This window comes from Epinephelus fuscoguttatus, linkage group LG20 (genome assembly GCF_011397635.1).
Source record: "Epinephelus fuscoguttatus linkage group LG20, E.fuscoguttatus.final_Chr_v1".
Taxonomy (NCBI): Eukaryota; Metazoa; Chordata; class Actinopteri; order Perciformes; family Serranidae; genus Epinephelus; species Epinephelus fuscoguttatus.
In genome coordinates, this window is record NC_064771.1 from 21411057 (window position 1) to 21627817 (window position 216761).

The following is a 216761-nucleotide window of genomic DNA, read 5'->3' on the forward strand; positions in this document are numbered from 1 at the left end:
AACTATGTTTTAACACTTTATAATTATGTTAAAATAACAACTGTTGCCTTTTCGTTAACCTTACCTTTAAATTAAACGGTCTGAAGGAATGAATTATCTCTACCTACGGTTCTTGCCAGAAAAGTCCCCCATTTTGGTTCTACAGTGGCCCAAATAGGACAAACCAAACACTTAGGGTGCGTTCCAATCCTGATACGACCTTACTACATAGTATGTCAGAAAAAAGATTTAGTATGTCCTAATACAAAGTAGGTCAAATGCATGCTAAGTAATTTTACTACATCCGGTCCGATATTGCAGTATGCAAGCCTGTATGCTTTCTGGCTGTTCTGGCCCACAGTCTTCTGCACAGAGGACAATACCTCACATCAATTGAGCCACTTGACAGCTGATTGACAGATGTCAGGAGTCGCAATGACACATGATCACAGCTCATTCAGTTTACTCATGACCAGTCAAATGGCAATAATAGGAATATTGATTAAGTGAACAAAATAATTGTAAATATTATAAATGTAATATGGTGGTGTGGTGGTTAGCGCTGTCGCCTCACAGCAAGAGGGTTCCCGGTTCAATCCTGGGTGTGGGAGCCCTTCTGTGCAGAGCTTGCATGTTCTCCCTGTGTCAGTGTGGGTTCTCTCCAGGCACTCCGGCTTCCTCCCACAGTCCAAAAACAGGGGATTAGGTTAATTGGTAACTCTAAATTGCCCGTAGGTGTGAATGTGAGCGTGAATGGTTGTCTGTCTCTACGTGTCAGCCCTGTGATAGTCTGGCGACCCATCCAGGGTGTACCCTGCCTCTCACCCAATGTCAGCTAGGATAGGCTCCAGCCCCCCCCCCCCCCCGCGACCCTCAAGAGGATGAAGCGGTTAGAAGATGAATGAATGAATGAATGAATTACAAACAACAATAGGACCTAACTATAAAAATAACTGACAGAGAAATGCAGATGTAATTTCACTGTCACAAATATGTTAGATACTTCAATCTGTGCAGTTCTAACTTTAAAGTTAAACCACATCGATCGCAAAGTAACAGCCAAGCTCTCATGGTTGATGTCTGCCTGTGGTGAACTTGGTAAGTGGCGTTTGTTTGATCTCCAAGGTAATGGAGTGTAATGTTATGAGAAAGCAGTATGTCCCAGTTGTGCGCATATTGCATAAAACAGTACAGCTGCAGTACCAACTAAAAGTAAAAAGTATGCAATTCTCCAACAGGAGGATGGAGGCTGCACCATCAAACTGGCCTCACCGTTCAGCTTTACTTGAACCTTTTTATATTTTGGTTCCAAAAGGATAGATTTGAAAAGTAAAGCTGTCGGATAAATTTTGGGAGAAAAAAATAAGTACAATATTTCCCTCTGAAAAGTAGTGGCGCATCAGTAGAAAGTGACATGAGAAGGTACCTCAAATTTGTATTTAAGTACAATACTTAAGCACACGTACTTAGTTTAATTCCACCACTGCATAACTGACATTCAATGTCTGCATCTCAGAAAGGTCTATCTTTATCTGAACTGGAAGAATGTATCATGACGTGACGATTTTTTTTTTCCATTGGCGTTGCACAAAGCAAAACATCACAAGATAAAATCACTTCACTGTCACAGAACCTTTATGTAAAAACTGAAACACACGTCAAACATAAATCAATCAGGCCGGACATCCCAACTGAACAGGTGATTAGTGCTGAACCAAGGAACAGATGGCTGCACAGCATGCCACAGCACACTTACAGGAGACAAACACACTGGAGTTGAACATCTTGCAAGTTTTTTTTGCCAACTTTAACAAACCCATTAAGTGCATAAAGCTTTTTTTAATAAAAACCTCCAGAATTTGTAAAAAGGTAAGTGGAGTTTAACCACAGGTTAAAAACATAAATGCCCTAAGTGGACAATCAGTGATAAGGACAAATTAAAACTAAAAGGCAAAATTAAAAGCTTCTGGAATAAAGTGACAAAATGAAAATCACAAACTGGCTGGCTGCTTCTGGAGGCCACGTTCTGTTAACTTGTTTCAAAGAAACATGGTTGGAAAGAACACAACAGGCTTGATTTTAACAAGTTGGCGAACAAGACTACATATAATTTGTAAATCTTATTTTGTCTGTCCCAGTAATTGCTTGATGAGAGAAAGCTGCAGCTGCACCAACTGCTCCAGGTGGTCGATCTGTGAAAGGCAACAACAAACATGTTACTCATTCACACTTCAAAATGCTGCTTAAACCATTTCTTAACAAGTATGGCATGATATATGTACAAGATGGCCATTAACTCCTAGCTCTACAAACTAAAATCAACCTCCTATAAAATAAATAACACAGGTTCATAGATGTGTTCCTAACAGTGAGACCAGCTCTGACCTTGGTTGTCAGGTTCAGACAGCAGCAGCCTGAGGTCTGAGGATCTGGGATTCAAAAAGAAAGCCAAGTCAGTGCTTTACCATCTTGATTAGTCACACACTAATTGTGTAACGACAAGTGATAAAATACTTAAGTTAGAAAGTCAAAGGTCATTGTTGTTTTAAAGCATACATACCATTGGTTTTTGTGATGTTGCCTGGAGGCTCCATTTGCTCAATAATCTTCTTAACGGGATCTTCTGAAAAGCAAGATATCATTACAACCTCTGGTTTCAGCACTTTCTACACCTCGTCAGACATCCTGGATCATTTATTTTCAGATTCATTGATGAGTTAAGTATCAAATTAGTAGACTAAATCAGTGGTGTGCATATTCACACTTCACAAGAGCTAGCTCGAAGTTCAGCTCACACATTTTAAAATGAACTAGTTTATACAATTATAATTCACAGGTAAAATCTTGTGACCATTATTCACTCATGATATTTTCAGACTTTTTTTTTTTTTTTTATAAACCAAGCAGGCACAATTTGCATGTGAATGTGACATTAGATATTTATACTGATTAAACCCTTTGAGTATCCATATGAACTGGCTTCAGCAGTACTGCATGTGTCTTAAGACACTGATACACCAAGCCGACTGTCAGCAATGGGTCAATGTTGGGCTGTTGGTGAGCGTCCTTGGCCCCCATTCGCTTTTTCCTACTGATTGAGCATGTTAAATTGGCGTCAGTGACTGCAGAGCCCATCAGAGAATAAAATCCCTCTGACTGGCAGTTCAGCTCCGTGCTGGAAAGGAAAAACTCAAGTGAGGAAAGTAAACAAAGAGCTAAAGTTGAGGGCTTGAGATCAACACAAAGGTGTTACATGAGATAAGATTATTTTTCTCATCCACTGAGCTCTTTAGCAGAAACAAGTTGTGATGGTTTGTATTATTCACTGGCGCACAGTAAATATGCTTTGTTCTTTCAACTCCAGCTTCAAGACAGTCTGCCGGTCTCTGTTTTTGAATGACGATTACAGACGACTGCTGTCTGCTGGTGTGGAGACTTATTTCCTCTCACGCAGGTGCAAATTTTGGCCAATACACAGACGACGTGGGTCAACGCAGCAGGGGGCCTTCATAGCTGCTAGTTCACTTGCAACACTAGTGTTGTGTCGGCATGCCACCAAGTGCCGTAAATCCTCGGGTGCCACATAAACAAGTGATGTTAACTGTCGCAAGAGTGAACGATGCTCACATTTAAGTTCCTAAGGTTCAAACTAATGCGTTTAGTTCACCAAAAATGTGTGCATGTTCAATAACCATGCTCTTTTAGTGCATTCATGCACAACACTGAAATCAATTAAGTAAACAGTAATTACTTGCTGCTCTTCTTTCCAATAATTTAAACCCAAAAGCAACATGATGCCTACCATAAACTGTAACAATATAAAAAACTACATTTATTTATGACACAATAGTTAAGACTAACAACTGAATTAAATAAAAAACCCACACCTAAATTGTGATGTGACCAACCATTGAGTGACGCAGCAAGAGTGTGTATCCTCTGCTGGGGAGTCTGGGGTAACGGCTGTGGGGTTGTGGTTAGACCAGGGGTAGCCTGTGTATTTTCCAGACTCTTTGGAGGTGTAGGTATCGCCTTGGGCTCAGGGCACTCTGGTACAACTGGGTAGCTGGCAGCAGGTGGGCTGCTGTCTGTTTGCTCAGCCTTCTTTGTGGTGGATGGACAGGGACTATTCTTGGCTTGAACCTGTAGTGCATCCAAGATCATGGCGGTGAGGTCCCCTCCGCCCTTCTCAGTGGGCAGAGAGACTGAGAGCACGTTATCAGAGCCATCGAAGGACTTGACAGTAGCGAGGACGCCATTCAACAGCAGGCTTTGGAACATCTGCTGTATTTCCTCAGGCAACTTTGCAGTGAAATGTTCCTTACCTAGAAATAAAGAGAGGAACTATGACTTTGTTTTATTAGTTTTATGTTATTATTATAAATGTTAAATTAAAATGTTATCAATGTTTTGTCCTTAGTGTTGGTCTGGAAACTGCTTTCAGTTTGTTGTAATTGTCCTGTCTTAGTTTCTGTCTTGCTTACTACTTGAACCTTTGCTTTATCACTATTGTATTACTGTGTTGTCTATCAATGCTATGTGGGAAATATAAATAACCAGATTGTGTGGAAAACATCAAAAAACCCAGCTTGAACAACAATAACAAGAATGACGGTCTTTGCCTCACCAGTGATGGTGCAGCGAGTGATCAGAAAGGGGAGCTGCAGCAGGTTCGTGGTGATGGGCAGGATCCGGGAGAACGGCACCTTCTCGCTATTGCCGTAATCTGCATAGATGACACTCATCTCATTGTCACCGACCTCCAGGGCCACCGCACGGTACCAGTTATTGTCAGCTGGGAAAAAAAAGCATACAAATTGCACAGATGTTGTCAATCTTTCACATTTTGCTCATCATCAGGATTCAAATCTACAAAAAAAAAAAAAAAGTCCTGAATCGAGTCTTTAAGAGATGACAGATGACTCTACCTACACAGCTGCCCTTAAAAATGGATGAGCCTTCACCAGCTATGAACCTACAGACAGCAGTGAGGACTCCATTAAAACAGACCCTGTTGTTAGCTGAGCTGCGGAATGTATGCCAGGCTATAGTCTCCTACTTACATACTGTGTTTAAGGAAGAGCCGCTCCTACGCTCTGCTGCACACGCGCTGTGTAATTACATCTACTAGCAGACACTAAATTACCAGCTTAGGTCTGCAGGGGCAACAACTGCAGGTGGGGTCTCAAGAAGAGTCAGTGAGTGAACATTGAAACTGTATGGCAGAAGGGAAATCGTAGTGGCAGGTTGTGTGTGTGTTTCCTGAGTGTAATAGCTCAATGATGGATCAGCTGGTCTGTCTTCATGCGGTCTCTTGTCTGTAATCATTAAACCATGTGTGGGAATGATACCGCCTGAGTGTTTGGGTTTTCCCCTGCTGACAGTATCTATTAAACTTCAGATGTAACTTCCTCATAAACCATTATGTGATGTTGAAAAGTAATCCACCTTGCAAAACTCTACTGTAGTCTTCTGTCACATGAATTTACATATGATTACACTGTTTTGGGCTAAAAGCAAAAACTAAGTCTGGATATATCATTATAATGTTTCAACATTAATATTATTAGCAATAATGTATGGCAAAATTTGAAATTGCAATTATTAAGATTTTTCTGATCAATTTGTCTGCTGTGAAAACTTAATTTAAATCATATGATGTGAAACCCCATGAATTCAAAAGCTGGCTCACATAGTCATTCACTTAATTCACCTGCCTGACACCTAGTGGCTTCAAGGGGTCATAGCAATGCTTCCAAACACAAGCAGTGCAGTGGATGGAGGTTTTGTTGCCTTCTGAAGAGCTGTATGCCACTCAGGGAATACATATAACTACATCTTTCATTTTAGATTATGTATGGTATTGTTAATTTTCTCTCTTACCCTTTGTGGATTTTTTTTTACTGTAATTTGTTTAAAATTTTTTAATCAATTTTGATTATTTTGTATCTTTGTATTTGATTTTTTACATTTATTTTAATTGTATTTTATTAATTTTTGTATGTTTTATCAATATTATTTATGTATAATGTATCTTTATTAAGAATTTTTAATTAAATCTTTTTACAAGGGATGTCATGATAACCGCAATATTGCAAATCCATGCTAATGACATGCCAACTGCAGGGGCATGACAAGTGACCGCCTTTTTTTTTCATGGAAGCGCCACATATTTACACTCTGCTACAAGCACCAGCAGTGTGACCAGTCACTAAGCATCCATTCATGCACTGAGCACTTCACACATGTTTTTGTTTTTTTGTTGTTTTTTTTCTGGTGGCCAAGAGTTGAAAAATATTCAACTCTGGGTAAAATGCTGCAGCTGCTGGTCATTTATTACCAAACCATCCAATTTCAGTGGAGGAGGGGTGGGACAAATACAACAAAGACCAAATCACTGCTCAACAACAATGGGAGGAGATATTACTACTGGACCCACAAAGACCAGTGGGTCTGTCCTCTCTCCCTACATGCTTAAGCCTTTCCTTCATCCTGAGCAAGTACACTTCCTTCAGGTGACATTTTTACTTTTGCGGATATTCTGTATCATAGCAACTAAAGCACCTCAGCTGCAAAAAAAAAATATAAATAAATAAAAACGCTGCACCCCTTATTGTGCCCCATTGCCCTTCTGTGTTCTGCATTTGCCAATGGACAAGTATTTATGTTGTTTTAAAATTGTGTCATGTTTGCCATTAAAACTAACAATATATCTAATAAAAGCCTGAACAATGAGCTTATTTTTAGAGCACTAAAATCAGGATAAAATAAGTAATTTGCAAAAACAACAAAAAATGTCAGTAATACTGCATATCGCGCTGTTGAGCCACCCTTAATTACCGCAGGGGAAATTCCTTCACTGCAACAGCCATATTTTTCACAAAGTGTTTATCATGTATAGAAGTAATAACCTATGTATATTTATTTGTCTGCAACACCTATGTCTATCTGTCAATATGATTGAAAGGCCACAGATTAGAAGTTTATCTCTGGACTTTATGGAATAATGTGTGTTCCTCACCAGAGAACTGGGCGCAGCAGGCAGCCCCAGGAGTTGGTCTGCTCAGGACAGTGGAGGATAAAGAAGCCTGAATGTTGCTGCAGTATGAAGTCAGCTCAATCATCACCTCCTGCAGCTTCTGCTGGTCCACTGCACGACAACACACAAATGTTAAAACAGGAAAGAGCATTACATTTTCACCATTTGTGCATCTTTATGTCAGACAAGGACAAAGTGAGTGTTCTGACCCTGAGTGAGACCAAGCACATAGAAGAGAGAAGGACTGACGACAGCTGCGATGCAAGGCTGAAAGGTTTCGTTTAGAGGCAGCTCTGTTGTCTTCCAGTCCACTGGGAAAGATGGCACTGAAACAAGATAACAACACATAATTTCAAAACAGGCTTTTCAAAACACTGACCACTGCATTTCATCTGCAGGACACCTGTACTTTAGCTGACCTTCTGATGGCACTGCAGTGCCCCCTTCAGTTTGCATTTCTTTGGAGCCGCCTCCAGTTTGGCTGGAGGCTTGTGCATGTACATGGCTGTGCTCATTTTCTGGTATTGTCCCTTGGTGTTGGTGTCCAGAGCCTGTGTTGGCATGCATCTCTTTGGGACTCGCTCCAGGACCTTTGGCCAGTTGCTCAGAAATGAGGGCAGCCGCCACATTCTGCCCTCTGCTCTCCAGCTCCACACCGTAGCCTTGTTCAGTGACAGAGAGGACACGTGCAGAGAGCTGCTCGCCATCCACCAGATTCTGGAACCACAGCAGGGCTTCACTGCTCCACTCTGATCCCAGGGGCTCCACACCTGAGTCCAAACATACACTTATTAGGAAACTTCTAACTTCTGAAGTATTTAATATTAGAACATACTTGAAGGTGACAACAAATCACCAAAGGAAAAAAAAAAGCAGATACTCTTTTGAAGCATTATTAGACTAGAGGAACCCCCCTTTTTGTTGTGTCCGCATGGTAAGAAATAAGAACAATCTTAGTATTTAGCATGCCATTTTAAGGGGATTTTTTATTAGCTTTAGATTACATTTTCATGGACAAAATTTCCAAACTTTTCCATGACTTTTCAGGGACCTATAACAATTGTTTTCCCCTTGCCCCACTAGCCCAGAGTTTTTCACACATCAAATTCAAACTCTATTCAAACATAATTTCAGATAGTTTGTATATGTAATGGGAGACAAACCCGGGCAGAAAAGGAGGAAATGTGATGGTTAACAACGTCACACATCCGACACTTATCAAAGCTACATTAAGTCGACAGCTACTTAAAAAAAAATCAATTTGCTGGTATGTTTCATTATGTGGAAGGTTACTGAAACAATTTCATTATACAAAACAAAATTTCATGTCTTTTCCAAAACTTTCTATGATTTGACTAATTCCATAACTTTCCCAGGCTCCGGAAATCTGATTTTGAAATTCCATGACCATTCCAGGTTTTCCATGACGGTGGGAACCCTAAGAGTACTCTTGCAGCACAAGAGGAATCATGAGTAACCAAGTGTATGGTGATTGGACAAGACTTAAGTGTACTTTGACTGGTCGAACACAGCCAATGCACCACTGACAACCCACATATTAAATAAAAACCCATTAGCCGTGAAAACAAGAGACAGCACCAAACACAACAGCAGCTTGTAACAAAACAATGGAAGAAAACAGAGGACAAATGGACCCGACCAAGTCCAGGATTTTCTGAGCAAATACGCAACAGTGGAAACAGAATGCGATTTTTGAATCGTCAAAGCAAAAGTGACGTTGCTATACCAACCACTGGCTTCAGCATTGCTATTAGTGGTGTAAATGTAAACAGAAAAAACATCATGTAATTCTTGGGGCAGCTCCACAGTAAGTAGTATCTCTCCAGGAGCCCCCACAATTGTTTGGTCTGAAAACGCTTTTTGCATCTGAACAAGAAGGATTTTATTCCAAGAAATTGCTTAAATGTCATGTTTACTTGGAGAAAATACCTTCACATTTCTCTCTGTTATTCAGACTAACTTAACCACACTACCTGTGAGCCAGCAGCGAATTGCCTGGAAGGGTAGAGTCAGGAGTCGGGGTGTAATGGGTCGAAGGAGGTTCTTTTCCACTTTAATGATATAACCATAGTCCACAAAGGTTACAGACACGTTCTCAGACAGCTCTTTTACCATGGCCCGATACCATGCTCCATCACCTGGGGAGCAAAACGACAAAGAATGGCAACAAGCAAAGAAAAAAGATCATTCTGAATGTCATCTGATCAAGGCTGTTAGCAAACAGTTCCATGCGTTAACAGATATGTCCAACTTACAAATGAGATTCACAATTGCAGCATTTCATAAAATTAACTCAATCCAGACAGCATCAATAATCACAATCAATAAATAACTTGTTTTCACCCACATGCCAACGTACCAAGTCTTTCATGTTTTAACAGTGAATTTTCTTACCGAGCAACATGGCACAACAAGGCTCTCCTACTTTGGGCACAAAAGGTGAGGCCACTGCCTCACAATGCTTTTTCAGCTCAGCACCCAGCTCAATCAGCTGCCGATGGTCTGAGAAATACACAAATACAATACATGAAATAAACTGTTAAAGTGCCAAATGTCACATGAAAGCATCAAAATATAAGTCTCACGTGGATAACTTTAAATATTGTACCCTAGGTGTAATATGATGCACAGTGCAGTGTTTCCCAGAGTGTTTCAAGTTACTTACAAGTGCAAAGAATCAAGTTCTTCATATGATCTACAACCCTCTAGGCAAAAGAAACAACAGTACCTGCAGGGTTGTTGATGCGGCAGTAAAACTCTCCAGGGTTTTGTATGACACTGGCTAGCAGTGCCACTTTCTGGCCATCACAGGGAAGCTCAGTCTCGGACCACACCAGAGGCTCAGAGGCTGGGGCAGGCACTGAATAGCACATTTAAACAGACACAACAAAATGCTTAACATACAGGCCTCACTGTCTTCCCACTTGCACTATGTATTTTACAACCAAAAATAATAAAGCTCTTAATAAAATTCTCAGGCAAATTATGTCCAAAATATGCTTACATCAACATTTGGTATACTGTAAAATTTTGAAAAGGTCAGAGAGTCTTAAAAAAAACAGGACAATCATTGCTTTACTCTAATAATTATTTTCTTTGTTTTAGAGAGAGCTTTCATATCTACGTAACTGAGATTAATTTCCCACCATGTGGTTCCACAGCAGGAGTTGGTGTCTGGTCAGCCTGCTGGTCACTACTGGTGGGAGGAGGAGGAGGAGGAGGAGGAGCAGCAGATGCAGCGTAACCCGCAGAGCTCAACAGCTCGCCTACATTGGCCTGAGGATCACTGGCCTCATCAATCATGGCGACCAAAACCTTGCCCTCATGTGCTCCCTGGATCTCAACGCGCAGTATTCGGTTCGATACCCTTCGCTGCAGGGCCAGCAGGCACTCATCTGACCAGCTCTCCCCAACAGGCTGCACCCCTGGAAAAGAGCCCAGCAACACATGCTTGAAAGGGCATGAAAGACAACTTCATAAAGACATAAATGTGTGTTTTCGAATTTGAGTAAAATTCACCTAACAAAACTCTTTGCAGTCTGCAAAACCAATAACTGTAGCATATACTCACGTATAGTGTTTGCTGAAAAATGGGCATTATGTGCATTTTTTTGCACTCATAAAAAGGGACGTATAGGTCTGGACATTTGTAACTGAAGCTCTTTCTACAGAGACCCCACCATAGGGCCATAATGAAGACCCTTCATTACACTGCCTCTGCTTTTTATACAGAGCCAAACAACAACGGAATAATGACACCCCAGTCACCCCAGATAGCAGGAGTCCCAGAAGCAAAAGAGGCATGACGGGTGTGGCATGCAACAAAACAATGTTGGCCTCTACTGTGACGTATAACACGTCAGGCAGCGTTTTCTAAACAATAACAATGCCATAACACAGCAGTAATAATCATTTACTGTCCGTGTTATTCGGCAGATGATCTCGTCCCCTGCTCGGAGGGTAAGGAGCTCCCGTACCTCATTGTTGCTTATTGCTAACTGCTAGCACCTACATTTCAAATCTCTCAAGGAGGGTCACACACTTCACACATTGTCAAAATGTCCCACCTGTGCCACCCATGATCCCATCCTGTTGGCTGTCCCATTTATACAGGCCTTGTTTCAGCACTGTTACTCGCTTTGATGCTACCTTAACATTCAGCGATTGTGCGTTTTATACACAATGGCAAGGTGGCATTATGGTGTGCAATTCCTGCCTTAAAGAGGCAGTGTGAAAGGGGCTACAGTCTCCCAGTTTGCACATTTTCAGTTGCTGTTCTTCCTCTTGGAGTTAGCTGCTAACTGCCTGTAGCTGCTTTTAAGATCCCCCGCCAGTGTGTTGCACACATATCATGTCCTCATCCATCCTGTCCTGCCAGCTGTCCCTTTGACACAGATTTGGATTTGGCGCTGTTACTGTCTCTACTGCCTGCTTCAAGACGAGATGACTCTGTTCCTACCTCTGCAGTCACACCTTTCATACAAATCGGCGGAATAACAGTGCAACATTTCTGCCGTGAACAGGTGGTGTACAAGGGGCGCAAGATTACAGCGACAGTTTCTAGGTGCTTAAATAAAAAAAGTTGCTTAATGTATATAGAGTGGAGGCAAGGCCACATCCATTATACCCAGAGTTTTTGGGTGGATTCTTCTGAAAACTGACTCAAAGCAAATCCATCAAACACAGTTTCCATCCATCATACACTTTGGCAAAGTTCTAACCATTTAAAATTCATGGTAGATACACTACCTGCTAGACTACAAGGCATGGCCTGCATGGGCAGGGCCAGTAGTGAAGTGCTGATAGGCCGCAGGTGGCCTAAATCCACCTCCTCAGAGTTGCCAAAATCAAGGTAGCCGACACAGACACGATCCTCTGATGAATAAGCCAGAACTTTAGCCCTGTACCACAGCTTGTCCTCTGAAAGAAACACACAGAGGTCACAGTTTAGGTTCATAAAGCAGGTCTACAATGGGAAACAACTAATTTGACATGAGAGCTGAATGTACAAGTGTTTTAGAATCTGAGGACACACACATACATACACACACACACACACACACACACACACACACACACACACACAGAGTTGGGGCACATTTCTGGCTTAGGCGATTTCAAATCATGAAAACACATTTATAAAGAAACACAGTATTCTTTGGCTGAAATGTCAACAGTTCAAAATGTATTTAGCTACAATACTGACACAGGTACACTATAGTAGATGACATAATCAAACTGTCACATACTGCAATGTGCTAAAGGGTGATTAAATTCCCAAAATGAACGTGTGTTGTACCTGAGAACTGGGCACAGCAAACAGTGCCGGGGGCTGGCCTGAAGTTTTGCGGGGCTGGGCCCTGACAACAGTGTTCCCTCAGCTTCTGCTGCAGCTCCTGAATCAATCCTGTAAACCAAAAGCTCTCAGGGTAAAGATAAATATCAAAGTCCAGAGATTTCAGTTGCATATACTAGATCAAGTGCTACTTACCAGCATTCTCCACCTTCTGTATGATAATGTCATTGGGTGACTGGATGTGGGTGACAACAACAGAGAAGCAATCACCCACTGCCTGCGTCAGTGGCTCTGGTGGCTGAGCCCAGCTGTTGTCGTCCTTGCCATCAGAGAGTCGCCTGAAGTTTTCCAAGGATGCACTCACCATAGCATCTGAGGAACATCAAACTTTTATTATACACTACAGCTCTTCCACAGAGAGCCACTCTGCAATAAAAGCACTCTAAACCAGGGGTGTCAAACATATAGTCCATGGGCCAAAGCTGGCCCGCCAAAGGGTCCATTGTGGCCCACTAGATACCTAGACTAAAGGCACCAGGTTTCAGGAGCAAGTTAAAAAACATACGTTGCCTACTTCATGTAAAATTCTGCTTCAGAGGCTTTTCCACCATGGCCAGGATGGAGTTCTCTGATATAACAAAGAATCCTTACTGTGACCATCAGCCGCTTTAGTTCAAATGAATCTTTATCAGGAAATGTGTGAATAAATGCACATATAATGACAGTGACAATTCTTCGTGGCATAGATTCAACAAGGTGCTGGAAACATCCCTCAGAGATTTTGGTCCATACAGACATGACAGCATCACACACATTGCTGCAGAATCGTCAGCTGCACGTCCATGATGCGAATCTCCCGTTCAACCAGATCCTAAAGGTGCTCTATTGGATTGAGATATGGTGATTGAGATGATTTGCGCTTTGTGACATGGTGCGTTATCCTGCTGGAAGTAGCCATCAGAAGATGGGTACACTGTGGTCATAAAGGGATGGACACGGTCAGCAACAATACTCAGGTAGGCTGTGGTGTTTAAACCATGCTCAGGTGGTACTAAGGAGCCCAAAGTGTGCCAAGAAAATATCCGCCACACCATTACACCACCACCACCAGCCTGAACCGTTGATACAAGGCAGGATGGATCCATGCTTTCATGTTGTTTAAGCCAAATTCTGACCCTACCACCTGAATGTCGCAGCAGAAATACAGACTCATCAGACCAGGCAACGTTTTCCAGTATTCTATTGTCCAGTTTTGGTGAGCCTCTGGGCTGTAACAATAACCGCATCACCGCAATACCCCGGTCACATGATGCCTACCACAGTGAAGAGGTCATCACCGCACAAAAAAAACAAAAACAAGAAAAAAAAAACAAACAAAAACCCTGATTCATCTGGAATCTGGTTCCCAAGCCAAATGTTAAAAGAATACTCTGACGATTTGGGATTTATGCCCTTTCGCTGTGACGTATCACCGCCGTACCGTGGTGATACGTCACTCTGTCACTGCTGTGAGAAAAAATACATACCGTCACAGCCCTAGTGAGCCTGTGTGAACTGTAGCCTCAGTTTCCTGTTGTTAGCTGACAGGAGTGGCACCTGGTGTGGTCTTCTGCTGCTGTAGCCCATCTGCTTCAAGGTTGGACGTGTTGTTGGTTCAGAGATGGTCTTCTGCAGACCTTGGTTGTAACCAGTGGTTATTTGAGTTACTGTTGCCTTTCTATCATCTTGAACCAGTCTGGCCATTCTCCTCTGACCGCTGGCATCAACAAGGCATTTTCATCCTGCTGCTCACTGGATATTTTCTCTTTTAGGGACCATCCTCTGCAAACCCTAGAGATGTTGTGTGTGAAAATCCCAGTAGAGCAGCAGTTTCTGAAACACTCAGACCAGCCCGTCTGGCTCCAACAACCATGCCATGTTCAAAGTCACTTAATTTTCGTCCCCATTCTGATGCTCGGTTTGAACTTCAGCAGGTTGTCTTGACCAGTTGCTGCCACATGACTGACTGATTAGATATTTGTGTTAACGAGGAGTTGAACAGGCGTACCTAATAAAGTGACTGGTGAGTGTATAACCACTGTGGTGATACTCCGCTGTTGCCATGGTTTACAGTAAAGACCCACTGATCAGCAGGCTTGTTTCTATGCATCAACATTCATGAGGTGCTTTGGGATTATTTAAAGGAAAATGCATACTGGCGGGACATTTTCTGCTTTTGTCTGCTCGTACACTTTAGTATGAATCCTACGCACTGTTTTATAAACGAGACTCCTGGTCTGCTGTCTGATTTCAGATGGGATGACTGAAGTACATAGGAGGCTGACTTACTTATTTCTTGTGGAGTTGGAAGTTTGTTGACCATTTCCTCTACTGCATAACCACGCTCAATGAGGAGAGTGCTCAACTTCTTTCCTGAAAGTCACAGGAAGAGAGTTGTCTTTATGCGATTAAACTTCTGCTAATTATTTACCAATGTATACCTATCACAAATCGCACTTTACCCATCATATACACATCATATTGTCAGCCTTCCCAATTCTACATTAACCTACCCAGGGAGAGCAGGATGTCCACAACATGAATGCGACCGCTCTCTAGTGTTTCCAACAGCCTAACAGTCACAGTCTTGCCGAGCAACATCTGTTTCACGAAAATACAGCACTCGCCTGACCATCTGTCAGTTACTGGCACCACCCCGGTGACACGGCACTCCATTGCCTGGAAGTAATAGACGCAATTGTTAGTGTCATCATGCCAGCTGTAAGACACTACAAACTGTCAGTGTGAATGTTACATAGTGTAAAACCTTTAGTTATCTTACCATACTTTAAAAAAAAAAAAAAAAAGTAATTTAAGATGTATAAACATGTGCTTACACATGGAGAAAATGGCTGGATATTAGCAGCCAGGAGCCTGATTCTGTACACAGGGACTTCCTCTTCATTGCCAAAGTCGATATAAAGGATACTAGCTGTCTTCTGGTCAGCAGCCAAACTCTTGACCAGGCCTCGGTACCAGTTCTACACACAAAAACACGAGACAGAATGAGTCAACGTGCTCAGTAAAAACTTGTCTCTTACCAAACAGCTTGAAAAGGCCTCTGCTCACCAGATCACAAGAGAACTGAACAGCGCAGACCTCTCCAACATAGGGTACGTGTGCTGTCGCTGGTGAGCTGCTGTAAGTTTTCTGAAGCTCTGTGCTGATGCTTTGCAGAGCTTCCAGCACTTCAGGACTCTGGGCAAGAAGGAAAAACCTGCCAGGGCTGTAGAACTCTACAACAGATGCCTAAAAGCCACACACAATAACAACAAAGAGACATTTAGTATCGAATAACATTGGCTAGATCACTCTTTGTTTCTGAAATTGACTGGGGATGTTGTACCTGGATGTCTGTTCCCTTGATGACTTTAGTCACTTGCAAGTCCTTCATAAAGACCCTCTGTAGGCTGGATGCAGATGCATCACCCTGCTTTGATAAACAGAGGTTAAACATTGATAACAAAATACAGATTTTGAATCCTTTACATAGGGTTTTTAAAATCGTTAAAATGTTAAGCTCGACTTTAACTTGCATTAGAAGACCTCCAAATTACTGCAAATACCTTCGACTCGGGCAGGCCAGGTCCGTCTCCTGCCATCAGCAAAGCCGCAGTTTCCTTCGGCTTCTCTCTAAGATTTAAAGAAGTGAGTGCACATTATTTTTTGGATATTAATGAATCAACTCTCTTCAAAAAAAATTACATCACAGCTGACAGTCAGTGGTACTCAGGGTGGATGACCCAGCTTACTTTGCAGGTTCTGGATCAACGCATACGCATATGTGCCTGTGTGCCTTCCAGTCTTCAGTCTGACACACCACAGAGCAGTAAGGTGTCTTCTTGCAGCGCTTGCACCGAAAATTTCCTGTCAAGTGAATACTTGTTAATTAGAAACTGTTAATTGCACCGATTAAAAATACAAAAATGTTCTGACAGGAACACTGATGTAAACAGAACAAGTATGAGGAAATTGGTTGCACAGCATGCACCACAGTGTCAGAATTCAATAAACTAAACTAACAGGCAGCCTCCACTTTTGAAGAGCTGTCAGGCTACTGTGCTCGGACCCTGCAGAGTCAGCCTGTAAAAAACTTCCCTATAAGTTGTGAGTGCACACGGGTAAAACAAAAATCATCTGTTAATCAATAATTATCATCTGTTGTTTTGAAGTACTTTGGATTTAGGGGTGAACAAAGAGAGCATGAGACTTGTGTCTGCCCCGCAAAGCCACACAACTAACTTGTCAGACCACATGAAAAAAACTACAATCAGCAGTATGATGAATGTACAAAGGCCAAGTTAAATAATGTTACTAATGCTGCCTTACTGAAGCAGTGAGCAGTGGATGCATATCCACCCAGCTCTGAAAGACAGACTGGAACAACCAAAGCAGTTGCACTTGATATTTCTTTAATAACAGGAACACAAACTTGAAAGTAAAACAGTCCTCTGGTGATTACACTGGGGAAAAGTGTTAATACAATTTTATTTTGCTTCTAGGAGATGCACTGTGAGTAAGGCCGAGGCTTACTTTGATGCAAAGATCTGTTAATTTGCAGGAATATAGAAGCAATGCTCTGTTGATGTAAATGTTAAAGTGCAGTACAAATATTCTGTTTCTAAAATCAAGGAATAATCATGTTGGGCACAAGATGACAGACTATTGAAATAACGAAGAGAAGAAGAAGTGGTGCGAGAAAACACGTCGGCCCTTGGCTTGTAAAAAAAATGTTTTAATATTAACAATATATCTTTTTTTTCCAGTAGAAATTTGGGTTTTTAAATCTGGCTGGAGCCCATAACTGGGGCCGTGGTTCAGGTTGGGCTTGGACAGATTTTGTGCAGGTTCGTGTAGGGTTCAGCCTGATTTTTTGGGGCTCTACTGTACATAGCCCTTTAGATCAAGTTGTGAAGTCAATGGTGAAAATATTACCTGGATTACCACAGTAGTTGCAGAAGTATACAGTCCGTGCTGGTGGGATGGATCCTGACATCTATGAAAACAAACAAACAAACAAACAAAAACACCTTTAGCTAAAAATGGAAATTTTCAACAGAACACACTGATTAAGCCAATGACTTTGTTACATACTGGAGACTGATCCCTGCTGACTGGTGAATTTAAAGGGCCTGCAAAAAAGAAAGAACATAATGAACCTGGTGAAATATAAGCTCTGGGGTAATGCTATACAGTAGCTAATAATATTACCATGACCTAAGATTAACACTGTATCGCTATTTAGTTAATTTTTGTATTGTACAGCTGTCCAAATTGAAAAAACAAAGGGTATGTCAGGCAGGTGTGCCAGGTACAGTAGTAGACACCAGTTGGATGATGTTTTTTTGGTTTTTGTAATCTTTATTCAGAACTTTTAACATACAGTGTGTGCAGAAACAGAACTTGAACAGAATAATGCACATACAAATGAGGCATTGAGAAAACAAAACTAAAAAAGATGGCAAAAACAAAACAAATCAAACATAAATTTAAGTAGATATAAGGATGCCATTCACTTGTGACAAAAGGTTAGGCTAAATTTCAGATTTTGGAAGATAGTGTATACATTTAGCATTTTGATAGCTGCTTTGTTTTGTGAGGAAGAAATTGTTTATGAGTATTGTTCCATTTTCTTCCTAAAATACAAAGAATTAAGTTTTTTGTAAGTGGTAAAATTAGATTAATAAATAAAAAATGAATTAATATCTGTCACAGTAATCATAGCACCCAAATATAATATCTTTTCAGTAATTGTAAAATCTGACAGAATGTTGTCAACTATAAATTTAGTAATATCTTTCCACAGCACATGTGTAAAATTTAAAGACCAAATAAATCAGGGCATGTTTCAACATGTAATTCACAAAAAGCGCAATTTAAACTTATGTCACTCTCTAACTTTTTAGGGAAATGTTTCACTGGATAAAATCTTTAGATCAATTCAAATGAAACTTCTTTTGCCTTATTTTAACTGTACAACACCTCACCTCTGTTTTAAACTCAGGATGAATAAAGTATATCTATGTATCTAATCAGTAATCTATCTTTTGTTTGAAGAAATTTTTGTGGTTAGGACCAAACGTTCTTCCAGTCAGTATTACTAACAATAAAACACCAATTACTCCAGTCGTGGCTCAAAACTAAGATGACCAAGCTTTTGCAGACAAAGCCTGAGCATCTGCTGCTTCAGTGACATCTTTTAAATCGCTTCTTAATACTTATTTGTTCAAAAAAGCTTTTCATTTCAGCATAGTGTATGTTTTCTATATGTCTCATTTGATACTATTCTATAGTTATTATCTTGTATTATTTTATTTTTGTACTATTCTAATTATTTATGTCGGTTGCCAACTTTGCTTATCTGCTTCAGTGATGGTATATTATCTTTAGTTTTATTTATATTGGTCTTTGTATTTCTTGTAATTGCCTCATTTTATTTGCTTGAATCCCACGTTGTTTTAAATATGGGATCAACCATGTAAAGCAATTTTTAACTTTGAAAAAGCATTTTATAAATACAGTTTATTACTACCATTCTAATTATTATAATAAAATGTTGCTGCTGGAATAGAAACCAAGCTCTCCTGAAATAAAGCCCTGATTTTGGAGTTCATGATTCTATCAAAAGGAAAAAAAACCTTCACCTAACGGAGACTGAAATGGATTAAGGGTGACACTTTAAAAGGCAGAGTGTGGTTGATATTCCCCAGTAACACATACAAACCATAGAAAATTCTTTCTATAATGACGCCATCAATTTACCTTCTCCTATGGGACCTAAAGCGAGGCGCACCGGTGCTGCATTATGCGCGGTGCCAGCTGTGGCAGGAGGCGACAGGGTTGCATGAACGACGGGGCTCGATGAAGGCTTCCTCAAGGGCAGGTTAGGTCGAACCAGGTTTGGAGAAAATGAGTGGAACATGGCGACAACTGTCAACGTAATAAACATTGTGTAAAGTCAGAAAGTCTATCAAAGTATAATATGAGCATAAAAAGTGTACAAAACGTTGTCAAACACGACACAAGAAACTCATTAGCTAACTTAACGTTAGCTTAACGACGATTAAGCTAGCTAACGTTACATAATGTTACACGGTAATTAGCAAGCGAGTACAAATGGCGACGGTTTAACCAAACTTACACCAACAAACCTAAACAGTTTACACTGCGAGACATAACTGAACATATCAACACATACAAATAAATATATATATTCAGTGATTCATGGTTTTATGTCGCGCTGTCAACATCTTACCCGTGTGCACGTGCAAGATGAAAGAGCGAATACAGCTGCGCATGCGCAGTAGCCTCAATTGCCAATAGGTCAAAAGCAAGCGGCAACCTTCAGGGCAAGTGAAGCCAATGCGGAAGTGCGAAAAACTGCAATACATTGAGTGGCCATTGGAGGCTGGTTGCAAAACAGAGCAAATCTCCATAGACTCCCATGTTAAAATGCCCAACTTTACCTCTCAACTTTACAGCTGAATTAAACATGTTCACAGCCAGGTGAATTATTTTTTTATAATGATCCTGTTTAAATGTTATTAAGGCTTAAAGTTCTGCATTTAAATGAAGGTGTGGCTGACAGGCTGTCAGGTAGGCCCTTTACAGTCTGTGGTTAAAGGTATGGATGGATTATGGATTTCTACTCTAAATTCGCTCATACAAATACAGCAAAACCTTTTTTTCATTAGGAAGTGTTTGTTATTTATAGGGTTCAAAAAGGTGGAAGCATGTCAAGTAATTTTCAAGCACTGAGGAGGAACTTGTGTTTTTATTTTGGCTTAGGGGAGGGGCATACAACTTTAAATGGCTGTTTTGTATCTATTTTACCACCATTGTTTTGGAAAAAAAGCCAACATTACACCATTTATTATCTCCAGAAACTTCCTTTAAAAGAAAACACACATAACCAAATCTTAAAATAGTGATATTTAATCAAAATCACTTGATTCTACTTGTCTCATTTAAATTAAGACAAAAATAAACTAATCAGCATGCACATGAAGAGTGGAAACAATCAACTGACTTGGTCAACTTTTAATTTTCAAACATCAAAGCATACATTTTTAAAATCTGACATGCATATCCCCAAGTCATTCAGGGAGGTTCAAGAAAAAATGTTTGTAGCTTCAGGGAGGCTAAAAAAAGTAGGAAAAATGAAGTCACACCATCCCTAAGGATACTTAATTACGTATTTGTTTTTCTGACGATTCCAATGGACAAAGAATCTCAATGCAGAAACCACCTGATACTAAAAATGACAAGAATAGTCTTAATAGGAATTTTTTCAACAAAATACATGAGATAATGTATCTTTCATGAATGGCTAACTCATGTAATTAAAAAAAGAGATGCTTTAAAAGACATTGCATATGTATTATTTATTGTACTTGTCATCATGACTCAAAATTTCCTCAATTTCTGAAGTATCTCCAGAAAACAATATATTGAAAACCTCTTGAAATGAATATCAATATGATTACAGGCTGATTGTATCATTAGAAAATCAAATAAGAATAGCATCTCTCTATTTAAATAGTTTTTCCCCTATTTCAGCTGAGATTTAGATCCACAATCCATACCACTGAATTGATATTTTTAGGAAAAATGCAGAGTAAAAGCTATAAATCTTATAAATATCCTATAAATCTTTAAACACAACTTATGTACTTTAACAATATGATTAATGGCAGTGGTGTAGTGAAGGGTACACGGAGGTATATGGGGTACAGACTACCCACCTCTTTTTCTGGCCATTCACAGCACACCCACCTATCAGCCAAAAAGCTATTGGAATGTTTAGGAGAATATACTCGACCCACCCATCCACCCACCCAGTAGCACACCCACCTCATCAACAACTGCTACACCACTTATTAATAGACTGAAACGTGCCTTGTGCTTCCTCCTTGCCTTACAGTTATTATAATATTTCATTTTCTGGTGTTAAAATAGATAAGGTGGAGCTGTACCTGCCGTGTGTCTACGTCATACTGATGTCATTTCTCCCAGGGCTATCATTGGCTTATTCCGCGTCATCGTTTCGGTTTCTCCCGCAGTAGCCATATTTGTTGATGTGTCATATCAAAGTGACTTGTTGGGGCTATCAGCTGTTAACGCAGAAAGCTCAAAGTTAAGTCTCATCCCGGTTATCTCCGCGTTGAACTCCATCATGGCTTTCTCGCAATCGGTGGGTGACAACATCGCCATCTTTACTAAGCTTTATCTGTCATGTATGTAGGGTGCTAGCGTTAGCTTAGCTAGGTGCAGTGTAAGCGAACTGTACTTGTAGCAGCCTGGCTGCAGCTAGCTAACGCCTCTCTTATCAAGGTTAGCTTAGCTAGCTAACGTAAGCAGTTTCACCAATATGTCAGCTCGCAGCTATGCGTTTAATCTGTTTGAACCACGTATTTTGTTTGCTGTGTTTTACGCTAGATAACGTGTTTTCTTAATAACTAGTCGGGGCTAACGTTAACTAAGCTGCTAACGTTAGCATGCTCCAGTCAGCATTGGCAGGGCTAACGTTAAATGGACTCAAGTGTTGATAAAACGGCAGTAAATACAAATGGCACATCGGCCTGCTGTTTGCTAGCTACACAGCGTCCAACCCGATGCATTGAATGGTATCTTTTATTAAAGCTCGTTACTGGTATTATGGCAACTAGTTTTGACAGTGTCGTGGCATGACACCTGTCGCAAGAGCATCAACGCCATTGTGTGTGTTTAATCTGATGTGCTTTCACTGCTTAACATGAGAAGCTTGATTGTGTTGCTGTGTGGCTATGATCCATTTATTATGATAGGGTGATGGTAAACACAGTGCTTTTATTGTAAGTACAATTTCGCCTGTGTACTAGGGCAGACAGCTGTCATGAATACGGATAGGATGGTATTTAAAGAGGTATGACAAATGGTGCTGGGGGGATTTTGGGTCAGGAAACAAGGTGTCACATATCATATTATAATGGAAACAACACAGGGAGCTGTTTTTAAAAGTTTAGATCACTTCCAACTATTCTCAGCCATCTCTCATGATGTGATTAAAGCACAGTAGATGCTGCCAAAGCCATTTCCCATCCAAGGGAATAATGTGCAACTGCTGAATATTTAATTTAAGAGGTTTAAGCCATGATTGAATGGTTCAGACTGAGACAGGGCCACTCTGTGTATTAACCTTTTAAATGGCTTTGGTGAGCACGGCATAGTGGCTGGTGAATTTTCTTGTGAACAAGAAAAGGTTGTATTTCTTTTGTTGTTGTATTTTATATTGCTTCATATCAGACACAGTTGAAAAAGCGGACAAAGGTCGGGCACTGCACAGTCCTTTGCATGAATGTCAGGTCCTCCCATTCTTGTTTTCCCATGACGTCTGATTGGACTGATGATACACTGTAAAGATAAAGGCTGTGAGGCTGTGTAGTAATATCAAATACCTATGTGAGTTGTATGATGCACACCCTCAAGTGTAACACTCTCCCAGGCATTGAAAGGACCACACCTCTTAGTATGTGTCTGCTGGGCATGTCTTTGAATTATGTCATTCATGTGGTAACTGATAATCTTGCACATCACCGGAGAACTAGCATGAGGAAATATGAAGCTTATACCTGGTGGTGGAGTTTTTCCTTGCTCAACACAAGGAAAGACGCTATCTAATTCCCAGAAAGGCACACCATTCAAAAAAGCCCAGAGCTGCTGTGCTGGTAACATTCAGGAATTTTCGACTTCACAGAAAAAGTGTTGTCCCACGATGTATGAAATGTAACAGTTTGTTTTTATCTGTGCTCCCACTCAGTCTCCCTCTCTGCTCTGTGTCTGCTTCTCAATATGTCTCTGCCAGATTTGAGCCAGAGAGGGACCACAGAACAGCCTGGTCCTGCCTCACTTACACACATGATGGAAGGATCGGAGGTTGAAGCTGTGTTGGAGGGATCGCACCCGGTGAATCAGCCTCACAACAGCAAATCTAATGAAGAAGAGGAGGAACGAATCTCTCTCAATAGTGGAGACGAGGCGGAAAAGTGCAGTCAGGCAAACAATGAAGCTGAGCTTGACGGTGAATTAATTACAACTGCAACAGATGTTCAGACAGACACAAACACAAAGTCGGAAGCTGAAACATGCAGTCAGGAGCTTGTAGAGGGGAGTGAGCTGTGTGTTGATGCTGGCTGGGATAGCAGTACATTGTCCTTGGAAGGCAGGACACCTTCACTTTCAAATGAGGCTGGCGGAGCTTTTGTTGCCCCAGTCACCACTTTGGATGATGTGGGAGAAAGCTCTCCTTCTGTTCTTGAAGGGACAATAGAAACGTTACTGACTCTTGATGAAGTGAAGGACTCTCATGCCACCCCTCCAAACAGCAATGAGAAGCCATCTGTTTTGGTAACAAATTGTCCCACAGAGCCGTCGCCCGCTGATGACAGTGGTCAAGCTGAGAGTCCATCATCCTCTTCCGTTCAAAGTGCTTCCAGAAGCCCCACCGACTCAACAACCACCTCTGGGATCTGTAATGGCCCCTCTACCCCCAGTTCTGACACTGTCAGCTCCTCCCTCGCCTCCAGCCCACAAACCAGTGCCAACAACTCGGCCCCCTCGCACCCCTTGTCAAGTCCGTACGACACTGATTGCAGCCGAAAGCTCATCTCCCAGATCCAGCGCTCGTTGTCACAAGAGTCGCTGCTGGATGAGCTGGAGTCAGAGCTGCTGGCGTGTCAGCTGCCTGAGGGTGGAAGTGAAAGTGAGAGGAAAGGGAGCCCACCTGTCAATGGACTCCCGACAGACCAAGAGGACTGCATGATGGTTTTTGAGAAGTGTGTGCAATACAAGTATGCACAGCAGGAGAAATCTATTCAGAGGTAAACTGCTGTTTCATCAGTTAAAATAGATGCACCGCAGTGTCATTTATAAATTGGATCAGTGTGTCCTCTTTATCTGTAGCTGATGATGCACTAGGGCACATTCATCGCATCATTTAAAGCTGCTACTTGTACAGTACTCAGTGTTCATTGTAATCGACCTGCCTAGCAAGAGATTAAACTACATTCTAGCTGCTGTTGCTTTTCTTTTCTTTCACCTTAGTTGCATTAAATCTGTCTTGATCAAGCTGACACACAAGAATGATTTTATTTAATGCCCAAACTGGACTTATTTGCGCACATATTTTCATATCCTGCTCTAGATGCAGGCCAGCGCTCTAAATTCTTTAGCACATTGTGTGGACTTGACCTGAATTGTATGCTTACGTGTGATGCGTCTATGTATGCAGGCTGCTGGAGGAGAACAAGAGGCACCAGGAGCTGATCCTTGGTATCTGCTCAGAGAAGGACAGCATGAGGGAAGAGCTGAAAAAGAGGGCAGAGACAGAAAGGCAGCACATGGCCACCATTAAAAAGGTTCGTTTTCTCTATGGTTTAGTCAAATTCTTCTGGCACTGGCTGTTTTGGTGGAGCACAAACACAAGTGATGTCTGTATCTGTCCCTTGGTCTAAAATGTGTACGTGTATTCTAAAATACTGGGCTTTGTTCGTCCTGCATGTCTCTCCGAGCTATTTATAACACATTTTTGAAAACAATACAAGTCTATTCACCACATGTTTTCACTGACAAGGATGTGCACCTCTGCAATGTTTTGTCTGACTTCCTGCCCGTGGCATACATTGCCATTGGCTAGTTGTGATCACAAAGCACATGCATTTTTATAATGTTTCATTTTTGCTGCATCATGTTTTGTGTTGGGGACTTTCACAGCTTAAAGGAGGAAAACATCTAGCTTCTCAGCAGTCTGATGGCTTATCAGAGCGTTCCTCTATCGGTGTGTTTTTAAATGTCTTGTGTCTTTTGTCTGTGTATTTTGTCCTTTGATTTCCAAGCTTACCATATACCTTGCACTCCAAAACACAAGTGCCTCTCTATTCTTTGGATTTAGTCTAGCATTTATGTTGCCATAGAAGGAACAATAATTGATTCATGCTTTCTTGGTAACAGCGTTTGTTTAAGCATTGTGTAAGCAGAAAGGTGTAGAGAGGATTATTTATTACATGCACCATCATATGTAATTATTCTAGGCTCATGTTGACAGAGCCGTTTCAATTGTCCGTTACAGTAAAAGCCTGTGATTTCAAGGACTGGAAAAATGCCAAAAGCCATCCCTCTTACTGTGCTACAGAAATTTATTTTGCCTCCAGCGTTCTGTGTCAGGTGTCACCCCGTGAAGCCGGTCAGCCCAGTTGTGGCTCAGGCTTACACGTTGCCCAACAAGTTGCTTAGCTTGTGTCCTCCCTGTTTTTGCAGTTGGAGGGCAGGGTGGAGGAGCTGCTGAAAGAAGTGAAGGAGTCGCGGGATAAACTGATTCACCAGGACCAGGCAGCTAAAGCCGCCCTCCAGCAGATCCAGAAGGAGATGTCCTACAGGCTGGAACAGGTATAACTGACACCCAGAATACTGTGAGAGTCTTTGACAAGCAGGTCACACAACTGGTCTGACCCTTATTTGCATGTCTGGCCTTGTTTCAGTTTAGACTGTCACAGTACTTTTTATTTCGCTAAGGCGACATTTGTCACTACTCACAGTGTTTTAAGACAGTTTTTTTTTAGCTATGTAGGATCCCTCACATGAAGAGCTGGGTGATGTGGCTTGAATTTAATATCACAATATTTTTTGACTATACTGTGATACTCAATATATATCTCAGTATTTTGAAACCTCCTTCAAAGTGTTGTAGACTCTTAAAATACATACTTATTAAATGAAATACATTTACAGTAAAGTAAAATGAAGTAGGTAGTGTACATATAATAAAGTTAAATAAAGCATTGCTATGATTAAATAAATCAAAGGGGAGTCATGGGTGCTTTTATTTTGAAGCACCCAGCTCGTCTTGGTCCGGAAGTGTTGATGTATGTGCTGTGAACTTGAAGCCTCAAGTCAACAGTTAGATATTAGCAGTTAGCAGAAAGTTAAACTGCTACTGTGCCGCCTTCAGAGGTGAGCGTTTATTCACTGTGAGCTGGAAACAAACTAACAACTCTCCAGTTCACACAATACTATTTGCAAGTTGCACAGGTGCTCCATGGTTGCAAAATGCAACTACAAATTAGGTCTCTGGAGCTCCACAGGTATAAAAACATACGCATCACCTGCTTACACACTATTGCTCTACTTACTTAGAGAGTCATCTGATTAAAAAACAGACATTATAGCTATGCACTTGCATTAATCCTGTCCCAACTCACAGAAGTTGAAGTAAAGGTGACAAAGATCCTTTGAGATTAACAAGTTACAACAACAGAAATTACGACCAAGCAGTTTAGGGATGCTTGGGCACGTACATTTGATATAAATTGGTATGGGATACTCACTGTGAGTGTTACTGATGTATTGACACAAGCTCAGACTACAGCTCCTGTGGTCAGAGATGTCTCACTGAGGTATTAGCAAACTCAGACAGTTAATGAAGACATTTCAAACCACAACGCAGCACTCGGCACTCGTAATCATCCACAAAGCAGACAGCGTCAATAAGTGTATGTGTTTATACTGTATGTAAACAAGAAAATGGATTTTAAATATTTAATCAAGAGAGTTTTGAGATGAGAATCAGTCACATTTTTGTGCCATGTGTCGTGTCACTACAGCTGCGTTTCCACCAAACACTTTCGGTATGGTACCCTTAGAACTGGTACGTAACATGTACCTAAACCCTATGTCTGTTTAACATTTCCATTGCAGACAGTACTTTTAAGTGCTGTTGGGGTTGATGGTAGAAAGTAATAGGTGTATCACAGCTCCCTCCAGAAAACGTTTGCAACTTGCTGATTGTCCACGGAATGGGGAAGCATGTCGATATTTTTAGAACAAAAGAGTGGAGTGTTTGGTGCTGCTTGATGGAAACAAAGACAGACTGCAGGCTGAGGATCTCCTTCTACAGTGTCTGTAGTGCGTCGAAAAAACTGAGTTCATGCCTATGCATCAGTATCACTGTCACTGAGTAACTTGAATCACCTTACATAAAGGCATGTTGTATTCATCTTCAGCTGAAATAGCAGTTTAAACACAGCTGGCCAAAAGTACACTGCTTTTGCCACACATGTATCTTTTGAAGATGTTTGCACAAAGCCAGCAGCTGAACGGTCAGGGTCTTTGTGCACCAAACTCTATTGTTGCAGAATTCATCATTTGTTAAGCGAATAGTGCAGGAGAGCATTTTTTTTTTAACCAGTAGTTTCCACACCTGGCTGAAACCATGTAGGGCACTTTTCCTCTGACAGTTTTGTCACACTTGGCAATTTTTAATTTCACTGTTCAGTGAACAATAAGAGGTAGATTTTGCACCCAGTGGTCTCTTTTAAGCCCTTCCCTTCTATCAGTCCTCCTTTGTATTAAGATGGCGAGTCAGGCCTAATCAACTGTTTCCCCTGAGGTTTAAAACATTTTTCATGTTTTTTTTGTTTTTTTTGTAGAAACTTTGTGCCACCTAACTGAGCATTTTTCTTGTTTTTTTTAATTTGCAGTGCATATTGTGGTGCCTGATGCATAAAATGTGCTGTATGTGTTTTCATTAAGTTATATTGTTTAACACACAAATGCACACACACGACCATTCTTAAGCCCGGTTCAGACCAGAGATTTGCAACAAGATGTTTTAGAGAGTTGCAGGAAAAAGTTGCAGCAGTGTGAACTGGCCCGTCTCAGCTCGATTCACGCCAGCTGATGGTGTTGCCAGTGACTCAGCTTGTCAAGTAGCCAGTGGCTGGTTTTTAGAAAGGCAGGTCACCTGTTTAAACAGCCAATCAGCTTGTAGAGATGTCAGCTGTACAAAATGAGTTTGGGTGTGCATGTGTGTGTCAGTATCCACGGGCTGTAGCTCACCTGTTGCCCAGAAGCGCGGCGTTATCGTGAGCGGTTTCCCTTGTGAAATGCTGTCTCGATATGTAGTGTTTTCTCTTCTGATTAAAAGTGAAGACCAAACTGTTGGGAGAAAATGACAAAAGGGTGGAGATCTTTTGTCTCAAGTAAATGAATTTAGCTTCATAGTCTCCAGCCTTTTGTGTTTTTATTGCCCGACTAACTTCTGTTTGACATCAGGAAAGTGTTTTTATGTTTATGATGTTATATCACTACTAGAAATGCAACCGTAAGAAGTAACCCCTCATTCATAATTTAAGATGCTAAAAATAATAACCAGCTACACCAAAAGCCTGAAAAGCCAGAAGTTTGAACAGGGCGGCTGTGGCTCAGAAGGTAGAGAGAGTCATCCACCAATCAGGAGATCGGTGGCTTGATCCCTGGCTCCAACAGTCTGCATGTCGGAGTATCCTTGAGCAAGATACTGAAACCCAAATTGCTCCCAACGGCTGTTCCATCGGTGTGTGAGTGTGTTAAAAAAAGTACCAGGTCCATTTACCATTTACTAAGTATAGTCGTTGCTATGGAAACAGTACAGCATCTTGTTAAGTTCATGGGTGTAAACTGGCAGGCTTGAAGAACGTTGCAGACCAGTTTGAACTCATCTCGTCTCGAATCTTTGGTCGGAACTGGGTTTTAAAAGTTTCTCCTCCCTTCTGTTGCTCTCCTGAAAGTCTATGTGTGCAGTGATAAAACTTTTAACTGACAAACTAAGAAATGGCACACAAGCATCTCATTGGCATGAGGAATGAGCACACAGGTGTGAGACGTGTAGTGTGTGCCACGGTGTTTTTCCGGTGCCAGGATAATGAAAGGAAGGATTGAAAATGAAAATAACTGTTAGTTTCAGTCTTAGTAAGCAAAATATTGGATTAAGAAAGTCTGGGTGCAATACTTAAATTGTACTAAATAATGAAGTCATAATACACAATGTTATACGGAGAAATAAGGCAGCAGAAAATTGGATTTGTAACACTGCCGCCAAGCAGAAGCATGTCAGCTTTATTTGTAAAAGGCTGACGAGCTGATGCAGTAAGTCAGCAGTTTTGTCCTCCGTTCACACGGCAATGCAAGATCATCCATCCATCCATCTATGTAACTGTGCAGCACCAACTCCAGCCATCTCCTATTAGGTCTTTCTAAAAAAAAACAAAAAAAAAAACATTACACACTAAAGTATATGTTGGATTCACATAAACCTACTTCATGATATAAATAACCATCTCAGGTGAGCAAGAAATCTGATGAGGCACGCCAAGAGAAGGAGGCCATGGTGATGAAATATGTGCGAGGGGAGAAAGAGGCCCTGGACCTGAGGCGAGAGAAGGAGAGTTTGGAGAAGAGGCTGAGGGAAGCCACCAAGGAGGTCGACCGCCAGGCCCTCAGAGGAAACCAGCTGGCTCAGGACAAAGGTCGGCTGCAGCAGCTGTTTGATGCTAAGGTAAGTGCTGTGTCAGTTTTAAGTGCCTTGTTTACGTGTTTATATCAGGATGGCAGTAACAGATGTGCTATTTTGCATTTGACTACAAAGTTAACCTCTGACAATAGTCAAACATTTTCCACATGCTACAGTTGTTTGAATGGATGCATTTGGACTTACTGCAGTGTGCCTTATGTGGATAAGTACTTCAGGTCAAAGATCTGTTCGCTGTCCTGTTCTTCGTCATTGTTCCTGCCTCACCCATCTCTCTGTGTTCTCAGGAAGGCGAGGTCGGCAGGCTGACTCGGGAGGTAGAAAAGCTGAAGGAGGAGATCAACTCACATCTCATCAAGGTCAAGTGGGCCCAGAACAAACTGAAGAGTGAGGCGGATGCACACAAGGTAAAGTAACTGTGCTATTTTAATATTCATCAAGCAATCCTGTTGAGAATAAATATACTTTTTCAACAGAATTGTAGTCAACAACATGTACCGATTCACAACCAAAATGTGCTTCATAACAGAGGAAACATAAGAAGTTGTAAAGAAGTACAGAGAAGAGTTCACTACATTTTAACTGCTTGTTCATAATATCCTTGTGCTTTGGATTTTGTGGGTATGAACCTGAACATGCTGCAGTAAAACTTTCATCAAACAATACACCAAATACAAAAAGCTAAATTCACACATTTACATGGCTAATAAGGTTGACCACGTAAGTTGTTGCAGCTCCATTAAGGCCCAGATACACCAAACCGACATCAAAGAACTAGCACGACTAAGGCTGATTGTTGTGTCCCCTCACATCGCCTGTGTCTCGTTGCACATGAACACACCACAAAGCCTCCAACCGATAGCCAACCAGCATGTACGCTCTGCATGAGAGGAAATAACTCTCCACACCAGCAGACAGTGGTTGTCTGTAATCGTCGTTCAAAAGGGAAAACCAGAAGACCGTCATGAAGCTAGTTAGCCAGTTAGCACATTAACAACATAATCCAATGTTGCGCCAGTGAACAATAAGCAAACCATGATGTTTTTGCTAAAGAGCTCAGTAGCTTAAGAAAAATAATCTTACTAACTTGCCTAAAGCTGTAGGGACCCTGATACAGTTAATACATTACCCATATCAGTGTGAAAGAACATACTTAAACTCATGGATGATGTTGATTTTCTTCATATAGACAAGAAACCATGCCTGTTGTTGGTTAAAAACATGTGCCTGCTTAGTATTTCCAGGATACAAATGACATCCCCTTCAGTCATTTTGCATCCGCAGCTGCTCCATAAAAAGCATGATTAGATGTGTCTTTTGATTTAGGGGGCGAAATGAAATGGGGGTTGAAAATGGTACAGTAATGATCCCGCAAGGAAATCATCATTAACATTGTTGCTATTTTTGAAAATGTCTATTACAGAATAAATCGTTTTATTTTTATCTGCCTCCGAGCAAATACACAACAATAAAGAGAAAAGAAAAACAAAAAGTCAGTTGTGGCTCCAGGCCACAGGAGCTGAGCCACGAATGTTTCCCTTCGTGCTGGTGTGTGTGTGTAAATTTCTTTGTCTGTACAAATTCTGTTTGCATCTGCCCCAAAAAGAAGCCATGAACTGGAACCTTTTGCAAATCGTTGCATGGGTTTACACAGTACAGGCTTTGAAGTGAAATGGCTTTCCTTTTTTTAAAATGTCGTAGTTACAAATGCATGTTTATGTTGTTTATCTGTGTGCAGGAAACTAAAGACAAACTGAGAGAGACCACTTCCAAACTGGCCCAGGCCAAAGAAGAGACTGAACAGATCCGCAAGAACTGCCAGGACATAATCCGAACATACCAGGTCTGTGACGTTTATCACATGCAAGTATTAGTTTGCTCATGACCAATAAGATGAACAAATGTAACATATCTGCATCTGAGAAACCTAGCATAGATTTGTCAGATGTCGTTAGCTATGTTCTGACATTATGTTGACAAGACATTTAATCGAGAAAATAATGGGCATATTAATGTCTTTTTGTCTTTTTCTGTTCAATACAAAAAGATGCAATTCAATGAGCAAAAGTGAACTTGTTGACTCTGCTTCACGAGAACGGCAGTTTTCATTTATACCTTGTGATGGTGGTAAAGAGCTGCCTGAGATTTCTCTCCTGCTGGAGAAAGATGAGTTTGAGTTACTGCAGTCTTTCATCACAAGTGTGTTATCAGAGCACACACTGTGTACAGTAACAGCATATAAAACAACATGAACGTACATATTTTATGTTATTAGCACATTTAATAAGGGAAGGTTAAGGAAACTTACACCATATCATATGTAAGACAAGAAAGTTGAATTGAACTAAAACCAAAATTAACCCCAGATGTCTTTGTTTTGTGTCATTTTTTTTAATATCAGTTCCCTTTTCTCACGTCTTATATGTCTTGATGATGATTGATGTTGATGTCTTATATCTAATAAATCTCTTTTCCAGGCTCACCATCTCTTTATGTCAACCTGTCTTTTACTGTTGTTTCATTTTCCTCTCCGTCACACTGATTACTGTCTTGTTTTTTGAATCTCTTACTCCCGCTCTCCTCCAGGAATCGGAGGAACTCAAGTCCAATGAGCTGGATGCTAAACTGAGGGAGACCAAAGGGGAGCTGGAGAAACACAAGCAGGAGCAAACGGACCAATTAGAGGTGCCAGCCACTGTGCACACACATGCAACACTATCTCACACACAAATGTATACACAAGAACTTAAGTGGCTTAAGGTGACCAGTGAGTGGGCACTTAAAGGGGACCTATTCTGCTTATTTTCAGGTTTATAGATGTATGTTGGGTTGCCATTTTCCCCATACTTTCTGCTCCACTTTAGGGCCTGTCTTCAAGCCCCCCTCCCGACAAAGCCCAGTTTGCTCTGATTGGTCAATGTTTCTGGGTCTATCCCATTTGCACTCTCTGCGTCTCTGCACCATCATTGCAGCTGGAGATCGACTTTAACGGAGAGTAGCAGCACTTTCTACCTTGAAAAATCTTTAATAAAAACTGCAAAACCCAAGTCTTCACAAACAGACTTGTTCCAGCGAGAATATGATATGAAATCTGGAGAAATGAACAACATCGGCAACCAAGATTACATGTTTCCCAGATGTTAGCATGTTGCTACATGTAGCAGTGTAGGCTACGTATTGTAAACACTTGCAGTTGCGTGCCCGGAGGAGTTGACCATTTGGAAACAGAGTATTTGCACTGGTCTAAAGCCTTAGGTTTATGGCAGTAAATAAAATCCTGAAGCTAAGCAGCTTTACTGTAAGCATTAGCAGTTTGTATATTTGCTGCATACATACTTGTCTGCGAATTATGTTTCTGTTTGTCGCTATGTGACAATCCACCAGAAATCCAAAATAAGCACTAATACAGGTTCGCTATTAATTCAAAATTACAAATACATCCTGTCCTGCCAGGCCATTATACCGCCTTTTTACTGATGGTGTCGATGCCAGCCTTTTCTAGTAAAAATGTTTATTTTCAGCTGTATTCATCAGTTTGAGAGGTGTAATTGCCTTAAGTAGGAATGAGTAACAAACTGGCACATGGGCTCTACAGGCAGACACGCATACACACTGGCACAGACATGGACTCCATCCAAACACAATGGCCTGTTTTTCTCTCTGGCTCATTCTGAGGGGAATCGCACTTTAAAAATAAATGGCCTAGAAATAATCAATATGAAGCTGAGGGTTTCAACAACAGCCCAGAAGAGATCACCCATTTCTTGCCATCTTTCTGCAGCCTGGTTCATTTATCCACAGTGTTTGCAAGTCCTTGAAATTGAATTGGAAAAAATCAGGCCTCACACAACAATAAATGGCCTCAGATTTGAATTTTGTTGCATTAATTGTAGGTGAAAAGTCTTACAGACATTTGGCCATGAAAAGATGTGTGCAGATTATTTTTAGGACAGGTTTTACAATGTTGGACCTGAGTTTTGGCAGATATCGCTGCCCTGCTGATGAATACATTACCCCACATTTGTATTTATTTTAGTATATTTATTATGCTCAAGCCATGATGCAGCTCAGTCATAAATAATGCAAGCAAAACAGTTGGGCGTCCATTACTGCGCGGGTGTTAACGTTAAAACATAATGGGAAGGAATGAATGGCGGAAATAGACGGTAAATTTTCTGGCATGGCCATTACTCGTTTGTTGTCTTGAATACCACAGGCTACTAATGGCTTCTTGGAAAAGTTGACCAGCCGTCGTACTGTTAATGGCTTTGTTAAAAAGATGAGGCGAAACATTATTAAGCTTTGCTTTCGCATGTGTAATGACTGCATAAGCAAAGTCGTGTTAATGAATGCCACACTTGGATTGTCAGGAAATGCATCTGCAGTGAAATGATGCGACTATAGAATTTTTCCTTTTCTTCCAGTAAGAAATGTGTTCCATTAAGTGTGATTGAGGGTTAAGTTGATGGGTAAAACCACTGAACTGAATTATATGTATTAAGTATTAGTCATCACAATCAGAATTGGCAGAGAGAGAGGTGTTTTTATAATTACGTATCCTTTTACAGTAAGGATTCAAAGGTTTAGACTCCAGTTAAATACCGTAACAGTGGATACACATCTAATGTAAAACTTAATGCGTTGGGCAGGTGCATCGAGTGAAGACCAAAGAGCTGGATGACCTGAAAAGGAGCTACAAAGAGGGCATGGATGAGCTCATCACTCTCCGAACCAAGGTATGCCATACAGATAATTGCTTGAACATCTGTGTGTGTGTGTGTGTGCGCGTGTGTGTGTGTGTGTGCGCGTGTGTGTACCTGATATCAGCAGGTATTGAGGTTAATTAAGGGCGTGTTGTCCTGCAGTTAAAGTGTCTGGAGGACGAGCGTCCACGCTGGGAGGACGAGCTGAGCAAGTACAGGGAGATCATCAACCGTCAGAAAGCCGAGATCGGACGCCAGAGAGAAAAGCTGGATGAGATTACCGCGCTCCAGGAGCAGCATCAACGGTACGAACACACACTGTCACACTGATCATGCAGGGGAAATACTTTAAGGTTCAGTGTGTAGGTTAACTTGCAGGCCAGTTGTGCACCTCTATCACCGTTCTAACATAATTGGTTTGGATAGAACAGAGCTGGTTGTCACGCAGTTCTTGTCCCTTTTCTAAATTTATATTCATACCTTTTCACAGGATTTAAAGATAGGCCAGGGACAGATATAGCACACAGTGCAGGAAGGGGACTCAGCTCCCTCTGTGGGTGTGTGGCTCTCCCGGCCATGTGCACATGACTTGATAGAGAAACTTTTCCACTTATTGAGATTCTGCTTTCTGCGTGTGCCAGAGTGCCATAAGTAGGTGGCGCCAACCCAATTAGTTTCTCCTCCTTTCTTTTTCTGGCTGTCATTTTGAGCAGCGGGACTTTTTTTTTTTTTTTTTCGCCACTCGCAGCAACATTTTTAGTTGCTGGCAAAAGAATAATAATTTGATGCCGCCAGTTCTTTGGTCCAGTGGAGATTGCGACCTTCATCCTGAAACATCACATATGGCTCATTTTAGCTGGTTATTTTGTGAAGTTAACTGCTGTATGAATGCAAGTGAATAGTTAAATCTAGCATCTTTTCATGTATAAAGCATTTCTGTCCTTCAAATCCGTCCTTGTATCTTAATTATTTTAGATTTGTATATTCTTGCATTGGATCTTTGTGTCAACAACATGTCTGACACCTCTTTCTAACTGAAAGCGATGCAAATTAGGGAACATCAGATTGTTTTAATCGTCCTAACGTGCTACGTACATCAGTGAGCAGGCTAAGAAACGCTGCTCGACCTCCAACCTATTTTCGCTGGTCAAAATCGACACTGACGTCCTGATTTCCTTGATGTTTCCGTTTCCCTTCCTGTCAGCCATCAACCTGCATAAAGAGAGACTCATTTGCAATGTTAAGAAGTGTTAATCAGAACCACTCTGTATTGCAGCCTATATAACTGTCAGCCTGTATACAATATCGCTGTGTACAGATAGAAAACAATTAATCATTCGAGCTGAGGAAACAATTAAAACTTGGTAAAATTATGTTAATTATGAATTTTTAATTCAGACACTCATTTGCAGAGGTAAAAATTACAACTGCACCACAACATTCTCATCTTATTCTGGTGCTGCAACTTGGCTTGTAGTATATCTGAACAAATTTGAACAAAAGATGTTTGTAGTGAATGCACATTTAATGTAAGCTGCTGTTTTTAGTAACACCTTGCCAATCACCCTTTTGTCCTGCAGTGATGAACAGGAGATCACAGCTCTACGTGAGGAAGCGGACGGCCTGACCAACCAGATGGCCGACCTCCAGCGTGATGTGCAAGGCAGTAGGGAGCGCGAGGCTGAGCTACTGGGCTTCACCGAGAAGCTGAGCAGCAAGAATGCCCAGCTCCAGTCAGAGAGCAACTCGCTGCAGGCTCAGTTGGATCAGCTCAACAGCAGCTTCGCAGAGCTCCAAGCAAAGATGGAGGAGACCAACAGGCTACTGGATGACAAGGTGCGGGAACTTTGATCGCACAGAGTGATTCAGTGAGACGTAGAAGTGGCACAAAACAGCCGAGTTGTCTGACCTGGAACATAGTGTGATATTTTCTGGCTTGACATTTTGCTAGATATATTTTTTTTCTATTCATTCACAGGTTGCTAGACTGTGAATTGTGTTTTTTGGAACAAGCAGCCATGTTACAACATCTTCTCACTCTATCATGGCTGTTATTGCATCATTACTCTAATTTTTTTCCTCCCGTCTCCATTGATTTTGCAGTCACGGCTGCTGAAACAAGAAGAAGTGCTGAGGCAGCAGGAGGTGCAGGGCCTGCAGGAGGAGCGGGCTGCACTGCAGACAGAGGTGGCGCAACTAAAAACTAAAGTTGAAGAGCTGAGGGATGAGTTGGTGACTCAGAAACGGAAACAGGCTGCTAACATCAAGGACCTGACGAAACAACTAACACAAGGTTAGGACACCAGCTTGCAGTATGTTTCTATAGCTCCATCATGGTTAAGTACCCAATTTAATGTGACTATTTTATTAGCAGATAAGAAGGTTTACATCTTATGAGAGTCATGTAGCTTAGACTGCATTTCTCCTATGTGGTTCAGCTCGACTTAGCTCCCATTTGGTACCATGTTTGCACCTTGTCATTTGTACAGTGTAGTTTTGTAGGCTGCCATGTTTTAAAATCTGGGTCAAGTGAATAAGAAAATTGCAGTTGCCACCTTCTAGTATCAGCTCAGCTCGCTTGGAATCTGGATTGAGGTGGTACCAAAAACAGTGACAAATGCCAGGTACGAGCCACAACTTTTGCTAATGGAAACCCAAAAAAGAGTGAGGCAAGTTGAGTGGAGCTGTGCCGTACTGTACCATGTAGTGGAAATGCTGCATTAGGGGCTATACACATGCTACGTCTTTAACCGCCCGGAAGATGTGGGGTCAGACACTGGGTGCTACTCTTGTGCCTTTTCTGTGTCAGCTGTCAAGAGCACAATAACAGGTTGCATCTGAAGTTGCTAAGCAACCTTAACAAGCGCCATATCATAGCCTATATACCTGAAATCCTGAGTGCAGAGCCGATCATCTTCCGGGCACAGTTTGGGTTTGGGCCTACTGTCCGTGGGACAGATGTAAAGCTCTGGCAGCTCTGCACTAAAATGATTATTTTCTTCTCCATATTTATCACAGATTAATATTTTAGTATGAAGGGAAAGATGTCTACCAGCTGTGTTTGGTTGTTCTTGGTAACATGACATTTGGCGCATGCTGCTGCAGCTTTGCCATAGTGTTCATGTCATTCATGTATTTAAGACCATATCGGGATATGTCGTAATTGAAAATTCCTGAATCCCATTATCCAATATTACCTTACTGTGATTTTTATCTTCAATATAGAATGACTCGCGCTGAGAGACAGCACTTAGGATTTAATGTGAGGTCACACGTGCAGATATGGATATGGAGTGCAGGATGATTAGACACAAGAGAGATGGGAGTGTGTACAGTGCGTGCCACGTACAGAGAGCTAATGTTCTTCTCATGCTTTGATTACACTTAATAGAGTGAGCCAGCTTCCCCTACTTGGTTTTCTGTGCACACACAGTAACCTTAAGGCGTGAAGTTCAGTGCTATTACCGCGCCTTGTAAACACAAGCTTTTACCTTTTAGCATTCGATACAGAAGGACATTTTTATTAAGAGAGCCTTTGATCATTCATCAGTACAGTTTCTGACTGCAGCACAGTGATTTTACGCCTTTGTTTATGCATAGAAGGTTTGCTGAGCGTGCAGTCTTCTCCTGAAGCAGCCTGCATCACCTTTATTCAGGTGGACATCTTCTCAGAGCAAAACTCAGAGCAAGTTCAGTTAAGCAATGTTGCTTAGCTTAGGATTTCATCTCACCTTTTGTGCACCTCTGCCTCCAATAATTTGTAAGATTTCCTTGTTGTGTGCCGTTTTTTCAAGTCCTAATTCCAGCCAGCATTGTCTGTGTCTTTGTTCACACAGGCTAGTATTAAAGTGATTAGAAGAGGACTCAATAAGCTGATCAGCAGGAAACACTGTACTGGTACTGCCTGTGAAGAGTTGCAGGACTGGTTCAATAAAAGGTTTGAATAGATTCAGTCTGGCTACGCAGCGTGTATGTCTAGGGCTTTTATTGTGAAAGGTTACAACTAAAGGAGTGGGTCTTGGATGCACTGCCTTTCTCAAAGCTGAAAGGAGTAATAAGGTTTGCCGTCATGGTCTGGTCTACGGAGCCTCCATGTTGTTTTTCGGTGATGCTAATCGACACATTCTTGAGTTAATTGTCTTTATAATTTTTGAGTCCTTTGTCATATAACACTGGGTGCTGAGAAACACAAATGATGAACAGATCCGTTACTGTTGTGACATTGTGACACGATGATGCCTTTATTTGCTGTTTGAAAGCTTGGAAAAATTGTCTTTGTTCCAGAAAAAACAAAGGCATTTTTTTGAGAAAAAACAAGATAAAAAAGTAAATGACATGCAAATTACTTGCACGAAAAAAGCGCTCTCTCCGTGTGACAGTTCTTGACTTTCTCTTCTTCTACAGCCCGTAAGAGATTGGACCAGACTGAGAATGGAGGCTGCGACCGGGATGCCAGCAGTATGGGCAGTCGCTCAAGTTCCTCAGGTACTGCCGCTGGATTTGGTTAGTATTTAACACCACCAGAAGTAATATAATTAAAGACTTCGTTTTTCCAATATTTGTCCTGTAAAGTGCTTTTATTTTAATCTGGTGGCATACGTGTCCTTCCAAAAAAGGTAGTGTTTAAAAAAGGCAATATAAAGAGTGTTTGTGACCAAAGTCATGACAATAAACAGTTTTCTAACTTTGTTTTAATCTTCCTCCCCTTCATTCCCCAGGCTCCTTGAATGCGCGCCATGGCGGGAGCAGTGGTGTCGAAGAGCGTTCGCCCGAGAGCCAGTCAGGTCCGTCGGTGGTGGTCGTGGACAGCTTCCCAGAGGTCGACAAGACCGTGCTCGTGGAGCGTATTGTCCGTCTGCAAAAGGCCCTGGCTCGCAAGCAGGAAAAAATCGAGTTCATGGAGGATCACATCAAGCAGCTGGTGGAGGAGATCCGCAAAAAAACCAAGTGAGTGGCATGGACCAGAGTTCGGGGAGCAGAGAAAGAGAGAAGGCGAGAACATTTTTTTTTAGTTTTTTACGGCTATATAAAATGGTGAATTAATTTTTTGACCCTACTGTTCAGACTTTACTGGTGCAGTGGACGGTGGTATTATTGTGCTCAAACAGTACTGATGAATGGATATGGTCAGTTATAGATGCGGTGTTTCAGACCCTACAGCAGTTTAGATGCAACAGTGCAGTAATAATACAGTTTTGCTAAAGGTTGACAAGCTCTCAGCACCGTGACTTGTTTAATATATACAGAACAGAACAAGCTACAACCAGCAGCCATTAAACTACTAAGAGGAGTCAGCAAAATATAAAAACCTGTGCACTGAAGAGAAGAGAACACAGGATGCTCCACCACCACTCACTGGCTACTTTTACAAAGATCAACTAACAGATACAGTGCGTACTGGTTCCAGGGGTTATAGTGGGCTGGAAAAATTCGGAACAGTGTTCTGGCACTTTGGATCAATAAGAAAATACATCTTATGTGATTTCATTTTTCACACGCTGCAGCCTGGTGTTCCTTCCAGCCTATTCAATCAAGTTAGACCCTCACAACATAACTTTTCATGCGTGCAGTTGTCGCTTTCGTGGTGCTGCGTCAGTCAGTTGATCGGTCAGCATCTAGCTAGGAACAGAAGGAGCAAGTGTAAATGGAATTGTTTTTTTTTTTCTGAGGTGGTAGATAATTTCAAAAGCAACGTCCCAAGGCCAAGGGGGTTCCTGATGGACATTGCAAGCAGGGCTGGCCAGGGAGATAACCTGGGCACTGTAATTATAGACCTGACTGGCCGAGGTGGCGATGACTGTCAGCTATCTCCCAGAAGAGCCCTCCTACCCTGGTCTATCTGTGCTCGCAGTCCGTATCATGTCATGAGGAGCGTTAAGTGCCGTCAAATTGGGATGGGCATTCCCTTAAGAATTTTTCAATGAGGTAGTGGCTAGGTACATTAATTCATATTGTTAAATCTTTCTCCTCCTCCTCCTAAGCTGGGTAGTTTTAAGTTTCCATCAATGGGCTAATTTGGCCTCGTGCAGGGCGGGTTGCGGTATCAATGGTCACTGTAAGATTAGGTCAAGGGTAGCCGTTGTCACTTTGAATTAAAGCCGATGATACTCCTTAGTATGGCTTGCCAAATTCCACTTTTATACTATAGCGAGGGATTGGAAAGCTGCCATGATAGTATGATAGCCCATATAACACCTGCTAATACATTGTAGAATGGAGCACCCTTGAAAGAAGGTCAGCTTATCACATAGCCTGTCCATTCAGAAAAAAGCCCACTGGAACCTGTAGTATGAGTCATTTTTCCCCGCTGCACCACTTCACCGGATCTGAGGGTGCCCCGACCTGCCAAATCCCACCTTAACCCCTGACTGGTACCCTGAAAACAACCTGTGGAAACTTGTACGGCGATAATTTGTGTGATCTGTGGTGCAACACCTTGTGATAAGAGTGACAGCAGTTTTGTGCAGCTTTTTGGAAGTGTTAAAAGGTGACAAAAAGTATAAGGACTCAGTGCAGTGTATATTCTCTCAGGTACACGTTAAACACAGCTCTTAGCATCTACTCTTAGTATTGCAGACTGATATATTGAACCAAAAATTTTCTTGATAATATTTAGGCGCACCGTACCTCACTCCCCGGTGTGCTGCTTCCTTCAGCTCACCTCGGCAAAATGCCATATGCTTACACACACAGTTTACGCCCCCCCCCCCCCTGCCTCCCTCTGCGTGTCTCTCTCATCTTTAGATTCTAACTCTGATTCATGACAAACTTCACTCTGAGCTATTTATAGGCGAGACGATCAAGGGTGGAAGAATGCATCAGTATGGATCCTTAATGAGGTTCCATCCATATTCATAGCCATCACCTAAACTAAAGAGACAGTGTGAAGGACATCAGGGCTATCTTAATCACAGCACTACATTATGTGTAGGTGAAGCCTTGAAGTGGATTGTGGAGTCTCATAGGTTGAACCAAATAGACGTAAGATGTGGAAACAGTTTTCTGTGCTGAGTAAAATGAGCAAAATGGCATTCATTGATCAGTGTAGATCACTCCAAACAATCACTGAAGTTCTGCATCACGTTGCCAGATGATAATCACAGTGCTCAGACATATCCAATCATCCCTACTTGATACTACTTGGATTATCCCACTTCTCCTGTGTTTCTCAGCTGTACACTTGTATTGAATCCATTAGCCTCAACCTACATTCAAGAGTTAAAATCGAGGACGAATCCCACGGTTGCAGGGCTAAATTTAGCTCTGCAAAATCTCAGCAAAGCTTGGGAGGGGGGGTTGCACTACCCACAATGTGGATGTGAATTTGTCCTTTTTGCCTTTCTGTCCCTATCCCTCCAGGACAGCCTGGTGAACACTGATGAGCTCACTGTAAGCCTGAAGCAGGTGATGAATACAGACACGGAGAGGGAACACAAGATTAGTGGGTCTCCGACAGGACAGTTAGTGAAGAAGGGCTAATGTTTGATTTACATTTCCACATCTGTGCTCCTCTAGTGTATGATCTTAGCTGTGGTTTTGCATCTTTAAGCTCATTTACTATTAATGATTGTAAACACTTACAACTTGTGTGCACCCACGTATTTCCAAAGAATACAGAGTTGCAAAGTGGGAGGAGGTAAAAAATAGTAAAAATTCCACTACAAATTACCTCAAATATTTCTCCAAACATAGAGGTTGTGTGATAATATTAGTACCGTGCAAATTGGCATCTAGGTATTGTGTTTTCTCCACTCCTCGTTTCTGCGTCTTTGCCAGGTGAGAATCACGGAGGCTGCGTTGGCAGTTATAAATTAAAGCTTTGGCAGCATTTTCAGAGCAGGAGACTCATTTGATACAGAGTGTGGAGACCCATTCACAGAAAAAGCAAGCTCAAATTAATCAGAGGAGCAAAATCTTGATAGATGGTAAGATGGTTAACATGTGACATTGTGTAAAATTAGGTTTAACGCTGTGCATCGCTGCTAGTAGTTCTTCGTAGTGTTTCTGTGTTGTGCTAAGTGGAGTTACAGTTGACTGAGTGCCTCACGCCCACGCGATGATGTCAGTAAATTTGAGTTAAAGACAGACTTTGCTTATCCTGTGTGGATGTGCCGCAAGAAACACAAAGGTAAGGGGTAATTTCTCAATCACATTAAGTCCCCAGGTAATACTAGTCCCCTGCGAATTGCGCTTATGTTGGCACTTTTAAATAAAAAGTTCTGACAGCATATTTTGGTGCAAGCTCAGGAGTCTCAATTCGCTACGCAGCATGGATGCAGATGTTATGCAGAGCCTTGACATCATATCAGGGGATAGTGTCAGTGAATTTGAGTAAAATACAGACTTCACTCATCCCATGCAAATTTCTAAATCACATGAAGTCCCCAGGTAGTACTAGTCCCATGTGAATGGGGCTTAAAGGGATGCTTTGCCAATTTTCATCCAGGTCCGTGTCATTGTGGTGCAGGAAGTGCGTTCCAAAAGCAGATGAATGGTGTTAAGTTGTCCCCTGTGCCGCCAAACCAGCCAGCCAGACAGGCAACTTGTCACTGATGATGCAAAATGACATGTTGCCTGTCATCCGACTGACTTTTGCTCACAGCATGGGTGGGGAATTCCTGATGCTGCTGGCACACAGTAGGCTGGCTGCAACACAGCTCATCTGCATTCAGCACTCACTCACACTGGCAAGTTGAACTAATTAAAGCCGGTGGCCAGAAAAAAAAAACGTATAGATCGGAACATCAGTTACTGTAGAAGGGTCTCGTGGGAGTGCGGCAAAACTCAAACTTTGTAACTCTGTTGCTACATCATTATTTTTAGATGTCTTTTTTTAACCTATAATGCAGCCATTCATTTTGTTTCCGAGTATTCAGATGCTGCCTGGAAGTCAAACACAGGTCAGTGGCTACGATGTTCATACAGTATGTGTGATTCGTAGTAAATGAGCTAAAACATGCATAAACAGCAGCAGCATCCTTCAAGGGCAATGACGTCTGTCCTTCAGTCCCCACACCTGGTTATTGTAACCATTAAGTCTAAATGGGCCATTCATGTGTCTTGAATTAAAATGATGCTGATACAAAGCAGACGAGAGCAAAGCGGGAGGAGGCCTTCTGTTCAGGAAGTGTAGATGGCTGTTTATCTGGAGAGGCCCACCTCTACGCTCTGTTTTGTTGTGATCAATGCTAAGCAATATAAGCTCTGTTGCGGGCCATTACAGATCCACACCTGCTGTATGTGCTCGGATTTATTGTAATGGATCCTTTCAAGGTTATCTGGGATTTCTGTCCCACTGCCAGTCTGGCTTTCTCGATGCTTTTGATTTTAGCCGATATGTAAGCCAGTGCCTGTGGTGTTTTGTAAAGAATACAGAGGATTTATTTAGATTTTGATCATAAGTATCTACATCCTTCGCCTGTACAGCTCTGACTACGATTAAGATAAACAACAACAGGCATATCTTTCTTTCTCTGCATCTTCTCTTGCCACTTCTTGGGCGCAAGTTTTAGTCACTTTAAGAGCCAGCCTTTGTACTGTAGTGTGGTGCGACACAGATTACAGGAGAGCTGCATTGTCATCAAGAATGGCCACCTTCACTTCATGCATGCTTGACATGCCGCTCTCATCGCTCACACGTTCTGAGCTGGGACACATTACTCACAAATTCAAAAAGAATTTTCATTGTCGTCGTCACATCCCTGCCCCTCCAGCGCCCTGTGCATGCCATCCAGCACATCATGTGGCCGCATCTTTAATTTGTGTCACTTTTTTGTTTCTACTAAACACTGTCGTGATGGAGCCGGGGTCCAAATATGGACCCTTGCAAGTCTAGTCAGAGGTAAGTCTCATTTTTTGTCTGTGCAAGCCCAGGTGTTGTGTGTGTGTGTGTATGGGAACAATTAATGATGGTGGCTTTTTTTGTAGTGCTTACGCAGTATTATTTGAATTTTTTTTTTTTGCACCATAGACATATTTGTTTTGCTTTGTAATGCATACACTGCACCATACAGTTTTAGGTTTATGTAGTGCATAGATTTTGGGTTGACTTCTGTGAAAGACTCACAATACCAAGACAAAAATACATTAGTCTTTGCATAATAAAAACTGGGAGTAATTTTATTCCCACATAGAATTAAAGTAAGAGTAAATACTGAGTACCAGTAGTTTCAAATGTTCCAGGCAGCTGCATGCATCACCTTTTATCTTGGTATTGGACATTAATGCATGGTACGTCTTAAACAGAAGTCACTGGCATGTCTTCAGCCCTTCCAAAATGTCTTTCACATCATGTTTATTTGAATAAAAATTCCCTCCGTAACAGGAATAGTTCAAAAGCAGGCTCTTTTTTAGTCACGTAGTCCCCAGTGAGTGACGATCCCATGTAAAATCTTGGTGCTTAGAATTTAAAGAGACCACTTGAAGTCAGTGGAAGCGTTCAGATTGGATCTGTTTGTTATAGAGCTTCATAAAGTGTGTCTGTGCAGAGCAGCTCTATACAGCACACATAAAGATTCACAGCATAGAAAGGGGATGTCCTTAAGGATGTAGTACACAAACTGTTCTCCATTCGCTTCATTTGTGGCATTTATGTGAAGCAGTCACGCTTGAGCGGTACCTGTTTTGTCATAATCATCCTGATATATCACTAGGTTATACTGTATACGACAGCATTAGTGTTAAAAACAAAAACTTGTTGGGTTTAAACACTTAGGGCCCATATAATAATAAACTGATAGGGCTGTACCCGACTCAGAATGATGTCAGTCAAATCAGATTTGACAGTTCAATATGATTCGTTTTTTGTTTGTTTTCTCCCCCATTTAAAGTTTGAATGGGGTCCAGCATGATGTTCAGACAGTGCCATCCACTTAATATAATCAATATGTGGGGTGCCCAGTAGCTCACGTACACGTAGTATAGTAAACAAGCTAACTGTGCTAACGACCTATCAGAAATGTGCAGCAACATTTTCTGCCGACACTAGATGTCAAACAAAAGCCAGAGGCTGTGTTGTATCAGTACCTGTGAGCTGTGAATAAACCACTTCTAAGCAGGAGAGAGAAGATAATGTTATCTCAGAGCCATAGCTTGCAGAGTCTCTCTTCCTTCAGGCTCTGCATCGTGTCCACTGCAGCCTGTGCCAAAGAGCAGAGTGCGAGTCACGAGTGCTCACTCCATGCAAAATGTGGTGAGCAAAACATCTCCAGAACCACACTGCACATGGATTACAAAAAAAGTTATAATAAAGACTGCTCAACTTGAAGCAATCTCAGTCGACTTAAAGTTTCTTTATGGTTCTGCGTACACTTGACTCTTGTTGGTCTATGTCGCTATGCAATTCCGCGCCAAAGTGCTTGAGGGCGCTGTGTTCTTTTATATACCTACCGAGACTCTGTGACGTCTATGGTCATTGCTCATTCGTTGTGTGTTTATCTTCCGGCTGTGCTCTAGTCACAGCGAAGATGGTGACCGAGAGAGAACGTATGTTGCTGGAGATTGAAATGATCGACATTGAACAACAAATGCTCTTATTACATTATTACGTCCATCTTTTAATCAAAACTCAAGACACAAACAATCACAATGGAGACTTTTGAAAATGGCGGTGTTGTGGTACTGCAGCTGTATTTGAAACCTTGCGAAATGCCGGAAATTATGTAGTTTAAGGGACCAATTATAGCTCTTGTGGTCTGTGTTGGGTCTGCGTTGCCTGGAAGCGTGGTTAAAAATTTTTGGAGGTGCACACTGCATCTCTGCGTCGCAGAGGTACGCAACGCCTCAGCAAAGCACCCTGCGTCATAGGTAAGCAGAAGCATAAACCTTGGTTTAGGGGTTTCAGGGGGCAGCCCTAGACCCAATACATCAGTGGGCTGAACACAGATGATGTGTTGGATAAAATAATTTGGCCAGTCAACTTCTTTTGTAGTTAGAAGAAGTCATCTCAAGATAAAAATATATGTATCAATACTCCAGGGGAGGCTTCTTCTTTTTTTTTTTTTTTTTTTACTCGTCCTGTAACGTTATCCCCACCACTCACCACTGTTTCTCAGTTAATCTGTGTGTTCCACCAGTAGAGACTGACCTCTGGTGGCGCATGTTGCGCACTACAATTCATTGCTAAATACAGCATCTCTGTATCAGTTAAATAGAAAGAGGAGCATCCTTATTTTTGATGGTATTGAAAATCATACCTTGGGATTTCCACATGCCTAAGTATACCTTAATACCTTGATACCACCGATGCTGAGCAAATGCTACATTTAGGTGTTCATCTCCAGTGAATCTACACTCATTTTTAGACTCCTCTTATAAGAATCTTTTGCTCCACATGTCTCCGTAGAGAAGTGCTGTTTTCTACAGAGAGGAAATTTCACTGCACACTCTCCTTTTTTTGGTCATGAGCGTCCCTTTGCTCATCCTACAGTCACCCACCTTCAAAAATTCCCTCACTGACACACTCTAAACTAAACAATGCCAGAGCGGTGCTGAATATTGTTGTTTCAGGTTAGTGCTTAAGATGTACAACTGGGTTGAGAGCAGGTTTAAGATATTGATTACTGGCCCATCTCAGGAGATTTACAGGAGGTTGTTGACCTTTCCTGTAGGACATTACCTAACCCTCTTCACCTGCCCACATTCCCAGTCTGAAAATAAATTAAGATTGTAATTGCAATAGCTTTGTAGTTCCAATCCTGTACGTGCTGGATGGAGTTAGACCGAGCATCCTCATTGTCGCTGTTGTAAACACGCACAGACGAAATGTTATGAATGAGCTTCACACACTAATTTCCTCAACCATCTCCTTTATCTTGAATTGTGCTTCGTATTATCTTCCCGTCTGTTTGGTTGCATATTAAGAAAAAGATAATAATGGAGGACGGGGTAATGAATTTCCGTCACAATGGCGCCTCTCTCTGGGTTTGTTTCCCTCATAATAGAAACACACTCGCTCGTCGGTGCTCTCAAGGCCGCGCTGGGAAAATTGGACTACAGGAAGTTTAGAGCTGTTAAGCTAATGAATTCTCTCCTCTCCCTCTCCATGACACAAACATAGCGTAACCCCGACACTGTATTGTTATTCAGATGAAAACGTATTATGAATATGAAGATTTATCTCACTTTCACACACACACACACACACACACACACACACACACACACACACGGAGTTGATTAATTGAATCCTGGCAGCCGCCCTTTTCATTACCTTTCCTCCTCTCCCTGGCACAATAATAATTTCACTAACTACAACTGAATGTATCCCGTGCACGTGAGTTCAACAAGCCATCCCACTGGAATTACTATTCCTGAAACGTCCACTGCTTTCGCCGCTGAAAATGGTTTTATTGCTCTGTAGGAGCTCTCCATGCTCCCACCTATAAATCCCGCTTTCTCAATTTTCTTTGCTCGACAGTCTGCCACACAGTCACTCCTTTTCCCTCTTCCTTTTGAAGCACTCTGTTTGACTCCTCTCCTCCCCTTCCTTCCTCCCCTGCAGAATTATCCAGAGCTATGTGCTAAGAGAGGAGTCCGGGGCCCTCTCGTCGGAGGCGTCGGATATTAACAAGGCCCACCTGAGCAGGCGGGGAGGCATCATGGCTTCACTTTACACCTCCCACCCGGCAGACAGCGGGCTGACCCTGGACCTGTCTCTGGAGATTAACAGGAAACTGCAGGCTGTGTTGGAGGACACGCTGCTGAAGAACATTACTCTGAAGGTAAGTTGTCCCCCCGCAGGCGTCGCACTTGGTATGTACGGTGCTATAAATGCAGAAAAGCTGATTGACATGCGCTGGTGATGTTGATGATGTGTGCAGTTTCCTTGAAAGCCACTTAATTTGCAGTGAGTGATTTATCATATAGATGACCTGAGTGGATAATTAATTGGCTGTGTCAGTGCCATGCCCCACCTTGACTACTAAAGTGTGCAGGTGCTGCTGTCACCATAAAAAGTTCATGTCAGGTTGTGGACTCACAGTGTGCGTTATGTGACTATACACAAATCAGAAACACTACAAACAACAGTTTATCTGTTCATTCATGTGGCTCTTATTACAGCAGTCCTTTGTGTCAGCAGTTGAGTTTATTTGCTCTTACTGTATAGATAGTGATCATGTGTATAAGCCAAAACAACCGGACCGAGACCTTCTGAAGAGGTGGTCTCGGCCTGGTTGCAAATGAACTCTAGTGTGGTTTGTTTGTGGTGAGAACGTTTTCCGACCTCGATCCGAACCAACTGCAGTCACATTACGCATTGTTTGGGTTAAACATGAGCATGTTACAGTCCTGGAGGATTATTAATGTGCACCTCCTCCTGTACTGCCTTAATATGCACATTCAGCACATCCAATACATCAAAACATTGTTTTCTAGTTGGAGCCGCGCCTCGTTTTCAAACTGTATGGTTTGACTAAAATGAACAATGACAGCAATATAGTCCACAATGAGCAGCGCTAAAATCAACCTGCGTAGTTGTCCCTCCATTGTGACATTAGAAAGTGTCACATTTATCTTGCAAGTGTACTCTTCTTCAACGTTTTGTTTACTTCCTGGATTTTTCCCACATGGAAATTTGACCAATCAAGAGCAGCTTTCTCGCACAAGGCATTTTATCTGGTCCACTTGTAAATGCTGCCGTGAGAACACGAACCAACTCTAGGCAATTACGCAACTTTGTTACAAAATCAGTCCCTGATTCAGACCAAAGCAAGACAACTCTAGGTCTGAAAGCATCCTGAGTCGCTTGGTTTCACATAATCACCGTGGTTATAAAGTAGAGCACAGATTTATTTGTGGAGGTATTTTGGCTGTGGTAACATGATTGTCATAAGGCAAAGAAAAACACACCCAAGTTGTGGCTGCTCGGAGTCAGAAACACTGGTGGTACACAAATGGGCATATTAGTTGCGTGCTCCGACATGTGGCTATAAGGTACAGAATGGAGTTTGCCTACTGTTTCGCTATTGTTTGTATTAGTATGCAAACATACACACTTTGAGTTGCAACGGCAGACTGGCTCTGTTCCCTTAGGCCATCTGCTCATGTTCTTGACTCCAGGGGAGTGAAGAAGAGTTCAGTTGTGACATCAGTATCTCCAGCAACATCCAGCAGCAATACTGAGCTCCAGACAGTGAATCATGGGCGACATGCTCAACTCCACAGAGCCCTTAAGCTCCACCCTCGCTGCTGCAGAGACTCAGAGCTCTGTTTGCCTATTTATTCAAAGTTTATTAATATCGGAACGTGTCGGGTGTATAAACTGCACCAAATTTGACAATGCACATCCTTGGGTCCTCAGCAGGGTTTCTGCTATATGTGAAATAAACTGGATGAACTGTTCTGCAGATATGCGAAGGACACACATACAGACAGAGATTCCTCTCTTTATAGTCAGATGACCTACTGTATTAGTGTCCCAAGCTTATGCTTACATAATAATAATGACTTTTTTTAGCATTAGATTTTTTTCATACAGAAATTTAGCCCACTTTAAGTCTTCCCACCTACGCCAGCCCAGAAGACTGGAGGATCCCTGGGTGCCTCCACTGTAACAGTTTTGTACAGTGCAAGAGCTGCTCATGCAGACTACTGATGCAGAGCCTCATTTAGTTCCTAGGCCCTGCAAAGTGATCATGCTCACTGGTGACACAGCCAAACTCCCTGTGCAAAAGCAGTTGCTATTTTTGGGTTCCTTTTAACATAACATTTTTTTAATGACTTGCCTCTGTTAGTCTAAAACAAATCATTTCACAGCTTTATGCATTAACTGCAACAAACCTGATGCAAATAACCACTGTGTTTTGTTGTTTTTGCTCTATATTTGCTTGAATTCTTGACAGAGAAACTAATTTGAATGAATTTCTAATACCAAATCTTGATTAATAATGTATATTTTTGTTGAATTAAGTCACAAAAGGCTTAAAAATATAAAATTAAACCATCAGATTTACGAAATGGGACATGTTTTGTTTATATAAAATTACTTAAATCGAATTTAATCATTACTAATGTTGTCAAGTAAGTGTCTTAAGAGCTTTACTTAAACAGAACAAGGACAGTAATAGAATACTAACAATATATAAGGGGGTTTAATCAGAGCAAAGGGAATGTCAAGCCACTTGCTAGTTTTTCCTCACTGAGATTGTCAGATGTTTAGGTCGTATCTCCTAAACCTTTAACGTCAGCCACAGCATGTATCACATTGTCTGTATGTGACTTTTCATTTCATCTGACAAGCTGTCAGTCCTCACAGCGCAGTGTGCTCGTCAAGGCGTCTCTCAACCATTTCAGTTTATAGAGAGATGACATGAAATCACGATCCAATTCACAACCTGTATTATTGATGCTATTGCTAAGTAAGGAAACTGTGCCCCACTGTAACTGAGACGTCTTTCTCCTCCTCACCAGTTCACGATCTGAAATAGTTTATTTACGCCTATATTCACAGTGTTCATCCTCATTCAGCTCCTGTGTGTGTGAGCTTTGTCCTGCCTCTTCACCTGAGGGTCTTTGGATAATTAGATTGAATAAGGATCCGTTCCACCTCTCAGCTCCTGGTTTATAACAGCAGCCTGTCTGAAGAGGTGATGTAGCCAGATGAGACACTGTATCCACAAGGAAATGTAGTGCCAGGGTGGCAGCAGCCTGTGGTGACTAGGCAAGGCAAGTCTATTTATATAGTAATATTTAGACACCAGGCATTTCAAAGTGCTTTACAGGGGCATAGGAATACATTCAATGTGCAGTGTGTAGGATTTAGGGGCATCTATTGGCAAAAATGGTATACAGTATTCGTAACTATGTTTTCATTAGTTTATCATAACCTGAAAACAAGATTCCTTGTGCTTGTGGCACAACCAATAAAGCTTAATTTCCGCGGTATGATATTACCCACAAAATGCACTGCACTGCTTCCGCACCACTGGGTCCATACAGCAGGCGCACGAGAGACTTCTGCCCGCCAAACCAGCAACTTCCTGTTTCGCAGTTCTGTTAACTTGAATGGGGATAAAATGATTTAATCTTGCTGCTCTTCTAGACTCTCCAAATGTTACTGGGCAAAACAGATCAAATCCTGATTGTAGCAAGAGTCATTTTGTGGGGGTTGTGACGCCTAAAAATGTATCCACTGAATTACTGACATCTTTTTCCCAGTGTAAGTCCACTGGAAAAAATATCTCTGGGCCCAATGTCATCATGTGTCAGACTCTTGAGTAGTAATTAAACTGTTCGGCCCCAACGAAAATTGGCTTCAAAGCCTGGCATGCCACATGGAGTCCTGGGGTCTCATTTATAAACATCGCGTACACAGAAATAGGGTTGCAACGATTAGTCGACTAATGGATGACTAATCGACTATTAAAATAATCGGTGACTATTTTAGTAGTCGACTAATCGCTTTGAGTCATTTTTCATAGAAAAGTACTGTAAAAGTACCCCAAAATACTCTTATTGCAGCTTCTTATGTTCAAATAATGGCAGCTTTACACACTCTCTCATGAAGGTGAACTAAAACCCTTTCGCGTGAGTACGAAACAAGACATTAGATGACATAACTTTGGGATTTGGGAGAGACAGACCGACATTTTTTCAACATTTTAACACATTTTTCGATAAAATGATTCGTCGACTAATCAAAGAAATAATCGACAGATTAGTCGACAATGAAAGTAATCGTTAGTTGCAGCCCTACGCAGAAAACGAGGCCTGAAAGAGGTGTAATCCACTTCCCACGTAAAAGTTGTGATCTATAAAAGCAGACATGGGAGAAACTTTAACCCATGTCAATGAACATTTTGGAGATGGGAAATTGGCGACGCAGACAGTGAGGTGGAAGCCTGGTTATTGTCCATATGTACATTTCTAGTATGGATCCTGCACACGGTTTCATAAATGAGACCCCTTGTCCTCTCCCATGGAGTCTGCCCTGTTGTTTCTACAGTAGCCCAGAGTGGATAAACCAAACCTTGACTCTAGATAAGGCCAGTTCTGTTTTCGCACCAGCCACTTAAGTTCCGCTATACTCAAGACACATGGGAGATTCAGTTCTGCAAACTCACCACTAGATGCCACTAAATCATACACACTGGACCTTTAAACATAAGACTTTATGAAAACACTAAAATTGCATTTGAAAGACAACAACAACAGAAAATGACAGAGCGCAAACAAATAAATGTATGAAGAAACTGCATTTAAAAGATTAAAGTTTATTCACACTAGACTAGTTTCCATTACCTGAAACATACACAGTCCTAAATTTACCTTGGTAGAAGTTTACATTAACCACCCAGCTGGAGTATGTACACATCTGATGAGTTATGAAAGTAGATGGGTCTAGATTTTGAATGAGTTCCAACCCATTCACCATTGTATCTGTTTCCTCAATCAGTGTGCAGTACATGCTGCAACACAACTGACCTATTTCTCACTATTTTTACCTTCTGGAAAGTGTCAAACATATCTTGGATCCAAGCCAAATACAGTGGGCGAAAAAACTGCTTCCAAACAGGCCAACATAAAAATAAAAGAGGTAAAAAATTAAAATATTCTGATGCGCCCACATAAACAAGGCAAATGCTCAAAACGTGTCATCATCCCGTCTTTGTGTGTTGTTACTGCTTCTTTGTCTTTTTGCTCCATTTGCACTTTTGTTCATGTCAGCACATTAGATGCTTTAATAATATACTCATATTTTGCAAACAAGCACCTTCGCATTGTCTTTATGTTGTTATGAAACCTACGTAAAAACATAAATGCAGCAATGAATTGTTACGTGGGAGGACTTTGTGGCAGCAGCTTTTCTTTCTGTGGATGAAAGATGATTGGCAGTGAGCAGGAAGTAATGATATAAAAACACTCAACCTGAGGACAATAAAATGACAATAAAACAAAACGCTCTCAGAAAGCCAAAAAAAGGCTTCACACTCACTGTGCTGGATAATTTAGCTTTGGCCATTTTCAAGCTTGTGATGATTGTTTTCAGTTTTTTAAAGAAATATTAATAGAATCACTTTATTTCTGTGCACTGTTTTGGCTCTTATTACTAAAACAGGTAAAGTCACTTGTTCTTTTAATTGCCCTTTTTTGTTCTCTTTTAAGATGTTTTCTACTCAAAATACTTCTGCTTAGAAATAGCTGGAAAAAAGGCAAAGATGCTCAGGGTTATTCCTGTCTCAAAATGAGGCTGAGGTTGATCTTGTGCATGTGCACTGTGGCTTTAACTGGCTCAAACAAACTTTTTTTTTTTTTTTTTTTTTAATATTTATTATAAACAACTTATTTAAGGAGTTCTAACAGTTATGTGTGTGAAGTGATTTGGTGCCACTACGCTGTTTAAGAGTGTAATTATTTGTCATTTTTTCCAATAGAAATTCTTCAAAATTATACAGAAGCGCTGTAGTATAACCAAAAGGAGCCCACTAGTGCGTGAAGTGATTTTTGGGACATTACACTGTATAGGATTGAGGTTATTGAATATTTTTATCTGTTCCTCCAGGATGTTGCAGTCACGACAATTAAAGCAAATTCAGCCAATCCCTGTGAAGTTTGCGCAACCTTGCAAATTTGTCCAATCATTGCACCTTTACCGCAAAGTTTACTCCGAATAACACATGTATCATCTCGAAACAAATTCTGTTTGTTGCTTTGAAACGGGTAAAATTTCACTTCATTGTAGAGCTGCGTGCAGTGCATTGATTCCCTCAGCCCCCCTCTGTCTCTCTGTGTTTATAATGAGACTGCCGTGGAATCGGAGCTCTGTGACTGCGACAGAATCACACACACACACAGTGACAGGGCTGACTGTTAGCATCACACAGTTAACGTCAGCCAACTGTTATCAACAGGTTTTCCCAATAGATTAATGCTGTTTTGGTATTGGTGTGTGATTAACGGTTTATGTTAACCACTGCTTTGACCAAAGTGGCAAAATATGGCGAGTAGTAATGCGATCATGAGGTGCTGTGTTAGCTTGTGCTAGCTCAGCAGAGAGGGCAGGAGGAGAGCGGTTCACAGACACAGTCCCTCAGCTCTGCATCGAATGGCAGCAAAAGCTGATCGTCAGCGATTAGCCCCCCGCCATCACAAATAGATTCTAATTCTGTGTGAAACACTAAATGCTCGTAGTAATAAGCCCAGTTTCCATGTCAGCATCTCAACTATTTTTGCAATTTTCACTCGTCTCTTTAAATTCATTGCAAGAAAGTACCTATAAACATTGCAACATGCATCGCAGTATTCTAGAAAAGCTGCAGTGAAATCAGGCATTTCAGGCCAGTGAAATCCTGGAGAAACTGTTATGTCATAAGATATCTCTTTTCAGTGTTGCACTTTGTACAGGGTCCCTGTGTACACTTCTTGTAGCTGGTTGCACATAGAGAGCAACGTTATTTGCCGAGCTCAGGGGACGGCTTGTTGTGATGGAAATTTGTAGCTTCTTGTATACTTTACTATAGTTGAATATTTTGCTTATGCGTTGTTGATCCAGAAACTACTAAAGCTAACTGCATAGAGCTGCGTTCTCAAACACCAACTGTCATTTGCAACGGTGTTTGTAAGTGCCCGTTTGCAAGATAAAACTATATTAAACATCCAACGGCAGGCAGAAGGAGGCTAATAATGACCTTGTTGGCTTTCTTTCACGTTTATAGTGATGGTAACTGCTTTGCTGGGGTCCAGCCAAAAACAGACGTCTGTTTTATTCCTCTTTGGCAGTTTTGGCAGCGCCTCTTCTGGTGCACTGTGCTGATTACAATCAGTACCACCACACTAGCGTAATCCCGCCATAGCACTTACAAATGGCAGAAATCCTCCAAGTGCAGCACTTGTTAGAAAAATGTGAAGGCACCTGTCAGAGTTTTGTCGAAGGCTGGAGATGGTACAAACTTTGATAGAGGAGGCTGCCTCATAATCCTTTGTGCAAGAAAACCCCTGATGCTTGAGCTTCTTCTTTATTGCTGCTGATCCACAGCCAGAGCACACCATTCCCTCTCATGTATCCTCACATAAATGGTGATTTAAAGTCTAAAAGTCTTAAATCTCTTTTACAGGAGAATCTGCAGACTCTTGGGGCTGAGATCGAGAGGCTCATAAAACAGCAGAGAGATCCTGAGGACGCAGTAAGGAGGAAGTGACCCAACCATGTCGCTGGAGAGAGGAAATTAAAGAACAACTTAAAGAACCTCCAACCCACCATTTCTGAAGGGACAGCAAATTTTGAGACGTACCCACAGTGATTCTCCCAACGTATGAAGGAGCAAACTGAATGTTGTCAGAGCCGGTAGCACCTCAGGCTGCTTTCCGGAGGACGTCTTGAACTCTTTCCACATGGAGAACGTGTCTGAACTTACTTGAACTGTTGTTATTCCGTCCACATTGTACCGCCTCCTCTGACACATCTCATCTTCCTCTGGCTAACTTCCGTCTCCCCTGAGCCTTGCCAAGATAAAACTCCTCGGGCCAGTTGCTCCAAGCTTAAAGAGTCTGACTGCCTTGTAAAAACTAATTGACTGAAGATGCCATAATTATGAATGTATAGCAAAATTCTACCTGGGAAATTGCCCAAAACGACAAACACTGATTTGCCAATTAATTAATCCTATAAAAAGAAGAGACAGTTTTCTGGTACATTTGTGTGTCCTCGCAGCTCTGTCAACCAGAACAGTAAGTAAACATGAGATGATCATCGCCCAGCATGCTCTCTCTGCTTGTCTCCTGATGTCTGTCTGCCAATAAGCCAAATGTATTTTTGAAAAGCTGCTGCTTCAGCTTGAGTAAACAGCACTCCAAGAAGCAAAATTGAAAGAAAGAAAAAAAAAATAACAGATCAGCTCTGGCTTGCTGGGGGACCTTGTACACCACCTGTGCATTTGTCATCAGCTTTTGCTCTGCACAGCACTTACGAAGACGCTGGTGTAGCAAGGTGCCTCGCATCAGCAGACCCCCCCATCTGTGTGACACCGGTGCTAGACTGAAGGAAGCAGACTGCGTCTTTGTAATGTTTCATGCAGCCAACAGCACTATGCTATCAGCGTGGAAGTATCCCAATGTAAAGCTGTGTCAAAGTGAAGAAAATCAGCAAGTTTAATGTCATGTTAAAGACGCTGAATGCGACATTCAGAGTATTAATATAGAAGCAAACAATTTGCTGTGTAAAGATACAGTGGAGTAATGGCGTCCTGAGCAGAGAATGAAGTCACGCTCCCTCTGAGTGTGCTGTAGTCTGAGCTTCTGTGTTTGATGTTGTGATAGACAGTCCGGTCGTGTGTGCATGTGATTCCCTGCAAGTGTATCCCACCGGCTAGCTAATCAACTTCACCCTGCAGTGCGTTCACATGCTGGTTGCTGCTAATAACGGAACGGCATTGTGGTGGAAGCGTAGCAACCACCCTCTGGTCAGCACCCTTAGCTCTGTCGGCACTTTTGCGGTCGTTAGCACCGTTTATCGAGTTAGCAGCTAGCACGGTTAGCTGCTAGTCCTTGGCTCAGCCGTGTGCAGACAATCCCACCCCAGATTCTGAACCATCGATATGCTCCGAATGTTGCATTCAGCTCCTTTAATGTTGAAACGTAGAGCTGATCGTAAGTTTAGCCATTTTGAATGTGATATTTAATTTATTTTCATTTTTGTTTGCTCAAAATGAAGTTTGATTTGTCTGGTTGTCCAGTTTTATTTTTAGTATCATGCAGTTTCACTCAAGAAAGCTTTCTTTTAGAATTTCGGTCCTTGCTTTTAAAGGAGTACTTCACCAACAAAATAATCATTTGTATATCTAATACTCACTCTGTTTCACGTTGAATTTGCGAGAAAAACTTTCTCTGGCACACCTCCACGGTGAACAAAGAATCCAAAAACAAGGGAACCATGTGTAACAACAGCAAATCTATGTCAAAACACCTGCTTACAAACTCTCACACAACTCCTTCAGTGTAATCCACTTCTCATTTATTCAGTTATACGCACAGTACTTCCCAAAACATATGTGTTTTCTCTAAAACCACAGATATTGACACACTAAAACTCTACATAAACAATCAAATGAGTTCAAATGCACACACTTGGCTACTTACGTTACTCTGATGCCGAAGGTAATATTAGGAAATATTAAGGTGTTTGGGAAGCACTGAGCATACGACTGGGTAAATAGGACTTGCATTATGCTGCACAAGTTGTGAAAGAGTTTATAAACAGATGTTTTATATAGTTTTGCGGTTGTTAAACATCAATTTATCAGTTATCCTTGTTTGGATTCTTCATTCACCGGAGACACAGGGTGAGTAACTGATACACACATGGCCATTTTGTGGGTAACATATTCCTTTAAAATGATGAATACCTTGACTATTTTTACCTCTCCTTCACTGATCTGTCTGTTCAGTACCAACTGGCAACAGCGTCTCTTAATCAGACACAAACATCTAAAGCTGTTTATGTCTCAGCTTCCCCGAAAGTGGTTTGTTAGCATCATAAGCATTCCTTGCTCCACACAGTTGGCACGGAGATGCTACCAGCTTGTAGAAACTTTCTTTGCACCGTGTGCACAGTGATCAAGTGGTGGTGGTGGAGGATAAAACTAAGAATGTTAAGGTATTTGTTTCGTGCTTTTCTTTTTGTTTTTCTTTGTTTTGTCACCGAGTCCAGTGAAGTAAATCAGAAGAATCAGAAGGACAGGAGATCTGTAGCTGTAGCTCAGGAAAGCCAATGGAACCTACAGAAATATATCCAGGGACAAAGTGCAATGCTGTTCCTTTTATTGATTTTCTGTTTTCTCATTTTGTCTTTTTTTTTCGTTGTTGTTCCGAATGTGACTGTGCTAAACTGTTTTATATGTCCAATTTTATGCTTGTGTACGTGCAACATGTGACTGTGCGGGTGTTTGAGTGTTTCAACTTGTGTGTGTCTGCGTGCATGGCCGCATGTGTGCCTTTTTTCTTTTAAAACCTCTCAAGCTCTTGTGTTTACACCTCGTGAACGTGCTTAAACTGTCAGGGTTTATGGGCTTTTACCGGATTGACCGTGAAGTTTGTTTCATCCAGAGGTGTAAACTTAATTTGCATTTAGACCAGAGCCACTCAGACACACACTCACAGATGTTTCGTCTGTCGCACACACTCTCAACAGTATGAAGGTTACGCAGCTTGACTCCACACCACCTAAGTTTCCTCGGTCTCTGCGGAAGCTGCCACAAAACATAAGCCTCCATCTCTTTATTTCCCCAATCAGAACTAGGCTTTTATGGGTCATGTATGGTTACAGCTTGATCCCCCTCCCATACACCCTGAGGCGATGTTGAAATGGCCCACTACATGAATAGAGATGAAAGTTTCCAGGATTGAGGTCACGGAGTTCTTAAAGCCTCCCTGTTGCTGCAGTGCGTGCTCTCTGTGTTTGATGTACCTCTGCTTTTATTTCGTCCAAGCTGATTTTGTTGCAATGTGGGATCGGCATGTAAACGCACGGACAGCAAATACGGAGATCACAACTTGATCTCCTCTATTGAAACTCGGTGGCCTTTAAGCTCTGAAAGGTTCTGTAAGGTTGCAGTTTTATTACTTAACATTTAGGTTTCCTTTTCTATCGAGCCAGTTGATTATTTCAAAATGAATTGGTGTTTTCACGCATCTCAAACAGTGCGAAAAAAAAAACAAGCTGCTTGCTGCTGATGACGTGCAAATCGTAACAGTTGTTTTGCAGTCTGTTTCTGGGACAGCACAATACAACCTATGCAAAACACTCGCATTTGGATTTCCTGATTAGGTCCTCATAATTCTCTGAGGCATGCTAATTCGCTTCTTCTGTTTCTGTCGCAGCGTGACACCTGTAAGAATCACGCTGAGCTGAGATTTCACACATTTCCACAGCCTTGAAACGAAGCCATGCTGCAGCATTGTGCGAATGAATGAATCGTGTCAGTATATGGGTATGAAGAAATGGTGTGCAGTATGTGTGAGTGTCAAAATGTGACGTTAAAGGTTAACTTAGGTCATTTTCAACGTGGACCCTATTTGTCCATCTTTCTGTGTCAAAGTGACTAATGGAGACAACAGTTTGTGAAAATGGTCTTGTATTGCGTAAGAGTGCTGTAGTCGGCAGCCGTGAAATGGGTTGCAGTATAACAACAGGGGCAATTGCGCACAGTCAATTTAGGTCTGCTAAACATGCTTCTTTTTGCCACTGACAGGCTCATATTATAATTATTGGAAGAGTCTTGGAGCATTATGGAACGGTTCCTGACAGAGATAGACCTTTTTCTTGAACTAGAAACAGCCTCTTGATCACTTTCACCAAAGCCACCAGACTCCATTTAAAAAACACAGCAATTTTATCATCATAAAACACACTTTGTTCGAAGTCAACAGAAGCAAAATAAAACTCACAAATGCCGTCTTGGTTCACCTTTCACTGTTTTAACAATCACCAACTCTGGTTTTGGTTGAAATAAACCCTCAGTTCACCCAGTTGGCTTGGAAAATACTCTGGTTCTATACACGCTAAAAGGACTCTTTATTTAAATGGAGTCTGGTGGAATTGGCGATGGCAACTTTGGGGCTGTTTCTGGCTGAACAAAAAAGGTCCATCTCCGTTCCATAATGCTCTCAGACTCGTCTAATACTAATAACTAATAATGAGCCTGTCAGTGGCAAAAACAAGCACTTTTAGTGGACGTAAATTGACAGTGTGCAATTGTCCATTTATGTTACATTGCAACCTGTTTCACGGCTGCAGCATTCTTACTTAATACTGGACCAATGTGTTGTTTCCATTCGTTATCTAGACACAAAACGTGGGAAAAGAGGGATCAGGTTGAAAAACACCAAGTTTCCTTTTAAATGAGAAGTTTGTCATTTTTCTGTTTTCCTCCTGCTGTGCAATGATTCCCTCCTCCTCGCTCTTTTTTTGTGGAATATTCAAACTGTGATTATAATATACATTTGTAAATATGTCATTCTGTAAAATTACAATAAGATGTTTTTAAAAATGCTGATTCTGGTTTACGTTTGTATATATGGTGTTTCCAGGGAATAAAAGGAGATGAGTCTTAAATTTCTCTTGAATTTCCCGCAGTGTTTCATGTCTTGTGTTTTTGTTTTGTTTACTTACAGTAACATTTGCTAAGGTTTCTGTTTTTCAGTTACAGGGCAATGACGTATAAGCAGAGATAACCTCTCACACAGTGAGTCTTTGTGGCATGCAGCTTTACGTCCCACTTTAAAAGCAGCGGTGTCAGCAGTGCTGGAGGTCATGCACATCACTGCGCCGCTGTCAGTCAAACCAGGCAGCCTCTCAGATGATTTAAAACCCAAGGCTATGGGGAATACTCCCAAAAATCCAAATGAAAATAAGTCAAGGGTGAGATTTCCTCCACAGCCTGTCATTTTAAGTGTCAATGAACGCATTAATCTTGTGTAAGTGTCCTAGTTTGTTCGGGGATCTGGAGTTACATGACCTAAAACTTTCAAAGGTGAAAAAGTGGTTCACATCAGGGCAGCAGCTGTATCTTTGAATCGGTTACATGTTTGTTTGCTACAAAATGTTAAAAAAAAAAAACAAATGCTAAAAATGCCGAGGAGAGGTGTTAAGATGCTTGTGTCAATCGACCAACAAACCAAAACGCAAAGAAATTCAAGTTTTATGTGACATAAGACAAAGGTAAGAAGCGAATCCCCAAATTTGGGAAGCTGGAGTTTGCTAAAGTGGTGATTTTATACATCAGAGTCTGTTTGCAAGTCACAGGGAGTACTCATAGACTGGATGAAAAGAAAATGGATGTTTTGAAGGGTTACACAATGCTACACCTCTATGGTGATTGACAGGTTGCTGTGGTAGTGAATTGTCAATCACGAGGTAGCCGCACCTTAAAGCATACGACGCTTTATTGTGTATTTTTTTCTAAATGGAGACATCACTTACAAAATGAACATTATATTGTAGCATTGTACCATAAACCCATCAAGAAAATGTTAACTGAGGTAATAAATCAAGTAGGAAGTGGGTCACTTTCTCATTGACATCTACTATACGCATAGGGTCTCATTTATGAAATGTTTGTAAATCTGTGAGTTGATTGGCACATAAAAACCTACTCTGCATTCAGGAACGCCACAGAAAACTCGGATTTGATCGTAGGCATGTGTGAATGTTCATGAATGCCAATCAACTGTAAACTGACAGCGCGCTCCCACTCGTCAGCAATTAGCATAAATCCCCGCCCAATGAACAGCCAGTGACCACCCACTATACATGGAGGTGATAATTACTATGGGCAGGTGCACCCTGTCGACCTGCAAACACGAAGGAAACAAATAAAGAGAAAGAGAGAAAAAAAACTTTATTGAGATTGAAGTTTTTGAGGTGAAAAACATTTTTATTTTCTTCTGTTATTAGTAATGTGACAGGGACAGGTGAATCAAAGGCCTGTAAAGAGGCAACAGGTGCTGTTAACTCCATGTCCTCTGTTGTAAGAACCATCCAGATAGTTAAACAAAAATGGTTCGACATGAAATTTGATGCAAAAAACGCACAATTACACACAAAAACAGCAGCTACAGGAAGCTGGGTGTGAGCAGAGACAAACGTCAAATTGCTTTTCCATGTCCACAGGTCTTACTAAACCAAAACACATTTTGAAAAAATGTTTACATCTCCCATGTCGCATCTCTGATAATCAAATTAAACAAAAATGACATGCAGATGAGGGCTGTGGTGCGTAAAAGAGTGCAGAGGAGGAGCGAGTTGGTTTGGTAATTTATTTATTCAGTGAACAGCGTTTTCCAGTTTCGATTTAAAGAACTCATTGACGTATTCAAGAACCCTAATCTGACGCTTAAATCTGCTAAACTAATTTAACTAAATATGTTACATGTCTAATCTCTTATCATCTTTAGCGTACGTGTTTCAAAGGCATCTGTGTATTGTGAATATAATGGAGCACGACAGGAAATAAAACTGTAATGTCTAATGATGATGAGAAATATTTCGTCAGAAGTAGATGTACCTAATGTCGAAATGCATGTAAATTTCCCTCTGCGAACAGTTAACACACAAATTCGTTCTGCTCATGTTTCATGAATGAGACCTGTAGACTTTTTCCAGCCAGTGGAGTCACCCCCTGCTGGCCTTTAGACAGAATGCAGGTTTAAGGTACGTCAATATTGGCTTCATGTTTCAGACCCAGAAACTACATTCACTTCTTAAAGTCTAAGGGAGTACATCTGTGTAGGGGGAAAAAAGTTGTGTAAAGCCTTTTGTGGCTTCAGAGCTGCATGAAAGCTGATAAATTGCCTCAAGTGATGTCACTTGAGTCAGCATTGGCTGGGGACTGTGAGATAGAATAGAGTGAGCTCACCAGACCTCTGTACTCTTCGTCTTCGCTTCAGGCTAGCAGCTCGAGGCTACGTTAGCTGCTACTAGCATAACACACCAGGTTCCTCAACCAAGGTTATTCAAGGATGACTGGGTCACAATCTCTGACCCCATGGGAGCTATTAGGTGTGATACACGTACAGTGTGACAGGAGCTGCAGTGTTAAAAGGAACGGCATCCACTCAGGTGCACTTTGCACTCAGCCTGAGAACATTTTCTTGGGATGCTCTGCTTATGAGAACGAAAACAGACGAGATTTGTTGCATGTTAACGTTTAATTCGAGTTCCCAAGTCTTCTTTCTCACACCCAGAAAGTGTAGTAATGACTTGCAGATTAATTTAACACAGTCTGCATTTCACATGTTTTTATTTTTCGTGTAAAATATATTCAAGGTCAACTGAGGACGCCTCAGTGAGCAAATCAATCATCCTCTGTTCTATGATGGTGCACCAGCTGTTGAGCCTTTCAGCAAGTGCAGAACAGATTTTACTTCTCACGCTTGTACCCCAATAATATGATGTAATATAGCACCTGGATGTCTCCTCTTTTTAACCTCCTGTCAACAGTTGAGTTGCATTGTGGGTAATGTAGGTGCTAGGTTTTGACAGGAGAGTGCATGGAAGGAAAAAGATCTTTGCTGCACTGCTTCCTGTGGAGAATTTAGTGCTTCTCTTTTGAATCAAAATTTTGTTGAACAATACCCAGTCTGCCTGTCCATCTGCACACATCATGCATGAGCTCTCTCTCTTTCCCACGCACACACATGTGAAGACACTGAGAAACACCTACGGACCAACTGATAGCACCTGTCATAAAACAATACATGATTTAGCAGCAAAACAAGACACTTGATTCCTCAGACATTCTCGTCACGTATGAGTGAAATTTCCCATTTTCTCCGCAGGCACGGCGGCACACAGGTTCAGATATCCAATTCAGGCCAATGGTTACTGACAGGCTATTTTTAGCTCGCTGATAAAGAATTCTCCTATCAGCCTAGATGACCACCCTTGAATTCATAAAGCATTGCCTGTGTCCTTTAGACGCAGCGGAAACCATGACAGTGGCTCACAAGGTGCAGAGATAACAAGCCTGCTCTGTTCTTGTCAGTCTGTGTCTGTTTACTCCGTCCTGAGACAGGCACAGCTACAGCTGCAACATTAAGATAAAAACATCTGAATATGGATGGGGCTCTGTAATGAGAATTATTACAGTCCACTTATTGTCTTTTAACTTAAGTGTTTTGTAATGCTGCAGACAAAAATAGATCTTATTTAATTAGGAATATTCATGCATCCATCTGCTCTATCATTAGATACCACTAGAAACATCAGCCCTCCCACGTGTGGAGCATCTCAGTAATGCTCTGATTGTATGCCACTCTCCTGCTCTGCCTTCGCCTCAACCTCTAAATTGAAAAGGGTCATTTTCTCCACCGGTGTTGTGATACATTAACAAATTGAAATCATGTCATGCTCATTCAGATTTGTAATGAATGGAAATATGTGCAGGGCTGCAGGTTTAAGCAGAGCGCGTTCATTTTGTGAATGGATTTATGAATGAGATGTATTTTGTTTCATGCTCAAACCAGAGCTCAGAAGCTGTCGCCTGTGTCTTTATGCTGGAGGCAAACAGTCGCAGCCTTGGATCGGTGCTGAGTGCAAAGAGTCAGCAACAAAGGCAGCACCTGAGCCTTGAGAGTGATGAAGGTCTTTAAACAGGCTGTGTTCAGCTTCATTGCTCTGCAGTGGTTCAAGGTAACTAAGTACATGTATCCAAGCCCAAACTACGTTTTATTTCTCTTTAATGCTGCTATCCCTCTACATTTCAGAGGGAAATATTGTTCCTTTTACTACACTATATTTACCGAATGCAGCTCTTTGATGAAGATATTAACCATTTGCCTTGTTATCTAATTATAAGCACCAAAATTTAAGTATTATTTATTAATTTGGCTGACTTTAAAACAGTCTAAATGAAACACAGAGCAAAAAATAAACTGTTAATTAAGGGTATCATCATGATTTAAGTGGAATTTGTTAAAAAAAACTGTGAGGACTAATGCAAAATATTATTGTATTACAGTCAAAAGGGTTCATTTAAGAAACTAGTGTCATGTGGAAATGAAACCATGTGAAACATTTAACACATTTAAACATTTTTTCTTAAATTCTGATTGATCTGTTCTTGTTTTTGTTTTTTTTTTGGGGGGGTGGGGGGGGGGGTGATCAACACAGGCAGTTAAGTTTGAATATTCATGTTTAATATTAAGTTCACTGATAAAATATAAATAAGAGGTAGGATTTGATAAGTATTCACTTCTTTCTACATCCAATTTTGGACATGAAATACTGTTAACTAATGTTGTTTACTGTGTAGGTTTAAAGGGGTAACATGTTTTTTTTCATATATTTATTTATAATTTTATTGTATTTATAGTTTTATTATATTTATTTTTTAGCATGTTTGAAATTAAAAAAATAATCTAAACCCCTCACAAAAAAAATAAATTATTTAATTAAAATTCTATTTCCCATTACAAAAGAAATCAAGGATTAAATAAATGTACCAAAAATGAATAAAATATGTTTAATAAAACTTCCTCTCCCATTAATTGTCACAACCCCTCAGATTTACCATGTGACCCCTTGGATACAGTCTGACCTCGAGAATGAAATCTACTTAACTGTATATAAAGTGGCTATAATGTAAAATAGTTTTGTATGCATTGATGCATCGGTATAAATCTAATAACGTCATATGTATATAATACATCAGTCACAGGGCCATTTTTCTGCAGAATGAGAATTTTTATTTTTCATCAAACTGTTGTTTATTCAGGGAAAATTGACTGAGCATTGAGTGCTTTTACAGCAGTGCCCTAAATTCACATTCAATGGGCTAGAAGGATAAAAATATAAAATAGCAATCGCAATAAAATGATGAAAAAAGTGCATAAAAACAAATAACTAGTAGCAACGTCAAGAATAAAGTCTGCCATAAATGACTGATACATAACAACGCCCCTGTGCATTTACACTTAGATGTCGCTAAGCACTTCTGTATACCTCTGCTTTATCTTTTTGACAAGCTGGTCTAAAGGTGCGGGAGATCTAATGCACCACTGTGTTGTTTTCCCGCTGGGGCACTGTGGCATTTACCATGAGGGGTAAAAACCCCAGTATCAGTTGGCGGGCTTGCAAAAGGGCACTTTCCCCCTTTTAGTCTCAGCCTGGCCTTACAGTGAGCTTTGAACACTCTGTGAGGCCACTCATCACGTGTGTGCACGTCCACCTCTTGCACCCCGATGTGTGAAAGACTGTTAATCCAGCAGCCAGGACTGTTGACAATATTCTTTGAAAGAAAGAGGATTTCAAAAGGCTTAGAGGTTGCAGTAAGACTAAAGTGCAAACATCTGTACCTCAAAGTGCTTGCACGTGTGATAATGGTGGTCAGATCTCTGCAAGCTGAAGATAACTTAGAAACCCTGAGGTTAGAAGTGGACCTCATAATAATGCGTGCTTTCATCAGTGTGCTCAGCCTGGGGACTTGAAAGAAAACTTGCTAAGAGTTAGATGAGAAGACTCTCAAATCTGTTATGTAACATGTGGCTGGAGCCAGCAGCCAATTAGCTTAGCTTAGCTTAGCTTAGCTTAGCATAAAGGCTGGGAACAGAGGGGAACAGCTAGCCTGGTTCTATCCAAAGATAAGCTGTATATAAACACATGAGGTCACTGCACCTGACCAGAAAATGGTTTGGCACACAACCCTCGTCAGGTTCTTGTTTTGCTGACAGAGGGCTGACCTTGGTCAGCTCTCCACTGTGTAGCACCGAGGTCAGATAGGAGCAGTGCTCATTCTGCAATTGCTGCTGGTAGTGCTGTCACAGTGGCATAAGGTAGTTACGATGGGCCCCATTGCATGCTAGTTAAGTTATAAGGCATGCGCACGCACACACACACCAATGGGAGCTTTGCTACTTTTCTTATCTGTCAGTATTTACACCCTGTGCTGTCCCGGTGGTGGGATGGTGTTGCTGTGGAAACATGATGGTCACCCAATTGTAGCCCTGGTAAGAAAGGGGCTTCATTTTGATCCACAAATCCCCCTTAGAATTGTTAATCATGTTAGCACTGCAAGTCATGGTGGCACAGCTAGTGGTGCTAACAGAGCTAACATACTTAACAATGTTCTCGGAAGGTTACCAATTAACATTTAACTGACATCCTTACTTTGCACACAGCCAGGCTAGCTGTTTCCCCCTGTTTTCAGTGTTAATGCTAAGCTATGCTAGCCATATCTTGGCTATAGCTTCATGTTCAACAGACAGGTATCTTTTAATCTGACTCTCAGACAGAAATGTTAAACTACTCCTTTAATGACTATCACTTTTGGCACACGTTCACATCCTGTACACAGAATCTGACGCTGAATCATCAGCTTATTGAAAGGTCAAGACTCATGAGGTTGGCACCCCGTAGTTACAATTTGGAAAGACAGTCGGAGTAGGTTTTTGGAGCCGCAGTGCTTCAGTGTTCAGACTCTGCCAAATGTATCGAGTTTAGAATGAGAAACCAGTGAGCCACAGAGAAAACGCCATCACCCCCTTTGCTGCGTTCTGAATAATAATGTTTCTAAAGGAAGTTATGTAACCTAGTCACGCTGAGTTCCATACTTAATATTTCTTTAAGTGCACCAACATCAAATGACATTATAAAAGATGCTGAACGTGACTGACCATATTCGCCCCGACAGTCAAAGCGAGCCAAAGCACGGCAGATGGAGCCCACTGAGCGCCAAGTTCACATGGGAATCCAAACAGATGGACACATGAAGTGTAGCACCTGCTTTTGGCACCACACTTCGACGCTCTCAGTGTGATTTAGAGTGGAGAGAATCACAGGGGAATTTAATCTTACAGGGTTACAAGGCAATTATTAGCCAACCGAAGTTGAGTTTTATCAGTGTTTGGCATCAGGGGCGTGTGCCAGCTCCAGGGTCTCCGCAAGTTCATGGTTGTCATTTAGCTATGCTGTACATTCATAAATAAAATGTGAACTTCTTTTCCCCTATTAGCTTCTAAAATGACCCCAAATCCACCGTGTTTCACACACAAAGATATATTTTATTGATGTTAACTACACTTAAATTAATCAAACAAAATAGTTTAAATCATTTAAAAGTGGCTAAGGTGTGCAAAGGTGGACTTTTATGCTCCTGTTGCATGGATTTAGCACATTTATTTGGATCTGATAATATTGTAATCATTAGCAATCAGCAGTAATTACCTCCAGGTGCTGACATTTCTGGTTTACAAAAATTCGTTTTTGTACTTTCTCTTCGGTACAACCTCCCCTCAAACCACTTCTGAAAGAAACGACAGCATTGCAGTGCCTTTTAAAGTATCAAGTTTGTAATCATATTTCTTTGTACACGGCAAATCAGCATTTACAGGCTTAAAAATGATCATGAAGCAAATGTGGCTTAGAATCAATATCACAGTAGCGTTTAGGAAGCAGATTATTAATTCACAAAGACGTCTCACAGTCTGAATGTCTTTGATTCCCCTTTGATGATTTTGATGTTTGTGTCGGTCTTTAATCAAGTACAGATGGCAGTAGGCGGCGGTTGGCAGAGACAACATCCATGATCTGGACGTCCATGTAATAGCTGAATGAAACCTCACACCTGTTGCCTGAGAGGATCTGAAAGAGCTCCAGACACGCCTTTAAAGTCTCTGTGCAGCACGGACCTGGTGATTTGGAAGGTCATGGAAAAATGTCTGAGTTCATTCTGTTCTGTGAAACCACGTTTGAATTAGTTCGTTGGTGCATTAACGTCTGGGAATATGGAGATTTCATGGGGAATGATTGCACCTGGACTTGCACCTGGTCTCGTGGAATGTCTCCAAAGTCCATGTAAAATGACCAAATTTGAACAGGAGCAAATACAATAGAATTAAAGGAACAGTTCCACATTTTGGGGAATATACTTATTTACACGTCCTTGCAGAGAGTTCGATGAGAAGATTGATACTGTGCTAATTACAAGTCTGCAGCCAGCAGCCAGTTAGCGTAGCGGGGGTAAACCACTAGCCTGGCTCTGTTCAAAGGGAACAAAATCTGCCTATGGCCTGGCCATAGCAGTAACTTCCTGGAGTCTCCGCTTGTTGCCTGGCAACGACTCCCAGCCAAGAAACAGTCAGGCACACAAGTCAGTGAGTAGGATTTCGGGGGATATACTGGCAGAAATGGAATATAATATAATTAGTAGCTTATGTTTTCCTTAGTGTTACTTGTGAAAAAGAATAACTGTAGTTGTGTTTTCGTAACCCGAGAATGAGCTGTTTAGCTTCATAGACGGCAGGTCCTCCACCATGTTGCACCAGCATTTTTCTACAGTAGCCCAGAATGGACAAACCAAACACTGACTCTAAATAGGGCCATCGTGTTTTACCGTTAGCCACCATAGTTAGCAGCCCCTCTGCAGCGAGAGCATTGCAAAAACAGATTAGATTTTCCCAAACCAATCACTAGAATCTGCCTGAGGGAGCTTTCACATCAGGGACCCAGGCCTGGATCTGAGATAAGTTGACCCCAAAGTCCAGTTTGTTTGATTAACACTGTGTACCGTACCTGGGAACAGTACCAGACCGTACTGGAATCCACTTGAAAAGGTGGTCTTGAATATGATTCATGTGTACTCCAGTATGGTATGCATCAGGTGTGATCACCAACTGTTCCAATACACCAGTGTGCGCTGCTATTTAAGGCACCTGCAAGGATTTTTTAACTAAAGCCTCTGTACCAGATGGCAGTGCAACCTGCTGTGGACAAAGCCAGATCTTTGCTATCTTTGCTGCTGCCTTCAACCTGCAGTTGGAGCTCTGGCAGGATGTGGAGGGCTCTGGGCCCAACAGCAGGAGTCCCTCCTGCGTCCAGTTGCAAAGCTTTGCCAGGCTGCTCCCTGCTAATGACGGTTCCCAGGGCAGCAGTGTCCATCTGTGGTGTCCTTTTCTACACTGTAGTGCAGCAAAAATGTCACATAGATGATGACATAATTGTTCTGGGGAACGGCAAGGAAGTGAAGAGTGGGGGCAATCGTATGCAGGCATGATACGAATCAGTCATACCCAACATGAAAACTTCCTGACTCTAACTTCATTTTCAGTCCACACTGATGTGTAGCCATGCAAACATAATGGTTTGCCAGGGTTTTAAAAGTGGAGCAAAGGGGATATTGAGAATGGTAAATGGACTTGCACTTGCAATGTACCTTTCTAGTCTTCCAACCACTCAAAGCGCTTTTTACACTACGAGTCACATTCACACAGTAGTGGCCTTGTTACTGTGCAAGGTGCCACCTGCTACACAGCGTTAACACACTCACACATACCAATGGAACAGCCATTGGGAGCATTATGGGGTTCAGTATCTTGCCCAAGGACACTTTCACATGTAGACTGGAGGTGCCAGGGATTGAACCACTGATCGTCCAATTAGTGGATGACCTGCTCTACCCTCTGACTCACAGCCACCACATGTCAACTAAGCTCGGCCTCAGAAGCAGCATCTACCTTGTCTTTAGCGGTTGCCAATGTTTCTACGTCTCATTGGTTCTGCTAAACTGCTTGACAAAGCTTGACAATGGGGTTATTCCCACCCATGGTGCTGATTGGCTAATCAGTAGTCCCCCTGCAGCACTCATTGGTCTTTTTTATTTCAGCTCAGAAAGAGCTGTTTCATGTCACAGTGCCAGATGAATCAGTCAGGTTGGTGGAGTGGGTAGACTCCAAAGTCTGGACCCAGGAAACTACGTCTCCGCAACTCACACCAAAACAATCTCGACTGATAAATAGCACTAGAGGAAAGAAGGAAATTATTTGTTTTTGATTTTGGGATGAACTGTCCCTTTAAAGGAATGACTGCCAAATGCTCCAGTGATACACATCAGATGAATCACTGAGTCATAATTCTGAATGTAAACTCTGTGTTTATCAGCAGTGACCTCCTTTATCACAGAGGTCGCAGTGATATCAGTTAATCTGACTCGGACCGGCCAAACGTCCACTGATACACACGCAATTTGGAACAATTACTCTTGAAGCTGCTGATTAGCTCCTCCATCTGCGAGCCCACTGCTAATCTGCCCAAACACAAACTTCCTGCCAAACAAACAATGCTTAATAATGAAGTGGGCCTTTGCCAGGAGGCCATCAATGATTCTGGCTGCAGTGCTGTTGTTATTTGTCAATTTTTTGATTCCAAAAGCTGAATCTCATTCACACACATTACTCTAGCCAATCATATCTAAACAATGTTCATTAGGCAAAACAGCTGAGCTCACTTCCATTCAGTTTTTCTGGTCTAATTGAAATGTGCGACTCGGCCCTTCTGGGAGAGCACCATTAGCAGAACACATCATGCTAATGTGTTTTAAAGACGTCCAGCTTAGGGGCTAATTAATATTCCCCTGAAAGAAGTGGAAACCTCTCCTCTCAGAGTCACTTCATAACACCAGCTGCCATGATGTTGACTAAAACATCTTCTTGAGGCTTTCAGAGAGAGGCCTGCGGAAAATGTAAACAAACAGCATACTCAAGAGGCTCCTGCATGAGACTGTACGCAGCTGAGAGCTGGAAATAAAACAAAACAAACAACATTTGGCCTAATTATAAACAAGAAGATACATTCATTTGATTGTTATGTGAAATCTAAGTGAAATCTACTGTACTTTTTTTGTGGTTATGGAGGGAAATTTGTCTGACAACCCCCCCTATGACATCACTATGACATCATCCAGTCTTAAAGCCCCCCACCAGTATATTTTGGCATTTTTTATTTTATATTTTTGCTTTTCTGAGTCATGTTGTAACAGTGGGCAGCACGGTGGTGCAGTGGTTAGCATTGTTGCCTCACAGCAAGACGGTTCCTGGTTTGAACCTGGAGTGGGGTGCCAAGGGCTGAAGATATTGACTGCTGTCTGGAATAGTCCATGGGTGGTGTATGAGCCTCATTGCATTGAATTTGCATGTTCTCCCCATGTTAGCGTGGGTTTTCTCCGGGTACTCCAGCTTCCTCCCACAGTCAAAGGACATGCAGGTTAATTGGTGACTCTAAATTGTCCATAGGTGTCAATGTGAGTGTGAATGGTTGTCTGTCTCTATGTGTCAGCCCTGTGATACCCTGCCTCTCGCCAGTGTCAGCTTGAATAGGCTCCATCAACCCTGCGACCCCGATTAGGATAACCGGTTACGCAAAATGAATGAATGACTGTTATTTGGCCAAATATTTTTTGACAAATAACTTAATTTTGTGCTCAAAGTTAAAGATAGAAGGTTGTTGCTAAAACGGGAAGGTGAGGTATGATAGTAGTACAAGCTGCAAGTCATACGTCACCCTCCAAACTTGGGCAGGTGTACCCATCTACCACCCCTTCCCCTTTGCCCTATTTGGACTTCCACCACTTGACTTTTGTTGATGTCCCAGCACATTTCCCCATGACGCTGCTGAGTGCTGTAAACAATGCCAATGACTGTTCATGTATCTAGCTTTTGTCGTCAGTGTCTGACACCAGAAGTCACTGATCACACTCCAGTTTTCGATGACCTTGGAGTGAGACCAGGTTGGTAAAACTGTTGACTGGACACCTCGAACTGCAAACAAGGTCAGTTATAACTCTTTTAGTGAATTTTTAAGCCATGGAAGTTTCACATTTGTAAAACTTTCCTTCAGCCAAGAAAAGTGATTTAAAAATCTGCAACTCAACACAAGGTAAAGGACCAAGTGAGCCAAAAGGCGCCATCCTGGAGTCCCGAATCCAGATCTAAAAATACATCCATAAGTGGCAGGAAGTGGAGACTTCTTGTGCATCTTTGTCTTTAGTTATTGCATCCTTATTGGCTATTAGAAGTCAGGGTATTTTGGCCTATGTTGCACAATCTGTCTCATATGGATCCCCCAAGTTTATGGATGTGCAATGCTGGATCTCTGGAAATAGTGGATTGGTTGGTGATGTTAGAAATCACACAATTCTTTGTATTTTATAACGTCCAACATATTAAACTGGGGTAAAATGCACCTACAAGTACTTACATTCAACAAATTCACTCCTCTAGTTAAATTTGAATGTGAAAAAGCCACTATTATTTAAAAATGTAATCAATAGAAATACTATTTTTTCTGAAATTGATTTATCATTATCTCAATCCGAACATAATACAGTTGTTTCAGCATTTGAATTGTACACTAACACACATGTGCACATGTGCTGTATGAATGAACCTTGATCAGGGCACAACTGAGAATAAAGTTAGTTGAACTTTTAAACGAGTGATGGGAAACCATATTAATCCACTCTGCTCGAATGTGCATAAAACCCATTGTTTAAAGATCTGATTTTCATGGCTTATCTCTCCAAAGAGGCCAATCAGGTTCAGCTGCTCTCAGCAGCCTCAACCAGCACAAAGGCTTTAACACCAGGTTGTAATTATAATATATACTGGGGCTTAAAATGATAAAAAATTTAAAAAACAAAACAAACAAAAAAAAAAAACGTGCAAAATAATCACTAGCAAATGTAGTCATAATCATAAATAAAGTTAACAAATTGCCATTATTATTACCACTAGCTCTAGTATTACGATTTACTGCAATTTTGCGTGTGGTTTGTCCAAGTGGTGTTGCCGTACCCCAGCAGAAGTCGTTGCTTAGCTGCTGTAGATAGTTACAATAAATGTCAAACACTTTACTGTCGCTCTATTTTATTACTTTAAAAAGTGGGAAACTGGAATGTAATATGGCTGTTAGGTATACCACTGACATGATAGTTTTTGGCAAGTGTTAGAGTACCGTAAAAACCTCATAAAAGTCTGAAAAATGTCGTTAAAAAATTCATAGTCATGTATGTCATAAGAAAAGTAATAAAAAATGTCCTTGTATAATATGTCATAAAATAAAAGTTACATGCTGGCTTCCTAAAATGGCACTCAGTGATCAAAAAAATCTTAAATGGTAAGTTTAGCTGTTAAGTTTCTAAAAATGTCTCTCCAGGGGAAGGTGTACAAAACGAACTCCCCAACCCGGTGTTAAACTACTTTCCAACTACTAATATTTTTAACATCACAATTCATAATTAAAAGATTAAAATTTTAGGGTAGGGGAGTGCAGGGCACAACCTAACGTGGGGTAAATTGTAACATGGACTTTTTATGTGGTTACACAGGATCCTTTTCATGCGTCTCGCCAAACAGTGACGCGCGAAATTCAACAGGACGTGTTCAGCACCAAAGTGTTTTCAGCCGACATAAGTTCCTTTGTCATACTTGTGTTTTGATCACTGAGCTGTCTATGTAAGTCACCAAATCTAACTATATATCATCTTAACAACTGTCTTGTTGCCTAAAACTTAGCGCCATTTTGAAATATGTAACCAACTCCCAGCAAGTGTTAGTGAGGCTTGATAAAATTTCGACCCAACAGGGCGCATTTTCTTTGTTTTTGCACTTTAAACTGATGCTCAGTTTGAACTCATGTCCTTAGTTAAATGAAATAGTTTATATTTTTAATTTGTCAGGTATCTTATTGACACGGTTTCACAGTCTTGTCAATATTCATAAATTCAAAAACTCTCAGTCCGACCATTGCCTATCCTTCCCCCGATGTAGATGGAGACTTGTAGTATACAGACAGAATTGTATTGAATTAATTGTGTAAAACAGACTTTTCCAGCAAGTGTTGCAGCTATACCCTCTACCTGTTACAATTAACCCCAAATTCAGCCCAATATAATGTGCCAAAGTGCATTACAGATCCCCCCGGGCCCCCTTAAATTCAAGCTGAGCCCCCAGCATCCTCAAATCCTAGACACGCCCCTGCCTCTAGATGTCCTGTTGTTGACATTTACACACATTTATTTTCATCCCTGTAAATTATTTGTGAATGAAAGAAAGTAAACAGGATGAAAGAAATGATTACTGCAGGTTGATGTGGGTTTCTGTGTGAGCTCAAACTTCAAAAACATCATGAAATTCCAAATAAAGCCCAAACAGTAATTAACAATGAAACTTCCTTTTATTTCACAGGAGTCAACACACCACCTCACAACAGCATGTAAAGCTTAAATGAGAAAAAGACAAAGAGAGAGGCTCAAATTCCTCACTTCAGTACTAAACACCGCATTATACAACAGTATACTGTACAGAGGGCGTGGGAATCCGCCCCACATTCACTTGCTTCAGTTGTAAAAGACAGCGCGGAATAAATACATTATCTTACATCAATGTTTAATATAAACAAATACCTGTCGTACAAATTGCACTTACCGATAGCTGTGAGGTAAAAACACATTGTGGGCACGACATGGATACAGTACATCGCTCATGTCCAATGCTTTTTTAAATAACAACTAGTTCATTACAGTGCGCCTGAGCGGTCATTTTAAGAATGGATTGTGACCCATAGCGAACTTGGGGTTAAGGTAAAGGATATCCACTCCCCCTGATTAGATTATCATCCTCAGCATAGCGCAGAACTTCTGATCCAATAAAATAAAAATAAACAAAAACATGAGGAATAGCCACAGGAGCGCGCGCCCTGTAAAAGGAGCGTCAATTCATTGAATATAAGCGCAGCACCCATTATGATTGATCAGATCCACTTGAATAAATTTGTCAGGGTCGATTTTTTTCAGCAAATTGGATCATCTCTTATACACTGAACTGTCCTGGAGAGGTTTGCTTATCTCCTAAGGAGCATTGGTCCTGATGCGTTTGTAAAAATATGGCTTTCAGATACATTTCTGGTGATGTTTGACTTCTGATGTAGATATCTATCCAAGGTGCGGCTGTTGCGCATACCCCCCCCCCCCCAAAAAAAAGCTCAACTCCCGCTTTTATCACCATCCTTTTTCTCCAAGCTGTTGTAATCCACCATGATAAAAGTTTTAGTGTCTCCTTCACAGCTGTGATTCAGAGTGAGACAGCTTTTTGGTCCCCACCAGGCTGCTGTCACTGTTGTCCAACCCGGCGCAATCTGACCACAGCCCCAGCGTGCCGGGCTCCAGAGCGGACACGAATCCTCCGGAGCACCGGGACAGATCGCAGGAACTGATGTGCAGCCTGCGGTCGGCTTGCCTCGGGCAACACAGCAGCCTTTTGAAAGCTTTCCTAAAGTCCGGGCTCCGGCAGTAGATGATGGGGTTAAAGGCTGAGTTCACGTAGCCCAGCCAGTTTAGGAAAACGAACAGGTCCTTGTCCACCACCTCTGCGCAAAACACCCGCATCACGTTGACTATAAAGAAGGGCAGCCAGCACAGGGTGAACGTCCCCATGATGATGCCCAGCGTCTTGAGCGCCTTTTGCTCCCTGAGCGCCAGGATTTTAGATGGCCTCTTCTTGCACTTGGAGGTGAGTCCGGTTAAGGTGTTGTGAAACCTGCCCTCGCACTTGTCGATCTTCCTCAGCTGCATTTTCGCCTCTCTGTACACGCGGGCGTAAACAAATATCATGACCAAGAGAGGAATGTAAAAAGATATGATGGATGAAGAGATGGCATATGCCCTGTTGGTGACAAAGTCGCAACACTCAGGGTCCTCGTAGCAGGCTGTGTCCACGCTGTCCCGGGACCAGTGCATCAGGATGGGGAGGAAGGAGACCAGCCCGGAGATAGCCCACACTACGCACACCGCCGTTTTGGCCCGAGCTTTGGTTAACAAGCTTTGGTAGCGGAAAGGCGAGGTGATGGCCACGTACCTGTCTATGGCGATAACGCACAGGGTCTCGATGCTGGCTGTGACGCACAGGACATCCACGGAGATCCAAAACTCGCAGAAAAAGGAGCCATACAGCCAGGAGCCGCGCACCTCGAGCGCAGCGCCAAACGGCACCACCAGCAGCCCCATGATGAGGTCCGCGCTCGCCAGGGACACGATGAATACATTGGTGATGGTCTGCAGCCTCTGCGTTTTGGCGATGGCCACGATGACCAAGATATTCCCGAACACAATAGCCAGGACGATCAAACCCATCACCAGGCTCATCCCCGCCATCCACTGCTCGGACGCGACTGCAGTAGCGGAGTCTGGTGCGTCCGACGCCTCGCTCCCCGTGCCATTCTGGAAGTTCACCGGCGAGGACGCGCCACCGTCCCCCATGACGGGCTGCTGCGCTGTGTGCGGGACCAGGTCGAGTTCATCAAGGCAGTGCAAGGCAGCCTTTCCAGTGTGTGGCGGTCGCACGAGCCACAGCTCTTCTCCCGTCGCGCGCCAACTCCATCTGGATTTTCTCTCTCGCTCTCAGCTTTGTGCGAGCTGCTGCACCGGCCGGTACAACAAAGCAGGCGATGACATCACCGCTGCTCAGGACCAATCAGCGCAGCCCAGCGGACAAATTGTCCCATCAATGAAGCAGGGAAGCAAAACAACACCTGAACCTCACAAATTATACATTCAGTCTCATTTTGGTGTCATGTCTTCAGGGGCTAATGCATGAATAAACGACACTTTCACTCAGGAAGAGGAGGACATGTATGGCAAGCAGCTCTCTCACCACACCAACCTGTCTGTGACTGCTATCTGGCAAAATCTGCCAGTCCTTGGGAATACAAGAAGCCAAACATGGAAATCCACCATGCCATTTGGAACCACAGGGATTTCAATATTTTCATCACTTGCCATCACAAACAAGATTTGTTTTCCCATTTTTATATTTTTATCACAAAGAATACATTCCACTGCTGTGAGGTCAGGTCCAACCAGAGATCTGCTCCTTGCACCACAGCAGCTGCATTACATGAAATTTCCTAATCGTAAGATAACCAGAAAACAGGGTTTGACCAACAGCCAAGCAATGCAAGTATCCAGGCCAGGTCCAGGTCGTTAAAATCTATGTAAAACATTAACCAAGATGATTTATTATCGACAAGATAAGACAGGAGCTGGGAGTTATAGGTTTCCTTGTTTTTATCAGGATGTCAGCAAACTGAAGAAAGCAGCCACTGAGGCTGAGGAACATCAAACTGACAGACATGGCCTCATATACACCGGCTTGTTCAAATAAAAACAATGTAACTCCATAAAATAAGAGCTGAAAGCAAGGCTGAATTATTGAACAGACCTACCGAACACAGGTCCAACAGCCTGAAGTGTTAGGGAGCCCCCTGGTCTTCACCTGCACACAAAATGACCACAAAGAGATACAAACAACAGACAAGGGACAAAACAGCAACAAAGAGACATAAATCAACCAATCAAGAGACACAAAATTCCCCTAAAGAGACAACAAAATACCATAAAAATATGCAAAGGGGCTGCAAAGAGACACAAAACAACTACAATGAGGGACAAAGCAACCACAAAGAGACACAAAATCATCTCAGAGATGCACAAAAAGATCACAAGGAGATGCAAAGGAACTGCAAAGAGACAGAATTACAGCCAAAGAGACACAAAATAACTACAAAGAGGTGTAAACCAACCACAAAGAGACACAAAATAACTACAAAAGGTGTAAACCAACCACAAAGAGACACAAAATAACTACAAAGAGGTGTAAACCAATCACAAAGAGACACAAAATTACCTCAGAGAAACAGAAGACCACAAAGAGATGCAAAGAGACACAAAATAACTACAAAAAGGAAGAAAACAACAACAAAGAGACACAAAATGACTGCAGAGACACAGACCAACTGCAAATAGATACAAACATTCCCCAAAGAGACACCAAAAGACCACAAAAAGATGCACAGAGACTGCAAAGAGACACAAAATAACTACAAAGAGACACAGACAAACCACAAAGAGCCTCGAACCAACCACAAAGACACACAAAATGACCAAAATGAGACACAAAAAGACCACAGAGAAATGCAAAGAGACACAAAATAACCACAAAGAGGGACAAATCAACCACAAAGAGACACAAACCAACCACAAAGAAACACAAAATAACCACAAAGAGACACAAACCAACCACAAAGACACACAAAATGACCCCAATGAGACACAAAAAGACTGCAGAGAGATGCAGAGAGACACAAAATAACTGCAAAGAGAGACAAAACAACCACAAAGAGACACAAAACAACCACAAAAAGAGACAGAAACCAAAGAGACACAAAATTACCTCAAAGAGACACAAAAAGACCACAGAGAGGGACAAGACAACCACAAAGAGACACTACATTACCTCAGAGAAACACAAAATATATGCACAGGAACTGTAGAGACACACAAAATGACCTCAAAGAGTCACAGAATACCTAAAAAGATATGCAAAACAACAACAAGAAAAGAGGCAAACCCACTTCAAAGTCTTGCTCCTACTGTATGTAGGAAAGGTGGTGGGTCTTTTGCAAATCTGTGCCCTAGTGCCCATTGTCTCATAATCATGCCTGAAAGACACATAAACAATGCTAGAGACAGAAATGTTGTTACACTGAAGTAAAACTGTAAATAAGAAACCTTCATAAGATGACACCATGTTGTCAAATTGAGCTCCTCAGAAAACAACACAAACATCAAAATGATTGCATTTAACATCATTCATTCAAACACTGATGTTCATGCAGTAAGTTCATTTTGAAATGACAGCAGCCCACATGTGCACATTCCCTGTTTGCCTTTGTGAGTCAGCTGACAGAAAAGATTTCAAACATGAAAACAGAGAGAGACATGTTGATGACCATCTGTAAAGTGAAAGCATTTGCGCCGCCCCGTGAACCACACAGAGTGCACACAAAGATGGATGACACCGCACTGTGTGTTTTTTCTTGTACGCTCATTATTAGCATGCTTGTTCTTGAACCTGATGACCCAGTGCCAGAGGCTGTCACACAAGCTGACCCCAACATAACAAAGCCCCACTTAGAGTGTCATCACCATAGCAGCATGGATCCATACCTAAGGCACTCACAGCCACCTACATGTTGGGAGCAGGCTGAAATAATAAGTACTCTTGAACAAGTAAAAAGCACTTTGTAGCCTTGTTAAAATGTGTTGTAGTGCTGTATAAATAAAGTTTATGACTATTATTATGAGCTCCTGAGAAATGCAGATCTTCAAATACTTGTCCAGAAAGGTTGGCTCAGAATTGTCTCAGCAACAGGTTGCTTTTTCACACAGTACGGAATTGGGAGCAACCTAACAGTTGGACAATATCCAGCTACATTAAGTGGGTTAAGTGTCTTGCTCAGTGGCACCTGAGTGGTGGTTGTTTTTCTACCTGGATTCAAATATAACAACAGTTTTCTTCACTTTAGTTTATCATTTACAGTATAGCCAATCTTATCTTGTACTAGTCCATTCAGAAACACTTTTTTTGTCCCTTTTGTTGATGTAGGTTGGTTTAGGGTGAGGTCTCGGTAATTTCGTTTTTGCTTTGAAAATCCAATTTTGCAAAATCATTCAATTCATAGATGTTGATTACACTGATGTTGACATACATTAGCTACAATGAGCTCTGATGGTGTGGCGTCCAATCCAACTGCGCACATTTCCAGTGTGGAATCTTGATTATACGTAATATACTTAACAAAGAGCATTTCTGGCATATTTATGTAAAAAGGCACATTACACTTCTGCTTTTTGACGTTAATGTTATAAAACACATGATCAAAGTGTACATGTGCATGCATGCTTTAAAAAAAATTGTGTTCACAATGAATGGGGAGTAAAAGCACTGCCTTTCGTTTTCATAATGCAAAACTGCTACATTTCTCTTTGTAACATATTAACTATTTAATTAATTCACAAATGAAACATAGAAATCACGAGAATAAATAGTAATATTACAAATAAAAATGTATTTCATGAAATATAATTGGTGTATAAAAATTTGAGAAGTATAGCTGTCCTACAAATCCACCAACAACTGTTTGAATCCTGCTATGATGCTACACTGTAGTGATTAATTTAAGCATTAGCATATGGAACAAGATGCAGCCTTCCCATGACCCTAATCCTAACCTTAACCACCTCTATTTTAATGTCATACTTCAAGTTAACTGTAGCTAACTGCTAACTTAGCATTAGCATATGGAACAAGATGCAGCCCCCCATTGCCCTTTTCCTAACCCTTACCACTTGTCTTTTAATATAATACTTCAAGCTAACATTAGCTAATCGCTAACTTAGCATTAGCATAAGTAACGAGATGTGACCCTTCCCATCACCCTTATCCTAAGTTTAGCCACTTGTCTTTTCATGTCATACTTAAAGCTAACATTAGTTAATTGCTAACTTAGCATTAGCATAATAAACAAAATGTGACCCTTGACATTACCCTTATTCTAACCTTATTCACCTGTCTTTTAATGTCATACTTAAGCAAACATTAGCTAATTTAATCGCTAACTTAGCATTAGCATAAGTAACAAAATGCAGCTTTCCCACTACTCTTACCCTAACCTTAGCCACCTCTCTTTTAATGTCATACTTCATAGCTAGCTAGCTAGCTAGCAAGAGCCTCAGATTTATTCTTAATAATAGCATACAACTGATCTATAAAGCAAACAAACACTTTTTTGTTTTCCTAATTTATGTCCAGAGCCATAGCTAATATGGACAACACTGTGATGACTGTTAAATATATATGTAAAATATGTGATAACCCCAAGTATTTATATTTAAATTTGACTACTTTTGGCTAACAACAAACATAATTTTCCTACACACCTGTTTACCATGTGTGCATTATTGTAAACACTGAAGCTTTAGACCAACAGAAAATAGAAGAGATTTAGTATGTCCCCACCGTGGTTTATTCCTGGTGTGGGAAATTAAATTTATTTTATTTTGGGTTTTGGGTTGCCTTGGGAGATTGTGGTTTCCCAACCTCAATATTTCCACTACCCTCAGTGGTCTCCAACTGTGCTTTCACAGAGATTTCTTGGGTAGAAAGCAGTCCCAGTGAAAGCTGTTCATGGTGAGGTCTGTGGAATTGTCCAGAATGATGGGTACATGTGTTGCTGCTGAATTTTTAATATGTCATTTTAATTGCTGCGAGTGTCTCAAATCGAATTCTGTTCACCTTCGTTGTGCTCAGAGGGGCCAGAAATCCTGACAAATAAAACCAAAACTATCTGCATGCACAGATGCCCATAGAGGTAAGTGATGTAATTTGGGTGAATTGAACCTTTGGGGTGGTGATTTGAAGCAGAGCTAAAGTTTTTATAAAAAAGCTGTTAACTCAGAAACATCGCCTTCAAATCCTTGAAGCAGTTTCTCAACTTTGCACAAGTGTTGATGTCTCTCAGAGGCTACATTTATGGTATTTGTTTCTCTGTACTTTTACATTTTTGTGCAGCTGCTCCCTCACTTTCACAAAAATAAGTTGAGCAAAGTGCTCTCGACACACTGAGCGGCAGTTCACTCCCACATATTTTCAAACAAGTTTTGCATGCTCGAATAAAGGAAAGTAGAGCAGGTTCAACTCAACTTAAGCAGCTTGACCTCTCCTGTCAACACCAGCATTAAGTCAAAAGTCAAAGTTGATTTTTATCACTTGAAATGATGCCTTTTATTAATAGATTGTGTTTCTAAGCATGGGTGAGACTGGTGGCGAGCAGTACAGGCAGACTAACTGGTATGATGTGTTTGGGTGAACATTTTCCGCAGCTCTATTCATCCCAAAACCTCTTCTTCCTGCTTTTTGCATTCCTCCTGCACTGTCACAGAAGCTTGAAATATGGTAATAATATTTTATCTCTTCCACAGATACGATCTTAATGGGGCCCACTCAGCCAGAATGAAAAGCGAGTACATTTTCCTGTATTTAAAACTGTGTAAAAAACATGATTTTACCCTTCACTAAACCTCCATATGGTTTCAGCCCCTAAACAAACACCCTGCCAACATCATTGCATAATTCAGGCTATAATAAACTCAGTCATCTAATTTTTAAATCATTTTTAATGAACAGTTAATCACAAACAGGTCAGTAACAATTAACCAGTGTCAGCCTCATGCATCATATGAGCATCATAAGAGGCACAGGAGGTACAAGCCCTTAAGAAAGCTTTTTTGTTCTGTTAATAGGAGCTGTGTGCCGAAGGAGGTTCCTATCTGATCACTCAGATACAGAATCCCCATGGCTTACTTAAGGGAGTTGCTTCCTTGTAAATGTATCTGTTATATCACCATATAGGCCGCCGCGGCAGCACACAGAGGAGGTGCCTGGCTCCTGGTGACACTGGTCACTGAATCTCCACCATGTGTTAGCATGCTCCATGGTGATGCTGCTAGTGTGGCACATGTTAATGAGACTGTGTTTATCTGTGCAAGTGGTCTCTGGTAGTGAAGACAGAGGCCAGAAACACACAGAGTTAATGACGCTGTCAGAAGGCCGATGAGGGAAGCAGCCAAGGGGGGACGATGGAATAAGACAGAGGGCAAAGATACACAAGGAGGGAGAAGTGATAATGGCTCCTCTTCTGCTTCTCTCTCTGTATTGGGATTTTAAGTAATTATCTCATCCTTTGCCACAGTCATCCTCTCATAGGTAATGTTTTTCATGTTTATAGACAGATGAGTCATTTATATACATGACTGATCAAATTTGGAGCTAACCAGAACTACTCTGGATTCATACAGTGAAATCTCTGCAACCTTAAAGGGACAGTTCACCCCAAAATCAACAATAGGTTTTTCTTCTTGTGTTGTGTGACATGCGCACAAACAGGGAGCAACAGCAACAACCTGATCTCACTCTGAAGTAATTGAAATACAGCACTTGGCCGGTAACTTGCAGCGTCAGACACTGATGGCGCTCAGCAATGTCAGGTGGGAATTGCAGTGGGACAAGAACGTAAGTTAAGGCGGCGAAAGTCCAACAAACACTGACCTTAACCCTGGATAGTGGTGTTCGCGTCCCATAAGATTCTAAAGCCAAACCCTGTTCTGTTCTCCTAAACCTTACCACGCACTTTTGTAACCTAAACCCAACCATGTGTGGTTGTTGTTGGAGGAAAAAAAACGGAAATTCGCATTGTTGTATGACATAGTACGTTTATTTTGAAAGAGACAGTACATAAACAGGCAGATCTTGGCACGGCGTACCAGAACGTCAAAAACCAACATCGTATCAGGACGTGGAAGGTCCATGACCAAACGTCAATAAAACAAGGTCGAAGTGAGAATGTGTTGACAGCAAAGACCCACTGTCCGACACCAACACACCGTGAAGACATCAGAAGACATCATCAAGACAGGACTTCCCTAGAAGCCAATTGGCTGTTGAAACAGGTGATGTGCTTTATATTCTAAAACCAGCTGCTGGCGACTTTACAAGCTGAGTCGCAGGTGACACCATCAGCCGGCTTGAGTCGAGCTGAGGAACGCCAGTAAACACTGCTGCAACTTTTCCCTGCTACGTTCTAAAATGGTTTCGTCCCATCGTGAATCTGTGGACTGAACTGGGTTTAACAGCTCAGCCGAGGAGGATGCCATTCATTTTTACATCTCACATGAGTAGATGCACGCTTCCTTCTGCGTGGTGATACAGTTGGCAGGTGTAGTTTGATAGAAAGAAAATAGTTCCTACATAAAACTGCTCACAACAAGGTCTGTGGATTATCCTGAGTAACCAGAGGCCTGTACTTTGAAGCAGGATTTGGAGTTAGACAGATAACTTAATGGTTTTATTGTTTTCCTTTTGGCACTCTAAGCACCACAAACCAAATGCCATCTAGTTCCATTATATTGGAGAGAAGGCAGGCATCTCTACGGCTGATATCTCCAACACTCTACACCTCGCATCAAAACAATCTAGACTAATAAATAGCACTACAGGTAAGAGGAAAAATATGTATTTTTCATTGTGGAGTGAACTGTCCCTTTAATGTTGTAAAGGTTCAACTGTGGTCAACTGCATCTGGAAATATTGGCAAATCTGAAGATATTACATAAATGACTAATCAGTCTTTAAACATTCGGGTGTGAAAAACATTAACTATGAGCAGATGACTGTAGCAGCAGATGAGATAATGACTTTGGAAAAATGTATTTTTAGTTTGGAATGAACTGTGCCTTTATTCATTAGTTTTATTTAATTGTGTCACAGTTTATGCCCCTACTGATCGGAACTGTCCATCTTTGATGTTCTACAGTGACGTGATTGATGATGACTGATCCTGTTATTTGACCGTGATGTGTTTTTCAGGTCATTCTGCCATGTGACATGGTATTATGTAACCTGACTTGTTGCGGTGGCTGGTACTGCTTTAGCCCTTGTGAATCTGTGTGTGTGTTGTCATGGGGAGATGTGGTCCTGGTGACAACAACTGTGGTGAGAACGACCACAGTGGTTCCAAGCATGGGGGCCAGAAGAAGGGGGGTTGGAAGTAGGGAAGGTGCCTTTGGACAAGAAGAAAAATATTGAACAGCGTTAGCCTTATTTTTCAAGTGTATTGTCCTCCATCACCTCAGGGATGCTGATTGATAATTGATGACTCCTCCTAACAGACCTCACAGCCTTGTCATCAGAGAAGGAAAAGCACGGATGAAACTGATAAGATTAACGATGGCTCACCTTCAGTGAACTCGTGGAATGTCACGACTGTTTTTAGTTACACCTGTGCATTCCCCATATGACATGACAAAATGTCTGCTGTGAAAAAGGTCTATTGTTCTGTATCTATTTCACCGAGACCTGAGACAATAAGGTGCTATGAATGGTGACATTTAGACAGTTCCTTGGTGCCAGTACCTTTTTGACTTGTGCTGGTGTTTGTTTTATTAATGGCTGTTTCCTACAGTATTTTTTATCAGTGTTTCAGCTCTCAGGTGCAAAAAAACAAAATCAAAAGTTCCTACAAGCTAATATTTCTGATTAAAGTAAAAAGGACTCAAACAATCACCTTCATTTTTAGCCCAGAAAAAAAAATCTGGGTGACATGGTGGTGCAATGGTTAGCATTGTCACCTCACAGCAAGAGGAATCCCCGTGTCAGCGAAGGTTTTCTCCGGGTACTCCGGCTTCCTCCCACAGTCCAAAGACATGCAGGTTAATTGGTGACTGTAAATTGTCCGTAGGTGTGAATGTGAGTGTGAATGGTTTTCTGTCTCTATGTGTCAGCCCTGTGATAGTCTGGAGACCTGTCCAGGGTGTACCCTGCTGTCACCCACTATCAGCTGGGGTGTTGTACCACAAGGTATATTCTCTGCAGTTGGCTATTTCTGATTATTTGGTACATTAACTTTGCAGCTTCGGCAGTGAAAGCAATTGAATCTCTCCACGGACCATTTAAGTCTCTATTTTCTTTTGAGACCGAGACCTTTTTTGGAATTGGAATACATTGTTAGCCAAGCTCGGCAGACTTTGGACTAGCTGCTGCTATTGAGGTGACTCTGATGACATGAATTTAAATGTTAAAAAACAATCTTTCATACCCATGCATTTTGTCTCTGTCCTGATCCGTAACCTCTTATCCTGTTAGGGGTCACAGGGGGGCTGGTAACCACTAAACCACCTTGCCACCCTTTTGTGATACCGACTCAAAATCTTGTTGGCAGCCTGTAAAAAAATTGTGAATGAAATATATGATAAGGGACTGTTAACCCACAGGATAAGGACTCAAGAGGAGTTATGTTGAGAGAAAAGGACAATGTTAACATGTCAATGACAAGATGAGAGACTGAGTCACTGACTATGTTCCAGGGATGAATAGCTTTTGAGAGACAGGCCAATCCTGACCTTTTCATATATTTCCATACACGTATTTTTTTCCCTCTACCTTTTTGTGATATTTTGTAAAAGCAATATAAATCAAGTGTTGAGAAAACAATCTTCATTCAATTCCATGCATATTTTTTGTCAGAGGCTATAAAAGAGCTGTGTGCTGCTCTGGAGTCACAAGTTGCTCACCCCTGCTCTTCACAGACTGAGATCAACTTGACTCTTGACCTGATGTGTTTATGACCATAACTTAGCTGAACTGCTCATTATTTCAATTCTGATCTGCAAAAATGAGGGTGATGTGGTAAAAGGAATGAGACAAATGTCTGAGGTAGGCTAACATATAACCTGGCGCTGGGACAACCTCATGAGAGCTGGCTCATTAGGGAAGCTTCTGATAACATCTCACATAGCAGAGCTTCAGTCGTTAGATGTATGAACATATTAAGTGTAGTTATACAAAGTGACCTGGTTGTCAGAGCCTGAAAAATGTCATATAAAAAGAATTTGTATGGAATTACGGCAATGATCTTTGAAGGAAACCTACACACACACAAACCAGACTTAGATAAAAATGCTTTATTAGTTTGCTCTGTTGCATTTTAAAGTGCAGCACTGAAAGAGAAGATGGAGAAATCAAGTGAGAAAACAATATCGGGGAACTTAATGCCCACCAGCGAGCTCATTATTGCTCATTAAAAAACGCCAGAGGGATATCAAAGCTGAGAAAACACGCTGGCAAAGCTTTGCAGTTCATTAGAAATAAATAACTTGTGGGAATAAAACATTTCTCCCGTTACAGAAATATATTGTTATTGCTTTTGATGCCGTTTATGTGTCATCACATCCACGCCATCCGTACAGTAACACCCCTTGTTGCAAGGCACTTGGGCCGAGTGCTCCAAACCAAATAAAAACTGACATTCACAAATATGTTGCGAGACGTGATAACAGTCGAAACACTCTCAGACCCATTTCTGACAACAGCGCAACACTTTGGAAACCAATAAAAGAAAACGACATTAACACATTAGCATATTTCATATTATTTCATTGCATGTTTCATAACATAATACACAGCGTATTATGGTAACATTATTAGAGCAACTCTTATTATTTATTATGTTCTCTTTGTGGAGCAGAGATGGAGCATGTAAATGCTTGTTGGAGAGATTTTAATAAGATGCACACAAGCTGCAGTCGCTTGGTGTCATCAGGTCACAAGTGGCTGCCCCCCCTTATCGAAAACAGGCACTTTATTCATGACTTAGATAACGGTGGTACTTTGCCGCGTGAATCAAAAGGGCTCCTTGTGTCGTGAATAATCTTAATCAAAAGTATAATCAGTCATACAGCGAGTGGAGACAGAACACAGCTCTGAGCTGCAAGCATGAACTCTGTAAAGAACTTGAGACTGGTGAAACACAGTATGTAGACAAATATTTATGAAAGCTCGATTGGTGCGCCTGAAAGCATCATCCAAGCACACCGACTGTAAACAAGCAAACATATACATGGTAATATATTATTTTGAAGAGCACAAAGTGAAGCTGTGATTTAGTACACTGGAGTCTGTAACATATTAGTGATATAAAAATGTGAGTCTCTGCATAGATAACGTCTCATCAGCCTCTCAAGACATATATTTAATTTCTGTCCTTTTATTATTTCTTTTGCTGGGACGAGATTAAAGATATACTATGCAGGATTTTCTGTAAAAAAAACAATCATACAATCCCTGGCAATCCCTCTCAATCATCACTTTTGACCCAGAAGACGTGTGTGGCATTATATTTATCTGCATGTATCTTCTCATTTTTCTCTCATGTTGCTCTGTTCAGGATAAGGCTGCAACTAATCATTATTTTTACTGCCCATTATTTTCACGAATAAGTTTTTTCCTTAATTCTTAATTAGTCAAACTAAGTTCTTGATTAGCAAATTAGTTAGTGATTGATGTAACATTTTTTTTTTTTTTTAGCTTTTTTGCCTTTATTAGAGAGGACAGATAGACTGACATGATATGGGAAACAGAGAGCAAAGGGCTGTGGGATGGATTCAAACCCGTGTGGCACACCCCGGCAATCAACTCTATATTTGACAAGTAATAAATGAATTGGATTATTTTTGCAGCTGCAGTTCAGGAAGCTTCATGGCTACGACCTTTGGGCATTGGTGTGTAACCCTCAGCCAATAACAGTACGCAGGTAAGGTCTGGACTTTACAAGGTACCGATCAGGTGCTATATTGCAAGAAAATCACAGACACACGCAGACCAAACACAGAAATATTGAGGTGAACGCCAAGTGGACAAAACCTGCTTGAAAACGAGGGTGAATCTGGGGTTGGGTTTCACTTTCACTGACGAGCACTGAAGGACAAAATGTAGATTGACATGTCAGCGCCAGCGGTTAGCTCAGTTAGCTTGCTAAAGAATCGCCTTTTTAATTACAACAATGTTAACGTTGGTTCAATAGTACAGCAGCTTGCAGTGTACGTACCAAGCCTCCAGGAACAGTGTCACGCTTTGAAGCCTATTTGACATAGTGGCCAAATGTGGAATTACAACATCTGGGTTCATCACGTGATGCAGTGGATATGTTTTTTTGAGCATCACAACCCCCGCTAAATGACTTGTTTTATTACTGGGATTTGATCCATTTTGTCCAATAACATTTCTAAACTGTAAAAAAGCAAGTTATTGGAGGACTTAACCAGAAGTTCTATGAACCACTAAGCAACTTTCCTATGAATGAATGGGGCCCCGCCTCCAACGCTGTATCTAGTTCTCTCATACATTTATAGTATGTACAGGCAGTGCAAGACAGAGGGGCACAGTTTGAATGATGTGCTTACAAACAGTACTGACAATTCCTGCATAGTATACCTTTAAAGAAAAGGTTTTAGATTATATCTTCCTATCTAAATAATTCCTGTGAAAGCCTCTTGGGATTCCAAGATCATAATATTGAGAAATTGACTGTAACTCGATATTAGCATTCAGAAGCAATGCTTGAGTGAGGAAACGCAGAATAAAACCGCTTTCTGTGAGTCAAAATCAAATATCAGCTCCATTAAACATCCCTTTTTTTCAAATTCCTACAATTTAATTACTCATGGGACTGACAGAAACAAAGTTAGTGTTTCTGAGAAATGGTTTCAAACACACACAAAAGTCTTTCACTAATTTTTCAAAAGCAGAAATTGTTCAATAATTACTTGGAGGTTGAGGAGGTTAAAAAAAAAAAAGACTTTGCTCACAACATCTGAATGTAAACAGCCTCGTCTTTGAGATTCACATCTGTCTGGCAGTGAAGGTGAAAATATAAAGCTCATCAGAGTTTCTGCTTTTATTTTGTTTTCAGTGTTTTAAAGTAGTTTGGATCCTCCGCAACATCATTAAATGACAGAGACTCTGTTTATTCATCTACCCACCACTGACACCAGCACCACCACCTGCCAATTAGATAATCAAAATAAGTTTCTCATTAAAATCCTCAGAATATCTTTTATTTTGCAGCACTGATTTAGTCCTGTGGCACTGTTTTAAAATAAGGTAACACTGAGTGGAAATAGTACCCCCTAAATTACACAGCACAGCCTGTCCTTGTAGGAATTTGTTGCATAAATATACTATCACATGGATACAGATTTTTCAGGCTGTTCATCCTTTAAAACATGCCTGGGGATGTAACGGTTACATTGCCATGAATAACTGTCACGTGCAGGACATTACGACGCTGATGTTTCATGGAGGGGGCTTCTGAGTAGTTTGAAATGAAATTCCCCTGAAAATCAGATTTGTATGAAATGCATTTTTCTCAAAGAGACAGTCACAGGAAAAATTAGCTTCTTCCAGAACAAAACAGGAGCAGAGCTGAGAAGTAAAAGAGGGTGTTGATTCTGCGCCTGCTGTGACTCAGACAGGTTAAGAGGTTTCAGAAGGCATGAGCCAACGCCACAGTGATTTCTTCCTCTCCATGACTGGCACTTATTTGAAGAGGCTGGGTGAAGGAGGCTGCTTTCATCGTACAGGCTTTACCTGCTTCCATACAGTAGTACACCCATACACCCAGAGTGAGGCTTGGGTTGCCGTTTAAGTCCTTCATAGTAGCTGGAAGTTTGGTTGAGATGGAGAGGGGCTTCGACAGATCCATGATGTCGCCAGTGACCACCGGACTTTCTAGCAGCCATTCGTTACCTGTGAAAAACAGGAAACGGAATTATGTCTAACAAAAACAAAAACAATCCTCAGCTTGGACCCAGATCACACACAATGTGTCATGTGCTGAAAGGGCGTTGTTGGTATTAAACTGTCTTTCAGGCATCTAAATTTATGGTTGAGTGTGGCAAGGTGCACCCTGTGTACTAGATTGGCTTGAGTCAGAGCACTGCTAAATGTAGTCTTCTACAATATTACTCACAAATAACCCCACCGAATCAGACGAGGAGAGGGTAAGGACATGAATTTACTGGGGGTTATTTTTAGAAACAAATACACATTTAGAGTGATGTAACCACTGAAGGATGAATGAAAGTCAAAAAGCAAAGCCAAGAAACCTCGACTGTGAGAAAACATTATGCCAGTGAGACCATCAAATCCATGCCAGCGGTGATTAATGACACTGATTTCTAACTTGAGGTCCCTGGGTAGCCATTTCTAAAAAGCCACTAAAAAACAATTTAAATCTGCAGTGCACTTCTAACTTGATCCATTAAAATTCCTGCCTCTGCTCTGATCTGATCAGCGTAAGTCTAGACTGGGTATAATCGGACAGTGGAGGATCACGTAACATAGCCTGGTAGCTAATTATGTGAACCAAGGCATGTCGTCTTATCGAAATGTTCTATAAATAGCCTGCTGATATCGATGGCTGCATGCAGCATCGCTCAGAATGATGGAGAGGCTTTTGTTCCAAACCTAATGAACGGACCATTGCCTGCCACCAACATGGTATCTCAAATCACTTCGCACTCGGTCGTAGGGTCGCACTATTGTTGATTACTATTTGAGAGCATTGAAGAAGGCCCTTTGAGTAGTATTTAACAGTAGAAACCATGTATTAAATTGCCTCCATGGTGCTTTAGAGGAGTACCTGACTGATCTAAATATTTCTCCAGTATAAATCCCAGGCGTGGGCCGGCACAGTGAGAATCTGCTTGTTGTAAAGTGAAAACAACGTGAAGGTTAAGCATCATTCAGTTCCATTATTTTTTAAGAGAATCGTGGATCATGGACTAAAATAAAGACAAGAAGGAGAGGTTGAGAGGTTCACATTCAGAACAAGGTTATCATAAATGAAGAGAGTAAGTTTGGGTTGCAACTCTGACTCAACCCTGTCAGGTGAAACTTCAGCAAAGTCTTTGTCAGATACTGCTGTCTTTGCAGAACTGACTATTCCATAAACCCCTGCCCTGAACACCTTTTGTCCATTCATAGCTTAGCAACCGTAACCAGGCACAGCAGGTCTGCCAAGGCTTGAGTTTCTCCACATGTTGAAGCAGTGTGCAGGAGGCTGTAGCAAAAGTCATATTTGATATACAAAGAGTTTGTGCTCATGTTTTTGCTTTATTTTGTTACAAAACCAACTAGAGTTACTGTCTTATGGTTGTATGACTCTGCCAAACATTTAAGTTTGCAGTTTTGCTAAGTCCAATTTGATGTTTGATCCAAATTTGAACAAATTTCCTCAAGGTGTTTGTGGGTTATTGCCTTAACACCCAGGCAGAAACAGAGTTATGTAGTGTACGCAGCCAAATGCAACCGCTAAACAACTAGTCCACAAGCGCATGTTGCAGCACAGGAGAGCCAGCCCTTGGGTCAAGACTCAGCTGTCCATTTACATCTAAGGGAGAAGGGACACTCTTCAAGGACAGCAATGCTCATATCTTGGCTAGGGAAGAAAGATAGTTTGAAAGAAGCAAGAAAGAAGCCATCTACGTCAAACTGAGACGACCTTCGTCAAACAGAGGAGGTGGCCTACGACACTACTTATCACCCACCTTCAATGCAGTCTTGGGATCCCTCCTCAGACAAGTTAACACCCATTCACACCTGGTCCCACCTGACCCTAACGACACACAACATGGCCGGGCACGATATAGCACTTAGGATATTGCCTTAATGAGAATGGAACATGCGGACATAAAGATGGACAACCCAAATACATAATGCCGTGGCGCAGAGGCATTTAAACTCAAGAGTGAAAGTGTTGGTGACTGATTCACTGCTGTTTGTCTGTTCTAATTTAAGCTGTAACCTTAAGTGTGTTCAGCTAATTAGCTCACCACCTACAGAAGTAACACGAGTATAAATTAAATCACACTGTCCTGGTTATGATAAAAAAACGGAGCTTTGCATGGTAAAACAAAGACAATGGTGCTCCTTTTTTTCCCATACTCCTACATGTATGCACGTGGCTATGCTCTCTGTTCACATAACAGTTTTTATTGTCTGTACCCAGATTATGTACAGAGTTTGGCAAGTGAGCATTTATGTATGCAGCTCCTTTTATGTGGAATCTTCTGCAGAAGGACCTAAATTCGCACTCACTGGTTCCTCTCGGTTGTTACAAAGCACTGTTGCAGGAGTTTATATTAACATACTTTTTGGCTTTTCTTTGTAGTAATCTTACTTTGTGTTTTATATTGCTTGTTTTAGAGATTTAAATTCTTCTATGTTGTCTGTCTGTAACTGATGTTGCTGCCTGTCTTGGCCAGGACACTCTTAAAAAAGAGATTTTTAATCTCAAGAGGTTTTTCTGGTTAAGTAAAGGTTAAATAAGTAAATAAAATGCAACCAGTGAATGCAGAATGGAAATCCTTTCTTGTTTAAAAATGGTTCAAGAGTTTTCAACCAAGTCATGGAGCTAATGCTTTTTTGTAGTTCGCTAATTTGGTTAGCTATGACAAAATACCAGCGATTCTTATCGTTAAAGCCGTCAAAAACTGACAGTTGCCGGCCAGAATGGAGACTCCTGTTTTCTCTCAAACTTTGTGCGAAATCAATGCCCCGCTGTTTCAAAAATGACCAAACAATTTGAGAGTTAAATCTGCCTCCTTTATCACTGTAAACTGCATCATGTGCAATGCCACAAAGATTATTTTTTGGCATTTCTGCTTTATTTTTGATAGTAAGAGACAGACGGCAAAGACAGGAGATGACATGCAGGATAGAGCAGTACGCCATCAGGGCACCCCAACAACAGGCAACTTGACAGGTGCAGCAACAGTAACGGGCCAGGCTTACACCTCTTCCTAACTGGACGTGAACTAGAACTCGATGAGGGCCCGACAGGCTCCCTGAATGTTGTTGTTACTCATAGTATAATTGGACAAGTTTTCACACTCCATTTGCTCGCTCGCTGTATGTTAGGAAGAGGTGTTAGCCAATGGCAAGGTGCCTCTTGTGGTTATAAAATCAATTTTACTTGAAGGATTAACACTGACACGTATTTGTAACAATGACTTTGTCTCACCCTCGGCTGAGAGAGCCCAGCAGCTGGGGGCCTCTTCTGTAAGTTTGGTTCCTTCTGGAAGCGACAGTGTGAGCGACATGACGAGAGTCTGGCCTGCTGACACTGCCACTGGTGGCATTTCTTTCCTGGCGGCTGATTTAGGCACCGTGGGGGCTTTGACGGGCAACAAAGGCTTTGAAGGTACCGCGTCTACGCACTCCGTGGAGATGGGGAACTGGATGGGAGAGAGATTTGGATGTCTGGGTTAGAGGGGGGCAAGGAGAAAGCTACTGACACATGCAATGTCCTTTCTCTTCTAGCTTTCAGGGTAGATATATTTCAAACAAGTGGACAAAATGTGAAGTGCATTCTCAAGGTTAGAACACACACACACAGGTCTCACCAGTGAAACAGTCTTGGAGGACAGGTCCAGCACTTTGATTTGGTGGTTGTTGGTATCGGCCACGTAGAGAAGCTTGCCATTGTCGCCGACGCAGAGTCCTCCGGGTTCATTGAAGCGGGATTTGTTAAACTCAGGGCCGAGAATGTCTCCAGCCTCTCCAGTCCCTGCTAATGTGCTACACTGCTTTCCCTTTGGATCCACCACCTTGATCTGTACATAATTACACAGGCACATAGATACAATCACACAAAAAGCGCAAGTCCTGTATGTTCCCTGTATGGGTGTTAGATCAAAAGGAAATACATGCTTTGTGCATCCACTCAACTACCTAAAGGAACTCATTATACCAAGAAAAGCATCAAATGTGAGCACTCTGCAGCTTTGTACTGCAGCCTTGTGATGTGCAGCAGTTACCTTGTGGTTGTAGGAGTCGGCCACATAGAGCAGGCTTTGTTCGGGAGCCCAGGCAACACCGAGAGGATGCTGCAGCTTGGCGTCCACCCCTTTCCCATCTATATCGCCAAAACCAAAAAGGTTCTGGTTCAAAAGAAGAGATCAAATTAAGATAATAATGCCCAAGCAGCAACTTGTGAACCGCCTCTAACTGAATTAAAACATTTTCAGTTTAGTTAAGAGAAGAAAAGGAGGCTTTTTAACCATCGAGATAAAGCACTCTCTTCTGAAGCCTTTCCCATAAAGTGAAAATGATCACTTTTCATTTGAAGAACACTTAAAATAAAAACATTAAAGCAACACGGGCTTCATTATTTTAAAGGTTTCTGAATAATTCATATCAGTAACCACTTTTGTAAGAAACACCAGAGAGATAACAATATCTTTAAATCGCATTAGTCACCGTGCTAAAAATAGTTAGATGAGTCATTTTTGGGAAGTTTTGCAGCAAAGCACAACATTAATGATAAATGCCATTAAAATACAACAAATGGGAACATTCATCCGGTTCTTACTGACAGTGACCAGAAGCAGACAGCTCAGATTGTTTCAGGTCAACATGACCCAAACAGATAAATAACTATTATGGCCAATTAACAACCAATTTGCGAAGAATCGGGAAGAACTGAAATAAACAGCTTCAGTCCGCTGATAAATAAAAACAAAATAAGAGACAACGATTTCATAAAAGGTCTCATGATTCTCTACGGCTCGCTGACTCTCCAAAGCTCTGAAAGAGAGAAAATCTTTGAGAAAATCTGTTATTGCACAAGCAGAAGCACATTAAAACGCCAGCGGGTTCACTTGTGCTCACATGTTCACCTTCACCGCAGGAGTGTGACCTCTATTTCAGATTGTGATGCAGCTGTTCGCAGAAATGTGAAAACATTGTGTGAAGGATGTGCTTGAACTAGGACAGAAGAAGAATGGGATATAAGGAGAGCTAAATAAGTACCCTGTGTTTTTTTACTAACCTGTTATTTTTTATTATTGTCTATTTGTTTCACCTGTCATGTCATTATCTGGGTCATGTGATGGCCTCCTATTGGTTCCCGCTACTATAGGTTGGGACAATACCTGTGTTGTATTGAAAAAGCCCTGATGAAGACCTGCAGTGGTCGAAACATGTTGGCCCTTTAAATGATTTAACCACAACAATAAAGGCTTTTTATTTTTCTTTCCTCATTTTCTATATTTTCTGGAATGCCTGGATTGCCTTCCTGTCAATTCTGTTGTTTCCCGTTCTCCACGAGCAATCAACACAAGGTTTTGATGTACGTTTTCTATATACAGAGCAACCTTTCGTTTCTCTCTTTTTGAAAGAGCTATAGATGTACTGAAACACAGCAAAATGCCCATACAAAGATCCCTGCTGTTTCTCACATGCTAACTTTGAGAAAAAATACAGGCATTTTGAAAAATTAGCTTTTAAACTTAAAATTGTGATTACAAAAAGAAAATTAAAATTAAATTAAATTAAAAACAGGAAAAAGACAATGAATAAAAAATTAATGGGGTTAAAGGAATAGTTGGACATTTTGTGTGGAGTACACTTGTTAACTTTCTTGCCGACAGTAAGATGAGAAGATTGTCTATATGCTAAATATGAAGCCATAGCCAGCAGATGATTAACTTAGTTTGACAAAAAGACTGAAAACTGCGGGAATAGCTAGCAGCTAGCCTGGCATCCCCAAACAGCACCTCTAGAGCTCACGAATTAACCAAACGGCAACCTCTCGGGCTGATAAAATGAAGCCAATGTCAAAAATTGCAGTTCCTCAAATGGCCACTTGAGGCTGGGTCCAAAGCAAGAAAATCCCCATAGACATCTGTGTTAAAGGGTTAGTGCACCCAAAAACGAAAATTCAGCCATTATCTACTCACCCATATGCCGAAGGAGGCTCAGGTGAAGTTTTAGAGTCCTCACAACACTCACATAAAACGTTGTTTGGAAAAACGACATTTGAACTCTGTTTTTAGCCTCATGTGCGCACTTGCTCTCAAGACCAGTACGTGAACACACATGAACGCAGTGCCCATGTCTCACGGCCTCACGCACGCGTGCACACGTGAGCACGGTGTACAGAGAAGCAGTCAGAGCTGCAGGCTACAATGAGGCTAAAAACAGAGTTCAAATGACGTTTTTCAAAACTTTTTATGTCGGGGCTTCAGGACACTTGATCACTACGGACGAGCAGTATGGAGATATTTTGTGGTTTCAATTATGTGTTTCTGGACGTTTGAATCTGGGGCGCTGTAAGCCTCCATTAGGTGGAGTCGTGTTGCTACCCCCTCTCCCCTGGGATCTCCGCAAGTCTTGTGAGGACTCTACAACTTCACCTGAGCTTCTATCGGCATATGGGTGAGTAGATAATGGCTGAATTTTCATTTTTGGGTGCACTATCCCTTTAAAATGCGCAGCCTTACAGCAGAAATAAACATGTTTATAGTCTGGTACAAAAACAGTTTTGGTCTCTATAGCTGATTTCCTACTTCATGACAACTGTGCATGGGTACATTTTTATATAACTCACCTGTGTAAATATTATCAAGGTTTAAAGTTATGTATAATATGTATGTATGGTATAGATGTAGCTGTTGCTACTGCAGTGTGTTTTCAGTTCATGAAAGTTAACTTTGTACTGAAAGACCGTTTCAGGAGTCAGATATTTGGCTTTTCTGGACAGTACATATTGTTATATTGGTTTTAAGGCTGATTTTTAGAAGCCTAAATTAGCATTAGCATTATCACAGTTAACAATAGACATGCACCATGCTAACCAAGCTTGCAGCTAGCGTTAGGGTTAGCTCCACCCTCTCATCCAGGTGTCTGAAATCATTCATTCAGTCATAACTCTCTACTGACTATATAGGGAGTTCTATGTAAAGGACTATATAGTGAGCTCATCTGTTACATAAAATACTTTTGGACACTACTCGGTCATCTTCTCTGCGCTGTTTATGATGTCATTTCTGTCCAACAATTGTACGTCGGCTTCCCAAAATTAATTCATAATAAATAAATAATGTTACAAAGTACTTTGTAACAGTTTGTGTTTTATTATGTTGTGCTGCTGTGTGCACATTAAACATAGGCCTATTGATAAAGTTACCCTGGCAGACATACAAGAGGAAAGAGAGCAGCATGATTGCAAACTGTCCCATTAATGTAAGTAATTTTCCATTTTCCATTCGATATGCTGACATTTGTTTCACCAGCTAGTCATGTAATACCTTGGGGATATAATGTGTAACCTTATGCATGAAGCCTTTATGGTACAAGTCACAGCTAGTAGCAACCCAGTTTGCTAATGTTAGTCCATCTCTGTGCAGTAATCTTTAACTCAATCATGAGTTAAACATATACAAGAGGCTGTAACTGAGCTGTTCTCTCTCCTCTCATCCGTATCTGCTGCCATCTCATACAGTCCGTCTGTTCCTTTGGCGCGGTGCATGATGGGATATATTGCTTGGTTAGTGACCATCGGTTGTACACTACTACAAAATTCTACAACAATATTCTCCTATATACCAAAGCCTTTTTGGCTAATAGGTGGGCTGTGTCCCCCTGTCTCCAGTCTTTCTGCTAAGCTAAGCTAAATGGCTGCTCTCTGTAGCTATATATTAGAGTGTTATTGATCCTCTCACTAACAGTAACTCTTGGTGAGAATGTGAAACGTTGAAGTGCTCCTTTAAATACTTAAAACACTGTATTGTAAAGTGAGGAGAGCTCAACTCACAATATATTTTAATGGTTTTTGCTGACTCATGGCCAAGCTGAATAAACGGTATACGACTCTCCAGTTAATTACTCCCCGCTCTCATGAATGACTACTTCAGAGCTCTTAGGACTTTCCAAAAATACTCCAGTGTGGCAGAATGAAAAAAAAAAAAAAAAAAGAAACCTACAGGAGCACGACTGTGAGGACATGAAAGTAATTTCCCAAAAAATGTCTTCAGGGTTTGTTTCAGCCACAAACAACAGTGGCTGTGTTTATTTATGGCTTTTTGTCTTTTAAATCAATATTTTCTATCTATGAAGAAATGGCCCTGAAACCTTGTGACTGCCCAGGAGTGATCCAAAAATTTTTTCTTCATAATTGTCCGAGTGTTTTCTATGGCTGGAAATGTAGCAGATGAATGTGCAGGTTGTACGGCGTGTGTGTTTGCTGCTGATGGATGGGGGCACAGCCAGGTTCAGGACACACTGTCGTTTAAGGTATCTCTTGAGAGTTTCTTGTTTTGGGAATGGACTTTTAATTCCCACTACCTGCTGTTCAAGCTGCTGTTCACTGCATCGTCTGGAAGATTATTAGATTATACAGTCTCCTTTTACAGAGACACTACAATTGACAAAAAATGCTAACCAGGTAGAAGAGAATTAATTCAACCAAAGAGGAAAACTCTATTAAAGCTGGGGTAGGCAATGTGTCTTGGTGTCATTGGGCAAAAATGCCATATTAATCTTTGAGCATAGTGTAATTCAAGTTGTCTAAGGGGCCACTATACATCTTCTCTTAGCTCTGTTTTTAGCCTGTGACAGGGAGAAGGCGCTCCTATTGGCTGTGCAGATGCAAATGTGCATCCTTTCAGATGGTGAAAGCCTGATTCAATGGCGGAAATGCTGCAGAAAAAGTTGCTATTCCAGCATAGGCTACAGCTAATTGCATTACAAAGCAACCAAAATACAGTAAATAAAGATGGACTTGTCAGAAGAGAATTCAAAAGAGAGTCTGACTATAAACTAAATAAAAGCATTTCTGGGAAGGAGCAAAAATGCTGCTAACAGTTTTGTTTTGCGCTAACTGGAGCCAAATTTTTTTTGCAGGTGCATCACGTTTTTGTAGCTAGAGCCTCAATTCACAGTATGTCACCTCAAAGGGCTTTACAGGATGGTACTTCTCATGGAATTGCCACTTATAAGAGCATCGGGATGACGATGACAATCGGAATGATTAAAATTAAATACAAGTATTCACACAGGTTATTGTAAGAAGTGTGTGCTTATGTGATTGTCTGGTGGGAGGGGCTAAGGTCAGGAAGGGGAGGGCCGCAGGTCGCTGTGTAATCAATCTACTGTTTATTTGATCATTTTAGTTATTTGACTGTAGTTAGTAGCTAGTTCCTAAAATAGAAAGGCAGAGGGTACTTGCTGTAGCTCTGGTTGAGGGTGAGAGGCTGTCAGTAAACAGTTTGTTGGGCGCAGGGAAACGGAGATCTGTGTGGGTACATGAGCCCCTAAAAAAGAGAGTGGGTAATGGGGAGTACCACCAGTTGGTCCAGGAGCTTCACCTCCATGATGGCTGTTTCCAGGCATATCTGAGGATGACTCTGGGCAGTTTGACAACCTGCTGTCTATGGTCGGGCCGTATAGCTCTGGGTATCCAGCGACTGCTATCACCAGCTTCTCCTCCATTGTTTACCAACTGTAAACGTGTCGTGACCATGACGACACAAGAGATGACCTGGGGCGTTTATTCGCTCTGAGTCGGAGTTTCTTCAACGCGACAAGTTCAGAGAGCTACAGCAAAAGCACCAGGCGCGTCGCAAAGCAAAAAACTGCGAACAAAAAGCTTCATTCTTATTAAAATCAATTACAAAATGGTGCCTCCAGCTGCTAAAACGCTTTCTGTGTGATCAGGGCCTGAGGCTGTCTGAATTATTAACTTTCAGCACGTCCAGAAGTTGCCTTTACAAAGTACGTACTGTTGTATGACATAGTCATACAACTTGGACAGACTACTTTGTCTTGGCATTGTGCCTTGAACTTTGACCCTCTTGCTCATAAATCTGTCGCATTTGAAGTATAAAAAAAGTAAGCAATTTGGAACACAGTATGTATTTTCAAATTCAGCTTCAAAGACACTTCCAATTCACTTTGTGCTTGTTCTCTGTGGCTGGTTGGACATGAACCGCCTGACCATAATAATGTAATGAAATCAACTAAAAGGTATCCATTACAAGTACGAAATGATGTGAAGAAATCCATTCATTCAGTTATACATTCATCCAACATGCTGTCATCCATCCATCAACTGCTGCACACCCACCAGGGGGTCTCTCTCTCCCCCGACCAGCAACTTGACGGCTCCATCCTTCAGTGCCAGCGTGCGGATGGTGCTGCTTTCGCTGTCGGCCACGTACAGGCAGCCCCAGGGCTCCTCCGGGGCTGGAGCCAGGCCTGAAGGCTGAGCAAAGCCAGCCTTGTGGGGGTAGGCGTTGTTTCGATTCTCCTCGTTGCCGCTGCCTGCCCATCGCACGCACGTCCCTGCCTTGGACTCACTGTTTACATTTTGAAATAGACATTACAAAACACTTGCATACATTGCTGGATATCAGGAGTACATTTTCCCTTTTTATCATTTCTATTTGCTTATTTAGTTATTAGTGACTCAGAGAGGCTGCAGCCAAGAGGCCATGGTGGTCATGTGTCAGTCTCTCACCTTCCTTTGGGCAGTTTCCCATCTGCCAGGAACAAAGCCCAGATCTGGTGGGTCCCTGCCATGGCTATCCACAGCACGTTATCTTCATCACCGCCTACACATACAAACACACACAAAAACAAACTCTCTTTGAACCAGGAAACTTTTAAAGACAACCTTTTTGTCCTCAAAGGTGAAATGTCCTTTCAGATGTTTAGACTAGTATTACAACGAAATATGTCTGCTGACTGAGACAATAAGTTGTGATTGTTTGGTGACGGCGGGGTGCCAAAAATTGAGTCAGAAACGCAGCTGTGCAGGTTTAAGTGACGGCAGCCTCACTGACAAAGGCCGTATGCCGCCTCAGATGCATTCAGCAGAGACAATACTGTCATCATGATAAACACACAACCCTTACGGACATGCAGTATCTCAGTTGTATTTTTAATGCAGTGCAGAGCTCGGACCTTCTTGATCACATCTGGCGGACTGTCAGGAACATCTGACAGCATCAATTTCACTGTGGTTCTTTACAGTTCAAAAGGTGTTGGGTCCTCTTAATTATTCATACACATGGGGAATAAATCATGAATATGCAATGAGTGTTTGGATGTACTCTCAGAGGACAATGTTGGTGGCGTTAAAGGTCTGATATCACATCCCCAAACCATGTGGTGATGTGCAAACCAGCAGGTTGTGTCATCCATCAAGCCGTTCATTACATGATCCCATGACTGATTATCTTGTGCTTGCAGGCTGTTTGCAGTGAGAAATAATCGGACTAATGGCCCTAAATTTTTTGGAGTTAATGCTTTAAATTCACTGTGATTAATAATTCAAACTAACATGTGACAACTGACTGTTGATGAGTGTCGTACACACCACAGGCAGAATAAACAGCTCTGTCCAGGCGTACACTTTCATCCTTTGTTTAATTAGGTGCACAACATTAATGGGGCAGTCACAACACATGCTTACATTTTACTTTAACTACAACTGTCGGCTCTTACAACACCTCAGAGCCCTGTTTTAATGATCTATAATGCATGGTGTGAGGTGCATTTAGGACTTGTTGACAACTTTTGCTGGTTAAACGAAGCGTAATCTAGGCGCAAAGTGGGCGCAAGAGGCAAAAGGGTTGTATTTAGTCCCTTAATTAATTCATCATAGGTGTGTTTTGGGGCATAATATAAATTCAACCAGTCAGTGTGTTATCTCCCATTCCCTTTAAGAGCCAGGCGTGCCTGCAATTGTAGAGTAATGCAGTAAGTATTGTCACTGCAGCAAATCGTGGGACATTTAAGCTGCAAAACTAAGAACTTTGGTTATGAACTTGACAGAGGAAACAGAACTAAACTAACTTAACTTCTGGAATAATCAATGAAGTAACACTGCTCCTCGTACATAAATGCACACAGTGTCTCTCTTTATGGGGAGTCAGACAGCAGCCTTGCAGCTCTAATCTGCTATGTTCATACTTTATAGAATGCAATTGATATTTTCCTCATTAATAAATGGTTATTTGACCGACTGAACCCATCCACGCGCTGTGGACCAGCCTACGCTGACGCATCTTGCTATCTGAATATTGTGCCCTTTAAATATCAAGGAAGTACTTGGACTTTGAACCACGCTTTTGTTCGTCAATGGCGCAATGGCTTTCTGCTGCCTCCAAATAGCAATATGTCAACAACGCGCCAGACCACACCTCATTTTAAGACCTATACACCCAGGGGTGCACTGATGGGCACAAGTCCTACTTGAGCATGATTTCTGCAGAGCCTACGCTGTAGCCTACACAAGTGGCCTAGGCCATTGTGAGCGTTTATACTTGTGCAGTGGTGTGTCTGTGTCACTCTGCAGTTACAACTCCAAAACAGGATTCTGTGAAGTGCTGTTAAGTTTAGTTGATTCAAAACACACATTAAACACACACTAAACATGGCTTAATAGAGAGAATCGGAAGTACACATATCAGCTTTTCTATAACTTGCAGCATTCACAGACAAACACTTGTCTATCTGGACACATTTTTCCCAACAAATACAACATGCTAACGTTATTAGCACAAGCCTATGGCGTTTTACATTGTATATATTAGCCTAGCAGCTAGCGATCTTTTCCTTTTCTCATATGAAGCCAGGAGCAACAGCAACATTTGACAAAGGTAACTGTACATTTGGCTCCCTTACAACTCACAAGGTTCACCAGCACAACAACTTAAAATGCTATTTTGTGGAGGCTTTATTGTCTTTACAATTTACTGTTTCTTTTCTGTGAAATTTAAGTGTCTGTGTTGCGACATTTTTGAAGAGGTGCACTCCGGCTAGTGCGTAGGGTACGGCATAGGCTCTACATCGATGTAAAGCCTGCATGAAAAATAAATAAATAAATAAATAAATAAATAAATAACTGGCTATTACGGGCTTGTAGTTTTCTCCGAAAGTGAAGAAAGCAAAGAAATTTATAGACATTTTTAAATAATATTTCACTTAATGACCAAAACATAAATAAGGCTCAAGCTGTACATGATAACCTCATCTTCAACATGTCTAAATGATAACAGCCTGGAGAGCAGAACAATAACGCCAAATTTAGCAGCAACATACAGTACTGTCTGCAAGGTGTATATATTGTTTTAAGGAATCTGCTGGTATGGCCTCTGTGTGTGTGTGTATGACAACAACTCTATGCTGACTGATGTAGAATCTGCAATGCCCGCAGGTAACAAGGCCTGATGGCAACACAACACATACACTCAACACTTAGGGACAAAATGTCTGCGAGATTCAAACGCCGAGTTAAAAAAGCTTTCTGCTTTGATGAAAAAAGGTAATGTGTGACAACTTTGTACAAAAGATTGATAATAAAGAAACTCTGAATGCCAAAGGCAAAATAATAAGGCAAAGCATTCAGAGAGGCAAAGCTGGAACTGGAAGTCTGAGATTACTTTGTAGGAAAATGAAAAGACCTTGTCAGGTACTTCACAGTCGTTTGTGACTTGTGCAGTTTTGATCCCATATTGATTTTTAGCCTCAGAGTGATTCAGTAGAACTAAAATGAGGGTTTCTGGCAAAGACGTTTACTGAGCATCCCCCATGGGTGACATCCTAAACTGTAGATTAAATAACTTTAAGCGGAAACAGACATGAAACACAGAGAAACACAGCTACGGTACGACCATTTCTAAATGAAAAGGCTGCCGAGACACTGATTCATGTCTTTATTTCAAACTGACACTCTTTTTACTGGCCTTTCAAAAAACACCTCTGAGAGACATCAGCTCATTCAAAACTCTGCAGCTCGGCTACAAACCAGAACCAAGAGGAGAGAGCACGTCAGGCCAGTCTGAGCTGCTCTGCACTGACTTCCTGTTACATTTAGAACTGATTTTAAGCTCCTCCTCCTTGTATACAAAGCCCTACATGGGCTGGGGCCGAGCTACATTGCTAACTCCTGTTAACTATTTGCCTCCAAGAACACTGCGAATGCAAGTTGCAAACAGTTCCTCTAAAGGTATGATCACCCTGGTCTTTTCTTATCGGGTGAGATGTAGTCACTTCCTGTTGTTTACAGACCTCCGCTCCTTTATCTACACTTCAGTCTGACTCAACTGTGACCTGTGAAATGATGAGACCCAAAAATACCCAGGCAATCTGAGACAAGAGGGCTGCACTGTCCTCTGTTTCTCTCTCAAGAATTATTGATTGCGTGGCAGCGTTCAGAAATAAAACAGGTGACGAGAGCAAGAGCAGGCACAGAGGGGAGACACAATAAAACATCGCCCTTCTGGTTCCCGTCCGACCACGCCACAAGACTCACCGGCGGTGCCAAGAGTCACATCCCAAGGAGAGCTGATGGGCTGCTGAGGTCCCATGGCGCCGCCCTCTTTGTCCGTGCCTTGAGCTCCAACTCCGGCGAGAGTGCTGACTCTTCTCTCCGACAGGTCAATCTGAAACCCGGACAGACAGGCAGAGATATACGGATAAAAATCAAGTGACATCGAATTTAATTAAAGCAGTGACTTTAAGAGATAGTTTAGGGTGCTACCTTTCGGATCAGGTGGTTTTCGGTGTCAGCCACGTATACAATGTCGCCTTTGATGGCCACACCCTGAGGGGAGTTAAAGGAAGCTTCGGACAAGTCGCCATCTTGTCTCCCACTTTTAGGCCCTGGGACGGAAATGATAATCACATGAAACTTAAAAGTCTGTGTGTGTGTTACACCATGTGGATGCATCTCTGATGACAGATCAGTTATTTATGTCTTCCTCTTCACCACCACTGTCATATTAAAGCTCTGCAGGGGAATTTGTGCACCTTCAGACTCGGCGTGTTCAGGTATTTGACATTTATCTGTGGTCCGATGTGACTCATAAAAGTTTTTGACATTGACAGGTTACTAAGCAACAGCACTTTAATTGTTCCTCACATATTCACTTATCTTTCAGTTAACACAAGAGGTGGATTGAGGCATTTTTTTTTAATCTTCCCTGCCTGAAAAGATATGACTGATGATTTTATGATTACTAATACGAGGGATTTGTACAGGCGTTCTCGCCCATTAACAGCTGGAGCACAGGTGGCCTTCACTTTCTGTAAGTGCGATAATTACTTGAGAGTGTGACTGATTTTTAATCTACTGTCCTTATAGTGCATTAACAAATGTGCTCAGGATGATTTGATACAGAAACAATTTGCTTGACGCTTCAGACTTCTTACACAAATAAATGTTCTTTTTTTTTTTTTTTAAACCTCAATTTGTCCACAGTAAGAACAGTGCCAGTCCCCAGTGTGTGGTCGTCCCTGTTGTTGCCAAACTCTGTTGGTCTGGGGACAACACAGTCTGCCACGTAGCTCCAGAAATACCAGTGATGTTTAAAGAAGTATTACACTGCTGGAAAGATGGTGCTTTCATTAAACATGGGCTGTCTATGCAGTAGAAAGCTACGAATACTTTTGAATTTGGTGCAACATGACCAGAGAAAACAAAGTAAAAGGACTGTGACATTTGCTACAACCACCAGAATGCACGTAAAACTCATCATCTGGCAAATTTGAGCTGGGAAAGGAGCAGGGACATCTGGGTGCTGGCAAGATGGAGGGAAGTTTACCACAGTTCGATCACACATACTACCCACATTCTTATGACACAGAGCTGGTTTAAAATCTGTGACGTTTCCCTTTAAACACCGTTGTTCAATTTGCATGGATTCTAATCATAACAAGGGAACAACAAGACTTGTGGGGTCCTCCAGGAGGAGCTGGAAAGCATTGCTGGGGAGAGGGACGTCTGGAACACTTTGCTCAGCCTGCTGCCCCACGCAACGCAACCCGGCTTCGGATAAGTGGTTGCACACATAATTCATGCATTAAATATCTACTCCACCAACTCAGAGATGATTTCTTTGTGCTAAATGACAAATCAAAGAGCACAAAAATCATACTAGTAGGGACACCTTAAGGTTCCACCAAACCCACACAGATATCTACGCAACTTTAACCTAAATATGACGCATATTTCCATCAAGGGATGGAAATCAAGAACTGGTTCCAAATTGTCAAATCCATTACAATCGTGTGCCTCAGAGCTTATCAATTCCTTTTATTGATGTGGCCATGTTTTTATGACAGTTGCCAAAGGTGTAACAATGACATCAAACTCATGTGTTTACACTGTTAGGAACTTGCAACAAGAAGGAGTCACCGTGGAGTCGAGGACACGGTCAAAAGGGTGACTTAATTTCACGAGGAGAGATGAAATGTCTATAAAAATGACAATTTCAAGGGTGGAAACATCAGCAATATGATGAAATGTCTTATGCAACGTAAGCTCGAATTTGAGGATTGTCTTGTGTGTGACCCTACACACGAGTGTCACTGCCTCCAGACCAAGCAGTATGGCCATTACCAAGGGTGGATGTCCTGTTATAATAGCATTAGCGCCACGCAGGCAGGCTTAGCAGATTTTTTTGCTTAGAAAATAATGAAACAGTTGCGCTGACACTGAAAACCTACACAGAAAATTAATCAGAATCTTACCAGTTGCCATCCCTACAGACATTTATGCAACGTTAAGCCCATTACACTGCAAATCATCATCTAGTTTCCTCCTTCTTACCTCCTATGACATATAACAGCTGTCCAGTTGTGGACACCACCAGAATCTGGTGATGCCCAGTGTCCGCTATGGCCAGTCTTTTCTTGCTGTCGTCTACGGCCACCTTCCCGGGAAAAGACAGGACGCTGGGTGGCAGCGAGTCTCGGTACAGCTTGATCCCCACTTCGTGTGTTTTCAGGAGACCCTGCTCCCTGTAGTGACGGAGGGCGCTGTCAGTGAAAAGCATCAGCCTGTCGCGGTGGCCTTCACCCACCAGGGAGAAGAGCAGGTTGCCACGTGGGCCCAGAAGGACCAGCGTGGGCCAGCAGGACACCTCCAGTTCATGCCACAGGTGTGCTTCACTGTCGTTCACGACTGGGTGGCAGATGTCATAGCGGAGCACGGCGCTGCGGACATTGTCCAGGACCTTTGAAAGGTTGGAGACAAGCATAGACGAATGATCACGTACAACAGAAAAGCATCAGTGCTATGTTTATACAGAATAAATGAGAGGAGAGTATCAGGGGGATTTTCTAAAGATCTGAGCATGTTTTATGGTCTTACACTGATAACAAAAATAATTTCAGATATGATCATTCTGATAGTTATCAACTGAGCTGCCAAAATCAGACTCTAATTCTGGCACGCTGGTGTAACATTCCAGATTAATGCTTTGGTGCTTTGATTTCCTGCCTGAGGAAAGAGTGGGTCGTGTTGTCTTCCATCATGCTGAAAATTATACATATTTGTCGATACTTTGCAGTGATGAAAATGCAGAAAGAATGCACAAGCAGAGCGGCCTACAGAGAGGTAAAAATGATGAAGAACAATGAAAACACTTACCTTCTCATTGGGGAATTTAGCTGAGTGCACACCAACAATAACCAATCCATCTGAGAGGGAGATTAAACAAATAGAGACACAAAGACAAAAATAAAACAGAGCCAAACATAACAGAACAGTAAGTGATTTGACTTATCTGTGCTCACAATAAAAACTTGTCGTGACTTGACATGTGTCCGTCTAGTAAAGCTCTAAATCACTGTGTCAACAAGTTGCATAAGCTTGATCATAAACAAGACGCCAACATCACACACACACACACATGTGCACGTAAAGAGGATTGGGGAGAAGGAGGGAAACGGATGATTTTCGACTGGAACCCTCGACTGTCTCGCTTTGTTATCAGTGACCCTGCAGCAAAACGACAGCCTCACAGAGGTTCTTGGAAATGTTTAAGCGCCTCCAGGCTGTAAATGTTTTTCACAGCAGTCTTCAAAGACGATGAACACTACCCGTATTGTATCAACGATGAGGGCGATTAGTTAGAATTTGTGACTTTTGACAAGGACAAACGAATGTCTAAATAGACAGGAACGCCTAAAACTGTGGAAAGAGGCAAGTTTGTGATGCTCTGTGAACACTTTGTTTTGGAGCTAAAATTTGAAGTGGCCTTACATAAGAGATATCTCGAGTTTCCCTCCTGTTCTCCGATCCCTGTGGGATTCTTTTTGGAAACACAGTCGCTTCTTTACTCGTGTCATTCTGAGGCACTGAGTCTGAAACTGTTGTGTATCAATGACAAACATGGGTAATAGGTTTTGTCTGTAGAGGTTTATCTACAGGGTACATGTGACAATTCACTACATACTCTCAGAATATTTGAGTTAAACTTGAGCTTAAGTTCAACAAAATTATTCTGAGAACAGGTATGTTTATGACTTGTTACATGTACTCCATAGATCGCTGGTTCCTGACCTGGGGGTCTCAACCCCTACTAGGGGTCACAAAAGCTTCACAGGTGGGTCACAGGGCCTTTTTGGATATAAGATATATATAATATATATATATATACACATATATATGTATATATATGTATATGTGTGTGTATATATATATATATATATATATATATATATATATACACATATATATATGTGTATATATACATATATATATATACATATATACATATATATATATACACGTACATACATACATACATATATACAGTAGGCCTCTATGTTTGCATTCATTCATTTCTGTGAAGAAAATGGAATTAAATAGTTATTTTTAAAGTTTAAATTATTATTTAAGATATAAAAGAATACATAATATAGACAGAGAATTGTTTTAAGTTCATAAAAATGTTAGGACAATATTCACAGAAAATAATTTGCTCAAAATTCATCCAAACCACTCGTTGTACACAAAACCTCCTGCAGTCATTACGTTTTCAATTTGGTTTAATAGTGCATTTTATCAGTTGATCTGTACTATGACTGTTATGCATTGAATATAACATTAAATACCCATTAAATATGTCACTTATTAGTCATATGATAGAAACGGGGTTCCTTGAGGAAAAAGACGGGGAACCACTGCTATTGATGATCTGTTTAACGTCCACAGAATAAAGTGAAACAGTTTGAACTGTTGAATCTCAACTAATCGATTTAATTCAGGTGAGAAAACAATTTGAAGTAACTTTAATTTCATAATTAATGCGCACATGTTCACGCTATGGCTGTAACTAACAATTTTTTTCATTGTAAATGAATTCGTTGATTATTTACTTGATTAATCGATTAGTTGTTTGGTCAATAAAATGGTGAAAAATGTTCACGTGTTTCCCAAAGCCAAAGATGGTGTCCTGAAACATCTTGTTTTGTACACAACCCGGCGACATTCAGTTTACTCTCAGAGATGAGCAAGTGAAAAACAAAACAAAACCATGCTGCAAATGTTTACATGCAACCCCAACGAATAAAACCAGTGATGAGAGGACAGCATTGTGAGTGAGTGAGAGGAGGTGGGGCTATGGGGATGCTGCAGTGTGTGTCACAACTCACTGTCCAAGAGAAGAGAGAGCAGAAACTGAGAGCTGAAACCATTTCAGATATTCAGAATCGATATGTATCGACTGCACTTGTCGGTGATTCATTTAATAGTAGACAACTAATCGATTAATCGCCGCATCTCTAATTTGCACATAATTAGTTTGTTATTTGTTGCACAAAACAGGCCAAGTTTTTATTTTAATTTACATTTCATCCTGCCTTTTTTATAGCACATAACCGCAGGCCACTTCCACTGACAATGACATAAACAAAAACCCTTCCTCACTCCTGACATTTCCTTTCCCTCACATCACTGAGCCGCCCTCAGACATAAAAACACAAGAGATCCAAACATTAAAACTCAAACCATCTGCAGCGGATTTCGTCACCCATGCAGTATAGTAGCAGCACAGATTGCAGTGACGATGGGTGGGTGGGTGTTGGACTGTGGGAGTGACTGGACAGGGTGGCTCCCACACCTCACTGACCAGAGCAGCAAACAGAATGTACCCATAGCAGTGCCAAAGATAAGGCGAGTGAGATAATGTGTGTGTGTGCTCTGCGTCCTGCCTGGCTCGCAACTGAATTTCAAGCTGCACGGCTTCCTCAGATGATCCCGTGAAGGGCCAGCGGGATGAAAGAGTCAGTCGGATGTGATAATGCTCTGCATGGAGTGGCTATATAAAGAGCCATACAGTGGACTACAGCAGGGGGGACAATTATGGGCCCTGTACGCACTTGCTTGGAAATATTTTTAGAAACTGTCTCTTCACAGCTGAGATAAGGGTCCTTATGCTCTTGGGCAAAAAGAGAAGTCAAGTTGATGTACTGCAGCTCCTTTGCCCCAGTGAACTTAGACATGATCCTGTGACGCAGCATGACACATAATATAGATACCAATGGAGTTGTGCTCCCTCCCTGCTGAGCCAGTGCTGCTTTTTATAAGTATAGTATTTCTAATAATTTGGCTGTTGCTTGACTGAAACTTGCATTAATGAGCATTTTGCCTTTTCTGTTTTACGTACATTTATCTTCCACTCATTCAACATGCACAGCAAATGGACAGTAATTCTCCACAGCTTGATACTTGTTCTAATTAGCCCACAGCTAACAATAGCTATGGTTTAATGAGCACTGAACAGGGACCAATCATTCCTTTGTTTACAGATACTGAGCACAGTTAAACTGAGGCCACGAGCTGGGCCACTTGCCTCAAGCAGAGATGAGAGGCAGGCTACAGGAGTCTGGTAGTCACTACTTTCCAACTCAACACGATGTTCTTTCATTTTCAGACTTGTAGTTTTCACCCTCGACTGACACTAATCCAAGCAACGTTTGTTTGTCATCAGATTCGTGGCCTTTGGAGCTACAAAAGGATTTATTCCTTTAAAACACACAAATGAGACTCACTGTTGCACTGATTGACGTGCTCCATGAACATGAATACTGATGTCTATTTTGAGCCAGTTCCACGCACTCTGTCGTGGTGTCAAACATATTAACTAGAGCACCAAATCTCTATTAATGCAGGGCTGAAAACAGCCCTCAATAAAGACGCTGTGCACTCCTGTTTGCGTAATGTTTACAGCCCAGATGTTTAATTTTCAAACATTTACATCTCAGTAGGAACAAATGAGCTCAAGGCTGTGTGACACAAACAGGGTCGAGGGGTCAAAGTATTGAGAGACAGATACAATTTGACTTTTATAGCTATCTGGTAAAATTGCTTTTTAAAAAATCTGCACAACTGAGCATGTTAGAAACCCAAATAAACAGAAGACAAACACAAAGTTCGCTTGTTCTCCCTTCTGCCAAATAGCTTAGATCAGTGACACTCAACTTGGGACAAATCTGGCCTGGGATCAGGTCCCGGGGGCCTGCTGACCATGAAAATAAATTGATTCCCACTGGGAATTTTTAGATCAAACACAAAGTGCCAGGGGAGGATCCTCTAAGCCCTGAATGTCCTTTAAATCCTGGAAACACCCCTGCGTAAACATGACCTGTGCAGGGCTGCTGCAGCTGGACTGGGCACTTGGCAAAGACGAGCACAGCAAACGTCAAATGGTTGAAACAGACACTTCATTCATCATTTATACTGATAAATATGACTAATGCCCGTTCATTAACTGGCCACTAGCCTCCTGTCGTTGTGCAAAAGTTGCCCCTGGGCAAAGCAAGCTGAGTATCTGTGGCTTAGAGCAACCTGACCAGCTACGCTATTCAAGGTGCCTTGTAACAACAGAATCACATGACTATCATGTCTCATTATCATAATCTAACTCACGTATTCATTGACACGTCAGTCATTAAGGGCTTTGCCTCTGCTTAATTTTATTAATGGGAGGATCATGAGAAGTCTCCTGGGGAGGACACTGGAGGGAGTTGTCCTATATTTCCACATCATAAAGGTTTGTCATGATGTTGAATTGCATGTTATTCCATTGTAAATCATTCATTCAAACCTCTCAACCCCTCTAGAAACAAGACACCTACGTCAGCTGTTGCTTTAAAGCCAATGTACATCCATACCTTTGACAGAGTGCGTCTTCTCTAGCCGGTGCAGGTCGGGCAGGATGTGCATGCAGTTGATGCAGCAGTAAGTAAAGAAGTCCAGCAGCACCACTTTGCCAGCCAGCTCCTTGTTTAAAGACAGAGGCCCCTCCGTGTTGAGCCATTCCAAGCCTGGAGTAAATCACAGAGTGGAAAATTGGCCTGTCATTTTATTAATTATGTTCAGTCACAGCGAAGGAAAACGTTTCACAGTGCCCATCTGTCTGGTCTGATACTGCATTTATGTCATATGGAAGGAAAAAAAAATAGCTGATGGATCAAAGCAGACTTGGAAGTTCTCACAGTTTCAGAGGTGTTGCTAAGCTATTAATGCCATGAATTAATTTCTGAAGATCTAGATTGTGTTTGATAATTCTTTTTTTTTTTTTTTTAACACTAACCTCACATGCACTCCAGATTGTGTCTGATAACGTCTGTCACACTTTACTGACATGCACTCGATTAATACTTTTAAATTTCACAGCGTACTGAGCACCAAAATCCAGCATGAGGTACCTGGAAATAAAACACTTTGAGCCTGTTTGAACGTCTTTCTTTTACTTGTGCTGCTGTCTTGCTTTGCAATGTCTCCTTAGAAAGAACAATTCTTAATCTCAGTAGCACATGACCTGATTAAATAAAGGCTGAATAATTAAAAAAAGAGTTATCCCTCCTTTTATACAGCTTTGAAAATGATGCAAGCACAGAGCAAGTAGGAGAAAGAAGAAATAGATCTCGTGTTTTTAAAGATTCAGCATTTAAATTGTTGAAGAGGAAGACTATAGGTATTATATGGTACCTAAGATGGTTTAATTTTAGGTTTTTAATTTGTTATTTGTGGGGTTTAAACTTGGCTGTTGTTACATACTGTATATCTTAAATGTTTCTTTGACTATGAAAGAAAGGCATCTACTACACATATAATATATAAAAACACAAAATACTATAATGAATGGGTCAAGTACACAGGTATACTGCCAAGAAGAAAATCATATGAACATCCGTAACTGTTTTTAACTACCGGTTTAATTTATTTTATGTGCAGTCATGATGGGTTTGTGGGCCTAGTTTCAATCCCATACAGCCATGTTTATTACTCTGCTGTTTGATGTTCTAACTGTAGATCCCCATCTACTGGTGCAATGAGATATTGCCAACATGTTGCATACCTCAGCAGAGGACCAAACTGAGGTGATACTGACACCAGCAGCATTTGATTTCCCCCCCTGGAGCTTTATTTTGAAACTACACTGGCGACAACCTTTTTCATTCTTCAAGTATGGGCCAACACTGTTTATACTATTTGGTGTGACAGCAGCTACAAAAGACAGCTGTTATGTAGTTATTCTGAATGTTAGGCTGTTGGTAAAGGACAGAAAATAAACACACTAATTCAAAGATGAGTAAGAAACCACTGAGGAGTCAGGGGTATGCCAAGAATTCATTCTTATGATGGTGCCATCAGAGAAAAGGCTAACATACTATCATTGTATGTGAATTGTGGGTTAAATTTCAAACTACTTAAGCATTTATCGCCTTATATTTGCAGTAGCATGAAAGTTATACAGCTTAGAGTATGAATAAAGCCCTGAAGAGGACAAATACAAAGACAAAGAAAAGGAAAAGGTACATAAAATAATGCATGCTCTTGCTTTATATAGATTTGTGGCTTCCAAATTATGCCATACTTGTTGTTATGAAAGAAAAACTTAAAGTGAATAAAGTATAACTTGGACAGGAGGAAGTTGACAGCTGCAAGCTATTGTGTGTACAGCTGATAGACACAGGCAACAAAACACAACACAGGAAGCACTGCACTGCAAAAAAGTTGAACCTACACAAAACAGCTGCTCCTTATTTGGCCTGAAATTAGTCTTTGCTGCTGTTTCTTTAAATGACTGTTTTGTGAGTACATAAGATAGTTAGCTAACTCACAAAATCACCTGTAGTTTAAAGGGCATGTTAAAAAGTATTTAAACACCAATAGAGAAAAGGAGAGGACCCCTTAACTGTTCAGTTCCCATACTGTATGAACATGTCGAGTGCTGTAATGGCATGTTAGCAAACTCGAGTCAAACTGTGAGGCAAATGCTATGGGCAGAGACACATTGCTAGGCGAGCTAGAGCTGTAACATGGGCTAACCTGTCTGAAAATCGGGTATCTTCAGGTCCTCTCTCTCGTCTAGCTTTTTTAAATACTCGTAGACAAGATTTTCCTTCTCTTGCTGTGTCACGGCGTCGTCCAGGGCGTAGTCCAGCTGAGTTTGGATAGGAAATAAGGTGGAGAGGCTGCAGTAGGACGCCATGTTTCTAACAACAAGCAGCCTGCTAGGTAAACTCACAACGGCGATTCACACCGCGGCTTTCGACACAAAAGTAAAACGAAAAGATAAAATTAAATTCGTCACCGAGGGCTTTATTTAGAACTGTAGACTGTTTTGTCACTGAATAAATTACCAGTAAACTATTGTGTATTTTTTTTTTAAAATTGTCTTTAGCTTGAATGATTACGAATTCAGTGTTGGGATGTGCGTGGAATGTGCTGCTCGGTTTCTCTACTTGTCTTTACCACATTCATCACTGTATTGTGGCGGTAACCCCTAACATGTCCGAGCGAACCTCACAGAATTTATTAGCTTTATATCCTAAATATTAATTATGACAAACTATTTTCGTAGCGGAAACTATCCTCGCGACATCATGGAAGCTAGAGTAGCCGTTAATGTACTGTAAAGTTTATTGTTTTCTGCCACCGCGGGATGTTAGCAAACAATCCTTGTGTAACAGCGACGGTTTGGCGAAGTTGTTGGATAACGTTGGGGACGTGAGGCTTTCTCTTGGTCCAAATGTCACAGAAGGACGATTCTGAAAATGACATTTGGGAGTATAAACCTCTTCAGAAGAAAAAGAAGAGACAGGAAGCACCGTCTGCACCTGCAACTGTGACTAAAAGAAGATGCACTATCAGAAAAACCTTCAAGAGAGACACTTCTGCCTCAGTCAGGACACCTGACAGGAAAGTCAAGACAGCTGAAACTGGACATTGTAGTAGTGCTGTCAACGGACAAAGCAGCTCTCAGGAACATAATCAGCCCTTAAAGTCATCTCCGACTGGTGACACGGACCTAATAGACAATGCTGCTGAGGGATCATCCTCTGGAGAGTATTGCCCTGTGTGTCAGATGCCCTTTTCTATTTTGATGGTACAGAGTCAAAGATGGCATGTTGCTGAATGTCTTGACATCCCCAGGGACACATGCAAAGGTACAGACACCTTTACTTATTCATACACTATATCTAAAAATGGACTGATACTTATTTTTAATATTATAATTATTATGCATTGTAGATACCAAAAATAAAACCTATTAAAATGTTATATATTGCAAAATTATTCCATGATACTTAAAGGAGCACTACAGCAATTCAGCACTGTCCTTCCACAAAGGTTGGGGACTCACAAAAGATGAAAACGGGGATCAAAATCACTGAGGCAGAGCTGGTCTTTGAGTCCCCCAGGATGGCCAGAGCTCCAAAAACACCAGAGTCTACAAAGACAAAGGAACAGAAGCGCTGCTGGGTCTTAGTAGTAGTCACATACAGGTGCACTTTGGATACTCAAGGTGTACAGTGTTTATTCCATCGTGCGAAGGGCTTATTGCATGAGTAAAGTATACTTTCAATCAAATAAGCAGACAGTGACCCTGATGAAGACTTGTGAGTTGCAGTGCATTCATATTTTTAATCTATATTGCCATGTAAAGTAATTAATTTAATTTTTAATTTTTCACAAACCCTACAGTATCCCTTGGATTGTTTTTGAAGGAGACTTGCATTTTATACTTGTGATTCAGAGTATATCGTAAGTGCTAATATCGTAGGCAACTGGACTTGCTTGCGTTTCTTGAAGACGTTTTGCCTCTCATCCGAGAAGCTTCTTCAGTTCTAAATGACTCTGAAACTAAGAGCTCACATGACCCCTACGACTCTGCAAGGGTTCCCACCCACACAGGGTTTATAGCCTGCAACTTCGTACCAGTCATTTAGAACTGATGAAGCTTCTTGGATGAGAGGCGAAACGTCTTCAAGAAACGCAAGCAAGTCCAGTTGCCTACGATATTAGCACTTACGATTACCATGACCTGGATGACTGAGAATCTTCACCGACAAATTGAGAGTATACTTAACTCATGTAATGAAAACTTCACAAGTTGGAATAAACCCTAGAGTCTACATTTCCCATAATGCAACTTGATAGCATCCTTCACCATGCTGCACTCTTATGTGATGGACTGAAGACATGGGAAAGGTTCCTGGCATACATTCCCAAGCATTCACGTCATCTGACAGCTCAAGGAGGTTGTGTAATTGCAGACTAGGCTGTAATAGGGGAAAAAATATTGCACATTGACAATATAGCACTTTATATACATTAAATGTTGGTTTAATAACCATAAAAGGTGGACTGGCTGGTGTGAGGCATCTGTATTTGTTTGCCTTTTGGGCAATTCTGTATTATCAACCTCTAACTCAGATACACTGGCAGGAAAACCTGAGTCATGGATACAACTTAAGATATGGGGAACATTATTTATAAGTCAGAAACTGAAGATTACAGTAATGCCAACATGACATGATCACGGCATCAGACCCTGACTGGTAAATGTCCATATCTTGTACACTTTTTTATTTTAACACACTGTTTTTGTTCAAAGTTTGAAGACTCAAGCCCGGTTTAAGAAAACCTAGGCTGCATAATCAGTGTTATTTTATTTAGAAAGCTCCGTCGTGCCACAGCAGACTCGTTGTATGTAGATGCTTTTGAATTATCGTTTTGTTTCGTGCTTTGATAAACCTAATTTCTACATGTTTTATCTGTTTGCACAGAATGCCCAGACGGCCTCCAGTGCATCTCCACCATTCCTAACCATTACAAGAAATTCAACCACACCCTCCTTGCTCATGGTCGAGCAAACGGTGACATGGACCTCCTCAGTCTGTCCCAGCAGGCAGACACCAGCGGGAAGACCAACCTCCCAGGACTGATAAAAAATAATGGCTCTATTTTAGAGTCTTCACAGGATAGTGCTCTCAGTCTCTCTGCCTTATCCAATCGTAGTGTCTCCCCTCACAGTAATCACACTGGAACACCACCATCTAAACTTACAAATGGACTTCTGTTACTGCGCTCACCCGGCCCAGATGATTTTAAGAAAAAGAAAGGCTGGTCAACCTCTACTAAAAGCCAAAAATCTATCAGTGCTTCCCAGGAGAGTAGAACAGAGCTGTCATCCACTCCTGTCAAGGCAGAGAGTGCAAGACAAGCCTCTGAAGTTTTACCCAAAAGTGAACCTTCCCCTGACATCTATGATGCAATATCATTTTCTCCTCTTTCTGAGTTCCCCACAGAGACTGAAGTCAATAATACTGAATGCAGAAAATCCCTTTTTAATAACGATGCATTTGAAAATGAGGATGAAAACTCGATGGAGCTGTTCAGTGACGGTTTGTCAAGTGAAGATGAGGTCCTCTCTCAATTTATAGATAATTTGGATACCAATAATGTGCAGGTAAAGGAGCCTGCTTACTTAAACACTCAGCTGGACTCACTCACCTCGTCGCCTCCTGCTAATCAGCCCGCCCCCTCTGCAGTTGCAGAAAACAGAACTGATTCCACAGGTGAAAAAGAAGCTCATTGTAAACCAACCAGTGCTGAAAGTCCATGTAAAAGCAGCTTTCAGTCTCCACAAAGTATTGTTTTAGAGCGCCTGAGAGAAACTATTCTGAGCTCAGATAGCCCACATTTGAAAAACTCGAACGACAGCAGTATTCAAGTGCCTTCATCACAAACCTCTGTTGTCCAAAGACCTCAAAGCATGCCGCCACAGAAGGGCAAGGCAGGTCAGGCCTCCTCTCTGAAGCAGACGGACATTGGGGTGTTTTTTGGCCTCAAACCCCTCAAGGAGAAAGAACCTGAGAGTGGACCAAGTGAAGTCAGCACCACCTCTTTGCTAACACGCAGTGAAAACTCAGGACGGGGACGACAAAGGAGAGATGGGCAGAGGCGACAAAGAGGAGACAGGCAGGGAAGAAGTAAGGCTGGTACATCCGCAGATACCTCACAGGAGGGCACAGTGACTGTAGATAATGCGGTGGATGCTCAGGGAGAAGGAGGGAGAGGCAGGAGTAGGGGATGGAGACAAGGAAGATGGAACAGAGGGAACGCTGATGGAGAGTTGCCACGTTGTCCCTTCTACAAAAAGATTCCAGGTCAGTGATATATTGATATTGTTGCATACATTTTGTGTTTTGTAACTGAAGATAATTGTAATTTTTTTTTTTTTTTTTTTTTTTTTTTTCCCACTCAGGCACAAAGTTTGCCGTAGATGCCTTTCGGTACGGAGAGGTCCAGGGCGTCACTGCCTACTTCCTAACACATTTCCACTCGGACCACTATGGAGGGTTAACCAAGAATTCCACATTTCCAATCTACTGCAATAAAGTAAGTCAAGCTGTGGCGATTTTTAAAACGTGAACGACACCCCAGTATGTGTGCTCCAGCACCTGGTCACTACCTTTTTGTAAAGTCCTGCCCTCACCTGCACGCTGTGGCCAGGAATGGGGATGAAACGGGTACCATTTTAACAAAAAAAAACCATGATAAAATTCCCAACAATTAGTCTTCCAGATGCAGGTTTGTTTTGCTATTCCCTCACTTACAGAGTGGGCGCAGCAGGCAAACCCAAAGAAAGGCTATCTTTTACTGTTATTGCACATTTGATATTCATTTTATAGGTTTACATAAGGTGTTAGCTATGTTATTATTATAATGTTTATGCAGATAAGAAGTTGATAGTGCTGCTAGTTTTATTTGTGGTTTTCAATATAAAACTTAGTGAAATGATTTCAGTGTGTATATCCGTACCTTTTTGACCTTTTCACCATGTCTCTACCCATGAACGCCCCAAACATAGCAAAATAAGAAGAAAACACAGGCAGAGGGCTGAGTCTCTGCAGATACATACATTGCCACACACTTCTAGTGGGTCATTAGAGATAGGGTTAGGAGAAACCTGCATAGTTTACCTTATACATTCCTTAGTTTATGCTTATACTATGTATTTTAAATAGTGGCTAAGTGCCTGATATGGTGTTTTTACTGGCTGGGTCATGCATTAGTTACACCACTGTATTTTGAACTAGGAGTCAGTTATGAATTGTTTTTTACCCCAGATTTAATTTGAGTCCGCTGAAACTACAACCCACACAAACCCACATTTTTATAACTCATACAGAGAAAGAAAGAGTGTGCGGTATTGTGTCATAAATAAATGGCAGGTCCTCCCTCCCAAGACCTGTTTGTCCCTGAATGCTAAGGAAGAAATTAATGCTTTGAAGGTGCTACAAATTCATTTTTTTCTTCTTCAGAAATCCTGTTTATTTGCATTTCATTAAAAGCTTCCTGCCTGCTTTTCTCCACAGAACTCATAGCCTGATCCGTTTGTTATCTCACTGCACTGCATTGACTCAGTAATGAAAAATTAGTTTGCAGTTGGCGGTGATGAATACCAATTTTCCCAACAATGGATCAGACCATTTTGGAGTTGATTGAAATTTGAAGACCTCTGTGGTTTTGGTCTGGGTCTCACTTTGTCTTTCTGTTTGTAACATAAGCGCTTTGTTGTCACTGTGCAAATGTTGCATCCAGTGATGGTGAGTGAATCAAGGAATAATCTGAATGAATTCAGGTATATAGCAAAATAAATATACATTTTAATTGAGTGTTTGAAGCTCTTTCAGGTTCAGATAGGATGTATAATTTCTATACAGTATGCTACTTGAGGTATTTTACATTTTTTATCTATCTTACTGAGATATTCAAGAACATACATCTGAAACGAATCCTATTATCTCAATAGATGGTATCTAAAGTCAAATGTTTTGGTGAAAGAAGCTGGAGAAGTTCTCCTGTCAAATGGGTCATGCTTTATCACAGTGTGAGTGCCATCTGGGGATAACAACTAAAAACAGACTGTCAAGGACTCATTGGGACTCCACTGGGGTTTTGTTTATTTGGTAGGTCACAGAAATTCAACTTGGACGCTAGGTGGGTCACAGCCCAGAAAAGTTTGCTGGGACGTGTAGGGTGTCTTAGTTATGCATACCATACATGAGAAGACTGTGTAAAGACTTATAAAAGACTGAAGTCTGACACCCTCTCACTTAGTGGTACATTGGTGGCTGTTTTAAGTAAACCCTGAAGATGTTTGTTCGACTGACGGCTGCCTCTCCTGGTCAGATTACAGGCAACCTGGTGAAGAGCAAACTGAGGGTGGCAGAGCAGTACGTCCACATCCTCCCCATGAACACCCAGGTCACCGTGGAGGGAGTCAAGGTCATCCTGCTGGATGCCAACCAGTGAGTCACCAACCTGACGTCACTATCAGCCAAACATCAAACGTCTGTTACTCATTTCAGTCAGACAGACAGCACTAAGCCAGCTGCAAAGATTGTGTCACTGAGGAATACTAATAGGCATTTTTGTGGGGAAATGCTTCTTCTGAATTCCAAGGCATTTCCTTCGGTCAGATGTTTGTGAAAGTCTGCACCATTACTGAATTCAATCTGATTACGTCAACGTTATTGACAGACTTTCCTCAACAGTCATACCTTCTAAAAAGATGCTTATCCTAGTTTTTCACACAGTGAATGCTTCCTTAAATTGTCATACATCCAGCTCCTGTCTGTTCTCTCAGTTGTCCAGGAGCTGCCATGCTGCTGTTCTTCCTGCCCGATGGACAGACAGTCCTCCACACCGGAGACTTCAGAGCTGATCCCTTGATGGAGACCTACCCTGAGCTACTCAGCTGCAGGGTGCAGACGCTCTACTTGGACACCACGTTAGTACCTCTCTGTCTCCTCTCATATACATGAATGTACCAGCCAGGACTGTAGTTTCATGGCGCCGCTCTCAGCTGTGTGTGACCTTTTTGGGTGGAGACTCTTCAGTCAATGTGGATCAGTATTAGCTGAAAACATGTGCACTTTGCTTCCACTCCATGTCCTCAATTCTCTCAAGCAAGGGACAGATTTTCATGTGAGCTCTTGTGTCTCTGTAGCTACTGCAGCCCTGAGTACACCTTCCCCAGGCAGCAAGAGGTCATCAGTTTTGCAGCCAGCACAGCCTTTGAACTGGTGACGCTCAACCCACGTACACTTGTGGTGTGTGGATCCTACTCTGTGGGAAAAGAGAAGGTCTTTATGGGTGAGTGTTCAGTGAAAATTCTGGCAGATAGACATGGCAGATCTGTCATGATAAAAACAACAAACTATTGATTAATTGATTAAACATAATATTGTTACTTGTATATCATCACCTGCAAAATGTCACTGCCGACATACAAAAGAGAAACACAAGGAGGAGCATGTAATCTTTTAAGTGAAATAAAATCACAATTAAAAAAAACTGCAACTTAGGCCATGTTTTTGTTTACTAAAAACCAAAATAGATAATAAATAAATAATTGTTATGCAACCCATTCCTGTTGGCACCCATTTGGCTAATATGACAGTTACTGATAATACATAAATAAATTGGTTTGGGGTTGATACAGTAGCTTGCACATATTCAGCATCAGTCTGTTCTTTAGACAATTTGATAATAAGTGAAATGTTTTGTGATGGCTAATTATATCACAGAAAATGAAAGTAATTTATTTATTTAATTCTGGGAATAGTAGTAATATAAAGGACGGTATTACCACCAACAAAAACGGCCGCACACAGAGTCCATGTGTTTCTGAACCTAACAGTAAGATGATTGGATTTTTCTGTAGCCTTTTATCACTGCCTGACCTTTCCTCCCTCGAAAGGTCGTGTGAGATTACGTGTTGTATCGAAAGGGAGCAGTGTGGAGAATTGTGGATTAGTCTGTTTTGAGAAAAGAGCCACTCTGGTGTCCTTTGCTGACATGTGAATAATGCTCCATTCCACTTTGGTGTGGCGAAATAATCACAAACCCATGTTGTCCTCTCAGAAAGTGAACAACACGCATTCACTCTGTAATAACCTTTTGCGTCAACAAGCTCCGCGTCAAATTAGAGCGGAAACAAACAGCCACAGCTGATTCAGACGACTGTACAACTGTAATTTTCTCCTGTTAGTCCACACAAGTAGTTGTGCTCTTAAAGGGATATTGCGGATTTTTTTTTTTTTTTTTTTTTTTTAAAAATTGATTGTAAAAAAACAATGTCCTACCAGCAACTAAGTGCCTCTATGTCAATAATGTTACTCGGTGTTACACGGTCTGCATACTTTCAGCAGCTTCTGTGTTTTTTGCCAAGTAAAATGAGTCTGGTTGATATCAAGAGAGCACAGATGGGGCATAGGGCTATCTGTTGACAAGGTAAAGAGGTGAAAACGTTCTACATATAGCGTACACTCAAACTGACTGGCTCTTTCAGCTGGCTGTAATAAGCTGTGGCTGCCGGCTCCATCCACAGCAGTACATTTTGTAGCTGGTACTCCTGCCTGCTTTTCCAGGCAGGAGAAGCATACTGTAGGTATTACACTGACCGTGGATAAGTACCTCATGTAACCCCACTTCAAAAAATCCAAATTACCCCTTTGAACACTTCACAAGGTCGACAACGTGAGAGATTTTATCCAGATTTTTTTCTCTGGAATCCTGAAATAAAATGTACATATTTTTACTGGGGGGGCGGGGGGACATGGGTTTTTTTAAAACGAAAAGACGTCATTACCCACATTCCTGTCCTCACACAGACTTTGTTCTGCTTCATTCGTAGCACTGGCAGAGGTCCTGGGCTCTAAAGTGTGCCTCTCTAGAGACAAATACAACACCATGTGCTGCCTGGAGTCGGAGCAAGTCAGGCAACATATAACCACCGACTGTAAGGCAGCCCAGGTCCATGTGCTACCCATGATGCAGCTCTCCTTCAAAGTAAGTGCGGCAGTGTCACTTTCCATAAACCTGAAAAAAGTCATTAGATTGAGACTCTCTAGAAAATGTCCTATTTTAGGGGCATGTTTAGAATAAAACAAATAGCAAAATAAATAATTAAATGATCCACTACTTAATGAGATGAAGGGGAACAAGCTAATATAGTTATGCTGTATTTCTTTAAAGTTCTGCAGACCTCTACATTGTAACAGTTTCTCTTTCTCAAGGACTGTGTCCAGTGATTTATGGACAGTTTATTACGATGTGCAAACTTTTTTATTCTGCTTACGGTCCGTTCATACACAAGTATCTGGGACAGCAGTTGAAATAATTAGGAAATGCTAATTATGATGACCAAGCACGCCATCTCTCCACAAGGACCAAAGCGTTTACATTTGCCATCTGTATAACTACAGATAAGTCCCAGAGTTGGTATAATTCAAGCTTCACGAGGCACAGAGAGGCTGACTTTTGGGGAAATATATGCAGTTTATGTTTGTACTGAGACCTTTTGAGTAGTGACTGTTTGAGCAGTTTTTATCAAGAAGAGCCACTGCAACTTGGACAGAGTCACCTTGAAATAAATTGCTATATAAAACTGTAGAAGTTTAAATTAAATGTTTTCACCTGAGAGAAAAAAAGAAGTATTTTTCATGTTTTTAAGGTTAGCTATTCAAAACACAAAGGAGGATGATGAAGCTGCACAAACGTGGGTTATTTTGAAAGAGAACTTCATGTACATGCATAGAAACAGAATGAACTGAAAGGACACTGATGCGTTTGTCATGGTCATTCAACTAGATTGTTGTAAGTTGTTATGGTGACAACTCGCGTCACTGGGGTCGTAGACGGTGCAACAGTGTTCTATTATGACACATTAGAATTTATCCAAGCTCATGCTCAACATACTGCATCTCCACTCTTGCCTTTATGCACGCTTTTTCTTGTGTATGAATATAGAATTCTCACTCCAGTTTCCCCTCCTCGCCCTCATCTTGTCTCCAGAAACTGCAGGATTACCTGGCACGCTTCTCGGGACGGTATGATCAGCTGGTGGCCTTCAAGCCCACAGGCTGGACCTTTAGCCAGCAGGTGGAATCGGTGGAAGATATTCAGCCTCAGATCAGCGGCAACATCTCCATCTATGGTACACACTTTTCTTTTCTGACATATTTTTACTGCACGTCACACACTGAGCGAGCCGCCTGTTAATGACGCTGTCGGCAAAGCAGTAATGATTGCGCTAAGTGGCTAATGGGCATGTAGCTACTTCCATGTTTCAGATGATACGTCATGTTTGTAGTCGACCAATGAAGATGAGTTTACATATCACCTTGGGTTTGTCCTTCACCTTCTCAAAATGATCCCACACTTTGGATTTCCTGCCCGACATGTTATTAACTAGCCTGTGGAATAACCGCCGGTACCAGCCGTGTACATTGCTAATGTTAATGAATCACAGATGGTTTTCATTAGAAAATCCTCTGCAGCATAAATTAGGGCTGAAACTGTTACTACTGTTTCACAGCATTTGAAGCACTTCTGCAGAGTTGGACATATTGGAGCTCCCTCTCTCTAACTGACCAAAAGCAGAAGCCTCTTCTAGTCATAAATTAATTGTCATCTTGCTGCTTGCTGCGAAAACCTAATCACGGGAGCAGCATTTCCCTCCTGCCAAAAACGTGAATGTTCATCACATTGTTGTATTCAGCCCACAGCTCCCTCTTTTGGCAAAGAGAGGAGGAGGAGGTAGGGAGGGAGGGAGAATAAACAATCGATGGCTCCGTGTCAGGTTACTCCAGTTAGGTGACAAGAGGGAATACACTCATTTAAATGCTAGATCTTGTATCTTCATTCACGGTCAGCACTCGCCTAGCCTCAAACCCCGGCTCTGAAATGGGTCATGATTTGATTTTGGCTCTGCAGCTTTAGCCTGTGTTCTGAGCAGATCTATCAACAGCATCAGCCATCTGGCCTGTAACCTACAATCACCAGCGAGAGGCTTTTGCGGCGCACACTTGCACATAATTTCTTCCTCCTCAGCAGTTTGTGTGTCAGTCAGGCGGAAACTAATTTGCGCCCTCTATCTCTCTCTCTCTCTCTCTCTGTGCTGTGTGTTGAGCTCCTCCTTGCTCTTCCCAGCCATATGCTACGACTGCTCCTAATATTGTTCTCTGCATGTGGGAGGATTGACTCGAGAAAGGCTCAGTTTCAGCGAGATTTGTTTAAAGCAGCGGAGCACATCGAACCTGTGGAGGGCTGAGGGGAAGATAAATGAGAGGCAGCCGTCCTGAGATGTCTTCTTATCTGAAACCTGCCTTGTCTCTTCAGAAGGGAAAGTCTGAGCCTTTGGATCACTTAGTTTAGCATCTGGCCCCTCATGTAAGACGTCACCCTGCTGCCTGTCTGATTGACCCCCCCCCCAATGCTTTGAGACATCTGGCTCCATGATGAGTTTTCACCCCGTGTCAAATGTCTTCTGTGTTCACTGAGCTGGATATTTCCCAGTGGAGAAATTAGAAAGAAAAATATCAAAGCGAGAGAGCCGATTGAAAGTGTGAAGTCCCTGTGATTCAATTCCGAACCACTGCTTGACTCTATATTTGCGTTTTGAGCACCAGTATTTTGGCACATGATGATTGCAATGCCACTGTTCCCTCAACAGGAGTCCCGTACAGCGAACACAGCAGCTTCCTGGAGTTGAAGCGTTTTGTCCAGTGGCTTCAGCCCCTCAAGATCATCCCTACCGTCAACGTGGGCAGCTGGGCGAGCAGGAAGGCCATGGAGAAGTGCTTCAGCGAGTGGCTCACGGAAACTAAAGCTAACCCGTAGCTTATTTACAGGTGAACTGCTGGACATGAAATTGCCTCTGTAGCTCGTCGGTAATAAGAGCAAAACCAATTAATTCTCAATCCTGTATGGCCATGGGGAACAAATATTTAAACACTACTCATTGTGTTGCTTTTATTGAAGCTGCTGGCCTCAGACGGCTGAACTCATAACACTAGCAATTCAACGCAGAGCGATGTGATGAAGCAGGTGAACTGTTTCTTTTCTGAATAGAAAGGTCATGTATACACGCTTGAACCAATTTAATAGAAAGGCTCTGCTTTTATTCACAATGTGCTCAATTAAAATAGAAAACAAGTCTGAAAGCTGCTCAGTGTAAACAGGATCTGAGGTCGTACACGCATCATGTCTACAGTCGGAACTGTCATCTACAAGTGTTAAACAATGGAACTGAAATAATAGAACTGAAACAATGCAATTTCATAATTATCTGTATTTTTTTTCTATTTAATATAAATTTTTATGCTTGGAAAAATAAATGTTTTAATGCTGTTTTAACACCTTTTCCCTTGTTTTTATTTTTTGCAACATAAACTGTTCACATGACATCTGGAGATAGGTCAGAGATTTGGTCCAAAGTATGCTGGAGCACATGGGCTTGTGGCGACTGCATTTTAAGACTAAAGCCAAGTTTCTACCAAACACTTTCAGTATGGTACCTCTGGCACCAAAAGTAACCCTTCAGACATACAAATACGCTTTCATGTGGGCGGGGTTGTTGTCACTCACTGCTCCGTCCAGCACTCACTGTGTTCCCTCCTTTATCAGTCTGCACCTCGTTTATCGTCCACAGAACGAGGCTGCACCGACATTTTCAGAACAAAATAAAACAGGCTGCAGTGAGAGTCTCTCTCCATGGGATATTTAAAAATGGCAGTTTTGTGTGTTTAATCCTTCTCAGGCAAGCTCGGGGGTTTAGTGTTGCCGTAGCCCACGGGAACTACGCTCTACGACGAGGATTGGGATATGTAGTTCACATAATCCGGTTGCTTGAAGATCCACTCATTACTGAAAGTGTCATCCAAGAGAGACGATTAAAAACTACTGGAAATGTCAGTTGTCATCATACATTGAGTAACATTACAAGTGAACGTTCCACCTTAAAAGTCGCTGGCAGTCGACCCAGTGAATTAAGTTTTTTTTTCCTCCAACTGCAGCTGCTGCAAGAGGCAGCAAAACATCCTTTCATTTTATAGTTACAGTTTACTAATAAAACTCTCCACAGTATGAACAGTGGTTACATGAGCCTCAAAACCAGCCACAACTCAGCCCTGAGCAGAGTGACCGTCCTCTGTTGACCAATCAACAGACTGCAGTGTTCACAGCTCCACCTTTTAGCACCAGATCTGTGTGCTAGGTACCCCAACAGAGGGGTGGAGTCTGTACGAAGACGCAACAGGCATTGAAACGTTAGTCTCTCCTTATAAAAGATTGCCCCACTCTGAGAGCATCAGCCAGGCCTGCAATTTCTTGTGAGGTGGTTGTAGTGCGTTAAACTTCTTCCTCCGACTGCTCATATGACACGTCAAAAAAAAAATCATTGTGCATGAGATTGAAGACAGTCAATAGGCTATGTGTAGCTGTCTGCATTTATCTCCACAGTATGTCATGTGCTACCTGCCTCGAGAAAGTGTGACAGTCAGGTGCGCACATGAGTGATTAACATCAAGTGATGAGGGTTAAACAATAGCAAGCGAGAAAACTAAAGTCAAGCAAACCTTTAGCTATGCCTGGAACATGTAAGTACGAGGACTTGTGGCTCACCGAGACATTTACTTATAAAATAAACTGGGAGTTACTTAGCTCTTTAATTTGTAAAAAAGGTCTATCACTTGCATAATATAAATATATATAGTTTTGGCAAGAGACCAGATAGTCTGCCATCACTGTTCACACATTCAAGCCTCTCTTTCGTTTTAATTGAGTGTCTGTAAAGCCTGCTAGTTCTCATTATAAAAATTCTCAGTGTTGTAGCAGTAATTAACCTCAAGTCATGTCTCAAACTGTGGGTGTTGGGGCCGAAAATATGAAAGAATTGGGCCTGAAAAGTCCTTAAATTTGATATTTAAGAGGCAGTGGGAACCCAGATTATTTTTTTTAAATCCACAAACTTGGCATAATCAGTGGTTTTTAAGGTTGTACGTCTACTACTGTACGTCAAAATGACATCTCATTCATGTGTGCAATCTCATCAGTGCATCTTCAGGCAAATACAGTGTTAAGGAGGACTGTCATTTGTGTCGTGGCTTTCAAAACGCCAGCTTGTCTTGAACAGCGTGCCGTCAGACCTTTCAGTAGTTTATCTCTGAGACAGCAGTGAGATGTGGTGCAGAGATACTTAACGTCAGTCTCTGTAAAACAGGCTCTCCACAGAGTCACTCTGAGGTTTCTCCTTTCATGTAGAACAGCGTCATCTTATCCTGTCTGTCTGAGCTGTGTGTTCAATCGCAGGGGCCAGAGTGAGTGAAGTGTTTGTCACAAAATCTGAACACTGAAGAGGTCTGTGCTGTAGATTCACACACTCTATCTCAGGGTGTAGAGTCAGTGATTCTTAACATTTTCCTTTGTGGTGTAGCAGTGAATGGCCATTTTAAACCCAACTCTGGGCATGTCACTACACCTTTTATCTCTCTTATTATAAGTCATGCATGTGGCATCATGCTCATCATCCATTTTACTACGTGGCTGATGTAATCCAATGTATTACTCTCTCTGCCCACAGCAAGCCATTCCCAGTGAGCCATGGCTAATAATAATGGTGTATCATATTCCTCCCGTAGGCGTGCATACTATTTGTTAAGTTCTGGGAAACTGAAATTGGATCGAGCAGGGCGGTTTAATGTCTTAGTTCAGTCCGTAGGTGCAGAATGTCTTAATCGGGGTTAGCACGGGTGCTGGAAATCCTTAAACACATGAAGTTTTTATTTTATTTTTTAATGTGGTGCACAAAATCATCTAATATAAAGATATTTAGGAATTAAAGGTCCAGTGTGCAGTATTTAGTGTGATATGTTTGCAGAAATGAAATACAGGTATGTTTTTCTTGGTGTATAATCACCTGAAAATAAATATTGTTGTGTTCCCATTACCTTAGAATAGGCCGTGTCATATTTACAAAGGGAGCGGGTCCTCCTCCATGCAGTCCGCCATGTTGCACCGCCATGTTTCTACAGCAGCCCAGAGCACACAAACCAGACACTGGCCCTACCATACGCATTTTTGGCAGGTTGCAATAAGCAATCCTCGCCACTAGATGCCGCCAAATCTCACACACCTTTAATGTGATGAAATAAAATAATTAGTACAATGTATATACAGTATGTGTTGTATATAAGTATGTGAGAGTATTGTGTCCACAAATAATGAGTCTATCCCTTATAGAAACTAAAACGATTTTCAGAGTAGCATAAAATCTTCCAGTGTCTTATAGATGCTGATATTGATCACTCCATATGTTCTGGCCTGCAGGTGATGAGATAAGGAAGGAGACTGGAAGTTCAGGTTCCTTCCCTGCTAGCATACACCCCACTGCGCAGGATACTGAACCCCTGCCAGCTTTACATAATTAGATACCCCTCAGCTGTCTCCTTATGCTTCAGAAAATGCAACAGTGAGCTCATGATCCTTTAAAATGTTACAAGAGGTTTTATCAAACTAGTCAGTCCGAGAGAAAAGCTGCTAAAGAAACACAAATGGTCAGTGAGTTAATAATCTGATAAAATTTATTCATGATCATTTTACAAATATAACACAGATTCAATGTCCCAGTACAACTTGCATGTGCTGCACCCTGGCAGAGAATACATTTATTTGTAACAGAGCGTATTTATAATACAGCACAGCTTTTGGCATCACAGTTGAATAATGGAGTAAATGTTCTGAATAATTTCATCGTACCAGCTCATATCTGTTTAATAGCTCCATTAAAACTTGAAACATTAATCTCAGTGAGGCTGATAAGAAGTCGTGGGAAAGCTCGTCTGAATATTGGAGTCAGAAAGTGTTTTTTTTAATGTGGAGAGTTTAGCTTTGTCCTTCCCCTCTGTGGACGTAATTTAGCGTTTTTTAATATAAAACTCAGAATGGTTTGTAGCACTTCAAGTGAACGGGCCTCGGAGATAATTTCCATTTGATGTTGTCTTTGTCCGGGAGTGGCTTTGGTCACCAGACGTAATTTAAAAAGGGATTAAAAACCATCTTCCCAATATTAAAACTACATTCCGGGACATTGTCCTCGGCCGGCTGAGTCACGTTTCTGCTTCAGATTGGAAAGAAATGGGTGAAACACAGCCCGAGGTGCAACACCATTCTGTCTGCATATTAATTCACAAGACTCTCCCTGAGGTGTGGATGACATGAAATACCGGTCTCTTCTGAAATCTTTTTGTTATTCATACATTTCTAATCGCTGTCAAAACATTCCCAAGATAAATAAGGAAAGGAAAATTTGGCATATACCTTTTTTGTATCTAACAAAAGCACCTTAACATACAATGTGCCCTTCTATTTGTGCTCTCAAGTAGGCGTCATAGGATGGGCATGGCTTACAAAGACATTTCATCACAGGTGCCACGTACTGAGCAAACTGGAAATGAATCAGCATTGCTGAGTGATGACATTCACGCTGGTGATGCATCTCAGTTCCTGCTCAAGTTACAGTCATCACAACACAATTTGGGTTTAGATACCTGTGGCAACATCTTCCCAAAATATGATTTAAAGGGTAAGTTTCCTTGTGTCTGACATGGACCTTTTTGTTAAAGGGTAAGATTCTTTTGTGTAACCAGAAACAGCCCTGAAATCACCATCGCCAAACTCACCAGACTCCATTTAAATAAACAGTAATTTTAACGTGTATAGAGACAGTATATTTTTTAAATCTAACTGGATGAATTAAGAGTTTATTTCAACCAGACTAGAGTTGGTGATTGTTGGAAAAGTGGAAAAAGAAACCAAGACTGCTTCGTGTCTTGTAGACTTTTAATGATGTGTGTTTTACGCTGATAAAAATACTGTTTTTTTTCAATGGAGTCCGGTGGGTTTGGTGAATGCGATTTTGGGGCTGTTTCAGGCTAAACAAAGAGGATCTTACTCTTTAAGAAAAAGGTTAATCTCCAGGATTAGATTAAGTATGTCAGATGAATGTATCTGCTTTCACGTCTGGAACCTCCCGTCCACAACGGGCTTGAGATGCACCCTCGTTGAGGACTTGGCTCAGATTTTGGAGTTACTTCTTATCCTGAAGCCTCCTTAAGGAATCTGATCCCGTTTGATTCGGCAGTGGGAACCTCTTGCGACTGTATGCCTTTGCTGACGTCAACCACGGCAGGATTCAAATCCTGGACTTTCCGCATGAAGACGAGTGCTCTAACCACGACACTAAATGCAGTATGCAGTGCTTTCTTGGATATTCTGACCCACAATCCTCTGCATAACAGAACAAACGTCACATTGACAAAGCTGCAAACAGAGATTGACAGCTTGTTGACAGCTGCAAGGACGGATGACAGCGCATTCGATAGACTGGTGACCAGTCAAACAGTAATAAGAGGACTATTGATTGTTTAAGTGAACATTATAATCATAAAGATTACCAACAACAAAAGGACTATGAAAATAAGACTGACAGAAAAATCTATAGTCAGTGAATATGCTAGAATCTACAATTTAGTTAGTACTTGAAAATTAAAACTTCGTGCACTGCAAACCAACAACAGGAGAGGTCTCGGTACTCAGTGAACGGCATTTTGTTTTATCTCCAAGGTAACGGATATATGAGAAAGGGACAAAATTAAGGGCGTTATGTTGTGAGAAAGAAGTGTGTCCTGATTGTGTGGATACTGCATGCAACAGTACTTTTTAAAGGCAATTTCAGGACATAATGAGAGTACAAAGTATGTGATTCAGAACGCAGCCTTACAGTGATAATCTGAGCCTGTCAGTGGCAAAAACAAGCGCTTTTAGTGGACCTACACTGATGGTGCAATTCAAAAACTGTCGATCACATTAGTCACAGGAAAATAGAGTCATCATCATCATCATTCTTCAGATCACCTAGATAAATGCTGTCGCTTCCTGTCATTTTGAAGTTTTAAAAATAGCATTCCTACATAAGTCTATTTACAATAACCGTGTGCATATTGCACCGTCTCATGCAGGTGGTTAGAGTCCTTTCTTTTTAGCATCATACAGGCGGTATGAGGAAATACGTTTCAGTAGAACCTCTGCCTTTTGTTTCCTTTTAGAGACAGCTTCAGAGAACAAACGTCTTATCTACAGTAGATACAATACACAGTGTCGTAATCACGTCATATATCACGCTCTGTTAAAACTGCAAATCATTGTTTATACAAAGATTGCTTGGAAACAAAAATGCATTTGGTGTTTTTACATGTTTTTACATACAATAATCACATACATTGTGACCTAAGTCATTGAATAATTGTTTCCTCTACCTTCACTTTAAGCTCCTCTAGTCATTTAAATGGAGTAAACTTGCAGAGTGACTGATCAGTAGGAACTGCCCACAGCCCTGGGGAAATACTGTCAGTTGTCTAAAGTGGTCTATACATGGTAAAAACCAGCATATGGTGGACGTCTCATCTCTGACGGTCAGTGTGCGGTCAGTCAGTGCACACACAGTTTGGTGAGTGCAGCGGAGGGCATCCAGGCAGCCGCAGGATGGTCACTTTCACCTGGAAACAGAAATCATTCACCCCTCAGATGACTTGACACACATCATAGACACTCCTGTGCTTGGCGTTGGCTCCTGAACGTACCTCGTTCTTGAGACACTTGCTGAGATACATGTTGAACTCCTCCAAGCTACTGGTGTGCAGGTCGTTAATAGCCAGGATTTGGTCTCCTTTGTGAAACAGGCACACTGACTGGGGCTGGCCCGTCCACCCAGACACACTGCGACACACAAACACATATTCTGTTTTTTTTTTTTTGTATTTTACATACACATCCATACAGTGGTGTAAGGAAGTTAGTTCCACTATTACAATGGGTCCTAGTGCACGCTATCGTGCATGTATTGTCTTGACACAAATAGAGACGTGACATTGGACAACATCAACACACGGGTATATTTCCAAGGTGGCAATCTGAATCACTTGCAAGGGCCTGTATCTCTACGGGCCCCTTCACCCCAGGGCCCCAGTGCAATCACACTGTCTGCCCTGTCCATATTTACACCACATCACGGCCAAATATACACATAATAATTCCATACTGTTCTCCTATTGGTGCTAACAGGCCTCTCCAGCTGTGGGCTCCTCTTAATCGTCACCACCTTGCATTTAATGTTGCATTTAATGACTGAAGCCTAAATGCTAATTAAAAATGTGAACCCACCCAAAAATATAATCAGCACTTTTGTTTTTTTCTCCCATTTCTCACAAGCATTAATTAAGATCGAAGACTTGTTAGTGAGCGCTTCTCCTTTTCCCAAGACAATCTGTCTACCTGACAGGTGTGGCATATCAACATGCTGATTTAACAGCATCGTTACTACACAGGTGTGTCCTGGGCGGGTCACAACACACATCTTGTGCAGACTGACGGAGGACTGAAGATGCTGCTCTGCTGTCATGCTGCCTTCACTTCACTTCACATTTTGTCAGGCTCCAAAAATATATTTTATTTTCTATTCTCTAGCTCTTTAATTGAGCTTTAAAATATATTTAAATGTCCTTTTACAATGTGTGTCTTTTGCATTTTGTCTTGATGCTTTTAATGTATCATGTCGAGCACTTTGGATTTGGATAAATAAACTTGCCTTGCCTGTTAGAATCAGCTCAGAGATACACAGATACCTATGCTTCAACGAAGTCTAAAAAAAAAGGCACAACAGTGACAGGCCTCACATGAAAATCCAGCCACTTTTTAATGTAACAGCAGCTGAGAAGTACACCAGTGTTCTTTTCTACATGTTAGAGGGGACTGAGAATTTGTATTTTGTGCTACTAAACCAATTAATGCAAAGAACAGTTGCTAAATCTCAGTGTGAATGAATGCCCAAATTTCCACACAATGCAGCTGGTGCTTTGAGTCATCCTGCACAAATGAACAGAGCTCCTGCAGCGAAGCATTACGCCTGTTTTTTCCAGCCACAGAAAGAGCAAATAAGGACGTACGCCGTCGCAGCCAGCGTTTCCTAATGTGAACTGTGTTTTTAAACAATGGCAATTTGTTGGACGAGGACAAACGTGCAGTTAACCAGACAGACGGACGTGTGGCAAACACGTCTGTGTCTTAAGTGTTTTCATTATTATTAATGCATACAGAACAATAGTACATTTGTTAGGGCATTATATCTCAATCTAAGCCGTCTACTATCTGAGACTGTTTTTACATTTCATTTTCTGCAGTGAGGTAAGTCGTCCCTCTTTCATCGACAAACTCACCTTGGTTTCCCATCCACTTCTGTCAGTGTCAGGTGTTTTTTCAAATCCGCCTGCTTGACCTCAAAATCTCTCTCCTCCGGGCTGATGATGTCAAGGCTTAAAGGAAAAGACGACAAAAGCTTTATGTAATGGTGCTGAATGTGTTTTGACACTTTGAAATAGAGACATGCATTTAAATCTTGACACTTGACACCAGAGGCAAATGAAATACTTGTAGGATACATTTTATGGATTCCTTAGTTAGCCTATTGTGTGTGTCGCATGTTTATTTTAGGTCATCTTTGGTATCATAAGTTAATAAGTCCATGATTTAAAGGTACACAATACCAAATAAAACAAGACTGAAACCTTTGATTCCTCAAATGACACCCTGTCAGCCTCGGGTGAGGTGAACAAGCACACAGAAGCAGCAAATCCTGCTTATTATTTCCTCCTTCCTTCATTATAGTGGCACGGGTGTCTGCATAGATAAGGACGTCTAATTTTCTTTGAACAACTTATTTAAATTCTGGTCGCAAAATCACCTTAGTTACTAATGTTTAATGTCGAGCGCTACCTTTTTTTTATTCACCCATCATTATTACGCCATCTGCTTGCAGAAACCTTCAGAAACCACTCCAACCAGTCCGGCAACATGTCAGCGTCAGTCCCAGCATTCCTCTCTGCTTATGCATTTTACTGAGTCACGATTAAATTTGTTCTCTGTAACCATTACAAAGCTGCTTCTGACTCTTTCTTTGGTAACAGCACAGATGCATGGGCATATTATGAGACAGTGGGCCTCAGGGCACAGACATGCAGAAGACACCACCACAACCACCTCTCATACACAGGAGCAAGACACACAGAGTTTGTGGTGGTTTTGCATCTTTTTGTTGTTGATTTGTGTGTCACTTTGGGCATGTTGTGTCTGTTTTGTGACTCTTTGTAGTCATTTTGTGTCTCTTTGAGGCCATTTTGTGTCTTGTGGTTGTTTTGTGTCATTTTGTCTGCCTTTTGTGTCTCTGTAGTTGTTTAGTGTCTCTTTGAGGCCATTTTGTGTCTCTTTGTAGTCCCTTTGTGTGTCTTTGTAGTCCTTTTGTATCTCTTTGAAGTCATTTTGTGTCTCTTTGTGGTTGTTTTGTGTCACTGTGTCTTCCTTTTGTGTCCCTGTAGTTGTTTAGTGTCTCTCTGAGGCCATTTTGTGTCTCTTTGTAGTCCCTCTGTGTCTCTTTCTAGTTGTTTAGTGTCTCTTTAAAGCCATTTTGTGTCTCTTTGCAGCCCCTTTGTGTCTCTTCGTAGTCCTTTTGTGTCTCTTTGAAGTCACTTTGTGTCTCTTTGTGGTTGTTTTGTATCATTTTGTCTTCCCTTTGTGTCTTTGTAGTTGTTTTGTGTCTCTCATTATGGTCATTTTTTGTTTCTCTGTGGTTGTTTTGTGTCTCTTTGAGTTCATTTTGTGTCTTCTTGTGATTGTTCTGTGTCTCCCTGAAGTCATTTAGTGTCTTTTTATGGTTGTTTTGTGTCTTTTTGAGGTCATTTTTGTCTCTCTGTGGTTGTTTACTGTCTCTTCGAAGTCATTTTGTGCCTCTTTGAGCTCATGTAGTCTTTTTTTGTCATTTTGTGTCTTCTTGCGGTTGTTTTGTGTCTCTTTGAGGTCATTTTTGTCTGTTTGTAGTTGTTTTGTGTTTCTCTGTATTAACTAAGTGTCTCTTTGAGGTCATTTTGTGTCTTTTTTGGTCGTTTTGTGTCCTTTGAAGTCATTCCAATTCTTGCTGATTGGTATGTGTTAATTTGAGTGACGTTTTGCAAGTGGTGGCCACGGGGGCCCTTGACACTTTGGGCCCCTGGGCCTGTGCCCAGCAGGCCCATACAGTAATCCATCCATGCACAGATGGGGCCACAGTGGGGGTTTCGAATGTGACCTTGTACTATTTAAAAGTAGAGCAACTGCCCAATGAGTGCTCTGCTGCAGCTGATTATTACATAAACTTAGACATAAAATGTCCCTATATGTAGTGTATGCTTATGATAAGAGAGAGGCCCTAAAGGGGGTGGTACTTTATTGGGTTAAAATACTTTGGAATCTCACCTTTCAGTTGAGCTTAGTTTCTCCAGTGTGGGCACATTTTGTGACTCCAGCATCTCCACAGGAGAGGTGGCATCATTGTCACTGGAGCTGCTGCTGAAGTCTGACGTCAGACGCGTTTCTTCTCTGCAAAAGCAAATAACAGCATGAGGGATTATAGCATCAGAACTTGGTGCATGTCTCATTCAGCTTCCTGTCGCTGGTGTTTTCTTGGTTTACATCTAATAAAAGTCCATGAGACAGCTTGGAGAGACAGTGGGAATAAACCACAACAAGGCCCTAATGAAGCAGGAGCCAAGGCCAGCGCTTTATGTTGAGTATGAAACGACACAGGAGGAACATCGCTGAATCTGCGTGATCTGTGGAGGGGGAGTGACTCACAGCTGGATAGCGTAACGACAGATTTTGGCGCTGCATTAGAAGCCTTAGATGATCGGAAGTCCACATTTGCCCTTGTGGCAGAAAATAACAACAATAAAGAGAAGAAATGGCTGACAGAGGGTAAAAGAGCATTGTACTCTCCACAAGCCAAAAGATATTTCTCTCACTTACACATAAAGGGGACCAGATGCCTTGAGATTTATTAAAAGTAGTTCATAAAAGCAGCATGGGAGAAGCAAATCATTCCCAAATCTCTGTGCAGGCGCAGTAGGAATTCTAATTAAGAGGCACTTCAGAGAGGAGGTCTTTTGACCCATATGCCAAATGTAAGATGTTCTTCAGTGTGGCAGCTCAGCGGGTGTCCAGAAATCAGATGTCAGTGGTAGATGCAGAATTATCACACAGTTTTGCATAATAGCAAATTTAGGAAAACAAACAGCAGGAAAGAGTAGTTTCATACAGGAGATTATGGCATGAAACAGCTGGAAGAGGCACGATATAGATTTTAAAAAATCATTTGCCTGCTGTATTGGTGATTAACACAATGGTCTCAGGGCTTTCCTAATTTCTCTCTTTTGTGCCTCCTCGTGTCCTCTCTCCTCCCTCATCCTGCCTGTGACCCAGAAATTAATCTCTGGTGCCATCTCAAAGGATGTCTCAATATCTAGAATGCATCTCAAGGAGTGAGAAGAGAGGAGGCTTGCTGAAAGAGTTGAGTGACGATGCACAGGTGTATCCTTTGCAGAAGTCTTTTTGGCACCCGTGATATATGAAAGAGGTGTGACCCACAAATGGTTATGCAACTGTTCCGTACATTATACTTAACTGGCGTCGTTTTAAAATTACAGCTCTGGAGCACGGATGTCTCCTTTTGCTAAATGCCTGTTTCCTCATCTCCTCCCTGCTTGTGTCTCTTTAACCCACTTACCAGAATAAATGTTGGCAACAGGTCCCTAAAAAAAACAGCTCGTTGTAGGCCTTAAACAGTGGTCTGCAGCTTGGCAGCCATCTTGCCTAGGTGTCACGTTCTCCACATTCCCCCACACCTCCCACTTTCTTTGATATGATACATATGAAACACACAAATCTAACATATCTGCAGAAATGTACAATGCCAACATTTTCTCCTGGCGAATGGGCTGGTCTTGCCTCCTCCACTCGCATCTCAGGTAGGAGGGACTAAGACACCCACCCTCCTTTGAGACTTTGTCGGAAACAGCAGGTCTGAAACACTTCACATTGTATAAAAGATCAACTCCAACATAAGGAAAAATGTTTTCTGATGGTAACATCGCCCAAGCTTACGTGTAATACAACGAATTAATCATCAGTGTTTAGCCCGTGATAAGGGAGCAGGGAATACTTTTTGTTTCCAAGGGGATTTCTGTAATTTGACATCACAAGCAGTGGCTCAAACGTGCAGTGTTGTTTTACCAGCCTTACAGTAAGACAAGGAGGAAATGGGATATTATTTCTCTTCAAGATTAAAAGGTTATTTATAAGAAATAAAACACACCTTTCCTCAAGTCACTACACGCAGGGGTTTTCCAGCCACAGCTTTCCATGGTCCGGTACGACCTGTAGCTTACGGTTAAATGTTGGCTAATGTTTGCCGAGAAAGATGAAAGTTATTTTATGATGGGCCTCACTGAGCTGGTTTGGTTTATAATTCTGCCTTTGTTGGGTTACTGTTTCACAATATTAAAGCATCACTGCTGGGGGGCAGTTACCTACGTGTAGTTCAATGACTAGTTTCACTCAGTGTCAGGTGAGTTCAGGTGTACCTCCGTGAAACAATATGAGATTCCGTGATGCAGTTTGGTTGTTGTTTAATTTATAAGCTAGTATTGCAAGCTACATTTGAGAGAGGTAAAGATGTAGTTAAACTGCTTTTCATTGTGAAGTAGCTGGTAGTTTAGTGAAGATTCCCTAATGCTGTTAGCATTTACCATCATCCCATAACTGTCATTTTTTAGCTGTTTTAGCAAAAGCTACTGTCTACTGACAGTTTTCTTTTTCTCTTCTCTTTTGGTGGTAGGTCGTCTTTGCTGGAGCCTTGCTGTAATTTGCTCTATACAAAATAAAGCGATCCATTGTCCCACTCATGGCCTTCTCCTTTTAAATGTTGTCATGCCTCACACTGGCTGCCAATCAGGGCTTTTGATGTGTCACACACTTATAGTTCCCTCATGCAAATGACAGCAAATAGGTTCCCCATGAAGGTTTTTTAATTAAATTGAATTAAATGACAGTTTTTGCTGGAGTTTGGCTCTTTATTAGGAAATGGGTGTGCACAACATACTGATAAAATTGATTAAAAACTCATTCATAACTTTTTGTATAGGCCCAGTTGAATATTTCCATAATAATGTGTGGTTATCACAAAATCCCACAGCACAGATCCACTGCTATAAGCTATTTCAAAACATTGTCCATGATTTTTGTAGCTTCCTCTTGGATGCATACTGCTTTCGGTTTGGCACCTGATCCCTACTTTTTTATAAAGTCCTGACCTCACTTGTGCACTGTGCCCACAAACAATCCAAATACAGCAAAATAAGAAGAAAATCAAAAAATACAGGCACTGCATAGAGTCTCTGCAGGTAAATACACCACCACACACTTCTAATGGGTCCTAAGTGACGACTGAGAGGAATTACTTCTCTACGAGTCTTACTTATCTACGAGTACTTTGCATGATGTGAAATATGACTTACTGACATCATATGAGTTACAGTACACTCAAATGTGGCTGCAGCATGCACTACTATCTTATTAGGGAACAGCTAAGATGTAGGAGATCGGTTACACCTGACCTGTAAACTTATGCAAGGTTTATCACCACACCCATTTTCACTGCTCAGTTGTGTATAAATCTTCAAAGATGATCAGTGCCATCTTGTTCAGATGTAACCTCTCACACAAGCTGCAGAGATATGTTTAATCTAGTCGAGCACATAAGTTGCTGAGCAGGCTCTGAGGTGCCTCTCTTAGATTCTTGACTGGTCTTGGAGTGTCAACAGCTCTGTGCTGTATAAATAACACCCTCCTTGTTGTCAGTCTCGCTGTTTGAGCCAATGAAACCGCTGGTTACCCCTGATGATGACTGAGCTATTTTGGTATCTGGGACACTAGCAAAACATGTTACACAAAGAGCAGAGGGCAGTGACACTGAAGACAAAGTGAAAAGTCAAAAATATACACACACTGCCCACGAAAAAGAAAAAGCACTTAATCTGAGCTCTACCTGTCCTCCGCTGCTGTCTCCTCGTCGAATGGGGGCAGTGGGGAAATCTGTGTCTTCAGCTTGTCAAAGGCCTGAGTGACAGTTCTCATCAGGCTGCCCTTGGTAACCTCCTCCACTTCACGGTCCCTGGATGAATTGGCACAATGAACTGCTTTCAGTTTCAACAATACTCTGCAGTTATGTGTAATTACAAGGAAATGTGATTTGTTTTTCAGTGATAAGTAACTCTGTGAATGATACTTACGCTGCCTGAGCCACTTGTGCGTTAAGTCTGACTTCCAGCATTGATTCATATCTGCAAGAGACAGACATTCAAAATAAGAGACAGTCTACTAAATACATCAGATCGACACAGAGTCACATACGATAACCAACACTCACACTGAGTCCAAGCTTTTGCGACGGGTCGAGCCATTTGCCTCTTGTGATTGCATGTAGGCTCTCGGATAGTCGTAGATTGGATTCACTGGTGCTGATGCACGTCTTTTTGCATAGCCGTCATCCTGCTGTCCAGTCACAAAGCAATATGACATACTTTATGCAACCAAAAAAACAGTACAGTCCTCCATCATATCTCTTAAATAATTGTCATTTGAATAAGATTTATGTTGAATATTTACAAGCAGTCAAGTGAAGCACCTTTGAGTTTTCAGTGTCGTTATCCATGGCATTTGAGGATGGGTCGGACAAGGAACGAATTTTCAACGCTGCCTGAATAAGAAAAAAACAAATACATTAAAGTATATAGACAATATTCATGTGCTTGGATTATTCTTCACACAATTAAAGCAATCCCAGTGAAAATGTGCAGCGTGTTGCTTTCAGTCCATTCATCTCAGTATCCCTGGGTCAGATGGGTTTAACCTAATGTAGCTGGGTGCATGAGTCGTAACAGTCAGTCAATAAGGAACAATATTTAAAATCCTGTGGGGGTCATTTCACTGACAGTGATCTGAATTTCACCTCGATAAACCAACAACAAGCTGCTGTATATTAACCCGGGTTGATATTAAATGAGAGTTAATCATTCTTACATTTTGTGAGTGATGTCATTCTTAACTCTTGACTTAATGAGCCCCATGTGTGTCTCTAAAACGATGACTATATGTAGAGGTTGTGTCGATAATTTATATACAGCTCAATAGTAAGGATACATGGATTCACGTCTTTCCTTGCCCAAAAAGAAACCGACCCATCAAACAGATTCACACAAAGGAATGTCATGACTGACTGATGTCGGCAGCGTTGATGATTTGGCTCTAGTATCAGATCGACAGGATGCATGCATTTAGGAAGTTTAGCCAAATTCATGCAGAGCTTTAGTTGCAACATAAAGGACCAACCTTTTCAGACACAGCATCAGAGCTCTGCTTTCTCCGCAATAGTGGGTTTGAAATAACCTGGTAGAAACAGGAAGAGAGTCTGTTTTCAAAAGTCAAATAGAGAGTTGATTGATTAGCATGGTCAATAGATGATTAATGTCACTGTTCCAGGGCTGAGTGTTGCGTTCGGCGGGGGCACTGAGGGAATTTAGACTGAGCAAGTTCTGAGAGCATGGAGGCAGAGGTTGACAGCAGTAAATAAAGCTGAGGTAAAGCAAATATTTAGGAGTTAAAGAGGAAAAAATTGGATGATTAGATGATTAAACTTGTTAGCACTAGCATTCGTCAATATCAGCTGGTTAGAGACGACAACATCAGTGTTTCCTCCACTCATGCTTCTTTGCAATTGGTTAAGGCTGCATCTTTCATTAGTCAAAGTTCACCAAAGTTGAACTGTGCAAGATGCAAAGATGTGAATTTGCTTTGCCACCAGAAGCAAATGTTTTATTGCCCCTGAATAGAAGTAAAAGGGAGGTGAATATTCACCAATTTTGCAAGTGTAACTGTTACCCTAAATGTATTTTCCATAATGCTATAGCACTCATTTAATGTTTGTGGTCAACAGATGAGAAACAGACTTTACCTCAATTGTCTGCTGTCCATTTGTCATATCCTTTAGCAGAGACAAATAACAATTATTCAGTCACTGACAGTGGTCAAAAAACATGAAAGATACAAAACAAAGTGCAGTGCAAGAGACGCTTTGTCTCAATAAGCTGTTAAAAAACATGATAAAGAACTAAAATCTCAATGTACCTCTGAACTCATACATTTATGCGGCCGGTTTTTCAGGGCTTCAAACAGGTCAGAGAACCAGCCGTCCACTTCCTCGCTAAAAGCAAGAAAGGGCAAATGAATCACTTTGAAACCTAATTCTAAGTCTCCACAAATGACGGCTATTACATTTATTTTGAAAATTCATTTTCAAAATCGAATACAAAGTGGAAATGGTGACATTTAGCAACGATTTGGAGCGAGCAGAGAGGAAGGTAAAGCCATTATCAGCTGATGGACTGTTGCTAAACAAGAAAGCAACATAATTTCTTTCTGATTGTCAAAACTCCCAGAATAGTCGATGACGTGAAGGGCAGGTGGAAATGTTTAATGAGGCACTGTGAAAGTGTCAGCGGGGGAAAAGAGAGGAAGACTTGGCCGACCCAGCTGTGTGGCCTGTGAGTCCTGGTTACACTGACTTTCAGATTAATGCAGTCCATGTATCTAGGGTGGTTTATCTGCACATTATCATGACAAAATCAAAAACCAAACTCTTTTGAAAAATGTATGCTAGTGTAAAAAGCTGCATTTATGCACAACTGAGCTTTATTTTGAAAATATACTCTGATAAACTAGGATTAAAGTTCACAGAGAACTGATAACAGGCTTTTAATTAAGATTCTTTATTCTCACATATCCCAAAAATATCGACTTAATTATCAAGTATATTTGTTGAGTAAAAAAGAAGACACGCTAGTGCATCCAGGGCCCCTATACAGCCCCCTAATTCACCTATAGGAAGTGCCACACACCCCTGTGTGTATCTACCTCGAGTGTGGTATGTCAGGTCTTTTTACAGTACAGTATCGTAAAATGCATGGAAGTTGCTGAAGGAGCTATAAATTCCATCTCAGTGCTTTATATTGCCTGTAAAACAAAAAAAACAGCTGATTGACCTGGTTTCCCCGACGAGGAAGTAGTCCCGGTTGGCCGCCCTGATGTACAGCACACAGGATGGTGAGCACTTGAAGCTCTTCTGCACCCACGCCCATCTTGGATGGTTTTGAGGGCTCACATACAACAGTGAGATGCTGACAGAGGGACGCAAATGATACTCAGATCTATACTAAACATCTTTTACATACATTAGAGTAATTATTTATCAGTGGATTGATATGTGGGAACATACTGCGATAAGTCTATCCCTCCAAGAGGCCTGTCCTTTTCTGTTGGACTCCTGAAGTACTTCAAGAGGTGTTCCTGCTCACTGATTTTGAACAGCACAAAATACCTCTTCTTCCATGATTTCTGCAAGAGAAACATGATGAAAATGATTCAATTAATAATGAAATTTAATTTAAAAAAAAAAAACACACATAAACAGCTGCAATTAAGTGCCTCCATTGTGCCAACTCCTTCACCTCTGCCTTCAACCGTTTTTGGGGAGGAGACTTGAACAGGTATCCAGATCTCACTTCCGTTGTAGTTCCAACTGGTCTGTAGAACACCGCACTTCCGCCTGAGGGCAAAAGAAAAGCCTATTGTTTTGAAATCATTTGCTTTAAATCTTGTCTTAGTTTGCAGAACTCTTTAGCTTTATTTTCCTGTAGGTGCTATCTGGGAAATCAGCAAACGATTTAAAGAGGGAGAATGAACTAAAAAACATTAAAAATGCAGATTAAACAAAAGACAATCTATTAATAACCGTGTTAAACGGACATTACACTAGCACATTCCACCTTGCCTTGTCAAATGAATCTTTAGCGACTTGATAAAATCAGCTGTAAGAACAGGTTTTCAGAATGTGGCACCAACATAAATAATAATAAATAACACCTAAATCAAACCACAAAGCAGACTTCTACCTGTGCTCTTGCTCCTGTGCATCGTGACACCACACCTAAACAAAAAATAACACAGGAATGTATCAGTCTCTGCCACTTCAAACAGCATAAAAATATCCAGAAGGAAATAGTTAACCTTTTAAACAAACAATGTCAGGTTTAAAAATAGGCTCATGCCTCTGCGAACCACAGCATGAAACAGAGCTCTGTTCACTTTAAGGTGCAGGTGTACATGTTTGGGAAAAACAAATCAGAATTCATCTTAATACTTAGTGATTTAAAGACGTTTTATGGTAGAGGCATATGTGCAGTAATTTAAAAAGTATAACTACAAACATAAAGTATCGTAAAACTCAAGAGAATTCATCGCCCTCTTATACCTTTGTTAACGTCCACACAATTTAACATTTCTCTAAAACATACCCACATGTGTGTAGGAGAGTGGATGCACATTAAATCTGTACCCTGTCACAAAGCAGTACAGATAGGTAATAAAACAACTCATACACAATATGAACTAAATACACTGGCTATAAAGACAAAGAAACCCGTAATATTCTTACCTGTGGAGCACCTGTTGAGAGAGTTTGCTCACCTTGCTCTCTATAACAATAGGTGTTGCTGCATGAGGAAGCTGTAAGCCGTCCCACACCTGGCACACAGTAAGGAGATATTCATACTGGGAACTGGAGTTTCTGGTTCCTTCTCGGTTGCTTTAAGTCTTCCTGCCATGTTGTTTAGCTGTAGAATTCCACAGCGGGGTTCCTTAAGGACCTCGCTCCACCTGATAAAAACATGCAGAATATTTTTATTAATGTATTTTGGTTTTTACATTTCAGGAAATAAGATGGCATGCAGATTTATGCAGATTACAGAATATACTGCTCTGTAACATGTCATAACTCCAAGAGATTCACACACCTTACATTCAACAGATAAAAAGTTTTGAGCCTGCAGGTCCTTGAATGATGCCAAATCATCCCATGGACAAGTCAATATGCCTCTAAGTGACACTGTTACTTATAATATGAATGATTATCCTGATCAGGAAAAGTGATCTCATCATCAGTGATCTGATCAGGATGTCTCCTGGGCGCCTCTCGTTAGAGGTGTTACGGCCACATCCCACTGGTAGGAGGCCCCGGGGCAGACCCAGAACACACTGGAGGGATTACATATCTTGTCTGGTCTGGGAACGCCTTGGGGTCCACCAGGAGGAGCTGGAAAGTGTTGCTGGGGAGAGGGACGTCTGGGGTGCTTTGCTTGGCCTGCTGCCCCCGCAACCTGGCCCTGGATAATCAAATGAAAATGGATGGATGCTTATTAATTGCAATATAGTTCATGCACATGGGGGCAAAAGGATGAGAGCCACTGTTTTGACGTATTGTGTTTTGGAAAGTCACAGTTTGTAGGCTATTTTAATGTAGTGTTTTGATTCTTCTGGTTGTAAACTTAAGATGAAGAACCAGAACAGAACCTCTAAAGCAGTGGTTTCCAACTGGTGCAGCCACGGGGTCCAGATTTCTCCTTAGTCATCAATTTGAGGTCTCACAGTTTAATACATGCAGCGTCATACTTGCGTTTGACCATGACGAAATTTACTGTACTTATCAATAAAGTGTGTTTTTTTACAAACTTGCTGTCCATTCAGAATGGACCCGTGACCCACTTTTAGACCATGACCCACCTGCTCTAAAGAACAATACAGGGGCTTAAAAAGTTCTTTGTGTTACAGCAACACCTCAGCCCACGCCAAAAACATCACTCAGGAACCAAACAATGTTGAGTGAAATGTCTTTGTGAGAAAAAAAAAAACAACTAATAATAATAAGGCACCACATTCAAGAGCTGTGGAGACAAAAGAAAAGATTGATGCCAGCTTTTGACTTCAGATGGCTTATTGGTTGACATCTCATGAAGACTGATGAGTGCTGCTGGGGCAGCAACTTAAATAAATATGACCTCAAAACACACAGGTGACTTATGGTAGGTTCAGTACGTTTACCAGTTCACAAATGTGTCTGTCACCTAAACTACCCCTTCAGAGATAGTCAGCAGTAGTTCAATTAAATGTCAGTCAGATATGTGTTTAATCACTTTAGATCAGTGGTTCCCAACTGGTCCAGCCACAGGGTCCAGATTTCTTCTTAGTCATTAGTTCAAGGTAATATTAACATTACCTTACTTATTACTCCCTGCCAACAGTAACTCGTTATACTACTTGTTACATTACTTTTCCGTTACACCCCATAAAATTGGTAACTGCATATCTCCCCAAAATTCAGATGTGTGCCTCTGTCTGGATGTCAGGGTAATCACCATTAAGTGTAGCTAATGCTAGTTAGCTTCTATTTACCTGGGGGTGTCTGCTGCCTGTGACCAGTATTTTCCCAAGCCCTTTGATGGGGTGTATTTCCTGGAGCTTCACATTGTTATGTTGTCGGTTGTAGTAGCCGAGGTGTTTCAGACCAGACGTTTGGGACGTGTTTTTTCTATGTTTTTTTTTTTTTTTTTGCAGTGGAAAAAAAAGTTTTAGTCGGACTACCTGCAGCAACAGTGTTCTTGTCATCTTTCCTCCTGACAAAACCAAAGTAACGGGAACAGTTCCAGCCGCTAAGGTAACCTTTCCAACTAGCTAGCTATCCAACTAGCTAAGTTAGCTAGCTGCTTTACGAGGAGCGCGCGCTGCACGACGATAACTAAAACGGTCTAACGTTTTTTTGTTTGTTTCGGAGTAACTGTAATGTTATTACTGAAATTTCATTAGTAATTAGTTACACTACTCGTTACTGGAAAAATACATTTTACTGACAGTTGTTTTGTCGGTGAACTTTGGGTTGTAACCATAACGGAGCCAAACTATATGTACCTTTACCTTGTTAAATGCTATAGTTGTCCCTGGTTTTATATGAGAAGAAGAAAAGATCGCCTGTAGGCTAATTTATTCAATGTAAAATGCCATTGGCTTGTGCTAATAACGTTAGCATGTTGTATTTGCTTGGAAAACGTTTAGTATAAGACAGTTGGTTTGTCAATGAACCCTGTGAGTTGTAACGGAGCCAAATTATGTACCGTTACCTTTGTTAAATGTTGCTGTTGTCCCTGGTTTTATATGAGAAGAGGAAGAGGTCGCTAGCTGCTAGGCTAATTTATACCATGTAAAATGCCATAGGTTTGTGCTAATAACGTCAGCATGTTGTATTTGTGGGGAAAATGTGTCCAGATAAAGACAAGTGTTTGTTTGTGAATGTTATAATATATAGCCAATTTTTGTACTTGTGTTTGAAATTGTCTATATTCAGCCATATTTAATGTGTGTTTAATGTGTGTTTTGAATCAATTAAACTTTACAGCACTTAACAGAAACTTCCACCGCCGACTTGTGTTTTGGATGTGTAACTGCAGAGTTACACAGACACACCACTGCACAAGTGTAATAGGGTCGTAGGGTCTACTACACGTTACTGGTAACGCGTTACAGCCACACACTGCTGATAACCACTTGGCACCTATCAGGAAGTATAGGCAACAACGAATGAGGGACTCAAAAGCACGACTCAAAAACACTATAAAAAGTTAAAGGGGTACTTCACCAATTTTCAACCAGCTTGGTATCATAATAATGCGGGTAGTATGTGTGGTTTTATGAAATGATCGTCTTACCAGTTGTGAAATACTTATTTAATTTATTTATTTGGAGGAATCAGATCTCAGCACACAGGAGTCAGTCCAGAAAATCAAGATAGTTTCCAAAAAGTAAGAGACTAAATCAAAATAAAGATGATAAGGAACATACAAGGAGTGAATCCTGGAGCGCTTACTGAAACAGTGAAGACAAGCTGGCACAGACAAAAGGGATGACACAGGCAAAATACACAAAGTTGGCATGGTAATGAAACAAATCAGTGCGAGAAGGGTAATCACACAGGCGGGAAGTGAAGTATCTCAAATGAGAGACAATAAAATAGGAAACAACTGAAAATAAGAACACATAATCTCAACAGCTACACTGGGATAAAACAGCAGCAGTCAAATGTGCGTGTCAGTCACAGTCGATGTAGCGCTCAGTCGGAGTTGTGTGGCCCTGCTGTGTCGTGCCTGCATTCTCCCCTGCTTGAATGCGCGGGCCATTTGTGCTATGCATGTAAAAGGTCATAAAGGTCACGGTAAGAATTTTAAAGAGACATCTGCCAAGGCTAATTCTGCTGTCTCAGGGTAAGAGATGCACTTCAATCACGCTGTGCGCTGGTGATAAAGCTCTGTATATAAATTATCCATGAGCCACAAAAGCAACATCAGTATCTCATAAACTTCCTCAAATGTTTATGTTGGCCACACACACACACACACACACACACAAACATCAAGGTCAGTGTCAGCGCACTATAAATAGAGCTTATGGTCTGTTTGCCCTTCTCTGCCCAAAACCTTGTTTGCTTCTTCCCGTCCTCAAAGTTCCGATTCATGTTCCCACCATAATAAAACAAAGCACGTGTCTACAAGAGCACCAGGACAGACACAGACAAGGCCGCCATTCTGTGCTCCCCCCTCCCCTACAACAAAACCTTCACATCTGTGACAGGCCTATAAAAACCCTCGCAGTCGTGTTGCAACCTGTCAGTGGAGTTTAATCTACACTACACAGGAAATGAACAGTAAGGTAGGAGAGAAGGCCACACATAGAGTACGAACTTCCACTCTGGGTTGTTTTTGAGAAGACCCACTACCTTTAGCCTTTTGTTCACTTTACCTGCAGTTCTTCATCGTTTTTATTTGTGTGGTTCAAAGGAAATCCTCTCGAAACATCAGCAGCACCTGCAGAGACAGAGAGATGCCGTCGCCTACAGGATGAAGAAGCTGGCAGCTAAGCAGGTGGAGATAACAGTAGGTATATCACACCATTTAATAACCTGCTGTTCTGCTGTGAGTAGAAGCACAACACAGAACAAATTGCTGGCTGACATCTGTCATGACTTAAAATATTCGTACCTTCAGTTTGCTGTTAGCCTGCAGGCTAGTACTATTCAACGCCTGCTAAATCCCAACATGGTGGGACAACATGGTGGAAACTTTGACTTTGAGACGAGCTCAAATTAAATGAATGTTGTTGCATTTTTGTGGATTAAATCAACAAACAGGAGTCTTGGTCCAAGCTGTTCCATCAGTGTCACTGTCTGTAAACATGATGTTCCAAAACATCCCAGGAGTCCTAAAATCACCGTGGCTGTGTGACCTGACAGGATTTTTTTCACTTGTCTAATCTGATTGTAGCTCCCAGTGGTGGAACAAAGAGCATGTCCTTGTGCCGCTGTAGCACATTCGCCTCAAGGTTAAATGAGTTATGGATTCTGAAATGCACTTTTGAACATCTCTGTTATTCGGCCTGTTTGTTACTGCTTGTTTGGGTCATCCTAGCTTTCTATTTTGCTGTTCTCTTCAATCAACAAAGCTTTTTTTTTCATGTTAAACTGTATTATTTTTATTTATTGCACTCTGTGCTGCATGAAAACTAATTGTCTAGACACTTTGATTATTGCATGTGGGCCCAACCTGTGGTGAAAGAACTGTTTAGATCTGTAACTTAAGTAAAAGTAGCAATACAACAGCTCCCCTCGAAAGCATCTGAAGGGTGCTTGGGGAAAAGAATTGAGAATTAGGTGACCTGATAAGACCTGACAATCCGCGACCCCTTACCCTATACCACATTCACTCGTCCAGAAGGCTCGTCCCTTTCAAGTAGCCAATCTGTGGCTTTTGCGTCCCTTTTAGCCAGCCAATTAATTTTCCTGAAGTGGAAGAACAGGGCTCCAACTTCACATGCCCGTCGGGTACACCTAAAGCTAGAAGAGCTGAGATATTGCAGTCAGGGATCTATTAAAAAAATACTACAAGGCGTAACAGCTCCTCCTGGATTACTTTAATAACCTTCCATGTGCCAGATTGACTTAATAGGGCCTTTAGCCCCACCCCCTTGATTTAGTTTATATTCAGTTATCTACTTATGTATTTAATTTATTTCAATTTATTTTCTCTTATTTGTCCATTTTACTGTTATTATTGATCTTACCATTGATTTGTTTTTAGTAATTTACCTCACCTACTTGTTCTTTTTATTACTGTTTGCCCATGTGCTGTGTTCCTTTTGTACAGATTACCTAAAAAATGCCATAAAAACAGTTACAATGAAAAGTAAAAGTCCTGCATTCAAAATCTTACTTAAGTACACAAATATTAGCATCACAATACACTCAAAGAACAAAAAGTAAAAGTACTTATTATGCAGAATGGCCCATTTCAGAATATTATATAGGCTATTTTTAATGAACTAATAAAATGAACAAATTTGCAGCTGGTATAAGTGGGGTTAATTTTTTTCTTACTATATATACTACTGGCTAGCTTGTGAATTTCACCAAGAGATCAATAAAGTTTTATCTTTATTTAATATAATAATGCATAATTTTATTTTGTTATATTTGAACTAATAATCTGAATCTGCAAAGGAACTAATGCTGTAAAATAAATGGAGTAAAAAGTACACAACTGGCTTCCCAAATGTAGTAGACGTATGATATCAAGAAATTAAAATACTCAAGTAGAGTACAAATACCTCATAACTGTATCGACAGGACGGCAATCCAGGCACTCCAATAGAAACATGATTTGTGATTTGTCATAGCTGTCATACCTGCGTTGTATGTTTCAGTGCCCTGACGAAGACCTGCAGTGGTCGAAACATGTTGGTTCTTTAAATGATTCAGCCACAACAATAAAGGCTTTTAATTATTTCCCTCCTTGTTTTTCCTGTATATTTTTTCGGAGTGTCTGGATTGCCTTCCTGTCGATCCTGTTGTTTCCCATTCTCCACGAGCACCTGACACAAGATTTTGATCAATGTTTGTATATACAGAACAACCAGTTGTCTCTCTCTTTTATCTCAAAAGTGTTCTTATGAACAGTACTTTAGTACCCAATTACTGTAACATACTGTGATCTAAAACTGAACTGAAAATAGTCAGCTACTCAATTAGTCTTTAATTAATCTGTAATTCTTATTTTTTTTTTTTACAAGTTTAAGCTTTTTAATTGTGTTTTTCTTCATCTTATGTGAGAGTAAAGTGATTATTTGTGCTCTTGTGCTGTTGATAAAGCAAAACAAGTTATCTGAAGACATCAATTGATAGATTGACTGATAATGAAAATAATCAGTTGTAGTCATAGGCGTAGATTTCAGGGGGGACTCAGGGAACATGCCCTCCTTAATATTTAGAACATGTGCATTTGACCTTCTAGTAAAACATTAAAATAGCAGAGGACTTTATTTTGACAAAATTAAAGATGTTTACACCGTAAATAGATGTAGAAAAGGCACAGATTGGTGTATAAAAATTTTAATATAAAATTGTAATTATAAAAAAGTGTTTGATGCTCTAAATTTTCTGGCCAAACCTCCCTGTTTCATATGTTTCTTCCTCAGTGTTGAAACGAAACCTACGCCCTTGGTTGTAGCCCTACCGTGTTCACAGGTGATTACATCAGTGGTCCTCAAAGTGGGTTTTGCTGCCCATACACTGTAGTATGTTGTTTCAACTCCCACCGCTCTTTCACCTCAGAAAAAGACCAATGCAGTGAAGGAGAAAATCAAGAAAAAGTACGAAGACATGAAGAAGGTCCTGGATGAGGATCTTCACATCACACTGACCCAGCTGGACACAGAGTGTGAGGCCTCAGAGAAGTTGGTGGAGGACAGGATAGAGGAGTGTTACCACCTCACTCAGCAGCTGGACCAGGAGCTGTCCAACGTCGATGCCCAAGTGAAAACACAGGTAAACACAAAGGACAAATTTCATGCAGCTTACAGGGCGTACTGTCTCACACCTAACTGTGTTGTGTTTGTATCATCATCTACAGAATGCTGAAACAGAAAAAAGGTACGTTAGCATTTCAGGAAATAATAGCTTGCTACAAGTTGAATTTTCAAGCACCTAAACTTTAGCTCTGTCTGAAATTAGAGTATCTGAGACTCTGAAGCTGACTGACCCTGACCTGATTCAAATGGACGAGTTTAAGAACGAACAACTGCTGAGTCTCACGATCAACCTGCTGCTGTTCATCAGATCCCAGGTTCCTGTCACCAAGAGACTGTTTCAGACCTGTGAGTTCTAGATTGACATATATAGCCTCCAGCTCTTACTGTCAACTAGTTTTGGGAAGGACATGACACTGATCCTTCTGATATCTGCTACACAGACGCCGCAGATGTTGTCCTTGACGCCGACACCGCTCACCCCAAGCTGATCATCTCTCCCAAAGGTGACTCAGTGACCTACACAGACACCTGGCAGGATGTCCCAGAGACTCCCTCCCGCTTTGACACCACCCTAAATGTCGTCAGCCAGCAAGGCTTCAGCGAAGGCCGCCAGTACTGGGAGGTGGATGTGAGTGGGAAGACCTACTGGGAGCTGGGGCTCACCTACCCGAGCATCCCACGCAAGGGCCGCGACGAGGACTCGTGGCTGGGCCGAGGCAAAGAGTCGTGGTGTGTGGAGTACTTTAACGGAGACTACACAGCCTGGCACGGTGGTGTTCAGCGTGAGCTGCCTCTGCTGACAGGAAAACAGTTCACTCGTATCGGGGTTTACAGCAGCTTCCCTGGGGGGTTGGTGTGCTTTCTGGGAGCTGATACAATGACCCCCCTCTACTGCTTCAGCGCTGGGACCTTCACTGACATCCTGCATCAAGCATTATGTCCTGGGCATGACAATGAAGGCACAAACTGGACGTCCCTTAAGATTTGTGATGCCTCCCGATCAGCTCCTGTTCTTTGAGGTGGGACAGGAAGGAAGGGGCAGTGACAGCCAGGAATGCACTGCGCTGTGGGGCATGCGCATCAGCTGCCTGATCTGACATAATTGGTGACACTGTCATCAGTTCAGGATGCTGTGCGTGTCAGGCTTGTCTAAATTTGCCTAAAGGACATTTTAAAGTGATCTCTATTTTTGATTCACAGGTGGTGTGGGTCATTTCCAGTCAATCATGCTTTTCTTTTCAGTGGATATAGTGAAGCTGACATGTTGTCTTTCATACTCATGCAAAGTGTTCCTTTTTAAATGTTTATTTTAAATGCTATGACGAATCAGGGAATTGCAACAGATGTTGAGCTGGTAAGAGAGGCCTTTAATTAAGAAATAATGATACAATTATTTCATAAGATAGATCTGCTTTTTAACACTCATCAAGAAGTTGGATGTGTCTACTATTACTTAGCAAATTGAATTTAAAGGATAAAGCTGGTGATGTTCTGTTGTCAACAAATCCTATTAAAATGCCAAATGCCAGTCGTCAGAATTGCTTGCATTGTCCATCTATCCATCTATCAATTTTCATCCGCTTATCTGGGGCTGGCAGGCTCAGCAAAGAACTCCAGACATCCCTCCCCCCAGCAATGCTTTCCAGCTCCTCTTAGGGAGGAGGTGTTCCCAGGCCAGATGAGATATATAATCCCTCCATCTTATTCTGGGTCTGCCCCGGGGCCTCCTACCAGCTGGACGTGCCATGCTGGCATTGTACGTCTCTGCAAACCACAGATATGTTAGATTTGTGTGTTTCATACGTATCATATTAACTTTAACGTAGCTACGTATATGAGCTGATTTTGTCATCTAAAGGTGGAGAAGATGGTGGATGGTGTGTCACCTGGGCGAGACACCTGTCAAACTGCAGAGCACTGCTGAGACCAGCAAACAGCAAAACTGGTTGTTTTATGGTGAGTCATCAGTGTGTTTTCAGTTGCTTTTAGACACCAAACATGGGTGTTCTCTAGTTTTTCCACCAGGGATAGTACCATGAAAAGTGATTTTTTTTTTTTTACCAAGACATTGCTGCTTTTCCTGCCAAGATTGTGTCACAAAAATGGGTATTTTAGGCCAAAACATTATCTTTTTCTACCCATAACCAACTGGTTTTTGTCCCTAAACTTAACCATGTGTTAAACAAAGCATTGTTGAAAAGTAGTTTGAGCATGTTCACTGCATAATGCATCTGTGGTTTGCATTAATGTACAATGCCTTCATTTATTCTGGTGACTGGGTCGTTAGTCCACCTCTCAATACTTTTGAACTCTCCCACTCTCTCTGTGGCTCTCGGCCCCAAGATCATTGTGTCATACTGAAGTTGTAAATCTTGGGCACAGATTTAGTTTCATATATATGTAACCAGTGGGCTGTAATAATGTCTGCATTGTGTTGATATAAAGCGGCCCAACCTGTGGATATCTTCAGAGGCGATCTCCATTTATTCCTCTCGTGACAGCAAGTGGCAAAAATAAAACAAACATACAAACCCGAGCCCTTCTCCCACAGAGCACAGCAGCAGAAGGGTGGGGTACCCCCAGAGGTGAACGTAGAGGTAAAAAAACTGTGTTAAACGTTCCACATATTGAGTTCAGAAGCCGAAGCAAGTCAGGTAAAGCAAAACATATTTGTAATACTTAATATTAAACATGTACATTTGACTTTGTTACACATATTACTGCTGTATGATTGACCCTGTTACATATATATAATAAGGTAATTTTCTAAAACTGCAGGGCACTGTATCAATTATTACCCAAATAGAGGTAAACTATGCATTGCTTAGGGACTATTTTCAGCTGTGGATGAATACACGTTTGCTCAAGTAAGAGTTCACAATAGCAATCTTTGTTGGTTTTGGTTTTCATCATTGTAGTTGACGAAAAAAATGAGAAATAACACAAGCCTTATCCTTTGACTTAAACTAAAAGGCTTTTTATTGGGCTTTATTTTTTACCAATGAACCTATTAAGTTTTCATTGTTCTCAATATTGGTTTAAAGTGATATTTAGTGTATTCATAACCATATTACAAACATGTTCCTTGTGTAAAAAAAAAATGTCTTTCAATGTGATCTGTGTTTGCGGATGTGCAAGAAAAATGACAGCTCATTACAGAATAAATTCTTTATGTTTAATACAATAAAATGTTTACATAAGCATTCGTCTGTTTTGAAGATATTTAAACAAGGTATTGCCCCAAATTAAAAAGAAAATTGGGCCAGATTATACTTTCAATGTAATTCATTCATTCATTTTTTTTCCAAATCTTTTCAAATATATTCCTGAGGACAACAGCATTTAACACCGGAAAGCATTTAAAATTTTACCCTTAAAAATATATATATTATTTTTTTCTCCCCTCCTTCAATTCCAATGCAAAACAAGTGGAGCAAACACTCCTTTCAGCACAGGTTGGGCACCACATCACTGATCAGAGATCCATGTGTCGAGAGTTGTGGCTGTATTGGACAAGTGCACTGGGTGTAGAATGGGACATGTCTCATACTTAAAGGGACAGTTCACCCCAAAATCAGCAATACATATTTTTCCTCTTACCTGTTGTGTTATTTATCGATCTAAATTGTTTTGGTGTTAGTTGCAGTGTGTTGGAGATATCAGCTGTGGAGATGTCTGCCTTCTCTCATTATAATGGAACTAGATGCCAAAAAATACATTAAATACAACAGCAATGTCTCTTTAGAGAAATCATGACCTGGTTACTCAAGATAATCCACAGACCTTATTGTGAGCAGTTTCATGTCGGAAATATTATTTTCATTCTACCAACCAACACCTGCAACTGCAACATCGCACATAAGGAAGTGTGCATCTACTCAAGGATAGGAGACTTGTGCTTGTGACAGCGCAAGACGCAAACATTAATGGCGTCCTCTCCAGCTAAGCTGTCACGTTAACTAGCTCAGGTGAGCTAGCAGTAGCCTCTCATCCACGAGTAGATGCACACTTGATTCAGTTGAATGTTCTCACAACAAGGTCTGTGGATTATCTTGAGTAACCGAGTCATGATTTCTGGAAAGAGACACTGATGTTGAGTTTTTCAAATGTATTTTTTGGCGCTTTGAGCACCTCAAACCAAGTGCCATCTAGTTTCATTATATTCCAGAGAAGGCAGACATCTCTACGGACGATATCTCCAACACTCCGCAGCTCACACCAAAACAATCGAGATTAATAAACAGCACTAAAGTTAAGAGAAAACATATGTAGTTTTGATTTTGGGGTGAACCGTCCCTTTAAGCCAGTATTGATCACACTTATGTAATAGTGTTATCAAAATAAAAAAAAAAAACAACTGATAAAAAATACAAGGAGTGAAAAGGGGGAAATATTTTGACACGTTAAAGCTATTGCTGAACTTTTCCCCCTTAAGTTACTGACACATGTAGTCATGTGAATCATGTAAAAACATTGCAGCAACAATGAGAGTGTGTGTTTGCGGACATGTGGATTGTGTATGTTCAGACTTGTCACCACCAGTAATAGCTGCCTCTGTGATTGACAGACTTTGGCACGATAACAGCATATTTGCAGAAACAAACTTTGTGTGAGTTGAAATGACCATCAGCAAATGTCTATCGGATTAAAAAGATTTATATTTTACCACAAAACTCAATCATTGGATAAATTATGCAATACTGTTCCTAAAAAGTGCACTAAGTGCTTACAAATAAAATAAATGTTTTTTTCTTTTTTTTATGAGTTGGGTGTTTAAATCTTTGGAAATCAAAGATGGATTTTAAAAATAAAAAACAGAAAGACATTGCTGAGTGCCTCTTATCAGAGTGTAGTGTGTGTAATGACAATGTACAACACTAATATACAGTGAAATGATGTGGCATTTGTGCTTTGGGCCCTAGTCCAGCTTTACACTATGATATTTCCCAAGTTTATGACACAGTGTTTGACATTTTTAAGTCTTCTTTCAAGTGTATCCTACAGCATGTATCCTGTTAAAGTTATCAAAGAGGAATGTCTAAATTCAAAGACTGAAAAAGGGAAATTCATAACTGTTTCATTGGACCCTGACTAATAAGACAACTGCGTCATTTTGATTATATGCAATTACACAAACTTCACTTATTTGGAGTGTAACGACAAGCAAGTGAAGTCTTCCGACGTCGGCCTGTGAAAACTGGCAAATTGCAAATAATCCTTGCTTTTGTAGGAGTGGACTATGTACTATGCACTTGACCCAAAATCTCATGAAACTAATCACTACACAGCAAAAAGATCACACCTTCCTAGCCATACGTATATGACATTCTTTAACATGACATTAACCCACTTCATGGGACATTAAAGAACCTGAGGATGCCAGCGTGCTGCTACCGACTTAAACTTGCTAGGAAGGCTGAGACACTGAGCCTTTGGCAAAAAGCGTCGTCACGTGTTTCTGCTCAGAGGAGTGTTGTCTTTTTCTGTTGTCTTCGACAATTGACGGCTGAAAACGTGGAAACACAGATAGCTGAAAATGATGTGATCCATTTTCCAGATGCTTTTTCCCCCCTCTAACAATGCATCAGACAGGGTTTGTAATTAAAGCAGCTCCCTTGTGTCTCCTATGGCAATTAAAAGGTTTGTAATCACTGTCTGCTTTTCAAGTGGGGATTTCTATAGACTTTCTAAAGGCTTTCAAACCTGGTTTCCAATTTATTTTCCTGTGTAATGGTGACAGAGTATTGTACACTGCACAAATGCACTGGACTGCATTAGGCAGGTTTATGATCTATTTCCAGAGAGACTTCTCTCAGAACACTAAATGTAAATTACTTCAAATATTCATAACCCATTTCGTGTAATAAATGCAAGAGCCATTTTTAGCCCGAGGACTCCTGACTGCTCTGTACATTTCCTTTCAGCATCTATTACCAATGCTGGAAAATGGAGAGACACATATTCAGATATGATTCCACCGAACCCACAAAAAACTGGCAGCAAATTTTCCGGGCCGGTGGAGTAACATGAATATTTCACAATGCCTGTCAAAGAAAAGATCAGATCAAATGTGACGCCATTATTCCGAAGAATAACCTGAAGAAGAGGAAGAAGTTTCACCATCAACACATGAACGCGGAGTGCCACTGTAAATATTTTTTTCTTTCCTTCACGGAGTGCCTGTTTTTCGGGCCCAACTACACATGCAAAATGTCATATGTGCTCCAAATGTGCAGTGTCCTGCTGGGCCTGAATCATCCCTGAATGCTTTGACCGCTTAGTCGGTACCTGAAACAGTCGGTCGAGTCGGTCAGTCGAGTCAGTCAGCGGTGTCGTACAGTACAGTCATTTCAGCTGGCGGTCAGTTGAAATACAGTTCTTTCGTCAGCATAGAGACCACACAGGGAATCTGCTTCTTCTCGCTGAAGCGTGGGTCTTCAGACCAGGACTCAAAGCTGGTGGCCACCATGTAGTTGACCCGTGTCAGGATCTGCATGATCTCCAGCTGCTTGCCGAACTCATTGAGGACGTTGCAGAGCGCCTGGACAAACCAGGAGCCGCGCCCAGGGTTTCTCCATGAGTAATACCCTGGAAAATCAACATGAGTCAGCAATGAAACTTTGAAGCTAGGTTCCTAGGAGACTGTTTACCAATATATCCAGCACAGGTATGTGACAGGCCCAGTCAGCAGAGGAAAATATTAGCATTGTATGTTCCTGCAAACCAAGGATACTTAACATTTGTATGTTTCATACACATCATACTGACATTTCTAAAGTGATCTAACCCCCCAATTCCAACCTGTGATGCTGAGTGCCAAGCAGGGAGGCAATGGGTCCCATTTTTATAGTCTTTGGTATGACCCAGCCTGGGGATTAAACCCACAACCTCCCAGTCTCAGGGTGGACACTCTACCACTAGGCCACTGAGCTGGTCATTGCTTTGTATCCATCAGGGATAGTGCCACAAAAGCAGTTGTTGGTGCGTCCGCGACATTGGTGCATTTCCCGCCTGAATAGTGCCATGGAAGTGGTTGTTTTTTTACCGAGACATCGCTGCGTTGCCTGCTGCGATAGTGCCACAGAGAGTGGTTGTATTTTAGCAAGTCATTGTGGCATTTCCACCAGGGATTGTGCCATGAAAGTGGTTGTTTTTTACTGAGACATTGCTGGGATAGTTCAACCAAAAGCGGTTGTTTAATATAACAAGACATCGCTGTGTTTCCTGCTTATTTCGCGCCATGAATATGGTTGCTTTTTACCAAGATATTGCTCTGTTTTTTAGCCAGGATAGTGCTAAAAAAAAGCTATTTTAAGCCAAAACATCTTTTCCTGAATATAACCAAGTGTTTTTGTGCCTTAACCTAATAACATGTTAACCACAATTTTGTCGAAACATAAAGAATTGTTAAGTTTCATTGTATCCGCTACATCAGTGATTCCGAACTGGTGGGTCGCAGTCCAATGTGGGTCTCAAGTCTATCTGAATGGACTGCAAGTGACTCGCAAACTTGTCAAGTTTGTAAAAAACATCTAATTTTGAAGTACGGTGAATTTCTACAGCCATGTCCTGCTGTATAGTGAGTGACTAATGGACAGACACTTGCCAGAAAGCAAACTAGCTCAAGGACATGGCCAAACGAAAGTGTGACACTTAATTTGTTTAACTGTGTGGACCTTAAACAACTTGAATGACTAAGAAGAAATCTGGACCCTGTGGTTGGACCAGTTGGGAACCACTGCGCTACATAATAATGTACAAATGCAGTAACGTACAATGCCAACATTTATTCTGGCGAGTTGTTGTGACAGGTACCCAGAACACTTTCACTTCAAACATTCATTAATTTGGCGATAACAACATTAAAGTAAAACTTGGCTTACCTGGCACAGTGGAGTAGGCAAAGAGGAAATCTGCCTCTACAGGGATCTTATGTCTTGGATTTGCATCCGTCTCCAGGGTATCGTTTGGCGGCCCCGAATCTGTCTGTATACCATCATCAAATTCGGAACCCCTGCAAGCCTGGTGAAGTAAATGAAATGACATTTCATTGTGATCCTGAGTAGCTTTCTCAACGATGACCTGGTGAAGCAATTAAAAATTAACTGTTTTTAAAAGCTGAGACGAGCAAACTTTTACACAACAGCTCACATCTGTCCACAGGGAGAAACTGAGAGCCATTTTAATCTGTCTTGTCAACAGAAAGAACTGATAAAGACACATTCTTTTTCTCATTCAACCCTCATATAAATGTATGATTGAAAGTCTTGGGAAATTCCTACCTGGATGAAGAAGAGTTTGGGCTTTCCGACTAAGCTTTTGCACATGTCCCCTCTGAACAGTGAGGTCATGGACTTGATGGGCATGGCTCCGTCTGTTCCGTAGATCATGCCCTCCTCACCATGGCTTAGCAGGATACAGGCGAAACACGAGCTGTCACTATGGTCTTCCTCCGAGGCTGACCAGCACACACATAGACAAACACTCAACTTTTAGCTCGGCTCAGGCCTCATTAAACTTTTAAATTTATGAAGAATGTCAGTAACTTAATGGTCCAGTCTGGAGTTTATCATCACTTTGTTCATTCAAAGAATATGAGATTGCAGCTTAATTATAACCTCTATTAAGAAAGTACTATTACGTTCATATTGGTATCAGTCTGTTGGTGTTCCCAAGGTCATATGGCTTGAGAGGTGACTTATACATCTTGTCATTAACTCTGTAACACAGTACTGTAACAGTCATAAAGAGTCCTGCAACCAACCTGAGCATTTAGATGTAACACTGTAACTTGAAGGGGAGTCAATTTCTCTAGCATACATATATTAAAACTTTTAAAAATTAAAGGAATCTGGTAGTACTAAAGCAATTCTGTTAGTGAACCTGCCTGCCTTTACTTCAAAGTGAAACATTTTCTCATTTCCCCTATTAATTAACCCTGCTTTCATGGAGGTGAGAATGATCAATATTGTTGAAACTGTTGTGGTGAATTTGGAGGCTTTTCTGTTTGGAGTGATGCTGAATTGTATTGTGTATACTGGGATGTGTTTGTCCGCCCAATGTATATCGATGTGAGTAGATTAAATGTCAGACACAGCTCTCATCCCAATGAAACACAATACAACTGAACAGCAGCACAAACCAGAGCATCTTGAATGATCATGGAGGTGAATCAATAACTCTCCAAAACAACATCAGCAACAACTGAACATTTTAACCTTCACTGTGGAAAGACAGGGTTCCTTCAATTTAAGGCAAGTTAGATTTAGGACTTTCAAAAACATTTTTTATGCCTCTTGAAAAACATGAACTGACATCTATCATTTCCCCAGATGTTGTTTATTGTAACATAAAAAAGAATTCTGGGGAACATATTATGGCGGGTTTCTTAGCGATTTTGTGTTTTTCATTCTGCATGTGGGATTCCACTACCTTGATACCTATTGTGCCAAGTTTGGAAAAATCTTTTTGCATAAAATACACTGAGCCTCATATGCACAGCTTGTATCGATTTCAGCCTTGCTGCCAGATCTTGGTTAAATAGCCAATATTCATTAAATGCGGGTTAAGCGACAGCTAGCTAGCAGACAGTGGATTCTCTGCTCTGAGCAGCCAGAAACAAAATATGAGCCTGATCTGCATGACATTCATGTAAAAGGCATTCGGTAATTAATTTTAAAAGACAGATGTTAACCAATCATTTTGACACGTTACAATGCATATAGGGATAAAAAACAGTAAATAAAATCCTACATTCCACGTCTAAGCATTTTTAAGAGTTTTAAAAGGTCGATTTAATACACTATAATACCAATTAGTGCTTTTAATGCTTTTTTAAGGATCTGTGTGAACCCTATAGGATTCAATGCCGAACCACTGGATCAGACTGCACTAAGTTTGGTGTACCTAACAAAGTGGCAATTGAACATATGATAAAATTCAAGAGATTTTTAAGGCATGCCTGTGCTCCACTGTCCACTATCTTAGCTATCGTAGCAAGTAGTTTTCAAGTCTATTTGTTGGGATTGGTAGAAAACTGAGTACACTCTAGTATCTGTGTATTTATCACAAGTAATATCCTGATATTCAACAACGTTATTGCATATTTTCCTCATATGATGCAGCCCTGTCCGCACTCCAATAGTTCCACATTGTTACTTACCCACATGAAAGAAACAAGAACAGTGTGAGGACTTCCTTCAGTACTCACCCTCTCTGAGAAGACGCTCCATCTTCTCACACGTCTGATCGTTGTAGATGCAGACATCGAAGCCCAGGCTCTTGAAGCATTTGAACAGCTCACCTGCGTCTCGGTCCGTGCCATTGCGTACATTCATCCCTGCCAAGACAATCTGCTTAGAACACACACTCTTCTTTAAGCAATAAAACTGTAAGACTGAATGAGGTGTGCAACGTGCTCTCTGTACCTGTCTTTTCATCAAAGTTTTTGTTGTTGATGATGATGCACTTGCCCACTCGCTGGTGGCTCATCTTATACTGGAATGTTGGTGAAACAATTCTGTAATGGCTTTCAGAAGAGTAGTCCTGCTCCCGCGTCTGGCCATCCTTATTCTTCTTACTAACAGAGTCAGAGAGAAATGAAAATGGAAAACATGGACAGTTACTTCATGGCAGCATTGTTAAAAATTAAAATGTAGCATTAAACTCCTGAAATATTTTTACTTTAGAGCATTCAGCTGATCTTTTGAAAAGGCTGCTACTTGTGTGGAAATAAAGTAGAGACACACAAATCACATCCACATCATTACTCCTCCATCAGTGTCTTTTAGACCTTACACAACCAACTTAAACAACAAGTAAAAAAGAACAGTGATAGAAATTAAAATAACAATGAATTTAAGAAATGGACAAGCCACTCAATATCTTAACTTCCACAATGGTAATTCTTATCTTACATGGCAGCGTCTTGCCAAAGAGAAACGTTAAGACAATATTCTTGATTCTTACACTGACTTGATGATGTCTTTTAAGCCCAAATGTTCCTTCACACAACAATCACTTCAACATAAGTTAATGCCAAGACTTCAAATGCAAGAAAACCACGTGAAACTGACTCACTCCGATCCACTTACTCAGCAACCAAAGAGTACATACATTTTCAAATAAGGCATTAATGTCGCAGCCAAATTTGGTCGCAGTAATCCACCATCCGATTGAAGAAGAAACTAGAACATTTTTGCTTACGGCAGATATTTAAAAAATCAAAACCACGTCAGTGAGTTAATCTTCCACGAGTGACAATTCTCACAGACCTGTCATATTTCCATTCTTTAAAAGATGCATCCAGATAGCAAAGCCAACAGTGGCCCATTGGGGGCTCAGAAAATCCAGGCTTGTTCCAGAAGAGCCTAGTCATCAAGTTACTCCGGCACGGGAACAATACACGGCAAAGCGCGCTAACAGTCTCATGCACATACACTCGCAGTGTAGTGGCAGCCCAGCCATATTCTAATACACATGTGATCCAGAACTTTTTCAAGCCCCCCTCCCACCTCCAAATTGTGCCAACATACTGTACCAAACAATCGCGCGAGGGTGGGCAAAGAGCTGCAACTCTGTTCTGCTGTGGGCTGGGCATGGCAGAAAGAGGAGCAGGTAGAGGAGGACGGCGAAGAGGAATATGAGGCGGTTGCGTCAGTCTTACCTGGGTTCGTCATTAAGCGCTACGCCACTCTGCATCTGAAATGCGTTGGTTTTGTCTCGTTTCTTTTGTTTTCCCCCAAAAAAGAGTATGTTTCTCCAGACCTGGCAGCTTAATTTTTGGCTGTGTGCTAGGATACTGACATGCTCTCTGTACTGGATGGACACCTGACTGGGCCAGCGGGTGCTGAGGACAGGGGCGGCGCACTGTGAGCCCCCTGAGTCAGCAGCCTTGCCACCACACCAGTGCTTTCTAAAGGCCTATTCACACATGGCCCCTGCGCCTCGCTCCCTGCTGAGGTCAGACAGGGCAACAAGTTGCTCCTCTGCTGACAGGCACAGAATCCACCTGTACGGACATACTACATACTGTGAGTGCCTGATTGCCTCAACTTTAGAGCTGGAAAGGTACTACTAAAAAAAAAACATCCATCACTGAGAAAACAGCCGCTTTGCTAAACACCTTAACACACTACAAATAACCAATGAGAAGTCTTGGTTATTAGTAATTGTGGTCTGGATTTAAAGAAGTAAGCGTAGGATTTCGTAGCATCTAGCAGTGAGGATTGCAGATTGCAACCTGTTGAAACGTCTTGGTTAAGATTCCTTCAGTGTTCATTGTTCAAGAGGTTTTTACCAGTACTTCAATTATCTGAAGAGGCGTCCTCCAGATGATTTAAACTGGTAAAAACACTGAAAAAGCGATTTAATGTAAAAAAAAAAAAAAAAAAAAAATCTGTGTTTTCCCGATGCTGCTAGTCACGGACGCAAAAAAAGCAAGTGGCCCTATCTAGAGCCAGTGTTTGGTTTGTGCTTCCTGAGCAACTGTACAGTAGAAACATGGTGATGCAACATGGTGGATGAGGATGGGACAAGATAATGTGGTATCAGTTTTATGAAATACCTCTAAATATGATGGTTATATTTTCTGTCAGGCAACTTTGACTAAGTGGCAGAAAAACCACATCATTCAGCAGATGACATCATTTCTTAATATGTCTTCTTAATATGGCAATACATCCTAATTAATGAGGCAATTCTATCCATTTAAAATAAAATTAATTTTGTTATTTTACGCTTTAAATAAAAGAAGCTTGGAGTAAAATATAAATGTGAGACATGTTCATTCATGGTGTCTGGGAGAACAGTGGACAAATGTTCCTCCGCTGCAAAGGTGCACAGTGCCACCTTGTGAGTCAAACTGGAACAAACAGAGGCTACTCGCTCACGTGAGTCAGTGTCACACTTTTAAAAGACAGAATCAGGCGCAAGACATTCTTAAATGGCCCGTACTCTACAATATCACACTGAGTGCACATATCTGCAATTTTAGACTCTACTGCAGTACAGTCTAATTTTGAGCAGCCACTTGAGGACTGACATCAGTCCCAAAATTGACTTTAAAATCCTTTCCACGCTCCTTGCCCCATTACTCTAATTAGGCCATCCAAAACTGGGTTTCTGTGTCAAATCAAGGACATGTGTTTTATATATTTATTTTTTTACGTTTTGATGAGTTGAGGCTTGAGAGGAACAAAGGCACACTCACGTACAAAGAATGGTCAATCTTACTGAAAGTGTACAGGTACAGTTAATGTGAAGGCTCTTTGTATTGCAAGGAGCCCATAAGTAGGGCAGACGCCCCTGTAAAGCCCATGTAACATGTAAGCCCACTTGCACTTGCTACGATGGCTGACACACAAATGCAAATGATCCTATCTAGAGCCAGTGTTTGCTTTGTCCCTTCTGGGCAGCTATAGAAACACGGCAATTCAACATAAGGATCTCTGTGGATGAGGATTCGCTCATTATGTAGATATAAACAGTTCATTTCAAAGTTACAAAAACACAACAATTCTTATTCTCAGATGACTATACACTAAAGAAAGCATATTTATTATACTGTATTTCATTTCTGCCAATATACCCCCCTAAATCCTACACACTGAACCTTTAAATTGGGGCAGTATTTGGTGGGCTTAATAGGGATGTTCACCCTACTGTTTGAGTTAATAAATATGTCATAATATATAAGCGTTTGTGTACAATATGTTCATGTGGATGTGATATAAGACCACAGCAACAGTTTTACAACCACCACAAGAGAAAAAGTGCAATTATAATACAGTAATATAGAGTAATATATGCAAAAATGCTTTTAAAAATCGCACTAAAACAGCGCCCAGGGTGAAGATGGGGACAAAGGGACAAACCACACACACAAATATATCCTGCCACTGAACCACAGTGGTAGAGAACCACACTCAGAGGAAAGTGGAACATGACTGCAGCTGCAAAATACTCAAATCATGTGTATCTGGTTATACACAGCCTTCTTAACCACACATAAAAGAATAACAACTGGCAAGAATCACTAGTAAAATATCAAAGACCAACATATACATATATACAGTGTTAGGGAAGCTACTGGAAGAATCTAGTTTGGTTTATTAAAGCTTTAAAATAGTTTTAAAAACTTTAAAAATCCTAATACTATAAGTTGCATGCCAGCAAAAAATGCCACTAATTTGAGTTCATCACATAAAGTGCCCACTTATTTACAGGTCCTAAGCCAAAATAGCCACCCGTTCTCTTATGTGAAAGTTGCTTGCACACTCTGGCATTTTCCATGAGCTTCAAGAGGTAGTCACCTGAAATGGTTTCCACTTCACAGGTGTGCCTTATCAGGGTTAATTAGTGGAATTTCTTGCTTTATCAATGGGGTTGGGACCATCAGTTGTGTTGTGCAGAAGTCAGGTTAATACACAGCCGACAGCCCTATTGGACAACTGTTAAAATTCATATTATGGCAAGAACCAATCAGCTAACTAAAGAAAAACGAGTGGCCATCATTACTTTAAGAAATGAAGGTCAGTCAGTCCGGAAAATTGCAAAACTTTAAATGTGTCCCCAAGTGGAGTCGCAAAACCATCAAGCGCTACAACGAAACTGGTACACATGAGGACCGACCCAGGAAAGGAAGACCAAGAGTCACCTCTGCTTCTGAGGATAAGTTCATCCGAGTCACCAGCCTCAGAAATCGCAAGTTAACAGCAGCTCAGATCAGAGACCAGATGAATGCCACACAGAGTTCTAGCAGCAGACCCATCTCTAGAACAACTGTTAAGAGGAGACTGCGCGAATCAGGCCTTCATGGTCAAATAGCTGCTAGGAAACCACTGCTAAGGAGAGGCAACAAGCAGAAGAGATTTGTTTGGGCCAAGAAACACAAGGAATGGACATTAGACCAGTGGAAATCTGTGCTTTGGTCTGATGAGTCCAAATTTGAGATCTTTGGTTCCAACCGTGTCTTTGTGAGACGAGAAAAGGTGAACGGATGGATTCCACATGCCTGGTTCCCACTGTGAAGCATGGAGGAGGAGGTGTGATGGTGTGGGGGTGTTTTGCTGGTGACACTGTTGGGGATTTATTCAAAATTGAAGGCACACTGAACCAGCATGGCTACCACAGCATCCTGCAGCGACATGCCATCCCATCCGGTTTGTGTTTAGTTGGACGATCATTTATTTTTCAACAGGACAATGACCCCAAACACACCTCCAGGCTGTGTAAGGGCTATTTGACCAAGAAGGAGAGTGATGGAGTGCTGCGGCAGATGACCTGGCCTCCACAGTCACCGGACCTGAACCCAATCGAGATGGTTTGGGGTGAGCTGGACCGCAGAGTGAAGGCAAAGGGGCCAACAAGTGCTAAACACCTCTGGGAACTCCTTCAAGACTGTTGGAAAACCATTTCAGGTGACTACCTCTTGAAGCTCATGGAGAGAATGCCAAGAGTGTGCAAAGCAGTAATCAGAGCAAAGGGTGGCTATTTTGAAAGAAACTAGAATATAAAACATGTTTTCAGTTATTTCACCTTTTTTTGTTAAGTACATAACTCCACATGTGTTCATTCATAGTTTTGATGCCTTCAGTGAGAATCTATAATGTAAATAGTCATGAAAATAAAGAAAACGCATTGAATGAGAAGGTGTGTCCAAACTTTTGGCCTGTATTGTATACAGTGTTAGGGAAGCTACTGGAAGAATCTAGTTTGGTTTATTAAAGCTTTAAAATAGTTTTAAAAACTTTAAAAATCCTAATACTATAAGTTGCATGCCAGCGAAAAATGCCACTAATTTGAGTTCATCACATAAAGTGCCCACTTATTTACAGGTCCTAAGCCAAAAGAAAAAAGACCCCGTTCTTTATGTGAAAGTGGAAGGCATGTCAGCTTTGGTTTTGTATTAAACGTCCATCAGTCAGACACCTGCCTTCAGAAGCTTGAGTCCACGTGGTGTTATTGCACCAAGCAGGATTACTCAGTGAGCCACGTAACTTCAACAAGAGCATGCAACAACTTCCTTGAACATGTGTTAATAGATAGTAATAATCCTTATAACCTATTACTGGGGCTTCAATTGCAATAGAGATGCAAAGGTAACATAAAAATAAAAAATATTCCTATACTTTTGTGGCCCAAATCTGGTTGTAGTTTCAGAAGTTAACTACACAAAAATGGCAAAATATGTAATTCAACTATGTGAATCACTATGCTAAAATATGGATATGGGCAATGCTTACCTGGGATTTAAGCATCCCTACATTTCCCTCTACATTTTGCCAACAGGTAAGAGTAAGAATGAAGTAAAATGACAGAATTATTCATTCATTCATTCATTCATCTTCTAACCGCTTCATCCTCTTGAGGGTCGCGGGGGGGCTGGAGCCTATCCCAGCTGACGTCGGGTGAGAGGCAGGGTACACCCTGGACAGGTCGCCAGACTATCACAGGGCTGACACATAGAGACCAACAACCATTCACGCTCACATTCACACCTACGGACAATTTAGAGTTACCAATTAACCTAGTCCCCAATCTGCATGTCTTTGGACTGTGGGAGGAAGCCGGAGCGCCCGGAGAGAACCCACGCTGACACGGGGAGAACATGCAAACTCCACACAGAAGGGCTCCCACGCCCGGGATCGAACCGGCAACCCTCTTGCTGTGAGGCGAGAGTGCTAACCACACCACCGTGCCGCCCTGACAGAATTTTATATATATTAGAAATGTGGACTTTTACATAGAAAGGCTTCACTCATTTTCACTAAAAGATATTAAAAGATGTATAAATGAAATTAGACATAATGTTTGTAGTTGTTAAGTTGTCTACAAATTCAAATTTAATACTATTTAATGCCTTTTTAGGCCTTATTGTTTTAAAACTGAATCTATGACATTTTAAGACTTTATAAGGAGCTGCAGACCCCCTGTAATGGATGTGTTAACAGCTGTCACATTATCCTACACTGTATGTACTACATGTTTCTTTGTTTATTTACACCATGATAAAATGGTCGGTGTAGTTGTCCTAATAGTATTTGCATCATGGGTGTGAATTACAACAACCACCACACACCTGTTATCAGCAGAAAACAGTATTTAGGGCAATCTGATGACATTGCAGACTTTTAGCTAATAAATATCACCATGGCAGTTACTTGCATTAAGACAATTACTTTTTGTATTACCAGTTTTCAGTAATGTTATGTTTATATACACAAATGAGGCATTATCTAATTAAATCCGCACTAATCTGCAAAACTATCTAATATCTCTTTTTCTCACTCCGTAAATCAGAAAATATTGTCATCAGCCATTAAAAAAATCAGTTATCACCATGTTTTTAGGAATAAAATGTTAAATAAATCAGGCTATATATGATATATGCACAAACCCATGTGTAAAAACCATCAGAATTAGACGGGAAGTTTGGTGTAAATACAGCAAAGTACTAATTACATTATCTCACTGTGCTTAACTCTGTGTTGAAATAATCAATTCTCAGACACAAACTGGAGAGGGAATAATAATGAAAGTGAAAACGACAGTAAAAAATGCATACTGTCATACCTGGTCTCTAACAGTGAATTTGAAGTCAACGTTGTATGGACCAAACTATGTGGCTTTCCATGTTTAAATATAGCTACTAGGAATGTTGAAGAGGAAGTCACATACCCAAACAATAGAAATCTCCCCCTGCGGTCAGGTTTGGCGTCAGTTACGTCTCCAGTCAGCTTCCCTTCCTCAACTTCAGCTCCAAGATCAGTTGGCACATCAGATTCCTCAGCAGCCATCTGTAGTAAACACACGTAGAATAACGTTATGGTTTGACGCACTTACTGTACATTATGCGGTTGTAACAACTTTATTATGGCTAACATTACTGTAACTTCGCTTCATTTCCTTCCTTCCTCATTACTGCTCACACCAACTCTGCTCAAACGGTTTAAAAGCAGTGTTAACAAATATAAAGCTAGCTAGTTTAATCACCGGGTTAACGTTACTAGCGTTAAGTTACATCCAACTTGTTAGCTGTCTGATTAGCTTAGCGTCAAAAACTCATTGAAAAATGCTAGCTAGTTTCAACTTAGTAACGTTACGTTAGCATGAACTTACACTGTCATTCGTCTGTTATAAGCTACGTCAGCTTAGCTGTTGAACACAACTTGATAGTGGGTCGTTTTCCTTCTCCAAAGGTTTCAGCCAAGTTTCTATTCCTCGGAGAACTTCATAAAACGAAAGTGGGTTCAGCCCAGAGTTTCCGAGGTGCGTAATGACGTCACGGCCCTACGTCAGGTTCTGCCAGATTTCATATTCATATTTACATGCAAATACAGTCACATTTAAATCAAACTCCGCAGTTTATCAGACATATCAGGTTTGATAAACAACTGTACTGCGCAAAATAAAGAAAACTGTAGTCTTTATATAAAATTTAACTATAATAAAACTGCTTTTTTAATTTAGAAAACATCAGAATACATCAAAAGAAATGTAACTACCGTACACGTTGACTTCCTGTTTATTTTGTCCATTAAAACCATTTCCTTCAGTGGAAACTAAACTTTTATTCACTTTTAGGTCACAGATAAGAAACAATAAATTGTGTAGATAATAAAGACTCCACAAAAACAGAATTTTAAGTCTTGTGTGTGATTTATCCTTTGTGGATTTAGGCTAATTTATACAATGTAAAATGCCATAGGCTTGTGGTAATAATGTTAGCATGTTATATGTGTTCAGAGTATGACAGTTGTTTTATCAGTGAACTTTGTGATGTGTAACGAAGCCAAATTATGTACCGTTACCTTGTTAAATGTTGCTGTTGTCCCTGGTTTCATATGAGAAGAGGCAAAGTTTGCTAGCTGCTAGGCTAATTTATACAAGATAAAATGCCATAGGCTTGTGCTAATAACATTAGCATGTTGTATTTGTGGGGGGAAATGTGTCCAGATAAAGACAAGTGTTTGTCTGTGAATGCTGTGAGTTATAGTGAAGTCAATTTGTGTACTTATGTTTGAAATTGCCTCTATTAAGCCATGCTGAATGTGTTTAATGCATATTTTGAATCAACTGAACTTTACAGCACTTCACAGGATCCCTGCCGCCAACTAGTGGTTTGGAGGTGTAACTGCAGAGTAACAGAGACACACCACCGCACAAGTAGCCTGCGCCGCTTAGAATAAGCAGCGGCGACTCAGGCTGTCTGAGGGGCAGGGGCAAAAAAATAATAAGGGCACCAGTGTGCGGAGAGATTTCTTGCACATTCATATTTTATGGCCACAAGTTAAGCACCTTTTGGAAGGATGTGTTTGATGCCCTGAGAACAGTGTTCCATCAAAATATCCCCAAAGATCCAAGGGTTATTCACCTCGGAGCAATCCCTGAAGGGTTTGAAGGGAGGGCAAAAACTTATCAACCATCTATTATCTATTAGATGGTTGAATCCTGAACCTCCAACTTACACCATCTGGATTAAAAAAATATGCGAACCTAATGAGATGGAACAAATCACATATGTGCTGGGGTTGCAAAGACTAACATTTATAAAGAAGTGGAGTCCTGTAATGAGTTTGTTAATACAGTAAGGGAACTCTAAAATCCATATCCCCCTTCTAATCCCATCCCACTTTTATATTATTAAGTTTACTCTATTTATTTACTTTTTTTATCTTGTCCTTAAGCTTTTCCCTTTAAAAAAAAAAATCATCTTTTTACTCATGGGTGTACATGTCATCAAACAGGTATGTTTGTATGTACATTGCACCGCCATCTTCCTACAGTAGCCCAGACACACAGTTTTTTAAAACATTAAACTGCTTTATTCTTTTTTTTTTTCTTTGCTGGTGTGAGGAAGAGACCTCTGCTGATAATTTGGCTCCTGGTAAAAACCTCCTGAACACCAGGACCTTAAGCTATCAAAGAAAACAGGTGAGCACACATTAGCAGGTACTAAGCTAGCGTCTCTGATGAGCCGAACAGCAGAGGAGAGACACTGATTTGTAAAGTACTTTATTTGATGTTTTTACCAGTTTTAATCGCTTGGCCCGTCTGTTCTGGAGAGGAGGAGACCTCTGTGGATAATAAACAGAAGTTTCAGCTGGTTGCAATCTCCAATCCTCACCGCTAGATGCTACTAAGTCCTTCACACTGCCCCTTTAAATGGATTAGCCTGGTGAGTTAGCTAGCTAACGTTAGCTAGTTAGCATTAAGGTTTCTTTGAAATACAGTTGAATTGTGTGTTATTTTACTTTTAGAAACACAGTAAGCAAAACTAGTCCGGCCTATAACGTCTTGTGTGCTGTTCCGTAATGTAAATGTTAAATATGCTAGTTGTAATTAGCTGTTTAGCCGCCTGCCTCTGTCGGCTACAAGCTAAGTGCTAAGCTAAGACATCCATACATACTGGGTGTTTGGTAATTTCTCTGTACTTAAACTGTGGTTAAAGCTAGTGTGTATGTACTGTAAACATGTAAAAGGTCTTGTGTGTTTTATAATAATTACTATAAAGGTGAACAGTGAAACAGGAAAATTTGGACGATATTGTAACTGTTCTGTTTTGTTGTTGTTTATTGTGTTAGGGAGTATTCTTCCAGTTCCTGTGTGTGTGTGTGTGTGTGTGTGTGTGTGTGTCCAAAACTGAGAAAAACTGTAATTCAAATGTGGCCCAAGGTTGACGCTTTAAGGGCCTTTCAAAGAATTAAACAAAGACCATTAAGAACTAATAACTGAACCAATTTGGGTTGAACAGAGGATACATTTAATTTTCCTTTACACCTCATACCAAGAGTTTAATATTTTCTCTGTGTCACTTATACAGCACCACATGGACACAGGAAGTTGTGCAAAATTTGCAGTAGCTCATTTCCAGCACCTGCACTCCACTCAGGAAACACCATCTCACTCCTACCTGCAGTATCTGACTTTCACAGAAATGAAAAATGCCCGTCAGTCGGCCTCCCACCAGTACCCCCGCCAACTTGTGCAAAGGTGCAAGGGCCTGTTCATCGCTGCATGCAGTTTTAATCAATATATGTATTTCTCTTTACACGTATTTGGTTCTGATTTCATTCACACGGCATATTTGAGTTGGTAAATTTGAGTCAAGTGGAATTAAATTGAGTCTCTAAGAAACAGAAAACCTTAAGTTAAGGAGAAAGGAAAGCATGTAAGAGAAATGATTGTGATGGTAGTTCCTTTTATAAATATATTTTTCTATTATTTTTTCCAAGCCAGTGACTGTGTGTGTTTTTTGTGTGCTGGGGGTCCTATTGCTCTTACATAGAGTCTGCTACTGACAATTTCTTGGGTTTTTGGGGGGAATGTTTTCCCCTTTTTGTGTATGTCCATGTTTGTTTTCTTTGTTTAGTTAGTTTCTTCTTGTTTGTCCATGATTCTTCCTGCACAAGCTGTTGAAAGCCAGAGCTAAATTCTTTTTATGTGTCTACATGAAGGTTATTACAATAAACTAAAACTATACTAAAACTAGGTTTTAAAAACCTTTAGTTAACTGGAATAAAATATATATATATATAAATAATATATAGAATATAAACTAACTAAAATGATATTGTTTACTTACAAAACTAACTAAAATAAATAAAAGTATACAGGAAATGACTTCAGCGTTAGTCTTTTCTAATCTGGTCAAATTTGTCAACATAAGAAGCACGAGGAGGCATTAGTGCATATGTCAATTAACACTGAGATATTAACATGACTGTGAGTCAAATGCCTTCATTAAGTGTTATGTTTATGTTGTAATACCTATTCTGAACTTCTTAGATCCTGCCCCTGACAAATACCACCCTTATAATAGTAATAAAAAAAATAAAACGAATATTAAAACTAAACTAAAACCTAAGCTGAAACAAAGATTAGAAATGAAATTAGAATAAAAACCAATGAAAAATACAGAACTATGATACCCCTGGTCCACAAACTTAACCAATGACGCTACGTTAGACTAAGTAAAACTCTTACACAATGTATTTACTCTTATCTCTTGTAGTGTCATGGCGAGATGCCCAAAGTTGAACAAGCTGTCCAACTCAGGATCATGACACATATACATTGACATCTGACCTGGCTGTCCCTCTCTCTGCCTGCAGACAGACAGCTGGACTCAACCAGTCCTCTAGCATGGTACGTGGAAGGGGGCTGGTCCATGGCGGGACATGGTGTCAAGTAAGAGACAGTTTCAGAGTTTCACAGTCACAGAGCTAAGTTTACCACCACCAGAGACGCACTACCACGACTGTCTGGGAGTCACTGCCAGTTCCTCCACCAAACTGTTGCCTGCCTGCCTGCCTGCCCGCCTGACTGACCCATCTTTGGCCAGCATTTCTTATTAGTTCACTTCTGATATTTTTTCTTTTCTGAAGATTTTTTGGGAGAAGGACAAGCATTCACCATGCAGTCCTGTGCCAGGTGTGGGTTTGTGGTCTACCCAGCTGAGAAGATCAACTGCATCGACCAGGTAACACACAGAATAGCGACATCCTGAGAAAATTGCTAGTGTTTTCTTTAATATTTGATAATAAAAATGAATTTCAAAACACTTAAAACAGCTGTAAAAGTAACAAGACAGTCTGTATTCACATCAAAATGTAAAGCACTGGAATTTATATTTTTCAGTCAACGGTGAGAACACATTTGTCAAAGGGTAAAACTGTAGGTGGAGACCATCTGTAGATGTTTGATGATCGCTACCCAGCATAAAAATAACGTCCATGTAGCTGTGACTGGTTGCTGCTGAGAGATGTATTTTTAAAACCTTGTGAGATTAAAAGCAAAGAGGTGTACAGTTTAACAATCACAGGAAAGCTATATTTAAAGACTAGTCAGTGAGCCCCGTTTGAAGATCATGTTGTGATTGCAGCCATTATTTTGGTCCTTGTTCAATTAAGGCTGCCATATTAATATGATGTTACCAGAAATGACCTGTTCAAGTTTTATTTTTTTCTTTCTATATGATAAACTAGTCATTTAAAAAAAAAAATGTAGAGAGTCAAATTCAATTTCAAAGTGGAAACAGACAACTTTGCAAACCCTCAAGTCGTACTTTTTTTGGCACCGCTGTCGCAAAAAACAACCACATCACTTTCCATTTTCCTCAGAGCCAAGCAACTAGCATAATTTTCACAGTTACTTCGGTTGTTTTACAATCCACCATTATCGCTATTGGCGATAGTCACTGCAAAGAACTTACACTGAAAGTAACTGGGGATAGCCACCAATAATTACCAGGTAAAAGAAAAGTGCCATCCACTTCCTGTTCTAGTGGTACAATCGTTTTCACACTTCCTTTGTGCCATAAAACGAGCCTTCGGTTTCCCTGGGAATCGGACCCGGTGGCAGTGAAAGTGAGGCTTGTAGGAAACCCATCTAAACGCTGACGTCATTTTTGTACAGCTATTACACTGTGCAATCGACATATACTTGATAACATAGGCGTACATTTCGCAGGGGAAACAGTGGAAATGCCTCTCTCAATATTTAGAACATGTGCATTTATTTATTTACCCAATAAAAACATGAAAGTAGCAAAGGACTCTTATTTGGATAAAATTTAAGAGATTTCTACCTTAAACTGATGCAAAAAAGGCACAAAATTGTGCAGAAAAATACACCAGAATGCAGGAAATGATGCAAGAAAGTTCTTGAGCCAACCCAAAGTTGAAAGAAAACCTACACCCTTGCTTCATAATGATACATAAAAGCAAAAAACATGTCTATTGCCACTTTTAGAACCCTCTGAAATAATAAAATTTGTCTCTTTCTCCATCAGAACTGGCATAAAGCATGTTTTCACTGTGACGTCTGTAAGATGGTGCTCACTGCCAACAACTTTGTCAGCCACAAGAAGAGGCCTTACTGCTCTGTGTAAGTACCAAACACATGTTACACCTGATGACATCACTTACATCACATTTTTGGGGGAAAGTAGATCCCCTTTATCCATTTGTTTCCATGAATTTAAGATTGGCGATTAAAACAATGACCTTTTTTTTTTAAATATCTCCTCCCTCCAGACACAATCCAAGGAACAACACATTCACAAGCGTCTACGAGACCCCCATCAACATCAACGCGAAGAAGCAAAGCAAGGCGAGCAGCGAGGTGAGATGATGTCACATGCAAAAACACACAGGCGGCAACACGATACCAAATATCTCGGCCTTGGTCTGAGTCAAGGTGCATTGTTGACAGGCTGACATAAGTTACTGTCTATGTCATGAACAGAATGATCATTTATCATCAGTTTGTCACGAGATCGCTATTCATAGTGGTCATTGTGTTGGTTTAGGTTTTAAAAAAGAAACTGACTCATGCATTACAACAAGACCTCCATTTATTAATAGTATACCAGTTTATTCTTAATTAGAAGAAATGTTTTTTGCGTGGGCACATTGTTTGAAAATCCCAAAATGTAATTGAAAATAGACAATTCTGCTTCCCTGTTTTATCCCTCAAAACCACTGATCAGCTCACAGATGACTCAGATCTATCAACCTGCAAACACACGTACCATCATCTCAAGATCTGACCCAAAGCAGATGTATGCATTACTTCGAGAGGTGGATGTCCGCTCTGAGTCCATGGTGACGGCAGCGGTTTGGAATGGAGAGTGCGGCTCAGGTTTATTTCTGTTCCTGTGACAGAAGTGAGACAACCCCCTCTGCTTAGCCCACTTTATGCTTCGGGGGGCTAAAATTATACGTCAGGAAAGACAGCCTCGCATCCCTTCCTCTCCTCTGCCCCGCCACCTGTTCCCGTCCGTCTGCGCCTGTCTGTGTCTGCGAGTTCATGTAATGTTCTTATGCTTATATTAGCAGTGAGCTAGCAAGCTCATCAGCTACCGCTATATGCCACTAGAAAGATTTGGGACTTAGCGTGTTGATATTTGATCTGGGGACAGAGTTCAGACCATGCTGAGTGACCCTCAACCCCATCCACTCTTGCTTTGGTTACCATGCAGAGCTTTTGTTTTTATTAGTTTCTTGGTGACACTCGTACTTAAATATATTTTTAGTGTTTATTGTTAGTGCTTTAGCCATGATGCTCCAGAGAATCACTCGTATCCCCTGCTATTAAGCTATTCTAATATTAGTTTTAAACATTTCTATAGCTTAAGGATCATTAGCAAACAGCTCAGAGTTTCATCACTCAGTGTTCCTCTCTGGATCTTTCCTGGCAGGTCCGTCTTCATCTTTACTGGAGCAATTTGGTTATTAATAAACAGCACACTAATATTATCCCTTCATCATTAAGCATGTGAGCTCAGGTTGTCTGGTTTGAAGTTGACAGCATAAGAATACTGTTGAGTGATGTTTGGCTCTTAAGTCAGGGTAGTATCAGTCAGGGCTTTACGTTTCTTTTAGTTATTTTGTGTTGTCACGCATCCGGCTACCAAAGTGGGTGCTGTATGTCTCTGTCTCAAGTGTGCATCTGCAATTGTGTGCTGGCCTTGGCTTAATGCTTGTCGTCCATGTGCAGCTGAAGTATCGCGAAGATGGCGAGCGCTTTATGTCTACCTTCCACCATGATATGAGGTCCATGGAGCTGGAGAAGGCTCGCCTAGCCAGTCAGATGGCCAGTCAGGTGAGCTCCCAGTTAGAGCAACTGGCCATTACACCCAGTGAAAGGGAGTTTCCTTGATTCTGATCTTTCCTGAAATAACTTTAAACATCATGATACACCGATCAGCCAAAACATTAAAACCACTGACAGGTGAAGTGAATAACATTGAACTTCTTGCTACAATGCAATGTTCTGCTGGGAAACCTTTGGTCCTGGCATTCATGTGGATGCCACCTGACATGCCCCACCCACCTAAACGCCATTGCATACCAAGTACCCCCCTCATGACAACAGCACTCCCTAGTGTCAGTGGACCCCCCAGCAGGACAATGCACCATTTTGCACTGCAAAAGCTGCTCAGGAATGGCCCAAGGATCATGACAAAGAGCTCAAGGTATCGACCTGGCCTCAAAATTCCCCAGATCCCAATCTGATCAAGCATTCGTGAGATGTGCTGGTACCTCATCTCACAACTCACAGGACTGAAAGGATCTGCCACCATCACACTGGTGCCAGACATCACAGGACACCCCCAGAGGTCCTGTGTCCATGCCTCAACAGGTCAGAGTCTGATCCAAGGAGGCCCCCACCATGGATTGTGGGTACCTTTGGGATACCGGCATGCCCCATGAATCAATCAGACTGGGATTTGGGGAATTTTTTAAGACAGGTGGATGAGCTCTTCATCACATTCCTTGGGCCATTCCTGAGCAGTTTTTGCAGTATGGCATCCGAATGATTGCCAGGACCCAAGGTTTCCCAGTAGAACAAGATGATGAGTTTTATTTACTTCACCCACCAGTGGTTGTAATGTTTTGGCTGATCGGTGCATGAGACTAGATATCATCTAAAACTTTGGATATCACAATATCATAAGTGTTGTCTTGTCCTGGTTTTGAAAGCTGCATTACAGTAAAGTGACGTGATTTTCTGAACTTACCAGACTGTTCTAGCTGTTCTATTACTTGCCTTTCCCCACTTAGTCATTACATCCACATTACTGATGATTATTTATCAAAAATGTGACTGTGTAAATATTTTATGAAAGAACCAATAGTCCACAATATTGTCACAATATCCACGTAGAGGTATTTGGCCAAAAATATTGTGATATTTAATTTCCTCCATATTACCCTGCCCTTGTTCGCCCCCTAGCATTTCAAGTGCTTTCATTGTTGCCGCTGCTGTCGCAAAGAAAACCAAATCGCTTTCTGGTTTCCTGAGAGCCTTGCTTCTACCACAGCTTCCAGTTACGCTGGTTGTTCCACGGTCTGCCATTTCCAGGGATAGTAACTGCAAAGAGCTGATACTCTAACTGGGGATAGCTGCCGATAGCTATTGGGAAAAACAAAGTGCTATGCTCTTCCTGTTTTGGTTGTGCAATGATTGACGGACTTCCTTTGTGCTGTAAATCAAGCCTCCATTTTCCCTGGAGATCGTACCCGGTGGCACAGAATTGCATACTGAAAACAAGGCTTATGGGGAACCAATTTAAACGTTAATGGTGTCATTAATCTGCAGCCACTGTGCTATCAACATTTACTTAATGATGATAAGTTAAAGTAAACAGCTGTCCTGTTTCCCCCTTAATATACATATAAAGCAAACAATTTTTCTTCTTTACCCTTTTAGTTTCTTGTGCACTGATCCATTTTCTGACTCCAAATAATCAATAACATTTAAGTATTTATATTCAGTGATCACAGATGAAAGTAGTCAAGTCACTTACTTTAATAGGCTGTTGCTGTTGATGCAATAAGCTTCTAAATTACCACAGTCTAAGTAAAGCAGAGAAGAATTAGACAGAATTGGATGGCTGATTTAAATGCCCTAAAGGCATGAAAGGTGGTAGATTACCTGTCTTGTGAAATGAAAATGATCAAGCTCTATCCTCAACATCCAAACAGGCCTTTCAGTCTCAGTCTGAGTTCTCCCAGCAGCAGTCATGGAGCTCCAGCATGGTGACCAGCCAGGAGATAGTAACCATGTCTCAGGCCCAGAAGGCCATCAGTAATGTGAGTTCACTTTTTGTAAATGGCTAACAAGCAAAATGAAACTCTGTTTTACATCAGTATTGGTCAAATGCATTGACTGATTTTATGCTTATTTGGCAGGTGAATTACACAGAGGAATATGAGCAGTCCAAAGGGAAAGGCAGCTTCCCTGCCATGATAACACCAGGTTACCAGGCAGCTAAGACGGCCAATACTTTGGCCAGTAGCGTAAGTGATATTTGTTTAATATGTGTCTCTGTCAGTGGTTTTTGGGACTTTATAATGAGCCAAAAATAAGGTCTTTGTTTTCTTAATTTGCAGGTGGAGTATAAAAAAGGACATGAGGAGAGAGTTTCAAAGTACACCACGTTTGTTGACCCCCCAGAGGTGCTTCTGGCTAAGAAACAAGGACAAATTGTTAGCGATGTAAGCTTTAAACCTTTCATGATAACTGTATTTGCTGTACTTTAGTCCAGATGTCACCAACAAGACTAATTGAGTATTAAGTAGTTGATAGTTTCGTATAGGTGTGCACCTGAATCATTGCTTTTTTCCCCCAGTATGCCTACACAGAAGAGTATGAGCAGCAGAGAGGTAAAGGAAGTTTTCCTGCACATCTGACACCTGGATACATGATGTCAAAGAAGGCCAGTGAGCAGGCCAGTGACGTAAGTATCCACTGTAAAAAACATACACATGTACGCATTAACATTGTTGCAGATCAGTGGTTGGTAATGTTCTTCATGTCCCACCAGATAAAGTATCGTCAGATGTATGAACAGGAGATGAGAGGTAAAGCCAGCGCTGAGGTAGCAGTCACTGAAGCCGCTCACGCCAGAGAAAATGCAGAGAACTTCAGCCAGGTAAGAAATTTACTTTAGTCTTTTCTTAATAGGTTTTAATGTAGAAGGCTGTCTGTAGATCAGTAGATTGTTTTGGTGTGAGTTGGGATTCAGGCCCACAGTGTTGTGTTACCATGACTGACACCTGTGTGACGCAGTTTAATTAATTTAATATCAACCCACTAAAAAGTCTCAGAAACTTGTTGATAGCGCTTTCTGAATTATTTGTAGAACTTGCTGTATTTTTGGAATTTAAAATAAGTCATCCTGCGTTTGCAGATTGCCTACACTGAGCAGTACGAGCAGCAGCGAGGCAAAGGAAGCTTCCCTGCCATGATCACTCCTGGTTATCATCTTGCAAAGAAGGCTCAGGAAAATGCAAGCACTGTGAGTATCAACCTGACAGCAACATTCATTTCCAAATAAAACCCTTAGTGCAGAGCTTATAAACACTGTATATACCATAGTTTTGATACATACAGTGGACCTTTCACTTCACTACAACTTTAGTCTAACATTAAAGTAACTAGAAGGCTGGTCTGTCTAAAAAGGGAGCCTGTATCTGCTGTGTAACCATGTGAACTGGTTGTAAATGCTGTCAAGGCATAACAGAGTGCAGAGTGTAAGAGCTACAGCTTCATCCGTCATCTGGCCTTGTCATCAATGGGCAGAATAGATGAGGGACCACAATGAGAAACCCTCCCCGTGTTGTCATTCTTTAAACCCTTCACACCGACTAAATTAGACTCTGTGTGTGTGCACCGCTAAGCTCCTGATCCTATAGAAACACAACATATTGTCCTCCTATGCACTCAATCATCTGTCATCCCTCTGCAGCTCAAGTACAAGAAGGACTTAGACAAGATGAAGGGCACCTCACACTTCCATAGCCTGACGTCCGAGGACAACCTGACTCTAAAGAACGCCCGAAAGATCAACAAGATTGTCAGTGAGGTGAGCTTCTTCATGAGCGATCGTCAGGATGTCAGTGATAATGAAAAACTTTATATAGCATTTTTCTTAACAAGTGCTTCACAACAAGATAAGATACAATTAAACAATGATAACTAATAAAATAAAATGAAATGAAATAAAATAAAGTCAGAATTGGAGTTATGTGATCTAGTTTTCTTGAAAGCAGCAGCATTTTGGACAAGTTAAAGCCGATAGAGCGAAGCCTGGGTAATACCTGTGTAGAGGGGACTGGAGAAATCAAGACAAGAAAAAAATAAAGGCATGGGCAACCCTATGTGAATACTCAAAGGATACAAAAGATCTGATTTTTAAGATTATTTTAAGATAAAAGAAACATAACTGAACAACCGTCTTTACTTGATCATCAAGACAAAACCCAGAGGAGCATTTCCAGGTTAACATGTTGCTGTACAGTGTGTGTGTGTGTGTGTGTGTGTGTGTGTGTATATATATATAAGAGCTTGAAATATTGGACATACTGTGTCAGTTTCCAGCAGACACGAAGCCACCCAACCTGCATTTTCGGCATCTCTGACATGCCTGTCCGGTGTGGTTACAGCTTCACTCCAAGGCCACGGGACATCCCGTCAAACTAATGTTACCTCACACAGCAACACAGCGCTCTGCTCTTGGGCTACTATTCCAAGTGTTGGGAATGTGACATAGAAATGCCACAATGGTTTGTGAACTGTGCTCCGATTTAGCTTAAATGCATAAAGGTGACAAAACTCTCCATCTGTGGTATTTTTGTGGCAAAGCTGACAAGTTAAATGGCTCCACGCTGTCATTTTTAAGCTCTGCAGTACATGTTTAAGACTGACAGTTTGTCTCAGTGACTCCTGAGTGATGATGGAGTGTCAGTGACGGTGACTGTTTGGCGGCATTGTCTTTATATTTAGCACATAACAAAGTGCCAGAAAGGTATAGCTCTGACTGTTCAGAAACAACAAAGGAGGGCTGCAGTGAAAAATGTAACAAAAAAGCAGCTGTAATTTTCCATCTTCTCTAACAGGTGGAGTATAAGAAGGACTTGGAGAACACCAAAGGTCACAGCATCAATTTCTGTGAGACACCGCAGTTTCAAAATGCTGCTAAAGTGGCCAAGTTCACCAGTGATGTAAGTATATTTAAAAAAATTCAGTACTACTAACCTATAGAAATATTTATTTGGCCTTACTGTTATGTCATGTAGGCAAATGTGTGGATAAAATGGTTATGTAAGATGATCCTGCATGCTGATTTTTTCCTCATCTCTCTTATCTTTAAAAGAACAAATACAAAGAGAAGTACACCACCAACATGAAGGGCCACTATGAAGACTCAGGAATCGACAAGAAGACCATGCATGCCATGAAGGCCAGGAAACTGGCTAGTGATGTAAGTAAGCAGAGGAGGAGGAGGAGCTCAGTAAAAACAAACGAGGTCATGTCCTTTATCGTACGATATTGCCCGTTGTGTTTACATGACGTTTTACGTTGAGCGTATAAAGTAAGCAAGCACCGCAAGTTTACTTCTCCGCAAATGCAAGTGCATGTACAATGTATGGCTTTTGAGCGATGATTATTATTTATGGCTCGAGAGAGAGGCAGACCGTACGATGGATGTAAACTGTGCACCAAGATGTTTGACACCGACAATTTAGGAAAAGCGGGTGTGATCAGCTGTGCCAAAGGGAAACACATCACATCAACAGACTGCCATCGTCACCGCATATTTCATGTCTGCTGTAGTCAGGCCAGATAACTTTTGCCCTTTGTGTCAACTGTATATGTAGACACAAAGGCATTTCATTCCATATTCCATGCTACATTTTTGCTACCATGCCTGTTTTAGGGCATAGCACACTGCAGTAGGAGCTTCACTGTTGTGCCCTAGATAGATAGATAGATAGATAGATAGATAGATAGATAGATAGATACTTAAGTAATCCTGATGAAAATTAAGGTACCCAGTGGCTTTTTCCACAACACATACATACAAAGACACATACACATGTGGATAGAAAAAAGTAGGTAAAAAGAATAAAAAAACATAAGAATAAAAACACACAGAAGTGCAATGATAGACCTGTCCCAGGACTACTAGAGAGAGGTAGAGCTGCTACTACAGTAGATATGCTCATGATAGTAGTGCAAATTTAAGTGGTTAACAGTGCAGGTATTGCAACCAACTGTCTTACAGACCCACCTATTTAAAACTACTTAAATGAAGTCGCGAAATTTTGAAAATTGGTTCTGCTTAGATCCAGTTTCGTCGTTAAGGACTATCCTGACATTTGGGATTTTAAACAGCTATTCACCTTCACCTTTTCTCTGTGCCTGGCAAAAAAACATAGGCATAATCAGTGTTGTATTTACTATATAATCTGTGGACAAATGTTTACTTCAACCTATGTTTGATTGGGATTAATTTATGAAACCTCTAACATGAAATTCCAGATTTCTTACAAACAAAGCTGTGAACAAGAGCAGGGTGAATACAACTACCCAGCCACGCTCACACCAGGCTACAAAAGCCAAAGGAAACTGGACCCACTGAAAGATGTGAGTTTACTCAAACCCAATCCAATCCCTCAGCCTCTATAAACATGTAACGCAGATGCAAATTGCATTAAAATGGCAAGAAAAATTACAATTGTAAAAATGTGCGTGGATCATGTTATGTGATAGATTTATTATTTGTAAAAAATGTTTCCTTTGTGACTGCAGAAGAACTACAGGCAGCACATAGACCAGGTCAAGTACAGTCAAGCGGCAGAAACGCCGGAGATTATTTTGGCGAGGAAAAATGCTCAGCTCGTCAGCAATGTAAGTAAACTGCATTACACCAATGATTGATAATGATCACTACTTTATCAGCGCTGAGCGGACTGTGGAAGGCTGAATGTGTTATTCATGTATCATTTAGCTAAATTACAAGAAAGGCTATGAAGAGACCAAACATCAGTACACACTGTCCCAGGACCTGCCCCAGATCAAGACGGCCAAAGCCAATGCTGCCTTGTGTAGTGACGTAAGTAAACGCAGACACTCCCACACATAATGTACACACACGCCTGCATTTGAGGCATTCACCTGGTTACAGAAAATCTCATTCTTTATAGTCTGATCATTTGATTTTCATCACTCCAGATCAAATATAAGGAAGAGTGGGAGAAAACCAAGTCAAAAGCCTGTGACATCGGCGTTGATGACTTGAGTGTCAAAGCAGCGAAGGCTTCCCGTGACCTTGCAAGTGATGTAAGCAAGATATGAGACAGAGCTAATGTCTGAGCAAAAACCTAAGTGGGTTTAATCAAATGATATATCTGGCAGATTAAATTAAGTCGGGCGCACATGTGTTTCAGATTAAATACAAAGAGACCTACTTGAAGAACAAGGAAAAGGCAGTGGGCGTCAACATGAGCGACTCCAAGACGCTGCACTCTCTTCAAGTGGCCAAGATGAGCAGTGATGTAAGCAGAAGTCATCTGATAAGTAATAAACAATTTTTACAGCTGCAGTATATGTGCGCACTCAAAATTAATCTTTTTTTTTAATCACCCCCACTTCAGATTGCGTACAAGAAGGGCTCCAAGGAGAGCCAGGCCCAGTACAGCCTTCCTCTGGATATGATCAACCTGAGCCACGCCAAAAAGGCTCAGGCCCTCGCCAGCGACCTGGAGTATCGCACAAAGCTGCATGACTACACCGTCATGCCTGATGACATCAAGGTCCAGCAGGCAAAGAAGGCTTACTCCCTGCAAAGCGAGGTGAGAGACAAGAGGAAGGGTTGAGCCCCAGTGTGTTATTCAAATATAAAAATATTTTCCTTGGTTAATGATCTGTTGCTCCACAGAACCAGTATCGCTCAGATCTGAACTGGATGAAAGGAGTGGGCTGGGAGACTGAAGGATGTCTGAACATCACCCAGGCCAAGAAAGCTGGAGAGCTGCTCAGTGATGTCAGTACAATTCTGTGTCTGTGTGTGCATGTTTGAGTTTGCTAATTAACTTTACACTCTATGAGACACACTGTTCATCTGCTGTACCTGCTGCCCTATTCCTCACAGAATAAATACCGTCAGAAGGCAGACAGCATCAAGTTCACCCAGGTGGCGAACGATCTCTCCATCCAACACGCCAAGAAGAGCCAGGAGCTCCAGAGTGATGTAAGGTCTTCACTTAAAAGCTGTAATCATGTACATTTAATTAGGGTGCACTCTCACATCTTATGTCTGTCTGAATGTGACTTCCAGCTGGCGTACAGAGCAAACACAGAGCAGATAATACATCAGTACACCATGACAAAAGATGAGCCGCTCTTCAGACAAGCAAAAGCCAACGCAGACCTTCTTAGTGGGGTAAGTTCGCTGAATTACATCACAATGAGCAGATATATGATAACACTGAGGTATGCGAAAGCTTTAGAATATAATTACGACCATGAATTCTCAAGATTTTTAAAGCCGTGGTAGGCAGCTTTCTGGAAAAGGCAAAAAAAACCTCTGTAGAATATGAAAATACACCACCCTCCTGCATACTCCCCCCTCTCTGTCCTATGCCCCCTCCACCACAAACCCAGTGTTTCCCATACATTGATTCATATAACCTTATTTTATTTTAGAGCTGTGCATACCACATTCACTCAGCCCTTCCTAGCCCCCCTCCCTCTCTCTGTTGAGACCACAAATAAAACAAGAATTAGCAAGTTAGCTGAGGTCCCTCCACCTCACTCCCCAAAAGTAAGACTACTTTGCCAGGATTAGAGCGGGCAGCAGCTCTGGAGCCGCACCTTCAGCCAGCAGCTGGGGTTTGCGCTGGCTAAATTTCGAGCTGCTACAGAGGCTGACTAAAGGGCTTTGCCTGTAAAGCCCTATTAGATGTCACACTGTGATTCAAGGCTCTAGCTAGATATAAACATGAACTAATTTAACTACAGCTGTGAGCCTTTGGTTTCAGTTGGCGAAAGGCTAAACTGTTAGTAACATTTTCCCTTGATCTCTGAAGCTGATTGCCAATATTGACACGTTTTGTTTGGTTTATTGTCAGACCTTCTTTTGGACTTTCCCTTTGATGAGTCCGTCTTTCTTTTTTAATAATAATGCTAACTTTATTCGTGAGGCACTTTTTAAGCTGAGTATACGTACGCCTACACCAACATGTACACTTAAACACAGATATACCTGTAAACATGCAGACATGTACACATGGCTGCAAATACATACACTCCAATATGCACAATAAGTCTGTCAGCTGTCAGGAAGAGTCAGCTGATCTGATGCTCAGTGGGAGGCTGCTCCAAAGCCGAGGAGCAAAAAGGCAAAGGGCTCAATCACCCTTTGTCTTTATCCTGGACTCTGGAACAGTTAGAAGACCCAGACTAGCAGACCTGAGGGGCCTGTTTGGACAGTATGGTACGGTACTCTAGTGCCAGATCATTTAGAGCCTCGTACGTGATTACAACAGACCTGGTTGCTATGCAGCATAGGCAGTTGTTTCTAATGTTGGAGTGGCTAGTTTAGTTTAGTAGTTTAGCACTGGATTTTCTTGCAATGACGCCAAAATAAAACTGCCTACCCCAGCCTTACGTGTTGCTTTATAAACAGTAAATACAGTTGTTAAACTGGTGCATAGAAAATTTTCTTTCCTCTTCCAATATTGTTGTGATGTGTACCTCAGGGCTCAGTGTGACTGTTGAGGGTTTTGAGCAGTGCACTTTAACTACCATGATTTTCCCTTTCATTTATATCCTATGTTTCTCATGCTGCACAGTAGCTATAGCAGCCATGTTTCTTGCGGCCTTCACTTTAATTGAGGTCAACAATTAATGCTCAGAGCTGAGGAGGAGGTTACACAAACAGTAAAGCATATAATGCAGCTCTGATTGTATGACCTGACCGCTGGTTCACCATGTCCTGTTTATGGTCATCAACACATGATTCTATATAAATGCCTGATAAAACAGATTAATATCTTCTTATTTTTTTTTTAGAAAGTGTACAAGAGCAACTGGGAGAAGCAGAGGGAGAAGGGCTTCGAGCTGCGTTTGGATTCTCTCTCTATTCTTACTGCCAGAGCCAAAAGAGACCTGGCTAGTGATGTGAGTTATTCTAAAAACAGTGTGCACCTTTAATTTTTTTTTTAATATGCAATAATGTTAAATATATTTCAACTTATTATGTACCTGAAGAAAAAAAATGTTTATTGTGCAATAATTTAATTCACAGGCTTTTTTGTAAAACCACTAATATCTTGTCCCCTCGCAGATCAAATATAGGGAGCAGTATGAGAGAAACAAAGGCAAGGTGATTGGCATTAAGTCTGTCAGTGATGACTCTCAGATGGCTCACACCGCTCTGGCCACCAAACTACAAAGCGACCGCAACTACAAGAAGCACTATGAGGACACTAAGACCAAATTCAGGTGAGGCTTTAACACTTGTCTCCAATCTTAGTCCTTCATATCCAGATATATCCTGAGACTCCGAGTGAATACAGTTAAAAGGACGCGTCATTTTTTTTCAATTATTTCCCCATGTTTTTGTGTCTAAGTGACTAATAGGAACAACAGTTTTTGAAACTGGTCCAGTATTGAGTGAGAGCGTTGCAGCCAGCAGCAGCAAAACAGGCTGCGTTAAACCATTTTAGAGATATGTACACCACCATGTCACATCCACTACCACTGACAAGCTCAGAGTGTCTGACATTATCAAAATGATCCCTACAGAGATGGACCATTTTGTTATAGATATTCCTTCTGTTAAACCAGAAACAACCCCAAAATCGGCACCGTCAAACTAACCAGACTCCATATAAATAAGCAGTATTTTAGCTTAACTTAGTGTGAATAGAGTCAGCATATTTTAACGTTGAACTGCAGGAATTAAGGGATTATTTAAACCAAACCGGAGCTGTTCATCGTTGGAACAGTGCAAAGAGGAGTCAAAACGGCTTTTATGAGTTTTATTTTATTTCTGTCGACTATGAATGAAGTGTATTTAATCATTAAGTCAGTGGTGTAGATGTTAGTGGGTGAAGAATAGTGTAGTGTAGGGAGTTGTGAAGCAAAACAAAAGAAAGACCAAACAAAGGCCAGGAGATGCAGGCGCAGGAGGGGATGAATCCAAGTCGAGCCCTTTTGACTCATTTCAAAAGGTTACAACATGTGCGAAGAGAGAAGACCCCACAGGCCTTCACCTTGATAAAGTCCTCGGCAAAATTAGGTGCATTAGTATCTGTCTTTGTAAGTGATAATGACCCCAATTACCAAAGAACCACGAGAACTGGCCATAAATCTTCATATATTCATATTCATATACTGACTGGAATCCATCTTGTCCCCCAGTGTGTCTCTGGATATGCTCAACATCAGCCACGCCAAGAAGGCTCAAGATCTGGCAACCGAGACCAATTACAGGACGTTCCTCCATGAATACACGACTCTGCCAACTGACATGAACGTCGCCTGGGCTAAGAAGGCCTATGGACTACAGAGCGATGTAAGTGTCGTTGTTAGACTTTCAAATAACAACTTGCGTTATGCTTCAGTGATTTATTCGCTACATGACTGCGAAAAGTAAACTCTGTGTGTCTGTGTTTAGAAACAATACAGATCAGATCTGAACTGGATGAAGGGCGTCGGCTGGGAGGCCTCAAAATCTCTGGATGTCCAGCAGGCGAAGAAAGCCGGGGAGCTCGTCAGCGAGGTAACCTTCAACCTTTTACTTTTTTTTTCCCTCATCATTTGAAACTTTGACCATGAGTAATATGAATATCCGACATTGTGACATTATATACATGACAGAAAATTAGAAAAAGCATCATAGGTCTCCTTTAATTGAAAGGGGAAATGTTTTCACTGACATGGTTGACTGCTAACCGACAGCAGCAGTTTCCGTCATTGACCTTCATTAACGTTTCCCTCATTTATGGTAATTGTATAGGAAGTCAGATGTAATTCAAACCAATTAACATGCAGTGTGTGATTAACCACACACTATTTATAACTGGAGAACTATATGGGTAAATTAGCACAGGGCGCATGAGAAAGTGATAAGCATGACTGTGTAACATGCGACTGGTAGGCACATATCTAGGTTTACAGCTTAGGTCAGGATGTATTTAAAGAGCTGCAGACCACTCCTGTTCTCTAGAAACTGGGTTAAGTACGTGGTCTACACACGGCTATAACAAGAGACCAGACTGATAGTAGTAATTGAAGCTGTCACACATGAAAAGATTCGACTTCGGTAATAATTAGGGCGGCTTCTGTCCTTTTATTTCTCTTTACCAAATAAATTAGGTTTGTGGGTCCATGTTGCTTACATTGAAATCTTACATCACAATTTTTTAGAAAGGGAGAGCAGAAATTACCTTAAAGGAAAGCTGGGCAGCATCTCTCTTTGCAGTATCCAGTTTCCTAAAAGCTTGTTGGTGCCCAGATCCTCTTAGTTCAATGAGTGCATGATTTGGTGACAGCAGCTTTATCGCGGGAACTTCCAGGCTCTGATGGTCGTTTAAAAACCTTGATTTAAATTCATATTTAATACATTTAGGGGGAAAGAATCAACAAGAAAACATTTTTTAAAAATCAAATATTTCACATCAATACGTTAAATTTCTATAGATATAATCTCGCAAACTGATTGTGCTTTAAACTCGCACCTTATTAACCTTTTACCTCTCTGTTCCACCACCCTTCTTATCCTCAGAGTCTTTTATAAATGCTGTTTTTGTTAATTCAAATGGTGCATGAAATTATTTCCATGACACTTCTAGTACAGAGTGGAAAACGCCAGACTCTATTCATGACCTCCACATAAGCAGCCACTTATTTTAAGGGTCGTTCCAGTCAGGGTTACCAACATTAGACCTGAAATGACAGACTGAACATTAATAGAGCAGAGCCTTGAGTTCCTCCTGAGTTGACCTCTTTCTCTCTATGTATCTTATATCTACTGTTCATTTGTCTGTCTTACAAAAATATAGTTAAAAAAGACCAGTTGCTTTTGTTTAATTTTGCCAGGCTGTTAATTTGTTGGTACGACAGTTTGTGATGATATTGTTCCCTCTACTGTTCACTGCATGCATGTGCATCCATTTTGTATCTTCATCTTCCAATGACATCTCTTTGTCATTTTCATATCTAGAAAAAGTACCGCCAGGACGTGAGTGCTCTGAAGTTTACCAGCGTTGAAGACACTCCAGAGATGATCCAAGCCAAACTCAGCAACAAACTGGCTGTTGATGTAAGTTCAGCTGTTGTTAATTTAATGCAACAGATACAGCCAGCAGCTAAAATGCAGTAACCCTGATGTGTTTGTGTCAGCTGCAATGGTTATGATTTTTCACATCTTGCTAAAAAAATGTAAACTTGTGCTCTTTTTTGGCTGCACTTGGGGGCTGTGCCAAACTAAACAAGTCTGCTACTGCACATAAAACCTGAGATATATGAGGTATACAAATAGACAGAGGTAAAATGTAATGTTCAGTAAGAAATTAATTAATTAATTAAATGTATTTATTTACCCCCCTTTTTGCTTTTCAAATTAAATTGAATTGAAATAAATTGAATTAAATATCAATTTACAGATTTAAAAATAACATTTAATTTAAAATAGATAAAAGTGCAAAATATATGGACGTGAAAAAAAAAATCTATTACTAAATGCCTTTCTGTTTTTGCAGAGGTTGTACAGGGAGAAGGGTGAAAACTTGAAGCACAACTACACCCTCAGCGGGGAGCTTCCTGAGATGGTTCAGGCCAAGCTCAATGCCATGAACCTCAGCGAGGTAAAACCACACTGTCCAGAACTCACACGGAGACACATGAAATCCATCAAACAGTAAATCAGTCATACAGTCAGCTGCCTTTGTGTGTGTGTGTGTGTGTGTGTGAGGTCTTCCATGTGGAACTCAGTTTGTACATCTGTGTGTTTACAGAGCTGTTACAAGGAATCTTGGATGAAGTTACGTGACGGCGGATACAAGCTGCGTCTGGATGCCATTCCTTTCCAGTCGGCCAAAGCGTCTGCAGAGATCCTCAGTGATGTGAGCTTGCAAATGCACTAAGTTTCTAATAGGCAAAAATAATACGTTTATCATGAATGCATGCTACAACTGCATGGAATTAACAAAAAGTGGGTATGTCTGTGAAGGGGGGAATCGTTGGTACCCATAGAACTCATTTTCATTCAGATATCTTGAGGTGAGAGGTCAAAAGACTCCTCTGAAAATGGCCATGCCAGTTTTTCCCCTCGCCAAAATTTAGCCTACCTCACAATCTTAAAAAAATGAGTGTGCCATAGCCCCGTAAAGAAAGTATGTCATCTGATTGGCGGTGATCCTGCAAGTCTCTTAGGGTTAACTGTCTATTCAACACACTGTTGAAACATTTTACACAGTATCTTACAGCAGTATCTTGAAAGTGAATGATTTGTCATTTCAGCAAAAGTACAAAGAACAATTTGAGAAGACCAAAGGCAAGATGATCGGATCCAAGGGACTGCAGGATGACATCAACATCGCTCACTCAGTCCATGCCAGCAAGCTGCAGAGTGACGTAAGTAACCTCCTAACTGTACCTCAGAGGACAAAATTCCAGTAATATTTTACAAACACTCTCTGCCTTGTCTATTTCTCCCTCTCCAGATCAAATACAAGCAGGACTCTGCGAAGGAGCTCTCCAAGTTCCACCTGCCCATGGACATGCTGGAGGTCTCCCATGCTAAAAAGGCCCAGTCGCTGGTCAGTGATCAGGACTACAGGCTCACCCTGCATAAGTACACCACGGTGGCCGATGACATGACGGTGCAGGCGGCCAAGAAAGCGTACGCCCTGCAGAGTGAGGTGAGGTAGCTGCTACATCGGTTTGTAATTTACACTTTTTCAGCCAATGTTCGACCTATTGGATATCACATATACACACCATACAGGCTTTCCACTATGTTGTTTAAATGTTTAAGTGCTTCTATTGCTAGTTTGTAATACTTTGAAGTGTTTTAGCCGCCACACAAGGCAGTGTCACCTCAGTAATGAACAGCTCAAAGTCTAAAGGAGTGATCCAACTGGATGTTTGAACGTTGTATTGTGATGTGTGTGTTTGTCATAGAAAGTGTATCGCTCTGACCTCAACTACCTGCGCGGTGCAGCCTGGATCGCCACCGGGGCTCTGCAGATTGAAGGCTCCAAGAGGGCCACAGACCTCATCAGTGATGTAAGACATCCTCCTTTCCTTTTTATCATTGTTTTTATGCTCGTGCCCACATGTAGTTGGTATCCTGTTCCCAGGGTTCCATGCTCCCAAGTCATATCTACGATTTGTAATCATGAACATTTCTTGTGTGTTGATATTGTCGTTTTCTGGATTTTTAATGTTGATTTCCTTGACAATAAAAAACAAAACACTGTCTTAATTTACCTTTAAATCAGCAAAACTTAACAACAGAGATTCATTTTGTTGTTTCCTCTCTAACAGAAAAAGTACCGTCAGCAGCCGTACAACTTCAGGCACACCTCTGTCGCTGACTCTCCAGACATCGTCCATGCCAAAATCAGCGGACAGATCACAAATGAAGTGAGACACCAAGCTTCTTGTTTCACTTCTGTCCTAGTTTTCTATTTTTTTATTTGCTCAGTCAAGTTGCACTTGCAAATCCTTGTGTGTCAACATTACACAGCTGTTTTACATCTCTCCCTCAGCGTCTGTACAAACAGAAGGGGGTGAATGACCAGCATAACTACACTATCACAACAGAGAGGCCAGAGATCACACAGGCAAAGATCAACGCAGCCAACTTTAGTGAGGTAGTAGCAGTTCCTGTGGCCTTTGCATCATACAATATACTGCAAACAGCTGCGACTTCTTTTTTCACAGTGTGTGTTATTTAAGGTTAATGTTCATTTGGTGTTTGTGTCTCTGCTTCAGATCAAGTACAGAGAGTCCTGGCACACACTGAGGGCTCAGGGCTACAAACTCACCATGCAGGACATCCCCTTTCAGGCTGCTAAGAGCTCCACAGGCATCGCCAGTGATGTAAGGTCATACTAGACTAAACACTATTACTGATATTTGTCCAAAATATCCAGCTGAAGAGAGACCTCATGCATATATCAAATGCCTACAATGCAACCAAATGATCATACAAAGAAGAAGAAAAGAAGGATTTATTGCAGATATATGACATTAAGTTGCAGTAAACGATAGCTGTTACTTCTGTGTCTCTTCAGATCAAGTACAAACACGACCACCTGCTGGAAAAAGGGAAGCACATCGGGGTCAAAAGCGTCTTGGAAGACCCGCGTCTCCTGCACTGCCTGCATGCAGGCCGGCTGGCCAGCGACCAGGAGTACCGCAAGGATGCGCTGACAGCCAGCGGGCAGTACCACCTCACCCCAGACATGATCAACCTGGTGACAGCTAAGAACGCCCAGGCCCTTGCCAGCGATCAGGACTACAGGAAGAGGCTGCACGAGTACACGGTGCTGCCCGATGACATGAAGGTCAAGTGGGCCAAAGCGGCTTACAACCTGCAGAGTGAGGTGAGAGGCGTGGATGATGAAGGGGAAGTTACTGAAATGATTCAACTCGACTGACGCGTTATGTCGTCTCATGTGTAGAAACTCTACAAGTCAGACCTTAACTTCATGAAAGGAGTGGCCTGGGACGGTGTGGGCGCACCTCAGCTGGAGTCGGCTAAGAAGGCTGGAGAACTAATTAGTGATGTGAGTAGATGTCTCAAATGGTATGAGTTGAAATATGTCTATAATGCACACCTTACCACCCTCATGATAATATGACCAGAAAGAAAATATGTGCCTTTCTTTCGTTCCTTACATGGAGGTCTCAGTGTTGTTTGAAAACCTTTGAATTTTTCAAATGCCACCTTCTGCAACCAAACCCTTCAGATGGCTTTGGGAGATTTTCCCCCGGGAGAGATTTTTAAATATTTAACAGCTAAACTAACTATTTGAGAGCATTTTAATTCAAAATTCTTTACTTGGTATCATTTTAGTGCCATTATAACAACATGCTATACTCTGACTTTTTTTCATGATTTCTGACAACATGCTATACTATGACTTCTTTTCCTGATTTTTGGCAACATAATATTGTTTTTTATTATTTTTTTTCATGCTGTACTATACTGACTTTTTAATCATTTTTTTTGACATACTATACCATGACTTTTTATGACATTTGTTATTACTTTCCTATGACATACTTACACTTAACAAAAACTATACTAATTGACAGTGATATAGCCTGCATAACATACCACTCATATTATTGTAGTTTCCCACTGTTAAATGCATTTTCAAGTAATGAAACACAGAGACAGTACAATGTTTTGACCCACACTTTTGTACCCACTCACAGCAGTTGTGCAACGGTTTCTGCACACAAGTCTCAGCCATCTGTCGTTCATGCTGTTAAAGTGTGTGTGTGGTCTTCCTCCATGCAGAAGAAGTATCGTCAGCTGCCAGACAGGCTGAAGTTCACCTCAGTGACTGACTCTCCTGATATTGTCCACGCTAAGACGAGCTATCAGCAGTGCAGTGAGGTGAGGTGAAAATATAAACATGCTGAAGAAGTAATACAAAGGCTCATTCTTTATTATAACTGTAAAATCCTAAACACAAAACATGTGGTTGTTGTGGGCTGTTAATGACAATGTTGATACCCTGCTCATGTCTTTGCAGAGGCTGTACAAATCTGGAAAGAATGATGACATGCACAAGTACACTTTACACTCAGACGATCCAGACTTTGTCAGAGCCAAGATGAACGCCCTGCAGATTAGTGATGTAAGGCACGCCTCACATACTTTACCACAATCCTAAATGCAAGAAAATGATTTTATATACACACCGAAAGCCGCCAATATTACTTCATGACTTGTTTATCTTGAAAATTATTCTCACATGTAGAAAGTTTACAAGGCATCTGGGGAGCAGGTGAAGACATCGGGCTATGACCTGAGGCTGGATGCTATTCCCTTCCAAACCGCCAAGGCCTCCAGAGAAATTGCCAGTGATGTGAGTTCATGTGATGATTCAGTTTGTGACAGAATTTGAGTCACTTTAGTTTTTCTTGACATTTTTGAAGCACAAATTAGGATTCATTTGAAGCTCTAAGCTCTTTTGGCAGGGGATTGAGAAGTATCTGCATGTAATTTTAATCCACATTTACTATAAAACTCTAAAACTACATTTAGAATCAACAACTTTAATTAAGCTGGGAGAGCTGTCTGAAAACTGAAAACTTTATCCTCTTCCCTCTCACAGTTCCGTTACAAAGAGTCCCATCTGAAGGACAAAGGCCAACAGGTGGGGCTGCGCTGTGTGGAGGACGACCCTAAGATGGTGCACTCTCTGGCAGCCAGCAAACTCCAGAGCAACCTGGAGTACAAACGCCAATCCAAGGAGGACCGGGCCCACTACAAAATCCATGCCGACCAGCCAGAGTTCCTGCAAGCCAAAAAGAGTCAGGCTCAGGCCAGTGACATCACCTACCGCCGCAAGCTCCATGACTACACCTGCGACCCCGAGCAGCTCAATGTCAAGCATGCCAAGCAGGCCTACAAGCTGCAGAGTGACGTGAGTCATGCTGCATGCAGAGTATGTTGTAAAAAGGTTTTAAAGGGGTTTGTTACAGCCAGTGTTGTTATATCTGTTAATTTATGAGTTCTATAAATCATACAGTTTTATCAAGAAAACTTAAAGGCAGGGTAGTATTTGAGTGTATAAATACTGGTTGATTTGTGGGAACTTTAATTTGAAATATGGCAAGAATATAACTAACCTCATCCATTTATTTGTCCTGTGGACCCACTTCAAAAACTTTGATTCCTAAAATCTTAACATGACGGATTATTTTTCCCTTTTTGTTGCAGGTGAACTACAAGTCAGACCTGAACTGGATCAGAGGAGTGGGCTGGACCCCTCCAGGCTCCCACAAGGCCGAGCTCGCCCGCCGGGCTGCAGAGCTGGGGCTTGCTGAGGGAGTCAGCACTGACGAGGCTATTGCAAATTATCAGCACATGATGATGGTGAGGGAGGATGAATTCTAGTCATTTACTATAGAAAAACTTTTTTATGGGATGAAGGGGACCTTTTATGCATTTCCTTTTATGTACATGTATGTTGTATGTGACAAATTTCTTGATCCACTTCAGGCACGCTACTGCTAAGTGCTGACATGAAATACACTGCTACATATAGCTACATGCTAACATCAGGGAAACATGTAATCTTGGTTGCCGATGTTGTGAGTTTATCCCCAGTTTTGGATCATATTCCCGCTGGAACATGTCTGTTTGTCACTTTTTGAGTTTAGAAGCTTTTATTGGTGATTTTTCATGGTAGAAAGTGTGGCTATACTCTCTAACAGTCATTCCCCAGCTTCAGTGATGGTGAATGGGCTTTTTGGGAGGGGGTCTTAAAGAGACAGGCGCTTTAACCGGGCGTTTCAGACAGATGGTGAATCCAGCACAGACAATTTGAGGAAAATACTGTTTATAGAACATTAAAGCATGTAAACATCTTCTAGTAGAAACCGAAAATAAACTTTCTCCATGTCTTTATTTCAGCTGCATCACCAGCAGCAGATGGAGCAGCAGCTACAGCAGCAGCAACAGCAGACTTCAGAGCAGGTGGAGACCAGCGAGGAGATTAACCAAGGCGTCAACATGGACGCCATGGAGGTCCTCCACGTCAAGAGGAAGAAGACCTTCCAGACGGTCCAGAAAAAGTCCACCACGACCACCACAACCTCAAAAACCTTTAAATCCATGGAGAAGAAGTCCAGCACCACCTCGTCCTCCTCCTCATCGGCTGCCCTCCACAACACAGTCAACACGTCCATGTCTAGTAAAGCTGCTGCGATAGAAGAGGCGTAGATCAGAGTTTTTATAGGTGATAGTGTTTAGAGATGGCCACTTTACAGGTGGTGTTTGTGGTATCTACTTTGATGAGATGACTCTGTAGTTACATGAGATGTCGAGCGGAGCTTCTGTAGGTGCAACAATGAACTGTTAAATGTTGAAATAGAAAAAAAGGGGGGATTGAAGCATGTTGAATCAGGACAGGACTTGTCAGGTTAGTTGAAAGGATTGTATGTGATGAAGGTTTTCAGAAAGAGACTTTATTTTCAGATTGAATGCAAGGTATTTCTTGACACTTTATCCATCTTCTGAGTTGGTTAAATCTCCTCTAAAGGACCACGTACGACACCAGCTACAGCAAAAACATCAAGATTACCAAAACTAAATTCAAGACAAAATTGACTGTTTGAAATATGAAAAAGAAAGTCAGCATTTTGTTTCTGTATATTGAGTGTGATCAGAAGTTATGGAGCTGGACCAGAGTTACGGCCAGCACTGCAGAGGATATTTTCATAATTTGTTTTTTTTGTAATATTTAGAGATAAACACAGGCTGCAGGATCAAATGCACAAGGCACAAACTTTATTACAGCCATGCAAAACATGAAGTTTTCTTACGAGGTCTGCTAATCCAGTGCACTTTGAGCTAGGCTCGGTGATACAGCAGTATAGGTCGACTGGAATCACGTGTGATCTACATTTTGTCTGGCAGGTTCAGCTTGGTGAGTTTATATCAGTGCCCCTTTTAACTCAAAGCTGGGCTGGGAGTAAATGCTTGGTTTTAATGCTGATAAAATAAACTTTTTTTCAAGGCAAACTGAGCTGAGGTCTGTATTTTTTTCCAAAATAATACTTTTTCGGGCAAACAGCAAACACTATAGTAATTAATGAATCAGTGCAGTTCAGTTGATCTTGCTTTTGATCCAGCTGGTGAATGCGTTGACGTTGGCGTAGACACCAGGCTTGTTCCTCTCAGCACAGCCGTAACCCCAGCTCACCACACCGGTGATATAGTGTGTGCCATTCTGCTGACACACCAACGGTCCACCTGAGTCACCCTGTAGAGTTAGAAAGAGCAAGTTAAGAATATGTACATGTGAAGTCTGGATCTTCTACTCCTCTTACACAAACTGTTAAATTTAATACAATTAAATGCAGCCACAAAAATGTTTTAACAGCTCTTGCATGAGCACCTTGCATGCAGGTTTTTCACATTCATACACACCTGACAGGAGTCGATGCCGCCCTGCAAAGTCCCTGCACAGAACATGCTGTTGTCCAGTACACTTCCGTAGACTGTGGGATCTTTGCATCGCTGGTCAGAGATCAGGAAAACACGAGCATTCAACAGCTGGCTGCTGTACCTCTCTGAAAAGTGGAGGTCAAAGTGAGTTTAAATGACAGTGAGAAAAAACACTGGCATAAAGAACTAAACTGGCTTTTTCCATGAAAGACATTTTGACCCTTTGCTAAGCCCTGCCCCTTTGTGATGGTCCATCAAAGATAGTTAGAAGCTAAAGCCGAACTATAGGCTACAGATCACAGTGTAAAAGCGAACCACCACATCACTGCTGATCGCCACACAAGACAATGAATATAAAGGGAAACTTTGCTGATATTGAACCAGCTGTGTGGCATCACAGTGTGTGCAGATGAACAGTGTTTGACACAATGTGATGACACAGCTGGTTGAATATCAGGTTGTGGTTCCTGTACAGCAGGGTCGGTCTTTGTTTCACTGTTATAATCATTAAAAAGCAAAAGCAGCATGTGTATACATTCAGCAGGCTATATCTTCAGTAGCTAGCTAGCTAACCCTACACTTTGCAGGGTTTGATTTTGGTTTTGGAACAGGGAAGAAACGTATATCTTTTTCCAACCTCTCCAGGTAACGAGTATCATTAATACACAACGTGCCCCAGGCACAACATTTAGCTCCAAATCCACAAAACCAGCCTGAAAATGAAGGAAATCTGAAACAATTGCATTAGAATCAATGGAGCACAGCTGTATTATGCGTTAAAAACGGTCCAGTGTCTTTGGAACTCAACCCAAACTAGACACTAAAGTTCGGGATATCTTGGCCTCTGCTGCTTCGATCTAGACCATCCTGTCTCTAAAGGCCCCCCAGCTTTAAATACAACACTGAATTATGACTTTATCAAAATAATCTGTTTGTAAAACATGAAAGGACTTTTATAAATAGTTAATTACGTGTTTCAGTTGCTCCCCATCCGGAGACCACACACTCCTTTCCAGCGGGGAACACCTGGTCCGGTAGACATGCTGTCTTCACAAAGCGGGATTCCTTGGCGCAGTAAGGGCTGTCGGTAACTTGGAGTTTAAGCAGAGCTGCACAGGAAATGAGCACATACAGTGAGTGACATTAATCATTTGATGTGTAAACTAATCAAATTACCTTTCTATAAACATTTCTCAGAGTATGAAAACAATATTCGTAACGCATTATCAGAAAAGACTGATGCCAAATCTGCATACACCTCTCTATGGAGTGCAGTTTATCCTGGTTTAAAATGACATTATATGTGATGAATGTGACAAACCAACGTCGTTGTAAAGAGCAGTTGTGCTGTCCCTGTAGTTCTCATGAGGAATCGTCTGTATGACCGGGATGGTCTGGTCCATCTCCTCCTGTTTCTCTATGTTCACTCCTCCCAACACCACTTGGTAGTCATATTGAGGCTCACTGAAAGAACAATTGAACTAAGTTAGCTTGTAGTAGCAGTTGGAAAGGGCATACAAACAAAATGCAAACCTACATGCAGTGTGCAGCAGTGAGGACCCAGCAGGATGTGATGAGGATCCCACCACAGAAGTGACCAAATGCAGCAGTGGAGCCTTTCTGTCTGACCTGCACAGACACCTGCCAGGGGTGGGCACCAGGGAGAGACTTGCTGCCCCCAAAAATCCTGCTATTGCGAACAGGCTGGCTCTGGGATATCCCACACTGGGAGAACTGTGCAGGGCCTGGCACTGGTTGGACTGGTGAGGGTGGAGTGACTGGGGAACATCAGAGAAGAGTGAGCACAGTGTGAGCATACACTACATACTGTGTATGTGTGTGTGTGTGTGTGTGTGTGTGTGTGTGTGTGTGTGTGTGTGTTCACCTTCAGAGCATTTCTTGACTTTGCAGTAGTCCCATTTCAGTATGCCTTGATTCTTATAATAACACCAAGGCTTGTCATCCCCATCTGGGTTTCTAAAATTTAGAATGAGTAATAAATAGATTAAATAAAGACATGATAATTTGTTTAGCCATATTTGAAAAGTAGCCGAGAGAAAAAGTGTTGAAGTTGCCAACACAAAGGAACAATCAGTGTTATATTACAAGCTCGTTTGTGACAAACAAATAACAACATCGCTTTCCTTTCTGCATTTGTGCCACTCAAAGACTGGTGTTTTTCTGGTGACACATCGCTGCCTTTCTAGCCATGTTTGTGCCACACAAGACTAGTGTTTTTATTTTTTAGCGATACATCTCCAGGCGTATTTGTGTCATTCAAAGCTGGGATTTTTTGTAGTGACACACCGCAATCTCTTCAGCTGCATTTATGCAACTCAAAGCCAGGTGGGTTTTTTCGCAACACACTGCTGCCTTCCCAGTCATGTTTGTGCCACACCACAACGTTTCAAGGTGCGTTTATGTCATTCAAAGCTAGGTGCTTTGTAGCAACACACTGCAACGTTTCAAGCCTTGTTTATGCCACTCAAGGCGGGTGCTTTGTTGCGTCATCCGCAAACGTTTCCTAACTATAACCACGTAGTTTTGTTGCCGTCTTACCTCCGCGTTTATGCTACTCAAAGCCGTTGTGTTTTTAGTGACTTCCGCAATGTTTTCCTAACCATAACCATGTAGTTTATGGTTTTGTTGCCTAACTGCCAACGCCTTGCTTGAGTTGCTTCACATGACTATATAGTGCCAGCCAGGATCTTTTCCTAACCATAACCAAGTAGTTTTGTTGCCTAAATCTTACCACTGACCCCTTCTCACCACTGCGTTTGTGCCACATGACAGGTTTTTTTCAGCAACATTCACAATCTTTTCCTAACCATAACCACGTAACTTTGTTGCCTAAATCTAAACCCTGATGTCTTATGTGAGTCGCCTAACGTGACTAGCGTCAACCATGATCTTTTCCTAACGTTAACTAAGTAATTTGTTGCCTAAACCTAATCGCTGACAACTTTTTACCACTGACCCCTCCTGCATTTAGATACAATGCTAAACGCCCTCAGTGTCATTTTAGTAATTCTCCAGGCTTCTGCCCAAGCGGAAAAATATAATGAGTAGGTTTAAGATCATGTTGAGGTGTAGTATCTGAAAATTCCAACTTTGGTGCCCCCTAGTGGTAAGAATTCCTCCCTCCACATGGGAATCCACCTACACTAAAATGAAATGCCTCAAGACAACTCATACAACTCCCCAGTTTTCGCTGGGATTGTCTCATTTTTCTGTCTATATTACATTAACAGAATAATTTCCCAGATGCTATGATTGACTAAACGGTATACACAATGGATTAAAGGAATAATTCAACCCCCAAATGTTCATCTGTATGTCAATTCCTCATCCTGTGTTAGGTTGAGTTTGTGAAGGAAACTCCTTGCATGCCTCTACATTGAATGAACAACCCAAAAAAGGCAGACATTCTTCAAAAAGTAAATGTGGTCTGCATTTAACAACAGCAAAACTATACCTGTTTACAAACTCTTACATAACTTGTGCACTATAATCCAAGTCTCATTTAGCCAGTCGTATGTTAGTACTTTCCAACACATGCATTTTCCCAAAAAACATAATATTTAAGACACTTCTACATAAACAGCTCGATACACTGCTGGTTCGTACGTGGAGAGAAAAGCAAAGTTATCTTCCCGAATTCAAGGAAACACAGGGTGAGTAACTCATATATAAATGATCATTCAGGAATTAAAGCATTTCTTAAACTTAAAAATAAATATTGAATAATTTGTCTTTACCTGCAGTGGTTGTTCAGTTCCAGTCCAGTAAAGTCTGAGTACATGGAGAAAGGATCGTCCCCATTCTTCACAATAAAATTTGAATGCCAGTCCAGACACTCATGCCCATCATCTGTGATGCTGACGACACCCCTGTATGTCTCTCCATTTCCCTCATAACAGTCAGTGGGAGCTGTCCAAGAAGATTGAGTGAGAAGAAAATTTGAAGTGAGCTCAAGGAGTGGAATAGTTTTTAACATCCAAATGCACAAATACAGTCATTTTATTCTTACTTGCAGTGGAACTGAAATTATAATTTGTTACAAAAATATGCTGAGGACAAGGCGGTTTTTGGTCTCTTGTATTAGATCATTATCGGCTTTTTTTCTGGCATTTGCAAAGTCTTTACCAATTTCACAGAATTTCCCAGAATATCCATCATCACAGAGACAGCGCAAGCGGCGGTTCCCTTTTGTGCAAGAGCCTCCATTTTGGCAAGGATTGGGTTCACAGGCAGACACTGGAACTGATACAGAAACAAGACATAAACAATGCAATAGTGCACATTAGTAGGGGTGTAGCAGGAGATTCTGGGGCCCTCAAAGAATAATGGCAACCCTATTTTTCTTGCTTGACCAAAACAAGGTACTTAATGTACTGTTCTGCTCAGTTCATTCAAAAATTAATTGTTTAAGATAGGTTTGGGATACTCACCTGTCTTGCAATCAGGACCTTGGAAGGGAGGTTTGCACTTGCACTCATAAAAAGGATCTTTCTTCAGATTGACGACACAGTCACCGTGACCACATCTGACGTTCTGGCAGACATCTCTCACTAGATATTCAAAACAAGTTGTCAGAAGTAAAGATTAGACACGTAGGAACCTTGTGTGGAAACACTGAGATATTGCAATAAGCTTTAATGATTGTGAAAGGGACTACAGTTAGTTTTGAAGTCATCAAAATAGATTGGTACACAAAAAAACAGAAATGACCCTTCCTAAGCCCTGCCTCTTTTCGCTGTGTATTCCAATGACAGTTCAGCAACAGTTCAGCAGAACCTCAGTCAACTTTACTCTTACGTGTTATACCTAGATATGCTGGATATTCCCTGCACGTCAAAATAAAGTGTTGGTTTTTTTTGTTTTGTTTTTTTACAAACTTGACAGTTGGAAAACCACTACTCAAGTGCTCCAGGGATAATGTTTTTCTGTAGGCCAACATGAGCATAACTCAGGTTCCCTGGTCAAAAAGCCAATGGGATTTTTCCACTGGATTTTGGGTTACTGCAGAAAATAAACTTTCTTGCGGAAAATTAACACCACAAAACATCACTTTCATGATTTTCGCCTAAATTCAGTCACTAGAAGTAAAATGCTAACGTTTGGCCATAAAAGAACTACACTATGGTCACATGTCTTTACACCTCTACCTCAAGGAGGCTGTAAAGCTGTGGTTGGTGTGATGACATTCTGCAGTCTCATTTAGCCACTTGTTAGCAACCACCTTTTTTAAGACACGTAAAAGCTTAAAAATTCACAAGTTGGGTATTTTATGTCGAGGAACATAACGGGAAAGTCTCTTAAACTTGTGTTAACCAAAAACCCATTAAAAAACCCACTGACATTGAGACGAGTGAACCTAGAGTGGTAAAACGCTCACAAACATCTGGGTTTGAGGACTCATTCCTGGAGCAGGCTATGTGCTAGGCTTCTCTATGTTGAAAAGAAAACCAAATTTTTGAAGATGGTTAAAAGATGTGGCTAAAGGACTATCACAATCCTAACGGACACATTATGTTGTTGTCACTGCTAAAGGTAGCTTAGGTTCACTAAATGCGGGAACTGTCCATTGGTTCGACAGCCCATTGTTCCGACCATATTAAACTCATTGTTCCAAAGTCCGTTCCGAAATCATCATGATACCCTGTGGTTAAGGTCTGGTTAGGTTTAGGCACAAAAACCACTTGGTTAGGGTTAGGAAAAGATCATGGTGTGGGTTAAAATGAAAAAGAAAGTGACAAACACATAAGCTGTGAGCCTGCTCCGCCTTAAGCCGTTCAGCACCGCGGACAGTCGGACTAATGAGATGTCGAAACAATGACATGGACCCTTAAACGCTAGCTAGGCTAGCTAACATATAGCTGCATCAAGAAGAGTTAGCCACATCTCAGGTCACCATCATCGGCCAGATTTGTTTCCTCCTTATTGCTGTGGTAAAGTAAGAGATTCGGAAAAGAACAAATAGGTTGGTTGCTGACATATTTTTAATGTGACACTGTTGGCCAGATCAAAGCTAAAGTTGCTTTGTTTATTATCTCTGTAAGGCTACATACCATCCTAAAGTAACTTTAGGTCTTATTCTGACTTCACTGAAAATACGAGAATACTGGTGCAGTCACCCTGCCTACCTTGCAAATGACTAGCCTACTCATTGCTATTTGCAGAAATGGAATGCAACGTAAAGGCAATGTTCCTCTGCATTACTAACAACCATGTGACATAGGGTGCTGTGTAGGTTATTTGGATATACACAACATTATCGTGAATATATTCTTCCATTACATGCTCCAGTCCTTGCTGACAGCTTCTTTTAGCAATATTGCATAACACTTAGAAACTATTTAATATGGTATCCAGCCAAAAAAAAACAAAAAACAACTGGCATATCCATGTTTCTTTTTTGTCAAGATTGTCCAACCTAGCAACAGTATGGGCCTAACTAAGGGGGTCAGGGGTTAGGATAAAAAAATAATAGTAATAAATGAAAAAATAAATACAAAGAAATTGCAGTTCCTTTGCCTCACAAAATGAACTTATCATGAAGCCAAGTTGGGAATTCCTACCTCTTTGACACCTCTTCCCTATGTACGGCTCAGGACACAGGCATGTGAATGCTGTGGCGGATTGAACTTGGCACGAGCCACCGTTGAGGCAAGGGTCTGGATCACAAGCATCTGGGAAAGGAAATATGAGTTTACATGTTGAGAAGTAAGATGGAGATATGCAGTACAATCAAACACAACTTTTCAGGGTCACTTACGGGACACGTCTAAGAGGTCGAAGAGCCAGTCGTTAATATCAAAATCAGTGTTAGGGGCGTCAGTGGTGTAGTCGTCTCCGTAATCAATGTCTGCCAAGAACAGAGAGCTGTTTACACACTGGAGTTTGGCAACAAAATCAGTCATCAAAATGAATTGTAGTGCTTGTAGTTAGTTGGAGCATTTTCTAGTAAAGCCGTACATGCAGTTTGGTGTAAATACAGCTATTGATTTTTTACTTAATACTCAAAGTTAGCTTATATGGTGATTTTGATATTAGAGTTCATACAAGCGTACTGTATACTGCAGTAGGATAAAGAACAGGATGAAATGATGGAGGTGTTGACTGTGTTATAGATAGAACAAAGTGCATTAAAACCACTTTGCATTAGATAATCCTCCACCATTCTGTCTCACCTAAAGATTAAACTATATTGAAAAAAATTAATAAGATGCCATAAAATGTCTTAAAAATATGAAACCAAATAACCTAAATACAAATAATAAACCTATCTGAAGATCTCAGTGGCACTAATATAAAGCGTGTCACCACACACCACACGTGTCATCAACTGAAGAAAGAGGTCTTACATATGCTATCCAGCTGAAACGACAAAATCACAGCAGAGAATAGATCAGCAACTTTTCCATATGAATCAAAACAAAATCATCCTTCACTGAATACTTCATAAAGATAATGAGAAACTCACATATGGGTTCTGTCCATGAACGCCTAGTATACTCAGGCTTATGAGCAGGGTCGCCACGGTCAGCATGGTGCCGTGTGTCACTGTCAGCACAACGTAGATGACTGAAGACCCCGAGTTTGACTTTAATTCTAAAAAGCATCTCGATATCCAGCTCATCCCTCGCGCTTGTCAATCATTAGCCAGCTGCATCGATTCTGTATGTTTTAGGACATTGCCCTAATTGTTATGCACCGTGGTTTCATTTATTTAACCTTGTCTTATTTGCGCACATATAATACAACTTTAAACTTTGTCAGCAAATTTCACTTTGAGTTAATTCAGGTAATCGTGATTTAGAAAAAACAATATCAGTTGTCAGTTACCAACCCTGTCTCCTAGAGATTATGTTTGTATGTTACTAAACTGCTTGGCTGTGGTAACAGAGTTATCAGAGACAACATTGCTCTCAGGTAACAAAACTCTAGATTCATGTACCGCAGAGGCTCAGTGAGCAGGTGTTTGGAGAGGATAGCATGTGTACTAAGTGCAGGACTTTGATACCAGAACCACAGGTTTATATCCAAACTCCTGTCTTTGGTTTTGGCAACAGAAGCAATGCGGTTAAGGGTTAGGGAAAGATCTTGATTTTGGTTAAATGTTAACAAAAATGGTAATAAAAACATTATACTATAGTCACAATGAGTGGAGAGTGAGTGTTTCTTTTTTTTAAAAGATATTTTCTGCAACATTTTTAAGCATTTAATTGACAGGATGGACAAGCGTGAAAGGGGGAGAGAGAGGGAGTGACATGCAGCAAAGGGCCACAGGCCAGAGTCGAACCCGGGCCGCTGCAGCAACAGCCTTGTACATGGGGCGCCTGCTCTACCACTAAGCCACCGACGCCCCAGTGAGTGTTTCTTATTAACAAGTTCTATTTTGATGTTTTCTATGCACTTTGGCACCTTATTTTCATGTGCATAAAAATCCCAGTGTGAATCAATTTATTTTCATTGCAAATGAGAAAATTATGAATCTGGTAGGCCACCAAACACCTGCAGGTTGAGTATCCCCGCTCTATGTCAGGTGTGGTACACCAACAGATAAGCAAGACGAACTTATGTATCCTGAAATGATACTCCTAAGGCATTAAAATGCAACATATGAAAGCACATGGTGACAGTATTACGTTGCATGCCCACTATATGAGATTACAGGCAACCAGAAATTCAATTCCATTCGCTGTGTATTGGAAGTGACTGATTTGCTGCACAAAGCACACTGGGATACCTGCAATGTGGACCAAGCTGGCAGCACAAAAAGAGGGCGTGACAATTTGAAAAGTTAAGTTCTGTTAGTTGAACTCATTCGAAAGCACATAACCCGTGCACAGCGGGGTCAGCCTGTACAACTTGGTGCAAATGACGGCAGGAAACATCAGACTGAGAGTAAATAAGCAGATACAATGCACACAAGAGGGCTGAATTGCATGTTTCTTCTGTCTACAGACAATTAGACCAGATTGAGAGAGAAGAAAGGCCAGACACTCTCTCCCCCCCCCTCACACTACCTTCCCCTTGATGTAGAGATTTATAATTGAAGATATAATTGAATTAAACTGTCTGTTGGGGGTGTATTTGATGCAATGTGTCTGGTTGCATGTGTACAGAACCATATACAGAGTCTACTCAGCACATGATCACGCTGTTTGTAACATTTAAAGTGAAGACTCAATAAAAGAAGAAGCAGTTCAGCCCTCTTGTGTGTGGTGTATCTGATGATTTACAGCACTGTTAGTGTTGCATATTTCACAAAGAATGTGAAGGATTTAATGGATTCAATAACAAATCTTATGTGTGTTTTAAAGTTAGCTTTAACTTTATTGCTGCAAGTATGCTTACAAAAACTAGGAAGCAACTTAGCATTGGAACAATTATGTAATCACACCACAGTGAGGTATACATGAGTTGAAACACAAATATTGAGGCAATGTGTCACATGAAAGCTTTTTCAAACTTGTTCTCATCCTAGCTTATTTTTACCTAAAGGAAAGTGTATTACTGCTACAACAGGACATTATCTGAGGTAGTGGCAACATGTCTGCGGTTACATGCATCTTCATGAGAGTAAATGTTTAGAGATCCAGTCAACAAATCTGCCGACGTTAGCGTAGACACCAGGCTTGTACTTCTTGCCGCAGCCGTCGCCCCAGCTCACAACACCAACAACATAGTGGGTGCCATTATGCTCACACACCAGAGGGCCGCCGGAGTCGCCCTGCAGGGGACAGAGAGGAGGATAAGTTATTGTCATGATGAGCACTGTCAAAAGGAATATTTAAATAAGAGATCACAGCAGTCACAGACCTGGCAGGAGTCAACACCTCCTCCCATGTTGCCTGCACAGAACATGCTGTCGTCCAGAGAGTCTCCGTAAACATGGGGAGCTTTACACTTCTCCTGGGAGATCAGGAGAACACGAGTGTCCAGCAGCTGGTTGGTACCGTACTTCTCTGAGACGGACAGAGTAGCATTAGACAGAGTGTGATGTGCAAATGCATCCAAAGACCCTTCTTGTAGTTATTATACAGTATGTCTCTTTGCAGTTCCTTCACATCTCTTTAGCCTCGTTTCCACCAAGCAGTACAGAACAGTTCAGTTTGATAAGCTTTTTTTCCCAGTTTCCACTGTGAAAAGTTGTGGATGGTACCACTGGAACTGTTCATACGGTCCCCATTTTTGGTCCCCCCCTCTGTTAGGGTACCTAGCACACAGATCTGGTACTAAAAGGTGGAGCTGTGAACACTGCAGTCAGTAGCAGACGGTCACTTTACCCTGTAGGCCCGTTTAGTAATCATCTCATCAACTCATCCATGCTAATGAGTATTTAACGTAATAATATTTTTGGCTTCACTTTGTTCTCAGTCAGTTTAATAATACAGCACTTGAAATGACACACTTTAAAATGACCAAGTAGGAATAAATTACCCTGTTTTCCGATGTAAATGCGTGATATAGGCCTAGGATGAAAATCTGTGAGCTGCCAAAGTTCAAAACTTTTTCCATTTTATTGGTTTAATCTCACAACTGGTCTGTTCTTTTTTATTTTAGAGTCCTCAAACTGCTTATTCTGCACAGTTCAGTTGCCTCAGTGCAAATCAAATATACTTAAATGTCTTCTGACTAAATACCAGCAACCGGTTTACAGCCACTGATCCGTTAACTCATACTGGTTGTTGTGTTATGACTTGTTGTTAAGCAGTCTGAGCAGATTGAAATGATACATACGTGTTTCAGTCACGCCCCATCCTGAGATCACACACTCTGTCCCGCTGTTGAAGGACTGGTTTGGCAGGCAGGCTGTCTTCACAAAGCGGGTTTCTTTGGCACAGTACGGTCTGTCTGTGACTCTCAGCTGAAGCATGGCTGCACAGAAGAGCCACAGAACAAAGAACAGCATGTCAGTACATTTAATTTTCATTTTAACTCAGTTAAAAAGTGAACAGCTGCTGTCTGTGCTCCTCACCAACATCATTGTAAAGAGCAAACGGGCTCTGTCTGTACTGCTCGTGCACAATGGCCCTCTCCACAGGGATGACCTGATCGAACACCTCATTCTTCTCTATGTCCACTCCACCCAGCACCACCTGCATATCCAATCCGCTTTTACTGGACATACACAGAGAGGTAAATAAAGGTCATGTGAATGTGTCCATGTACAAATCCACATCTGCTTCTATGCATGGGCAGATTATGAGACAATGGGCCGTTGGGCACAGGCATGCAAAAGACCCCGTCTCCTCTCCTACATAGAAGACACAGAATTTCTGGAGGTTTTGCCCCTTTTTTATTTGTTCTGAGTCTCGTTTTAGTCGTATACACTTTTTTGTGTGGTTTTGTGTATCTTTGGGGTCATTTTGCATCACTTTGTGGTTGTTTTTTGTCCCTCTGTAGTCATGTGTGTCTCTTTTTGGTCATTTTGTGTCTATTTGTGGCTCCTTTGCATGTCCTTGTTGTTGTTTTGTGTCTTTTTAAAGGTCAGTTTGTGTCTCTTTGAGATATATTTGTGCCTTTGTTGGTTCCTTTGTGTCTCTTTGTCATCCTTTAGTGTCTTTTTGTAGTTCCTTTGCACGTCTTTGTGGTCTTTCTGTGTCTCTTTGTGGTCATTTTGTATCTTTTTGTAGTCTTTGTGTGTCTCTTTGTGGTCAATACGTGTCTCTTTGTGGTCTTTCTGTGTCTCTTGTGGTCTTTTTGTGTCTCTTTGTGGTCTTTCTGTGTCTCTTGTGGTCTTTTGTGTCTTTTTGTGGTCTCTCTGTGTCGCTTGTTGTCATTTTGTGTCTCTTTGTGGTCTTTCTGTGTCTCTTTGGGGCAATTTCATGTCTCTTTAAGGTCGGTACATGTTAACTAAGTGATATTTTGCAGGTGACAAAGGGGGCCCTGACACTTTAGGCCCCTGAACTGTACATAAATGGCCCAGTAGGCCCGTCCAGTAATCCATCCATGCCACTATGTATCAAAACAGCACTGGAGCTTACATGCAGTGTGCAGCTGTAAGCACCCAGCAGGACTGGATGAGGATGCCTCCACAGATGTGGCTGAAGGGCCCTGAGGAGCCTTTGGATCTGGTCTGCAGGGAAACCTGCCAAGGATGAGCTCCAGGAAGAGATTTCTTTCCTCCGAAGATCCTGGCTGAGCGGCCGGGCTGCGGCTTCCCACACTGGGAGAACTGGGCAGCAGCGACGTCCGGCTTGGCTAGAGTTTGATCGGTTTCATGGATGGTTGGTGGGGTGGCTGGAGCTGGGAGGGATGGAAAATCACAATGAGAGTTGTGGAGGCAAAGATCAATCTGTGAGTGTGTGTGCATGTGTGTGTTTTTTACCTCCTGAACATTTCCTAACTGTACAATAGTTCCACTTCAGTTTGCCGTCTTTATTAATGAAGCACCAGGGCTGATCATCTCCATCAGGGTTCCTTGAAGAGACAGAAATTTTAAAACACATATTAAAAAGCTCGTCATCAACATACAATGCTACAAGTTTTACAAAAACACATCAGCAAACACAACGTTTTGTTTGAGTCTATACCATGTCCCTCACCTCACATGTACTGCATCCACATAAGAACACAAACATGGTTACATCAGCAGTAGGTACATGCAATATTTGCAAAAGATAACTCTTCACCTGCAGTAATTGTGTGGTCCAATTCCATCGAAGCCTGCGTACTCTTTGAAGGGATCTCCCCCTTTCTGCACGATGAAATAGGAATTCCAGTCCAGACACTCTTCCCCTTCAACTGTCACACTCACCATGCCCCGGTAAAACTCTCCATCCTCTTGGTAACAGTCATTTGGTCCTAGAAGAAAATATTTATTTTATTTATTTCCATGTGATAGCTGGGATGTTAGAGGATGAACGTTGGTTTTAAGGTGTGATTTAATTTAGGAGAGTGAGAGATTTGTATTTACCAACTTCGCAGAACTTCCCAGTATATCCATGAGGGCAGGAGCACTGGAAGGAGGACTGTTTGGGACCCTTCAAGCAGGAGCCTCCATTCTGACAGGGGTTGGGCCTGCAGGGAGATGCTGTGAACGCAGGCAAGAAGATCAGCTGCTGTCCAGTGCAAAGGACTCAATGCAGTAAGGAGAACTTTAGACTGATTTTTAAAAATCAATAACATGATATTCAATAACAGAATTCCATAAAAGCAGACCTTTGTTGCAGTTGGGTGGTTTGTAAGGGGGCTTGCACTTGCACTCATAGAATGGAGCAGTAGATGTGATGACACAGCTTCCACGTCCACATTTCACATTCTTGCAGACATCTTTCACTGAAAAACACATGGTGCATTCATTTTATTTAGTTTAGATCTAATTTTGGCTTAGTGCATAGTACAGATCTGCTGCCACACCTAACCAATGTGATTTGTGTTGTGTGCTGCTGACCACCTGCTTAACATTAACAGTCTGCAAGGTACATTAACATCTTTACACAATGCTTTCCTTACTCTAAGATTTTTAGCCTGCTTCATGTTTTGCTTTCTTCTGTTCTAATTTTAGATGTTGGGTATTTTATTGCTGATTTAATGACTAATTTAACATCTGACAAAGGGATAGCAGTTTAGTCAAGTAGGTCATGTCCCTGGATCAGCATCCAACATCATGTTCCTGGACCTAGATTGCGATCAACAAGAGTGAAGCTAAGTTTTCCAAATTGAAGTTAGTACAGTTGAACATAATCCTCTAACACTGAACAAAAAACTTGTAAGCCTCTGCCTGTGTTGGCTATGCTAATGAGTAAACTTACCAATAGACGGGAATATTAGCGAGCTAGCTTGCAAGGTAGGTGGTAGGTATGCTATGCTAACAAGTGCGCTTCCCAATAGGCTAGAATATTAGCAAAAAAGCTTGCTAACTAGGTATGCTATGCTAACAAGTAACCTTGCCAGTATGCTCGAATATTAGCAAAATAGCTTGTTAACTAGATTGGCTATGCGCTAATAAGTATACTTGCTAATAGAGGAGAATATTAGCGAGCTAGCTAGCTAAGTAGGTATGTCATGCTAACAAGTGAGCTTTCCAATTTTTTTCTCTTTTTTTTCCAAATAAATTTTTTTTAAGAAGTAAAAAGTAACTAGGTAGGCTATGCTAACAAGTAACCTTGCCAGTATGCTACAATATTAGCAAGATAGCTTGCTAACTAGGTTGGCTATGCTAATGAGTGAACTTGCCAATAGACGAGAATATTAGCGAGCTAGCTGGCTAAGTAGGTATGTTATGCTAACAAGTAACCTTGCCAGTATGCTAGAATATTAGCAAAATACCTTGCTAAATAGGTTGGCTATGCTAATTTAATTCAATTTTCAATTCTATTTACAAAGCCCAATATCACAACTCACAATTTGCCTCAGAGGGCTTTACAGCAAAATCGCATTAACTAGGTTGACTATGCTACTGAGTAAACCTGCCAATAGATGAGAATATTAGCGAGCTAGCTTGCTAGGTAGGTATGCTATGCTGACAGGTAGGATTGACAGGTATGGATAAAAGCATTTTCAGTTGCAAATTCCTGCAATTAACACATTTTACCTCCTTTTTTCCATGTTGATTTCAGATTTGGTTAGGTTTATCCAGAACCATCATCACCATGCTGATTTTGGATCATTTGTTTATGTCGATACCAACATAGCAGTTAGTTTGCTTGCAAACTAGGTAGGTTGGGAAAATGTGGTGATTTGCATCTTTCTTCTTTGTCAACAATAATCTAGTTTATTGACAAGCTTACTTGTTAGCATAGCCTCGCTACGTAGCAAGCTAACTCGCTAATATTCTAGTCTCTTTGTAAATTTGCTTGTTAGCATAGCCTACCTTGTTAGCAAGCTAACTCGCTAATATTCTAGTCTTTGTAAGTTTGCTTGTTAGCATAGCCTACCTTGTTAGCAAGCTAACTCGCTAACCCTGCAACAACTTATTAGAATTTTGTTCAGTGTAACAGATGATTTTGTTAAATTGTACTAACTAGAAAACTTGGAAAATGTAGCTTAGCTCAGAAGAAGCTTAAAGGAATTTTGAGAGAAGCGCAGGAGCAGGACACTGATGATATTAAAGGGCTGTGATGGATTGACTGCAATATTGATCCAGGAATGTAATGTGGGGTGTTGATCCAAGAGCATGTCCCACTTGGCAAAATCATGTCATACCTATGTGCATTGTCCCTGAAAATAAATATATAACTAGAATTGAGCTTTAAACGACATTCAAACATAATTTTGTTCCTGTAAACTGTGTGTGTAATTTTATATTGCTAACACTGTGTCTGTTCGTTCTTGTCACTAGGGGGCGCCAAAGACAAACAAAAAAAATCCAATTCAGGACACACTTTACAGTTTTGTTGATTGTTATGAAGCGCTTAATGAAACTGGGAATCACTTGCTCTTTCATCATCACCTCATTAGCACAGCATAAGTCTTCTGTTGCAAATTTTCAAACACTTTGACATTGGGTTCACACATTTTGACACCTTTTTTCCAAACAGTAAAGACAGAAATCTTATTTAAAAGGGACCCGAGACTATTGGACTACCTGTGTTAAACAACAGGAAAACATCTGTTCACAGCTGATTTAAATTACTCTAATGAATGTGAATTCTAATGCACCTGTGTGAAACTGTTTTGCACAACTCTTTAATCAGCAATCTGTCCATATCCATCTGTAAAAGCAACCTCTGTGTTGCTGTTTGCAAACACGGATCAAAGACGCCAAAGAGTCTGAGAGCCTCTGAATATTACACCTGAAGCTCTGATACACCTCATCTCAGTCATACCTGTCTGACACTTCTTTCCTGTGTAAGGCTCGGGGCACAAACATTTGAAGCTCCCGTCGGCAGTGTGGTCACAGATGCCTCCATTCAGACATGGGTTTGGATCACATTCATCTAAGTGAGGACACAATCATGTCAAATGCTTACCAATATAAATTCTCACATGCTGTCCCAACAGTTACCACACAGACTCAGATAAATCAGTCAGGAGCAGTGTGCAACTGATTATGCCTGCCTGAATCAATGTGTCTTATGACAGAAGAGGTATCTCAGTTAAACTACAGCATGTTTTCAGCATATACAAACCAGACGTAATTTACCTGCGAAGTCCACAAGTTCATACAACCAGTCATCAAGATTTAAATCAAAATCCCCAGCAGGGCTGTCAGTGGTGTAATCGTTATAATACTCATAAGCTGCGAGGGGAAAAAAAGCATTTAAGTATCAAGTCATAAAGGGCTCATAAAGTAAAAATTTAGTTTACAGTTGAGTAAAGTGGAAAGTGTTTTTACCACCAGTGCCATCTGTTTCTGTGTATACCTGTAATCAAACCAAATTATATCAATTATTTATCAAGTTCTTCCAAAATATTAATACATGATTAGATTCCATGTTTCAAACTGAATCCATCCTATCTGCATACTCACATAGTCCTGTCCGAGCGCAGTGAGCGCACACAGTTGTAAGAGTAAAGCTGTAAAGCAGAGCATGTTGGTGTAGACCCCGGCCATGATGGGACCAGTGTAGGTCTGTGGTTTAGTGTTTGCTCAGACAGTCCTAAATAATTCCTCAGAAACATGAAGACCCCCAAACACTCCACCCACCTGTTAATCATTGGTACGCTGCACTGATTTGACAGGAGTTACATGTGAGTCAGTACTATGTCTTTTTTGACCTGTGACCTTTACTCCTGTCGAGGTCGTCAAAAGCTGAAGCAGAAAGCAAGAAGAAAATTAAAAAGTGATACCAAGAGGCTGATGCTCGACTGCACTCTGGCCACAGATGGTGCGTTTTTAAAAATAAATTTCTCCCTTAAAATCTTTTGTAAATTGTTTGTAGTTATCAGGTTTTTTTGTATACATTACTGAGTGACCTGGAGTTTCTCAATATGTCAGACTTGTTTTGCTCTGCTAAAGCGAACAGCTGTAAGTTTATCACAAAATCTGGTCTACAAATTACAATTTGTATGAAATTCTTGATGTTTTACAATATGTAAAATACCATTACTCAGCACTGCACTGTACACGCTACAAGATCAGTGGTTCGATCCCCGGCTCCTCCAGTTCTACAGTCCAGCATGTCGAAGTACCCCAAATTGCTCCCGATGGCTGTTCCATTGGTGAGTGAGAGCATGTGATTGGTTACGGAGCAGCAGGTGCCACCATGTATGGTAGCCTCGGCCACCAGTGTGTGACTGTGTGTGAATGGGTGACAGAGGCATGTAGTGTGAAAGTGCTTTGAGTGGTCGGAAGACTAGAAAAGCACTATACAAGTGTATTAGTAATTGCAGCAATAATCAAAGCCCCCCCATTTATGTACAGTTCAGGTTCTTAGAGAGAGCATATTACAGTTTTTAGATTGTTTGAATTTATTTTCACCCGTCTTTTTCTTCTTTTAAAATATTAAGGACAATTTGTAAAAAAGAGAAAAAAAAATAGATTGCACAGATATGCAACATATAACAGTTTAATATATTAAAGGAATTGTTTGGATTTTTTTGAAGTGCGGTTGTATGTGGTACTTACTCATAGTCAGTATTACTACATACAGTAGATGGCGGTCGGCACACTCCCAGTTTGGAGAAGCAGGCAGGAAGCATGGCAGTACTGCCATGGTGGCTGAGCAATGCACTGTTGTGGATGGGGGCAACAGCAAAACTTATTTCAGCCACCTAAAAAAACAATAACAGTTTAAGTGTGCGCTATGTTATGATTTTTTTTTTCAACTGCTTTACATTGCTGCAAGACAGCCCATTCTGATGGGTAACTGAAGCTGTTATATCACTCTCTTAAGAGCCACCAGACTCCTTGGATAAAAAGAGTAATTTTCCCTTGCAGGAAACAGGAGTTGCTGGTCTACTGTTGCCTCAATCTGTTTGTTTGTGTCGTTATGTGACTTTGGTTAATCTGAGCTAAACCTTTAAAACACCA

General features: G+C 41.2%; 11 protein-coding genes across 24 annotated transcripts; 4 read left to right on the top strand and 7 right to left on the bottom strand.

The window, feature by feature from the left end:
• Positions 1-1593: 1593 nt before the first annotated feature.
• Positions 1594-19714, bottom strand: tdrd1 (tudor domain containing 1). 7 transcript variants are annotated; one of them, XM_049564263.1, is made up of 26 exons: positions 19630-19714; positions 19137-19304; positions 17469-17506; positions 17310-17370; positions 16127-16241; positions 15941-16007; positions 15721-15804; positions 15444-15623; positions 15212-15355; positions 14888-15053; positions 14664-14747; positions 12531-12707; positions 12339-12446; positions 11789-11959; positions 10186-10464; positions 9768-9899; positions 9434-9541; positions 9013-9177; positions 7438-7788; positions 7228-7344; positions 7001-7129; positions 4607-4774; positions 3867-4304; positions 2540-2602; positions 2365-2408; positions 1594-2171 (listed from the first exon to the last, which is right to left on the bottom strand). In XM_049564263.1, the coding sequence occupies exons 1-26, from the start codon at positions 19670-19672 to the stop codon at positions 2100-2102; spliced, it is 3672 nt and encodes a 1223-aa protein (XP_049420220.1). In that variant the 5' UTR covers positions 19673-19714; the 3' UTR covers positions 1594-2099. The 7 variants fall into 7 exon arrangements, with proteins under 7 accessions (XP_049420220.1, XP_049420222.1, XP_049420219.1 ...); XM_049564265.1 differs by having other exon boundaries at positions 2540-2599; positions 3888-4304; positions 15721-15807; XM_049564262.1 differs by having other exon boundaries at positions 2540-2599; positions 15721-15807.
• Positions 19715-21435: 1721 nt separating this feature from the next.
• Positions 21436-60444, top strand: ccdc186 (coiled-coil domain-containing protein 186). 2 transcript variants are annotated; one of them, XM_049563015.1, is made up of 16 exons: positions 21436-21567; positions 23218-24232; positions 24643-24769; positions 25668-25796; positions 29509-29721; positions 29982-30101; positions 31433-31537; positions 32281-32379; positions 34344-34430; positions 34560-34702; positions 35978-36233; positions 36501-36690; positions 38802-38900; positions 39116-39344; positions 47899-48118; positions 55451-60444. In XM_049563015.1, exons 2-16 carry the CDS (start codon positions 23271-23273, stop codon positions 55532-55534), a joined length of 3063 nt encoding a protein of 1020 aa, XP_049418972.1. In that variant the 5' UTR covers positions 21436-21567; positions 23218-23270; the 3' UTR covers positions 55535-60444. The 2 variants fall into 2 exon arrangements, with proteins under 2 accessions (XP_049418972.1, XP_049418973.1); XM_049563016.1 differs by having other exon boundaries at positions 38802-38882.
• A 14403-nt stretch (positions 60445-74847) lies between these two features.
• Positions 74848-77282, bottom strand: adrb1 (adrenoceptor beta 1). Its single transcript, XM_049564257.1, has one exon. The coding sequence runs from the start codon at positions 76913-76915 to the stop codon at positions 75719-75721; it is 1197 nt and encodes a 398-aa protein (XP_049420214.1). The 5' UTR covers positions 76916-77282; the 3' UTR covers positions 74848-75718.
• Positions 77283-87075: 9793 nt separating this feature from the next.
• Positions 87076-115006, bottom strand: nhlrc2 (NHL repeat containing 2). The gene is made up of 12 exons (XM_049563515.1): positions 114805-115006; positions 112641-112793; positions 108112-108161; positions 107290-107695; positions 105220-105341; positions 104992-105121; positions 101191-101284; positions 100798-101029; positions 94709-94831; positions 94295-94504; positions 93913-94126; positions 87076-90635 (listed from the first exon to the last, which is right to left on the bottom strand). The coding sequence occupies exons 1-12, from the start codon at positions 114965-114967 to the stop codon at positions 90373-90375; spliced, it is 2160 nt and encodes a 719-aa protein (XP_049419472.1). The 5' UTR covers positions 114968-115006; the 3' UTR covers positions 87076-90372.
• Positions 115007-115178: 172 nt separating this feature from the next.
• dclre1a (DNA cross-link repair 1A (PSO2 homolog, S. cerevisiae)) lies at positions 115179-126926 on the top strand. Its single transcript, XM_049564243.1, has 9 exons — positions 115179-115925; positions 117549-118931; positions 119030-119163; positions 120961-121079; positions 121418-121561; positions 121781-121926; positions 123470-123624; positions 124630-124771; positions 126290-126926. The coding sequence occupies exons 1-9, from the start codon at positions 115508-115510 to the stop codon at positions 126454-126456; spliced, it is 2808 nt and encodes a 935-aa protein (XP_049420200.1). The 5' UTR covers positions 115179-115507; the 3' UTR covers positions 126457-126926.
• A 3248-nt stretch (positions 126927-130174) lies between these two features.
• On the bottom strand, positions 130175-145289 carry LOC125880445 (pleckstrin homology domain-containing family S member 1-like). 2 transcript variants are annotated; one of them, XM_049562936.1, is made up of 16 exons: positions 145082-145289; positions 144540-144574; positions 144096-144193; positions 143864-143982; positions 143631-143765; positions 142717-142792; positions 142544-142573; positions 141922-141978; positions 141218-141289; positions 140960-141081; positions 140823-140873; positions 140579-140704; positions 136954-137076; positions 134886-134981; positions 133254-133389; positions 130175-133169 (listed from the first exon to the last, which is right to left on the bottom strand). In XM_049562936.1, the coding sequence occupies exons 2-16, from the start codon at positions 144559-144561 to the stop codon at positions 133098-133100; spliced, it is 1335 nt and encodes a 444-aa protein (XP_049418893.1). In that variant the 5' UTR covers positions 144562-144574; positions 145082-145289; the 3' UTR covers positions 130175-133097. The 2 variants fall into 2 exon arrangements, with proteins under 2 accessions (XP_049418893.1, XP_049418892.1); XM_049562935.1 differs by having other exon boundaries at positions 140960-141084; positions 145082-145283.
• A 1675-nt stretch (positions 145290-146964) lies between these two features.
• Positions 146965-156753, top strand: si:ch211-28p3.4 (zinc-binding protein A33). Of its 5 annotated transcripts, none has more exons than XM_049562941.1 (7): positions 147116-147136; positions 149307-149406; positions 151996-152044; positions 152132-152344; positions 152430-152449; positions 152531-152673; positions 152769-156753. In XM_049562941.1, exons 4-7 carry the CDS (start codon positions 152180-152182, stop codon positions 153344-153346), a joined length of 906 nt encoding a protein of 301 aa, XP_049418898.1. In that variant the 5' UTR covers positions 147116-147136; positions 149307-149406; positions 151996-152044; positions 152132-152179; the 3' UTR covers positions 153347-156753. The 5 variants fall into 5 exon arrangements, with proteins under 5 accessions (XP_049418895.1, XP_049418898.1, XP_049418896.1 ...); XM_049562939.1 differs by having other exon boundaries at positions 147118-147136; positions 149307-149402; XM_049562938.1 differs by lacking the exon at positions 151996-152044 and having other exon boundaries at positions 146965-147136; positions 149307-149402.
• Positions 155490-170608, bottom strand: casp7 (caspase 7, apoptosis-related cysteine peptidase). The gene is made up of 7 exons (XM_049562942.1): positions 170449-170608; positions 170008-170126; positions 162756-162907; positions 162539-162667; positions 160611-160786; positions 160212-160350; positions 155490-158916 (listed from the first exon to the last, which is right to left on the bottom strand). Exons 2-7 carry the CDS (start codon positions 170124-170126, stop codon positions 158690-158692), a joined length of 942 nt encoding a protein of 313 aa, XP_049418899.1. The 5' UTR covers positions 170449-170608; the 3' UTR covers positions 155490-158689.
• Positions 170609-174477: 3869 nt separating this feature from the next.
• Positions 174478-198410, top strand: LOC125880733 (nebulin-related anchoring protein). Of its 2 annotated transcripts, XM_049563447.1 has the most exons (43): positions 174478-174811; positions 176123-176217; positions 176367-176454; positions 177832-177936; positions 179823-179930; positions 180030-180137; positions 180231-180335; positions 180470-180577; positions 180665-180772; positions 181031-181138; positions 181589-181705; positions 182739-182843; positions 182996-183103; positions 184165-184269; positions 184435-184533; positions 184634-184738; positions 184858-184965; positions 185073-185180; positions 185280-185477; positions 185564-185668; positions 185777-185875; positions 185963-186067; positions 187699-187806; positions 187973-188130; positions 189052-189205; positions 189308-189412; positions 190856-190954; positions 191394-191498; positions 191649-191756; positions 192154-192267; positions 192357-192554; positions 192817-192921; positions 193183-193281; positions 193407-193511; positions 193633-193740; positions 193935-194246; positions 194325-194429; positions 195170-195268; positions 195408-195512; positions 195636-195743; positions 195993-196304; positions 196601-196756; positions 197297-198410. In XM_049563447.1, exons 1-43 carry the CDS (start codon positions 174746-174748, stop codon positions 197603-197605), a joined length of 5433 nt encoding a protein of 1810 aa, XP_049419404.1. In that variant the 5' UTR covers positions 174478-174745; the 3' UTR covers positions 197606-198410. The 2 variants fall into 2 exon arrangements, with proteins under 2 accessions (XP_049419404.1, XP_049419405.1); XM_049563448.1 differs by lacking the exon at positions 177832-177936 and having other exon boundaries at positions 174482-174811.
• LOC125880734 (hyaluronan-binding protein 2-like) lies at positions 198151-206463 on the bottom strand. Its single transcript, XM_049563449.1, has 13 exons — positions 206319-206463; positions 206166-206212; positions 205611-205700; positions 205414-205524; positions 203284-203403; positions 202979-203095; positions 202591-202762; positions 200718-200809; positions 200370-200610; positions 200154-200296; positions 199804-199941; positions 198815-198957; positions 198151-198647 (listed from the first exon to the last, which is right to left on the bottom strand). The coding sequence occupies exons 1-13, from the start codon at positions 206333-206335 to the stop codon at positions 198492-198494; spliced, it is 1587 nt and encodes a 528-aa protein (XP_049419406.1). The 5' UTR covers positions 206336-206463; the 3' UTR covers positions 198151-198491.
• A 1722-nt stretch (positions 206464-208185) lies between these two features.
• Positions 208186-215342, bottom strand: LOC125881275 (hyaluronan-binding protein 2-like). The gene is made up of 13 exons (XM_049564363.1): positions 215259-215342; positions 215124-215151; positions 214932-215027; positions 214615-214725; positions 212006-212122; positions 211761-211877; positions 211477-211648; positions 211173-211264; positions 210829-211090; positions 209820-209962; positions 209582-209719; positions 208661-208806; positions 208186-208571 (listed from the first exon to the last, which is right to left on the bottom strand). The coding sequence occupies exons 1-13, from the start codon at positions 215340-215342 to the stop codon at positions 208413-208415; spliced, it is 1665 nt and encodes a 554-aa protein (XP_049420320.1). The 3' UTR covers positions 208186-208412.
• Positions 215343-216761: the final 1419 nt, after the last annotated feature.

What these genes read in the sequence shown, in the direction of transcription:
- tdrd1 (XM_049564261.1), bottom strand. Translation starts at nt 19,672, where the DNA reads ATGCGCAGCTGTATTCGCTCTTTCATCTTGCACGTGCACACGG. An exon ending in TCAAGGGAACAGACATCCAG is followed by an intron (nt 15,624 to 15,720) that starts GTACAACATCCC and finishes TGTGGCTTTTAG; the next exon opens with GCATCTGTTGTAGAGTTCTA. An exon ending in CATGCCTTGTAGTCTAGCAG is followed by an intron (nt 10,465 to 11,788) that starts GTAGTGTATCTA and finishes GCTCTTTTCCAG; the next exon opens with GGGTGCAGCCTGTTGGGGAG.
- ccdc186 (XM_049563015.1), top strand. Translation starts at nt 23,271, where the DNA reads ATGATGGAAGGATCGGAGGTTGAAGCTGTGTTGGAGGGATCGCACCCG. An exon ending in GTGAGGCGGATGCACACAAG is followed by an intron (nt 30,102 to 31,432) that starts GTAAAGTAACTG and finishes ATCTGTGTGCAG; the next exon opens with GAAACTAAAGACAAACTGAG. An exon ending in TCATCACTCTCCGAACCAAG is followed by an intron (nt 34,431 to 34,559) that starts GTATGCCATACA and finishes GTTGTCCTGCAG; the next exon opens with TTAAAGTGTCTGGAGGACGA.
- adrb1 (XM_049564257.1), bottom strand. Translation starts at nt 76,915, where the DNA reads ATGGGGGACGGTGGCGCGTCCTCGCCGGTGAACTTCCAGAATGGCACG.
- nhlrc2 (XM_049563515.1), bottom strand. Translation starts at nt 114,967, where the DNA reads ATGGCGTCCTACTGCAGCCTCTCCACCTTATTTCCTATCCAAACTCAG. An exon ending in GAAGACGCACTCTGTCAAAG is followed by an intron (nt 108,162 to 112,640) that starts GTATGGATGTAC and finishes TCTCCCTCTCAG; the next exon opens with ATGGATTGGTTATTGTTGGT. An exon ending in AAAACCACCTGATCCGAAAG is followed by an intron (nt 105,122 to 105,219) that starts GTAGCACCCTAA and finishes TCCGGGTTTCAG; the next exon opens with ATTGACCTGTCGGAGAGAAG.
- dclre1a (XM_049564243.1), top strand. Translation starts at nt 115,508, where the DNA reads ATGTCACAGAAGGACGATTCTGAAAATGACATTTGGGAGTATAAACCT. An exon ending in TTCCAATCTACTGCAATAAA is followed by an intron (nt 119,164 to 120,960) that starts GTAAGTCAAGCT and finishes TCTCCTGGTCAG; the next exon opens with ATTACAGGCAACCTGGTGAA. An exon ending in ACGCTCTACTTGGACACCAC is followed by an intron (nt 121,562 to 121,780) that starts GTTAGTACCTCT and finishes GTGTCTCTGTAG; the next exon opens with CTACTGCAGCCCTGAGTACA.
- LOC125880445 (XM_049562935.1), bottom strand. Translation starts at nt 144,561, where the DNA reads ATGCACAGGAGCAAGAGCACAG. An exon ending in CTGATGCTGTGTCTGAAAAG is followed by an intron (nt 141,290 to 141,921) that starts GTTGGTCCTTTA and finishes TTTCTTATTCAG; the next exon opens with GCAGCGTTGAAAATTCGTTC. An exon ending in AAACTAAGCTCAACTGAAAG is followed by an intron (nt 134,982 to 136,953) that starts GTGAGATTCCAA and finishes TTTTCCTTTAAG; the next exon opens with CCTTGACATCATCAGCCCGG.
- si:ch211-28p3.4 (XM_049562937.1), top strand. An exon ending in ATGCCCAAGTGAAAACACAG is followed by an intron (nt 152,345 to 152,429) that starts GTAAACACAAAG and finishes CATCATCTACAG; the next exon opens with AATGCTGAAACAGAAAAAAG. An exon ending in AATGCTGAAACAGAAAAAAG is followed by an intron (nt 152,450 to 152,530) that starts GTACGTTAGCAT and finishes GTCTGAAATTAG; the next exon opens with AGTATCTGAGACTCTGAAGC.
- casp7 (XM_049562942.1), bottom strand. Translation starts at nt 170,126, where the DNA reads ATGGCTGCTGAGGAATCTGATGTGCCAACTGATCTTGGAGCTGAAGTT. An exon ending in AAACTTTGATGAAAAGACAG is followed by an intron (nt 162,668 to 162,755) that starts GTACAGAGAGCA and finishes TTGTCTTGGCAG; the next exon opens with GGATGAATGTACGCAATGGC. An exon ending in GGAGCGTCTTCTCAGAGAGG is followed by an intron (nt 160,787 to 162,538) that starts GTGAGTACTGAA and finishes TGTGCTGGTCAG; the next exon opens with CCTCGGAGGAAGACCATAGT.
- LOC125880733 (XM_049563447.1), top strand. Translation starts at nt 174,746, where the DNA reads ATGCAGTCCTGTGCCAGGTGTGGGTTTGTGGTCTACCCAGCTGAGAAG. An exon ending in CCAATACTTTGGCCAGTAGC is followed by an intron (nt 180,138 to 180,230) that starts GTAAGTGATATT and finishes CTTAATTTGCAG; the next exon opens with GTGGAGTATAAAAAAGGACA. An exon ending in ACGCCCTGCAGATTAGTGAT is followed by an intron (nt 195,513 to 195,635) that starts GTAAGGCACGCC and finishes TCTCACATGTAG; the next exon opens with AAAGTTTACAAGGCATCTGG.
- LOC125880734 (XM_049563449.1), bottom strand. An exon ending in TGGGAAATTCTGTGAAATTG is followed by an intron (nt 202,763 to 202,978) that starts GTAAAGACTTTG and finishes CTTCTTGGACAG; the next exon opens with CTCCCACTGACTGTTATGAG. An exon ending in GCGGCATCGACTCCTGTCAG is followed by an intron (nt 198,648 to 198,814) that starts GTGTGTATGAAT and finishes CTAACTCTACAG; the next exon opens with GGTGACTCAGGTGGACCGTT.
- LOC125881275 (XM_049564363.1), bottom strand. Translation starts at nt 215,342, where the DNA reads ATGGCCGGGGTCTACACCAACATGCTCTGCTTTACAGCTTTACTCTTA. An exon ending in TGGGAAGTTCTGCGAAGTTG is followed by an intron (nt 211,649 to 211,760) that starts GTAAATACAAAT and finishes ATTTTCTTCTAG; the next exon opens with GACCAAATGACTGTTACCAA. An exon ending in GGACCACACAATTACTGCAG is followed by an intron (nt 211,265 to 211,476) that starts GTGAAGAGTTAT and finishes TGTCTCTTCAAG; the next exon opens with GAACCCTGATGGAGATGATC.